The sequence below is a fragment of the Mustela nivalis genome, assembly GCF_964662115.1.
Source record: "Mustela nivalis genome assembly, chromosome: 10".
Lineage (NCBI taxonomy): Eukaryota > Metazoa > Chordata > Mammalia > Carnivora > Mustelidae > Mustela > Mustela nivalis.
Genome location: NC_139029.1, coordinates 72,491,506 through 72,732,287, shown reverse-complemented (window position 1 = coordinate 72,732,287; position 240,782 = coordinate 72,491,506). Strand labels below are relative to the sequence as shown.

Genomic DNA, 240,782 nt, shown 5'->3' with positions numbered 1-240,782 from the left:
CTGGAGAAAGTTCCATGTGCACTCGAGAAGAATTAGTGTTCTATTGTTTTAGGGTGGAATGTTCTATATATATCTATGAGGTCCATCTGGTCCAATGTATCATTCAATGCTCATGTTTCTTTATTGATTTTCTGCTTGGACAATCTGTCTGTTACTCAGAGTGGCATGTTAAGATACCCTACTATTAATGTATTCATATCAATATGACTTTTATCTTGATTAACAGTTGTCTTATGTAGTTGGCTGCTCCTATATTGGGCGCATAAATATTTACAATTGTTAGATCTTCTTGGTGGATAGACCCTTTAAGAATGATGTAGATCCTTCTTTATCTCTGACTACAGTCATTAGTTTAAATCTAATTTATCTGATATGAGAATTGCTACCCCAGCTTTCTTTTGAGGTCCATTGGCATGAAAGATGCTTCTCCATCCCTTCACTTTCAGTCTGGATGTATCCAGGTAGTTTATTTTTGCTTTTATTTCCTCTGTCTCCGGAGACCTATCTAGAAAAATGTTGCTATGGCCCATATCAGAGATATTACTGCCTGTGCTCTCTTCCAGGGTTTTTAATGGTGTCAAGTCCCACCTTGGTCTTTAATCCATTTTAAGTTTGTTTTTAAGTATGGTATAAGAAACTGGTCCAGTTTCATTCTTTTCCATATAGATGTCCAGTTTTCTGAACACCATTTGTTGAAGAGATTTTCCTTTTCCCATTGCATATTCTTGCCTCTCTTGTTGAAGATAAATTGACCATATAATTATGGATTTGTTTCTGTGCTTTCTATCCTGTTCCATAGATCTATGTGTCTGCTTTTGTGCCAGTATCATACTGTTTTGAATACTATAGATTAATAGTATAACTTGAAATATGATATTATGATACCTCCAATTTTGTTTTCCTTGTTCAAGATTGTTTTGGCTGTTTGGAGACTTGTGTGGTTCCATACAAATTTTAGGATTATTTGTTCTAGTACCGTGAAAAATGTTGGTATTTTTATAGGAATTACATTAAATCTATGGATTGCTTTGTGCAGTATGGACAACTTAATGATATTTGTTCTTCCAATCCATGAACATGGAATACATTTCCATTCGTGTCATCTTCAATTTCTTTGGATCATTTTTTTTAAAATTTTACTTATTTGACAGAAACAGAGAAAGAGCACATGTAGGCAGAGCAGCAGGCAAAGAGAGAGGGAGAAGCAGACTCCACTGAGCAGGAAGCCTGACATGGGGCTCGATCCCAGGACCCTGGGATCATGACCTGAGCTGAAGGCAGATGTTTAACCAACTGAACCATTCAGGTGCCCCTCATCAATGTTTTATAGTTTTCAGAGTACAGGTCTTTCTCTTCCTTGTTTAATTTTATTCCTAGATATTTTTATCCTTTTTGGTGCAATTGTCAATGGGGTTGCTTTCTTAACTTCTCTCTGCTGCTTCATTAATAGTGTATAGAAATACAAAAGATTTTTGTGTGTTGACTTTGTATCCTATGATCTTACCGAATGTCAAACTTATACATGGAAATTGTATGAAGAAAAGAAGTAGACCAGGATAGAGGAGAATGAAAGTGTTAGGGAAGCAATTTGGAATGTTAAACACTTCATCAGGTAGGTCTCATGGAGGGACCATGGAGGCCGACTTAGAGGAGGGAGGGACCATTGTGGAGATCTTCAGGAGCAACATTCTAGCCAGAAGGAATAACCAGTGCAAAGACTATAATTGGAGGGTGTATTCAGCATATTTGATGAGTACCAAGAGTCTGGTATGGCTGGATATAATAACCAAGGCACAAAGTAGCAAGTATGAGGTCAGAGAAGTAATGTAGTGTAAGGGTAGTGTTAGGATAATGGTTCAATCCAGACAACCAAGGTACCACTTTATACTTATTTTTAACATTTAAAATAATGTTTATTGCAGCATTGTTTGTAATTATGCCAAACTGGGAACAACCAAAGTGTTCAACAGTCAATATCTGGGGTATACTAATAAAATGGAATAGCATACAGCAATGAAAAGTCACAACCTACAGCTAATCACATGAATGAATTTCATCAGCACTGTTCTCATAGGGTTTCTTCACAGGGTCTTTAAAGAATAAGCTGGAGTTCTCAGTAGACAGAGTGTTCTATACTAGAATCTAATACTCTGATTATTGAAACCTCAAATGCCCACCCCAGCATTTGGGTTTCTACAATTTCTATGACCACTGGAGGGCTTCCATATTTTGATCCAATAGTCAGGCCTAGTACTGGTTCATAGCAAACACTTTGTTTCAGTGAATCAAGGGACAGAGGTTACCATCCTTTCCACTTGGCTGGGATGAAAAGAGTTGACTTTGGGAGGAGGAAGGCATGGATTTTAAACATGGAATCTGTGGGTGAATAGTGCAATATCGGACCAAAGAAAATTTTAAACTCTAGCCTAACATCTCTAGGGATTTAGAAGCCAAGGCTAGATCTGAGGCTTCCAGGTGCCTGATTAGATATCCAGGTTAGAGATACACTGCTACAGCGTGAAACCCAAAAGGGGTTGGACAGAAGGGTCTGCAAGAACCTAAGACTAACAGAACAAGAGCATTAGGATCGGCTTTGGTTGGTTTGCCCCGCTCACACCTAGCACCTTGCTCTATGTCTTAGACTGGTTCCTGGTGATCTCTATTGCAGCTTTTGCTCAAAGTAGTTGCTCCTCACATTAAATCACAGCTGCCTTGTGCTCCTTTAAGAGTTTCAAGGCTCTTCCCCCTTCATTGAATAATGGGTGCTTGATCTTCTCAAACAGAGGCTTCGGTCTTTTATTCCTCTTTCCTGCTGTTGGGAATACATTCCTCATAATCTGTTCTTGAGGGGACTCCAGGTTCTTGAAGTCTTTACATCTCTTCAGAGTGTCACTCTGGCTGCTATGCTGAGAATAGACCACAGGGTCAGCAAAGGTTGAGATAAGGAGACCTAGTACAGTAATTCACATAAAAGATCATTGTGGTGGCAATGGAAGGTGATAAATGGTCAGATTCTGGATATATATTTTAAGGCAGGACCAAAAGGATTTGCATAACAGTTTATAAAAGGAATCAAAAGTATGTCCATGAAGTGTGTAAATTGCCAACGTTAGAATTTGTATCATCGACTTACTTTGACAATACTCTTAATGGTAGAAGCCCTTCTCACATTTTTGTCTCTCTTTATGTTTTTTCATATGCTTCCTTTTTACCATTAAGAGAGACCCATGTTTTACATCTCCTATATTCTTTTCCTCTATCAGAGACTTCTTAAAATGACATATCAAGAAATAAAGATTTAAGTTAAATAAGAAAGCCTTATCTATTTAATCCTAACCTTAAATTTGTGTACACCTCTGTTGTCTTTGGAAACTAATGAAGCTTTCTCTTTAACATGGTCTTTCTGAACCATTTATTTCACTTTCCATCTGGGAATTAGGTATTCTGCATCTTCAGAGTAGTTCTCTTCCTCTTCCTTGTGCTGAATGAAGGTAAACTGGATACTTTAGCTCTTCTGCCGCCCTCCCCTTTTTTTTCTTTTCTTTTCCTTTAAGGGTGACTTGAGGTTTAGTAATCTCTACTTCAGCACCCTCAGATGTGGTCCTAGATCTTCTCATTTTACAGATATTCCCCATGCTTGTGCCTACAGATGACTCTTGCATCTGGATATTGTCTTCCTTCTTCACTCAGCTTGTCTTTTTTCTGTAACTTATTTTCTGTTTTTCTGTAACAATGTTATCATTAGTTTTTACTTAGCTTCAACTACATCTACTTAAATATTAATATTAAATAATTTGTCAACTACTCTAAGGGCACAAAGGATCTTATATTTTTTACTGTCTTAGGAAATAAACCAGGCTTTCTTGGTGCTTATTCTGGTGGGTTGTTATGAAACTGAAATTAAATAAATTTTAAAAAATTTAGTTACTATTTAAAGCACTTACTAATTTTCATTGCTTTTCTTTATAGGTACTGCACTACCTCAATAAATTTTGCTGCTTGTTCTTTTGTTTCAAATTCCGTAAAGGTAGATCCCTTTGAATCTCCAGTAGATTTATAATGTGGTAGACTTATTTAAGCAGCATTGCCACATTTTTCAAATACTTCAATCCAGCTGTGATTAACATTTTAGGGAAATAACCCCTATGTGCTAAATTAGGAGCAATATTAAATATATAGGGATTCTTATTCAGAATGTCAATAGATTCTACTTGGAATATTTTTTAAAAAGAAGAAGAAGAAGAGTCCAATTTTTGGCCTGAGCAAAGGCCAGGATTGAGTGTTCTCACTTAAGGCAAGAAGACTCCAGGAGGAGCTGTCTTGGAGGAAGGTCAGGAGGTCAGTTTTGAACACGTTTGAGTTTGAGAAAAGAGCTCAAAGATGATGGATAAGCAGCTAGAGGGTCAGCTTGGAGTTTAGGGAAGAGGCTAGAGATTTATACATCTGAGAATCTGTGCTTATTCATGATATTTAGAAATGAGAGTGGATAGAGGCATCAAATATGTCAGTATTAGCAACAAGAAGAACTGATGACTTAGCCCAGAAGTTTTGCAAATCTTTACTGCAAAGTGGAATAACTCCTGAAAGTTTTTTCACTTGATAACTCCACTTTCTCTCTCTCTCTCTCTCTCTCTCTCTCTCACACACACACACACACACACACACACACACACATACACACATACACCTCTATAGTCTGGATTCCTTGCCCAATATTGTGCTAAGTTTTTTTTTTTTTTTTTTTTAATTTTTATGAACATATAATGTATTATTAGCCCCAGGGGTACAGGTCTGTGAGTCACCAGGTTTACACACTTCACAGCACTCACCATATGTACTAAGTTTTCTAAAGATCTCCATCCATGTTCTGGATTCTTAGTCCTATCAGGCTTTAGCTCTTAGTATTCACTGCTGCAGACCACTCTGGCCCTCTTAAACCCTATCCTTTCTTGTTCCTGTTGACACTGCACATCTGTGAATAGCTTCCTTTCAGTCTCCTTTGCCTGTTCCTCAAATATTGGTATTTTTTCTTTTCTACACTTGATCTTGGCCAAAAGGCTGAGAAGCAATTGGTATTTTGTCTTTCACACTAAATAACTTAATTTACCCTCTATGTGCTAGGGACCCCCAAATTTGTGTATCCAGCCAAGTCCTTTCTGTTGAATTTCAGACCCATATACCCAACAGTCCATTTGTCGTCTTCTGTGGATGTTTCACAGGCAAACCCTATACCCAGTTTGGTCTCCTCAACTAATGATGCCACCAATCCAGTTGCTCAAGTCAGAAAACCGAGAAATCACTCTTTTCTCTTCACACCCAACTCCTGTATATAGTGTCCTAACTATCTCTTAAATCCATCATCTCTCTGCCCCCAACTGCAACCCCCTCTGGTACAGGTCAATATCATCTCTGAAGTAGACTACCAGTCAATTTCTTAACAGTTCTCCCTGCTTGCCCCTTGCAATCCACTATCCTTGTAGACCAAATATGAGCTTCCTAAAATGCAAATATGATCATGTTACATATATTAGTGAAGCATATGCATGTTGCAAGTTTAAATCAAATAAAAAGGAATTTTCTTTTTTAGCTGAACACTTGAGGAGTAGTCTAGTTTCAGTTACAGTTTGGTCCAGGGTGCAGATTATAATCTGTTAACAAGCTTTGTCTTATAGTTCTGTCCTCTCTGAGTCAGCTTTAGCTTCAAGTTGCCATGTCTTATGATAGCAAGTTAGTTGCAGGAATTTCTAAGTATCATATGGTCGCACTAGCCAAATCCAACAAGAAAGGGACACTTTCTCTCTCTGAAGCTCCAGCATTGGTCAGACTGTGTTATACTAGTCCATCCCTGAGCTGCCTGGTGTGCCAAGGGGATTGGTTATGCTCAATATCTTCAGCCAATGTGAGGTCAACTCAACACAAACTATACTGGTTGACAGAAGGGACAGAATGATAAAGAGAGAAGATGAATGAGCAAACATCTTAAGTAACTTAAAACACTTTAATGACTCTTTATCACTCTAAATGTAAGGGCTGCTCTCCTCATCAGGACCTGCAGTGTCCTGCATGATATGGTCTTGCCTTCTTCCTAGTCTCATCTTTCCTGGTCATATTTTCAAACTCATGGGTCTGGTCATACTGAGTTCATTTCAGTTTCTAAATGAGGTTTGTTTTTTTTTTTTTTTTCTCTCTCTGCCTTTTAAAACAAGTCATTTTTTGACATTTGTGCTTAAAATTGAATGGTATAATGCTCAGTATTATGTGTCAACTTGGCTGGGCCATGATTCCCAGATATGTGATCAAAAATTATTCTGGATGTTTCTGTAAGGGTGCTTTAAGGTGAGGTTAACATTTAAATCAATGAACTTTGAGTAAATCAAATTCCCCTCCAAGATGTGGGTGGCCCTCATCTAATCAGTCAAAGGCCTGAGAACAAAAACCTAACCTCCCCTGAGCAAGAGAGAGTTCTGCCAGCAGACAGACTTCAAGCCTGAACTGCAACATTGTGTCTTTGGGTCTTGGGACTGCAGACCCATCCTGCAGATTTTGGACTTGCTAACATCCATAATCACATGAGTCAATTATCTCTCTCTCTCTCTCTCTCTCTATATATATATATATATATATACACACATATGTACACACAAAACCATTGGTTCTCTTTTTCTGGAGAATTCTGACTACTGCAGGTAGATTAGCAAAAATAAAATAAGTTGTCTATAAATTCCCCAAATTAGGTGAGAAGTCATACAGTGACATCATGCCATATGATAGTAAGAGATACAGATTTGCATAGGAAACGATGAATTTCAGCAGATCTTTATGGAAGAAAGGAAGGGAGTATGGAGAAACTATAACTGGGCTAACCAAAAGCCATTTATATCCTCCTTCTCTTCTGAGCACGTCTACATAGAGGCTTTTAAAAAGCTAAACTTTCCAATTTCTCAGCTTCCCTTACAACTAATCGAAAGTGCCCAAGAAGAGGTTCCATTCGTGGAAAAAGATAAAAGGCAAAGACACTCTGAGACTGTCTTTTCTGTCCTTTTCACCTTGCTACCTACTTCCTGCCTGGAATGTAGAAGTAAGGTCTGGAGATACTGCAGCCAGACTGCATTCATGCAGCAGCTGGCATGAGAGAGAATGCCTACATCATAAGGATGGCAGAGCAGAAAGGTGGGAAGAGACTGGGACCCTGGAAGCAATTTGGAGCCATGGTACCTACCCCCAGATTTCGTAATGCATGAAGCAAATAAGCCTCTATTTGTTTTAAGTTACTATAGCAGGGTTTTCTCTTATCTACAAAGATCAAATTTTTCTTCTGGAAGGTAAACTGACATGATGAAAATTCCTTTAGGCAGAAAAAGATGCTGATCAGAAGGTTCCTGCTCCTACAGGAAAAGACAGTGAGGGCCTGAAGGATTTAGTATGAGAGAAAGGCAAATAATCACCAATCTTTGTCAAATTTGTGAATTTTTCCCATCATGAAAACAATTATATAACTACATAATTACCAAATATTTAAATCAAAAATTATTCCCAAATAAAGCAAGGAGTCTCCTCGCTCTCAGCTGGATAAACCCAAGGGTGAAACAAAACAAAACAAAAACCTCAACCATGTTCTTGAGACATGAGAATTTCATTTTATTGCTGCTCTGAGAATACATCTAATTACTCAATCATGCCAATTAAATAGGAAGTTCACCTGCTGACAAACAGCCATCTTGGGATATAACAGAATAAATTGTAGAAATAATTGGATTTTCTAATCAATATTAACTTCATCATATTACACAGCTACTACTTTCCTTTACATTTAGATACAGCATTTTTTTCTTATGTGAAACTTTCCATTGTAGCAAAGTCTCATGGTTTAAAAGATGAATAATTTAATCCTTTTCTCAGTGAGCATGGTTATCCTGTCTGAAGCATTATTTTCACAAACTCTTTTATCCTTCTCATTAGTTAGCCATTAAAAGCATAAATATCATACTTTAGCTGAAACCATAGAGCTGTATCTTCTATCACAACTCCATTTTGTGTGTGAATTTCTGAGTTGACTTATTTTAACATCACTTTTATAATTATTCTTGGAGTGTTCTGTTGACCTACATATGTGTGAAAGAGTACAAAACTCATGAAAACTGTTCAGTTTTCTAGATACTTGAAAATGTTTTTTTTTTTTTTAATCAGATAGAGGGCTAGTATACAAAATCTATAAAAACTTATCAAACTCAACACCCAAAAAACAAATAACCCAGTCGGGAGATGAGCAGAAGACATGAACAGACATCTCTCCAAAGAAGACATACAGATGATCAACAGACACATGAAAACATGCTAGATACCACTCATCATCAGGGAAATACAAATCAAAACCACAATGAGATACCACCTCCTGCCTGTCAGAATGGCTAAAATTAACAAGTCAGGAAATGACAGATGTTGGTGAGGATGCGGAGAAAAGGAAACCCTTCTACCCCGCTGGTGGGAATGCAAGCTGGTGCAGCCTCTCTGGAAAACAGTATGGAGGTTCCTCAAGATACTAAAAATAGAGCTACCCTATGACCCAGCAATTGCACTACTAGGTATTTATCCTAAAGATACAGAAGTGTTGATTCAAAAGGGCCCTTGCAGCCCAGTGTTTATAGCAAAACTATCAACAATAGCCAAATTATGGAAAGAGCTGAAATGTCCATCGACTGATGAATGAGTAAAGAAGATGTGGTGTGTGTATATATATATATATGTATATATACATATATATGCCTAATATATACTATATGCCTACTATATATATATATATATATATACACACCACATCTTTATATATATAAATACATATATATATATTATATACATACACACACACAATGGAATATTACTCAGTCATAAAAGAATGAAACTTGCCATTTGCAACAACATGGATGGAACTAGAAGGTATGATGTTAAGTAAAAAAGTCAGTCAGAGAGAGACAAATACATTATTTCACCCATGTGGAATTTAAAAAACAAGACAGATGAACATAGGAGAAGGGAAGGGAAAATTAAATAAGATTAGAAACGGGTGCCTGTGTGGCTCTGTCAGTTAAAAGTCTGCCTTCATTTCAGGTCATGATCTCAGTGTCCGAAGATTGAGCCCCACATTGGGTGGGGAGCCTGCTTCTCCCTCTCCTTCTGCCTTTCCCCTCCCCTGCTTGTGCGCGCGCTCTCTCTCTCAAATAAAATAAAATAAGATAAAAACAGAGAAAGAGGCAAACCATAAGAGACTATAGCTAAGAGATCAAACTGAGGGTTGCTGGGAGTCGGGGAGGTAGGATGGATGGCTAAATGGGTGATGGGCATTAAGGAGGGCACTTGTTGGGATGAGCACTGGGTGTTTCATGTAGGTGATGAATCACTAAATCCTATTCCTGAAACCAATACTATACTGTTGTTAACTGACTTTAATTTCAATTTAAGGAATATTAACAGAAAAAAAAAGAGCATAAATACTAGTGATAGAATCAGGACATCAGAAGGCATGCTCAAAACATTTTGATAGGTGTTGTGAAATTGCCTTCCAGAAATGTTGCACTGATTTAAATTTTTATTTTCCCATGCTTGGAGAGCAGGCATGGAGCTATCCTTTCAATATCATTTTAGACAGAAAAGCAGACCCTGATTAGAAGTATTTGCCAGGCAAAAGGAAGGCGGATATAATTTCAAGCTTGTGTGTGTGTGTGTGTGTGTGTGTGTGTGTGTGTGTGTGTGTGTTTGCATGTGTATATATGTACTACCTGACTTTAAAATGTTTGCAGACCACTAATTATCTTGGGACCAGAGCCAATTGTAGCTTTGAGTTCTATATCTTGGGACCAGGGTTCCAGAGATTCAGGCAGAGTCCTTTATTAATTAGCTGGAGTCCTCAGCACAGAGGATTCAGAAGCCAGGAAGAAGGCTCTGAGACAAGCTAGTCATATCTGCAGTTTTAGAAACAATCATGGCTCAGTGGGTCAAAGCCTTTGCCTTTGGCTCTGGTCATGATCCCAGGGTCCTGGGATCAAGCTCCGAATGGAGCTCTCTGCTCAGCAGGGAGCCTGCATCCTCTCTGCCTGCCTCTCTGCCTACTTGTGATCTCTGTCTGTCAAATAAATAAATAAAATCTTTAGAGAAAAAAAACAAAAACAATCTTTGGTCTTCAATAAACCATTCCTAAATGAAGGACATGGACCAAAGAGAGCCAATGGTTAAAGACAAAATTAAAACAAAGGACCAGTGGTGTGCTGAGGGCCAAATTCCATTTTCAGAAATTCCAATTTTTGTTGAGTGCCTACTATATGCTGGACTCTGCTTTAGGTGCTGGAGGACCTCATGGAAGGGGAGGATATTAGGGGAGGATATAGATTTTTTTAGATGATAAATTAAGAGAAACATATTGTAAGTTCCATGGTGAGATATAGATATAGTTATATCTATCTATCTATCTATATATGTCTTTAGGGTTTTCTATGTACAGTATCATATCATGTGTGAAGAGTGAAAGTTTGACTTCTTCTTTGCTGATTCGGATGCCTTTTATTTCTTCATGTTGTCTGATTACTGAGGCTGGGACTTCCAGTATTATTTTGAACAGCAGTGGTGAAAGTGGATATCCCTTAGTGTTCCTGACCTTAGGGGGAAAGCTCTCAGTTTTTTCCCCATTGAGGATGATACCAACAGTGGGTCTTTCATATGTGGCCTTTATGATATTAAGGTATGTTCCTCCTATCCCTACTTTCTGAGGGTTTTTTATCAAGAAAGGATGCTGTATTTTGTCAAATGCTTTTTCTGCATCTATTGAGAGGATCATATGGTTCTTATCCTTTCTTTTATTAATGTGATATATCATGTTGATTATTTTGCAAATATTGAACCACCCCCAAAGCCCAGGAATAAATCCCACTAGATCGTGGTGAATGGTCCTTTTTTTTTTTTTAAAGATTTTGTTTACTTATTTGACAGAGATCACAAGTAGGCAGAGAGGCAGGCAGAGAGAGAGGAGGAAGCAGGCTCCCCGCTGAGCAGAGAGCCCAATGATGCTGGGCTCAATCCCAGGACCCTGAGACCATGACCTGAGCCGAAGGCGGAAGCTTTAACCCCCTGAGTCACCCAGGCACCCCTGAATGGTCCTTTTAATGTACTGTTGGATTCTTTTTTCTAGTATCTTATTGAAAATATTTGCATCCATGTTCATTAGGGATATTTCCTTATAATTCTCCTTTTTTAGTGGGTCTTTGTCTGGTTTTGGAATCAAGGTAATGCTGGCCTCATAGAATGAGCTTAGAAGAAGTTTTCCATCCATTTCTATTTTTTGGAACAGCTTCAGAAGAGTAGGTATTTTATGCTCTTTAAACATGGAGCGCCTGGGTGGCTCAGTGGTTTAAAGCCTCTGCCTTCAGCTCAGTCATGATCTCAGGGTCCTGGGATCGAGCCCCGCATCGGGCTCTCTGCTTGGCGGGGAGCCTGCTTCCTCCTCCTTCTCTCTCTGCCTGCCTCTCTGCCTACTTGTGATCTCTATCTATCAAATCAAATAAATAAATCTTTAAAAAAAAATTCACTCATAAATATGAACAAGAATGTTCATGACAGCATTGTTCATAATACAAAAAACCTGGAAATATCAAATTCCTCCATTATTGGTGGTATAGTTAAATAAATTATGGTATCTAATGAAGAAATGCATTTCATTTCTGCCACTTGAAATATAACTAATAGACTACTGAATATGATCTGTATGTACAAATAAAACAAAAACACATGAGTAGATTAATAGGCCCGGGTACAATATGGGTACATTTACACGAGTCTGAATGTGCAAATTAGATATTGGAATATATAAAAATTTTAACACAGTTTTTCTTGTGCTCAGAATTTTAAATGCTTTTAATATCTCCAAATTAAAAATTTGTTTAATATTTTAAACAGGCCCAGTGCTTATGCAAATGCAATATGGCAGTGTCAACTGAGCTGGAAACAGTGCCATCTTTTGGCCAAAGTCCTGAGTTGGGAGGGAGTTTGGCCAAAGTCCTGAGTTGGGAGGGACTGACCACCAGTATGGTATGGTGCCCCTCCTTTGCTCTTTTTAGACATCACCTTTTGTTCCCAAAATAGGAGTAGTTGTCTACAGTACTTTACAATTGATCTTAAGAAATCACATAAGCTTTCTCTCTTTTTATTTCATACTCAGGATTTACAATTTCCATTAATAGATCCAAATACTTCCGAGTTCTAAATAAAAGTACTTTAAAGTATGGGGGCGCCTGGGTGGCTCAGTGGGTTAAAGCCTCTGCCTTCTGCTCAGGTCATGATCCCGGGATCCTGGGATTGAGGCCCGCATCAGGCTCTCTGCTCTGCAGGGAGCCTGCTTCCTCCCCTCTCTCTCTCTGCCTGCCTCTCTGCCTACTTGTGATCTCTCTCTCTCTCTCTCAAATAAATAAAATCTTTAAAAAAAAAAAAGTACTTTAAAGTATGATTTTTATCACAGTGTCATATAGTAGTTTGAAAGCAAACCATCCCTAAATTCTCATTAACTCAACTTTAATTCTCATTGAAGTGTAGCTAATATGTTACCCTGGAACAATTTTATGAGTATTTTGAAAGAATCAAACATGTCTAGGTATTTTAGATGTAGAGATGGGTGACCGTTTAGTCTGGTGGAAAACTCTCAGGATTTCTATTGCAAAATCAGACTCATGATCTTGGGTTCTTGGGGCATCTTTTTTTTTTTTTTTTTTAAACGTTAACTTCCACATAACAAAAAAGAAAGCAGAAAGATATAACCATTCCCTCATTTGCAAAATCGACACTAATGTAAGAGTACGGCAAGAGTTTAACAGGCCTGAAAGAGGAAAGTGATAAATCCACAGACCTGCTAGAAGCGAACATTTGATGAGAGTCTACAAAGTTGGCCGGAGTGTTCAGAACAGATGAAAGCAACATGGGCTTGTTATCCAGGTTTTATGTTGCATCTTGATGCAATGCCATAGAATAAAGTCATTAAAACCATGAAAAATGGCTAACCCATCGTGAACTTTGTCGTTTTAATTAAAAAGCTACATTCAAACTTACTTTGGCTTTTCTTTAACTTGAAAAAAGCCACCCCAGGAAAAGTATTCTTTACAACCAATCATATACCAAATATCACCTCTATTAAGTTCTATTTGGGAATTGTTACTTACTGTCAGTCATTAAGAGACCTGGTTTAGCAGTAAGTACGCTGTTAGTACTCACGTGCTAATAATACCAGTAATGAGAGCAAGGACTCTTTGTGATGTGTGAACATGAAGCACTGAGCAGACTACCCATCTTGACTAAGATCAGTGGTAGAACAGTGGGTGGCAAATGTTTTCCTTCACAAGTGTGGGGCAGGGTCCTTTCATCTCCTTAATGCGAAGGAATAAAATACTAGGTAGGAAAGGTCAGAAAATAGCTAGAATGAGCTGGTTTAAAGGACAGTTTTGTGGAAGGGAGAAAGCACGAAGGAAGCAAAAAAAGAAAAAGGAAAAGCCATAAATGGGAAAACTCTTGGTAAACCTCACTAATTTGGTCTAATTATGGTGAAGAACAGTCAGAATAGTGATATTTTAAATATATTATTTCATTCATTCAACCAATAACTCACACGAGCCAACATTTATTGGGTGTCTTCTGTGTGCCAAAGATTAGTCACAAAGGTTGGAGGAAAATTATGATGCCTCAGCCCTCAGTGAGCTCACTGCAGCTTCCTTTCAAGCACCCAAAATAACAGAATGGGCTGTGGTCAAGAATTGCTTAGAACAGATCCTTAGTGCATGCATTGGTTTTACCACCTAAATTATACTAAGGCTTAAGGGACCTTCTACATATTGTTCCCCTATTTCAAAGGGAAAGATCGCTTCCTGTTTTGTAGTATTACTACCAAAGCTACAGTATTCCTATTTGTCACATTTATCTGGCTTCCAATCCTATATTATTATAAATAACATTGCAGTGGACATCTTCATGAACAGAGTGTCCCTCATGAACAGATGATTTCCTTACTCTGGTTCTCAGAAGTGGGCTTACTAGCTCACATCTAAATCATTCTTGGAGTAATGCCAAATTGCTTTCTAAAAGGTTGAATCAATTTATAGTAGTGAGATGCTTGACAGTAAAGAGAGGAGCAATTTTATATTCTTGTCACATGGTCATCCTTTATACTAATACTTTCAGAGTTTTTATTTAATGTTCAAATCACATGAGATTATTTGAAAATAGGTATTTCTACAATTAGGTTTTTAGCATGTGATTTTCATGCAAACAGTAAATATCTAATGTTATAATTTAGTCTTGAAGAAAGTGTGAAGTAACGTGTCACATGAACATGAACATGTTTCACGTTCTCATTTTACCCCAATAGTTCATCAGGGCACTCGAAAACTACTAAGAGAAATGTAGAGGTGAATCTTATCTACTCTCCAGTAAATGTGCTTTAAAAAATTTTTAGGAAATTGTAATCTCATATATCACTCCATTTCCCCATATTTTTTATTATAAATGAGACAGTTGTTATTTGGGAGAAAAACTAGGTTTTGGGGGGAGTAGCAATATTAGTTTTAAGACAGAATAAAACAGCACTAAACAGTGCATCATAACTTTTGATGTCATATGCTTAATGCCAAATGATATCTTTTTGAAAAAATACTCATTTTAATAGTCATTAGGCTATTAAAATGAACCTCTTAGAGTTTTGTTTCATTTTGCTTTTATCAGAGTAATTTATTTTTTTTAAGATTTTATTTATTTATTTGATAGAAAGAGAGAGAGAGCAAACACAAGCAGGAGGAGCAGCAGGCAGAGGGAGAGGGAGAAGCAGGCTCCCCACTGAGCACGGAGCCCGATGCAGGACTCAATTCTAGGACCTTGGGACCACGACCTGAGCCGAAGGCAGAAATACTCAACTGAATGAGCCACCCAGGTGCCCCTTATCAGAATAATTTAGAAGTTTAAAAGTAAACTACTACTCAATGAACATTGAATTAACAAGTGAATTAATTTCTAACACTTTTCCTTCCTGATCTGTAAAAAGATAACTGAGAGTTAATATTTTCTATTTGTACATTATTAATGTTTTAAGCCTAAATTCCACTTCTCAGCGTGTGGAGAAGCTACTGACTTTTCTCAGTGAAAAGCTAGTTTATTCTCAAGTGAAAAGACAAGCTAGCTGCCGATACTGGCGAATAAAAGGTGTCACATAAATCAACAAACAAATGGAAAAGTTAAATTCAGGATCACATATGCAAGGACTTTTAGCAATGGGAGATGAGCCAGGCACAGTTCAGTGTAGGCAGAACACGGTCTGACAAACACAAGTATCCTTAGGCAGACAGCTGATCAGAATATTTTAGAGCACAGCTGTCCCATAAAATCAAGCCCACATGATTGCTGCAGGTACACTGCTTGCTGAATCCATTCCCTGATCTTAAAGTCTGTAAATTGAATTTCTGTACACTGAGCTTCTAATAGGAGGGATACTTTATGGACTCTGATGCCCGATTGCCAGGGTTCAAATTCCAGCTCTGCAATTTACTAACTGTGTGATTTCAGGCTATTCTTAACCATCCCATGCCTCAATTTCCCTCTCTCTGTTAAATGGGGACAACAATAGTATCCAGCACATAGCGTTGGTGGAAAGATTAAATGAGTGAATACATGCAAAGCCTTAAAATAGCACCTGGCACATATCAAGCACTCTAGGAGTGTATGTTGCTATTATTAATTTCACTATTATTAATTTTTATTACTACTTTTATCTGAATTTAAAGAAAACTTTATGTCATTGGGGCTCCTGGGTGGCTCAGTGGGTTGGGCCTCTGCCTTTGGCTCAGTTATTGATCTCAGGGTCCTGGGATCAAGCCCCGCAGCATGTTCTCTGCTTGGCAGGGAGCCTGCTTCCCCCTCTCTCTCCGCCTGCCTCTCTGCCTACTTGTGTTCTCTTTCTCTGTCAAATAAATAAAATTTTTTAAAAAAGAAAACTTTATGTCTTTATTAAAAAGTCAAAATGCTATTGAATGCTTCTACAAATATAATCTGTATTTCCCAGGGCACAGTACTTGGGGCCCCAGAATACAATATCCATTACACAGTAATGTAAAGTAAAAGGCTTACAGAGAAGAACGAAAAGTTTAAGAGTCTGGCGTTTCTTGTTTTGAATTCTACCTCCACCATTAACTTATCCTGCGACTCTGGGCTGTTTACCTCCTCAACCTCTCTAAGCCTTTAGAAGGAGAATAATATTATCTTGCCTGATGTGATAACCAAGAATGAGATAACATAAGTGGAATGTGAGATACCTAACAGATGGCCTGCTGCATAAGGACCTCAGTTCTTGAAGGTCCATAAGGGGCCCTCCATGTCCCTCTCTGGCTCCCGGCCACTTTCAGCAAGGTCTTACTGTTCAGCCTGGTGAAACCAAACACTGCAGAGCAACACCCAAGGCAATCACCAACTAAAAACTCTGTGTGTAGAGATATCATTGGCAATATAGGAAGTATTATAATGTTATATTTAAAAAGGTTTACAAGTCCCTATTTTTTAGACAGGCACACTAAAATATGAGCCAGGGTAATAGATGGGATTTGTTTTTAAAATGCTTTAGGGGCACCTGGCTGGCTCAGTCAGTGGAGTGCCCAACTCTTGATCGTGGGTCACAAGTTCAAGCCTGATATTGGGCGTGGAGCCTACTTAAAAACAAATAAAATAAAATAATAAAGTGCTTTAGCAAGGGGAGACATAGAAGAAGAAAGGATACATGATACAAATGTGGCAAATACTGGATAATTGTTTAATCAGGAAGAGAGGTAAATGAAGATTTGTTACATCATACCCTTTAATTTTTAGTGTGTTCAAACATCTTCATACATGATAAAAATTCTGGAAAATTTAAAAAACTCTCACATTTCTAGAAGTAATACATAATCACATTAGTCACAAGGCACATGAAGCTTATCTAATATTCTAGGCATTTTATCCCATTTCCAAGAGTCCAAGTCAGATCTGGCCATAAATTTCACTGAATCCTTCAGTCTTCCAAACCTAGCAGAATATGTCATCTAATTCCCAAACAAATATTTGTCAAACCTTGCTTAGGTCAGGAAAATGTTATTTTCTCCAAAGTCACTATAACAAGACACTTAAATATCAATGTTTACAAAAGTGAGGCCACAAGATAGATTTAATGAACCTCCACCACATTACACCAAGTAAAAGAAGCCAGACACAAGAGACATGTTATATGATTCCATTTACATGAAAAGCCCAGAAAAGTGGCTCCTGGGCTGGAAGTTGAATTCACATTAACTGTCCATGAGCATGAGTCCTCTATTCTTTCTTTTTTTTTTTTTTTAAGATTTTATTTATCTTTTGAGAGAGAAACAGACATAGCAAGAGAGAGATAGCATAAGCAGGGAGGAGAGGGAGAAGCAGGCTCCCCACCGAGCAGGGAACCGGATGCGGGGCTCAGTTCCAGGACTTTGGGATCATGACCTGAGCTGAAAGCAGATGCTTAACTGAACCATCCAGTGCCCCTGGGCATGAGTGGTCTTATCAAGAAGATGGAAATATGCTAAAACTGGATTAAGGATATATGCACAACTTGATGATACTACTAAAGGGGTGCCGGGCTAGCTCAGTCAGAAGAACATGTGACTCTTGATCTCTGGGTTATAGATTCAAGCTCCACACTGGGTGTAGAAATTACTTAAAAATAAAATCTTATGTTGGGATCAGCACTGGGTGTTATATGTAACTAATGAATCACTGAACACTACATCAAAAACTAATGATGTGTTATACAATGGCTAACTGAACACAATACAAAAATAAAATTAAGTCTTTAAAGAAAACCTTCAAATTACTGAAAGTCTTGGACTTCTAAACAGGTGAATTCTGTATGTAGTATGTAGTACCTCAATAAATTAAAAAAATGTATCTAGATGGATCACAAACTTGTAAAAAATCACTTATTAGGTATGGTAAAGCATTTTATACTTTAGAAGAACTATAACTAGCACATCAATTTTGATTTTACACTAGCAATGTGAACTTTTAAAATAAATGTTAAAAAAGATGAATTAATTTAAATAATTGACTCGAATGAATTAGTTTACTCAATGCATTCACATATTTATATTAATAGAAATGATGATACTGACAAACCAGAAGTTTTGGTAAATGCTAGTCTCTGGGTCATTGATTCCTACGTGATAAAACTCCAACTCTGTATGCATGTGTATTTGTGTTGTGTTTTTTAATCTTCGCATCAGATGTAAAAATTAAATGGGATAAATGTTGACAAAGATGCTATATAAATTGCCAATGCTGTACAAACAAAGGAAAAAGAATGGCCTACCAAAAAGTGTTTCTATTTTAATATAAAAGAAATTCCAGAGGGGTTATGACAGATAAGAGACCCTCCAGGTGGGGGCAGAAGTAATTTAACAGGTTGCCCAGGCTCTTTTCCTCTGGGGATTCAATTTCTCTGATTTCTTTCTTCTGCAAATATTACTGAATCCCTACCATAAACCATTAGGTGGTAAGTCCTTATTCTTGATCTTCCTGAGGTATCTAGTTGCCCTCCTCCTCCTCTCCCCCTTTTTCTCCCAAGTCAAAGTGCTCTACCTACAAAAACTTCCTGCCCCAATGGGGTGGAGCATCCCCAAGTCCTTTTCTGTCTGCAGGTGGCACAGCTGAAATGAACTGGCATTTTTGAAAGTTTTCCAGATGTTAAGGGAGAACCCCACCTCCCACCCCCTCACCAGCCAAAGTACAGTCAAGTAGTCAAGTTTTTACATTACAGAATATCAAATTGGAAGAGTGGAAAAAGAAAAAAGAAAAGAAAAGAAAAAAAAAGCTCTCCCATCTCCAGCTGGATTTCAGTTCCTAAACTTCTGTTTCTTACACCCCTTGTTCTTTCTGAGGAAGCGAGGCTTTCCTACCTTTCAAGAAAACAATGAGGGCTCAGTGGCATTTAAGTCCCAAGCCCAAGTGAACAAAGCAGCTACTATATTCTATGTCTTCATCCCCATAGAAACCTGGAGCACCCTCTTTCCTCTGATTCCCAGAGTCAAGGTTGGTTTATTTTCAGCAGATCCGGTGGTGTTACTGTTATTATTACTATTATTATTGTTATTATTATTCTGAAGTTAGTTTGGCTAATTAATAAATCTAGGGTCCTTTTGAGGTTTCATTTTTTTAAAAAAGATTTTATTTACTTGGCAGAAATTACAAGTAGACAGAGAGGGAGGCAGAGAGAGAGGAGGAAGTAGGCTTCTTGCCGAGCAGAGAGCCCAATCGGTTTGAGGCTCGGAGCAGAGAGCCGGATATGAGGCTCGATCCCAGGGTCCTGGGCTCGATCAGACTTAACAGTTAAGGTTTTAACTAAACCACCTTGGCGCCCCTCTTTTGAGGCAAACATTGTACTAAGTTCTCTGTACTTCAGCTATCAAATTTGCAAAGGCCATGAAAAAAAAATTAGTATAACGCCCACATCTCCCTGCCTCAGGGGTGCAGAGTGCTCTCCCAAGGTTTTGTTTCATCTCCTGCCAATTCTAAAAGTGTGTGCAAAGCAGATACTATTACCCCTTGCACCGAAAGGAGAAGGAACGTGCCTAAGAAGAAACAGCTTGCGAGCTGTTGACAGAGTCAGCATCGACACCTGTTCTGGCTGACCTAAGTGAATTTCTCTCTTTATTCCAAATTCCTTAAACGGAATCACCCCTCTGGGCAAAGTAAGGACTGCGCTCAAACTGGCGTTAGCTGACTTCAGGCTGGGGGGTGGGAGGGTAGTAAACTCTCGGGAATGCGGGCTTTGCCCCCCCACCCCCCGCCCGAAGGCCGGGTTGTCTGTATTTCGGCTCAGTCTAGTTGAGGGTATCTCTGGCGTAGCCTATTTGTAGAGTTACCTTGAGAATTCTCCTAAGTAGTTTCGTTGATTCGCTCAGCAACACAGCAAATCACAGAGACGGAATAGGAAAATAAGAAAACGCAAAGCACGTGGCGTACAGAATCTCCCTTTCTTGGCCTTTCTCCCGACCCGTAGCCGCGCCCTATTACGACTGCGTGAGGGGGGGGGCTCGCCTATAAATGCCCGTCTTGTAGCGTCTCGTCGCCACAGTCTCTTCCTGTTCTCGGTGCGTCTGTTGTGGCTTCTAGCTGGGACCGCAGTGGCCGTGAAGATGGCGTCTACCAGCCGGTTAGTACGTCTGGCCGAGCCGGGCTACCAAGGGGCGGGCGGAGAGTGGCAGAGTTGTTAGGCGGCCACCGGGGCTGTCGCGTTGGGCAAAGCGCTCCGGAGGTGCGGGGAGAGGCGGCTGACTGGCTGGCCGACCCGGACAAAGGCACTTCCAGACGGCAGGGCTGTCAGGGGTGTCGCAGGGGGGGGTACCGAGCCGTCGGCGTTACCATTCCAATGTCCTGGCTTGTTTTCTCGCCCAGGCATCACCCTGCGGGGGCCCCTGTGTCCCCAGCCCCTGGTTTCGCGTCTTTTGGGGATATTTAAACCGTGTTTTTTCTTGTTAATTTTTTCTACGCTTGTTTTTCCAGCTGTGGCTCAACCGGCCCACGATCTTTTCCAAAGAGCGGGAAAGGGTTAGTTCCAGGCCCTTATTGATCTGACAGCTAGAAAGTTAGGGACGTCAGCCTGATGGAAACTGATTACCATCCCGGAGGCCTTCTGAAATGGAAGCTAGGGCATTTCCGAAGAGTTGATAAGTTCCCTTCTAAGAGGTTTATTTATTTATTTATTTATTTATTTAACAAACGTCTTCTGCATATTCCTGAAGAAAATTTTGCCTGCAGAAAATTACTTACATATGCTGGGAAGTCACTCTCTAAAATATTTTAAACATGTGAAGTACTCCTATCTACAGGAAATGCATGCAGTGCCCTTAGAGGCAGCCTTTAATCCTGTGATCTGAAAAATGCTTGTAGACCCTAATTATATCTCTCATTACTACTATGAGGTAGATATTAGTATTTTTGCATCAGTGTAAACTGAGTCATGGCAGTGTTGACTTCTCCAAGGTTAGTGTTAGAACTAAGTGTAGAATCTCTTATCTATTTCCTGTTATCACACAGTTGGCCTCTAGTTAACTCAGAATGTATTAAAAGTATCAACTTAGTTCTATAGCTTCTGAGAGGTACCTTTGACATAATTTTTCTGAATTTATTATCATCTGTGGAATTGAGTTCCCAATGAAGGCTGTTATCACCAAATAGCAAACTGGAGAAGTCCAGGCTCTTTTGTGGTAACTCCTAAGACTTACTGCTTTATGTTACTGTACTTTATTTAAAAAAAAAAAAAAAAAAGTGTCAGGGAGGCAGTGTTAGCTAAAACAACTTGTTTAAGGAAACAACTCTTAAAGCCAATGACAGTCTTGTTTACTGATTGTAATTCTATGATTGAATGCTCAAATCATTCTGTCTGGGTGTGGCTCCATTGGGAAAGGCTACCTTGTAGGTAAGTGGAAAACTTCAGCTTCCCAAAGATACCTATATACGACTTTACATTCTCTCATGGCAGTAGATCTGAAAGGTAAATGTGGTCTTATTTGGGCACAGCTTTTCCACATAATAGGACAGGAAATTGTGTGTGTTAGAAAAATTTGTAGCAATTAAATATAGTAAGTTCAAGAGAAAGATTCTTTACCAAGAGAATACACTTTCCTTTGTGTGCCTTTATTTTCTTTGTTAAAAAATAATCTTGGAAATAAATTTTTTCCGGACACATCCAGGTCTTAAATAGATGTGTCATTGCAGTTGTCTATTTAGAGTTTTTCTGCCAGTGAGAATGAAGGTAAATTTTAGTATTTCTGACGTTAGCTTTTTTCCCCCTGAGTAAGATGTAGTTATTAGGTTATGAAACTGCCTGTGTTTTCACAGAGGAAAGCCAAATGTTGTGAGTTCAAAGCTAAACTCCACCACTATTCTATGATTTCAGTCTAATCATTCTCTGAGTTTAATGTTTAGTAGGGAAATAACCCTTATTTTGTAAGGTTGCTTTGAAGATTGATATATATGTAGCACTGGATAGACAGTAGGCACCCAATAAATAATAGCTATAAAGTGAGATTTGGGTTTATCTGGCTCCTTGGGGACTCTAAATTGTTTTAATGTCATTGGTCGTTGTTTCTTCTTTCCCTTTCATTTCTCTCCCTTACTTCCCTCCCCCACTTTGTGGAACCTTACTTTGTGGTTCCTCTTTTGTATTATTCTTGTGGGTTTTCTGATTAAAGTTGACTATTGTGATTCATTTTATTTTGGATAGGTAACATACAAATATTGCAAAAAGAAGAAAAGTGAAAAGCAGTTTCTTTTCTTCTCTAGCTCTCAGCCATCTAATTCTCCCCCGAAACAGCCATTATAACCATTTTTTTTTGTGTTTTCCTAATGATTCTGTGATTTAACAGGCATGTTTAACCTCTCTTCTTCCCCCAAAGTCTGTTGTAAACAGTTTGCTGCCTTGCTTTTTATCTTTTTCGTGAAGTTTTCACATACCTTTTAAGTGCACACTTCAGTTACAAAATGAGCACATAAACATAGCTACCACCCAGGTCAAGAAATTAAATACCACTAGCACCCTGGAAGCCTCCTCGTGACCTCAGCCATTACCCCTTTTCCAAAGATAACCACCTCCCAACTTCTAACACCATAGGTTTGTTTTGCCCACTTTAAAGTTTCTATAGATGGCCTATGTTTTTCTTCTGTGTCTAGTTTCTTTTGATCAGCATTTTGAGAGTCATCTTTGTTACTGCGTGTAAGTGTAATTCATTTTTTTCCCCAATTTTGTATAAAATCCCTAGGGGCGCCTGGATTGTTCAATTGGTTAAGCATCTGACTCTTGGTTTTGGCTCAGATCATGACCTTCCTTGTGGGATCGAGCCCTGCGCCAGGGCTCTGTACTCCGTGTGGAGTCTGCTTCAGATTCTCACTCCCTCTTCCTCACACTTTCTCTCTCTCTCAAATAAATAAATAAAATCTTTTTTAAAAATTCCCTAACTTACTCTTTTTACTTAGAGTATTGAGATGTTTACATATTTATGTACATACACAAGATGTTCTACTTTTTTAATAATGCAAAATAAATTAGTCCGTATCCTTGTATGCTGTGTGCCATATGGCTGCCTATTTGTAATTACAAGTAGGCAGTAAGCCTATTATTCTGCAAAGATTTTCCTTTATTTCAACAGTTTTTCATAATTTATACTGAATTTATCATACTTCATTAAAATATTTCCGTAATAGGAATTTATGGAATAAGTGTGTCTATAAAACAAACCTCTATCCCCCATTTTCCTAATGAAAAGATCCAAGACATGTTTTGGTTAACTTGAATATATACATTTTGGGGATGTGGAATATTAGTTTTCAGTGGGAATCAGCTCTGTTGAGAATTAACAATTATATTTGCTGACATTTGAAAATTTATCCAAAACCCACAAATACCTGCTTACTTACTGTAAGAATGGTTAATGATGTCTTTTAAATGTATATTTGTGGGGTGTTTTGTTTTTGTTTTTTCAAAAAATTTTACTTGTTAGCACAGGTGCAGGAGAGAAAGAGAATGAATGAGAGCAGGAGCCCCTAGGGGCAGGAGGAGGGAGAGGATCCCAAGACCCTGAGTTTATGACCTGAGTCAAAGGCAGAAGCTTAACCGAATGAGCCACACAGGCGCCCCTAGGTGTATATTCGTGATGACCGTAACATAACCTGTGTTGTAGTATTTCAACTGAACTTTTAAAGAGGACTATTTTCCATGATATCAAACACTTATGATTGTGAGAGAAATAACTACTAAATCTATGTAAAATATCTTTTTTGCTTTTTATTTTATTTTTAATTTATTATTATTTTTTAAAATAAGCTCTATGCCCAGTGTGGGGCTTGAACTCCACAACCCTGAGATCAAGAGTCAGATGCTCTCCTCACTGAGCCAGCTAGGCACCCCTCTTCTTGCTTGTTAAAACTGATTCTTTTATGTCATTTAAGATTGATGTGTCTCCCCAAACTGCTTCATTTTCAAATTAGAATAATTGGACACATTAGTACCATCACAAATAGATTAAAAAGTAGCTTTTGAAACCATTTCTTGAATGGTAGAAAACTCATTTTTTGGACTAAATGAAATCTTCAGGTCTTAAGTTCAGCAGAGGCACATCTGTTACACTCCCACTTGTTAGGTTCAGTGCTCTCTTCTAAATCTATTACTAAAATATCCAGCAAGTAGGAAAAAAACAAAAACAAAAACAAAACAGACTTGAAATTCATTCTCTCACAGGGAAATAAGTGATAAGTCACACAAAACAGATGATTATATGTAAATGTCACAAGTTACGGTAGCCAGTCATTTCTCTGCTATTTAAGATTTTTTTTTAAAGATTTTATTTATTTATTTGACAGAGAGATAAAGAGACAGACACATTACAAGTAGGCAGAGAGGCAGGCGGAGAGGGGTAAGCAGGCTTCCTGCTCAGCAGAGAGCCTGAAGCGGGGCTCGATCCCAGGACCCTGAGATCATGACCTGAGCTGAAGGCAGAGGCTTAACCCTCTGAGCCACCCAGGTGCCCCACTAATTAAGATTTTTAAAGATCCTAGTAGCCTGCCTGTTAAGAGAAAAAAGACTTACTTTCCATTTAGGTTTTGAAAGCCTTCCATGTCTGCCAACCATTAACTGTTTTTAGAAAAAAGAATTCTAATGGAATCTGTGTTAATTACTAGCTGGAATTAAAAGTTACCTAACTGGGATGTTTACTTTGAAGATTTAGCTTGTGTATTATACATGTATAGTATTGAGAAAGTATTCAAAATTTTCCTTTATCCCTCCTTCCCCTGCCCACAAAAAACTACTTTGTTACATGTTGGTTGGGAAAATATATATATATATTTTTTTCCATTTAGCTTGGATGCTCTTCCAAGAGTCACATGTCCAAACCATCCAGATGCGATTTTAGTGGAGGATTACAGAGCTGGTGATATGATCTGTCCAGAATGTGGCCTCGTTGTTGGTGAGTAGTTATTATGGTTTTAATTGAAATCACTATTTTGGGTACTTGGCTTTTGTATATTTCCCAAAGTTTCTTTTAATGAATACATTTTGATTTTTTTCCCCTACAGGTAATTCATTATACAGCTAACAAAAAGAATTAGGGAAAAAACAAGAGTAAAATCAGAGATACCATATTTTATTGTGTATACAGATGTATATGCTTCATAATGTGGGGTATTAAGGAATATTTAAAATCGAGACAGCCAATCCAAAAGAAAAGGCCCTCAGTCTTCAGTCTCCTGAGTCCTTAGGTTTTTGTTTTGTTCTGTTTTTAAGATTTTCTTACAGAGTAAAGATTTTCTTTACAGAGAAAGTGCATGCGCCTGTGCCCTAGCACAGAGAGAGAAAGAGAAGCAGACTCCCTGATGAGTGAGCCGAGAGCCTGAGACAGGGTTCAATGATCCCAGGACCCCGAGATCATGACTTGAGCCAAAGGCAGAAGCTTAACTGGTGGGGGGAGGTGGTGACACACTTGTGTTTATGAAATAATAAGGTGCACCTGGGTGGGCCAGTCAGTTAAGCATCTGACTCTTGGTTTTGGCTCAGGTCATGATCTCAAGGTTGTGGGATCCAGCCCCACATCAGACTGTGTGCTCAGCATGGAATGTGCTAGAGATTTTCCCTCCCTGTCCCTCTTCTTCTGCCCCTCCCCTTGCTTGCTCACTCTCTCTCTGTAAAAATAAATAAGTCTTTTTTTTTTAAGTGAATAAATGTAATCGATTTTTGTGGCTTTTAGATATTTTTTTATTTTATTTTTTATTTTATTTTTTTAAAGATTTTGTTTATTTGACAGAGATCACAAGTAGGCAGAGAGGCAGGCAGAGAGGGGGTGGGGGAAGCAGGCTCCCTGCCAAGCAGAGAGCCTGATGCGGGGCTCAATCCCAGGACCCTGGGTTCATGACCTGAGCTGAAGGCAGAGACTTTAACCCACTAAGCCACCCAGGTGCCCCACTTTTAGATATTTAAATAGGATCTGTTTTAGAGTAATCAATGTGTATCTATACTGAGTCTCATTCAAAGCCTTTTAGTTAATGAATCCAATCACTTATGTAGAGTGATTTATTTATGAACTTCTGATATAAAATTGCTGTTGTCAAAAATACTGCTTCTTAAAATTTTCATTTTGTTCTTGCTTGCTCACTTATCCAGATATGTAGCCGAATTTTGAATAGAGATGGCCTGTTCTAAAATTATTCTTACGGTGGGATTGCAGCTAGCACCTTAAAAAAGGAGTGATACTTAGCCATTTGAAATACTCAGAAATGAAATTGCTAGTAGGACTATGGGACATACAACAGAAACATTGGTGGCGATATATTGTGGAATTGTCTTATTTGGAAGACATCTGTAATACTCATCCAGGTAGGCTGCTTGCCTCAGACCTCCAGTGGGAGTTTTAAATCATACAGAGTCACTAATAGGAATTAAAATCCACTTACAATTAATTGAATTCTACTCAGTAAACAATACTAACAGCTTATACATGCTGGGCACAGTTTTAAATGATTTATGTATTCACTCAGTTTATCCTCAGAGAAGACTTTGAGAAGAGTACTAATATTATATTCATTTTGGAGATGAGAAACTGAAGTTGAGTGTGGCAGTGACGCTCCACTGTCTGTGTAGAGTCAAATTTCTATCCTAGATTGCCTTTTCTAGTAAAATGAGTTCAGGATGAGATAGGCATCCTGTGAGCCACAGGATGACCTACCTGCTAAGCATGGCTTTTACATTTTAAAGAGGTTGAAAAAAATCAAAAGGATAATAATGTTTTGGGACATATGAAAATAATACCAAATTGAAATTTAGTATCCGTTACCCATACATAAAGTTTTATTGGACCCAGCCACACTTCTTGGTATCTGTTGTCCATGACTGCTTTAATATTATGACAGCAGGATTTAGTAGTTGCAACAGAAACCAGATGTGGGGCGCGCTCCTCAGCATCTGAGTACAAAGCCTGTCTCCATACTGCAACATTTTATTTTGTTACCATTGCATACCCATTGTGTCAAAACAAAAAGGAAAAAAGTGAACTTCGAAAGTCATGCTTCTAAGGTACAGTGGAGTGTGGGGGTTTTTTGTTACTGAATTAGATGGCAAGCGCTGTATTTATTATGCAGTGATACCATAGCTCTGCTAAAAGAGTACAGTTGACATTACCAGATAAGCACTCACTATACCAACTCAGTAATAACAATGATCAGAAAACTTAGAAAATCTCATCACAGCAGAATTTCTTCACAAAAATCACAGAATAAAAATAAGGCTGCAGTTAAAGTAAGTTTCTGAGTAGCTTATTCATAGCCCATGCAGGGAAAGCTATTTACCAATGATGAGTTAACTAATTTCCTGTTTGATTGTCATAGCTGAAGAAACATGTCCAGAAAAAATAAACTTAAGATGATTCGCCTCCATGAAAAAAACAGTTGCTTGAAGAGTTGAGGACTCTGGGAGCAACATCAATAGTCAATTAAAAGTCCAGGCAAATTTCAAGTATTTCCCCTGGACTCTTGATACTAGATAGATATTATTGAGTTGTTTGTTCAAGGTGACAGTGCAGTTTTTAAGAGTTTGAATCATCTGCATAGGAGAAACTATTTTTAAAGAAGTTATAAAAATGCTAATTCAGTACAACCTGAAGGGGAGTCTGCTAAGATGGGTTACAAATGATGGTGGTAAAAGTGCATGTGGAAGAAGACTTGGACAAATTTCAAAGATTATGAAAATATAAGATTTTTAAAGCCTGTAGTTCTGTATTCATCAGCAGATACATTGTAGAGAAGGTTTGAATCTATCATGTTGCTGATCAGTAACAGTATCAGTAGTGAACTTCATTCACTCTCAGGGACTTAACTGTCATCGCTTCTGTGAATCATTGTCAGAAATAGACTTGCCTACCACATAGTAATTTGATAGTTTAGCAGCAGCAAAGCTTTCTTGTAATTGTTTTTGAGCTCAGGGCCAAGTTGAAATTTTTCTAGATGCAGTTCTGCCTTGAACCACTGCTACTGAACACTGAATGCCTTTAGAAATTAGCTTTTGCTCTAGACTTGCTAATATTAATTTAACCTAGAATTGTAAGGAAAAATTGTACCTAAATGTTAAAACTGCACTGTAGGAAAATTAATTTGACAATAACTAACATTATTTGAATCACAAATAACATTAAATTAATGTTATATATATACTTTCATTGCTGTCAGAAGTTTAAACAGGAACTAGGATCTTCATTCCCATACCAATCTGAAGCAGGTATATTTTCCAAACTCAAACTACATTTTAATCAGTGTTTTTCAGACCCGGATGCAAAGGAAAATTTTCATATTTCAGAATCCATTTAACTCTGCAATTAAGGAGCTCCCACCTAACCTTCAATTGGGAGTGATTAATCTACAATGTAATGACATGTTAAAAGGCAAAATATCAGAAGAATGTAATAAAATTCTATAAATGCCTTTCAAGCAATGAATATGCTCAATTAAAACCATATACTTGCAGATTAATATCAGTATTTGGCAGTGCTTATCTGTGTGTGAAGAAGACTTTTTAAAAAATGAAATACATAAATTCCTGTTAACACAGCATTGACAGATGAACATTTGTAATTGATTTTGATGATAGAGAATGCTAACCAAATTCCAATTAAGTGAAGTATTTTCACCCCAAAAGAGAATTCTATTCTTTCTCAGTAGTAGATACGTATTACAACAAACTATTATTATATTTTTAATTTCATCAATTAAAAAATTAATGGAGTTTTCCTCTTTATGTAAGTGCTTCAGTTTAGCCTCTTGACCCACAAAATCTAAAATATTTGCTATTTGGCCCTTCACAGAAAATGTTTGCCTGCTTGTAAGTTGAATGAGAGCATTCTAATTCCCACAGTATTAAGATCAAACTGATAGTATGTTAGAGTGAGACTGAGACAGAGGACTGAACATAATTTCTGCTGTCCTAAATGTAGTCATTTAAAAAATGGTGCAGAAATTTTGCTTCAGCCCTTCTGTCAGCTTCATTTCTACTTCAGACTAGCAAGATGGTTGTGTAAGATGAACCAACTGGAGAAGGAAGATCTCTAGTCCACAAGGCTTACATGCTTTTTTGTGCTTGGAATGCCTAATTTTTACTTGCATTTTTCTGCTTCTATCAAACCAAAGGAAGTTAATTATCTTTCAGTTTGCTTTTATTTACTTATCAGTCTTGAACACCAGCATTGGAGCTACTATATTTTATGCTAATTAAAGCAACTGGCCTAATTGTGAGGCCTGAAAATTAAAAAATATAATCTGATTAAACTTCCTTTCTATATGAAGAAATATCTTTTTGTGATAATTGGTTTCTCTGACATCAAATACAACAACAAACACCTGTTTTAAAATACACAGTAGCCTCATTCATGTATTTGTGGTTCAGTGTATAATTTAACCTGCAGTGGGTCCTGCAAGTGAAGGATCCATTCCGCGAGGGCGGCCAGGCAGGAGTCTGCTAGGAAAGTGCCGTTTTGTTGAAGAGAACACCAGATTATATTGAGAAGAACTTAAATGAACATGACAGTCCATGAATCTAAATTTTAAAAATACGTGTACGTGTATACATATATACACAAACGCATATATTGCTGTCTTAGAGCCATCATAAATTGAGGTTGTATTCTGTATTTAATTAGCTTTGCATTAACTTGCTGGTTTAAAGGCGTATGCTCTCTGTTGCCAGCTTGGTTCTGCCTTTATGCTATGGAGGCAGGGCAGAAATGAGTCTGGGCACATATTCTGCAGTCCACTAGGGCATAAAATTTGCAGCTTTTTCATATTTAAGATATTGATATTCAATAGAGATTTAAATCCAGGTCTCGTCATGTGCTTTCTAATAAATAATCTTGGTTTACATGGTTTGAATGTGCTTGCCATAACATTTTACCTTATGTGAAACTTTCCAGATTATATCATTCTATTGAATAAGCATTTTCAATAGCCTTTGATTTGAATAATCAGACAACCTTAGAAACTGGGAACTCTTAGAATTGTTTTTGAACAAGTCTATACTTAATATTTAATTTGTGCTTAAATTTGGGGCAGTCTGTTGTCACTAACTCCTCTTAATTTCAAACTCAACACTAGCTACTAGTGCTCAGCTGCTTTCTTCAGAGCCATATATTACCCCTCTCAACAGAGCCCATTGCCATCATATTTTTTTGTGAAATAATTCATAATATGAAGAAAAATACGTATCTCCTATGATGATAAACTGCCTTCTCTCCAGTCTCTTAACAACACTTTTCTCACTGTCCTTCAAGCTTTCATTCATGGGCTTCTTGAGGCCCGCCACTCAGTCTCAAAATTGGTACTCACAGTGTTTTAGGCTTTTCTTAAAGCAGTTTATAACTTTGAGGAACCAGTTTCTGTTTCAATTACACGACAAGCTACCTGAGAACTTAGTGGCATATACAAACCATTTTATGTTGGTTATGATTTTATGGGTCAGTAATTTGGGAAGGACTCCTCGGGGCCATTGTTTCTTTCCACATGGCACTAGCTGGACTTGGAGGATCCACTCCCATGATGGTTTTTTCTTTTTCTTGCCTTTTTTTTTTTTTTTAATAAGATTGTATTTATTTATTTGACAGAACACAAGCAGGGAGCAACACAGGGAGAGGGAGAAGCCAGCTCTCTTTGCCAAGCCAGGGTCCTGGGATGGAAGGTACATCCTTGGTCATGATAATTTGAGTCCTTCACATACTAACACACTAGTCAGAACCAGTCATAGGGCCCACCTAGATTAGAAGGGGTGGAGATACAGGTACCACCTCAGTGTGAGATAGATAAGGTCATGTTTCTGAAGAACATGTTGATGAGAGATTATTGCTGCTATCTTTGGAGAATAGTTTGTCAAGCATTCAGTGTCTTTTAATATTTTCCCCATGTTTAAGTCGTTGTGTGATATTTAGTTTCATCTGTACTTGGGATGTTCCCAATAGTTTGTGACTATTTTTAATACTATTTAACATGTAATAACTGTCTAACTGACTAGGAAGAGTCAATTTTATTTTTTATTTGAATTACATGATTTTTATTTTAAACATGGAAAGTGCTATGATTTGTCGCTGGCTATTTAATCTTACAATTGATCCGTAGGATATTGGTAGGGATCTCAAAATAAGGCTAGTTTTTAAAGCAAATCTTTGTCATTTCTACAATGAAACTCTTGGCTCTACTGCACTGTTTTGTGGGGTTTCCCCCACATATCCTAAGTGTGATTTTGTCACTGTAAAAATTGAGCACTAGGTGGCAGTATAATCATATTTAGACTATCATTTTGTTCATAAATTTGACCTTGTACGTTGTTTCTAGTCCGCAAAGTATTAGGTTAGTAAGCTGCTGTAATAGTTGTTAAAACACAAAATTGGTTTTGACTTTTATAAATTAGGATTTCAAATAAGGTATTTAGATCTAATGGTATCATTTCTACTTAAAACTACTTCTTATGTGCTATTTAAAACTGAAGTCTTTCATTGTCCTTTAGAGGAATACAAGGAGAATACCAGAAAATAGTAAAGTTTAGATTTAAATGAGGAAAATGACCCAATTTAACCTCTCATTCCTAAAGTCTTTCTGGATATTGTTTATATCAGTGCATCTGAAGCAAAAATGTGCATTAAGAATCAGTTGTTTAAGATTCCAGACCCCATTTCTTGAAATTCTATCTCAGGTCATACATCAGTAACATTAAGAAACATTAAGAAATCCATACTATTGACGTTCCAGTTTACCACATTTTTTGAGATCTTCTGTACTTTTGGAGTTTTTACCTTGGTTTCCATATTTTCCATGTCTCCAGACTGCAAATTACTATAGGGCAAAGATCTCGTGTGTCCATAGCTCCTAGTATAACTAGTGGCATTCGTGAGCTGTGGAACTATAACCAAGTAACATAATTTTTCCAAGCTTAACTTTCTTCATGTGTAAAATAAGTCGCAACCTCCCCTCCAACCCCAAAGTCCAAAACAGGGAGCAGGTACCATACAACTCAGAATTGTTAGGAATTGTTAAAAATTAAATGAGATAATGTAGAAAATGTATAGTATGAAATTTCAGTGATACATATTTTGGGGTTACAAGTATTTTTCTTGCAGAAAAAGCAGGTTATTCTAAGTCTATGGTGCCATTCATCATAGCAAGTCAGTTGCAAAATTTGAGTGGGTCTGCCATATGCAGTGCTTTCTAACTGTAGCGTTTTAAAGATTGCCAGATTACCATCTTTAAATTTGCATTACAGTGTTTCCTAAAGGAGAAAATTGAGGAATACTCACTTTCAGATTCTTGCTTTGGTACCTCCTGTAAGCCCTCAGAGCCAGCCTTCTTACCTAATTTTGAATCTTCCGTTTAGATGCTACTTTACCTTAAGCATCAGAGAATTACTAACCTTACTGGATTAACACAACCACTCTGAGGGAAACTGAGGCTTGGAGTACTTAGGTAATTAGCTCAAGATTTCACAGCTAGTAAGTGATAGAGCCACTCAAATCCAGATCTGTAGGACTTAACTAGCCTGTTTCTGTTAAGGCACTGTGCTGGTCAGGGGGAGGGATAGAGCTCAAATGCTCTAAGTAAGCTCTGAGCAACTCTTTGGCTAGTATGTGGAAGGAGGAGGTGCATTAGCACAACATAGCATGGTGAAAGCTCTATTCCAGATCTTCCCAGTTTGGTGAGAACACAAAGGAAGGAAGCAGTGACTTCCTGGGGAAATTACGGTTGAATTTACACTGAAACATCATTAAGTGCGGGTAAGGGTTTGTGGAGGGAAGGTCATTCCAAGTGGAGGGGAAAAGAAACATGCCCATAGGATAGAAGCCTGAGAGTGTTAGTATGTGAATGACTCAAATTATCATGATTAAGGGGGCGCCTGGGTGGCTCAGTGGGTTAAAGCCTCTGCCTTCAGCTCGGGGTCATGATCTCAGGGTCCTGGGATCGAGCCCCACATCGGGCTCTCTGCTCAGTGGGGAGCCTGCTTCCCTCCTCTCTCGGCCTACTTGTGATTTCCCTCTGTCAAATAAATAAATAAATTCTAAAAAAAAAAAAAATTATGATTAAGGATGTACCTTCCATCAGAACTGCAGTTCCTTAGCTTTGATACTGCTGTTGCTGCTGCCAACCTGCCTGTATTTGAGGAAATAAGAGATGTATTCAGATTCTCAGGGATGGAATTATAATGCATGTTCCTTTCCAAAAGTAATTATACTCTCAACTTGCACAGCTTTTTGTGTTCTAAAGTATCTGTTGACCAGATATCTCTTGAAAATTGTCTTTAATGCAAGCTTTCTGTTAAGAATGTACAGTAACTCTAAACTAAAAATTAGGATTCTTTGAAATAGTGTAAGAAGGAATGGTAGGAAGGGGTAGATGACTAAGGAAGATGTGGAAGCTAATGATGCATTTCATTTTCAACATTAGATGTAACACATGTAATGTGTTGACCTAAACAGTTTTCCAAAGCATCTTAATTTTTTTAAATTAAAAAACTCAATGCTTGGTTACCTTGAGTAATGCATACTGATTATCAAACTTTTTTTTTTTTTAAGGATTTTATTTATTCATTTGACAGAGGGAGAGAGATCACAAGTAGGCAGAGAGGCAGACACAGAGAGGAAGGGAAACATGCTCCCCGCCGAGCAGAGAGCCCAATGTGGGGCTCGATTCTAGGACCTGAGCCGAAGGCAGAGGCTTTAACCCACTAAGCCACCCAGGTGCCCCTGATTATTGAACTTTTATATTTGGCATGTTTTGGAAAGTTTTGTAGTTTCAAATTAAGTGGTTTATAAAAAATTTTTTTAAAGATTTTAAAATTTATTTATTTGATAGAGCACAAGCAGGGGAACAGCAGAAGGAGAGGGAGAAGCAGACTCTCCACTGAGAGGGGATCCCAATGTGGGACTTGATCCTAGGACCCCAGGATCATGACCTGAGCTGAAGGCAGACACCTAACTAACTGAGCTACTCAGGCACCAAATTAAATGGTTTTAATTAATCTACCTTTTGAAAACAAGTAATTTGAGAATGTTGTTCTAAGACTCCTACTTCTGAATTCTACCACTGGTTAAATACCAAAATGCTTAAATCACTTTCCAGGAAGGTGGCAGAAAGAATTGAAATTTAGGGTGATTCCTCTTAATACTCTTTTTTTTAAAAAAATCCTTTATTAATTTACAAGAAAAACCAAAAACATTCTGAGGCTAGGTCAGGCCTAGAAGATCACACTCTCCAGTGTTGGCTTTCTGGCTGCTTTTGGTATGTTGCAGTTTTCCCCTGCACTGTTTAGATTGTTACCATAAATCATTCTGATTTTAATATTGGACTACGAAATATCTCTGGTTGGATTTATAGTTTATAGCTTGTATGGTAAGGAGGTTAGATATTTGTTTGTCTTAGGGCACTATTTAGACTATAAGGCAAAGTGCCTTGGTTCTATAGGACATTCTCTCTTACCTCCTTTCTCTCCTACCCCATTATTCCTTATAGTGGTAGAGGCCACTGCTTAATTGCCTGATATCTACTATCTCACTCTTCGTTTAGTAGTAGAATCCCCATGTTTTAACTGGGCATTTGGATGCCTAAACTTCCTATCCATGTACTAACCAGGCCTGACCCTGCTTAGCTTCCGAGATCAGACGAGTTCAGGGTGGTATGACTGTAGACTGGATGCCTAAACTTCCTTATAGCTAGGTATGAACATGTGCTCTAACCAGTGGGTTGTAAGTAGAACAGGTATGTGCAACTTTAGATCCTGCCATAAGGGATATAACCTCCTTTTTTCTCCTTCCCACTGGCTAGAATACAGACGTGGTAAAAGGAACCACCAACAGGCATCTTATGCTGCAAATCCTAGTCATGATAAAGAGGGCTTTTTAGGGGTGACTAAGTGGCTCAGTTGTTTAGGCAACTGCCTTCAGCTCAGGTCATAATCCCAGGGTCCCACATCAGGCTCCCTACTTCTCAGGGAGCCTGCTTCTCCCTCTCCCTCTGCCTGCCACTCCCTCTGCATGTGTTCTCTCTCTCTCTAAAATAAATAAAATCTTAAAAAAAAAAAAGATGGCTTATTAAAAAGATTGGAGGAGCTTGGGTCACAGTAGCCTAGGACTATTAACTGTAGACTGTAAATGTGAGAAAGTTCTGTCTTGTTTTTGCTACTATGATTTTTGCTTTAATTACAAATCTGTATCCTTCCTAATAAATTTCTAGAGTCCTGGGAATTTATTTTATTTGGGTCATCTGTTAACTGCCAGTGACTGTGGGTACCCAGAGAGACTGAGAATTCCTGGTGGCCGTAGATTGGAAGTTTTTCTGATATAACTGCCACTACTGGACATGGATTTGATAGTTCCTCAGTACAGAATGGATAAGCAGAAAAGTCAGTGTGAGGCTTATGAGTAAAAACTACAAAGACAATAAAATTCTGCCTCTGACATAGTTTACTAGAAGAAAGTTAGAAAATAACCTGTTTTTTATAATCAGTGAAATAAAGCTTCCATATTTCTATTAAATATTGTCAGAAAGAAATAAGGGAGCACAAAGAGACAAACACAACAAAGCTGTTGTAGATAAATTGAATCCGTAAAGCAGAGAAGAAAGCTGAACATAAAGAGTGAATGAGAAGGTGCTAAAGACAAGATAGCCATTATGGTACTACTTGAAGATCCAAGGGAATATGATAAAGTATTAAAGGTACAACAGAAAATGTTACATTTGTGGTATAAGATCCTCAGGGTTGCAAATCAAGAATCCCACACACTAGTGGGAGTATATCTTTTAAACATTTTAAAAATGTCCTTAGTAAGACTTGGGAGGAACTAACCACTAAAGTTAACTCTGATTCCTTGGTTTATTTTAAGACAGAAAAAGGAAGTATTAGTACAATCTTTTTTTTATGAATGTATACATAAATCCCAAAATACAGTGCTTAATTCTGCTTGCTGATTGTCCTGTAGAATAGCATTGATGACTGTTTGCTGATATTTCTGGTTCTTCTCCTTTGAGCCACATGATACATTTATGCTTTCCCACCCCCTTTGAAGTTAAGTATCATTCCCGTGACCGTCTTTGGCCAAGGACAGGTGAGTGGAAATGTTACTGTTAGAAACTGTTAAGTCAGTGCATAACTTCCCACCTTCTTTTACCCCCGTAACATCTCTCAAGTCATAGGAATTCTGTCATTCTTGAATGAGGATGGTATAGAAAGCTGTCCTATCCCTGTATAGACATGTGGTATAAGAAAGAAATCTTCATTTCAAGCCACTGACCTGAAATTATTTACTACTCCAGAATAACTTAATTTCTCCTAACATATAAGTGCTAGAAGACTAATAACCCACAAACAACTGTGGCTAGCTTTTATAATGTAAAAAATGTTTTGCTAAGATGACAGACATTTGATGAACTAAGCACATTCCTAATAGAAGATACTCTGCATTAGAGTAGAATGATGCTTTAATAGATGACTATTTCAGTTCACCTGTTATTTTTATGAATAATGTTGAAATATTGGAGATATTTCTGTTTTAAATCAAAGGCATTGTTTTCAAAGTTCTGACAAGTGCTGTAGATATAAAATGGAAATGGAAGTTAAGGCAGTGGAAGAGGATTAAGTTCTTTGCTACTGATGGGATTCTATATCTAGAATATTCAGATCAAATTTTAAAAATTAATAGTCTATTAAAAGTAGCTGAATATAAGCATATAAAATATTATAGCAATTACTAGTTAGAAAATGGGATTTTTAACAGAAAAAAATTAGATCTAGTCATAAATGTGACATACATATAATCTGAAAGAAGAGCTTGAGAAAGAGTGTATTTCCTTGTCCAAGAAGATTGATAATATTTCTGCCATCCCCAAAATAATGGATAGGTTTGGTGCAGCTCAGTTCAAAATCAACAGTGTTTTGGTGGAGTGAACTTTTATTTGTAACGTATTGAGGTATAATTGCATGCAGTATAATGCTCAGATCCCGGATGTCCAGTTTGTGTCTTGACACTGCATATGCTGCTGTAATCTACACTAGTCAAGATGTTTAGACTATTTTCTTCCATTCTCAGAGTTCCCTTGTGTTTCTTTCTAGTCTGTCACCTCTGTCCCCAACAGCAGCAACCACTGTACTGATTTCTACATTCATAGATTATTTTGTCTGTTTTTGAACTTTATATAAATAGTATCATATAGTATGATTTTTTTTAGGCACTGGCTTTTGGGGGGCTCAGAATAGTATTTTGAATGCATTTACATTCATGATTCATACATTCATAATATCACTGCATGTATCATTAGTTTATTTGCTAAGGGATATCTCATTGTGTGCATTCTGTTAATGGACATTGGGTTGTTTCCAGGTTTTCGTAACATGAGTAATGCTACTATGAACGTTGTTGTATGAGATTTTTGTAGGTAAATATTTAAGAGTGGAAATGCCAAATCAGGAGGTAGGTGCCAATTGGCAATTATTCTCAAATTGTTCAATACAGAGATGAAACTTATTCTCTCTGAAATATGGTAAAAGTCTTAGTTCATTCTCTTTAGACAGCACTCTGATAGGTGGATTGAGAACTGTACTTGTGTGGAACAGAGACTCTACATATTGAGGCTGATGTGTAGATCAAAGTGGTAGTAGTCACACTCTAGATGGAGGAGCACTGCTGTTCTGGATATTATGGTAGTGGTATTATTTTGGCTATTACAGATTTTCATATATAGACTCTCTGGTGGTCGTTCTATAAAAATCAGTGTTTGATTAAGAACGGAACCAGTAAAAGTTGGTATGCTTCTCTTGCTTGTAGAACCTGAAAGGATATGGGAGGTTTTGTGTATGTGTGTGTGCATGGGTTTTCAGCAGGCTGCTGCTTTGCCAGAGGTTGACTATGGCTGCCTTGTGCATTTACCCTTGAAAAGATTGTGTATTGTAGTTTTCTTCCAAAGCAACTTTTAAGATGCTGCCTAATGTAAGTTTTCTTCAAATGAAAATCCTTCATGCACTTTGGTTTTTCTTGAATGGTCTGCCCTATTTCATTACTCAGGCACTTCACTGATGGTCCAGTTATAGTTTCATGATAGGCTATTTGAATTATTTTGGAAATTTCATTTCTTATGAATGCTATGTTTTGAGCAGTAAAATATGAGAAGAGGAAATGGCTCTTAGCACAAATCACAAATTGTTGAATGAGGCATATAGATTGTTCCCACATATGTGGAAAAATGACATCACTACCAAGTTCTGGAGTTTCTATTTATACTATCCTAGGCCACCTTCCCCACAATCCATCTTTTTTTTTTTTTTTAAGATTTTATTTATTTACTTGACAGAGATCACAAGTAGGCAGAGAGGCAGGCAGAGAGAGAGGGGGAAGCAGGCTCCCTGCTGAGCAGAGAGCCCAATGTGGGGCTCGTTCCCAGGATCCTGGGATCATGACCTGAGCCGAAGGCAGAGGCTTTAACCCACTGAGCCACCCAGGCGCCCCTCCATCTTTCTTTTTAAAGGCAGTACAAAATAACCAATAAAAGAAACTCATGGTAGGTTATTTTGGGGCCAAAATGAAAATGCTATGAAATAAAATATTAGACAAGATGCTTTATCTTTAGATTTCTAGAGCATACTTCCCTACCTTTTCGTTTATGCTATTCTCTTAATAAGTTCTTTAAACTATTATTAATGACATTTGATTTTTTTTTTTTTGGACTTAGAATTTAGCAAGTAACTCCAAATATGAAAGCCATAGTAGTGTTTTTGTCTTGCATATGTTTGTGTGTTTCTATTTCTCTGACTAGGAAAATTAGATTCCCATTTTTCCCTTTGAAAACATAGTGCATGGGGCGCCTGGGTGGCTCAGTCAGTTAAGCGTCCAACTCTTGATTTCAGCTCAGGTCATGATCTCAGGGTCCTGGGATCCACTGCATTGGGCTCCAGCTCACCAGAGAGTCTACCTGAGATTCTTTCTCTCCCTCCCACTCTGCCCCTTTCCATTCCCCTTCAGCCCCTCCCCCAACTCATAAGCACCTTCTCTCTCTCTCTCTCTAAAACAAATCTTAAAAAAAAAAGAAAGAAAACAGATGTCTAGGAGGCTCAGTCAGTTAAGCATTTGCCTTCGGCTCAGGTCATGATCCTGGGGGCCTGGGCTCTCTGCTCAGCTGGGAGTCTGCTCCTCCCTCCCCCTCTCCCTCTGCAGTTCCACACCCCCCACCATGTAGTCTCTCACCCTTTTCACTCTCTCAAATAAATAAATAAATAAATAACCATTAAAAAAGAAAACAATAGTTCAGGGTATCACTTTATTTGGCAAATGCTTTATTAAAAGGACCTAAACTGTTTAAAAATCTTTTCTTGTTTATGGTACAGATGTGTTGAATAGAGCTTTTCATGGAATAGGCACAATGTAATTTAATTTTAGGGAAAAATCTACACATGAATTAGAAAGGCAGAAAATACATATTCCAAAATATTTACAGAGGTTTTCTCTAGAGTTGAAATACAGGTGATTTCTTTCACTTATACATATATATATATATACATATATACATACATACATATATATAACTAATATATATGTTGGTAAGCAAGCATTGTTACTCTTTTATAAAAAGGAAGAAAAATCAGTCTCTTTAAAGTGGTCTCTTTGAGACAACGAACCTTGTTTATTAATATTGCAGTGAGACTTAAGTCTATAATCATAGGTTTTGTTACTTTCAGGTAAGTTTTAGAACTTACAGAATTACTTCCCAAGTTTAGTGATGTTTGTTTTTCTCAGGAGGAGGCAGAGAAATCCATCGTGATGGTCCCATCCATTTAACCTTTCTGTCCTTATTTTGGGCCAGCTGCTCAATCTCTCATCCACTGAGGTTGCGCTATACACCACTCTCCCTGCTTCAGCCTTCCTTGGCTGTTCTTACTTAATACAGGTCGGCATGTGGGGACCCTCCCTGTCATCTCAGTTCCCTTGTGACAAGAACACCTGCTAATCCAAGTAATATCTGGTTACTCCCAAGTGAGCTGACTGTTCAAAAAAAATAGTTTTCCAAAACCATCAGGAATGAATGATTCCATTGCACATTGACCTGCTTTCTTAACTATAACACTAGGATTAGATTATGATGATTATACTTGGAGTATAGCATTTTAATTAACTACATAGAAAACGGTTCAGAAGACTTAGCAGAGTCTACATTAATTTCCTTCCTTCTTTTCTCTTTGCTGTTCCTCTGATCAAATACTTGGAGCAGAGTACTCTGCTACTTTCAAAGTGTAATGTGAGACGAATGTTTTATAACCGGTGCCTCTCCTTATTCCTCTCACCAAAAGGAGGGAAATGTCAGAATATTCTGTCATCTTGTTTTCATTTTAGTAGCAGCAAATAGCTAAATATCAAGCACTCACTTTGAACTTTTTAATCACTTTACTTGTATTGTACCTATATTTATTTAATCTTTACAATATTGAAATTGTAAGGTTACTGGGGAAATTTAAAGCTGAAAAATGGCATAATTTGTCCAAGACTAAACGGCAAATGGTAGAGTCCATGCTCATAACCATTATGTTCTTGGCTGTCAGTACGAGAACTTTTTTTTAATTGCTGAGGTAACTGATTTCTGCTGTTCTGGTCTCCTTTCTGTTCAGGCAGCAGTGCAGTGGCCTGGTTCCTGCTTTCAGTTTTATCACACTTTGGTGGGAGAGTTCAGGCTTTACAGATGTAGTAGAGAACCAACAGGCTTTGGGATCTGAGGCACATTTTCTTTCTAGTTGGGTGATCTTAGGCCAATTAATTTTATTTCTAAAGTGGCAGTAAAAATGGCATCTACTTTTCGAGGCTCTGAGGATTAGAAGAGAACGTTCACACAACCACCACAGGTGCAAGTGTTCAGTGGTCACTCTTGTCACTGTGGAGATGTTACCAGCCACTGAGCATCCCCTCCAAAGCAGTAGTCAGCCAGATCTATTCATATCTGCTCTTTTGGTATGACTACCTGGCTTTCTTCTCACTGGCTCTAGGCTTAACATTTTACTCTGTTTAACTTATTTGGCCAAAAATAATTGTTTTTGTCCAGTAGTTACTAAAACATAAGTTTAGGCCTAGCTCTCTGCAAAGCATTTCCCATAAAAATAACTTTATATGAAACTGTGTGCATTAATACCATTGTGAGCAGTGTTTCGGGGGCGTGTGTGTGTGTGTTTGTGTGTGTCTGTTTTTCTATGCCTCTTGCAAATTTTGGTTCTAAATCGTATTTATCTTTGCATCACATATGAATGTCTTTATTTTGTGATTTGTCTTTATTTTGACTAATTCTTTTTCTTCCAAGAGTTAGAATAGGACTGTTTATAGGACAATATTTAAAGAGGGTTATGGGGGCTCCTAAGTGGCTCAGTCAATTAAGTGTCTATCTTCAGCTTAGGAAGATCCCAGGTTCCTGGGGTCAGTCCTGCATCAGGCTCCCTGCTGAGTGGGGTGTCTCCTTCTCCCTTTACCCTTCCTTCCTGTTGATGATCTCTCTCAATCTCTCAAATAAATAAAATATTTTAAAATAAATAAATAAATAAATAAATAAATAATAAGTAGGGTTGTTATTGGTCTTGCATAGTCATTAAAGGAATGCTTCAGGACAGATGTCTGCGATGTGATGCTTAAGCTGGAGCCCAGATGTCCGTGTTGAGATTTCTTAGAATAAAAGGGCTGAGTTGGGTATTACACAGTGTTCATTAAATCCTGTCCTGACAAGACCATTTAGATTTGTGTTTACATTTATAGGTGACCGGGTCATCGATGTGGGGTCTGAATGGAGAACTTTCAGCAATGATAAAGCAACAAAAGATCCATCCCGAGTTGGAGACTCTCAGAATCCCCTTCTGAGTGATGGAGATTTGTCTACTATGATTGGCAAGGTAATCGAACCTCTCTCTAGGAAATAGAAAGTGTGGACTGACCATAGACCTGGGAGTTTGGGAACTTTGCAAAAGTATCTCACTGCTTCCATGAGGAATTTTGACCTGAGAAAATAAGATTTACCAGTAATACAATTGTGAATGATTATTCCCTTACACATTTTTTCCACCTTAAAGGGGAGATCAGCGGGTCGTGATAACAGAGTCTTTATATCTCAGGCCCTTGTTTCCATGAAGCATATTTTGCACAGAAATTGAATGTAGTGTGATCTTTATGTGTTCATATTGATATGTTCCTTGAATATTATGAATGTCTTTTCTTTTCCCCCCACCGAGCTAAATTGTAGCTCAGTATAGCTTATTTTCTAATATTGGTGGATTTATGACTTACCTAAGCCACGTAATTAAGCTTCATGTTCGTCATCAGTTAGGTGAGAATACGAGTACTTCGTAGAAATTTTGAGGGTTACGTGGAAATGTAGGTAAAGTTTTTATAATACATGTAGTGTGTGTTCAGTAAATGGTAGCTGTTGCTGTTAGATAAGGCAGCAGTGTAATATGTCTGGCAACCTGGCTTCTTTTTGCTCTTTTATCTGAACTGGAAGTAGTGGTGGCCATATTCCAAAGAACTAATAGAGGGATGCTATTTCAGGACTTAATCTATACTACTGCAGTCTGTTTTCAAGAAAATATTATGAAAAAGGTCATTAATTATGCTCTATAAAGTACATATAAAATTTGATGCTTTATAAAGTACACATAAAATTTGAGAACCACAGTGTAGGATTGGTTCAAGTTGATAGTATTATATTCAGAAATATCTTTGGGTGATTTCTACATTTACTTCAGCCTTACAGGCTGGGGGATAAAAGTATACTGAGGACATTTTAAAATCTGAGATTGCAACTAATTGAATCTGTGACTTCTTTTAATGTTTAAATTTTTTTAGTAGGAAGTACATGACTCAAACACAAATATGAAAAGAACACAATTTTCTTCACCCTTGACCCCCAAACTCAGTTCCCAGTGCAACCTCCTTTCCCTGTCAGAAACCAGTAACCACTATCACTAGTTTTCTCCTGTATCCTTTGACAGTGGTTTATCCTACATGGCAAAAGTGAGTTTTTTAAGGTGTTACATTTGTCATATACTAGATTTCTATATGTATTTGGGAATATTTCCAGACTTTCTATCTTGTATCGTCCTGGCCCTGTCAAGTCAGATGTCACGCCGCACTGTTAGTATCCCATAGCTTTAGCTCTTCCTCACTGCTCTGCCTTCTAAGCATTTTCTTCACTCATCTTTTCCATTTAAAGTTTAGGAGGGGTCACTTTGTTTTTTTGTTTGTTTGTTTGTTTTGGTTTTTTTTAAAGTTATTTTCAGCAAGGCATTGGTAAGATATTATTTGCAAATTGACTTAGAGAAAATCAACTTCTTCCTGATAAATCTGTCCAAAAATATAGTATGCTTTTCCATCTCCTTAAGTCATATGTGTCCTTCTAGAGAGGTTTTCTTCATAATAGATCTTTTATGTTTAAGATGATTCCTAGGTACTTATCTTTTTTGTTGTTTTGCATTTGGAGTATCTCTCATTGCCTTAGAACTGGTTAGTTGGACATATGAAGGCTATTGATTTCTGTTTGACCTTGCCTCTCATGGATTTTGTTATTTATAGCAGTTTTACAGTGATTTTCTTGAGTATCCTAGGTATTCAGAAAAACTATCTGTAAATAGTTTATCGCTTCCTTCCCAAATGAGTACCTCTGATTTTTCTCTTAATTTTATTTTTAATTTTTTTTTTTTAAGATTTTTTATTTATTTATTTGACAGAGAGAAATTACAAGTACACTGAGAGGCAGGCAGAGAGAGAGAGAAGGAAGCAGGCTCCCTGCTGAGCAGAGAGCCCGATGCGGGACTCAATCCCAGGACCCTGAGATCATGACCTGAGCCGAAGGCAGCGGCTTAAAGCACTGAGCCACCCAGGCGCCCCTTATTTTTAATTTTTAATTATTTTTTATCTTAAGTAAACACGCCACATGTGGGGCTTGAACTTACAATCCCAAGAGCAAGAGCTGCATGTGCTACTGACTGCACCAGCCAGGTGCCCCCCTGTCTTGCTCTCCTTGCCTAATTTTAAAATGTTAACCATCTTCTGAGCTTTCAGTGAATTGTGATCTTTTTGCTGGTGAATGGTATTGCTTCGATGTGATGGTTGCTGAATGGTAGGTGGCTCTGGCAGTTTCTTAAAATACTGAAGTTTATCCCATCAACTGATTCTTTCTTTCACATGTGATTTCTCTGTAGCTTGTGATACTGTCCGATAGCATTTTACCCACAGAAGAGCTTGTCTCAGAATTGGACTTCATCCTCTCTGACCCTGCCGCTGCTTTGTCACCTAAGTTTATTTAATATTCCAAATCCTCTGTTGTCATTCCAACCATCTTCACAGCATCTTCACCAGGAGTAGAGTCAAGCTCAGGAAACTACTGTCTTTGCTCATCTGTAAGAAGCAGCCCCTCCACCATGAATGTTTGATCAGGAGATCGCAGCCGTCCAGTCACATGTTCAGGCTCCCCTGCTGCTTCTAGTCTTCTCGCTGTTTCCACCACATCTGCTGTCCCTGCCTCCACTGGAGTCCTGAGCCCGCCAAGTTACCCATGAGGCTGGAATCAATTTCTTCCAGACTCCTGTTCATGTTGATATTGTGAGCTCTTCCCATTAGTCATGAATGTTCTTAATGGCATGTAGAATGGTGAATCTTTTCCAGTTCTTCAGTGGACTCTGCCCCGGACCATCAGAGGAAACACTTGCTGTGGCACCTGTAGCCTTACGAAATATGTTTCCTAAATAAGCCTTGAGAGTAGAAGTCACTCTTTGATCCACAGGCTGCAGGATGGATGTTGTGTTAGCAGGCATGAGAACAACAGTAATCCCATTGTCCAGCTCTGTCAGAGCCAGAGCTCCCCACAGACAGTCCAGGTGTATTGTCAGTGAGCAGTCATAGTTTGAAAGCAATCTTCTTTTCTGAACAGTAGTTCTCAATAGTGGGCTTAAAATACTTGGTAAGCCCTGTTATAAACAGATGCGCTCTCATCCAGGCTTTGTTGTTTTATTTCTAGAGCACAGGCAAAGTAGATAGCATAGTTGTTAGGGACCCTAGGGTTGTCAGACTGGTACATGAGCATTGGCTTCAACTTCAAGTCACCAGCTACATTAGGCCCTAACAACAGAGACAGGCTGTTGAATCTTTGAAGTCAGGCATTGACCTCTCTTTCCTCTCCAGCTGAGGAAGTCCTAGATGGCATATTCTTCCAATAGAAGGCAGTTTCTTCTACATTGAAAATCTGTTGTTGAGTGTAGCCACCTTCATGAATTCTCATAGTTGCATCTTCTAGAGAACTTGGGGCAGCTTCTCTGTCAGCACGTGCCCTTCATCTTGTGCTCTATAAGAGATGGCTTCTTTTCCTTCAACCTCAGAAACAAACCTCTACCAGCTTCCGACCTCTCTCCTGGGGCTTCCTTACCTCTCTCAGCTTTCACGAATTGGGAGAGTTGGGGCCTTGCACTGGATTAGGCACTGGCTTAAGGGAATGTTGTGGCTGGTTTGATCTTCCATCCAGGCCATTAACACTTTCATATCATTAAGATATCAGCAAGAAGGCTGTTTCACTTTCTTATCGTTTGTGTGTTCACTGGAGAGTAGCACTTTTAATATCCTTCAAGAACGTCTCCTTGGCATTCACAGCTTGGCTTTTTGGCACAAGTCGCCTAGCTTTCAGCCCATCTCAGATTTTGATATGCCTTTTTTTTACTAAGCCTAATCATTTCTAGCTTTTGATACAAAAGTGAGGAGCATGTGACTATTTCTTTGACTCAAACAGAGAGGCCATTAAAGGGTTATTAATTGGCCTAATTTTAGTATTGTTGAGTCTTAGGAAACAGGAAGGCCCGAGGAGAGGGAGAGACATGGGGGAAGAGCTGCTCAGTGGAGCAGTCAGAATGCGCAAATTTATTAAGCTTGCCATCTTCTAAGTGTGCAGTTTTTGGAGCCCCAAAATGATTAAAATAGTAACATCAAAGATCACTGATCATAGGTCACCATGAGAAATAGAGTAAGTTGGAAATGTTGCAAGAATAACCAATATGTGACCGAGACCTGAAGTGAATAATGGCACCAGTAGACTTGCTCAACGTGGGGTAGCCATAAACCCTCAGTTTGTTAACAGCAGTACAAAAATATAATCTCTGCAAAGTGCAGTAAATGACGCACAATAAAACAGGGTATGCTTGCTTTCTTCATTATTCACTGTGCTGGCTTGGGGCGTGGGAGAAAGATTTTCTAATTTGAAGAAGTACCTATTTGTAGTGTTTTGTGAGGTTTTTTTTTTTTTTTTAAGATTTTATTTATTCATTTGACAGAGAGATCACAAGTAGGCAGAGAGGCAGACAGAGAGAGAGGGAAGCAGGCTCCCCGCTGAGCAGACAGCCGGATGCGGGGCTCGATCCCAGTACCCTGGGATCATGACGTGAGCCGGGGGCAGAGGCTTTAACCCACTGAGCCACCCAGGCGTCCCGTGTTTTGTGAGTTTTTATCAAAAAATGGCTTTTGGGTTTTATTTGCTTGCCTTTATAGCACCTTTGGTGTGTGTTTCTCTTTGGTCTGTTAATGTGATGGTTGATATTACTGGGTCCTCTCACAGATACTCATTTAAACCATCTCAATCTGGTACTTGTTCTACTAAGGAATAAGGAGGAGGCACAGGGTAGAATTCTTGGGCTTATGCAGTCAGATCATGGAAGTTGTTTTCTTAGAAATGTCTGTTCATTCATATTTAAAGAATCTTTTTTGCATGAAGTTGTAAAACTTTGTTTTATAGGGTACAGGAGCTGCAAGTTTTGATGAATTTGGCAATTCTAAGTACCAAAATCGGAGAACAATGAGCAGTTCTGATCGTGCAATGATGAATGCTTTCAAAGAAATCACTACTATGGCAGACAGAATCAACCTCCCTCGGAATATAGTTGTAAGTTCTTGTCTGTCTCCTTTAAGCCATTCTGGCATTGACTTAGCATAATTTAATGAACACATGAAATTTTGATATTGCAACTAATTAAATGGCCTAGAGTTAATTAAACTTAGTTTCTTTGCTTTGAAGGATCGAACAAATAATTTATTCAAGCAAGTGTATGAACAGAAGAGCCTGAAGGGCAGAGCTAATGATGCCATAGCCTCCGCTTGTCTCTATATCGCCTGTAGACAAGAAGGGGTTCCTAGGACATTTAAAGGTAAGTTTTTAGTTGCAAAGATTGCAAAGTTATGTAATAACCGTGATAAAGTAACAGACCAAAGTCAAGCAGCTTTGACACTATGTAGTTGTCATGTTTTCCTGCTTACATATTGTAATCCATCTTAGTATCATTTCCAAATGCCTCTTTATTTTATTCCTTGACAGAAATTCATTGCATGATCTTAACCATTATTCTTCTCAGATTATTTTCCCATGTAACATCGCTTTAGTTCATGTGTGCTCTGTGTTCTTTGCTCATGAGATCTTTTGAACTGACTCTTTTGAGGTGTTTGAGGCCTGGCATCATAAGCCAGAGGGCGCCTTCCCTACTAGTTAAGTCTATACACTTGACACGTGGAAAACCATTCCCACTCCCAGCACAGGTTTCTACTGTGAAGGAGTCAAGCCTTAGAAAACATCAGCGCCATTTGTTTCAAGTTACACAGTTTGCACTTTCACACTTAGTGTCGGAGATTTTGAGAGAACAAGTATTTTCCGTCCAGTTTGCCGTCACGGTGAATAGGTAACAGCTGTTCAGAGAGGCTGTGGGGCTTCCTCTTTCACCGCCAGGGTTCTTTTCTGCATAAGACTTTCATTACCTTTCATTTATCAGTGAATATTTTACTATGCGGCATGGCTTTTATTCTCATCATCTTTTTGGTTATTACAACTTAAAACTAAGGCTTTTGTTAAATTTGTTCTGAAAGTGGTAGTTTAATTTTTAGACAACAGAATCAAGTATCCGATCTCATTTTGTTATAGCCTGTAATCCCAGAGATTGCCCGTGCATGTGACTTCATGTAGCTTGAGAAGTATTTAGCTTTCAGTGTTTTCTTTCATCTTGATACACCTACTCCTTACAACAGATACATACATAAATATCAACGAAGTTTTAGAATTTTTGAAGCAACTTACTTGTCTGAATTGAAATTTAGAGAAGTTAATATTGAAATAGTAAGAATCTACATTTAACTTGTTTAAGACTTATTTGAAGTGTGATAAATACTTAAATTAACAGAGAGGGTGCCTCAGTCAGTGAAGCACCTGACTCTTGTTTCAGCTCAGGTCATGATCTCAGGCTATGAGATCAATCATGTCCAGCACCAGGCTCTGTGCTCAATGCAGAGTCTGCTTGAGAGTCTCTCTCCCTCTCCATCCTCCCTGCATCTCCCCCTACTTGTGCACACTCTCTCTCTCTAAAAAATAAATATTTTTAAATTAACTGAGAAATTTTAAATTAGCTCTGTGGGAGCTATCACTGAGAAGATCAGAGATTCATTTATAAGGCATGATTTGTTCTTTATTGATGTAATTGATACATTATATACCATATATCCCATATATTAACATAGGTGAATTTTGGGAGCACAATATTGCACATTTTGACCTTTGAACAACATGAATTTGAACTGCATGTATCTACTTATATGCAGATTTTTTTGACGTATGGTGTGGTACTGCAAGTGTAGTTTCTCTTACGATTTTAATATTGTCTCTAGCTTTATTCTAAAAAGAGAGTATATAATACAAATACAAATGTTGACTATTATCACTAAGGCTTTCAGACAATAGTACGCTATTGGTAGTTAAGTTTTGGGGGAGTAAGAAATTACACATAGATTTTTGTGCTGGAAATTGGCATCCCTAGCCCCTGAGTTGTTCAGGGGTCAACTGTAATTTGACATCTGTTACATACTACAGAGCAATCACTGAAAGTCTAGTGACCATCCATCACCGTACAGTTGACTCCCTTCACTCATTTTGCCTACTCCCCAACTCCTTTCCCCTCTCATAACCACCAGGGTGTTCTCTGTGTGTCCATGAGTTTGTTTTTATTCATTTGTTTTTGTTTTTAGATTCCACATATTATGCATAATACCCTCTAGGTCCATGCATGTTGTTGCAAATGAGGAGATCTCACTCATTTTTGTGACTGAATAGTGTGTGTTGGTGTATGTACCTACCACTTCATCATCCATCCCTCCACTGATGACATTTAGATTGTCTCCATGTCTTATCTGTTGTAAACGATGCTGCAGTGAATATAGGCACGCATAAATCCTTTTGAATCTGTGTCTTTGTATTCTTTTTATAAATACCCAGAAGTGGAATAGCTGGATCATAAAGTATTTCTATTCCTGGTTTTTTGAGGAGCCTCCATCTTTTTCCATAGTGGCTGTGCCAATTTACATTCCCACCAGCAGTGTGTGAGGGTTTCCATTTCTCACATCCTTTCCCCTCTCCAACACTTGTTATTTCTTATCTTTTTGATAATAGCCATTCTGACCAGTTTGAGGTGATATCTCATTGTGGTTTTGATTTGCATTTCCTATAATTAGTGATGTTGAACATCTTTTCATGTGCCTGTTGGCCATCTGTATGTTGTCTCTGGAAAAATCTCTATTCAGATCCCTCTGCCTATTTTTTAATCAGGCTGTTTAAGGCATGATTGCACTTTTGCAATCAGAATGTATTTTATAATCAGAAATGATGTATTCTTAAATGAACCGTATGACTTAACATGGATTTATTTAATTTTTTCCTTTCAGAAATATGTGCTGTGTCACGAATTTCTAAGAAAGAAATTGGTAGATGTTTTAAACTTATTTTGAAGGCTTTAGAGACCAGCGTGGATTTGATTACAACTGGGGACTTCATGTCCAGGTTTTGTTCCAACCTTTGTCTCCCTAAACAAGTGCAGATGGCAGCTACACATATAGCCCGTAAAGCTGTGGAACTGGACTTGGTTCCTGGAAGGAGCCCGATTTCTGTGGCGGCAGCAGCCATTTACATGGCTTCACAAGCATCAGCTGAGAAGAGGACCCAAAAAGGTAGGACTCTTTCTCAGGAAGAATAGTGATGAAATTGTGAAGGCTGTAGTATGTAATTATATTTCCTTTTTTTTTTTTTTTTTAAGATTTTTATTTATTTATTTGACAGACAGATCACAAGTAGGCAGAGAGGCAGGCAGAGAGAAAGAGGAGGAAGCAGGCTCCCCACTGAGCAGAGCTTCTAATGTGGGGCTCGATCCCAGGACCCCGGGACCATGACCTGAGCCGAAGGCAGAGGCTTTAACCCACTGAGCCACTCAGGTGCCCCTGTATTTCCATTTTAAGTACAGAGCCGGTAAATATCTGAACTCACATTTAAGAGAGAATTTCTTCCTTGGGGCACCTGGATGACACAGGTCATGATCTCAGTGTTGTGAGATTGAGCCCCGTGTGGGACTCCATGCTCAGTGGCAAGTCTGCTTGAGATTTTCTGTCTCCCTCTTGCAAATAAATAAATCTTTAAAAAAAAGTAGTTTCCTAGAATCAAAACTTAACAGCAAAATACTCTATTTTTGTAAGTGATTCATAAATAAAAATGTTTATAGGCATAACTCTGTATGGACACACTTTTCCCATTCAAATTAAGTATTTTAGTTTCTACATTTTTCATTTCTAGAAGTTATTTTTGTCACCCTGAAACAATATTTTGAATAGTCCTTCTTTCCCCCTCAAAATTTAGCTTTTTAGATCTAGAAAGTTTGGGGGCCGCACTTGTTTCCCACTTCCCAGCATGGCCTCCTACAGTGAGTACACTAGCAATTCATGCTGACCATCAGGTTGTAACATTCTGTGAAGCCTGTTCTCTTTCTCCTTTCAAACGTTACTCAGTTTCTTAATGAAGTAGTTTCAAACTTCTAAAAGCCACTTTTGAGTTTATTGTTGTAGGGGAACTTGCAAACAGAAAGAAGTGCTAAGTGAATTTCTTTACAAGCATTTATTCACTAATTAATTTTGTGATCCTCAAAAAGATCTATAAAGGAAAAACAGCAGTCCATTCTAAATTTAAAAGTGAGACAGTGAGAGGACTGGCTGCACTGGCTATAATACCCTATTAAGAACAGCCTTTCACCTCCGCTCAGGCTGCAGGTTTCTGTATTAATAAAAGTAATAGATTATATAGAAGAGTGATTAGAAAGAAGAAGCCAACCATTAGTTACTTAAATGTGCCATTATCGATTCCTTTGGTCTTAATTTTGAGAAGACTCAAGGAAATTTTGAGTCTTCTGGTAAAATTGAGAAGTTAAAACTAAGCCGAGTGTCCTTACCTTTATGCCAATCAACAGCACAAAAGTGTTTATCTTGGCACTTTCTGCTCTTTGTGTTTTACATGAAGTTTTTGGGTTTTTTGAGATGTAAGCCCTTTTCTTCCCTTCCCAGCAGCCAATTGACAGTCACCGTCTCCATGCCTAGAAGACAGATAGGTAACAAATGTAACACAACATGAGACGACATTTAAAATGAGCTCATTGCACACTGATGGCAGACATCCACACTGAAAATCCGTAAAACCTTAGGCGTTGATCTGTGAAAAGGTGGTAAAATGAGTTTGCAGTAAAGCCTATGTTTTAAAAATCCATTTTGATTAAGAACTTATGATCAAACAGTTGTCACATAGCAGTCCCTTGGGACTCCTTTTAATAAAAAGGAAAAAGGTGACAATGACTTTGAAAGGTAAAACTAGATCTCCTAGGCTTCTGTAATAGACTAGAAATACATGAACTCTCAGTGCTCAGTGTTATGTGTCTATAACAGTGAAAACATCTACACGATGCTAGAATGTACAGCTGTATTAAGTAGATGTATACTGTCTGATGTACTAAGTAGAAAAATGAGGTAGGACAGTCTTTAACATAGGATTCCAAAAGAATCTTTTAACAGAACAGGATTTACTACAGGTGTTACAGGGGAACTTTTAAACATGGAAATAATAAAGTGAGTTTATAAGAATGTATTCATGGATTACTTCCATGATCCTCAGACTTCTGTGAAGGAACAGCAGTCAGTTCTCAAAAGGACAGCTAGTACAAGAGTTCTCGCTCCTAGTGCTGTGCCCTGAGCACTCTTGCTGTGGCCCTCAACGAACAGAGCTCTTCATATGGCCGAGACAGCCCTTTGAGGTGATTGGGATACTGCCATTACTACTGTTATCAACCGTAGGCCTCCTACCTACCTTTTGGTATGGATTTGCATTGTTAGGTTTTGAAAGTCAACGTCCCTGGGGTTTTCAGTTTGGATTTTATACTACTCTATCTCACACATTGGAATGCAGGTTGTAGATGGGAGATAAGATGGAATAGCTGTATACATAAGTTGGAATTAATATTTTGATTTTTGTCTTTTAGAAATTGGAGATATTGCTGGTGTTGCTGATGTTACAATCAGACAGTCCTACAGGCTAATCTATCCTCGAGCCCCAGATCTGTTTCCTACAGACTTCAAATTTGACACCCCTGTGGACAAACTACCACAGCTGTAAACTGAGGCAGCTAATGTCAAACTCTTCTCAACACTGAACTTGGCCTGTTGTATATAGCCTATACCAAGTGCTGGATTGAGCCTCTCTTTAATAAGGAAAAACAAAAGACATGGTACGCATTCCAGGGCTAAATATTAATTGCTTGGCATTCTGTATGTATATACTAGTAAAACATATTTAATGATTTAAATTTCTTATTGAATTTGCTTTCTTTTGTAGCAATCTAGGAAACTGTATTTTGGAAGATATTTGAAATTATGTAATTCTTGAATAAAATGTTTTTCAAAACTAAAGTTTTTGTTATAATTACATGTTAAATGTAATTTATAATTACAAATAATGCATATCATTGCAGCTAATAAAGCTGGTAGAGGTCCTTGTTTTCTGTTTCTTTTCATGTATATTTTATTTATATAACAAAGTCAGGCTTTGGGAACCACCATTGACGCCAGGAAAATCAAAGCGGGTGTGTGCAATATATATATATGTGTGCGTGTGTGTGTGTGTATAGAAAAGCCAGAGTGGTAAACTGGACCTTGAAAGGCATTTTGCAATTTTTGGATGTTAACATTTCATTTTATAGAACCTGCATCATCTGTAATTATTTTTATTTACTAAGATACTCATAGTGTAAAGAATATTCAAAATAGATTATTGGGCCTAGGAATGTCCAGGGATTCTATTTAATAGAATATAAATATAAATCACCCCGTAGGTGATTGGGATGTGTAGGTGTTTTGCATATCACTCTTAGAGGAACATCTTGACTATAATCTTGACTAGGCACTGAAGGTAAAGACCAACAGAATTTTGCCCTTTTACCAAGTAGGTAGTTTGTAAAGGGACTTGAATCCATGCTAAACATCACCTTACAGTGTGAACTGCACTGCCTTAAAGCAGGTGTCCCGGTTCTTACACATCTCTCAAGAGTTCAGCACTAGATTAGAAGGATGTCTCCTATTGCGGTCTAGTAGACAAATTGACACTCTGGTCTAAAATGGACTTTCTCCTCTAAAAGATCAGACTTTCTCTCATTTCTGCTGACCATGGAAGGGGGATGGCTACTGGACCATGAAGACAAATGGTATTTCTCCTTTGCACAAAACATAGGACACAAACGGTACTACTCAAAGCTGGGAGAGAACACTAGAGAAATAAGCACAAGAACAGCAGTGATGACTCCAGGCAGAACCCATGCCACCCAGAACAAAACCCAGGAAGAAGATATCTTAGGCCAGTCAGTGTCTCCCTCACGGGCACATCTTTGGTCCCCGGCACCACACCCTTCCATCTTTCCAAGCATGGACTGAGCACAGCAGTCCTCTCCTCTGGTGCTCCCCAGTTTCTAGTGACTGACCACAAAAGTTCCCACCCACTAAAGACTTCTCTGCAAGCTGCAACCAGTTAGCTAGATCTTAAAATAGTTATTTTTGCTATTATCGAAAGTCCGTACATGCACATTAGAAACATTTGGGAAATGCATCATGAAAATACCCACAAGCCACTTAGAAATAAGCACCAATATTTTGATATTTTGTTCTTTCCAGCTGTTCGGCTATGCTGTATTTTTAAAATATAGTTGCAGTCCAGGTATAGTAATAGGATTTGTTTAGTATTTTCATTTCCCTGCTTACAAAAATGTATCCAGTAACTAAAAAAATGGAGAGAAGCATAAAGGGGATTAAAAACCCTAGCCCTGGGGCACCTGGGTGGCTCAGTGGGTTATGCCTCTGCCTTCGGCTCATGTCATGATCTCAGGGTCCTGGGATCAAGCCCTGAATCGGGCTCTCTGCTCAGTGGGGAGCCTGCTTCCTCCTGCCTCTCTGCCTACTTGTGATCTCTGTCAGTCAAAAAAAAATAAATAAAATTTTTTAAAAAAAAGCCTCTGCCTTCGGCTCAGGTCATGATCCCACAGTCCTGGGATCGAGCCCCACATAGGGCTCTCTGCTCAGCAGGGAGCCTGCTTCTCCCCTTCTCTCTGCCTGCCTCTCTGCCTACTTGTGATCTCTGTCAAATAAATAAAATCTTAAAACAAAAAAACCCTAGCCCTTGCCACTTAGGTATGTCACCATTTTGGTCTATTTTTTGTGTTCTATACATTTTTTTCCCTCATTCTGTACTTCATTTTCTTAAGAATATAAGCTGTTTTTTTCTATTAACATACAATGTATCATTTGTTTCAGGGATATAGGTCATCAATCTTACATTAATTCCCAGCACTCACCGCAACACAAACCCTCCCCAGTGTCCATCGCCCAGCCACCCCATCCCTCCCATGCTTCCTCCCCTCCGGCAACCTTCAGTTTGTTTCCTGAGATGAAGAGTCTCTTATGGTTTGTCTCCCTCTCTGGTTTCGTCTTGTTTCATTTTTTCCTCTCTTCCCCTATGATCCTCTGCCTTGTTTCTTAAATTCCATAGTGAGATTATATAAAAACTTTCAGGACAAACAAAAAGAATTAGTGATCACCAAACCAGTCCTACAAGAAATACTTAAAAGTGTCCTCTAAGCAAAGAGAGCCCAGAGGTAACATAGACCAGAAAAGAACAGAGACAATATACAGTAACAGTCACCTTACAAGCAATAAAATGACACTAAGTTCATATCTTTCAGTAGTTACCCTGAATGTAAATGGGCTAAAAGCCCCAATCAAATGACACAGTTTATCAGATTCAATTAAAAAAAACCAGACCCATCAATATGCTCTCTGCAAACTTTAGACCCCAAGATACCTCCGGATTTAAAGTGAGGGGGTGGAAAACAATTTAACATGCTAATGGACATCAAAAGAAAGCTGAGGGGGCAATCCTTGGACCAGACAAATTAGATTTTAAACCAAAGACAGTAATAAGAGATGAGGAAGGACACTATATCACAAAGGGTCTATCCAACAAGAAGATATAACAGTTTTAATTATCTATGCCCCTAACATGGGAGCGGCCAAATATACAATCCAATTAATAAAATTAAAGAAACATATCAATAATAATACGGTCAAAGTAGGGGACAAAACACACCCCTCACCCCCCTCACTGCAATGGACAGATCATCTAAGCAAAAGCTCAATAAGGAAATAAGGGCTTTGAATGACACACTGGACCAGATGGACATCACAGATATATTCAGAATATTCCATCCTAAAGCAACAGAATACACATTCTTCTCTAGTGCACATGGAGTATTCTGCAGAATAGATCACATCCTGGGTCACAAATCAGGTCTCAACCAGTACCCAAAGACTGGGATCATTCCCTGCATATATTCGGACCACAATGCTTTGAAACTAGAACTCAACCACAAGAGGAAAGCTGGAAAGAACTCAAATACATGGAGGCTAAAAAGCATCCTGCTAAAGAATGAATGGGTCAACCGGAAATTAAAGAAGAATTTTAAAAACTCATGGAAACAAATGATAATGAAAACAACTGTTCAAAATCTGCGGGACGCAGCGAAGGCAGTCATAAGAGGAAAGTATATAGCACTGTGTTCTGCACCTTTAAAAAACTTGGATCAGCAGAACTATTTTATTTTATTTATTTATTTATTTTTAAGATTTTATTTATTTCTTTGGCAGAGACAGATCACAAGTAGGCAGAGAGGCAGGCAGAGAGAGGAGGAAGCAGGCTCCCTGCCAAGCAGAGAGCCTGATGCGGGGCTCGATCCCAGGACCCTGAGATCATGACCTGAGCCGGAGGCAGAGGCTTTAACCCACTGAGCCACCCAGGTGCCCCAGCAGAACTATTTTAAAGATTAATCTAGGGCAGAAGGTATGTTTGGGAAATGGAGTCTATATTCTGGTAGGTATCTCTTAAATAAAATTCTAGTTTTTAAAAATTCTGTGTCACACATGCTTCAATCAGTTTAACTTCATTCCAGATATTCAAGGAAAAATGCCAGGACAAAAGATAAAGTCGTAGTCGTGTCACTTCTCTTTTCTTCTCCCCCACCTCCAGCCTCTGAGTATGGGTGTTCTCGAGGCATATGAGTGTGTTTGGAGTCCATGAATTGTTAGTGACCCTTTGGCGGAGTCATTCAATCTGACAACTGGAACATTTTCACTTCGGGAAAAGGGGACAATCCACGGCAATTCCACATGTTGGCCTCCATGCCCTCTAGTGTCCCCCCAACCACCACTGCCCCAGTGGGACCTATTCCTTATTTGTCCATCTGCTTCAAGGCTGTTACAAATAGAGGTTTATGGCTGGCTGATTATCTCCCCAAATCCACTCGTGATGTGGAGTGTTCAAGTGCAACGAGTGGATGTTATGTTAGTATGGTAAAATTACTAACACTTAGCAATTAAATCCTGGCCAGGTCCTTCTAACCAGTGAAAGGGATCTGACATATTCTAAACCAGTGATTGTGCATGGGTTTTTTTTTTTTGTCTTTTGTGGTCTGGAAAATCTCCCTGTACACCAGGGGACACCCACCCTGTTGAGGGCTGAAATCGAAGCCAGCTTCGATCGGGCCCACATTTTAGCAGATTAGGAATATTAGAAATGTAAGGCAATTTTTGTGAAGATAAAGTAGGTCCAACCTGTTCATGCTAGCATCTTTAAACAGTTGAAATCTTAGTTAATTAATGTGGTCCCATCCATCCAATTATTTAAAACAAAGACTCTCTGGAAGCCACTTTCATTGACAATCTCTGCTACAAGTTTGAAGATTTAATCATAAGTTTCATGGAATCTGAGTTAAAGCACTCTGGTCCAATTTCCCCATTTTATAGATTAGAGAAACCTGGAGAAACCAAAAGACCTGTCCAAGTTTACTTACCAGGAGACAGAGGACTAACTCTGGTCTCCTGGTCACACAATTCAGTGCTGTTTGCTGTTAAACTATGCTGTTAAGGCTTATTTTCCAAGAGGCGGCCTCAGAGCTGACTTTAGTTGCAGCCTTCAAATACAATTCTGTTCAGTTTAACAAAATCATTCAATGCAATACTTGCATCTGGCTTTTTGGGGGAAAACTTTTCATAGTGAGTTTCTGAATTCTTTGTAAATCAGCTCAGGTGACAAGGAGTTAATAGCTAGAAACTGCTCTCTAGTTTCTAACTAAATCTTCCTCTGAACTAAATGCTTCCTAAACTAGATGCCTCTTGATAGTAAGCCTTTGTGTTCAAACCAACAAATGTACTTTACCCATGGTTGTTTTGGTTTCTGAGCTAATTTTCTATCACAGGTGCAAGATTTACTTTAATTATCAAGATGAACAGCTGAGGGGGTCAGCCTATTACCCATCTGGTCCTAATCCAGCCAGGAGGCCTCTCTGTGCCCCATGCCAATATTTCCAATTGTCAATGGCCCTGACTTTTCCTGTTGCTGGAGTTTTAATCTCATCTGCCAATTGTGGAGCTACCGACAGATTCCCTGGCCCCCTAAACACCTCCCTACTCACCCCCTCCCGGATATTTCCACAGACACACTCCCTTCATCAGGATCTCAAAATTGCAAGGTGTCACAACACAAGTACCGTTCCAGGCCCACAGAGGCCAAGCAGGTCTCATAAACATAAACTTCCATTCCTTGTGCTCACTGGCATCTCTCTGGCCAGGGGAGACTTCTGACTGCCAACCCAGGAGGCTGAAACTCACACAGAGTGAAAGAGGGAGAGGGAAAAGGTGACCACAGAGCTTTGCTTTCCCTCTGCACAGTATCAGAATAATTCTCATGCCCTCTCTGTGATCAGCATCTGCCTGTGGCTGGCACAGCCATTATTGGAAATGATAAATGTTTTCAGACATCTGAGAAAGAAGGAAGATCACTGGTATGTGAGGTACTTAATAAGAGCAAGAAAACAAGGAGAAGTGATGTTACGTCAAATTTAAGATTCTGCCAAGAAATATTTTGTTTTAAACTGACATAAGTGACAAAACCACGATAGGACCATGTGTAACGCTCTTAGAGGTATTGGAAAGGCTGGTGTGCTCTTGTTCCAAAAGATGGGTGTGGGACGAGAGAGTTCGATGAGGCTCCCAGATGAAGACACGTCAGTCATGCTGAATACTTCACTAGAAACTTGGCTGCTCTGCCAGAGGTTTCTTGGAATGTTCTTACTCCCTCTGTGGCTCCTTCTAGCTCTATGATGATGAGACACCAGAAAGCCAAATGTTGGACCTCGAAATTTCAACCCCCTCCCACATGGCTGTGGCCAACAGATCTCACCTGCTATAGTCAGCTCCTCTCACTGTTCTAATTTGTGAACGTGAGGGTGAACTGCACGTGCTGGAGCCACGTCTGCACCCACCCATGGAAGCCCCAGGCCTCCACAGTTTGATGTCCCTGCTCTAGAGGACCATTAAAATGCTTCTTAAAAATGTTACTAAAATATAATAAAACCATTATGAATACCCACTATCTCTAATATGCAGATAGAAGCCAGTAAGGATAGACTCAAAGCCACAGCCAAAATGTGTCGGAGCCAAAGCCCAGGCTCCTTCTGTCCCCAAACTGGACCCCCACCCTGCTTCTGCTCTGGTTATCTTATGTGTTGAAGTAACACTGAAGATTGTGCTTGAAAGGGAAGATTAAGAATAAAGGAGCAACTCTAACTCCTTCGTTGAACAGATGAGAACAGTGGGGTGAAATGTTCACCTATCACTAGTGAGGTGAAACCACGTGTCCCAGGCCCCACTACTAGACGGTAGCAAAACGATGGCTAGTCCCAGTCCTCTTGTCACCTCCATATGCTGATTTTCAAAATGGTTCTTTTTTTTTTTAAGAGTTTATTTATTTGTCAGAGAGAGAGAGGAGCGAGAGTGAGCACAAGCACGGAGTGCAGCAGGCAGAGGCTGAGGGGGAAGCAGGCTCCCTGCCGAGCAAGGAGCCTGATGCGGGACTCGATCCCGGGACCCTGGGATCATGACCTGAGCCGAAGGCAGCAGCTTAACCGACTGAGCCACCCAGGCATCCCCAAAATGGTTCTTGTCTTAAGTGACAGCATGTATGTGAAAGTTCCCTGGACGAAGAAGGATGAAGCTTGCATAAGTGGTGATGTGGGGGGTGCTTGTCAGAGGGATGCCTTCCTTGTTGGGCTGGAGCCCCGCGGCAGTTCATGTCGACGACTGATCTTAGGTTGGATCTCCCTCACTCCTGACTGTGTGGTATTATTCTAAATGTCTTTGTAGAGGGCCAAGCAGGCCACTTATTGTCCACTGTGTAGACTCCGGAGGTACAAGAGTCAAGTGGTGGGCGAAGCTGTTGTGCACGGACATAATGAGACAGTGTAAGAGGTGTGGACGGAGCCCAAGGGCATCAGAGAGGAGAAGAGGCTCATTCCACATGTGTGGAAAAGAGCGGGGCATAAAGTGCGGAAGAAAGGCTTTTTTCCTTGGAAAAAGGCTTTTAGAAGCTAAGTGGAAATCGCATTGGTGGACAGATATGCCTGGGATGTGGCTGGTACATGGCCCCTCATGGGCCAGTGTCATCGGTCCCAGTCCTTTGTCTCTACCACATAAACGGTGCTTGTTCGTGTACTTTTCTCCCTTCTAATGGCCACAGCCGACTTTAGGCCTTTATCACCTGTCACAACTGCTGAGGCGGCTCCCAGCCAGCGCTCCTGCCTTCCGTCTGGCCCCCTCTGATTCTTTCTCCCCGCGGCAAATCTAACCACACCCCCACCAGCTGAAGATGTTTCAGGGCCTCCGAGGCACGACAGTTTATCAGGAAACTAAGGAAACTTGACATGCATGGGCACAGGTCTTTCAAGGTTCTGAACTTAACCTTTGTAGCCATAAATACAAATCAGAGATTTCTTAAATAGGGCCCCAGAATTGTATACCTTTCTGGCCCCACAACACTTAGATCTCCTCTTGTGATAAAGCATCCTTTCAGTATGGTGTGTACAAGTCCTGGGCATAGGACCCTTCCTTTCCTCATCTGTAGGCACCTACCCCATTGCAGTTTATCTGTACACTCCAGCCACAGTCCAGTTTCACCTCCTCAGAAGTGCCAGAACACAATGTAATCATTAAAATGTGTAACTTTAGGGGCGCCTGGGTGGGTCAGTGATTTAAGCATCTGCTTTCAGCTCAGGTCATGATCCCAGGGTTCTGGGAATCCAGTCCCGTGTCGGGCTTCCTGCTCAGGGGTGAGTATGCTTCTTCCTCTACCCCTCCCTCCTGCTTGTGATCTCTCTCTCTCTCCCTTTTCTCTCTCTCTCATGCTCTCTCTCTCTCAAATAAATAAATAAAATCTTGATTTTTAAAAGAAGAGAAGTGTTGGGCGCCTGGGTGGCTCAGTGGGTTAAAGCCTCTGCCTTCGGCTCAGGTCATGATCCCGGGGTCCTGGGATCGAGCCCCGCATCGGGCTCTCTGCCCAGCGGGGAGCCTGCTTCCTCCTCTCTCTCTGTCTGCCTCTCTGCCTACTTGTGATCTCTGTCTGTCAAATAAATAAATAAAATCTTTAAAAAAAAAAAAAAAAAAAGAAGAGAAGTGTTATATTCTTTCATCTGTGAGAAATCTCAAATATATCCTCTCACTTAGAACCCTTCCTGGCCTCCCCTTCCCTTGGCTCAATACTACTCAGGTCTCAAGCTAAATCCCAAGACATCTGGGAAGTCCTCACTAACTCCCCAGCCTGGATTTCTGAGGTACTCCCAGAGCACCTTGCCCTCACCTTAGAGGGGGCTTGATCACACTACACTGTCATTGCCAAGTGACTTAAATGTGCCCCTACTGGATTGTATTCTTTACGGAGGCATTGTCTTGTTAGTTGGCACTAATACCTGGTGACCAGTAATAGGGGATCAATAAATATTTTTTGAATGAATAAACATCATATTTTCATTTCTAATGGTCAAACAACATATAATGAGGCCACGTCCCCCCCATTTGGACAAAGCAGCAATTTTTTTTTTTTTGTATTTTTGATAGCATAAAACTTAGCTGTAAAAAAAAGTTCTTTGAATTTCAAGTTTCCCTTTGAAATTGGCTATTCACAGAAATAGAACAAACAATCCTAAAATTTGTGTGGAACCAGAAAAGACTCAAACTGAAACAATCTTGAGAAAGAGGAACAAAGTTGAAGGCATCTCCCTGATTTCAAGCTGTATTACAAAGCTACAGTAACAGTATGGTTTGGGCATAAAAACAGACATAAAGATCAATGGAACAGATAGAGAGCCCAGAAATAAATGCATGCATATATGTCAATCACTTATCAACGAAGGAGCCAAGAATATACAATGGTGAAAGGCAGGTTTCTTCAGAATATGGTTTGGGAGAATTGGACAGTCACAAGCAAAAATGAAACTAGACCAATGTCTTATATCTTACACAAAAATTTATGTGAATTATAAAAACTTGAATGTAATGCCTGAAACCATAAAACTCCTAGAAGAAAACATAGATGGTGAACTCCTTGACACTGGTCTGGGTAATGATTTATTTAGATTTGATACCAAAAGCAAAGGCAACAAAAGCAAAAATAAACAATTGGAGACTATACCAAACTAAAAAGCTCTGAATAGCAATGGAAACTCATCAACAAAAAGGCAACCTACTAAATGGGGTAAAATATTTGCAAACCAAATATCTGATAATGAATTAATATCCGCAACATATAAAGAACTCAAACAACTCAATTAAAAAATGGGGAGAGGACCCAAGTAGACATTTTTCTAAAGAAGACAAACAGATGGCCACCAGGTACATGAAGAAAAAGCTCAGCATCACGGAGATGCAAATCAAAGCCACAATGACATATAGCCTTACATCTATTAGAACGGAAACTGTGGAAAAGAAACTGTGGAAAGTAACAAGTGTTGGCAAATATTTAGGGCAAAGGGAGCCCTTGCGCACTGTTGGTGGGAATGCAAACTGGTGCAGCCACTCTGGAAAACAGTATGGAGGTTCCTCAAAAAATTTTAAAAAAAAGGGATTACCATATAATTCAGGAATACCACTTCTGAAGAAAACAAAACAAACCCAAAAAGATATCTGTACCCCATGTTCATTTCAGCACTATTTATAATAGCCAATATATGGACACAACTTCGATGTCCACCAGTGGATGAATGGATAAAGTAAAAATTATATCCAATGGAATATACACACAAACACCTTATTCAGCCATAAAAAGAAGGAAACATTGCCATTTGTGACAACATAGATAGACCTTGAGGGCATTGTGCTAAGTGGAAAAAGTCAGAGAAAGACAAATGCTGTATGATCTCAGTTATATGTGCAATCTGAAAAACAAAACAATACACCAAGCTCATAGATGGGACAGATTGGTGGTTGCAGAGGTGGTGTTGGCAGGGGGTGGGCAGGGGGGTGGTGAAATGGGTGAAGGTGATCAAAAGGTACAAACTTCTAGTTATAAAATAAGTAAGCCATGGGGATATAATGTAGAGCATGGTGACTATAGTTAATACAACTATACTGCATATTTGAAAGTTGCTAAGACAAGAATATCTTAAAAGTTCTTATCACAAGAAAAAAGTTTCTGTAGCTAAGTATGGTGAAAGACATTAATCATATTTACTTTGGCAATCATCTTGCAATATATACAAATGCCAAATCACCATACTGCACACCTGAAACAAATATAATATGTCAATGATATCTCAATAAAAAAAGAAAGAAAATTTGCTGATTATAACCAAAAGAGTTTATTTGTTTGGGAGTATTATAAATTTATGACTAAAACTTTATTCATTTATAGATCAAATTGTAAAGCCCCAAACTCTTTAGATTTCTTTTCCCATTCTATGCAAGTTCCTAGAACAGAGGAAGTGACTTTAGTTAAAAAGAGAAAGTTCAGGGTGCCTAATTGTCTCAGTCAGAAGACTATGTGACTTGAACTCCTAGTCATGAGTTTGAGCCCCATGTTGGGCATAAACAAACTAACAGAGAGAGAGAGAAAGTTCAAATTCTTACTATAAAGATATTTCTGAAAATATTTCAGAAGAAAAGAACGGGCTGGTTTTGAAAAAGCCCACCTTGTATCATATGAGTGATCTGAAATAAAGATGGATTTGATTCTTCTCTTTTGATTGCCTTTAGCTTAAAACTGAAGAGACAGTTTGTAATTCTATAAGAAAACCAAGTTGGGGTAAGGGGATGGGGGCGGGAATAAAGGCAACTTTTAGGATGATTTAGGTAAGTCTAAAGCACTCTGTAGAATACAGTGTAATTATTAAAATGTGTAAATTTAGGGGCACCTGGGTGGTCCAGTCACTTAAGTGTCTGCCTTCGTCTCGGATCATGATCCCAGGGTCCTGGGATCCTGCACTGAGTTCTGCATCAGGCTCTCTGCTCAGTGGGGAGTCTTCTTCTCCCTCTGCCTGCTGCTCTCCCTGCTTCTGTGTGCATGCTCTCTCCGTCAAAAAAAGTACATAAAATCTAAGAAAAAAAAGGAGAAAAAAGTATGAATTTAATCACTGAGAAAATATTTCAGATGTCATTCTAAAGAGAAGTAGAATGAAAATTTATAGCCCAAATGAAGGGTTTGTAAGTTAATGGAGAACCAGCATGTTAGAGGAGTAAACATGAGACTGAAGAAAGAACCTCTCACTCAGTCTCCCAGAGCTGAATTTTTCCATTTCTTTTCTTTAATTTTTTTTATTAACATATATTAATAGCCCCAGGGGTGCAGGTCTGTGAATCATCAGGTTTACACACTTCATAGCACATACCTTCCCCAATGTCCATAATCCCACCACCCTCTCCCTACCCCCTGTACCCCCAGCCACCCTCTGTTTTGTGAGATTAAGAGTCCCTTATGTGGGGGAAGAGTCAAGATGGTGGAGAAGTAGCAGTCTGGAGGTAGCAGGAGATCAGCTAGATAGCTTATCTAAAGATTGCAAACACCTACAAATCCAACAGCAGATCAAAGAGAAGAAGAACAGCAATTCTAGAAACAGAAAATCAATCACTTTCTGAAAGGTAGGACTGGCGGAGAAGTGAATCCAAAGATAGACCCCGGGGGGAGGGGCCAGCTCCCGGCAAGCAGCAGAGCAACAGAGCACAAAATCAGGACTTTTAAAAGTCTGTGCTGCTGAGAGACATCGCTCCAGAGGCTAAACTGGGGTGAAGCTCACACAGGGTCACAGAAAGGCTGGGGGTATTTGAGTGTCCTAGAGCTTACAGGTATTAGAACAGGGAAGCCGGCTATAGAAACTGTGCCGAGGAGTGAGCTTCCAGCTCAGGGTTACCTTGAACTGGTCTCAGGCTCAGTGAACTTGGAGCGTGGCCGGAGACCAGGGAGACGGGAAGAATTGGGCGCTATTCTCTGAGGGAGCACTGAGGAGTGGGGCCCCGGGCTCTCGGCTCCTCCAGGCCGGAGACCAGGAGGCCACCATTTGTATTCCCATCCTCCGGAACTCTACGGAAAGCGCTCAGGGAACAAAAGCTCCCGAAAGGAAACCCGAGCAGATTACTCAGCCCGGCCCCTGGTAAGGGTGGGCAATTCCGCCCGGGGCAAAGACACTTGAGAATCACTACACCAGGCCCCTCCCCCAGAAGATCAACAAGAAATCCAACCAGGACCAAGTTCACCTACCAAGGAGTACAGAATCAATACCAAGGAGAGCAGTGGAATTCCAGAGGAGGAGAAAGCAAAGCACAGAACTCATGGCTTTCTCCCCATGATTCTTTAGTTTTGCAGTTATTTTAATGTTTTTTTCTTTTTCAATTTTTTTTCCTCTTCTGCTAATTTTTTTAACTTTTACCCTTTTCTTTTTAATGTTTTTTAACTAGCTTATCTAATATATATATATATATATATATATATATATATATATATATATACATATATATATTTTTTGTACTTTTCTTTATTAGTTTTCTTTTTTTAATTGTTTTCTTTTCTTTTTTTTTTTTTCTTTTCTTTTTTTTCTCTTTCTGAACCTCTTTTTATCCCCCTTCTCCCCCCTGACAATTTGGGATCTCTTTTGATTTGGTTAAAGCATATTTTCCTGGGGTTGTTGCTACCCTTTAAGTGTTTTACTTGCTCCTTCATATACTCTTATCTGGACAAAATGACAAGGCAGAAAAATTCACCACAAAAAAAAGAACAAGAGGCAGTACCGAAGGCTAGGGACCTAATCAATACAGACATTGGTAATATGTCAGATCTAGAGTTCAGAATGATGATTCTCAAGGTTCTACCCTGGCTCAAAAAAGGCATGGAAGATATTAGAGAAACTCTCTTGGTAGATATAAAAGCATTTTCTGGAGAAATAAAAGAACTAAAATCTAAACAAGTTGAAATAAAAAAAAAGCTATTAATGATGTGCAATAAAAGTGGAGGTTCTCACTGCTAAGATAAGTGAGGCAGAAGAAAGAATTAGTGATATAGAAGACCAAATGACAGAGAATAAAGAAGCTAAGCAAAAGAGGGACAAACTGCTACTGGACAATGAGGGCAGAATTCGAGAGATAAGTGACACCATAAGACGAAACAACATTAGAATAATTGGGATTCCAGAAGAAGAAGAGAGAGGGGAGCAGAAGGTATACTGGAGAGAATTATTGGAGAGAATTTCCCCAACATGGCAAAGGGAACAAGCATCAAAATCCAGGAGGTGCAGAGAACGCCCCTCAAAATCAATAAGAATAGGTCCACACCCCATCACCTATTAGTAAAATTTACAAGTCTTAGTGACAAAGAGAAAATCCTGAAAGCAGCCCGGGAAAAGAAGTCTGTAGCATACAATGGTAAAAATAATAGATTGGCAGCAGACTTCTCCACAGAGACCTGGCAGGCCAGAAAGAGCTGGCATGATATATTCAGAGCACTAAATGAGAAAAACATGCAGCCAAGAATAATATATCCAGCTAGGCTATCATTGAAAATAGAAGGAGAGATTAAAAGCTTCCAGGACAAACAAAAACTGAAAGAATTTGCAAACACCAAACCAGCTCTACAGGAAATACTGAAAGGGGTCCTCTAAGCAAAGAGAAACCCTAAAAGTAGTAGATCAGAAGGGAACAGAGACAATACATAATAACAGTCACTTTACAGGCAATACAATAGCACTAAATTCATATCTCTCAAAAGTTACCCTGAATGTAAATGGGCTAAATGCCCCAATCAAAAGACACAGGGTATCAGAATGGATAAAAAAACAAAACCCATCTATATGTCGCCTACAAGAAACTCATTTTAAACCCAAAGACACCTCCAGATTTAAAGTGAGGGGGTAGAAAAGAATTTACCATGCTAATGGACATCAGAAGAAAGCAGGAGTGGCAATTCATATATCAGATCCATTAGATTTTAAGCCAAAGACTATAATAAGAGATGAGGAAGGACACTATATCATACTTAAAGGATCTGTCCAACAAGAAGATCTTACAATTTTAAATATCTATGCCCCCAACGTGGGAGAAGCCAAGTATATAAACCAATTAAGAACAAAATCAAAGAAACACATCAACAATAATACACTAATAGTAGGGGACTTTACACTCCCCTCACTGAAATGGACAGATCATCCAAGCAAAAGATCAGCAAGGAAATAAAGGCCTTAAATGACACACTGGACCATATGGACATAACAGATATATTCAGAACATTTAATCCCAAAGCAACAGAATACACACTCTTCTCTAGTGCACATGGAACATTCTCCAGAATAGATCACATCCTCGGTCCTAAATCTGGTATCAACTGGTATCAAAAGATTGGGATCATTCCCTGCATATTTTCAGACCACAATGCTCTGAAGCTAGAACTCAATCACAAGAGGAAATTGGGAAAGAACCCAAATACATGGAGACTAAACAGCATCCTTCTAAAGAATGAATGGGTCAACCAGGAAATTAAAGAAGAATTGAAAAAATTCATGGAAACAAATGATAATGAAAACACAATGGTTCAAAATCTGTGGGACACAACAAAGGCAGTCCTGAGAGGAAAATATATAGCGGTACAAGCCTTTCTCAAGAAACAAGGAAGGTCTCAGGTACACAAACTAACCCTACTCCTAAAGGAACTGGAGAAAGAACAAGAAAGAAAGCCTAAACCCAGCAAGAGCAGAGAAATCATAAAGATCAGAGCAGAAATCAATGAAATAGAAACAAACAAACAAAAAAAACCACAATAGAACAAATCAACAAAACTAGAAGCTGGTTCTTTGAAAGGATTAATAAGATTGATAAACCCCTGGCCAGACTTATCAAAAATAAAAAAGACCCAAATAAATAAAATCATGAATGAAAGAGGAGAGATCACAATTAACACCAAAGAAATACAGACAATTATAAGAACATACTATGAACAACTCTACGCCAATAAATTTCACAATCTGGAAGAAATGTATACATTCCTAGAGACATTTAAATACCACAACTGAACCAGGAAGAAATAGAAAGCCTTAACAGACCCATAACCAGTAAGGCGATTGAAGCAGTCATCAAAAATCTCCCAACAAACAAGAGCCCAGGGCCAGACAGCTTCCCAGGAGAATTCTACCAAACATTTAAAGAAGAACTAATTCCTATTCTCATGAAACTGTTAAAAAAAAATAGAAATGGAAGAAAAACTTTCAAACTCATTTTATAAGGCCAGCATCACCTTTATCCCAAAACCAGACAAGGATCCCATCAAAAAAGAGAATTACAGACCAATATCCTTGATGAACACAGATGCAAAAATTCTTACCAAAATACTAGCCAATAGGATCCAACAGTACATTAAAGGGATTATTCACCACGACCAAGTGGGATTTATTCCATGGCTGCAAGGTTGGTTCAACATCCGCAAATCAATCAAAGTAATACAACACATTAATAAAAGAAAGAACAAGCACCATATGATACTCTCAATAGATGCTGAAAAAGCATTTGACAAAGTACAGCATCCCTTCCTGATCAAAACCCTTCACAGTGTAGGGATAGAGGGCACATACCTCAATATTATCAAAGTCATCTATGAAAAACCCACTGCAAATATCATTCTCAATGGAGAAAAACTGAAAGATTTTCTGCTAAGGTCAGGAACACGGCAGGGATGTCCAGTATCACCACTGCTATTCAACATAGTACTAGGAGTCCTAGCCTCACCAATCAGACAACAAAAGGAAATTAAAGGCATCTAAATCAACAAAGAAGAAGTCAAACTATCACTCTTTGCAGATGATATGATACTATATGTGGAAAACCCAAAAGACTCCACTCCAAAACTGCTAGAACCTGTACAGGAATTCAGTAAAGTGTTAGGATATAAAATCAATGCACAGAAATCAGTTGCATTTCTCTACACCAACAACAAGACAGAAGAAAGAGAAATTAAGGAGTCAATCCCATTTACAATTGCACCCCAAACCATAAGATACCTGAGAATAAACCTAGCCAAAGAGTCAAAGAATTTATACTCAGAAAACTATAAAGTTCTCATAAAAGAAATTGAGGAAGACCCAAAGAAATGGAAAATGTTCCATGCTCCTGGATTGGAAGAATAAATATTTTGAAAATGTCTATGACACCTAAAGCAATCTACACATTTAATGCAATTCCTATCAAAGTACCATCCATCTTTTTCAAAGAAATGGAACAAATAAAACTAAAATGTATATGGAACCATAAAAGACCTCGAATAGCCAAAGAAATATTGAAAAAGAAAGCCAAAGTTGGTGGCATCACAATTCCGGACTTCAAGCTCTATTACAAAGCTGTCATCATCAAGACAGCATGGTACTGGCACAAAAAGAGACACATAGATCAATGGAACAGAATAGAGAGCCCAGAAATAGACCCTCAACTCGATGGTCAACTAATCTTTGACAAAGCAGAAAAGAATCTCCAATGGAAAAAAGACAGCCTCTTCAATAAATGGTGTTGGGAAAATTGGACAGCCACATGCAGAAAAATAAAACTGGACAATTTCCTTACACCACACACAAAAATAGACTCAAAATGGATGAAGGATCTCAGTCTGAGAAAGGAATCCATCAAAATCCTTGAGGAGAACACAGGCAGCAACCTCTTCGACCTCAGCCGAAGCAACATCTTCCTTGGAACATCGCGAAAGGCAAGGGAAGCAAGGACAAAAATGAACTATTGGGACTTCATTAAGATCAAAACCTTTTGCACAGCAAAGGAAACAGTTAACAAAACCAAAAGACAACTGAGAGAATGGAGCAGATATTTGCAAATGACATATCAGATAAAGGGCTAGTGTCCAAAATCTACAAAGAACTTAGCAAACTCAACACCCAAAGAACAAATAATCCAATCAAGAAATGGGCAGAGGACATGAACAAACATTTCTGCAAAGAAGACATCCAGATGGCCAACAGAAACATGAAAAAGTGCTCCACATCACTCGGCATCAGGGAAAGACAAATCAAAACCATAATGAGATATCACCTCACACCAGTCAGAATGGCTAAAATTAATAAGTCAGGAAATGACAGATGCTGGCGAGGATGCAGAGAAAGGGGAACCCCCTGCACTGTTGGTGGGAATGCAAGCTGGTGCAACCACTCTGGAAAATAGCATGGAGATTCCTCAAAATGTTGAAAATAGAACCACCTTACGACCCAGCCATTGCACTACTGGGTATTTAGCCTAAAGATACAAATGGAGTGATCTGAAGGGGCATGTGCACCCCAAAGTTTATAGTAGCAATGTCCACAATAGCCAAACTATGGGAAGAACCTTGATGTCCATCAACAGATGAATGGATAAAGAAGAAGTGGTATATATATATATACAACGGAATACTATGCAGCCATCAAAAGAAATGAAATCTTGCCATTTGCGACGAATGTGGATGGAACTTGAGGGCATGATGCTGAGTGAAATAAGTCAATCAGAGAAAGACAATTATCATATGATCTCCCTGATATGAAGAATATGAGAAGAGACAGGGGGGGGTGGGGGGGTAGGGAAGGAAAAAAATGAAACAAGATGGGATCCGGAGGGAGACAAACCATAAGGGACTCTTTTTTTTAATTTTTAATTTTTTAATTTTATAAACATATATTTTTATCCCCAGGGGTACAGGTCTGTGAATTGCCAGGTTTACACACTTCACAGCACTCACCAAAGCACATACCCTCCCCAATGTCCATAACCCCACCCCCCTTCTCCCAACCCCCCTCCTCCCAGCAACCCTCAGTTTGTTTTGTGAGATTAAGAGTCACTTACGGTTTGTCTCCCTCCCAATCCCATCTTGTTTCATTTATTCTTCTCTACCCCCATAACCCCCCATGTTGCATCTCCACTTCCTCATATCAGGTAGATCATATGACAGTTGTCTTTCTCTGCTTGACTTATTTCGCTAAGCATGATACCCTCTAGTTCCATCCATGTCGTCGCAAATGGCAAGATTTCATTTCTTTTGATGACTGCACAGTATTCCATTATGTATATATACCATATCTCCTTTATCCATTCATCTGTTAATGGACATCAATGTTCTTCCCATAGTTTGGCTATAGTGGACTGCTATGAACATTCGGGTGCATGTGCCCCTTCGGATCACTACATTTGTATCTTTAGGGTAAATACCCAGTAGTGCAATTGCTGGGTCATAGGGTAGTTCTAGTTTCAACATTTTGAGGAATCTCCATGCTTTTTTTCAGAGTGGTTGCACCAGCTTGCATTCCCACCAACAGTGCAGGAGGATTCCCCTTTCTCCGCATCCTCGTCAGCATCTGTCATTTCCCGACTTAGTAATTTTATCCATTCTGACTGGTGTGAGGTGATATCTCATTGTGGTTTTGATTTGTCTTTCCCTGATGCCGAGTGATGTGGAGCACTTTTTCATGTTTCTGTTGGCCATCTGGATGTCTTCTTTGCAGAAATGTCTGTTCATGTCCTCTGCCCATTTCTTGATTGGATTATTTGTTCTTTGGGTGTTGAGTTTGCTAAGTTCTTTGTAGATTTTGGACACTAGCCCTTTATCTGATATGTCATTTGCAAATATCTGCTCCATTCTCTCAGTTGTCTTTTGGTTTTGTTAACTGTTTCCTTTGCTGTGCAAAAGGTTTTGATCTTGATGAAGTCCCAATAGTTCATTTTTGTCCTTGCTTCCCTTGCCTTTCGCGATGTTCCAAGGAAGATGTTGCTTTTTTTTTTAAGATTTTTTTATTTGACAGAGAGAGAGATCACAAGTAGGCAGAGAGGCAGGCAGAGAGAGAAAGGGGAGGAAGCAGGCTCCCCGTGCAGCAGAGAGCCCGAGGCGGGGCTCAATCCCAGGACCCTGGGATCATGACCTGAGCTGAAGGCAGAGGCTTCAACCCACTGAGCCACCCAGGTGCCCCTGCTTGTCCCTCTTTTGCTCAGCTTCTCTATTCTCTGTCATTTGGTATTCTATATCACTAATCCTCTCTTCTGCCTCATTTATCCTAGCAGTAAGAGCCTCCATTTTTTTTTATTGCACCTCCTTAATAGCTTTTTAAAAATTTCAACTTGGTTAGATTTTAGTTCTTTTATTTCTCCAGAAAGAGCTTTTATTTCTCCAGACAGGGTTTCTCTAATATCTTCCATGCCTTTTTCAAGTCCAGCTAGCACCTTGAGAATCATCATTCTGAACTCTAGATCTGACGTATTGCCAATGTCCTTATTGATTAGGTCCCTAGCCTTCGGTACTGCCTCTTGTTGTTTTATGTTTTTGTGTGGTGAGTTTTTCTGCCTTGTCATTTTATCCAGATAAGATTATATGAAAGAGTGAATAGAATACTAAAAGGGTGGCAAAAACCCCAGGAAAATGTGCTTTAACCAAATCAGAAGAGACTCCAAATTGTGGGGGAAAGAAAGCAAGTAAAAATGAGTTAAGAAAAAATAAAGAAAAAATATAAAAAAGAACATATATATATATTAGACTAGTGAATAGAACAGAGTCACCCACTTAATTTTGGGAGTATTTTGGTCTCTTAGAAGAAACTACTCCCCAAATTTTAAAGAATGAAAATACACACACACACACACACATACACACACAATAAGGTTAAACATGATGAAGGGATGGAATATGACTATAAAGATGAAAATTTTTTTAAACAAGTTTATAAAAAAGGAGTTGATAAGGTAAGTTGGTTGGGAGAATAAAGAAAAATAAAGTGGAGGGAATTTGCTCAGGCTGGAGACTAGAAGAAAGCCCTGTGCTAGATTTGGGGTTTATTTTGATCTATTAGAAGAAGTTGTATTCCACATTTTTTAAGAAGAAAAAACCCTATGTGTATACAAAAAATAAAGTTAAATATAATGAAGGATAAAATAGGACTATAATAATGAAGTTTCAAAAAAGATTTTTTTTTTTTTAATGAACTAGGTATTAAGATAAACTAGTTAAAAACCATTCAAAGAGGTAGGAGTAAAAGTTATAAAAATTTTAGCATAAGAAAAGATAAAATTAATAAAATTAATTAACTTTGCAAGACTAAAGAATCATAGGGAGAAAGTCATGGATTCCATGCTTTGCTTTCTCCTCTGGAATTCCGCTGCTCTCCTTGGTAAGTGAACTTGGTCTTGACTGGATTTCTTGCTGATCTTCTGGGGGAGGGGCTTATTGTAGTGATTCTCAGGTGTCTTTGCCCGAGGCGGAATTGCACTCCCTTACCATGGGCCGGACTAAGTAATCCCTTTGGATTCACTTTTGGGAGCTTTTGTTCCCTTAATGCTTTCCTTAGAGCTCTGGAGAATAGGAATGAAAATGGCAGCCTCCCAATCTCTGTCCCAGAGGAGCCGAGAGCTCAGGGCCCCACTCCTCGGTGAACCCTCAGAGAAAAGCACTCAATCACTCCCGTCTCCCTGGGCTCTGGCTGCACTCTGAGGTCACCTAGCCTGTGACCAAGCGTCTCTGTCTCTGGCACACAGCCCCTCCTGGAGTCTCCTAACCCAGCAGATCCCTGCACTCTTCTGGGGTGGGGGGGGTCTCCCCGGATCTTGTGGGGTCTCTGCTCACAGAACAGTGGCCTGACTGTGCCACGGTTCACAGTTTAAGGTAACCCTGAGTTGAGAGCTCACTCCTCGGCTCCGTCTCTGTAGCTGGCTTCCCTGCTCTAACCTGCGAGCTCTGTGACACTCAGACACCCCTGATACTTCTGTGACCCTGTGGGACCACGCTGTCCCTTTGTGGGCTTCACCCCGGCTTAGCCTCTGGAGTGATGTCTCTGTGGAGCAGACCTTTTAAAGTTCTGATATTTTGCTCTGTTGCTCCACCACTTGCTGGGAACTGGCCCCTAACCCCGTGGTCTATCTTCCTGTTGCTTTGGATTCTCTTCTGCACAGGTCCTACCTTTCAGAAAGTCGTTGATTTTCTGTTTCTAGAATTGCTGCTCTTCTTCTCTTCAATCTCCTGTTGGAATTGTAGGTGTTCAGAATGGTTTGATAAACTATCCAACTGATCTCCTGCTACCTGATATCATCTCAGCCTGCTAATTCTCCAACATCTTGACTCCTCCTGAATTTTCACATTTTTAAGGTGAGTTGAACTAGATGATAGTAATCACTAACTTTATGGCAACTAGTATGGATTCACTTGTCCAACATTTAACTTTCTTCTTTCTTGAAAAGGAGGTTAGAAGCAAAAATTACACCCCTCCAAAAAAAAAAAAATCCCCAAATACCAGATTTCTTTGAAGCTAAAATTTTGGTTATAAGTTCTTACCTATTAGATGCCCCCACGTGATACTTGAGTTCACAAAGGAGTCCAGTGGGGGAGAACACATAACATCCATTGTGCAGGACAAACAGCTACCAGATTCTCTGAACAACAGCCACGTTGTGGCAGGAGCAGCAAGTCCTCGGTCCAGCCCCGGGGCTGTGGCTATTTTTCCTAGTTAAGTCTGGAGTCCATTTCCTTGGTCTTCCCAGTGATCCTCTCAGCCACTGAATGGCTGAAACTAAATTCTTTCTGGAGAGAGTTCTGTTTTCTGCAAGTCTTAGGAAGTAGGGGAGCCAACACCATTCAAGAGTGTTACTGTCATGGAAGTTCCAGTGCAGCTCACTGAGCAAGAACTAGCACAACTTCCATCTTACAGATGAGAAAACTGAGGGACACAGTAACCATCCCAGGACACACACTCTTATTTATCAGTCTCTACGCTTCCTCTACCAGAAGATTCCAATGAGTGATTTCATACCTGACGTCCTGACTCTAGTAGTCTGTATTCTGGGACAGAATGGTGATATATGTTATGAGTCCATGAGTGGAGGAAATTTCAGGTCCTAACATTCCCAGAAAAAATCCTGGATTATTTCAGATATGGGGCAGCTTACATATCCAGCAGGCAGTGTTCTTGGGGACCATAAGTTTTTCTTTTCAGAGGCTATTTGGCGAGTAGGCCAGCACATAGTACAGGCTCTTGGTGGCTCTTTATGTCTGGAGCAGGAGTGGACAAATGGGTTTGTGTGGTCACTGTACACTCTCAAAAAAAAAAAAGGCATCTTCCTTTCCCATGAAAAATTCATCTTTTTAGTACTAATAAGTTCTCAGACCAGTGTGTTAGCAGATGAACAAAGAGAGAGCATAGATGTGAGTCCTTTTTGTTTTCTAGAAAGGAAAAATAAGGGAACTCTAGTGGTTGACAGCCTGGAAGTTTACACTTAATTGCAGTTTTATAATTGTCCCTTTTTTTCCCCAAACAAAAAGTATTTATTGAACAATCAGACCCTCTGAGTATGTGTTATGTCAGGTGTGGGGGTTCACTTTTGGGGATTTGTTCCTTTTGAATTCCCTTCTTGCCATTCATTCACTTGCTCATTAAGTATGGAGAGCCTAAGAGCATAAGAGCATGGATCTTGCTAGGAGATGGGGTTTGAGTGCTGGCTCTCCCAACTGAATGTGTGCTTTGCACAAGTTAACTCTCCCAAGCTGCTGGTCCCTTTTTCAAATAGAATACTTTAGAGATTTTTCACAGGATTGCTATGAAGATCCTGTATGACCACACTGCATTAATCATACTTCATTACTATTTTTTAAACTCCTATGGTGTTAGCTACAGTGCTGTTCCCTTGGCATGTGTAAGATGTATTCATGTAAGATGAATAAATGTGTTTGGAGAAAAGAGATATATAAATAAATAAATGCAATGGGGTGCTTGGGTGGCTCAGTCGGTTAGCTGTCTGACTCTTGATTTAGGCTCAGGTTCTGATCTCGTGGTTGTAAGATTAAGCCCTGAGGTGGGCTCTGCACACAGCATGGAGTCTGCTTGTGATTCTCTCTTACTCCTCTCCCTCCCTTCACTCATGAGAACTTTCTAAATAAATAAATAAATAAACAAATATCTTTAAAACAAATAAATGCAACAAAGTATGAAGAGTCTTTGCAGGTTATGGTGGGGGCCACAAATGAGGATTTGATTAATTCTATATGGCGCAAGTGTGATCAGAAAAAGATTAATGTTCTTCTTTAGCAAAATCTGGAAAATGATTAGCATCTACGGTTCTTGGTTGTGGTTCCATCTCGGGGATGAGAGAAGATGGACATTATGAACCCAGGAGGTTCAGGCTGGATGGATCCTGTGGGAGTTACAAGCATGTGGGCAGCTCTCTTCACTGGCTCCTTCCTATACACATATGAACACACTGTAATCATTCCTGTGTCCTAATCTTCTTGATCACTGGCACTTTCTTACCCTTCATAGCCAAACTTCTTAAGAGATTCCTTCCTATCCCCACCATAAAACATTCCTGCCCAATTTCAGCCCTGGACACATCAGTAGAACTACTCTCATCATGGTCCCGATAATATCTGTATTACTAAAGCAGGTGTAGATGCCTTAGACCGCATCTTAACTGATTCATATTTGATATTATTGTCCATTTTCTCCTCTTTGAAATACTCTTTCCCTTGGCTTCCATGATAGTACTTTATACTTTTCATTGCCTTCCTACCTCTGGCTACTACTTTAAAGTCCCTGTGGAGTGTTCCTCTTCTACTCATCCCTTTTTTCCTGGATTGGGTCTTTTATCTACACGAAGTTGGATGATCTCATCTACTCCTGTGATTTTAGCTACCATCCAGTGACCCTCACATCTCCAGCACAGTTCCCTTCCTGTGCTCTAGATGTGGACATCTCAGCATGGATAATTATAAAACTAATTACAGAATACATATATATTTTCTTTTACTTTTAATTTATCTAAGGTGTTATTAGTTAACTAACCTAGAAATAACTTCCAGTTTAAGATAGTCATATTCACTGTAATTCAGACTGCTCTTTTCTTCACAGGCATCATTTCAAAGATCTTCAAGATGGAGTATCATCCTCAAATGACAACTTTTAAAAGGCCATGATTGAATATTCTTATTTTAGGGATAAGGATAACATATAACATTTTCAGCTTAAATAACCAATGCAACATTAAATAACTACAAAATATACACTTTACAATAGCATCAAACAAACTCAAACCTCACTCCTTCACTAAAATAAAAGATGCCTGATAAATATCCCTCAATCCTCCCTTAACTTACTTGGATTTTTCCCAGGTCAGGCTTTTTTCATTATCATAATTTAAGATAGCAAGCAGTATATGATAACTAGATGCTGTATAAAAATGATTCTGTTTTAGTTGATCTAAAATTACCTTTTTCAGTTCCACATTATCTCATTTGTTCAGCAAATACTATACACCAACCAATAGTATCTGTAAGTATTTTGCATGCTAGGGATATAGTGTTGAACAAGGTAAGGCCTGTGCTCTTATTCTAGACAGAGAAAAAAATACATAAATAAATGAGAAAAAATTGATTATGAGTACAAAGAACTAAAATATGATAGTAACTGAATATGTAGTTACTTTTAAATAAGTGATAGAAAAAAGACACTTTGAGATGTTTTTAAAAGCTTTTTATTATGAAAACTTTCAAACATATTCAAAACAGAGGGAATATTGTAATATTCCTCTGCTACCCATCACCTAGCTTAATTAGTAACATTACACAATTTTTGTTTTATCTTCTCTCTTGCCTTTTTTTTTTTGAAAAAGTATCTTAAAGCAAATTCCAGAAATCTTATCATTTCATTCATAAAGAGTTCAGTATCTGATAGGAAATTTTTAAAAAAAATATATAAAACCTTGAGATGTCTGGCTGGTTCAGTCAGTGGAATGTGTGATTCTTGGTCTCTAGATTCATGTTGGGAGTAGAGTTTACTTAAACCACCCCCACCAAAACCCCACATAGCCACAGTTATCATACCCAACTAAACTATCATATGATATGCAGTCTCATGGCTCCTCATTTGGTTTCAAATTATATTTTCCCCAAATTAGGACCAAAGTTCATACAGTTTTGCTAAGATTCATTATTTCAATAGGAGTTGCAAAAAACCAATTTCCTAATCCTGAATTTGTTTCATTTATTAGCTATGACTCTTCTATCAAAAAACAACAACAAAACAAACAAGCAAAAAACACAAAAAAACCTCTCCCCATATCAACTATTTGGTTACCCTGAAGTATAAAATGGTACAGCTAGGACAGATGGATCCTTGATTCTTTTAGTAATATATTTTCAGAGTAATAAATTAGAACCCTTATCAATCTGAAAAGCTGATATTTAAGCTGAAATCTGTCAAAATACAGCCATGCAAGAATTAGGAGAAATAGCATTTCAGTAACAGAGAACAGTTAGGGTTCTCTAGGGAAAAGGCCCTAAGGTAGGAAGGATTTTAGCGTGTTTACATCCTAGAAAGGAAGTCATTTTGGCAGGAGGGGAGTGAAAGGGCCAGGCTTGAATGAGACAAGATTGAGAGTGAGTTTGGACCACATCATGCATTGTAAAGGCCCAAACCACATCATGTCTTTATAGCCAGGATAAAAGGATTGGCATTTTATAATGAAAGAGGTGAGAAATCAGCAGAGGCTCTGCATTTTTAAGAGAACTCTGCTGTATGGAGCAGTAGACTATAGGTAGACAAAGTAAAAGCTGAGGGGCAAGATGGTAACAGCTTGAACTAGAGTGATAATAGAGCAAAAGTGGGAGGGGGAGTCAATACTCTGCATTAACCATCTTAAAATTTGATCTCTCTTCCGGGCCATTCATGTATAAATGTGGAGAAGTCACATAGGCAACTGGACATAAGTCCCCTAAATTTCCTAGAAGAATTGAGACTAGAAATGCGATTTCTGAATTAGTGACACCTATAGGAATTGTATTTTAAGTCTTGGGACTAGGGACTGGAGAGACAAAAAAGAGAAGGGGCTGAGAACAGAGCCCTGGGTTACATGAGCACCTAGAAACCAGAAGAATGTACAGTGGTTATGCCGAGAATGCACAGATATTGTACTTGGTACACCTTTCTTCCTTAAAAAGTAACAGAACACATGCATATATGTGCATCAGCTAAAAATTATCTGTCAGTCATTCTTGCAGCTAATATTAGGCCAATGGAACAAGAGTGAAAGTGATATAAGCAACTTCTGAGTCATCCCAGTAAAGGAAAAAAGTGTGCTCCCCTTCCCTTTCCTTCCTTCTTCTGACTGGAATGGAAATGTGCTGCAAGCCATGCAGCCTAGGGCACCTGGAAACCACGAGCAATAAACTGAGTCTAAGTCACAAGATTTACCTTGCAGTAAGTGCAGCCACACTAACCTCTCCTTTATTCAAGTCATTGCTCTTTTCTCTGTTACACAAAGTAGTAGAACCTATATTCTAATTCAGAGTCCAATCATTTTGTAAGCTGATAAATATCTCTGAACCTACAGAGCTAAGGACCACACTGTGAATCTCTGGTAACTTCATAATATGTCAATATTCACAGTACTGGATGGTTTAGTTTTCTACTCATCCTAATTAGACTATGACAAACTCAAGGGAGTAGTCAGGCAGTAGCATCAGTGTGTAAAGAGCAGGTGCCAAGGAGGCACAAGGGTCCCTTAGAAATCAGACTGTAATTTACTTACTTTATCTTAAAGAGCCCTGGATTTGATGAGTCCAGGATTGTGGATGAGAAATATAGCCACACTTCTCTCTTATAGTATTTAGACTGCTGGAAATCCCTAGAAGTCAATGAGGTTTATAAGCAGTTTGGTGGTCAGAGAAAAATTAATGGGATCAATTTTTAAATATAATTTCAAATTTATAAAAGGTAAAAGTAGTTGCTATTTCCACAGAAATCCAATTCTTTTGTTAACAATTCTTAACTATTTCAGGAACAATAGCACAGATTTGCCTTAGATAAGGCAATAAAGTATTTAGTTCCTAAATGCAAGCCCATTACTTAAACTTATGCTCAACGTAAAAAACAGCAACGTGTTCCAATGCTGGAGGACAAATTGACTCCGCTGACACAGAGACAGTATTTTTCTCCCATGTATAAAGAAATAGGGCTACAATAACATTAGCAAGCAATCAAAATTAGAATGAGAAAAACATCAAGGAATAAAAAAGGCATCCAGGGGCGCCTGGGTGGCTCAGTCGTTAAGCGCCTGCCTTCAGCTCAGGTCATGGTCTTGGGGTCCTGGGATCGAGCCCCACATCTGGGCTCCTTGCTCAGCAGGAAGCCTGCTTCTCCCTCTCCCTCTGTCTGCTTACTTGTAATCTCTATCTGTCTGTCAAATAAATGAATAAAATCTAAAAAAAAAAAAAAAAGGCATCCAAATTGGAAAGGAATAAGTAAAACTGCTACTTGCAAATAATAGGATCTTATATAAAGAAAATGCTAAAGACTCAACCAAAAAACTGTTGGAACTAGTCAATGAATTCAGTAAGGTTGCAGGATATAAAATCAACATGCAGAAATCAGTTGCATTTCTTTACATTAATAACATAAGACCTGAAATAAATAAAAAACATCCCATTCACAATAGCCTCAAGAGTAAGCTATTTAGGAACAAATTTAACAAAGGAAGTGAAAAATCTTTGCGATGAAAACTGTAAGACTTTGGTGAAAGAAATTGAGGAAGACATAAGGGGCAGAAATCAGAGAGGGAGATGGACTCTGGGGAACATTCTGAGGGTTTCAGAAGGGAGGAGGGTGGGGGGAGTGGGTAACAGGGTGATGGGTACTGAGGAGGGCACTTGCTGTGATGAGCACTGGGTGTTATACATAACTAATGAATCACTGAACACATCAAAAACTAATGATGTACTATACAGTGGCTACCTGAACATAAAAATTACAAAAAAAGAAAAGATAACCTGTGTTCATGGATTGAAACAATTATTGGTGTTAAAATATCTACATTACCTAAAGCCATCTACAGGTTCAATGCAATCCCTACCAATTTCCAATGTCATATTTCACAGAAATAGAAATAACTATCTTGGGACACCTAGCTGGCTCAGTCAGTAGAGCATGTAACTCTCCATCTCCAGGTTGTGCAACCCCCACACTGGGTATCGAGCCTACACTGGGAAAGGAAAAGGAAAAGGAACAATCCTAAAATTTGTATAGAACCACAAAAGATCCCAAAAGTTCAAAGTAATCTTGAGGAAGAACAAAACCAGAGGTGTCACACTTCCTGATCTTAAACTATAGTTGACCCTTGAACCATGCAGGGTTAGGGGTGCTGACCCGTGCTGTCTAAAATCCACACAGAGGGCACCTGGGTGGATCAGTGGATTAAAGCTCTGTCTTCTACTCAGGTCATGATCTCAGGGTCCTGGGATCGAGCCCCGAATCAGGCTCTCTGCTCAGCAGGGAACCTGCTTCCCTTCTTCTCTCTCTGCCTGCCTTTCTGCCTACTTGTGATCTCTGTCAAATAAATAAATAAAATCTTAAAAAATAAAATAAATTCTATAAAAAAAAAATCCACACAGAACTTTTGACTTCCCCAAAACTTAACTACTAATAACTTACTGTTGGCTGGAAGCCTTAACAATAACATAAATAGTTGGTTAACATATATTTTGTAGTTGTATGTATTATATAGTATATTCTTATAATAAAAAAATTAAGAAAACCTTAAGAGAAAATACATTTATATACTGTTCTGTGTTTATTGAAAAAAATCTGCATATTATGTGTACTCACACAGTTCAAATTGGTATTGTTCAAGGGTCACCTGTATACTACTACAGAGCTATAGTAATTAAAATAGTATGGTACTAGCATGAAAAACAAACAAACACTACAAAGACCAATGGAACAGAATGGAGAGTCTGCACTGTGGTCAACTAATATTTGACAAGGGAGCCAAGAACTAAATAGGAAGAGCCTCTTCAATAAATGATATTAAGAAAACTAGAAAACAACATGAAAAAAAGTGAAGTTGGGCCCTTATCTTCTACCATTCTCAAAAATTGACTTGAAATAGATTAAAGACTAAAAACATAAAACCTGATACTGCAAAACTTCTGGAAGACAATGTAGGGAAAAACCTCCTTGACATTGGTCTCTGGGCAATTATTTTTTAGATATGATCTTAAAAGCACAAGCAACAAAAGGGAAATTCAGCAAGTGGGCCTATGTCAAACTAAAGTTTATGTGAAGCAGAAGAAATAAAAAGGTAACCCACAGAATGAGAGGAAATATTTGCAAACCATATATTAGATATATGGTAGATACATTAGATTTATATCTAATATAAGCATTAGATATATCTATATATAAACCATGTATTAGTCAACTAAAAATGGGCAGAGTAACCAAATAGACATTTTTCTAAAGACAAACACATGGCCAACAGACATGTGATAAGATGCTCAACATCACTAACCAGGCGAATACATATCAAAACCACAATGAGGTATCACTCACACCTAGAATGGCTTCAAGACAGAAGGTAACAAATGTTGGCAAGGATGTGGAGAAACGGGAGCCCTTGTATACTGTTGGCGGGGATGTATATTGGTTCAGCCATCATGGGAGTGTGGAAGTTTCTCAAAAAATTAAAAATGGAAATACCATGTGATCTAACAATTCTATTCCTGGGTACTGTTGAAAAGGAAAACACGCCCCAAATGGAGATGCTTAATGCTAGGTCAGGTCATCAAATTGGAGCTTAATACCTACCCTAATTACAGTTTCAATCTCCTTCAGAATTGTAGTCTTACCAACCAGTCAGGAATTTTCTGGTCAGCACTAATAAGCTCATCTGTCTCAGGGGCCCCCTCCATCTCCCAAAAAATGATGAGGTAATCCACCAAATAAGATCTGATTTTCCTCAAAGGAAGGGGACCTCACACAAAATAATCCTTTTTTTCTGTTTGGGACTTTCTTGTTCTGCCTTTGAAAACTTCTCCTTTTCTGCAGCTCTTTGTTGCTCCCCTCTACTTGAGTGAATGTTGCCTGATTCAGGAATTGATTAATAAAGCTAATTAGATCCTGAACTTGATTGGATTTTCATCACTTACGTTTATAGCCAATGGAAATTAAAACAGGGTATCAGAAAGATATGTGCACCCATTGTTTATTACATTACTCATAATGGTCAGGATATGAAAATAATCTTAAGTATCCATCAATGAATGAATGAAGATATAGTGTGTATATATATATTTACATATATACAATAGAGTATTATGTGGATATATATTTATATATATACAGTAGAGTATTACTCAGCCATGAGAAAGAAGGAAATCTGGCCATTTGGAACAGCAAAGATGGCCCTTAAAGGGATTTGTTGGGTGCGAGGTATTTGCTAGTGCTACAGTGGTAATCATATTACAATATACAAGTATCAAATCAAAACATTGCACACTTAAACTTACACAATATGTCAATTTTATCTCAATAAAAAGAAATTTAAAAATGGAAAAATCAAATGATTCAGTGTCCCCTGTGATGAGCTAAGTTTGTTATAAGACTTAAAGATAAAAAAAAATTAAACTTGCTGTTGGAAGACACAAACAACAAACGTGTGCCTATAGTTGGTTACACACTGTGAAAAAATTAACTGGTTTGTACAAAAAAGCAAGAGAGCAGCAGGGAGCTGAGGATATTTGTGAGTGATTATGATAGATATGGGAATAAAAGCTGGAAAAGGAGAACAGTGTGGACTCGGGGGGGAAGCGAAGGGTATATTACTTATTCTTAACATACTGAAGACTGACCAAGATGAAGACCTAGAATACTGACAACTTCTACCTACCACGACCATATTCTTCTGCCTCCCCACCAGATATCACTATTTTAATGTTTGGCATTTCCCTGCTTAAAAAAGACAAAAAAATGTTTTATCACCTTTATGTTTGGTTTGGCTTAGTGTTTAATTTTAAAAATATGATGCACATAGTTTCTTCTTTTTAGCTTCTTTCATAGTTTGTTTCATATTATTCTCTATAACTGCTTAATTTTAATTGCTCTCTAATATTCCATGGCTTAAATATATACCATGTATATTGTAAAATATAAAACATTTTATTAAAGCATACTCTCCATTAATGAGCATTTGGGTTGTTTTCAGTTTTTGGTATTACAAACAATGCTGTGAACATTCTTGTTCATGACTCCTATACATACATACAAAGAATTCCTTTAGGATATAGTACTTAGGTACCAGAGTATGTAAATGCCCAAATTAAAAGATAATTCCAAATTGTTCTTCCCAAGTGGCTACACTCCCCACAGCAATTTATATGAAATCTCATTGTTCCACTCCATCCCTACCACCTATCAGAATTTAAAATTTTTGCCAGTTGAATGTGTGCAAATGTACATCTGTCTTCATTTGTAGTTTCAGATTCCTGTTTAGATTGGGCATGTTTACTGCCTATGTGAAAGGTCTGTTCATATCTTTTGAGCTTTTCTATTATTTTCCTTCTGGAGCTTTAGTAATTTTTAATATATCAGCTACAATTTTTTTCCAGTTATGTGTGACGTAAATAAACTTCCACTCTGCGTGCCTTGTCTTTTCACTTTTTGATATCTTTTTGTAAAAAGAAAGTTCCTAATTTTGATAAATTCACCAGTTTTAATTATATTTTTGTGCTCTTTTCCTATGTACATATTCTTAATGTTTTGAAGTTTTACTTTTGACATTTATGTTTTAATTCATTTGAAATATTTACAGATGGTATGACAAAGAATTTATTTTTCCCTTTCCACATGGATGGACAATTTTTCCTGTTTCTCTTCAGGAAGTGTTTTTCCCCTCCTTATTATAGTTTCTTTTTACATATCAAAATTTCAGATATGTGTGGGTCTCTTCTTGACTTTCTACTGGTAAATTTGTAATATGTATCAATATTTCATTAATTCCTACACCTTTATAACTCTTAATATCTGGTGGGGTAAATCCCCTCTTTTCTGTTCTTCAGAAATTTAACTATCCTTTACTTTTGGCTCTTCTAAATAAATTTTAGAAAGAGCTTATGAAGTTCACAAAAAATTGTTGGGATTCTAATTGGAAGTGCACTGAACCTGCAGAGCATTTCGAGAACTGACAACATCATAATATAGGATTCTTCTTTAATGTCTCCCAGCAAAGAATTTATTTTTTACACGTCTTGCACATCTTTTGTTAGATTTCTATGTAACTTAGTTTCATTCCTATTATAGAAGACATTGTCTTAAAAATATTATGTATTCCAATTGCTTCATGATGGTGTATACACATTAGTGGCTTCTGTATTTTCATCTTAAAACAAGCATCTTGGGTAAACTATCATTGTCAGTAAATTGTAGTCTTTTGAGTTTTCCAGGTAGACAATCAAATCATCTGCAAGTAACCATTTTTCTTCCTTCTTTTAATCACTATATTTCTAAGAATAGCAAAGTTCAATGTCAAACAGTAATAGTGATGACAGGCATTTTAGTCCTATTTCTCAATTTTAAAGGGGATACCTTCAGTGTTTCCTCATATGGAATGACGGCATTGATTTTAGTTTTGCTGTTGTTGTTTTAATACAGATACTATTTATCAGTTTAAGGATCACCCAACCCCCTTTAAAAGCAGAAATGTGATTAGCTTTTTCTAAATCTATTATTTTTCTCCTTTAATCTGTTAATATGGCAAATGACAATCACAGATGTTCTAGTATCAAGCCAACCTTTCATTATGAGCATGAACCCATTTTATAGTATCATTTTTATGTATCACTGAGTCTGACCTGGTAGTATTTTGTTTAGTATTCTTTTACAAGTATTCTTGAATGAAATTAGGCAATAACATACTTTCTTTGTATATTTGTTTTTCTAGCTTATAATGACTTCACTGAATGCGTTAGGAACTATAACTTTTTCCCATTATCTCAAGAACTTTCTATAAGCTTGGAAGAATTTCTTCTTTGAAAGTTTGGAAGAATTCTCTTGTAAAACAATCTGGATCCTGTGTACTCTTTGTGGACTTTTAATTTCTGCTTTTATGTCTTTATGTGATGAGATTATTTACTCTTCTTCCTAGTTTTTTTTTTTTTTTAACTTTTCAGGTTATGTCTATTTTTTCATATTTATTTGCATTTGTTCATAGTATTTTTTTACTCACAAAAGTCTTTGCTTGTTCATTTATAATAGCATTTATACCTACTCTCATTTTTCACTTTTTCAGAGCTATGTGTATTTCATTAGGATTTTCATGGAATAAGCATTTTGCTTCTATTATACTGTTTTTTCTATTGTTTACTTTGTTATTCTATTCTTTTAATGACTTAAGATGAATAGCTTGATAAATTTTTAACCTTCCTTTTCCTAAAAAAAGCATTTAGTTAACAAAGTTTCCTGCAAGAACTGTTTTTGCTGCATTTAATGACTGCTGTTGTTTCTTTCTCTGAGCCACTAAAGGGTATTTTAACATTTTTCCCCCAACCTATTTATCTTTTAAAATCAATTTGTTCTAATCAGTAAGAAAACATAATTGGTATTACTATATTTTGTAGTTTTCTATGATTTGTCTTATGGCTGTTTTTATAAATGTTTCATGTATTCTTGAAAAGAATGTGGAATCTCTTAACTGCTGGATACAGAATTCTGTAAATATCCATTGGATCAAGATTACTGTTTTGTTCAAACATTCTGTATCATTCCTCTTTAGAAGTCTATTGTCCAATAATGCAAGTTGAAATCTTCCAACCTGATGGTATATATTAAGTATCTTTTAGTAGCATTATCAATTTCTGCTTTAGTCTGTATTTAGGGACTATTTTAGTAAATACATATACATGGTTAGAAATAATGTATCTTTTTGGTAAACTGAATCTTCTATCATTATGTAGAAACACTACTCTTGGTGATATTTCTTCATGATGGGTCTAAAATTGGTTTTGATATTAAGTAGAACTACCATAGCTTTAATTTGATTTGTTTTCACATTGTGTTTTTTCCCTCATACTTTTACTTTCAACTTTTCTATATACTTATAGTTCAGATGTATCTTGCTAATATTATAAAGCTATGTTTTTTAAAAAGTAAGTTACCTTACTTTTAACCAGTTTGTTCCATTTATATTTATTGTGATTATTGATATATTTGAATTTATTTCTACTTTTTTATCTCTTGATTTGAAATTTATATGCACTATATTTTTATGAATATCCTGGACATTTAATGATGTACATTTAACTAAAGTTAATGAATACCTTGACATCTCAAAAATACAACAGAATATTTCAGCTCTGATCTTCCCTGTCTCAACTGTCTTACTACTGCTATCTGGAATATGACTTAAAACAAACAAGTCATGTGTTCTATTGTGTTGTGTTTATTTTCACTTACCTAAGTGTTTACCATTTTTTCACAAGGCTTTTTGGGTCTTAGATCTATCATTCTTATATCTTTCCTCCTTTTGGAAGTGCTTCCTTTAGAGTGGGACCCTTGAGAGAAACCCTTCTTTATTTATCTATTTTTTAAAAAATATTTTATTTATTTATTTGACAGAGATCACAAGCAGGCAGAGAGGCAGGCAGAGAGGAGGAAGCAGGCTCCCTGCTGAGCAGAGACCCTGATGTGGGACTGGATCCCAGGACTCTGAGATCATGACCTGAGCCTAAGGCAGCGTCTTAACCCACTAGGCAACCCAGACGTCCCAACCCTCCTTTATTTTTTAAAGCAAATTTTCATTTGCTCTTAAACTAATTTCACTTTCTACATAACTTCAGGCTAACATTGTGCTTCCCAATGCTCTATAAAGAGAGTATTGCACAACTTTCTCTGTTAATATTGATAAGTCAGCTGTTAGTCTTTCCTCTATAGCTAATTTGGTCCTTTCTGTCTGGGTAGTTTCAAGATGTTGTCTTGGTGGTCTACAGTTTCATTACAATGGTTCTATGCATACATTTATTTATATTTATCCTTTATGGAGAATATTTTGCTTCCTGGATATTTTTTAATTTCTGGGGAATTTGCAGCCTATTATCTCTGTAAATACTGTTCCTCTTCCGTTCTTTACTCTTGGGTCTCCACCCCATTTTCTGTATCTCTCAACCATATTTTCATATTTTCCATCTCCTTTTTATTTTATCCATTTGGGACTGATTTTTTAAATATATTGTTCAGTTCTCCAGTTCTCTCTTCAGCTGTCTCATCTGCTGTTAACCAACATGGTTTCAAATTTGATCAATTATATTTTTCATTTTTGGATTTTTAAAATGTGAATTTCTTTAAAATTTCACTTGTTTATCCTGGTAATTTTAGGATGTACATAAAATATACATAAATACAGATAAAATGGATATAAATATGGATATAAATATATAAATATAATATGGATAAATATATATGGATATAAATATATAACATGGATAAATATATATAAATATGGATAAAATGTACATAAACATTTTATACATTTTATACATAGCTACTTTCTATTTTGCATCTGAGAATTTGCAATCTTTTGGAGGGGATGTCTAAATTTACTATTTTGTTAGCACTCATTCAAGTTAGTTTGCTGTCTCTCATGTGTTCCATGATCTTTTTTTTTTTTTTTTAAATTTTTATTTATTTGTCAGAGACGGAGAGAGAGAGGACAGGCAGACAGAGAGGCAGACAGAGGCAGAGGGAGAAGCAGGCTCCTGCCGAGCAAGGAGCCTGATGTGGGACTCGATCCCAGGACCCTGGGATCATGACCTGAGCCGAAGGCAGCTGCTTAACCAACTGAGCCACCCAGGCGTCCCTGTTCCATGATCTTTAATAGTATATTACTTGATCTTAACTTGTGGAAGTCCTATGCACCCATTCTGGAGAAGCTTTCTTCAGAATGCATTTGATTTTACTGGTAGAAAAAGAGTGACTTGAAAATTAAAACTTGGGCTCCTCTGGAGGATTTTAACACAAAGCATAAATTCTACTGCTACTGCAAGGTTTGTTATCCTCATAATGGTGTTGCTATAGTAATCTATCCTTGGCAAACTCATTTCTTCTGAATGCCTGCATTTCAAAAGCTAGTTCCTTGCCATTCTGGCACTTACCAGCTCTCTAGCTTCCTACTTCTCTGGCCTACTCTGTGGACTCAGCTTCCAATCCCAACCTCTGAGTGCTCATTTCTGTGTTTGAGCACTCCTTAATTCTTAGGTGCAAAAGCCCCAGCTTATTCAGATTTATGCTCAACTGTATCTGTTTTGGGGAAAGGGGTTGCCAGACATCACTCTTACCTTTAATGAGACAAGCAGTACCTCAAATTATGTGTCTTATTGGAGGTGGAAATCACGCAAGATATCTGACACTTAGAAGTTATTTAAAAACTTACCTCTATTTATATATGTATATAGTTATATACACATAAGGCCAGTATCTCAGAGATACATTAGATTTCAAAAGATAGCTAGAAAGCAAATAAGAATTCTAATTAAGATTATGACAATGATACGTGTTCCTTTGGGTTTCTCATACTCACCGTCAGTTGCTTTGGGAAGATCAACAACACCTGTAAAAATTTTGTTAGATTTGAATCTATACTATAATGCAGCTTTCACCTAGTCAACATATAATAACAATTTCCCCTGTGACCTCAGTTTGTGTTATAGGGATTGCATAGATCATTTTATATTTCTAAAATATTCCAACTGTAGTATTTGATTAAGATGACTATAAAATGACTAGCATTCTGTTTTCATTTACCTATTTTCTAAAAGGTCAGGTCCTAAAATAAAGTTAACCTCAAATAAGAGAATGCTACATATATTACTGGTGCTTACATTTTAATGCACACTGTTTTTCATTTATTAAGACTTTGATTTTTTTTTCCATCTTTATATCTTCAGTGTGTAAAACACAGAAGGCATCCTATAATATCCAGTGAATAAAAGATACTATTGATATTATAAAAGTAGAATGCAAACTTTTCCCATTACTACGAGTGAAGAGGACAATTCGCTCTGAATCAGATTTTGCCTTAGCAGGACAAAAAGCACTTGCAAGAAAGCTAAGTAAAGTTAGTCTTTGAGATCTTGATTATAGTAGAGCTAATACATATTTTGACCGGCAGGAAGCTTCCAAAGGGAAATAATACTTAAAACCAAAGTTACAAATTATAATCTATTTAAACTTTAATTTGTGCATTTGTGGTAATTTATGACTGCAAAACACTTCTTTCTTAGAATGACATAAAGGCACATTTCATTTGAATGCATAGTGTACCATTCTAAAATATACTAATAATTTCCTTACAAAGTGCTTGAGCAGTCACTTACACATACAGTAATAGCAAAATATATTTACACTCTATAGAGTTTAAAATTTTAAAATCTGACTAAAATATATATATATATTTTAAAAACTACAGAAAATATTAGTGCTTTCTTCAGCTTAATTGTGTGATATACCCTGCCCTCTAATTTTTTTAGTGATTGACTTCAATTAAAAAAAAAATTTCTGTACACTGTGTAGTTACAAAATGCTATGTCAGTTTTTAATGCTAAAAGCCTATTTTAGACATTGCTTTCTATGCATATTTGAGAACCAGAAAAGGTGAGCAGACTGTACCTCAAAAGTATTTAGTGTTTTTCTCATGTTGTGTTAACACTGTAAATTAAAGCTGGATAAAGCTAAGATCCTCTACTGTCCTTTAACAAAGAAGTTAACTGGCATTTTAAAATAACTTTAAAACATACTGCTCCCTGTTTCTTTAAGATTTTCCCCCAAGGAATCTTGGGTAAGAATTAATTTGGAAGGAAATATGAATTACCTCTGAACAATTTTAATTGTTCTTAGAGTACACAAAAACATGCGAACATATCTAGCAAGGCTGAAATATATATAAACTTTCTATAAACCAATGTGCTTTTATGCTTCTCATAGAATTTAAATTTGAACAATTTTTAAGACATGAGATCACTGTGATTAAATGTGAATTTAGTATAGTTAGTTAACAATTTGCTATTCCTGAGATATGATGACCCTAATGTGCTTAGCACAGAATCAAAGATGTTATTATTGAACTAAGGAAAAAGAGTAAAGTTGTAGACTAGGAGGAAAAGAGTGCAAAAACTAACAACAACAACAAAAAAACAAAAAACTCCAGGCAAGTGGAAGAGTCACGGCTTCCTATAACAGCATTAAAAAAGCCACAAATGGATCCTCTGTAAAGTTGTAAAAAGTATTTGATCAAATTATTTTTGAGACTTTTGAGGTACAGCTTTAGTGTTATAATAGTTTTTATAAAATATAGACTGTTTTATCAAAAATATTTATACATTCTGTTACAATATATTGCTTTTGCCCTCAGTAACTGCCAATATAAAATCTGGATCCAGTGGCCTAAAATGTACAAATGCACTTAACGTAAATGCTGGAGTTTGAGGCGTCTGCTTGGCCACCGTACAAAAGTGATGAAGTGGTGAAATTAAATAATAAACCTACAACATAGAATACATTACAACTTACACATATACATGTTCACAGCATGTATACAATGATAATCCCCATGTTTTAACAGATATAGTTCTCTTCTACAGTAGACACAAGAACAAGATAAACTGGGTTGATAAATGTACGATGAATATCAAAAAAGGAGTAATTAGTTCATTGATTTTGGAAGAAGGTATGATTGAACATATCAAGTGTCTAGACTTTGGGAATGCATACAGGTAATACAGTATCTTGGTTCAGGCTAATCAGAAGTCCTCATTCTTAAAATTTTAAGTGAATGCTGATGTTTAGTTGTTCCTGTTTGTTTCAGCATGGTTTAATGAACAAAAAAAATGTTTGGCAGGTAGCTCTGTTGGAAAGCTATGAGGCTCTCTGTAACATGGTTGGTAAAGATAAGGCAATAAAAATTTTTTTCCTAATAAATATAGAAAATTTACAAAACAAGACATCAATTCATTTTTTTTAAAAGCCAAAAAATGTGCACTTTTTAAAATATTACAGTTATTTCATTAAAAAAAGAGCATTTGCCTTATTCAAACAGAATTATTATATGTAAATAGTAGTAACATCCCAAGCCCTTTTGTTCTTTTTGTAAAATATAGCTAAGTGCAGTGAAATGATTAATCTTCCTTTCACTTAAGGCATAGCTAGGGACTGTGGAAGAGTGGGGTTCTTTTTTCTTTTCTTTTTAAATAGACTATTGATCCAAAAGTATTCATTTGTGATAGGTATTCATGGCCAATGTTCATTTCACTTAAACTCCATGAAACTGTTTCCAGTGCTCAGATTTACGTTGAAAATACATTAAGAAGCCACTTTCAAGAAGATTTTAGAATAGTCTTTTAAGAAATCTTCATGTGTTTAAACAAAAAACTCAGAAGCTACTGGTGGCACAGAGAGCAAATGAAGGGTTGCTATTGTTAAGAGGTCTTCTTGTGAGTCAGTTTGCTTGGTTTCACAGTATCTAGGAATTTAACACCAATCAGCAATGTAGTCAAAATCTCTGAACATTTCTTGCTCCTCTTCTGAAAGTATCCTTGGTTCTCGAGGTGGAGTCAGAATAGGTGCTTCTGAGGTAAATTCATCATCAAAATTGCTAACATCTTCTCGTCCTCTAATGGTAGGTACAAATGGTGGCTTGACTTTTTTGTCCATGAGAGCACTCCAATCAATTAGCTGGATTACAAAATATAAAATGACTAGTTTAGTTTCCTACACCTAATTGCTAGCTTCACGAAAAATTTTAAACTTTCACACTTACCCGGAAAAATGGGTGCTTTTTTACATCCTCTGCATCTTTCTCACCAGCTCCAAGGCGCCGCTCAGGATTTCTTCTTAATAGCTAACATTAACATTAAGTATAAAAGTTAAAATAAGAGCAGTGACTTCATTGATAAAGGTTCTTATAACCTGCAAAGATTTAGATGTTCTTTTGGTATATGTTTGTCTAAACCATGCAACATCTATGAAGTGAAAAACAACTTCTAAAATTCCAATTGAGAAATGTCCTTCAATATAAGTAGTTTATAAACCATTATTTCTTACCCTTCTCATTATTGATATGGCTTCTGTAGATAAGAACCTTGGATACCTTACTTCATCATTTACAATACTGTCAAAAACCTCCTCTTCATCATCACCAGGAAAGGGAGACTAGAAAAAATATCTTTGAGTAAGTCAAAAGGAATTTTAATACTGTAAAATCTTATCACCTATCCAAAGTACAACCAAGAACCAGGCAGTGAGGAAAACCAACAAACCAAACTACCAAAAAATCAAAAAACAAGGACTATAAGAAGCCACAAAAGAGACACAATAGATTAACCAGATGATACACGATATACTCTCACTGCAATCTACTTCAACTTTATTTCCCAGACTGGAATAACACATTTGGTTATATTGCATAATACCATCTTTCGGTTAATTCTGTACCATTTTGTTTTATTCATTTATTCATCTGGCCTGACAGTCAATATTTTGAGTGCCTACTACATGCTGAAAAATATTTAGATTATTAACACATTCCTCAAGAAGCTCAATTTTGTGGAAAGACAGATAGAAATGGGTAAATATGGTAATAAGTGTAACCATAGAAGCATAGAGTTTGTGGGAATATTTCTGATATGGATGTGCTTTGAATTTCAGTCAATAGAAAATTAATTAGCAAAACACAATGAGAGATCCGCAGGTATAATGACTACACTGAGAAGCAGCTGCCAACAAAGTTAAACTCAAAAGCACACATTTCTAGGCATTTTTAATTTAAGTTCTATATACAACCAGTCTTAGGGCATTTCAGTTAGCAGAGTATTAAAACTGTTGTTCATAATGATAGTAATGACCCTAAGTCATAAAAAAGGTAGTTAAATTACATTCACTTTAACAATCTGATGCACAGGGATGCCTGGGTGCTCAGTTGGTTAAGCGGCTGCCTTCAGCTCAGGTCATGATTCCAACGTCCTGGGATCGAGGTCCCACATGGGGCTCCTTGCTCGGCAGGGAGCCTGCTTCTCTCTCTGTCTCTGCCTGCCACTCTGTCTGCCTGTGCTCGTGCTCTCTCGCTCTGACAAATAAATAAATAAAATCTTAAAAAAAAAAAAAATCTGATGCACAAAGGGATAAACTCAACTATGTTGAAATGTAGCTATGAAATAAGACTTATTACCTCACAATTTGAGATGACTTAGATTTGACTGTTTGACTCCTGTAAAGTTATTAATGAAAAAGAGCCAGAGAGAAAGCAGTACTAATGGAAAGAGAGGGATCTTTGACCTGAGGAGTATATAAAAATGAATTTAGAACCCAACTTCCTAAAGCTAAACTTCTAATCTTACTGCTCATATCTAAGGAAATTTCAAACTTTTCAGTTATCAAAACCTCATTTGCTCACTCAAAATAGATAAATCAAATAGATAAATGAAATATCTACTATGTAGGATAATAAAATTTCTTTCTGGGATTGAGACAGAAGCAAATGAGAGGAAAATTCTATTTCACAAGAATACTCAATCAGAATTTCAGGTGGTAATACAAAGCATTTTGTTTATTTGATGAGTCAATTTTGAATTTTAAAAAAATGTCACTCTATATAATAAATTCCTGAATAGTGAAGATATACCCACATATTCATTAAGATGTTAAAATTCCCTGTTTCTGCAAATAGATTATAAGCTAACAGAACTAACAGAATGCTAACAAATGTGTCTTAAACAGATATAAAAAGAATTCAATGGCTTTTTCAGATGTCAAGAGTCCAACTCTAGTATCTAAGTTTACTTAAAACTTCTCTTGATACTTTCATTCTCATTTGGCACTGGGAAAGAGACCTAGTTTATTCCTGGAGTCTTTCCAGTCCTCAAAACCCATACAAACACAAATACAAGTCTCAAAAACAAATTTGAAAATGCATGATACACCCAGTGAGTTTTCAATTATTTGTAACAACAGAGAAATCAGACATAAACTTTAGCCAAACCTCACTTTTATCACAGTTAAAAGTTACTGCTAAAATTTTACTAAAGCTATAAAAGTATAAAGCATATCAGTAAGTTTTAAGATTAGTTCTTTTCCCAACTATCCTCTTACAAAGATGCTAAAGAAAAAGGATACTGCAATAAAAAAACGGTGAAAGAACAGCTGGATCCTTTGTTTTTTATATCCTAGTAATTAGAAGGTTAATCAATTAGAAGCTCTTTTAAAAAATACAGAAGAGCTTCCTCAAAGTCCAGTCACTTTAGGATAGGAGGAGGTAGAATCGACTGGCTCTTAATTCTGTAGTTATTTTATAATAAATTCACAATTTTTGCCTGTCAGCTCTAATTTGGAGAATAAATTTTAAGCTAGCATCTAGTTTTCGGTAACTCAATTAAATCTCATACATAAATACACCACATTTGAAAAAAAAAAAAAGCAGCAAAAATGTTTCTTAAGAAGGAAAAAAAAGGGGGGGGGGCACCTGGGTGGCTCAGTGGGTTAAAGCCTCTGCCTTCAGCTCAGGTCATGATCCCAGGGTCCTGAGATCGGGCCCAGCATTGGGCTCCCTGCTCAGCAGGGAGCCTGCATCCCCCCCTCTCTCTGCTGTCTGTCAAATAAATAAATAAAATCTTAAAAAAAAAAAAAAAGTTGGGGGGGAGATCATGTATGCCAGAGCTTATAGAAACAACTATTATGAGTGCTTCTGGGATTCTTTGAAAGCAAAGATCACTGTGGATTAGGGATAAAATATATCTTTCCATCCTAAAATGCTGTAATACAGCTTTTCAAGATAGAGGTAAAATTTTCAGATCTGGATCACTGGTCTTAAGAACAGAAGTAAGTTTGAGTGGATTCCATACCCTGAGGTAGCAATACATAATGGTTTAGAGAGGTTGTGAAGCCAGAGAGCCAGAGTTAAAAAATCCCAGCTGCACCACATGAGAGCTCTGTGACTTTAAGCACTTTAACTTCTTTGGGTCTCCATTTATACCTTAAAATGGGCATAAGACTAGCACTGAGCTCATTAAAGGCTGATGAAAAATTAAATCAGCTAACATTTATGAAGCAAATAAGACAGTGCCAAGCACATGGTAAACATTTTAATTAGCCATTTCTTCTCCTCCTTTTCTAAGTATCCACTCCAATTTGACATACCAAAGGGGTTGTCTTTTAGATAGACAAATCCTTTGTTTGGGACAAGTATCATTAAATGGTAATACACAGGAAAACTAGAAATTTCTGACATTCAATAATTTGGTCAATAATTTATTCAGCTACTAATTTATTCACACCTAGACTGTACAAAGAAGATTGCTGGTGCTGGGAAAACTGCAAAGCAATGAACCAAGATTTTTTTTGCATCCCAAGATCATCAAGCCCCTCTAAGCAGTTTTCAATTACTTGTCTAAATATCTACCCTTTCCTAATTCTACTTTATCATTTCCAACAATTTGTAACAAAATAGATTAGCTAGTTATTGTTACTTTATTAGATATAACTCACCATTTTCTAAGTAGTAACAATTTCTGTGTAAAATGAAGCTATCCCCAGAAATTACTTTTTTCAGGGAGAGTGAGCAAGTGCATGAACACATGAGTGGGGAGGGCGGAGGGAAAGGGAAAATATCTTAAGCCGAATCCACACTGTGTGTGGAGCTCAATGAGGAACTCAATCAATCTCATGACCTAAGCCAAAACCAAGAGTCATTCACCTAACCAACTGAGACACCCAGGTGCACTCCTGAAATTTATTTTAAGTTAATCTAAAGAAAACAGGAGGGGAAAAATATTAATCTTTTAATTCTACAATACCTTTTTTGAAGGTAGTATTTATTTTGACCAATGTATAGCTAACTTTTTGTTACAGGTACAGAGTATAAGATAGAATTATTATTATATCGTATAATATTGATATTATTATATCAGGCAATTATTAGTATTTTATAAATATGTATAAAACTTAAGTTCCACTTATTCAGAAGACATATTAAATAATTTATAAATGACATCTTTTGTTCTTTCAATCATCTTTCCTCATTTGTCTCTCATCTATTTTATACTGCTTACCTCACCAACGAGCATTTCATATATAAGAACACCAAGTCCCCACCAATCTACAGCCCTTGTATAGGATGTTTCTGTTAATACTTCTGGGGCAAGAAATTCAGGAGTGCCACAAAATGTGCTTGTTCTATCTCCATATCCCATTCCTGAAAAGGTAAAATTTAAGTATTTGTTAGCAAAGAAAAAACCTAGATGATAGATAAAACAAAGGATGAATCCTTAGGAAGCAAAATTAAAGTTCCACATTTGTGTATGGTGAACAAACTTAAGATATCCCAGACTTCGAAATAAAATGTTAAAGACTGGTGTAGAGAAAACAGTGCAATAGCAACTCTACTATTTAATTAATGGGTAAAAAATAAAATTTATATTTCATTTTATTTATTTATTTTCTCTTTCTTATCATTACAAGTGATGTTAAGAAGCTACAACAAAAAAACTGATTCTGAGCTTCAATTTCTATTATAAAAATAACAATTATTATAGAAAATACCAAAAAGCAAACCCTTAGATAATCCAGAGTTAGCCACCAAAACAATTTTGAAAAAAAAAAAAAAAAAAAAAAAACCGAAACTGGAGGTATCACAATTCTAGATTTTTAAGTTATACTTTAAACCTAGAGTAATCAGAACATTATGGTACTGGCACAAAAAGAGACACATAGATCTATGAAATAGGACAGAAATCCCCAGAAACAAACCCACAATTATGTGGTCAATTAATCTTCAACAAAAGAGGCAAGAATATGCAATGGGAAAAAGAAAGTCTTTTCAACAAATGGTACTGGGAAAACTAGACAGCTACATGCAAAAGAATGACACTGGACATACAAAAAGACTCAAAATGGATTAAAGACCTCAATGTTGATATCTGAAACCATAAAAATCATACAAGTGAACATAGGCAGTAACTTCTCTGACACTGATCATGGCAATATTTTTCTACATTGGTCTCCTGAGACAAGGAAAATAAAAACAAAAGTAAACTACTGGGACTACACTAAAATAAAAACTTCGACACAGTGAAGGAAACAATCAACCAAACTAAAAGACAACCTACTGGATGGGAGAAGATATCTGCAAATGACATATCCGAAAAAGCATTAGCATCCAAAATATATAAAGAACTAATATAACTCAACACCACCAAAAACAAATAATCCAATTAAAAAATGGGCAGAAGACATGAATAGACATTTCTCCAAAGAAGACATATGGATGACCATCAGACACATGAAAAGATGTTCAATATCATTCATAATCAGGAAAATGCAAATCAAAACCACAATGAGATATATCACCTCATACTGTCCAAATGGTTAAAATAAAAAACACAAGAAACAGGTATTGGAGAGGATGTGGAGAGAAAGGAACCCTCGTGCACTGTTGGTAGGAATGCAAACTGGTGTAGCCACTGTGGAAAACAGTATGGAGTTCCTCAGAAATTTAAAAATAGAACTACCTTATGATCCAATAATCACACTACTGGGTATTTACCCAAAGAATACAAAACCACTTAGCACTTAACACTCAAACAATCTGAAAGGATATAGGCACCCTTATGTTTATTTACAATAGCCAAAATATGGAAGTAGCCCAAGTGCCTATTGATAGATAAGTGAATAAAGAAGATGTGGTATCTATATCTATATACACAATTGTGAATATTATTCAGGTATAAAAAGGAATGAAATCTTGCCATTTGCAACAACACAGATGGAGTTAGAGAGTATAATGCTAAGTGAAATAAGTCAAAGAGAGATAAATACTATATGGTTTCATGCATATGTAATTTAGGAAACAAAGCAAACAAATAAAGGAAAAAAAGAAGACAAATTAAGAAACAGACTCTTAACTATAGACAACTAATGGTTACCAGAGGGGAGGTGGTTGGGGGGATGGTAAAATAGGAATGGGGATTACAGAGTACACTTATCATGATGAACACTGAGTGATGTACAGAATGGCTGACTATATATATATACTATATTGTACATCTGAAACAAATGTAACATTGTGTATTAATTATACTGAAATTAAATTAAAAAAACTGGTAAAATAGGGGTTCCTGGGTGGCTCAGTGGGTTAAGCCTCTGCCTTTGACTCAGGTCATGATTTCAGGGTCCGGACTGAGCCCTGCATCAGGCTCTCTACTCAGCTGGGAGCCTGCTTCCCCCCTTCTTCTCTGCCTGCCTCTCTGCCTACTTATGATCTCTGTCTGTCAAATAAAATCTTTAAAAAAAACCCTAGTAAGATTAAAAAATTACCTAAATGGGGGCGCCTGGGTGGCTCAGTGTGGTAAGCCACTGCCTTCGGCTCAGGTCATGATCTCAGGGTCCTGGGATCGAGTCCCACATAGGGCTCTCTGCTCAGCAGGGAGCCTGCTTCCCTTCCTCTCTCTCTGCCTGCCTCTCTGCCTACTTGCGATCTCTCTCTGTCAAATAAATACATAAAATCTTAAAAAAAAACAATTAACTAAATGTGTCATAAAATATGAGATATGGTATTAATCTTTTAGTTAACTAGTCCTCAAATTTATGTTCCTCATAATTTATTTTATAATAATTCAGAATATATTAATCAAATATACATTGTACATATTGAAAATAAGGTCTCAATATATTCTGAAGTGTTAAAAGCTCCTTATAAAGCATATTATGAAAGAATCTGGAAGAAAAATTCTCAATTCTAAATTTTAAAAGATATAATAACTGAAAATTTCAAATGAATTTGTGAGTCTACAGATAAACACATGAAAAGCATAATTAAATGCATTAGTACATAAGGGTGGAGAAATTTTTTGTTTTTGGAAAATTTTGTTAACATTGTCACACCATTTTTTTTTCAATAAAATATTTTTTAAAAAGTTGATATAGGATCTGCTAAGGTCTACAAAAGCCTTTTAAATGACTTGGCCAAGATTAGGAAAACCTTAGTTAAGGAAGATAGAAATAGAACTAATGTTTCTTGATCTTTATTCTATGCTTTGATCACAACTAGTGTATAATACAAATGCCATACTTTCAGGATAAAACTACTCTAATTTTTTGCTTACTTTTGTTTATAATAGTGGTATTATAAAATCTGTGATATTTTAATGTAATATATGTGTCAATTACAGTAATTTACTTATCATATCTAATTCATTCTGATAAATTGTCTTGTCCTGGTATTTTTAAAGAAAGGTGAAAGTACCCGAATTAGCTACGACTTCAAATTGGCAAAACTCCAAGGAGTTAAAGGCTCTAGAGTCATAAAAATCTGGGTTTAAACTCTTGCTTTGCCACTTGTTAGCTTTGAGAAGTTTAGAAAAGTTGTCTAATCTCAAAGGCTAGCTTCCTCATCTATATGTGGAGTTAATACTACTACCTACCTTCACAAGACTGTTAAAAATTAAAGGAGATCATGCCCATGAAGCATTTGGTAAAGTACTTGGCATATTGTAAATGCTCAAAAATTGTTAGATATTATTATTATAATATATTACATATTTTTATGATAATGAAGAAAAAACATGTTTCATAAGTCTGGTTATTCAATATGTATTTTCTGTGTACCTGTTAAGTTCTAGGCATCCGTGCCAAATGGTACAAACATAAAAATGAAAGATACAGTCCTTGTCTTTAAGGAGCTTACAGGACACTGGAAGAAAGCAGATATATATAGGTTTTTATTTTATTTTTTTAAAGAGAAAGAGAGGGAGAGAGAGGGTGAGGGTACAGGGGAGGGGCAGCAGGAGAGGGATAAAGAGAATCTTAAGTAGGCTCCATGCTCAGTGCAGAGCCCAACATGAGGCTCAATCTCACAACCCTGAGATCATGACCTGAGCCAAAATCAATAGTTGGGGACGCTTAACCAACTGAGCCACCCAGGTGTTCCATATATTGATAATTTTATAAGGATACAGTATGAGTAAGATATTAGGGAAATACTGACAAAGAACTCCTAAAGTTGACTTGGGAGGTGGGATAAGAGGAGAAAAACCTCAGGTAACTTTTCTGGGGAAGCAACACCTGAGTTGATTTTGAGGGATGAGCAAATCTTACTTAGCAAGAGAGCTAGGATGGATGATACTGGTGAGAGACAAAGACTGTCAACAGTTCACTGTTGCTGGAGCAGAGGGCACTAGACAGAGAGCAGCAAGACAGCTGGGTGGGGACCAGAAAGTGCACTGTATACCATGAAGGGTTTTTAGCAGGGGTGTGTCATGGTCAGATTTGAATTTAATGGGCACTTTTAGCATTTTGGCACCTATATGGCAGGTGGATTTGAAGGAGAATAAAAAAAATCTAGATAGAGTAAAGGTGAAGAGGCTATTAATTTTGTCAAAACTAGATGACAGGTAGCAGTAGTAGAGGGGAAATGAAAAATTTAAGACATATTAAGAAGGTAGATGTCAGCACAATTTAGACATTAACTTGATATGGAGAAGTGAAGAGAACAGAGTCCAGGATAATAACACATTTTCAAGTTGGGAGGCTGAGAAGATTGTGGCAAAATCAACTACAAACTAGACTATTTGAAGAAAAGAAACTATTTTTGTTTGTATAGTGTTGGAGATATCTACTGACTATTTAAGCAAAGCTGTCAAGTAGATAGTTAATATTTATGTTAGGAAAGGAATAATAGATCTGGGAATCATTAGCATATTGCTTGCGGTTAGAAACTAGCAGTGAAGAGCAATGAGGTAAGGACAAATTCTGAGGAACAAAAGCATTTAAAACAACAGTGTTCAATACAGGGAAGTCCAATAAGAGAAAAAAAAATATTATCAAATTCAGATTGAGAGGTTGGGGGGTAACTGATAGAGTTCACTCATTTACTCGTCCAACCACTTATATTAATCGGATGTTCACAGAATACTTAAGATGTGTCAAGCACTATATTATACATGTGCTATGGAAACAAAGCTGAATAAGAAATAAGAAGCTATCCAGTATAGAAGGGGGGCAGAGACAATGTTCATTACAATGCAATGTACTAAATGTCAAGATGAGAATACCTATTTACTATACGTTAGGCACTGTGCGCATATCTCCAATTCTCAAAATACTCTTGAAGAAGAAAAATTACAAATTCTATGAGGTTTGAAGAAACTCATCCCAAAGCACAGCAAATAAGTGGCAAAGACAGGATTCAAATCTAGGGCTGTCTGGTTGCCTACACCTACAGTCTTTACACTTTTGCCACATTGGATTCACATTTCCCATTTATTTATTTGCTTTTGAATATATAGAAAGGATTCTGATATATATGCATTTTTTTCTTCTTATTTAATAATATTGTAAGTTTTAAGATGCTGGAGAGAAGTTATTAGGCCTATGTAATGTACTCTGTACAGTCCCAGCAGAATAAAAAATTTGGTGCTTAACCAATGTTTTCTCAGAGTAGTGACAGAATTATTAATTATACAAAGAGGATCTTAGGTTTTATGACCTTAGGTTTAATGATTCATATCAACAGAATTTTAATAATGTGATAATAATACTGCTATGAACAGTCCATAACATCTTAATAAAGAATAAATTAAAGTTAGAAATATATTTTACTCTCCATAGACAAATTTGAAAACTACCAAGTACAAAGGAATAGTAATCTATTAGAAAAGGAACTTTAAAATATCCAATTACCTTCTTTGCAAAGACCAAAATCAGCAATTTTCACAAAGCCCTCTGTATCTAGCAATAAGTTATCCAATTTCAAATCTCTGTTCAGGATTAAAAAAAAAATGCAAAATGAAAAAAATCAATAAAATCAGTAGATAACGTAGAACAAAAATCATTTCAATAGGAGCTGTACTTTACTAAAAATGAGTTTTTCAAGTTATGATTTGAGATTTTAATATTATATAACAAATGTTCACTCTTCTTCCTTTTGGCAACTTTATTTCTCTACATAATCTAATTTCTGAATAATTTTTGCCCTGTTATATAGAGAAGAATGTATTTTAAAATGGAATGTTTTATCTACTCAAATATGTATTTTAAAACATGGAAGGAGTTCAAGTATTTTTAACTCTGGTCCTATTAATTTGTTATTTGTGATAAATCTGACTTGGACTAAGTTTAAAGTTTGTCTACACACCACTCATAAGAAAAGACTATCAAGCTCACGTATAAATAAAGTATCAAGACTGCAGGTTTAACCTTCTAAGAGAATAATGCAAAATAAAGAGAAAGCTATCTATCCATACTAACTGATTAAAAATTAGTTAAAAATATTTTATCCTTTGAGTAAAATCAGACCAGGAGAAAACCCTTACCTTGGAAATACTGTTGTAAGTATGAATAAATTGATGTTTTTAGTCTCCTGGTTCTTACTGGCCTTCCTGAATTTGTCTAATCTAAAAGCAATGCTATTCAAAGTAGTCCACTGCTTGGCTGCTGGGCTATTAACTATTTGTTACTGGTCTGCAACGTGGTAAGGTGCTTAGACTAGTACATAAATCCGCTCTGTCACCAAGTACAGTATTTAGCTGACACCAACACTTAAGCAGGGTGACGTTTTATACTCTGGCACAAGCTACTTATTTTATCATGGACACATTTTGGGAAGTATTGGTCTGTCAAAGTTTTCAGAAGTGGATCAGCTGAACATAAAATATTCACCAGAATGAATACTGTTGGTGATTTTTGTTATCATAGGCCGACATATAATTTGACTATTTTAGTTATGTAACAGGCAGAAGAAAACAAAAGTTTCATCATATAATTACTGCATTAACTATTTCTTTTAGAAGTGGAGCTTAACATTTTTAGAGGTCACTTTTCATTTGAACAAGAAAATTAAAAAGCTGGTTAAACACAAATATCTTTCTTAATTATTTTTAATTCGAATTTATACCAAAAAGTAAGCCGTTACAAGGATCAAAACTTTACTCACCTATAAACAATTTTGTGTTCATGTAAATACTGCAATCCAAGAACTACACATGCAGCATAAAATCTGAAGAAATAAATCAAAAGAAGTTTAATAAATTCTAATGCTCTTGAATCCCAGTTTAGACTTTTATGCTTCAAAGCAGAATTCTGTAGTTAACTAATTTCACAAATATTTATTTAGTCCTTACTGTGTACCAGACACAGTAAGACATGTGCTAAATAATGTGTAAAATTAAAAAGAAAAATACAATCTCTATAATGGAAGCCATTAACTTTGCCTGGGGGTAGTGTCACTAAAGTCTAGAGTAGACATTTCATCTGGATAAATTACAATTTACCTTAAGGGCAGAAGGACTGTGTGAAAAGTAGAATTCTCATGGGGGAAATACAGGGCATTCATTCCCTAAGAGGGAAAGCAATAGAGGTGTAAAAGGTGTAAGTCTGACAGCTATTAACAAGTATTTGTGGCTGAACTAAGAATGGGGAAGAAGTGGGAGACAAGCTGAAAGATAGCCTAGGGTCAAGTTGTGAAGGACTCTGAATATCATATTATGGATACTGAAATTTCTTTTTTTTAGCAATAGAGAATCACACCATTTAAATCAGAGCAGAATGATCACATTTCTGTGAGAAAGATTTTTAGGGAGAGTAGTATGAAAGCTGGAGTAGAAGTAGGTAGGTATCTAGAGGGAAACCAAAGACAAGGTTGTTTCAGTATGGTAGCAGACGGAAGACACTAAGAACCTCCCATGTAGTGGTAACAGAGAGTAGGAGATGGATTCAAGAGAAACTTTAAAATTAGTATGACAAGAATTGGTGTCTCCCTAGCAACAGAGGATGCAGGAGGGGGAAAGCTTAAGATTCTCAAGCTTTCCTTCTTTGTGTAAAGAATGATAGGTAAAGAGAGAAGTAGCCAAGGTTTTGTGGGGGAAATGAGGTTAGCTTTAGACATGTTGAATTTGAATTGCCTTGGGGCAGGTGAAGAAATTGGAAAAGTGGGTTTGGAGATTAGGAAAACTTGAGCTCAGCCAGAAACATTAACTCTTGAGGAACAGGGTCATGTTTGTCTCTTGCACTGTTTATCGTAAGTGTTTAGCACAATGCCTGACACATAGCAGGCTTACTGAATGAAAAGTTAGGTAACAAACGAATCAATTTTAAAAAGCAGATCTATCTTCAGTGTAGAATAGCTTATAAGGAAAAACACAGGAGAATCAGCTCTTAATTATGCAAGTGATACATAAACATTTTCTCTGTAAGTACATGTACTATCCCTGGGTCTCAAAGCACAATATTTAAGCCATCCATCCATCCATCCATCTCACCCCAATGCCACTATCATCTATAGTGATAACTACTCTTGTTAATTTGGTGCATGTTTTTCAAACTTTCAGAATACACTTAGAGGCAAAAAAAAAAACAAAACAAAAACGAACTTATATGCACATGTTGGTAAATTAGCTACATGTTGTATTTACTTATTTTTACAAAATAAATGGGGCCATAATTTGGAAGAATTAAAAAATGCAAATATTTAGAAATATTTAATTATACATTAGATCTTATATAATTATTTGCTGAAAGTTTAAAGAATTTAGCTGAAGTCTATTAAACAGATGTGATTCTAAACTTGCTTAAGGTAGTTAATTTTATTTTTTTTTTTTTAAAGGTAGTTAATTTTATACATAAGTTTTTAGGAAACCTATTTTGGTAACAAAACATAATAATTATAAAAATATCTTGATTTGGGGCGCCTGGGTGGCTCAGTGGGTTAAAGCCTCTGCCTTTGGCTCAGGTCATGATCTCGGGGTCCTGGGATTGAGCCCTGCAACAGGCTCTCTGCTCAGCAGGGACCCTGCTTCTTCCTCCTCCTCTCTCTCTCTGCCTGCATCTCTGCCTACTTGTGATCTCTCTTTGTCAAATAAATAAATAAAATCTTAAAAAAAAAATCTCGATTTCTCCTTTCGTTTTTTATAAACAAATTACCCTAATGATACTCAACAAATAGTATATATTGTTTAAAATATATATTTTACTGAAGCTTACTAAACTATGTGTTAGGTACTACATTGGATATTTTTTACTTTTAACATTAAATATTAATTTAATATTTAATCTTCAAATCAGCCTTTAAATCTTTTACAGAAACAGAAAATGAAGCTCTCAGAGAGAGTAACTAATTAGTCGAATGGTGCAAAGCTAGGAAACAAATTATTTTTGATACCACCATCTTGGTCAGTAACAAGTCACTAATCACCTAGTATGTACCAACCATACTTCTAGGTGTTTCACTAATAGAATAGACACTATTCTCCCTTTTAGTGAGGGGAGACAGGCAATAAAAGCATAAAAAATAAAGAGATGGTTTCAGGTAGAAATAAAGTGCTATGGAGATAATAAAACAGAAAATAGAGTAAGACTGATCTGATTTGGGCATTAGTGATACAGTGGTATTTTAGATAGGGTACTCAGGAAAAGATTTTGAAGAAATAACATTTGAGGTAAGATCTGATCTAATCTAATGGGATCTTATCAGAGGGAGGTACTTCAGATTTGAGGTACTGCAATGCAGCATTTTATTTTTGTATTTCACTGGGCTCAACAATTTCATTTGTATATGCCTTGTATTCTCAGCAAAAACAGAAGTTCCTTAAGGCAGAACTGGATTTTAAATTTCCTTAAAAGAGGGCAGAGCATAGCAAAACAAAAAACAAATGAACTCCCATGTGCAGTTAGCACAGGCTAAGCACAGTCAAGATGCTCTGCTTTTAATCCTTAAATATTCAGGGAAAGCCTTCTACTTTTTGGCATCTGTCTCCTTTTTGAAAGCTTCACTAACCACCAGAACTAATATCTCTATTTCTTCAGCTGAAACTTGAAGGTATGAGAGGACTCCTATTTTCTAACTGTCATGATGAAAATCAAATAAAGGAGTGAAAGTGAAAATGTTACACAAATGTCAGTTGTCAGAATATAGATATAAAGGTTTACTACCGGTTTATGATCTTTATGATTTGGGATGTTTTGAAAGTGGGCTGATCAGACCTGCTAATAATCTGGATGTTGCATGTGAGGGAAAAAGAGGATCATGAATGACACCCTCAAAAAAAAAAAAAAAAAATCCCTCAAATCAAGAAACAGATTCTTAATTATAGAGAGCACATTGATGGGTTACCAGAGGGGAGGTGGGTGGAAGGACGGGTTAAATAGGTGATGGGGATTGAGGAAGGCACCTGAGATGAGTACCAGGTAATGAGGTGATGCATGGAATTACTGAATCACTATATTGTACACCTGAAACTAATATGATACTACGTTAACTGGAATTAAAACCTTAAAAAAAATGACTTCTTATGTTTTGGCTTGAACAACTCGTGCTGCCATTTATTAAGTAGGGGAAGATTAGAAGAGTAAAAGGCCTGGGAATGGTGGGTAAGGTTGCGGGGAAATGGGAAAAATCAGGAATTTAGTTTGCAAAAAGAAATACTTATTAGTCATACGAAGGGAAAAAGTCAAGTTGGTGCTGAATGTTACTAGAGCTGGAAGTTTAGGCAAGCAGTCAGGGCTGGAGATATAAAGCTGGTAAACAAGAGCATACAGAATGTGGCCATTTGGAGCACTTTCCTAGGTTCAAACCCTAGCTTCATTACTTGAAGAGCTATAAAACTGGGATAACAGTAGGGGGAAAATATATATATATATGTATATTTAATCTCAAGTTTCCTATTACTTTTCTTAATGCATCTGAAAAAGCAAAATCTTCATATAACACTGAATTCAAAGACCACAAAAAGAGAGTAGGAAGTTTGCTTTCTACACCTTTCACTAGAGGCAATATACGTACAAGTTTTTTTTACGTCCTTTCAGAGATATTATAAGCACATGCAAACAAATAATTTATACCTTTTTAACTTATTGCCCTTTAAAATGCAAATATAAATATTTCATACAAATATACGACAGAGACTCCTTTATACTTTCTTTTTTCACTTAACAATATACTTAGAGCACAGTTAGTATTTAAAGTCATGGTTTCTTTAAAAAAAAAAAATAACAGGAAAACAAGGAGAAATTTTACTAATATGAACCTAAACTGTGTATCTAAATTATCAAGTATGATTTAGGGTAATCTATAAAATTTTCAACATGGACAACGGAGCAAAATACATTTATATATAGCAAAAAGTAAGTAAGATGAGTTCTCATATTCTTTGCAGAAGTTTTCCATTTGGAAAGAAAAAAAAAATCAAAGAGCTTTTTTCCTTCCTAGCAAGAAATCTGTCATGAAAAAAACTTAGAGAAATGTCTAAAGCATACTCACACAGCTCTTGGTTCAGAAAAGACATCAGTATGAATGTGCATCATTAGGTCCCCACCGGCAGCATATTCCATTACAAAGCAAACATGCTCTTTGGTTTGGAAACATGCAAAAAGGTTCACCAAAAAGGGATGTCTTACACTATTCACAGTTTCAAAAATTCTTTTTTCACACATCAGGCTGTAAGAGAAAACATTTAAAAATCAATAGTTTTTTCAACAAAAGTTCTAGTTTTCCAACTAACATTCTTTAAAAAATTACTGAACTCTAAAATAACCAAAGTTCTTACCTATTATAACTTTAAAACCATAAAATGTGTCTTAGTTTTGCTTTAAAAATTTGGTCTGCTTGATATATATATATATCTTTAAATATTTTCTTTCTTTCTTTCTTTTTTTTTTTTGATAGACAGAGATCACAAGTAGGCAGAGAGGCAGGCAGAGAGAGGAGGAAGCAGGCTCCCTGCTGAGCAGAGAGCCGGATGTGGGCCCTGATCCCAGGACCCTGGGATCATGACCTGAGCTGAAGGCAGAGACTCTAACCCACTGAGCCACCCAGGCGCCCAATATATATATATATCTTTAATTGAAATATATCAATGAAAACTAAAATGTATGATCAGCATGACATAAAGGTCAGAGTTCACATTGTATCAGAAATGAGAATTTAGCAACCTAAAGAATAGTTAAAACCACTTTTTAAAGGTTTATTTTATAAAGAGGGAGAGAAAGAGAACATGTGTGCATGGCAGGAGAGAAGAGGGAGAGGGAGAGATGCAGATTCCCTGCTGAGCAGGGAGCCTGTGGGGTTCAATCCTAGGACCCTGAGATCATGACCTGAGCTGAAACCAAGAGTGGGATGCTCAACTGACTGAGCCACCCAGGCACCCCAAGAATAATTAAAAAAATATAAAATTTGTGATAAAGGTAATATCAAGGTCAGTATTTATAATTCATAAGCTATAGTATCCAAATATTTTTCCATATAAAATATGAAGTTGAAAGGTAAAGATATGCTGCATAAAATTTTAAATTTAGAAGCCTGACTGGAAAATAAAGAGACTCCCCAGAGAATTCTATTAACATGCTTCAAGGAAGAAGTTCTTTGAGAATGATCTAATTTATAAAAATCTATAGCAATCACAGGTTTTGCCTTTGCGCAGCTTGTCACTCTTAACAAGCTGCTACAAAGAACAGTGATCATCCTTATGGACTCTGGAACATTAATTTTGCCGAAATAGCAAAAAATACCATTCCTCCTTTCCTTGAAAATATTTAGTAATCAATTTGACTTTAAAACTCAATGTGGAAGAAAACCAGGTCAAATATTATTTATTTTTTTAAAAAACTTTATTTGAGAGAGAGAAAGTGAGCGAGTGAGTGAGCAGGAGGAGCAGAGGGGAAGGGAGAGTCAGAGAATCCCAAACAGACTTTGAGCTGAGTGCGGAGACCAACATGGGGCTTGATCTCATGACCCTCAGACCATGACCTGAGCAGAAACCAAGAGTCAGATGCTTAACCAACTGAGCTACCCAGGCGCCCATCAAATATTATTCAACTGCAAGTTGAATTAACATATTTTAAGTACCTGATTAAAATAAAGATATTAATATACATTTTATGAACAATTAGATTATGTCTTTAATATAAAATAGGCACTTTGTTGACATTGTTTAAAAGCATTAACAATGTCTTTGTTTTTAAAATTAAAAAATTGCTTAGAGGGCACCTGGGTGGCTCAGTGGGTTAAGCCTCTGCCTTCGGCTCAGGTCATGATCTTAGGGTCCTGGGATCGAGCCCCATATCGGGTTCTCTGCTCGGCGGGGAGCCTGCTTTCCTCCCTCTCTCTCTGCCTGCCTCTCTGCCTACTTGTGATCTCTATCAAATAAATAAATAAAATCTTTAAAAAAAAAAAAAATTGCTTAGATTTTTGTTATTGCTAATTTCAAAATGCCAAAAAAAGCTAATGTTAGAGGGAGGTAGATCCATTCTTCTTTCCTTTGGTTGTTTTAAGAAGGAGTTTTTTTTTTTTTTTAAAGGTAATTTTAAAGATAAAATATTTATTTCGGTATCTGGGCTATACTGCTATGATTCAAAAAAAATTTTGAGTAGAATTTTGAAAACATTTGAGAGCAAGACAAAAGACCCTTATAGAGAGGGTAGGAGACAAACCATAAGAGACTCTCCATCATAGGAAACAAACTGAAGGTTGATGGAGGCGAGGGAGGTGGGGGGATGGATTAACTGGGTGATATACATTAAGGAGGGCACTTTATAATACTGGGTATTATTTAAGACAGATGAATCACTGACCTCTACCTCTGAAACCAAGAATACATTACATGTTAATTAACTGCATTTAAATTTAAAAAATTAAAAAAAATACCTGTTGTGTAAAGGAACATAAAATTTTTTTTTTTAAGATTTTATTTATTTGACAGAGAAAGATCACACGTCGGCAGAGAGGCAAGCAGAGAGAGAGAGAGAGAGAGAGAGAGAGAGGAGGAAGTAGGCTCCCTGCTGAGCAGAGAGCCCGATGTGGGACTCGATCCCGGAACCCTGGAATCATGACCTGAGCTGAAGACAGAGGCTTAACCCAGGTGCCCCGAGCACAAAATTTTTAATGTTATGTTAATATAGTTGCCTTCTAGATTATGAACTAAAATATCTGCTCACTTTTAAATACTGAGAGTAAATGCAGCTATTATGGAATAGTGTTTAGACTCTACTTAATAAGGTCACATTCTAGACAAACTCTTACCCTGTCTCTGATTTCACACAATCTGTTTATAATTTTACATATACTAAAAAAGAAAAAGTCCCACTGTAATTGTTTAAAAACTAGGGTTATGTCTACATATATTTGGTAAGGTTTCTAAGTGTTATTACAAAGTAAGTGATTATTAGAAATAAATTCCAAAGAAAACTTTAAGAAAGTTAATAGCTCTGATTTTTATCACCACTTAAATACATCAGAAAATAATGTCCGGTTGGGTAAGACTGATAAGATGGCTTCTAAAACAATAGATTCATGAAATCTATCTAAATTTTGGGTACTATAGGTAAAATATTCAAACAAAATAAAAACAAAATAAAAACAAAATAAGATGTTTGGGCTCAAGCAGATAACAACACTGTCTCTTCATTGCCTATATGGTTTTATTTATGGGTAAATTACTAATTTACTAATGGGTGAATCACTAATTCTCATGGATGGGTATTAGGTTAGACTTGTGTTAAACATGTAAATGATGTAAAAGATTGAGACTCACTCATCAGAATGCCTCTTAAAATGGCTTTAACGTCATTCACAGGAATGCTTTGATGAGGACTAGGAATACTCAGGAGGACTCGATAGACGTCTCAGACTCTTAGGTAAAGGAGGCAGGTTCTTTGTAGACCAAAATTGTCACAATAATTTCAGGTATTTTACGGCACAACAAAAAGCTACACTGTTAGCATCTAAATTTTCCCAACCTTACCAAAATTGTATATTCCCCTTAAAAATTCATGGGACAATCCAACCTTATTAAAAACTTCAAATTTTATTCATTCTGTCCAGAACATTTCCCTCACTTCTCTCCATATTTCCAAGCATCTTCCATCTGCCAAAGAATAGCACAAATCCAATCTCTCTTACAAGGCCTTACCTAAATCCATCTGCACACAATGATGCTCCCCTTTCTTTCAGCTGCTACTGTCTGTAGTGTTTAAATTCAAACATACCTGGTCTATTTTATTTACATAACTAATGTACTTGTGTTTTATTTCCCTAAGTAACTAATTCCATCCTAACATTTTTGTACACTTTCTTCAGAGTTCAGTACATTATTAGACATTCTAGAAACTTAGAAGCTTGTATAAATAGTTATTTTGGTCAGTGGAAAATAACATTGTTAATAAGACTATGGTCCTAGGATTGAATCATATTCATGTATATTTTATATGCATTTATAGATTTTAAATATAAATAAATGTATACTTATTTATAAAATATTATTTGTTGGTTGATTGATTTGTGAAGATTTTATTTACTTATTTGAGAAAGAGAGAACATGAGTGAGAGGAGAGGCAAGGAGATAGGGAGAAGCAGACTCCCTGATAAGTATGGAGCCTGACTCAGGAGACTCAATCCCAGGACCCTGAGATCATGACCAGAGCCAAACTCACATACTTAACTGACTGAGCCATCCAGGTGCCCCAGTATATATTTGTAATATCTGATTAGCTGTGCTCTTGTTCTATGACTACAAAAATATACTTCCAACCAATATAATTCCAGTAATATTCTGCTGTCTTGAAATATGAACTGGTAAGAAAAGAATGAGGAGGCACTACAGGGACATAAAAATTCTTACTCAGGAATGGGCATAAACGGGACAGAACTATCTATTAATGGCAGGTGGAGAATGCAATCTTTGTAAATGAATCAATCACATTACTTTAGAGTCACTCCATAATTTTCATTTTTAAAAGGAGACTGACTTGGAATTTTCTATGATCTATTTAAAAAAAAAAAAAAGGCAGTTTTCTAAGTAAAATGATAAAATCCAGACTAGAGAAAGAAAACTTGGAAAATGGTCATTAAGTATTTTGGAAACATCTATTAAAAAAAAAACCAACAGTAATATGCAATAACAATGAATTCTATGAATCTATTAAAAGGATGAACTAGAAAGTGAATATAAAACAATACGCTTACTTATTAGTTTGAGTTGTTTACTATCTGGGATTGCAAGTTACAAATATGTATTACTTTTCAAAATATGTTCATCCATTTTTTGATATTCTATTCTTTCTTTGTTTTGTTCTAATTGTTCCTTTTTGCTGTGTTCCTCAAATTCCTTCTAACAGTGGGTTTTATATCTCAATCCAGATTTTCTGTTTCTGTTTCTGTACCTGTTCTACTGAAGATTATTTTACTTCCATGTTATCGAATATGTGGATTAATAACTGAAGTTAGTAAGGATCACTCATTAACTTTTCACCAAGACTGGAGTGATTTTCAGTAGGGCTAATAGCTTAGGCTCTGGCTAAAGCTCCAACCTCTGATCTGGACATCCTTCATTAACGGTAATATTAATGTTATTTTGTCGAGATTTAATTAGAAAGCGTTCTTCTATTAAGACTTGACTCACAGTAGTAACAAGGTAGCAAGAAGCTATATAAACCACCAAGATTATCAGAGGTAGTACCGGTTTACTATTACTTTTGGGAAAAAAAATGAATTTACCATTCACAGATCTGGAATAAAGCAAATATTCTTCCATAAAAGAAATATAGTTGACCCTAGTATTACTGCAGTTATAAAAAGACTGACAGTGTGATTAAAGGTTTGCTTTAACCAACTACTTCAGTACAATAGAAATAGTTATAAATATATACTATGGTACACAGCATAGTGTATAAATATTCAGCAAAATCCTCCTGAATAGTTTCACATATCAAGAAAGAGTTTATTTTGATGTAATTGAGGGATATGGAAAACAGGTAAAAGATAAATAGGCAAATCCAAAAGAAATTTCTTTTTCTTACATAAAGGAAAACTTCATTTTCTTTCTTTCCTTTTTTTTTTTTTTTGAATTTTATTTATTTATTTGACAGACAGAGATCAAAAGTAGGCAGAGAGAGGAAGGGAAGCAGGCTCCCAGCCAAGTAGAGAGCCGGATGCAGGGCTCAATCCCAGGACCTTGGGATCATGACCTGAGCTGAAAGCAGAGGATTTAAGCCACTGAGCTACCCAGGCACCCCAAGGAAAGCTTCATTTTCAAGAGGTATCCTAATTCTAAGAACTTCCCAGAGTGCCTGGATGGCAGAGTTGGCTGAGTGACTCTTGATTTCAGTTCAGGTCATGATCTCAGGGTTGTCAGATTGAGCCCTGTGATGGGTCCTTGTGGGACTCAGCACGCAGCCTGGAGTCTGCCTGAATTTCTCTCCCTCTGCCCCTTCCCAGCCTCAGTGCACACGCTCTCAATCTCTCAAATAAATAAATAAATCATAAAAAGAAAGAAAGAACTTTCTATAGGATGGGGAAAAACATCAGAAGTAGGAGTGTGTGTGTGTGTGTGTGTGTGTAGCACTTAATACAATTCACTAAGGCAAGCATTACCAGTAAACATGTTTTACAAATATGTGGGTTAACTGAGGTTCAAAGATGTTCAGTGAATTTCCCTGGGGTCAAATCATTAATTAAGAAGAAACAAGAAGGAACAGAGAAGCCAGCTAGGCTCTCTTCATATACAGGGCTGCCTTCTATTATATCAACTGATGTTTCCAAATGGTTTAAGACAAATATTGCTTATAAATACCAAGTGAAAGTCTCTCTCTGTAATAAATAAGCCATTTGTTATGCAAAAGTTTTTTATTTAATCATCCTATTAGGACAGTCTTTTTAAAGCAGTCTCTGACCAATTATAATATTGTCCCCCAAGCCCTTGCATTTTAAAAACTGTATATAAGGATGTATCCATATCAATTTACATTTATTAAACCCAGAGAGGTAAGATGCTCTGGTTAGGGGTGCCTAGGTGGCTCAGTTGGTTAAGCGCCTGCCTTTGGCTCAGGCCATTGTCTCAGGGTTCTGTGATCGAGCCCCAAGTCGGGCTCCCTGCTCCATAGAGAGCTCGCTTCTGCCTTTCCCTCTTTCTGCCACTCCCACTGCTTGTGTTCTCTCTGTGTTAAATAAACAAATAAAAATCTTTAATTAAAAAAAAAAAAAAAAGATGCTCTGGTTAAAAAATATTTTAAGAAAAATGAAAGCAAAAATATAGATATAGGTACTTTTTTAAAAAAATATTTTATTTATTTATTTGACAGAGAGAGAGATCACAAGTAGGAAGAGAGGCAGGCAGAGGGAGAGGGAAAGCAGGCTCCCTCCTAAACAGAGAGCTGGATGTGGGGCTCAATTCCAGGACCCTGAGACTATGAACTGAGCTGAAGGCAGAGGCTTAAACCACTGAGCCACCCAGGTGCCCTACAGACATAGGTACATTTTAAAAAGCAGAATATATTAACCACTGGGTTAAGTGCAGATTACCTATAACTGACATTCTGTTCCTTATGTAATATGAAATGGGAAATAGTGTCATCTGACCACAGATCAGTAACAATTTCTGTACCATACAAACACTTTACCATCTCCAAGTATAAAAAACTTAACAGAATTATTTAAACATTTCATCACCTTTCTTTGGTACCTACTAACCAATAAACTGTCGTAAGGAGAAGCTGGGCGGAAAGATAAACAGTAATTAATGCCTACCCTAATCAAGTATAGATACATTAATTTAATTTCTTCATATATAATGGAAATGGAAGGTTTTGCTGTTGCAATATATACATCAATTTTCATGATCTTGAGTTAAAACTTCAGAAAAATGAACAATTTCATTAAAAAAAAAAAAAAAAAACCACTAACCTGTCTACTTCATCTCGAGCCACAATGTCTCCTTTCTTTAAGGCTTTTATAGCAAACATCTCATTTGTGTGTTTATATTCAGCCAACAGCACCTGAAATGAGATTAAAGTAAGTATTTTCTATTTGAGTTATTACTTTCATAGTCATTCCAAGAAAGCTTAAAAGATTACCTTTCCAAAATGTCCTCTACCCAAGACAGCACAACATCTGAAGTCTTGTAGATTAAACTGAAACATCTGTTGGGATCTGAAAACAGTATGTCAATTAAAAATAAGGCAAAAGTATGGGTCCAAACATGTAGTAGCAAAGCTGTGCATATATTCTTTACCTTCTATCCTCAAGTTCTCGAATACCACTGTATCCTAGGCCTGGTTGAGGAATATCAGGCTCATATTCAGATGGAGATTTTGGAAGTATACTATTTCTGTCATTCTCAATATTAAAGACAGTTTCTGAACCCTATAAAATATTAAGTAGTCATTAAATAATAGAAACACTGAGAAAACAACTTATTTGGTAAAGATAAAGTTTAAAAGTTTCAAAAGTCAAGAGAAATATTAGCGAGAAAAGTAAAATGGACATTCTTATAGCTATTAATTCTATATTACACTTACTTAAAAAATTTGAAAAATGAACACATTATCATCATCTTCAATGTATATTCAGAAATCATGTTAACCAAGTTAGGAGGTGAAGAGTGTTTGAAGCAATATATCATCTAATATCAACCATGCTCGTATGCTCCTTTTACCTTCAGCAGCCTATTCCATCTGTACTGGCCCATGAGCTTCCAGAGGTTTTATGTTTCACTCACAAGAAACATAAAAACACAGTTCACCCAGGCAATTTAAATTAATTGAAATGTACACCTCACTATGATGCTTTTACTGGTAATTCATTTGGTGAAAAAGAATTATACAAGGTTTAAAATGCCTTGCCTGTCCTGGTGTATCCGAATCTCTTAATTTAGCAGATTCATCTATTTCTCCAAGAGAAGAATCACGTGGTGGGGCCGGAGGAGGTTCAGGTTCAAGATCAAAGTCCAATTTGGTTACTGTAGAATCACTTATAGGAGATAAAGTAATTCACCAAAAACAGTAATCAAAAGTATAATAGCTTTAAAATTAAAGCAAACAATCTTATTTTTTTATTATTTTAAAGTAAGCAGAATACTAAGTTCAATATACCATTCGGAAAAAACCAGACTTTTAATAGATCCACGGTAAGCAGTATGTATGAATGTTACAATAACTATTTCATAAAAGCGATGCTTAAAAATCTTAGACACATACCTAGCTGGAGGTGCTAATTCAGGGATGCGTACATCAACTACTGGCACTGTAGCAGGCACAGGAGCTTGAGGGCTGAAGGTGCCAGAGTGATTTACTGTAGGAATAGCTCTTCTCACTAGCCTTCCCCATGTGGCAATATTAATATTCATCTGAGGAGCTCTGAGAAATGTTTTGCCTGTGGATATTGTGAATAAAGAAAATAGAATAAGTAATTTTTTAATATATTAGCAAAAGCCATAATTTAAAAATTCATATTCACTGGTTTATAATTTATGAAGAACAAACAAAATTTGTTACTTCAAAAATAGTTCTTAACTATTTGTTATTAAAGGCTAGTGTAAAATAGTGAAAATAGTTTTAAAAATAAATAGGTAGGCACTATTTGTTCAAGTCTAGCAATGATATGTGGCTAAGGTTTAAAAAAGAATTCTCTTAAAAAAAAGAATGAACTGGGGCGCCTGGGTGGCTCAGTGGGTTAAGCCGCTGCCTTCAGCTCAGGTCATGATCTCAGGGTCCTGGGATCGAGTCCCACATCAGGCTCTCTGCTCAGCAGGGAGCCTGCTTCCTCCTCTCTCTCTCTCTGCCTGCCTCTCTGCCTACTTGTGATCTCTCTCTGTCAAATAAATAAATAAAATCTAAAAAAAAAAAAAAAAGAATAAACTTTTAGAGCAAATAACTATAATATTTATGGATGAATCAATATGGTGTCTACCTTTGATTCATATAATCTGAAGTAGTATGTGGATGGGATATAAATGAAACAAAATTAGCCATGAGTTGACTGTTGTTGAGGCTGAGTGAGGGTACATAGTACCAGTCTCTCTACTCATGAATATGTTTGAAATATTCCTTAATAAAAAAAAGTTAGAAATGAATGGAAAACAAAAACAAAGATGGGTATCACTTTTAAATGCAGATTACCTATGCATCAGAATACACCAAAAGACATATTTGATTCCTTAGTAACTACCTTGTTGTTTTGAAAAAATTTTCTTTTGTCTTTGGAGTTTGGGTCTTCTTTCAATAACTGGATTAAAAAAGGTAACCTGCAGTGAAGAAAATTCAAGTTGACATGAGTATAGCTTTGGATTTATGGTTCACGAAATTGAACAAAATTCTAATTTTTGAAAACTTAAGAGAACCTTAGATATATTTTAAGCCCAACTTCTTATTTTCTAGGTGAGAAAGTAGACCTAGAGAGGATAAAAGATTTGTCTCAAGGTAATACACCTATGCAGTAGTGGAGTTGAGCGAAAAATTTAAATTGTCTGTCGTTCAGCCTAATACTCTTTCCATTTTTACATTATGCTGCCTACATAATTTCAATGATAGTGATACACATTTAATAAAACACATTTATTACCTCTGCAAATAAAGTACCCTGTGGTTCCAAATAGAGACACATGCCATGCCGTTGGTTGTCTAAAAAATCTTCTAACCTCAGAAATTTTACAGCACACAGAGATCTCCAATCACGCCAATAAACTGAAATTTCCAGTTCACGTGACTAGGATAATTAAAAAAAATAATAAAACAGAGAAGACATCATTGGACACACACTTGAATAAAAGATCACAAAAAATATAAAATACAAATAAACAAAGATAACACACACAAAAGTCACACTATTAAGAGTGCTTTGTAATGTTTCTCTATTATATATTAACAAACTTACATATTTTAACTACAAGGAAAAAATTTATACTCCACCAGTCTCCAGCTAAGATATTCTTTCTTTTTTTTTTTTTTTAAAACAAAGAATACACAATTGGAACAACCAATACAGAAGACTGACCACAGAAACTCCTCCCCATGCCACAGCTTCAGTACTGGTATCACTTACTGTACTATTACTGAAAGACCTCAGTGCTCTCCACAAAGAACCCATTGCAAACTGTCTTATTACCTTATCCCAATGTGGAGTTAGGGAGGTCTGCAGACAGCATTTATTCTGCACTTACAGACGCCACACACTGTACTAAGCACTCTGAAAGTATTAGATCACTTAATCTTCAAAAGAATACTACCAGGTAATAGGACTAGTAATAGAAAGGGCAGATGCAGGTAAGAAGGGAGATTCAGACTAAGTTTTACACAAAATGATGTTCATTTATTATAACCCTTCTCCCTCCCACATAAGGCAGCAAAGCAGCAACAGCCTGAATGTCCAGAAACTAGGGACAAGTATATTATACCATATCCATATAAGAGAATAACTCTGTAATCATTAAAGATAATGCTTATGTGGAAAAACATATTTAAGGTTTTAACAATCCATTAGAACACAGTTTATAAACTGTGCCATAAACTGACCTCTACATATGTTATAATCTACATATATTTTAATTAGAAAGCACCAGACTTCTCCATTACTTTGTTTCTCAGGATTCTGCAGACCATTCACAAGAAGAGCTAAACATTTTCCCCCTCCTTAGGCTCAAGAAAGTAAAAAGTTATTTCTTTCCTGTAGAACTTTCAATTTATGAACTTATGCCTATTATATAAACTTCTGGCATAAATAGTAACAAACATTTTCACTTTAAATTATACAATGAATTGATGCAAATGAAGACAAAAAACAACATAAAATTAAAAAAAAAAAAACACAATGCACCAGAAGGTCTCATAACTAATCAGAAAAAGGCATCTATGGCAGTATGTCAACCCAGGGCCACCTCCTCTTTCTCTATGAAATATAATTACTATGAGAGAGAATGCTTGTCATGAAAGAAGAAGTGTAATTCTTTTAAGATTAGGCAAATGGCATCTACTCAAGTTAAAAGTTTAAGTATTGGGGGAAGTTATTCTGGGAAACAAACTAGGTGAATAAATGAATCAGAGACTGGTAATTTATACACTACACAGTTTCAGACTAGGAGAGGTGTACTTTCTCCTTTCTTATTCCCGGTGGCAGGGAGGAAGACCTGTGACAGATCGAGCTGATAGATGCAAGAGGTATAGATGCTGGTGATGGAATTAGTATTTGTTAAAAGTTCTTATACTTTCACACTGCTAACAGTTAACACATGGTTAAGATTATATCTTTCTCCAGATGAGAAGAGGTCCAATCACTACATTTGCATTTATTCTAGCCAATCTGATAACATACATTAACTCATTTCTCTTTCTGCTTTCACTTTGTTCTGTGTTTTAAACTGAAGTGTGTTAGAAAGATCTAAGCTTTGAGATGGAAGGCTAGCTTTCTTGGAATTCTACACTGAGGTTTTAGGTATAAAGCTCTTCACTTTTTCTGTCTTTGCCTTGTTCCTTGTGAAGATGACTCTCTATAATTTAAGGGGGGAGGATGACTGTGATCTAGAGCAGATGAAGATCTTTTATGTTGATACTTATAACACTGTTACATGGAACTCTAAACATACTTCACTCTCTAACATCCTGTGTGTATTTGGATAGGTAAACCAGGAATAGAGCACCTAATAAGGAAAATACCTTTTATATAAAGAGAGCTCACTAATGTTTACTGAATTTAAACTCTAAGGGTGACTGCTTATTTGCTGGCAATTTTCCAAATGAAGTAGGCCAGTTCTAGAAAGCAACGACATCTTTCTAGGTAATGTCAAACTCTAAGAGCAACAAAATTCTAGATGGAGTCAAATCATCACCAAAATAGCAGAGCAGTATGGTCTGAGCTACTCCTGGGCAGTTCTGGCAAACTGTCCCAACCTGTGCTTCATTTGGTCTTTTAATGAATTTGAACCTAGAATCAAAGAAATAACTCTGCTGTAGATCTAAGGCATCTGAATGATTTGTCTGACGTCTATAAGGCCTGAAAGTAAACAGAAAAAGAGATGTTGAATCAGCCCTATAAGGAGGAGAGGAAGGAAGGAAGAACAACTTAAAAAATGTGCTGCAATTAAAAAAAACCCAGCACACATCTATCATAAAAAGGTAGTGAAGCATCAAGAAGGCTGAAGTTCCCAAACTGGGAGGAACTCTTGGGGCAATGGAGGATATTTTAACTTTACAAAAGAAACACAGTGACACCTATGGGATACCATAAGAAATACTAGCTCACAGTAAATTCCGTTTGAGCATCAGAATGTACCACAATCTTTCTGATGACATCTTACCTTTGTTATACTAGATCTCAAAAACTGATTTTTCCACATGAAAAATAAATGTCTAAGAGGAGATCGGGATACTGTATTCATTCTAATTCTACACTTTGAGAAATTATATACTATACAACAGGCAGACTCCATTAGTAAATAACTGGTTACATAAAAATGAAATAAAATTATTTTTTCCTCTCAGATGTTTCACTCAAAAGTACTAGTTTCTTAAAACATAGATATTAATTTTTAAAAATATTTTATTTATTTATTTGACAGAGATCACAAGTAATCAGAGAGGCAGGGAGAGAGAGAAGGGAAGCAGGTTCTCTGCTGAGCAGAGAGCCCCATGCAGGACTCAATCCCAGGACCCTGAGATCATGACTTGAGCCAAAGGCAGCAGCTTAACCCAATGAGCCACCCAGGTACCCCAGTACTAATTTTTTTTTTAAAGATTTTATTTATTTGACAGATGGAGATCACAAGTAGGCAGAGAAACAGGCAGAGAGGAGGAAGCAGGCTCCCTGCTGAGCAGAAAGCCAGATGCAGGGGCCCGATCCCAGGACCCTGGGATCATGACCCGAGCCAAAGGCAGAGGCTTTAACCCTACTGAGCCACCCAGGGACCCTAGTACTAAATATTTTTAAAGTAACTACTTTTTAAATGAAATCGTGTATATTAAAGTGTTTATCAAGGGGCACCTGGATGGCTCAGTCTTTAAGTGTCTGCCTTTAGCTCAGATTGTGATCCCAGGGTCCCTGCTCACCTGGAAATCTGCTTCTCCCACTCCCACTCCCCTTGCTGTGCTCCCTCCCCTGCTTTCTCTCTCTCTAGGCTAATAAATAAAAAGTCATAAAAAAAGGTGTATACCAAGGTATTTTGTACGTATACGCTGAAGATTCTTCCCATCTAGTTAATTAACACATCCATCATTTCATATATTTTATATTTGAGAACATTTAAGTTCTACTCTCAGTAAATTTCATTTACATTAGCTAATTGAATTTAAATGAAAAAATTTCATTTACAGTGTTAACTATAGTTACCATGTTATACAATGGACGCTCAGACCTTATTCATTTTATAATTAAAATTTGCACTTTTTTTTCTTTTTACCAACCTCTCTATATTTTCCCCACCCCCTAGTTCCTGGCATCCACTTTTATTTATTTTCAAGATTCCACATATAAACGATACCATGCAGTATTTGTCTTTGGCTTATTTCACTTAGTATAATGTCCTCAAGGCCATCCATGTTTACAAATAGCAGGATTTCCTCCTTCTCATGGTTGACTAATGTTCCATATAGATCTCACGTCTCATCTTTACCCATTCATCCACTGACACACACGTTGTTTCTGTAACTTGGCCATTGTGAATAATGCTGCAATGAACATGGAAGTGTAGATAGCTCTTCGATATCATTTCTTTGTTCGATATCATATCATTCGTTTTCATTTCTTTTGAATACATACTGAGGAGTGGGACTAGTGAATCATATAGTAGTTCTATTTTTAATTTTTCGAGGAACCTTCATACTATTTTTCATAGTGGCTGTACCAATTTACATTCCCATCAACAGTGCACAAAGGTTTCTTTTTCTCCACATCCTTGTCTATACTTGTTATCTCTTGTCTTCTTGATGACAGCTGTTCTAACAGGTATAAGGTTGTACCTCATTATGGTTTTGACTGGCCATCTCCTTGATGGTTAGTGATGTTGAGCCTTTACATGATACCTGTTGACTATGTGAATGTCTTCTTTATAAAAATGTCTATTCAGTTTCTGTCCATTTTTTAATCAGATTTTTTTTTGCTATTGAGGTTTAGGACATTTTTATATATTTTGAATGTTAACCCCTTATCTGATCTATTATTCACAAATACTTTCTCCCATTCTGTAGGATGCTTTCTCATTTTGTTTCTGTTTCCTTCTCTGCACAGAAGCTTTTTAGTAAGTACTTCTTAATATGAAATTGTTGGATATTTCTTTTGGCCTGGATACACATTGTTAAAAAAAAATAAAAATAAAAATAAAAACTAGAACACTGAGGATGCCGTGAATCAAGAAAGTCAGGGTACCTCTAAGACAAGAAAACGAAAGCTAGGAAGCACTGTTGAAAAGAAAAAAAGGGGGAGGGGCAAAAAGCAAAACATGGAAAGTTCAAGAGCCAAGGAAAGGTAAGACTTTGTAAACATACAACATGGCACATATCACATTAATTGGTCTTCCATTAAATGGCCTTCCGTGGGCTTTTGACAGCACAGGCTTGGGAAACACCAGTTAGGGTCCCAGCAGCAAAGAAACTGTACAAAGAGTCTAAATTTTATTTATTTTTAAAAAGGCTTTATTTATTGGACAGAGACAGAGAGCATGAGCAGGGGAGGGGCAGAGCGAGAGGGAGAAGCAAACTCCCCACTTTGCAGGGAGCCCAATGTGGGGCTTGATCCCAGGACACTGGGATCATGACCTGAGCCAAAGGCAGACGCTTAATCCACTGAACCACCCAGGCACCCCAAAGAGCCTGAATTTTAAAAATTGTCTATTTATGGAGGTGTGATTAAGGTTAAGGAACCAACAAGTATGGGAAGCAACTGACATCTAGCAATAGTAGAAATCTGTTACCACCCTTAGCCTCAACGGGCAAGAGGCACTAGTTACCAGAATCCAGTGAGTACTAACAGAACCTTGGAAAAGGGACTGTCCATCAGGAACTATAGCCATAGTTGAACCAATGCTGTGAAAATAGGCAAGGAGGGAAACAAACACCTTGACTTCCCTCTCCTTCTCCTTCCTAATAATGTCTCTCATTATAAGTCAGAGCCTAGTGGTTCAAGTTCACTGCTATCAGCCTCCAGGGGCAAAACACAGGATAGGGAATGGGGCCAATGAAATCCACTAAGGGCAAACAGAAAACTACATCATCAGGAAACAGTCATATCTCTTTTGAGTTCAGGAGTCCATTAAGGGTGATCTTCCAGATGGACCAAATGTGACAAAAAGAGGGAAACCTTAAACCTTTGGGGAGGATAGGAAATACAAAGAGGAGAGTTTGAGACTGAGACAATGGAGAATATAAAATTGTGATATTTGCTTGAAAAGTCTGCCTCCTACAGATGTGGGTAACTCTGCTCTCTTCACAATGAAAGAGAAAAGTAAACAATTATGATACAAACTAGTGCTTTAACTGTTTTATATAGATACAGCTTATTAGATACCACTTTATATATAGATACTGCTATCTATATCAATTCATATTGTATAAAAAGGTCCAAAGACTCCCTATTATCCCAAACCCATTCTAAACTTTCCTGCCTCTGTCTTTACACACAGTTTCTATGTCTAGTCCTGTATCTTATTCCCCAGCCAAAAACTATACTGTCATATGAGATTTCAAACTGCTCTTTCCTTTGTACCAGTTCAAATTCGCTTTTCATCAAGACCAAATTAAACATCCATCTCCCTCACAAGGGTGTTCTTGAATAATTCCAGTCCATTATGTCTTTCTCTTGAGTTTTTAGATGTGTATAACTTTTTATTTATCTTTCTAGGGAGTCGTGTTCTCAAATCTGAGGATTCATGTTTGTCATCATTTCTGAAAAATCCTAGATTATTATTGCTGCAGACATGACCACTGTCCCATTTTCTGCACTCCCTCATTCTGGAACTCCACTTAGTGTATTAGTCATTTTCATCCTATTCTTTGTATCTCTCAGCCTCTCTTTTTTCATGTTTTTCATTTCTTTGTCTCTTTGTGTTGCCCTAGGGCAACTTTTTTAGCTTCATCTTCCATACCACTAAATCCCCTGTTATTTAACCCATCCACTTAGTTTCAATTGCAAATGTTGTAGTTCTGATTTTTCTTAAGTTTTATTTCATTCTGCTTCCCACCCAGCTTCAACAATTTACCAATGGCAATCATGTTTCATTGCCACTATTCCCCCAATTATTTCTGATGCCCATTTCAGATGTCCAGTATTTCCTTTTGTTCTTTAAAAACGTTGCCTAGTCGTTTTGACACTCACTCTTTGCTCATGTTTTTAAATTCCTCTATTACTTTTTTAAATAATTTAAACATTCATATTATACTCTACAACGAATAAGCCCATTATATACTGCTGCTTACTGATGGTGGTTGTATCCTTATGTATTTTAAAGTTTTTGATGCATGCTCATGTTGGGTAGAATTCTTCCCTAAGTTTCTGAAACACAATTAAATAGTTCTTTATTTTGTCTCAAACTGCTTTTTTTAAACCTACCAGACCACAGGGTACTTTATGGAAAGAACATTTCTTGCTGTTTTGTATTTCTCACAGCACTAAATGTAGGCCTTTGTGTGATACTTTAAAGATCACAGAGGTAGAAAAAAGCTAAAATGCCAATACGGTGCTATAGGACAATAACAGGTAAAGCACAGGGAAACAAGTCAGACTCACTTGTGTGGGGGAGCATGGGAGTAGGTAAAAAGAAGATATTTTCAATTGTCTATGACCCTCATCCTCAGATTTTAATGTGTGTCATTCTGAAAATCTATTTGTATGAATCTGTACGAGTAAGAGTGTGTCACCTGGGTATGTTGATGTATGAGGGAAAAAGAGGAAATTGAAACAACCTGCTTTTTAAAGATATTTTACATAAATTATTTTCATTCATCCTGTTAATACTCAATGAATACCTATCTTCAGTACTGTGACAGAGATACAAAGAGAAGCAATGTATGGTCCTGTTCTTAAACAGTTCAGTTTTATTAGGGAGATGGAAATGTAAATAAATACTGGCAACAGAGAGGCATATACAACTGGCACAATGATACAAAAGGAAGAACTGACCAATTTTTCCGAAGGGAAAGGTAGTCGGAAGATCAGAAAAGGTTAAGGATTGCTCAATTGGGTTTTCAGATATAAATTACAAAATTAAAGGAGGAGAGAACACAGTAGTCACATGGGAAAGAATGTACAAAGTTAAGCATGCATGAAGTATATCATATGGATAGGAAATAGTTTCATCTAGTTAAAGCCTAGAATATTAAGAAGGGAGACTTTGGGAAATAAAGATGAGAAGATGGGCAGACAGTCATGAAGGGCTTCGTAAGATTTGCAAAGTATTTGGTCTTTAACTTGTAAATTATATGCTACCACTAAAGGATTTAAAATATAGAGGAGTAGAGGTCAGGTCAGATCAGGCAATATAGTAATTAAAAACAAGGCCTCTAGAATCAAGACTGCCTGGTACTGCATAAACAATTAATTTCTGTAGAACAACATAGGTTGACATCTTAGCTTGATACTACTTACTAGTTTTGTGACCTTGGGCAAGTTACTTACTTACCTTTTTTGAGACTCAGTTTGCTCATCTGTAAAATATATATAATAATGGTATCAAACACTAGGGTGGTATGAAAATTAAGAGTTAAGACAAACTCAGTACATAGTCTGTACTCAGTAAATGTCAGCTTTTATCATTACTATTGTGATATGTCATTAATAAAATCTATATTGGAAACAAAAAGACAAGTTAGCCCACTATTAAAAAAGAACATACTGGTGTCAGTTAAGACTTGGCTTTAGTGTCAGATGCTTGCGTTGATTCCCAGAATCAGTGCTTTCTAGCTGTGAGGGCAAGAAAAGTTATTTAACTTTTGGAACTTCAAATAATCCCCAAAACAGTGAAAATAATTATATATGCAAGATTGTTGGGAGGATTAAATGACACTATATGTAATGTGTGTTATTCAGGACCTATTACAGCACAAGTTTCAGTGCAATGTATAATGAATGACAGAGGAAGAATAGATTGTGATCACAAATTACTACTTCAAGGATCTTGAGTATGAGAGACCTATCAACAGAGCTATGAAGAAGCAAAACAAATTTTTATTTTTTAGTGGGAGGAATGTTAACATATGCAGAAGAATCAGAGATGGGAAGAAAAGAGGAGATAAAAAAATATATAGGTGATAGCTGGGATAACTGATGGAAAAGGGTTTAGGAGATGAGAGAGAATGGAAACTGGAGCACAAACTGAATTCTTATAGGCTCTCACAGGACCGAGAGAGACCTCTTTCTCTAAAACCAATGAAAAAGATACAGAAATATTTGCAGGTGATGAAGGAATCTGAGGAAGCTGCATCCTAATGATCTTAATCTTATCTATAACACAGAAGCAAAGGAGTCTGAGAGGGAATAGAATTTTGAAGAGATAGGTGGAAGAAAAGCTTCTGGTAATGGGATTAAGATCTGAAATGCAGGATAACTTTTATAAGCCCAACTGAGGTGAGAAATTAAAACTTATAGTAATTGTAATGATTAATATTTTAGCAGTATTCAGTAAATTAGAGCAAAAAAGACAGATGGTAGAAATGACTGGCTGCTGGGAGTTTCTAGAACAGGTGTTGTTGATATAAAGACAATGTTGAAGAATGTTTTATGTGGAACCATGTCAATAAGGACAAGGTTCGGGATAACACTAGTTTAAGGGTACAGGGAAAAGAAAATGTAATTTGGAAGGGACTGATGGCCCTTCTTCAGTCCTTTCCTGAAGAATCAAGGAAATGGAAATAGTTGATCAAATATCAAGTTCTGAGGTAATAAAGAAGAGAGCCAGATGAGTAACAATAACAACATGGGCTGTCACTTACTATATAACCATTAATCTTGGTGCTTTATGTAACTATCTCCTTTAGAGAAGTAAAAGATTAGTTAAGTCTGGCATATCAAATTTAAGATTTCAGAACCATTCATTGCTAAAATGACAAGGAGTAAAGGTACACTGTGGCTGAGATGCTCCAAGAACTTTGTAATAATACAATGTTAAGTAGGTTATTTACATATATGTTTTGTTCTTTTTTCCCTTTAATCTCCCATAATGATGCTGAAGTGAAGAACCAAAGTCCTTAAGAAATACTGGAGACTGGTCATCAAAAGATGATAGGGATGGGGAAAAAAAAGGTAGATGATTATATACATAGTTCATTGTCTCCAGATTCATAGCCTCAGAGAATATATTGTGTCATCTGATAGAATCTGGAAGCAGCAGAAAGGGAAGAAGGGTAAATATTTTCATAGTTTCATTTCTTCTTCTTCTTTTTTTAATTAAGTAGGCTCTACACCCAACATGGGGCTTGAACTCATAACCCCGAGATTAAGAGATGCATGTACTACTGACTGAGCCATTCAGGGCGCCTGCAGTTTCATGTTAAGTTAAAAAATAGCATCTCAGATTGAATAGTATGGTCAGAGTCAGATAGCTCATACACAGAAGAAATTAATATGTCATTATATTCCTATTCTATGGCTTGTTCCCCCAGGACTGAGGGAATTCAGGAAAAATGAGGTATTACATAGCTACTAATGTGTTTACAGTAAACATTAAAAAGGACCAAATTTTTAAAGAAAATATAAAAAGGGTAACCTGATAAGAATAGAAAGAACACAGGAACTTCATTAAGAATCCTGGATTATTGGGGTGACTTGTTGGCTCAGTTGGTGGAGTGACTTGATCTTGGGCTTGTCAGTTTGAGTCCCACACTTGTCAGTTTGAATCCCACACTGAGCATAGATATTACTTGATAAAAAAAGTTTTTTTAAATAAAAGAATCCTGGGTTATTTATGAAAAGTGGAAACACACCCATAAATACAGAGAACAAATGGATATTGCCAGAGGGATGGGAGTGGATTGAGGGGATGGGCAAAATGGGTGACGGAGTGGCAGATACAGGCTTACAGTTATGGAGTAAGTCGCAGGGAAAAAGGATAAAAGCATAAGGAATATAATCAACGGCATTATAACAGCTTTGTGTAGTGGCAAAGTAGCTACACTTGTGGTGAGCAGAAAAATAATATACAGATTTGCTGAATCACTACATCGTACACTTGAAAATAATATAATACTGTGTCAACTATACTACAGTAAAAATTTTAAAAAAGAGTTCTTGATTATACATTAGGCTAGTTACTTACAATCCTTAGGCCATAATTTCCTTATTAATTTGTGAAGTGAGGGGGCTACATTAAATTACATCAGCAATTTTCAAAGCTTGTTTTTCCTTTTTTTAAAAAATATTTCATTTATTTATATGACAGAGATCACAAGCAGGCAAAGGCAGCGAGAGGGAGAGGGGAGGAAGCAGGCTCCCTGCTGAGTAGAGAGCCTGATGCAGGGCTCAATCCCAGGACCCTGAGATCATGACCTAAGCAGAAGGCAGAGGCTTAACCCACTGAGCCACCCAGGTGCCCCAAAGCTTGTTTTTCTTAAGTGGCAAATTTCAAATATCTTACCCAGAATATCAAAACAAACAAAAAGTCTCTGTGTTCTCTCCTAAGACAATTCTATGGAGCCCTGACCTACCAGGAACATAATTTGGGCTTTCTTAAATTATTCTAGGTCTAGATTATTTCCAGAGTATCTCCTAACTCCAAAAAGTTCTATGAATCTTTGTACCTTGAAAAGGATAGAAACAGTATAAATAACTAAGTTCCAGAATCCCGTACAAAAGAAACTTGACATTTGAGGCAAAATGCTAGGCATGAACACGTCAGACAGTTTAAAATAACATTTTCTATAAATACTTCAATAACATTTTCCATAAATAAATATTCTATAAATATAAGGGATGAAGTAAAAGGGTAAAAGGCACATGAAAAAGTGAAATGTAATATGTAAACACAAGTGGTTATCACAATAAGGAATGTAGTCTCTGTCAAAAAGAAGTTTCTAATCAAATTAGGAACAAGGAACATGCCTACCAGGAACCTAGAAAGTCTAGCTGGCCTCAGGGATGAATAGCTTTACTTAGTCATGCACTGTTTTCAAACTCTGAAAGGGAGGACTACTCCAAAGTAGGAAGACTATCTGAAGTCATGGAAAAAAAAAATTTTAGGTGAAGATCACCACTACAAGTAAAGAAAAACCAATCAACAGTTACCAGTCTTTGTAGTTTTCTAAGCTTGTAGTCTAAGTAATTTTAAATTATTTTCTCTTTCAGATTTCATTATCTTTCTGTTATTTCTTCCTCTATTTAACTGTTATCTACCTCATTCAAACTACCATAGAGGAAAGAATATTCATTTTGAACAACACTGAGGTCTAGTACCAACTCTGGCATTTATTAATATTTAACTACCCTGGGGCTCAGCTTAACTATAAGATGATGATAACTTACCTTTTTTTTTTTTTTTTAAAGATTTTATTTATTTATTTGACAGAGAGAGAGATCACAAGTAGGCAGAGAGTCAGGCAGAGAGAGGGGGAAGCAGACTCCCGCTGAGCAGAGAGCCCAATGCGGGGCTCGATTCTAGGACACTGAGATCATGACCTGAGCCGAAGGCAGCGGCTTAACCCACAGAGCCACCCAGGCTCCCCGGATAACTTACTTTTGAGTTCTTTCTTACTGCATTTTATATGTATGTATGTATTACTTTTAAGTTCTATTTTAAATATAAAACTTCGTAAGACAATAGCCTGGCTACAAGAGAAAGCTTTTAACCAGCTGTTTTCCCTCTAACAATAATCCTCTGAGTTTCATTTGCTTTAAAGATCCATTTATTTATTTGAGAGAGAGAAAGAGAGCACACGCACACCCATAAGTGAGGGGGAGGGGTGGGAAAGAGGGAATCTCAAGCAGACACCACACTGAAGGTGAAGCCTGATGGTATGTGGGGCTCCATCTCACAAGCCTGAGATCATGACCTGAGCTGAAATCAGGAATTGGATGCTTAACCAACTGAACCATCTAGGTGTTCCTCTCTGAGCTTCATTTTGATCATACCATTCATCAAAACTCCTGTAATTACTTTAAACAGGCTCTGAAGTGAAAGAAAATGACATTCAACCAATTAATTCCCCATAACCTATCATATTCTTCTATTATACTTAAATTCATAGCCACCCACAAATCAAAGCCTAGGGCTAAAGAAAGAATTAATGCCACTGAGTGGCTAAAATGTGCCAGGCAATGAAAGGGATTTTCTATACACTACCTCAGTTTTTCTAACAGTCCTGAAAGATTACAAGTTGACCCCTGAACAACGCAAAGGTTACCAATCTGAGTATGACTTCTGACTCCTCAATACTTTACTAATAATCTACTGTTGACTGGAAACCTTACTGATATCACAAATAGTCAACTTATATATATTTTGTATGTTATATACTATATCCTTACAATAAAGCTAAAGAAAACCAAGTATTAAGAAAATCACAAGAGAAAATACATCTCTAGTACTTTATTGTACAATATCCATGTATTAAGTGGACCTGCACACTTTAAAGCTGTGTTGTTCAAGGGCTGACCATGTATTTTAACCCCATTTTAGAGATGATGAAACAAATGCCCATTTGTAAGTTTATGTAATTTGTCTATTTTCAAAAGATATTAAGTACTAGATGGACAATGAGCCCATTTTGCCTGGCTTCAAAGCCAATGTTATAGCAAATCTGATACATTAAAAATGAATGGGAACTGAAAGAAACATTTTATGGTCATAAATATCTATATGTATTCACACAGTTTAGAAAGAAGCCACAAATATAACAAGGCATGAAAACTGTATCTGTATATATTAACAACCCCAACTATTATTTCCCTCTCTAGTGGGCTTGATTGAATTATATTGGTCCAACTATTTAAACAGCTAGTTTATAGCACATAACAATGCTGGTTTTTCTACCTGAAGAGAAAATACCAGAGTTGAAAAAAAATCTTTTAAGTTTAACTTTTTCTCATACAAGCATTCCTTTAAAATCTCTTTTACAAGCTGCTCGTTCAACTTTATTGAGAGAGAACTTACTATTTTCTATAGTAGCTCATTTCATTTTTTAACAATTACCCTTTGTACTGAAATAAAATCTGCCATCCATTGACTTTTGCTTTGTCCTCCACGGCCACAAAGTATACAGTCAATCCAAGGATGGAACATGTACAACAGCTTGCTACTTGCCACTTCTCCAAGAATGTGGCAAACATTGCTACTTAATCAGTATAATCTCTGAAAACCAAGACCCATCCAGTAAACCTTAACGGTGAGCTCCAGGACGTCACTACTAATCAATGAGAATAAATACACACAAATTAAAATCTCATTGCTATCCCTACCCTAACTTTTTCCTCATATGTTCCTCCTTTAACTTGAAAGACAGTTACAAAATCTTTGCTGAATTTCTTCTTTAATAGACTTTTTGAAAAGCCCATTTATCAATTGTTTGATATGTAATAGGATTTTCATCACCTCAAAATTCCTGCAATTATTCACTGGATAAGCTTTTATAATGTTTATCTAAAGTATGATTTGATTGAACTCAAAGTTTTTGACTTCTCTTTGGCAGGCAAACCTTTCTTGGGATACTGCTTAAGAGTTGGTTTTTAGACCTTTGTTTCCTTTACAAACTCCTTCCCAGGGTGTGTCAATAAGTCTTTTATCAGTTTCTATAGTACATGGTACTTACTTCTATCACATCATTTACTATAGATAAATCAAATGATGTCAACTCCCCTATTAAAAACCCTTCAAATGTCTCCCAATTCCTAACTTAAAAAGATCCTAGTGATTCAGCACGTACCTACATCTACTTCACTTTACCTTGATCTTCTATTTTATAATTTTTATTCTTAAAACATATCAGGTTCCCTCCTACCCCAGGGGCTGTATATGTTGTCTCCTCTTGCTGGGAATACTCTCACTGGGTCTTTACAAGTTTGGCAACTTTTCACTCATCAGGTCTCAAGTCAAATGTAGTCTCCTCAAGAGACTCCCTAATTACTCTAAAGTAATCCCTACTCCCTTATTACCCTATTTACTACCTTCACTGTACTTGTAGTTGTTTTTTTTTAACTTGTTTACTATTTATTTTCCCTCATTAGGATATAAGGTCCCTCAGTATATGGACTTCAGAGTTTTGATCAGTCATTACTAGGGTCTAGAATAGTGCTTGGCAAAGAACAGAAAATTAGTGATTATTAAGCCTAGGAGTTCTGTTACAGCAATGAGCATATATTATCTTTGTAAATCTAGACCCTAATAAAAAGCCCGGTACATATATAAGATGTTCAATGAATATTTGTGAAATGAATGGATTGATCTTATCCACCTGGATGGCAATCACTGTGACCTCTAGTCAGGTATCTCTGAATCTGTTTATCCAGACCTGACTTCTAGTTCTACATCTTTATTTAATTGCTCAGTAACTAGGTATAGAACCCATCCTCTTTCAATATATTTTTCTAATAACTGGGGCATTACTTTCTTTGCAAATTATAGACAAATTCCTTCCCTTGTACTGAAATCCAACTAGTTACTAATGCTATTTTTTCCTTCATTTCCTACATATTATCTTTTCTCTTCCTACTGCCAAATTTTACTTCAAGCTCTCCTAATCTTACAGTTGTAGCACTGGAGTAGCTGCCAGCCAACATACATGCCTTTAGTTCCTCCTCCCTCAAATTTGTTCTTCATACAACTTCCAAAATCAACTTTCCCATTTTATCTCTTCCATCCCATTTCCCATACAGACAAGTATAAACACCTTAGTCCAGCATTCTAAGACCTCAACATCATTTTAACTGAAATTCTCAAAATAAAGGTATATTTGGGAAATGAGGTGGCAGACTCTTACATTTCAGATGAATGGTAAAAAATTCTGCAATTAATCAGGTATGTATGAAGACCACTTTCTAAGTTCCTTGAGGAACCTTGGAAGATCTTATTTTTTATTCATTGTTAATCTACTGCCTGGAAGTGCTGGGAATATAGTAGATACCAATGAATATTTGTTGATTGAATGAGTAATTTCACAATAATTTTTAAAGAATAGATAATCCTAAATGAGAGAACGAATGCCAAGATGAAGGTAGTATTCTTTGAAAATCAGTCTGGTATTAAGACATGTGGGGATTAGCTAGTAAATCACTTTAGTAAAAAACAAAAAAGCCAACATCAATCAAGTTCTTACCATTTGTCTAAGATATCTTTTTTATATATCTCACTATAGTTGGTGGTATTAAAGCTAAGCAAACCAATGTATATGAAAATGAAGCATTTTGTTCAAGTATATAAAACATTTTTTGAACCAAGAAAAGCAGTGGTAAGGGCCTGATCAGGATGTTGGCTATGCAGAAAGAAAGAAACAAATTGGAAAAATATATATTTTTTAAAGATTTTATTTATTAATTTGACAGAGAGAAATCACAAGTAGACAGAGAGGCAGCCAGAGAGAGAGAGAGGAAAGCAGGCTCCCTGCTGAGCAGAGAGCCCGATGTGGGACTCGATCTCAGGACCCTGAGATCATGACCTGAGCCGAAGGCAGCGGCTTAACCCACTGAGCCACCCAGGCGCCCCTGGAAAAATATTTTTAAAGTAGAGGCTTCTAGAGCAATAATCACCACCTCACATCTTCATTAAACACTGTGAATCGGCTTTCACTAATATATATAATTTTAAAATGACAAATGTATCATCAACCTAAATACTAAATGATAAAAAGCTTGATATCTTTCTTATTTTTTTAGGGAAAATTAGGGGTAAGTTCTAATATTTTCTTCCCACACCCCAATAGATGGATCAGAATCTAAATAATAAAGTTAGCACCATGGACTTGAATCTGCTGTGGACCAAATTTACTTCTGCTGGATTCTAAAGCTACGTATCTCATTCTAGCCATTCACATCATTCATGAGACACACGGAAGGCTGGGTAAGGGAGCACATCAGTGTATTTCAAATCCAGCTTTGATACTATAAACTACAAATGGTGAGTCAGAAGAATGACCTTAGTTGTTAGGGAGTGCATTACTAAAATAAATACATTTCAGTTTTAGCTCTCACTCAGTTGTTTTTTAGGTTCATACAAACTAGACATTTTCAAATCACTGCAAAAGCAAAAGCTACTACAGCACTCTGATGTTCACCTCTGTCTTAAGGTAGACTTATATAATTCACCAGATGAGGAATGTCAAAAATACCTAGGTTCTTCGTTCATTGCGTTCAAACTTTTCTAAGTCTTCTAAAACAAAACATGGACATTCAAAATGAATAACAATTATAATGAAGATTCAAGTAAAATGTTTTCATCTTACCCTGTCCAGTTCCAGTGTAAACTTTTGGTCCCATGACTGATTGGAAATGGGTTTCCAGCTCGTTTGACCAACCACAGTATTATCTAGCTTCAAAACTGCACACACGTCATCTGTAATTACAATTTGTAAACTTGCTTAAGTATTTTAAAACCTTTAAAACAGAAGTACTGCCGTTTAATAGCAACGAAAGAGTTATGATCCTCTGAAAGTAAGGTGTTTCTTTTGTTCCTTTTCTTTTTTGGGGTGGGGAGCAGAGATGCAGAGGGAGAAGGAGAAGAATCTTAAGCAGTCTCCATGCCCAGCGCAGAGCCTGACATGGGGCTCCATGTCACAACCCTAAGATCATGACCTGAGGAGGAACAAAGCGTGGGAGTCTTAAGCAACTAAGCCACCCACATGCCACAAACGTAAGGGCTTTCTTAATCCTGAAGCTTTTGAGTTTTAAATGGCTACATTTTATATGTACATACATTCCCACTAGATACTCCCAATTTATCCTCTGTGTTTGAGAAAAACACAAAGATTAAATGCTATTTTGTATATGTATATTTGTATATAAATAGCAATCATCCAGTTTTTCAGCCTCTACACTTTTTATAGAGCTTGTTACCTCAGGCAATTTTTATTTTCATACTTTTCCTAAATCTCCATCTTTATATAGGAAAGCACTGACATATTCACCTCTGTGCTCTATAGTAGAATGAATTATCACAGGCCTTTCCCTTCCACTCCCCAGTTACACCTTTATATCATAGTTTATAATTACATTTTAGAATGTCTCTCAAGTGCTTCATAAACCTGTTGCAGAATAACCTCTACCCACTCCTCCATTTGTCTAATTGAGCTACTACCCTAGTAAATACGTTTGGTTCAGGGGTTATCAAAATTTCAGTTAGTTTAGAAGTGTCATTATACCACTGAAAAATCAAGATGTAACAAATCCAATAGCCTCTGAACACTTTGTTTGGCATGAAGAGTGACACTTGATATTTCATTCTTCTAAAAGAATTAATGCTATATATCATTTAGTTTTCTAAGGTAATTTCAATAAACTTGGTTACATTTGTTTTCCTGACAGGTATAGCTTTTAATGCTTTAAAATTAAATTATAGAAATCATAATTGTTAAGCTTTTCGTTCAACTTTGGCTCCTCCTATTGCTGTCCCCATTGCTAAATCTTTTGTATAGATCCTTTAATTTGTTATAGGAGCTTTAAAAAATCTGGTTACTGAACTGGATAAGTCGTCGGTTTTTAGGAGATTTCGACTACTTCCACTTTTACTTTTACTTGTTCTGCTCATGAATGATGATCTGGTTTCACTTGGGCTCCAGCCAGGTAGTGCAACTGATGTTGCTTTTGACCGTCCAGGGACATTCTCTAGAATATCTTGACAGCCCATAAGACGAACTTCTAAAGTACCTGTTAGCATAAACAGATATCAAATAAAAACATCAATTTTTAAAAAATATATTATTTATTAATTTGAGAGAGCAAGCAAGCACAAACGAGGGAGGGGGAAGAGGGAGAGGCAGACCTCCCATTGAGCAGGTAACCCAATGCAGACTGGATCCCAGGACCCTGAGACATGATCGATGCTGATGGCAAACATTAACTGCCTGAGCCACCCAGGTACCTTAGAACATCAATTCTTAATATAGAACTATGTCTTTGTTACCCATTCAGAAACAGTGGGAAGAAAAAAAAGATGTGCTAACATAACAAAATCTCTGCTCCCAGAGGATCTGTGAGGTAATTAATCATAATCTTTCCTGTTTTAATTAGAGAAACTTATTGAAAATTCTTAATTAATACAATCATAAGAAATTTTATGGAAAGAACAACACCTCCCAAAAACTGTCTGCAGGGCATAAAACAAGTTATATAAACTTCTTATATATCTGAATACTCATTTGTATTATTTATATAATTACATGGAAGAATTACAGAATTGTTGCTAGACCATGTGAGAGGGGAAATATAAAGTTCAATAATATGCCTATTAAAATAAACATACAGAAATTAGAAACAAGGAAATCTGACTATGTGAAAAACAGTTGTGTTTAGTAGTTATGTAGTAAACATGGAAAAGGACTTTATAGGATTTTTTGCATAAATAAACGGGTTTCTGGTCTATTTCAGATGTAAAATAATATTAACTTACATTTTAATAGTTAGAAAGTCAAATAATTATGGACTGTAATTATCAAAGCATAAAATAATTACAATTTCCTTAGGCAAATAAATACTAAAGGTGTTCAAATGAAAATGAGGAACTGCGAGGCCATCTAAAGATTTGGCTTTGTCATTCTTTGGGCTAGGCTTAGTATACTAGAATGTAAATATGGTGCTACAGTATTAAAATTTTAGATACTGCACAGAGAATAACATTTTAGGAAGAGTATTTCCTGGTTCCATTAAACTTAAATAATTAAAGCTTCACTTAATTTAAAAACTTTCATTATTTAAGGTAACCAAAGGACTTTTTTTTTTTTTTAAGATTTTATTTATTTATTTGACAGAGAGAGATCACAAGTAGGCAGAGAGGCAGGCAGAGAGAGAGAGGGGAGAAAGCAGGCTCCCTGCTGAGCAGAGAGCCCGATGCGGGACTCAATCCCAGGACCGTGAGATCATGACCTGAGCTGAAGGTAGCGGCTTAACCCACTGAGCCACCCAGGCGCCCACCAAAGGACTTTTAACGAAGTAAAAAAGCATGGATTTATGCTCAACTCAAACTAAAAATAAAATTAAGCAAAATACGTGAAAAAAGTGCTAACGAAACTGGATGTCAGGCAATGAAGAACATATACTCAAGAGATGGGAAATAAATGAAATGAACCTTAAGATTGCTTGAGTTTACTGCCTTGAATACATCTAGGGCATAGTGCAGGAGGGGGAGCTCAGGTGCAGCCAAGTGTACTACCTGAGTTAAGGAGCTAGAACCGAGAGTACTGACACAGAACTGATCAAGGTGGCTAGAATTCACAGGCAGTATAAAAGAAAACAGCTCTCCAGACCTAAAACTAAGATGTGGGGAGGGTTCTCCTGATCAAGTATTCAGTCTTGCCCCAGTAGTAGAGAATAATAACCCTTAGACTAAATGATGTTCTCTTATGCATAACAAATATTAAAAGCAACACTGAGATCAAATTATTTATAGGTAATCTAACTGTGACCTAGAACAAAGTTCAAGACCATTTTCAAGAATACACAAATATCCAGCACCCAGGAAGCTAAAACTCAATGTCTGGCATCTAAGCAGAGACTAACAGGCACATTTGTTTTCTATTGCTGGATTACCCATTACCAAAAATACAGTGGCTTAAAACGACACTTATTTATTACATCACAGTTATGTAGGTCAGAGTCTACGCAAGTTGCCTGCACTCTCTACTAGAAATCTCACAAGGCTGAAATCATCATGTCTGCCAGGAAGGTTCTTGTCTGGAAGCTCTTAAGAATCTGCTTCCAAGCTTATTCAGGTTGTTGGAAGAATTCAGTTTGTAGCAGACATAGGATTGGGGTCCCTATTTCCTTGCTAGATGATGGTCCCTATTTCCTTGCTATTTCCTGTTCTTAAGGCCACCTGAATTCCTTACTATATGGCTGGCCCTCTCTTATCTTCAAGCCAACAAGGCACATAAAATCTTTTTCATGATTCAGACCTTTCTTCCTCATCTGCCACTGGCCGGAGAAGATTTTCTACTTCTGGGGGACTCGTGATCATGTTGGGACTACCCAGATCATTCCTCTTTATGTTAACTCAAAGCCAACTGATCAGTAACCTTAATCACACAGGCAAAATCCCCTGTCCCATAAACATAATACAGTCACTGGAGTAATACCTCACTGTATTCACAGGAGAGAGTTTCCAAAAATCATTCTTAAAATTCTGCCTACTCTACCAGGCAAAAAGATAAACACAAAAGTAAGACCCATAATAAGAAAAAAAAATCAATTAAAAATCAATCTGAGGGGTGCCTGGGTGGCTCAGTGGGTTAAAGCCTCTATCTTCGGCTCAGGTCATGATCCTAGGGTCCTGGGATCGAGCCCCACATCGGGCTCTCTGCTCAGCGGGGAGCCTGCTTCCCCCTTTCTCTCTGCCTGCCTCTCTACCTACTTGTGACCTCTGTCTGTCAAATAAATAAAATCTTAAAAAAAAAATCAATCTGAAACAGATGTAAGGGTTAGGATTAGCAGATAAACACATTCACAGTTATTATAATTATATTCCATCTATTCAAAAAGTTAAACAGAGACATGGAATAAAAAAGATCCAGAACAAAATTTTAGAGATTAAAAACTGACATGTTTGAGATTTAAGGAAAAATACATTGGAATGGGACTGGTGGCAGATTATACATTGCACAAAAAAGGCTAGTGAACTTGAAGCTATAGCAATGATACAGAAATGATCAAAAAAAGGAGACAGAAAGACTTGAGGGAAAAAAGAAAACAAAACAAAGCATATGTAAAACCGTGAGTTTTACTTCAATTGGCCCAATATATGTGCCATTTAGTCCCTGATAAAGAGCAGAGAGAATGGAAACAGAAATATATCTGAAAAAATAATAGCTTAAAATTTTCCATATTTGATATAAACTATAAACCCAGGAAGTACCCAAGAATTTCAATGAACACCATGCAAAAGAAAAATAAGTAAATTACATGAAAGCATATCATAACCTAATTTCTCAAAACAAATAATAAAGAGAAAATATTAAAAGTAACCAGGGGAAAAAAGACACATACAAAGATTAGGATGGCAGTAGATTTCTCATTAGAAACAGTGAAAGCAAGACAGAGAAGCAACAACTTTAAAGTATTGAAGAAATGAACAAGCAAATAAACTGTGAACATAGAAATTCTAGACTCATTGAAAATACCTTTAAAAAAAAAAAAGATTTTATTTATTTATTTGACAGAGATCACAAGTAGGCAGAGAGAGAGGTGGGGAAGCAGGCTCCCTGCCGAGCAGAAAGCCCGAGGCGGGGCTTGATCCCAGAACCCTGGGATCATGACCTGAGCCAAAGGCAGAGGCTTAACCCGCTGAGCCACCAGGCACCCCTGAAAATACCTTTCAAAAATGTAGACTTTTCAGATATAAAAATGGGTAAAGAATCCATTATCAGTAACTACTATAAGATCCAGACATATCATTTCTAGGTATTTACCCAACTGAAATGTACATTTACACAAAATCTGCACAAGATGTTATTAACAGCTATATCTGGAAAAAATACAGAATGGAAACAACTAAAATATCTATCATGGGTGAATGGATAAACTCTGAAATATTCACACAACTGAATACTACCAATAGTAGAGAGGAATTATTGATAGAGGCAACACAGATGAATATCAAAGTAATTATTCAGAGTGAAAAAGGCCAGAAATTCCTCTCCCAAAAGAAAATAGTATATACTGTATGATTCCATTTATATAAAACTCCACATAATACAAACTAATAGCAAGTGACAGAATCTGGTCAGTGATTGCCTGAAGACGGATGTGGGTAGGAAGAACCTAAGAACAGGAAAGAGGGATTACACAGAGGCACACAAGGACACTTTAAGGAATGATGAAGATATTCATTATCTTGACTGTTGTGATGGTTAAAGAACTGTAAATTTATGACAAAAACCTTGAAGTTATATACTTCAAATAAAACTGGAGGAGGTTGATGATGGTGCCACAACTATATACATTTCCTAAAAATCCTAAAACTGTGTACTTAAAAGTAGTGAATTCTATGGTATGTAAATTATGTCTCAATAAAGTTACTAAAGATGGAGGGGGAAGCTTCAATTTCATGCTTGGTCAGGCTTTGGAAATCTTCTCTAATTGTAAAGCGTTAAGACAGATTCATAGACAGAATTTTTATTTTATTTTAAAAGAACAACTTGTTGGCTTTGTGTGTTTTATTTGGATTTTTTTCTTAAACTGGCAAACTTAGCTCCTTTCCAATGTAAAGGCTTAGCTGCAGAAGTCATCCTGGGGAATCTGAAAACATCTGGTTACTACTTTAAACCCTGGTAGCTTATTAAATATTTTAGTAATTTTAATATATCAGGAGATGACAATGCTCAGCACCTACTTTCACTCAGGAAAAAGAAATTGGAAGGGATTTAATATCTTTATTAAGCATCTAGAAATTTCTTTTATGAGGTGACACCGTTGCAATGGCAAACAACCATATTAGAAATAGCTTAAAATTATTTTATTTTTATAACCCACAATATGCAATTTTTAAAACAAGCAATCCAAGAAATAAATGTTTGTATCCATAAGCAGTAGCTATGAATTCCATTAGAACAAGTAAATCCTTTATTTTTTTTAATGTTCCTGAAAAACTATTTCATATCCATCTTACTAATTCAGTATTTCATCTTGGTACAACTAACATTTTTTTAAATTCTGAGGAAATCTTTCATAAAAACTAGCAAATGTCTCAAAATGCGGACCAAAAAATTCAATACCTTAGATCAAAATAGCACTACATTTGCAAATTTCAATTTATAAGCATACAATCACAAAAGAAATCAGAGTATAAATGAGACAAACCACAAATAATAGAATGCAGTGAGAAACTCAGGAGAGTAAATGTTCTTACTACCTGTCCATGATAATTCTTCATTGCGTCTAATCCTTTATTAAGGCCAATATTATTTCTCTTCCTAGTTACTCCATATTTAGTTTAAGGTTCATCAGGAATTATAAATAAGTTTCAGCAGGAATTTAAAAGAATTTTTGCAAAAACTGAAATTACTTAAGAATTGTAAGATACTTTCTTTTACACTGGTGATTTACATCACATTGAATATGGTTCAATAAGGCAATAAGAACTGGAAAAGATAAAATGGAAGAGGTTAAAGAACTGGGGAGAGGAGCCAACAAGCAGAAAAGGAAAAAAAATTTCCAGTCATATCAGATGGTTTTCTAAAACATGGCTTTATTACTCCTCTAGAAATATTTTTGGTTTCTAAATACTGACAACCATATTTTATCAATGAATCATTCAGAAACTCTCAAATATTATTGTGTTCAGCACTGAGCCATACAATGGCAAAACTTAAGTAGTAAGTACAGTTCCTTCTTTATCATCAAATAAACTTTACCAAGTATATCCTGAATCTATAAAGTGTCCAGGACTAGGGGTAGAATTACATGTAGGTAGATGATAAGGTCTTTGTTCCTCCCAGGTCTATACTGCAGTTCTGAATTTTAAAAATAGAGTAAGATGGATAATAAGGCAAGGATATTAAGCAGGGAGTGTGCACAAACCAGTTTAATTGTGACAGAAGATTCATGGTAGGAATTATAGATGATGTGACTAGAAAGATAAACACTTTAATATTTAAAACAGTTCAAATAAAATGGGAGGGTTTTGACCAAAGGTTCCCCAAGGCTTGTTTCATGGTACCCTAGTGTCTCGATTTTTTCACTGTGCTCCTAGTCTAAAAGATATACCTGACAGTTGTTTCCAAGGATATTGCAATATATTAATAATTATTTACAAAAATAATACACATAACTTGAAAGAAAAAGTAATCTTATTTCATTTGTAAATAACCATGTCTGCACCTACTAAGCACAATAGAGCTAGCTTCTCAAACTCTGAAACTGGACTAGAAACCGCCACTTTCTTTTCTATTCCACACTGATTTTTCACATGGTATTGATTATCACAGCAATGCAGGCAAACCTGGCTTCATTACTGTATGACATCACTGAAAGGAAGATAGCTCTACCTCCTGCTGAAACTGTAACTACCTTGAATTAGTGGTTTAAATGGTAACGCTGCGAAGTGAAATAACACTGTGTTTCCCTCAAAAGGTTAAAATACCCCGTTGTACCCTGTGAATTCATTCTGGCATCCCAGGATGCCTCAGATTTAGAAACTCAATTTGGTAACTGCAGGTTTAGACTGAAACTAATAGTGGCAACAACTCGTTTAACCATAAATTTGTCCTTCAAGTTTTAATATAGAAGTCTGCCATAATATAAAACTGATCAATGATATTCAAAGCTACTAGAATATGACAGTATGCTATGCAATTCCGAAGAACAGCTTCACATCTTTAAAATATTGAATGACATTATTTTTAAGGAAAAGCCCTCACTGACACTGCTAATTTAAGGATTTCTAAGGGCGACAGAAGTCAGTGTAACAAAAATATGTCACATTCATGTGGACCATAAAAACTTTTGCAGCTGATGGTCAGAGAAAATGGTGGAGTAGCAAAGTCTATAGGCACTTTCTTCACAGAAACATAGGAAACAAACTAACTAAAAGTTAGCAAAAACAGAATCAACTGTATGAGATATCTACAAAATAGTTAAGGGTTTACTGCAACCAAGCAAATGGTTAATAAAAAAAGCAACGAATACTCAATGGGAGAGTTCCGTGGCATTTTAACTTACCTTTGCCTCATCTTCCCCCTACCTAAATGGCTTGGTGATGGTCTTCAATATAGCAATCTACAGAGAAAAATTCATTCTCAAGGACATATGATTGTCTGCTTTGACCTAACTGAGGGCTCCTTAAGGGACTAACACAAAGGCATGTTTTTTGTTTTTGATTGGTTTTTTGCTTAACTAGGAAATCGCTCAGGACAGAGAAATAGCTAAGTGGAAAGCATTTAACAACAAATGAACTAGTCACTGCAGCCTGGGGAAAAGGATATCAATTGGGACAAACAATAAGATATCCCCAAAAGTCCTGGAAGAGAATATAGGAAGTGAGATGTTTTGAATAACAAGGGGTTTGCAATGCTTCCACTGGGAAACTAGAAGGTAAGGGAGAAACAGAAGACATCCTCAGAAAAGACCCAAAAAAGCCCTAAGCTCTCACATCTGGCTGATCTCCAAGTTCTGTGTGAGCAATGGCAGAGTTGTTAAAAATGTCTTGGTAACCACTGAGAATATGCCCCAGCACACAAGCACAGAGCTCAGATGCAAAAGCAGGGCTTTTTTTTTTTTTTTCTTTTTGCCTACATGCATTAAATATCTGTCAAAACACTAGCTGACCACTAATTTAATGGAGACTTCTATGATCACACATGACAATAAATACAATCTTTACAAAATAGCTTATAAAAGCCCCTAACAACTACATCCCACACAAACAAGAAATTCTAGAGAAGGGGAGTATCTTTCAGAGTTACACATTATAATATTCACAATATTCAGTTTTTAATAGGAAATGATGATACAAGGCAGAAAACAGAATATGGCTAATTAACAAGAAAGGCAGAAATTAACAGAAACCGAGGAAGCCAAGACATGGGATTTACTGACAAGGACTTTATATCAACTTTCAAAGGACTACCTGCCACCCCCCACAAAAAAAAAAACCCAAAACAAAAACAAATGAAAACAAAATCCAAAACAAACAAATAAAAGAATGGTGTTTTGGCAAATAGAGGATATTAAGAAAGATACAGAATTTTTTATAAAAAAGAATCAAATGAAATTCTAGAGCAGGAAAGTATAGCACTGAATAAAAAATTTACTAGAGAAGTTCAACAGTAGATCTGAGCAGGCAGAAGAATTGGCAAATGTGAAGAATGGTCAATTAAAAGTACCCAGTCATAGGAACAAAGAGGGGAAAAAAAAACAAAACAAAAATGAAGAGGAGTGGATATAATTCTGTTATTGAAGAGACTGGGTAACGAGTGTCATTGCATTAAGAGGTATACTGATAAAAATCATAGCCTACTTTTTATAATAGAAAAATAGATGCAAGAAGAAAACATTTTTTAAAGATCTGAAAGAAAGAAAAAATACATCCACTAATAATTTTCTTAAAACATGAAGCTGAAAAATACAGGAAAAAGGTGAAAGAATGATACTCTAGCACAGCATCATTACAATAAATGCTAAAAGAAATTTTATAGCCAAAGGGAAATAATAATAGAGAAAATCTCAAGTACAAGAAGAGGAAATGAAAACAGAAAGAATAAATGGGTCATTAAATACATAGGACAATGTCTTGTTTTCTGAAAAAATAAACTCAAAAAATGAGTGATATCTATAAAGCTTTTAGCTCTCTAGGGAAAAAAATACTCAAGGATGATGATGATTTTTAAGGCATATGTAGAAGTAAAATATATTGTAAGAATACAAAAGGGTAGAATGAAAGGATTTGAAAAAAATTTTTTTAAAGATTTTATTTATGTATTTATTTGTCAGATAGAGAAAGAGAGTGAGAGCACAAGCAAGCAGAGTGGCAGGCAGAGGCAGAGAGAGAAGCAGGCTCCCCACCGATCAAGGAACCCAAAGTGGGATTTGATACCAGGACCCTGGGATCATGACCCGAGCCGAAGGCAGAGGCCCAACCAACTAAGCCACCCAGGTGTCCCGAAAATATTTCTTCATAAAGATTTTAAACTGTTTTGGAGGTAAGAGAGCATAATGTGATCACAGGCTGTAATAAGTTCAATATGCATACTAGATTCCCTAAAGAAAGCAATAAATACACACACACACACACACGCAAAACTTAAAAGGCTGTTATGGGAGATGAAATGGAAAAATAGAAGGTTTGTTTCAGGAAGAACTACAAAGGGCAGGAAAGATGCTATTCAAAAATCAAGACTGTACAGTAAATATGTATCAAAAATAATATTATATTAAAAGGAAAGTTTATAAAGTGCACATGGAAACTTTTGGGGGTATATCAAAAATTATCAAATTGTACTCATCAAATGTGTACAATTCTATTTACATAAAGCTGTTTAAAAAAGGGGGGAGGAAAGAAGGTGGGGGGAGGAATATGACAGACTAACAACTTCAATAAGATTTTCAGGGTAGATAAAAAGAAAAGAGTCACCTATATAATGTATATTAAATATGTCACTTCAAGTAAAAAAAAAAGATTGAAAATGAAAGGATGGAAAAAATTCTTGCTAGGTTACATTAGGTATTAGAAGGGTAATGTGGCTCTAATAATATTAGACAAAGTAAACTGTATGTCTGAGTATTTTCAGAGATGGAGTATTTGTAATGATAAAAGAGTAATTCATCAATAAGATAAAGCAACACTAAATGGGTATGCTCCTAATTAAAAACAAAACAAAATAAAAAGCAGGAAGTAAAACAATGAAACTAAAGATGGTCTGTAACTGACTTAACCAATTTGACTTCTGGCTTAGTAACTTAAAAAGACCCTTATGAGAAGCTTCTTTCTGAGCTCTACTAAAGTCAGGCTTTTGAGAGAAATCTCGACAGTTTCAAACCAGGGAGACACGATTCATGTTTGTGGACAGAGCTCACAGGAGTTTGCTGGTTGGAAGACTCTGACTTCTGATGCTTTCCTCACCCTTCTAATTTCTGAAGGCCATGGAAGCTGATGTGTGCTTTTGTGTTTACCTCCATCTCTGAGTCCACAAAATGTCTGTACATCAATAAACATTTGTTCTTTTTATAAAGAAATACTGAACAGAAACAAAGTCACCTCTGGAATACCATGAAGAATACAGACACACACACTATGGGAGTTTTAGGAGAGAAGAGAGATAAAGTGGCAGAAAAAATATGTGAATTATTAATGTCTGAAAATATCCCAAATTTGATGAAGGACATGAATCTACAGATTAAGAAGTTCAAGGAATCTAAACAAAGTAAACTCTAAGAGATTACTATTTAAGACATACTATAATCAAACTGTGAAAAAAACCAAAGACAGAGAAATCTTACAAAATAGCAAGGGACGAGCAAGTCACCACTTAAAAGGAATCCTCAGTAAGAATAAAAGCTGATTTTTTATCAGAAAGCACAAAGGCCAGAAGAGACTGGAATGACATATGTAAAGTAATGAAAGAAAAAACTGTCAACCAAGTTTTCCACATATCACAAAACTAACCTTCAAAAATAAAAGATTCCCAGAAAAATCAAAGTTAAGGGAGTTTGTAACTAGTAGATCTGCCCAGAAGTGCTAAAATAAGTCATTCGGATTGAAATGAAAGGACATTTAGACAGTAACTTGAAATTGGGAGAAAAAAAAAATACCAGTGAAACTAACTACACAGGTAAATATAAGAGCCAGCAATACTGTTTCTGATTCGTAACTCTTTGTTTCCTTTATTACTTCAAAGACAGATGCATAAAACAGTACTTATAATGTGATCTAATGGGCACACAGTATATAAACATGTAATCTATGATACAACAACAACATAAAGACAGGGAGACACAGCTATATAGGAGTGGAGTTTTTGTAGGCTATTGAAGGTAAAGTGGTAAAGACTCATAAATTCAGGATATTAATCACCAGGGAAACCACTGAGAACAGAACTAAAAAATACACAGTAAAGGAAACAAGGGAACCAAGAAGGTAAACCAGAAAAATTAAAAAACAAAAGAAAGCAGTATCAGAAGAATTCAGGGGGAAAAAAAGATTAAGACCTGTAGAAAACAAATAACAAAATGGCAGAAGTAAGCCTTTTTGTTGTATAATAAAGGATTTGGCTGGGTTTTGTTCATGGCTCCTGGGAGCAAACCTTTAAATCATTGCTATTTCCCCAGTGACAACAGTGTCTTCATTTCTTAGTGGGTCCCTCAGACCTCAGATGGGTTTATACTAACAAAGTGATTCATGATGGGACCCTACACAGTTTTTGGATGGGGGCTAGCTATGCCAGAAATACAACCATATGGTTAGAGGGGTGGTGCCACGTAATATTAATCTGACCTCCTGACCTTCAGAGAGGGGTGGGGAACTAGACACTGATTTCAATCAAGTGGCTGAATCACTCACCAGTGGCAGGTCACTCCCACATAATAAAGCCAAAATAAAAACTGTGGATACTCCCAGTAGAATGAGATTCCTGGTTGGTGACAGAAACTGATACACACTGAGAACTAGGAAGCTTCACATCTGGGACCCCCAGATCTTTCATGTATCTTTTCTAATTTATATTTTTAACAAGTAATAACACTATCATCATAAACACAGAGCTTTCTTGATTTCTTTGAGTTGTTCTCTAAAATTATTGAGCCTGAGGTGGCAGTGGAAATCCCTGATTTGTAGCCTGTTCGTCAAAAGTGTGGATAGTTGGGGAAACTCCAAGCTTACAACTTGTGTTGGAAAGGAGGGCAGTCTTGTGGGGGACTGCGCCATTAACTTATAAAATCTGACCCAACTCTAGGTAGTTAGCATCAGAATTGCATTGCCACATAAGTAATTACCTTAAATGTACATGGATTATACTGTTCAAGTAAAAGGGAGAAACTGGCAGAACTGATTAAAAAAAACATGATTATAGGCTATCTAAAAGGGCTTATGTTAGATCCAAAGACCCAAACAGATTAAAAATGAATGGGCAGGAAAAGATATTCAGTGCAAATAGTAATAAGGAAAAGAAAGCTGGGATGGCTAGACTATTATCAGACAAAATAGACTTTCAATCCAAAATTATTACAGGAGACAAAGAAGGACATTACATTTTGATAAAACAGTCAATCCATCAAGAAGATATAAAAATATTACAAACATGTCATGTGCACTTAACAACAGAACCCAAAAATACATGAAGCAAACAATTACATAATTAAAAGGAGAAATAGGCACACAAAATAATTAGAGATTGCCCCACTTTCAATAATGGACCCATGAAAATGGAAATAATAAGAATAAAAAAATGGAAAAGTATTGGTAAGGATATGTGCTCTTGGGAACATAAAATGATAAATGACATAAAATGATGATGCTGCCATTGTGGAAAAGTCTGACCACTCCTCAAAAATATAAACACAAAATTATCGTGACCTGCTAATTATACTCCTAGGTATATACCCAAAATAAGTGAAAACAGATGTTTCAAAAAAACAAAAACAAAACCAAAAAAACCCTAAACACAAATGTTCATAACAACACTATTCACAACTGTCAACAGGTGGAAATAACCCAAACAATCCAAATATCCACCCACTGATGAATGGATAAACAAAACTTAGTATAAATCCACAAAGGAATATTATTTATCATAAAAAGGAATGAAATACTGGTATATGCTACAAGAACAAAGCTTGAGACTAGAACACTAAGTGAAAGAAGTCAGACACGGAAGGCCACAAATTATGTAATTCTACATAATTATGTAATATCTAGAAGACAAATCTATACAGAGAGAAAGTCAATAGTGGTTGCCAGAGGCTGGGGGTATGGGGAGTAACTACTTAATGGGTACAGGGGTTTCCTTTTAGGATGATGAAAATGTTTTGGAACTACAAAGTGATTATGGTTACACAACACTGTAAATAAATACTTCTGAACTGTATATTTTTAAATAGCTAAAATAATAAATTTTATGTGATGTGTAAATTATCACAATGTTTTAAAAATCTGGGCATACTTTCTTATTCATTTATTAAACCAGGACCAGATGTAGACACAGAAGAAGGAATCAAAAATAATTAGGAGATGTACACAACCTACCTGTTAGTGCTGCTGGTTTGGATAGTGTACTATATTGGTTTTGTGTGGATATCATACTTTGACGTGGACTTAGTGTTGGTGATGCAACAAGTGAAAGCTCCTCAATAATAATACTGCTTTTGGGATGATTCTTGGGAAGTTCATTTAATCTTTGTTCTAATGAATACTTCAAAAGGTCCAACTTCTGACTTGATTCATTAAATCTTGCTTGGGCCTTGAACAGGGAAAAGACAATTGTTATTTAAATAATTACATTCTTTGATTAATATATTTATTAAGTTAAAATATTTATTTAAAATTACTTCTGAAAGTGCTTTTCTGTCTGTTACTTTTCCTGAGCCAAGTAATTTCATTACATTCTTTGCACCTTCTGCTACTGCAAACTCTATCCTAAAATGATGCCTTAATTCTTCCATCCGAAGTTCAAGAGGACTTATGACAGGTTTTGCTAGAGGGGAAAAAAAAAATGCAATTGAACCATTTATTTGGTATTTTCATGTGAAGTGATTAAAATTCATGAACAAAACATTTCCTACGACTTAAAAGTTACTTATTAAGTCAATAAACACTCAAGTAATACTTAATAGATACAATGTTGAAATAAAAAGCCTACCATTTTAGCCACTAAAACTCAAAGATAAAAACTAAACATCAAGAAACATAATGCTTCCTCCTCCTTAACTTTGAACTACTGCTTCTCTCCTACTTAACATTTATTAAGCACCATGCCCATAATAATAAGAATGACAATTTATCTCTATTCCATCACCATTATCAAAAGCCAATTCATTGGTCTGGACTGCCTGAAGAATCTGCATTCGAATCACTTCTATTTTTGTCTTGCTGTCCTGGAGCAATTGCTGAGCTGTGCCATGGAGTTTCCGATCCTATTAAAATAAGTTTGAAAAGGTAAGCAGGTGAAAAGATAAAACTTTTTCATAACTCCTAAGTCAGATCAAATGATTATCAGCAAGTGAAAAACAGAGTTAAAAGAACACTTGTATGTAGATATACTTATTTTAAATATAAATAGATATACCTGTAGATACATTTATTTTTAAAAGCCACCAAACTGTTAGCACTATAAATGAGAAAAACAACTCCATAAATTAGGATAATTTGAGTGAAAGCAAGTGAATTTTACTACTGTTTAAAAAACTCCAAATTCACATTTGTAATTTTCTCTTTTCCTGCTTTACACAAAATATAAAGAATTTTCCCAGACCATGGTCAGTAATTCTCATACTCAGAAGCACTGTATGTGACAGAGATGCCTCAGTGACTAGGCCTGAACATTTTGAAAACCTCTTCCTCTCCCATAACAATACATTTACAATCTTCCGGTGTTTCACATAGGAAGGCAAATTTTTAAAACTAATCATAGATGGTATCTGTGATAAATCTGAGAAAGGAAACAAGAAACAGCATTTGTCAACATTAGTGAGATAATGAGAAAGGTTTCTTGAAATTCTTGAATGTCAAAAAAAAAGTGTCTCAATAAAGTAAGAGGGAATTATAGTGAGTACACCTCTTTTACTTCTTTTAACTTCAAGAAAGGTGAATTTCATTTAATAATGTTACTATCATACTTCAGATTAGTTTCAGTAACAATGAATGCTACTAACAGAGAGTCACAAAAACTTACCATTTTTGGAACTGTGGTCAGCTAAACAACGATCCACCCAAAGATGTCCATGTCCTAATCCTAGAACCTTACAAATGTTACCTTACATGGCAAAGGGGGACTAAGAGAGCAGATGGAATTAAGGTTGTTAATTGCCCAAACTTAAAATACAGAGATCATTTCCTGGATTTATCCAGGTAGACCCAAAGTAATCACAAGGCTCCTTAAATGTAGAAGTGAAGGCAGAAGAAGAGGGCAGAGTAATGTGAGAACTCTACACACTGCTGTTGACTTCAAAGACTGAGAAGAGGGCCATAAGCCAAGAAATGTGGGCAGCCTCTGGATGCTAGAAAGAGCAAGGAAACAAATTATCCTCTACCTCCTTCAGAAGGGAATGCAGCTTTGCCAATGCCTGATTTTTAATTCAGTGAGATCACTGAGACTTCTCAATTACAAAACTGTAAAATAATAAAGTTATGTCGTTTTAAGCCACTAAATTTATGATGATTTATTGCAGCAGCCATAGAAAATAAAACAGTAATTTCTTCCAAAAATTTCATATGTAACTAGTAACAGAAGTTAATACCATCTCCTGGTTAGTTATATTAGTTGTCAAAGTCTAGTGGTTTTCAATCCACAAAAAAAGAAATGATAAGCTATGCATCAAGTTAGGAAACATTTATTCACAAGAAAGGCTAATTTTTGCTTATTATTTAGGCATCTCTACTTTTATCACCAAGGCAGTCAGTACTGGTTTGGAAATAAAATAGGATAAATCAACCTATAATCTCTGGAAGAGTTCAAGCCTGGTCTCTAGCTTCTAAGCTAGTGATAAGTATCAGGTGTGCAGCATCATTTCAATAAAAATACACACAAGTATATGATGACACTGAAAAAAGGGGAGGGTGAAGATGTGGGGTGAGACAGACAATGACAACATTATATAAGGAAAAACAGAAAGTGAGCTGACATATTTTATGATAAATACTAAATTAGTTTGGCTAAATATAGTGGAAGAAAAAGCAGTTTGCAAACTTATTTTCATATTTTTCTACCATTTCTTTCCTGCTTCTAAGGTCAATTTAGGAAAGATCTTCTAGTCAGATTTCATTCTTTATTAAATATTTAGATTTTAAACCAAAGGAGTTGGGCAGCAGAGTTTAATATATGTAAATTAAATATCAAATTAAATATCTCTTAAATATCAATTTACACCATGAAGTACACACACACACACACACACACAACACCCCACACTGTATTTGGTAATTCTGCTTTACCATTAAAAATACTTGCTTGAGTTTGGTGTTTGGTTATGACTAATTATATATGCTTTTAAGAATATACCTATTCACCTTCCAGATTTAAAATGAAAATACTTTACTTTTACTTTAATTATTCCTTTCCAGTATTAGGTACATCAGACAAACTGAAGATTTAAAATAGCTTTTCTATTTCTTTGAGACCTCATTGGAGTAAGAGGAAAAACTTAGTATTCCAAAGCTCTAATTTAATGAGGCAAATATGTTTTGCAATCAGACAGACCGGGGTTCAAGTCTTAACTGTATTTTTAACCTTGGGTTAGTTACCTATCTTCCGCAAACTTTAGGTTTCTTGCAGAAATTATGTAAATGGGGATACCATTCTCTAAAACATGGAGGTTTGTAAGCATTAGATAAAACTAAAATCATACTGCCTAGCACTTGATTGGCATTAAAATGTTCTCTTTTAGAGTAATAAAAATGATTATTAAGATAATGAAGTACTATTATAAATATGTATAAATAATAAGTAAACTATATAATACTATGCTCTTCAATTAAGCTACTCCTTTTATTATTTTTATTACCACGAGAGAAGACAGCAGTTCTATCATTTACTTCTTTGGAAATACTTTCCTTTTTTTTTTTTAAGATTTTATTTATTTATTTATCTGACAGACAACGATCACACTAGGCAGAGAGGCAGGCAGAGAGAGGAAGGGAAGCAGGCTCCCTGCTGAGCAGAGAGCCAGATGTGGGGCTCAACCCCAGGATCCTGGGATCATGACCAGAGCTGAAGGCAGAGGCTTTAACCCACTGAGCCACCCAGGTACCCCTGAAAATACTTTAACTATTTCAATTCAACATGCAAAGAAGAGCATTGGTTCATTTTAAAATTAATTGACTTTTCCCAGACTTCTGGAAGATCTGCACAGATGTCAAAGTATGATGAAAGCTTTTAAAACTGACACTGGATAGTACCTGTAACAGGTAATTTATAATTACTACATGTCAGTCTTATGCTTTCCAGCATTCAATAAATTTTTATGGTCAGTTTTATGCTTCTAGGAATTCAACAGATTTTTTACTGAGCACCCAATATATTCAAAACAAGAGATAAGGTAGGTCTAAAGTAGACAAACTGGTTTAAGAATTACAGAAATACTGGCCTTTATGTTAAGGTTTTGGAAAGATTTTTATGTATGTTAGGTTGAATCATATGAAAATGCCAATATCTGACTAATTCTGAACTAAAAAGATGGTAATTTTATATGGTTCTATTGGTGATTAGCACTCTACAATGCCTGTTATATTTTAAATGTACAGCATTTTAAAATTTTAAGTTAAGAATTTTGTATTTTCCAATTATGTAATATTTTGTTTTATAAAAAATAACCATTACTGTTTTGCAAGTCATAGTGGGACCTTTATAACAGATAAACTACATCACACACAGATTTCAGAAATAAATAAACCAATCATTATCTTTATTTTTCCCTCACATACTTATGGCTTACTTTACATGTATTAATTATGGTCACATCCAGTGAAAATACAAAGATTTATCAGTTAGGATGCTACCTTTAAAAACCTTTAATTTTACTGAACAGATACAAATAATTATGTATGTATCAGAATGTTTAAAGTAGTCAAAGAAAATTCAAAGGAAGATGGGATCAATTTTAGCTGAGAAAATCCAGAAACGTTTTATGGGCTGTTAATACAGATGATACTGGACTATATCAAAACTAGAACCATTGAGGAGAGTGAGGCGACGATAGATGATCAGATATTTTCAAATGAGAAAAAGTTTTGAAAGACTTGGGTACATTTAAAGATGTTAACAAGAACCCCAAATTTTAATAAATAGCTTGTCACCTGAATACATCGATGGAAAACATCTCTTCAACATGTCTTATGAAGCCCTCAGATTATTCTGAAAACCAATGGTGATCCTTAGAGCCAATAAATTTACATTCTAATGTTGATAAGGATGATAAAGAAATAATGTAAATTATAATTTCAGGTAGTAGTAATGCAATGAAAGAGACAAGGAGAGACGGGGCTGATACTTTATACAGTAGAGTAGTAAAGAGCTTGCTGAAGTGTTAGCATCTAGCAGTGACTGTAATGAAGTGAGAGAAAAAGCCCCATGAAAAGTACTTCAGTGGAGACATCTAGGCAGAGACACAGTAAATGCAAAGCCTCTAAAGTAAGAGTGTGCTTGGTATGTTCAAGAGATAGCAAAGAAGCTGATATAGCTAGAGTGTAGTAAGAGAGAATATAGTGTTGTAAAGGATAAAATCAGAAGATAGCCAGGGTAAGTCATGTATGAACTTGTAAGCCACAATAAGGACTCTGGATTTTGTTCTAAGCTTGCCAGAAAGCCAACAGAAGGTTTTGAAACATGAGTTGAAAATATCTGACTTGGCTTTTGAAAGGACAACTCTGGCTATAATGTGTATTAGGGTAGTAATTTTGTTATGAGGAATATAATAACCAGGTGCTGGAGATGATTTTCACCAAGAAAATTAATTCATTACTCCTACCCTAAATTTGCTCCCCATTGTGAATTACCTATCTGTGTGAAGGGGCACCACCATTCATCAATCTGCCTACATAACCAACCTAAGAATCATCTTCAACTCTTTCTTTCTCATATCAAGACACCACATATTTATTCTACCTAAATAGCTTGACTCCGTCTTCTTTACTTTCACTGCTGTTACAAGTGGAATGAAGCATGTTTCACCTGGCCTCCTACAAAAGCTTATTTAAACTTGCTGCCTATACACTTGACCCTTCTCTAATGAATTCTTCAAGTCTAAGAAAGATGAATATGAACTTTCTAAACTTCAATTCTGATAATGTATTTACTCTGCTAAAAGTCTTTCAGTAGCTCCATATATCTCGTAAGATAGAATCTCAACTGCTTAATGCTATACCTTTCACTACACCTCACTCACTTAAAGCTCTACTGGTGGGGAATAGGGAGGAAAAAAAAAAAAAAAAAGTCTTGTTGGAATCACCTGGAAGACTTTTCCCAAAAATAAATGTGCTTTTCTGGAGATTGAGATTTGTTCACCCATGAGGGCATGGCCTTCCACTGAAGATGACTACAAATGTTAAAAGTGTATTCTACCTACTTCAGATATTTTGGATAAGAAATAAGCTCAGAGTTTCTGCTACAGCCATACAATAAATAGCACTTATACTCCTTAGAATAAGCCATGCTATTAAACAGTTCCTTATTCTGTATCTGCTGGGTTTACCCACATCATCTTCCCTAGAAAGTAATTCCCTTTTAAATTCCAAATCATCCCTCGAATCTCATATCGAGTAATGACTTCTTCTGGCAGTTAAGTGATTCTTATCCACTGTTTCTAAAGTAACTTGAACATACCACTATTATGTACTGTAATTACTTACATGTGATACTTCCTTTTCGGATAGTGAACTTTTGAAAGTGGGATATTTGTTATCTGTTAGTACCTATTATGTTATAAGGCATTAACTTTATTACATTTATACTCCAGAGTTCAGCAGAATAGCTATCAAACTGTTAAGTCCTTAACAAATTAATATTCCACATAACTACAATTTATAAATTTCCCTAATCTCACAGAGATACACTTTGACCCAATGAGAAGTTTAAAGATGAGAAATGAAAACAAGACCAAATCTAGACAGAAATAACTAGCAGGTCTACCTCAGAGACTTAGCAGCTGAACCTCTCTACTTGATCCCTTCTCAAACTAATAAATCCCCTAATTAAAAATAAAAAGCTACTGGGGTATCTGGGTGGTGCAGTCGGTTGAGCATATGATTCTTGGTTTCAGTTCAGATTGTGATCTCAGGGTTGTGGGACTGAGCCCTGCACTAGGCTCCACACCCAGCACAGTTTGCTAAAGTTTCTCTCTCCCTCTCCAGCCTCCATCACTCACTCACTCTCAAATAAATAAACAAACAAACAAACAAATAAATAAATCTTGGGGGAAAAAATGGCTAGCAGAAAATTATCTGTTGTTTCAGTAGGATGCTCATAGTTCTGTTCATTTTGGACCTGTGGTTATCGTAAGTTATCTATTTTATTTCCAGTATTTCCATAAACCTGTTCATACTGGGAGTGGAGTGGGGCAATTATGGACCATTTAAGAATGTAATGTATGGCCTTCTCATTCATTCATCTATCAACATACACATTCACTTTTGCTTTAATGTCAAAGGGTTCATAAACCTCTCAATCTAATCCATCAACTTTGTTTTTAAAAAACTTACTCCAGGGGGTGGTAGCTAGGTAAATTTAATTTTTTTTTAAGACTTATTTATTTGAGAGAGAGAGAGGGAGAGGGAGAGGGAGAGAACGTGCAGAGGGAGAGGGAGAAGGAGAGAGAGTTGCAAGCAGATCCTGTTCTCAGGACCTAAGCGGAAACCAAGAGTCACTGGTGCAACAACTGACTACACCACCCACATGCTCCTGAATAAATTTAATTTTAAAACACCCAGCATAGTATCATGCATTCACAGTTCCAAGAACATAGTATTTGCCTTAAAACCAAAAAAGCCCAAAATAACATTTGATAAAAATGAAAAATGTTCAAAACTAAAGGTCAATATCAAAAATAACACAGAAAAAAACTATCACCCTATGAGTGTTCAGTTAATAAAATATGCTATTAAATATCATCTAAGTAATATATCAAGTATAAAACAAATATTTTCCCTAAAAATAATTTAAAAATTCATTTGCAATATGGCATATAAACTAATTTTCATTATTAAACTTAAAAAAATCTTATTTATAAATATATACACATTTCTCCCTTTTCTTTATCTTCCTAGATTTCCTTAGGTGGGTGAGCAGGGTGCATAGCTCCAAGTTAAAATTCTACCCCATCCCCCATTTCAAATTCTTAAATAAAACAAGACAAAATCAAAACACAACCTAACAACTTTTATTCTGAAATTACTTAGGAAATATCTATTAAAATGTGAAAGAAACATTAATTTGCAGAGGCAAAATCTTTAAATTAGTTGAGAATACAAAGGTAAATTTTATAAGTCCACCTTTCTAATAAGACTTTATGGAAATTATAAAATTACAGAACCTTAGATTGGAAAGAACCTTTAAAACAATCGGTTTAGTGGTAACCAACACTTTCTCTTCTACATTATACCACAGAACAAGGACACATTCCTATTTGTATCAACTGCTCCCCATAAGATGACTTTCAATTAGGAATTATATGCCCATTCCAGATTCCCAAAAGAACCCACAGCTCTACTCCAAATAATCACTCCCACTAGAATGTCCTGTCTTTCCATTTGTTGTTTCCTGAAAACCTGTCTATAGCGCTAGAAAACTAATATTAGAGTCTAAATTTTTTTTGAATTTTATTTATTTATTTGCCAGAGAGAGACAGCAAGAGAGGGAACACAAGCAAGGGGAGAGGGAGAGGAAGAAGCAGGAGATGTGGGGCTCAATCCCAGGACCCTGGGACCATGATCTGAGCCAAAGGCAGACACTTAACCAACTGAGCCACCCAGGTACCCCCTGGAGTCTTAATTTTTTTAAAGATAACCTTTTGTGTTAGAACAATTTTAGATTCACAAGAAAGTTGCAAATATGGAGAGCTCCTGTGTACCCTTTACTCATACAGCTAAATTTTTCTTAACTGGTTTTAGTAGGAGTAAGTTATTTTTTTAAAAATTTTTAAAAGATTTTATTTATGTATTTGTCAGAGAAAGAGACGGAGAGAGACAGCATGCTCACAAGCAGGGGGAGCAGCAGGTAGAGGGAGAAGCAATACCAAGATGCTGGGATCATGACCTGAGCTGAAGGCAGATGCTTAGCCAACCGAGCCACCCAGGCACCCCTAAAAATATTATTTTAAAAACTATTGTTTCTTACTTGTTTTATTGTCAATACTTTCAAATTTAGAAGCTAAAATGGTCTTAGAAATCATAATACACGTTTAAACAGCAAAGTCACCGTAAGCACAAAAATGCAAAAACTGTGGTACTAAACAGACCATGTAAAGGATACTTGTTTACAGGGTAAGAGCTTAAAGAAGGTAGAGCCCCTTGTCTGACCTCAGTTTTGAACATGCACATCAGACAACTCACATTTTTCAGCCCTCTGTGCATGCCCACAAATGACTGTGAAAATGTCACAAGTATGGATGCTGGGACAAATAAGTTTTATCAGATAGGTGAATTCACACATATGGAATATGTAAATAATGCGGACTGGCTATATACACTTACATTTATAGTACTTACCTTGGAAGATCCATTTGAATACATCTGTATCATGTTCTCTGCACCTTGTTTTACTTTAAGTTCTATATCCAATTGTTTTTGTAAGGCCATCAATCTATTATTACTAGTGGAACAACGAGGGTCACTGCTGGGAGTATCTGGAGTCCTTGGGCAATCTGTAAATTAAATAGTATGTAAAAATTACTTAGCAGGACCAATTGCTGCTTAAAATTAGAAGCTGATATTCTCAAAGAATACAGAATTATAGGGTTTGAGATGAGCTGAAAGTCACCTAAATGGAATCTCCTTATGCTTACCAATAATACAAGAATTGAAGGCAAGAAAATACTCAAGTAGAGTTGCAGGATCATCTGCCAGGGATACACTGAGTTTGAAACTGAATTAGATCACTGCTCCAAAGTCTTCCCAACACTATTATGTTTACATTAAATAAAATAATTTGACTCATCTATTCAACAATTATACTAAATCTGTACTTAATACCTGACTGGTTGAAGAAGGCGGCATATTTAAACATTATACAGATTCCTCTAAAGTAATTATTTGTAAATAGAATATAATGCCAGCATTCTTTATAGTAATAACTTAAACATACACATAAAGGATTTCACATTTTGTTTACTACTAGGAGGATTTCAATCACAATGTAAGTATTTCAAGGACATGGATTGATTGATACCACATTGATGATAGGGGTATATCTAAAACATAAAGTCCATGGTTTCTCATAAAGCATACAGTGATGCTTCTACTTTGAAATAAAAACAATAACTTTGAACAGAAACTTCTAATTATTTTGGCAAATCCATTATTGAAACACTTCTAATTTTACTGTATAATTAAAATTCTTCATAGTGAAGTTCATCATTTTGTGTTTTATCTACCTTAGGTCACTTGCTTAAAAAAAAAACAACTTAGATGACTAGAATACTAAACCTGGTTTAGTTATAAATAACTTGGCAATCACAGGAAAATTGTCTGAACTGAAAGTTACTTTAACCTTTGTGCTTCAGGGTTAAGTGCAATAAAAGATGGTATGACTAACCGATTTTAATGAATATTTTATTTTACATTTGGCTTTATGTACTTTTAAAAAAATTCATGAATTTAAAAACAATTCAACATAATTTCTTAATTAACTTGTAAAAATACAGGTGCTATGCTAGTTATGGATATAAAATACCATTTTATCATTTATATACTATGCTACAAAGTATAAGTCCTGATGTAAGGGTTCTATAAACTCATCAATCCTCATAAACAGCCCTATAATGAGCACTGCACCCACATTATAGGAAAAAAAAAAAAAAAAAAAAAAAAACAACTAGGGCACAGAGTGGTGAAGAAACTGGCCCAAGGTCATATATCTAGCAAGTCAGTTCCATACCAAAGTCTACCTTACTAAGTGCTGTGCTATGCTGCCTTATTACCATTTTAAAAACCTTGTAAACAACTATACTAGACTCTGCATGTATGCATACTTACATATATAATAGTACAATTATACACACACAAATATGTATATGTATGCATATTAATCCTTAAAATAACTTCTCTACATTTTATGCAGCAGGAAACAGGCAGTCACATTTACTAGCTGAGATTCAAATTCAAAAAAGGTTTCTATTGTAACTGAATTCCCCACATTATAAATGAGCTGCTCCAAAAGCTGATTTTATAAGTGACATATTCTTTTTTTTTTTTTTTAAGATTTTATTTATTTATTTGACAGAGATCACAAGTAGGCAGAGAGGCAGGCACAGAGAGAGGAAGAAGCAGACTCCCTGCGGAGCACAGAGTCCGATGCAGGGCTCGATCCCAGGACCCTGGGATCATGACCTGAACCAAAGGCAGCGGCTTTAACCCACTGAGCCACCCAGGCACCTCTATAAGTGACATATTCTTATTTTAAAAAATGAATATTAAGTATAGATAACTTTTCTGAACAAGCTCACAAATGAACTACTTAACATATTGTTATGGACAGAATGTTTTTGTCCCCGTAGATGCATATGTTGAAACCCTAATGTGATGGTACTGGAGGTGAGCCCTCTGGTAGGTAATTAGTTCATGAGGATGGTCTCTCTTTCATGTAAGGATACAGAGAAAAGACGCTGTCTAAAACCAGGAAGAGGCCCATCACCAGAGCTCTGACCCTGCGGACACCTCGATCTCAGTTCCCAGTCTCTAGAACTGTGAGAAATAAATGTCTGTTATTTAAGCCACCCAATATATGGTATTTTGTTGAATCAGTCTAAACTAAAACATATGCATCATAGTGGTTAAGAGTACCTACATTTGAATCTCAGTTTTGGAACTGAGATTTAGTACAAACCATATAATAGATGGTAAGCCTCTTAACAGTTCTGTGCCTCATTGTCATTATTGTTAAACAATAAAAATAGCATCAAGCACGCAGGGTTACAGTGATTTAATAAAGAACTTAGAACTGTAAAGAACTTAGAAAAGGGCATGGTACATAGTAAATATTCAATAAACATTAACTAGTAGTAGTTACTGTATAAAGTGTAAGCATATCTCCTATTGAGTCTATAAATGAATTGCACTTCATACTAATGACTAAAAAGTTATGTCTATTTAGATCTTTGAACAGTCAGATTTTCTTTCTTTCTTGTAGAAATTGAAATCACATAAAATTTGGCATATCAAGTTAACTTATAGTAAGCACATTTAAAAAAAAAAAGAACTGGGATGCATTCACAGAAGGCTCTCAGTTGTGGAAATGCGTTTTCTGTAAAATAGCTGATCATGCTTAGCCTAGGGCGAAAAAGAGAAATGATTCTTTTTAATTTTTTAAACTTTTTATTAACATATAATGTATTATTAACCCCAGGGGTACAGGTCTATGAATCACCAGGTTTACACACTTCACAGCACTCACGATAGCACATACCCTCCTCAATGTCCATAACCCAACCACCCTCTCCCTAACCCCCTCCCTGCAGCAACCCTCAGGTGTTTTTTTGTGAGATTAAGAGTCTCTTACGGTTTGTCTCCCTCCTGATCCAATCTTGTTTCATTTTTTCCTTCCCTACCCCCCAAACTCCCCATGTCTCCTCTCAAATTCTTCATATCAGGGAGATATATGATAATTGTCTTTTTCTGATTGACTTATTTCACTCGGCACACTACCCTCTAGTTCCATCCACGTCATTGCAAATGGCAAGATTTCATTTCTTTTGATGGCTGCAAAGTATTCCATTGTATATACATACCACATCTTCTTTATCCATTCATCTGTTGATGAAATCTAGGTTCCTTCCATAGTTTGGCTATTGTGGACACTGCTGCTTTAAACTTTAGGGTGCACATGCCCCTTCAGATCACTACATTTGTATCTTTAGGGTAAATACCCAGTAGTGCGATTGCTGGGTTGTAGGGTAGTTCTATTTTCAACTTTTTGAGGAACTTCCATGCTATTTTCCAGAGTGGTTGCACCAGCTTGCAATCCCACCAACAATGTAGGAGGGTTCCCCTTAAGAAAAATGATTCTTGCCTAAATATTTAAATATCTGTCTATGAAAGAAGCTATCCACTTACTATTTCCCCACAGAGCAAAGAATTAGAACAAACAGATAAAGGTAGTGAGGGTAAACATTTTTATCACAGAATAAAGAGAAATCCCTTACATTTTAAGTTATCTAACAATGAAACAGAACCCTTAAAATGTAATAAAATCCCCTGTTTCTGCAAGCATTTACACAAGAGCTAGGTTATAATCTGTTAAAGAAGCTATATAAGAAATTTTTGCACATTGGGGCACCTGGGTGGCTCAGTGGGTTAAGCCTCTGCCTTCAGCTCAGGTCATGATCTCAGGGTCCTGGGATCGAGTCCTGCATTGGGCTCTCTGCTCAGTGGGGAACCTGCTTCCTCCTCCTCTCTCTCTCTCTGTCTCTCTGTCTCTCTGCCTACTTGTGATCTCTGTCAAATAAATAAATAAATTCTTTTAAAAAAATTTTTTTTGCACATTAAAACAGGTTGTACTAAGACACTGAAAGAGACACTGATTCTAACAGTCTAAAAATTTGTAATAGTATTATAAAATCTAACATGGTTTTTATGGAAAAGTATATCCTCAGTTTTAATAAGAATTATAAGAACATGAGAAATAATATAATGATGAGGAGTCCAGGCTCTGGAGGTTAGAATGCCTAGGTTAAAATCCTGTGGCTACTGCTTATTGGTGTGATCTTGATCATATACTTACTTACTCCGTGCTGCCGTTTCCTCAGCCACAAATTGCGGGTTATTGTGAAGATAAAGCCTGTATAGTGCTTAGGCCAATGTTTAGGGCTCAATAAAATTACATGACAGGGCACAGTTAAGTAGCTGGTATTTCTGCTCATTTAGTCTTCAAAGAAACTCAGAAATTTTGTAATATAACCTCAATTTACAAATAAAAACAACTAAAAGTTAGAAGGATCAAGTAATTTGCACAAGTCACAAAAGTGTATGCCAAGGCAGAATTTTAACCTTAGATATGTCTAGTTTTATAAAGCCTACTTTTTACTCATTGAGAAATTAGAGAAACACTTTGCTGTCCCCCTATTTTTCCTTTCAACAAACTCCTTTTTTTCTCTCCCATTTCCTTTCTTACGGGTTATGGGAAATTACAGCATTATTAAACATACGGTGGCCCGTATATTTGTTAAACACTTTCCTTCATTGTAAGACATATTTTAAAACAGGGATAATCAGAACTCCCCATGTTCTCTTCTTTCAAAAGAGGCAACTTTTTAAAATTCTGTAAAATGAAATTATTTTTCCACACTGAGAAGATCAAATGTTGAATCTATTCTTTTTTCTTTTTTTTAAGATTTTATTTATTTACTTGACAGAGGGACAGATCACAAGTAGGCAGAGAGGCAGGCAAAGAGAGAGAGAGGGGGAAGCAGGTTCCCTGCTGAGCAGAGAGCCCGATGCGGGACTCAATCCCAGGACCCTGGGATCATGACCTGAGCCGAAGGCAGAGGCTTTAACCTACTGAGCCACCCAGGCGCCCCTGTTGAATCTATTCTTAAGTACATACTTTGCCACTTTAAAAAAATATACCCGATTAAGACTCATGTCAAATCTCCATTTGCTGCATCTATTTGCTATAACTACCAAACCAGCTTTGGGGAGGGGGGTGGATTACAGGAATTATTTGTACTTCTAACGATTACATCTAAACATCATGATATAATTTGAAATATGTTACACAAAATTCAGTAACAAGGTTTTAATGTGTTTATATATTAGACCAAAAAGGTCCCAAATAAATTCCCACTTTCATAGCTAGGCACTTTATGGTCACTAAGTCTCCATTACTGTTTTTTGTCAAATTCAAAAAAATTTGCTTTAAAAAAAAATCTCTTCCTATTCATCAAAATACAATGTACTTTTCTTCCTCCATACCACTGTTAACTCAGCTAGGGCATTACTTTTTCCTTCCCTAGCCATCCCCTCATCTGCTCAGGTGCTCTTTCTAGTGTGTCTCCAAAGTATATTTTCTTCCCTCTATTGAAATATATATTATACAGTATTACAAGGATCTATTTTCATGTCTATTTTCCTTCTGAAACTACAGGTATCTTGATTTAACTATTTTAATGGATTAGTTTAACAGCAAATTAGACATAGAAAAATAGCAGACTCGTACTGAAAAATAAGTAAGTTTAAAAATCAGGTGGAGGGCATTAAAAGGCATGGAGGGCAAAACAACAACAACAAAACAAAAAATGAAATGTACTTACTGTGTTTCAGGAGAAAAAAAGAAAAATGATTCGAAGACATTATGTGAAGAGAAAATGGCAATTTTTGCAGAACTTATAAAAGATACCAATCCGTAAAATTCAAGCTACCCAATCAACCACAAGCAGAAATCTATCTATCTATCTATATATGTATATACACACATACACATGGGAAAAAGTCCATACCTGGACACATCATGGTAAAACTTCAAAAAACCAAATACAAAATCTTAACAGTAGCCAATAAAAGGGTACCTTTAAAGAAGCCACTGTAGATTGACAATAGACTTTTCAAAAATAGCAATGAAAGCTAGAAGACAGAATGATAGTTTCTTTGTAAGATGTAATTATCATGGTTATATTGTAAACTCAGTGAAAATACCTTGCAAGAATGAAGAAAAAACTAAAACATTATCAAAATAGAAAGAATGTCACAAACATAAACTCTTAAAAAGAAAGCTCTAAAACTGATACAAATTAGTGTATCAAAAGAGAAATAAGGAATGAAGAGCACAGAAAATGGTTTATATGTCAGAAACTTTAAATGACCACTATATAAAATCAGTAAAGTCATGTAAGGGTTTTAAGAAAGCTAGAATAAAAAATAAGGCAACAACAACAGATAAGCCAAGATGTGGGTAAGTAGAGGCATCCTAAGGCCTCTGAATTGTGTGGAGATGAGTAAGGACAATGATTAACAATAGTCTTTGATAAGCATGCATTTTACGTTGTCTAAATTAACCAAAATTTCCAAAATAATTGACTGATGTTTAAAAATACTATAAAAATGCTAAGAAAGAAGAAACACTGAAATCACAAAATATAAATCCAAATATATCAGTAATCATTTAAATAAAATGAAGTAAATGGTCTAGGTAAAAGACAAAGAAAGATCTTACACTGATTCTAAGATTAATCTGGGTAAAAACTATACAACTAAATGTAACTATATGTTATTTACAGGACACACATCTAAATTACAGTAATATAGAAAAGCTGAAAGTAAAAGAGTAGAAAAAAATATTCCATACAATCAACAATTCCAACCCCCAAACTATAACAGGCAAAAGACACTTTTAGCACAAAAATTTCTGGAGATAAGAAATTCATTTTACTAACAGAAGGCTCAATTCACCTTCTATTGAAAAGATAAATCAATTCTAAATTTGTAGGTGCTCAAAAACATGGCCACAAAAGAAAGCAAAAGTTGACAGAATTAAAAAGAAAACAATAACTCTGTATTCCACTAAGTAATTACAGTGTTTTTAGTAATGAATAAAGTAAACACAAATCCAGGTTAAGGATGCAGATTTTAACACCATAGTTAAATGCTTGACCTATAAACATACTAAGAATAACACCCAACAACTGGAGGATATGCGTTATTATTATTATTATTTTTTGGCACACACAGAACATAAAGCAAGTCTCAGCAAATTTCAAGGGACTACAGTGTAATTAATTAAAAAAAATCAATAAATAAAGGATAACTGGGAAGTCCTCATGTTTAATAACTAAAAAATACACTTTTAACTAGTTCATGAGACAACAGAGACACAATGAAAATGAGAAAATGATCTCAAACAGATAAGAACTTTAGGTGGTATCAGCACCATGGTGTTATAGATGTTCCTACTTTTTGTACACCCTTTTATTTTTTTAAAAAATTGTTTTTAAAGATTTTTTTATTTTTATGTATTTGACAGAGAGAAATCACAAGTAGGCAGAAGTCGGCAGAGAGGCAGGCATATAGAGGGAGAAGCAGGCTCCCGGCTGATCAGAGAGCCTGATGTGGGGCTCGATCCCAGGATCCTGAGATCATGAGATCATGACCTGAGCCAAATGCAGAGGCTTAACCCACTGAGCCACCCAGGCACCCCTGTACACCCTCTTTTAAAACAATAAATTAGACATCCGTCTATGAACAAAAGTGCCTTTGTGAAATCTGTGGTATCCAGCACCATAGGCCAAAGGACATGGGAGCAGTCTCGCCCACATTAGCATTCAGTAATAGGCAAGACAAATTTTGTGTATCTCCAAATCTTGTGATCTTTTTTTCAAAAGATCATCAAGAAGACAAAAGGTAACAAGTGTCCCCAAAGGCTTTAGAGATAGAGGAACCCATGTATATTGTTGGTGGGAATGTAAACCCATTTAGCTATTATGGAAACCAGTATGAAGTTTCCTCAAAAAGTTAAAAATAGAACTGCCACATGATTCAGCAATCCCACTCCTGGGTATATACGTAAAGGAAATAAAAACATGCCGAAGAGATATATGCACTCCCATGTTTATTGAAGCATTTACTCACAACAGTCAACATCTGAAAATAACCTAAAGATCCAACAACAGCAATATGGATAAAGATGTGGGGGGTGTATGTACCTATGTATGTATGTATACATACACACACAAAATGGAATATGTATTATTCAGCCATTTGTGACATGGATTTTGAGGGCATAATACTAGGTGAGGTAAGTCAGACCCAGAAAGACAAATACTGTATGGTATCACTTACATGTGGAATCTAAAATAGCTAAAATATAAAATAGAATGTAAAATGATGGTTAACAGATGCTGGAGGTGGGAAAATTGAGGATGTGTTGTTTAAGGGCATAAACTTGGAACTGATAAATAAGTAGGTCCTAGAGATCTAAAGCACAGCAGAGTGATTATAAACAACAATGCTGTATTATAAATGTCAGAGGTACTAAGAGACTAGGTCTTAATTGCTTCCACCACAAAAAAGAGACAATCACTTCATAAAGCCGTCAGCTAATGCTATAGTGATAATCATGTTGCAATATATAAATGTATCAAACCAACATATTGTTAACCTTAAACTTATATAATGTTGCATATCAATTATATAAAAAGAAAAATAAATTTAAAAATTTTTACATATGGAAAATGCAGTTAAGCAATACTGAGAGGATATTCATAACCCTAAAAACATATATTAGGAAAGAGAATAAGTTTTAAAGTTCTAAGCATCTGTCTCAAGTTAGTTTAAAAAAAATAGCCAAGACATTCCAAAGAGACCAGGAGAAAGAAGTACTAAAGATTAGGGTAGAGATTAACAAAATAAAATCAAATACACAAAAGAAAAGATCAGTAAAGATTTCTTTTTTTTTTTTTTTGAAGGGGCAGAATAATAACAAGAGAAATCTAAGAAAAGTGGTCAAGGAATAAAAATGGATAACATACCAGTATGAGAAATGAAAGAGCAAATGTTACTAGAGATATATGCTGACTTTAAATGAATGATACAGATGTTATAAATTATGTCAATAAATTTGAAAATTATGTTAAATGGAGAACATCTTAAATTAATTTCACCCAAGTAATTTTTTAAAAAAGATAACCACCTATAAAATTCAAAGTGCTGGGGTATCTATGTGGCTCAGGAGGTTAAACATTCAACTCTTGATTTCCGCTCAGGTCCTGATCTCAGAATTGTGAAATCAAGCCTGGCCAGCATCTGACTCCATGGTGGGCATGAAGCCTACTTAAGATTCTCTCTCTCTGCCTATCCCTCCCACCCCCACTCTAAAAAAACAAAAACAAAAATCAAAGTGCTATGAGACACCTAAAATAAACTACAGAATTAGAAAATATTTGTAATCTTTAAGTACTAACTTCATACTCCATGTTCAATCTCCTCTCCTGCTTAAATAAGAGGCAAGTTAAGAGGGAAAACAAAATTTCTCAGTCTCACTTGGACAAGTCAGTACATGGCGCATGTGACCCAATTCCAGGGCAGATAGGAGAAAGACATCTTTAGCTTTGTTTTTCTGAGAATGCTTTTGCTTTTGTGATAAAAAGAGACTTGTTAAACTCTCATCATCCTGTTGGAATAAAGCTTGGATTTTAATAAGAGCCCAAGAAAGGGCTGTGGCAGAAACCTACAAAGTGAGCAATGAAATCAGAAAAAGCCTAATTAAAGACAGACAGCTTATAAGGTGCCATCCATAATGGCTGAATTATCTGCTGACTTGCCTTTGGCTTAGGATGACTGTGGGAAAAAATGGTATCTTTTAAACATTCCTACTGCCCTCATCTAGCTTTGACACAGGAAATCATACTATCTACATGGTCCCCAAAATTTATTTTAATGGGCCACAGGTTGATAATGCTTCCAAGCATCTTACCAAAAGAAATGCAAATCCTCTTTGAAAAAATTCAAACCTAGAGGCACCTAGGTGGCGAGGTCAGCTGGACCACCTCTTGGTTTTGCCTCGGGTCATGATCTAAGAGTCACAGGATTGGGCCCATATCAGGCTCGAGCCATTCTCTTTCCCTCCCCAACCCCTCCCACTTGTGCATTCTCCCTAAAATAAATCTATAAGTAAATAAATAAATAAATAAATTCAGACCTGAAAGAACCTCCACAGGTTAAGTTCCAGTGAAAATGTGCACACAATTATAAATCACAAAGATCAGGTAGAAAAAAAAATCACCCTGAGTGAGGAAAAAAGCTACAGGAGTAGCATGGCAAAAATTTCACATACTGTCATTCTCTAATATAGAATATGAAAAAGTATATTTAATATGTAAAACTAAATTTAAAAAGTATCAAAAGAATGGCCAGGAGAAGAGACTATCAAAAAGTACCAAGATTAACAAAACAAGACTATTAAAAATTACCAAAACTAGAAGTAGTAAAAAATATGTAACAGAAATTAGAAATATATGGGCTCAAGAGCAAACTAGACACAGGTGAAAGAGTATTAGAGAAATGGAGATAGCCCTGAAGAAATTACCATGCATCTAACTGGAGTTCCCAAAATGAAAGAGTGGAGTGAACATAGGAGGTGCAATACTCAAAAAAACAAAAAACAAAAACCAGGAGCTAAGAATTTCTCATAACTGACGCAATATGCAAATCTCAGATTCAGGAAAGTGGAACAGAGGGGAAAAAAAAATGATAAATATGTGGTTAATTAAAAACCAACAATGATTAAATAAAGTAATAATCAGATCTAATTTGTAGAAATGAAGATAAAATGATAGAACTAGAATTTGGACAGGAATGGTACACAAATTAAGTGGAGTTAAGCAGGTTGGAGTTCTAGTATTCTCAGTTTGTTGTATGGTATTGGGAAGATGGAAAACCATTCAGTCTAGTTGATAAACAGAAACCATACTAGGCATTTTGAACAAAGGGAATAAAGGGAATTTAACACAGAGAACTGATTACATCATATCTATCCAGGTATTATTCAAAGGATGAGGGACAAAATAGTAAGAAAATGAAAGAGCTTAGTCAGGTGTACTGCTTTGGAAGTCATCAGAAAATACAATGCGGTTAAACTATCCCTATGGCTGAGATTCTCCAGAGCCAGAATAATTAGTAAAAACTCAATCTGTTAGTAGTTTTGCCAACAATATGTCGAGCAACAGATATGCTATTTTCGGTGCTTTCAGTATTTTTTCTAAAACCACAACTGAGCAATTGTCTTCCAAGATGAATGAGAGTTTTAGAACACAAGAGCAATCCATATGCTTAAAAGGTTCCTGATTACTTAAGGTCCACAGCCTTAAACTGGTTCCTTCCTTCTTTAGGAGGTGACCTTGTAGCTGACCTTGAGTCTTCCCTCACCCAAGAAAATTTCAGACTTTACTTTATCTCTAAAAAGAGGTTTCATGGTCACAATCAGAAGAGATTACATGCTCATAATTGACCTTTCATCAAGCTATTAAAACACCTTATTCACGAAACACCCTAGAAAGGGCATATATAGTCCATCCTCCAGGTTATACAAATGAGAAAAACAAGTCCTAGAGGGGACATAAGTGGTATATAATCACACAACTCCTGGATTAATCTCAAGTCATATAGTCTTTGATCTTTGTTTCATACCCAGCTGACTCTCAGTGCTCAATATTCATGAAATGGTACGTGTACAGCCAGGATGTCTGCTTATGGAACAAGGACTATTTATTTACTTTATTAAAAAAAAAATTAAGAGGAAATATAGTGGAAGTAAACCTAGCCACATTTAAATTAATCAAAGTAATACACTGAAGCACTAGCTTACCATTTATCTACCTCTTGCACAAACTTCCATCTAAAGTCTTAGCTACTGTTTACTTACCAACATTCTGGTTTTCACCTGATACTTGTAAATTATTTTAAGAATAAACTGCTCCCAGGATGCCTGGGTGGCTCAGTTAGCTAAGCATCTGCCTTCAGCTCAGGTCATGATCCCAGGGTCCTGGGACTGAGTCCCACATCAGGCTCCTTGCTCATCAGGGAGCCTGCTTCTCCCACCGCCTGCTCTACCTGCCACTTCCCTGCTCATACTCTCCCTCTTTCTGACAAATAAATAATAAATAAAATCTTGAAAAAAACAAAAACAAAAACAAATTGCTACAATTACATTAACTGTTTATATTTCCCCAGAATTGAGCTTTTGTGTTTAAACAGATATGCTTACCTTATAGAGCCATCTGAACCTGCTCAGACTATAACGAATGCTCACTTATTATTAATGGGTGCTTAATCAATTAATTTGTGTACTTAGGATGACCTTTGGCATAGGTCATCAACTAACGTAATGTTGAGATCTTCTGTAACTAGTACAACCTCAGGATTAGCTTTCTTAATATTTTACAAAAATAGCAGAGGTAAGATTGTGGGCTGTAACATTATTTAAAGTTAAATAAGCAACTTAGGCATTAAAAATTTCAGAGCTGCTTCTATCTATTACATCTTAATGTTTGAAACTGACATGTATCTCCTGGTAGAGAAGACTTCTTTATTCTGTACCTAGGGCTTGCACAGTTCTTTCATAAATTCTCCTAAAGATGGTGTTACTTTATTTTTCTTCTTTCCTACCTCTGATTACAATAATGTGTCTCATCAACCACTATAAATATGTTAGACTGGTTAAAAAATATATTAACAATACCAAGTGCTGGAGAGGATGTAGAACAACTAGAATTTTAATACAGTCCTGATAAGAATGATAAACGATACAGCCACTCTTAAAAACATTTTGGGAGCTTTTAAAAAAAATTTTATTTCAAGTTTTTATTTAAATTCTAGTTAGCTACCATATATGGTAAAATTGGTTTCAGGAGTAGAATTCATCACTCGCATTTAATATGTAGTGTTCAGCATAATCCTTAATATCACCCATTTAGTCCATCCCCGGCCCACCTCTCACCATCAACTCCATTCTCTGTAGTTAAGAGTCTCTTATGGTTTGCTTCCCTCTCTTTTTTCTTCCTTTATGGTCACCTGTTTTGTTTCTTATAATGTTAAACATACTCTAACGTGACTTAGCAATCACACTGCTAAGTATTTACTAAAGTGAACTAAAAACATGGTCACACAAAAACCTGTTAATGGGTATTTACGGCAGCTTTACTGATAGTTGACAAAAACTGGAAAACCACTTTAAAGTTCTTGGTTAGAGGATAAAAAAGTTGTGGTACATCTATATAATAGACTTACTACTCAGCAATAAAAAAGAGTGAACTATTGATAAATGCAAAAATGTGGATGAATTTCAAAATGCAATTCTCTCAAAGAAATTAGTCTCAAAATTACATACCTTACAATTTCATTTATATGACATTCTTGAAAAGCAAACAACTGTGACAGAAAATAGACCAGCAATTGCCAGGGGATAGGGAATGGGGAGAGAGTGCAACTATAAACATCCCTGTTCCCTTTTCTGATTGTGGTAGTTAGATAAACCTGGTGTGTATTAAAATTTATGAAATGGTTCACCAAAAAAGAATCAATTTTACTGTGTATTACCTGTTTAAAAAAAAGTATATCAAATAATTTAAGTGTTAGGAATCTATGAATCATATAATCTCATGATTGTAAAGATGAGGAAACTTGCTAATTAATAATCACAATTACTCAATGGCAACCCTCTCATTAAGAATTCAAAACTTAATACAAAGTATGTTTACCTCAAAATCAGAAATTCAGTCCCAAAAGAAAAATACATAGAATTACAAAACAAACCAGGCCAGATTTCACACTTGTATTTTAATATAGATATAATATTCAACTATAATTTCTATGCCATATTTAGGTGAATAGGCCAAGAATAAAAAAAAAATTCAAATATTACTTCTATTCAAGAAAGACCTCATAACTGCACCTTAGTCATTAGGAAAGAAAACTCCTTTAATACAGTTATTATCTCCAGAATTTAGCAGAATTTCTAAGGTTACCTCTAAAAAATTCCAATATTGTTAGTTGTATACTAAATCAGTATTTCCCTTCTGGATATTCTAGATATTAATTCTAGATATTAAAGAAAATATTCACTACTTCAACAGGTAAAAATCAGTCTAAGTTTGGTGGAAATGAGAAAATGGAAATAGGAAGAGATATAAGAAAAGGAAATAAGATGATAACAGAGGGACTTAAACTATACAAATTACTAGCTATACTTAATAAAATGTGAGACATACCCTTAACCTCTTCTTTAGAGATGATACACAAAAGTTTAATATTCAGGATCCTAGTTCTTTCCCAGTATTTTCTTTTGGAGTCTCAGGTGACAACTAAGAGAGATTACCACTCCACTTTACAGAGATCCAATAATCTTTTTCATAAGGTGCATTCAGCCTCATCTAACCATATCTTAATAATTTCCATGTGGGACGATAATAATTCCAATAAGACTACCTTAAAGTACATAGAAAGTAAACAAGGCACAGGCATGAAGTAAACATCAAAAATATTAATTTCTTGCTACTCTGAAGAATAAATGAATACTCATATATTCCACCAATAACAGTCCCAAATGATCAGATCTTGTATTATAACATGCAACATTTCAGAGTTTTATTAAGTCTTGAAATGTATCTGATAAAAATCCTTATTTTACAAATAAGAAACTAAAGATTAATAGAGTTAATCATTGCAAAGGTGAATTAAGAGTAGGCTTCCTACCTATTTACATAGTAATTATTCATACAATGCAGCCTTAAATTTTGTCCCTCTTTCCTTGAGTCATTCTACTTGCAGACCTCCAAGATGAGAGGAGTTAGCTAAACACTTCTGTTATTAATACACATATTTTAGAGAACTGAAAGCAAAGAACTATGTCCTTGAATCTTCTTGTCAGACCTAATCTAAAATGATTTTGTTTACCTTAATACAGAATATAAAACAGATACAATTTTATGGCAATCTAATCTAAAATTAACGTTCAACTATCTTTAATCTTGTGTTGTTGTTGCTTTTACTGCTACTAAATAAGTAATGAGGAAAAAAGAAAAAACAAAACAAAAAACAAACTTATTACCAGGAGGTATGACTATGCCATTTGCAAAGAAACGTTTAAAACAAAACAAAACAAAAAAAAACCCCTCAAATTTTAACAAAATTGTCAAGTTTATTCCACACAAACTTTAAGTATTAATAAGTCACAATATAAAGTTACATTTCATATAACATTTGCCCTGCAATTATATGAAAATTCAATATTAAAAATGATAATAGAAGGGCACCTAGATGGCTCAGTCAGTAAAACACCTGACTCTTGATTTTGGCTAACATCATGATCTTAGGGTTGTGAGACTAAGTCCTGCACTGGGACCTGCACTGGGCTTAGAGCCTGCTTAAGATTCTCTCCCTTTCCCTCTGCCCCTATCCGACCCCTCACAACTGGCTTGCATGCTTTAAATAAGGAAATAAATAAATAAACAAATAAGAAAAACAAAGATCAGTAAAGAAAAATTCCAATTTATTTTAAAATTTTTATTCAATGCTTTGTTCCCCAAGTTGTTAAATTTTTAAAGTACTATGATAAAGTCTATTTTGGTATTAATTATAAGAACTAATACAAGATTTTTATTTGCTGGCTTTTTTTTTTTTGAGATATACAACCAAACAGCTATATGTTCCAGGCTCTATGATAAGCCTTGAGAATAAAAACATGTCCTTCCCCTCAAGGAGCAGGAGGTTTAGTAAGTGACTTAAACATGTATGGAAGTAAATTACGATGCAACATGATACAACGATGAATGCACAGAGTAGAACAAAGAAAGATAATCAGAGACAGGAAAGATTTCACAAGGATATTCAAACTGGTTTTTGAGAAAGAAAAAGAATTTGCTAGTAGGATCCCAGGTCATTTCTTTAAATGAAACTTAGGAAAGAGAAACCTATAAAAGGTAGACCAGTGGTTGCCTAAAGAAAGCTATGGATGAGGACTGGAGATTGAGAATTAAGGTAAACAGGGGGACCACTGAAGTGATGAAAAGGTTCAGGATCCACTTGTTTTAATGACAGTTACCTGGGTATATCCATTTGTTAAAACTCATCAAATCATATACTTAAATCTGCATTTTATCATATGTAACTTACACTTCAGTAAAGTTGATTTTTTAAAAGGGTCTGAGGAAACCAAATGGGCTACTCTCTGTGGGGCAGAAACTCTCAATATTCCAATTACAAGGTAGTTATCAGTATTCTGTGAGGAAAGAAATGTTTTCCCTAAATAAACAAGAGTTTAAAGCTCCAGTGCCATTTCTTATTTTAGACCTCTCCTAAAGAAGTAATGGGCAAAAAATGCAGAGCTCGGCAGAGTTCCAATAGAACAGGTTATTTTTACATTAACATGATATTGCTAAGAAAAGCATTCTCATAATATTAATTTCCATTTATATGTAATTATTGAATGTATGGGTAAGAGAATACTAGAGTTGAAGAGTTCTTAGCTAACTTTGTTATTCTGGGAAAATTCACATCTTTGGGATTATTTTAGTTCTAAAATAAGATGACTGGTTTCTCTATGATAGCTGTCATTTTTAAGATTCAATTCTTCTTACTAAAATGAAATCTCTACATAGAGAGTTTCCAGATGAAATCACTAAGGTAGGCCACAGATGTTGAGATTGATGCATTAAAATTAAGTTTTATTAAGTACACTAAAGATCTGAAGGTATCTTATTCAATATTTTAGATTGGTAATTTGAGATTCTTAGTCACATTTATGTATTTTCTTAGTCAAATTTAATTTTGCTTATATCTGTTATTTCTTATTAGCTAATCTCACAGATACTTCTAAAATTTCTATGGTGTTGGATACGTTACTGTACATATACCACTCCTTTTCTCTGTGATGTTGGATACGTTACTGTACATCTACCACTCCTTTTCTCTGTGAATGAAGACACTGAAGGTTACAGAGATTACAAACCTTGCTCAAAATATCATCTTTGCAAAGACAAAACTATTAGACAAATGTGTCTTATGTGATTTTTTAAGTAAAAAGTTTGAAAAGTATGCTTATATAAATGGATAAATATTGATACAAACGTGGAAATTTTTCTTCTGGAAGGATATACAACAAAAAAGTTAGTAATGCTACCTTTAAGGAGAGAGCCTAGGGAAGAGAGGTAGTTCTTCTATTTTTACTTTCTGTGCCATGGAAAAATTTCCAACATGAACATTTGTTAATTCCATTGTTTACAAATCTTAGGTCAGACTTATGGGTTATATTTTTCTTTTCTTTTCTATATTTAAGAAAAAAAGTAATGTTTGGTTTTAAAAAATTTTTTTCTTCTTTCTTTTCAAACTATATGCCTAGTGGCTTGGTTGTTAATTCAGTTGCTTAGAGCACACAGAACAAAGGTCATAGGTTTGATTAATTATGTTGGCAAAGAATAAAAATATCCCTCAGTCACAGAATACATTTTTAACTTTAAAAGTCATCTGGCAAACTCGTGTTGCTGATCACAAGGATGAATCAGGTAAGAGCATGTGGTTGACTCAATACAAAACATTAATCTTGGAAAATAACTCTAAGTGATGTCTTACTGAAAGAGGGTAACAGAGTAGACAGCAATGTTACTCATCTCCAAGTAAACGTTTCAATTTTCATAACCATCAACTAACTGTATTTCCCAATAAATAGAAACAAGACCTTAACAACTGGATAAAAAACAGTTCTGGTACTTTCAGAAAAACCAAAAACAGTTATGTCATAAAGCTAACTAATTTCAAAGATAATATTCTTATTAATACACTATATAAAAATAATTCTTAATACATTATATAAATACCAAATAAAATACATATATACCTGTAACATCTTCTGGATCTGAAACAACAATATGTGCATTTAGTTCCTGTAGCTTGTGATGAAGCTCTTCTAGTTTTTTATTTGACTTTTTCAAAATGTTGTCCACGTAAGCCAAGCTTTTTTTATCTGTTGTGACTTTCCTCAGATTTTCAGCTCCTTCTTTGATTTTCAGTTCTTTCCTTATTTCTCTCTTGATTCGATCCTTGATATCATCCAATTTCTGCTGCACCACAGTATCTGAAAAGTCTAATTTTTGAACAGCACTCACATTCTCAGAAAATGGAAGACTTCGGGAATCTCCCTACAGAAAAAAAAAAACATACAAATGTGGTAGTTTAGGAAAATTAGGTGCTCAGTAACGTGCAGTGTAAGTGCAAATGTATTTAGTGATTCTTTATTAAGAACATTAAATTATTTCCTTAATAAGCAACAGACTAGTTACCTTTTTTATTACCATACCAAATCCTAAGTCCAAAACCTCTCTGGCTACTCACTAAATAGCATTATCTGACAAATTTATATTAAAGTAAACACATCTACACACAAAAGCATCTTAGTGTTCTATAAAGACAGTGAATTTCTGATATCCAATGAAGCCAAGTTAGATTCTAACACCTAGGGATGCCTCGGTGGCTCAGCTGGTTAAGCGGCTGCCTTTGGCTCAGGTCATGATCCCAGCGTCCTGGGATTGAGTCCCACATTGGGCTCCTTGCTCAGCAGGAAGCCTGCTTCTCCCTCTGCCTCTGCCTACCTCTGTCTGCCTGTGCTCACTCTCGCTCCTCTCTCTCTCTGACAAATAAATAAATAAAATCTTAAAAAAAAAAAAAACTAACACCTACATGAGCAAGTTATTTAACCTTTCAAATATTCAGTTTAATCATCTGCAAAATCAACATAATAGTGCCACCTTTCAGAGGTATTGTGATAATCCAAAATATTTTATGTGAATCTCCAAGTACAATTTTTGGACCACTATACAGTCATTCAATAAGTGAAAATTATTAAAGCCCATAGGTAATATACAATTCTATTTGAATTGTATATTATACAATTGTATATTATACAATTATTATACTCTTAAAAAAGTAATATTGGCAAAAATAAAATAAAGTTACATCCCCATGACCACTTTTTGGTTAATGAATTAAACGCATCAGGATTTGGAAAGACTATATTCACAATTTCATGGCTAACTGTCCCAACTGAAAACTTCGTTGACTCACTACAAAAACATCATTACTAAAAAATAATGTCTCATTTATGTCCTACTGATAGAAGCTAAGATAATACACAGTACCAGTTATTCATCTTAAAATAAAAATCAGATTGGTAAGCACATCAAATCTACATTTAAAACAAACCAAAGTTATGTCCTAGCTATGTGTTTATCATTTGTTATTTTAAACTCCATTACTATAATACTACTGGTTCTAAAATTTTTAATTTCTGAAACACAAAAATTAAAAGATAATGTTTACCTCTGGGAAGAGGAATGGAGTTTGTGAAGGTTCTAGAAAAGAGACATTTCACTGTGCACCCTTATATACCTTTTGAACCACAGATCCAATTAGTTAAAAATCATCCTTAATTCCTTCAGAAATTCATCATAACCATATAAATAAGTTCTGCTTAAATTCTTGGGTACAGGAGCACCTGGGTGGCTCAGTGGGTTAAGCCTCTGCCTTCAGCTCAGGTCATGATCTCAGGGCCCTGGGATTGAGCCCCACAATGGGCTCTCCACTCAGCGGGGAGCCTGTTTCCCCCTCTCTCTCTGCCTGCCTCTCTGCCTGCTTGTGATCTCTCTGTCAAATAAATAAATAAAATCTTTAAAAGAAAATTCTTGGGTGCAAATATTTTTTTTCTAATATTTTACTTATTTATTTGAGAGAGAGACAGCAAGAGAGAGCATGAGCGATGAAAAGGTCAGAGGAGAAGCAGACTCCCCGTGGAGATGGGAGCCCAATGTGGGACTCTATGTGGGACTCAATCCTGGGACTCCAGGATCATGACCTGAGCTGAAGGCGTCGCTTAACCAACTGAGCCACCCAGGTGCCCGCAAATACTTTTTATATCTAATTCTTAACCTCTAAACCTTGCAGAATAGTTAGTTAATAGATGGGAAGATGGGGGACCTCGCCTTGGCTTTGGATCAATCTACCCTATGCCGAAGGGCATACTATACAGAAAAATGAAGCAGTTCATAAATCTATTCTTAATGTTTCTAGGGCCAAGAACCTCTTTGGAACTCTGACAAACAAAAACAAAAACAAAAGAAAAACAACAACAACAACAACAACAAAAACAGTAGAACAAAGAAAATTTCATGTCTGATATACATTTTTTAGGTTTCATAGGTCAGAGATTAAGAATCCCTGGGAAAAGTGATCTATACCTAATTGGCCTTAAATTTCTGATCCTTGGGGCGCCTGGATGGCTCAGTGGTTTAAGCCTCTGCCTTCGGCTCAGGTCATGATCTCAGGATCCTGGGATGGAGCCCCACATCGGGCTCTCTGCTCAGCAGCGAGCCTGCTGCCCCCCTCTCTCTCTGCCTACTTGCAATCTCTGTCAAATAAATAAATAAAATCTTAAAAAAAAATTTCTGATTCTTATTTATGTGGATATATAATGATCCCTCCACCTGGACTAAAACAGTATCTAGATTTTCACTACTTATAGTAGACTATAAATCCTATCACCCATTTATTCAGTTTCCAAAGTTTATGAGTCTACCTTTGGCAGGTCACCAAAAATAACAGCACATGACTACTGTCAAAAAATAAAATGCCAAATATCTGCTGTCTGGCTTCAGGTAAAGTGGATTGAGGCAAACAAGCTTAGATAAAAAAGTTTAAGCTAACTGCATTCCTCTAGATATTTTTATTTTTACCTTAGAGGCTTAGAAAATATGAACTGCTTTCATAAATCTGTGCTTTAATATTATGTACTAAGCTAGAGGTTCCCTAAATTTCTTGGTTCATGGTGAGCTTGGTGTATCATTAATTTTTTCCATATGCCCTACAGGCATTGGTGGTTCAGTGGTAGAATTCTCGCCTGCCATATGCCCTACAGGCCAAGAGAAATACCTAAGAATTCTGTATTAAATAGTAAGTTTCTAATTATAATTATAAATTATAATAAATCTATTTATTATACAATATCTTTAATTACATAATTATCAATAATTAATGACATATAAAAATTATATAACTTAATATAAATTATTAAAATATAATTAAATTATAATTATAAATTATAGCAACTCAGTCACTGCTTGAAATAATACAAATAAGAAATAAAATGCTATATTTTAAAAATTCTTTTAATAACTACAGTTACTTTTAAAATGTTAGGTACTTTCACCATTTCTAAAACTTTGAAATCAGATTGGACACTCCCATCTTTTCTGTTCCTCCATACAAAAGGAATGTAGAATAATCTAATATTGAAACTTAACTGACTCTAGTTAGTTCACAAGATACCCAACAAATAGTGTCACTATATTTCCCTGGAAATTTTCAAATACAGTGAAACATCCTGAGAGTTTGCTGAGGCACCCCAGAGAGCCTTGTACAGTTTGAGAATTGTGGTACTAAAATATAAAGGCTGTTACAAAAAAAACTGTTATATGAAAATGGCATCAGTATTTGATGTGAATCCTTGGGAGGTCTTTTGCCTACTTCAACTCTCATTTCCTTTCAATTTGCTACCTAAATCCCAAACCTACCAAACTACAGAATTTACTGCTGGAGACAATGTCTCTTAGCTCAGCTACTAATGGATGCATGTGCACCTTTGGGATACACTACCTTTCCTTCTATTCTTCAACTATTTCTTCCTAGTCCCCCCTCTGCTAACTTTTACTTCATTTCAAAGTTGATCTTCCTAGAAAAGAACATGCCTGTCTATGCCCTCTTAGAATTTAGGTTAAATGCCTTTCTTCGCTACCCCAAAGACTATTAGCAATTTGAGAACAAGTCTTAGGCCTACCTGGCAGAGTTGTTCTGTTTCGCTTTCCTAATGATTAGTCCATTATTTTATTTTATAAAAGAAACCTTATAATTTTCATATCTTTCATCACTGAAATCATATGCTAGCTACTCCATTCTAGTCAAATTAATCTAACATTTTGCTGTTTTCATTATTTTACCTTGTCTTTCTTTCTTATGCCCTAATTATCTCATTTTCTAAATTCAGCATCACAAAATCTTGTTTAAAAAATATTTCAAGTCTTTCATGGTTAATTCTATTTTAAAGTTAATATCATCCATATGTTTAGTCATTCAATCAAATGGATCAAATTCAAATAAAAGGAAATCACCAGTAAAATTAATACTCTCAGGATTTATAGTAGAACTAAGATGATTTTTAGTAAAGTAGGCTTTAAGTGGCTAAATAAAAGAAGGAATAAACATCTCAATAAGTAAGAAACAAAAAGTAACCCAAAATTAGATGGATTTCAAAGGGACCATAATAAATTAAAAACTCAGTGGTTAGGTTAAATAGTAGATTATACCAAGATAATGAATTAGTATACTGGCAAGTAGAAAACTGAGGAAATTATTCTGAATTTATCACACAGACATATGAGAAATTAAAAGGCATGGAAGATAAAATGAGAAGATCCAAGATCCATCTAGGAAGAGCTCCAGAATAAGAGAATAAAGAAAATGAGGAAGAAGTACTGCATGAAGATAAATGAGAATTTTCCGGAACTGAAGAATGGTATAAATCCTTGGGTCAGAAAGCCACATCAAATTGTAATGAAATAAATGAAAATAACAACAGAAATAAACAGAAAAGGTATTTTATCAATAAATGAATGACCAAGCAACAAAAGACTTTTCTTTAGTGACAACAGAGGCCCAAAACTATCAAGCTTCTACAAGATTTTGAGCTTTTATCTTAAGGTCTTCAGATATTGCTAAGGCTTTCTCAAAAAAAAAAAAAAAAAAAAAAATTTTTTTTTTTTTAAATCTGCCTCAAAATATTAACATTCTGGGGAAAATTACAGATGAACTAACCTGGAGTCCATGTTATACTTACATCATTCTCCTGTTCACTATTTATCTGTTAATATAAATTAAACTGTGCTATGGCAGAAGAGAATGCATCACTGTTACCTCTGAAACTGACAAAGATTTTTCTAATCGTATCGTTTGCTATAATCCAAATGTGAAATACAAGTCTTTAGAAAAGCTGGAAATCTGTAACAATACTTAAAAAATAGTCATTTTCTTTCACCTAGTCATCCTGATTCTAGGAATATAACCTAAGAAATAATTACAAATTATTATTGTATAGAACAATAAATTCAGTAATTTTAAAAACCATCAATAATATATGCAAGGCACTATTACAAGGCATGGACTTCCTCATAAATTTTACAAATAGCCTTGCTTTAAACCAACTTAGGGAGAAAAAAATTCAGAATGCAACTAAGTGTCACAACAAAAGGATTTCAAACAGGCTAAGGAATAAAAGAGTTCTGTGGTGCCTGGGTGGCTCAGTTGCTGAGCGTCTGCCTTCAGCCCAGGTCATGATCCCAGAGTCCTGGGATCAAGTCCCACATCAGGCTCCCTGCTCAGTGGGGAGACTGCTTCTCCCTCTCCCACTCCCCCGCCTTGTGTTCCCCCTCTCACTGTGTCTCTCTCTGTCAAAGAAATTAAAATCTTTAAAAAAAAAAGAAGAAAGAAAAGAGTTCTCTTATTTTCACCCTTTATTATTCCACCATAGTATATATAGCTTCATATATTGCTGCTATGTACACAGTTTTATTTCAAATTATGTTTAAAATAAAAATGGGGGGGAAGGCTAGCAAAAAGAAAATTAAAATATTAATAAAAATTATTTCAGGGTCAGGACACCTGGGTGGCTCAGCCAGTTAAGCTCTGGCTTCAGCTCAGATCATGATCCCAGGGTCCTGGGATGGAGTCCTGCACAGGGCTTCTTGCTCAGCGGGGAGTCTGCTTCTCCCTTGCCTGCCGCTTCCCCTGCTTGTGACAAATAAATAAATAAAATCTTTAAAAAATATATTATTTCTGGGTAAAAAAATTTAGAGGAATTTTCATTTTATTCTTCAGAGCTTTCCAAATTTACTCAATTTTTTTTAAAGTAATGAACATATGTTGCCTATCTAATAAGGCAGGAAAGACAAAGTAACTTTCACTGTATTTCAGTTTTGGCAAATGTAAAGCCTGAACTGGTATCTTATAGTCTATAATATATTTGTTATTTACCTAGGTTATTTTGAGTCAATACAATTCTACTGCTGCAAAGGGTAAGACTATACATTCCACTCTATTTAGACCATATCATGTGTAAGCCAAATATTTCAAATGCACAGATTTGTTAATTATATATTTAATAAATACAACTATTCTTAACTTATAAAATAATGAAATTCTGATTTGTAAACTAAAACATAAATTTGTATTTTCAAATTATTACACTTTAACTGGCAAAGAAGTAAAGAAAAATCATAAAATAAAAACAGGATCAGATTCAAAGAAGAAAATACAGAAAAAGGTCTGTTACTTATGATCAAACACTTCATTTAGGGAGAAATAGGAAAGGATGTTTACTCCTCACTGGCCAAGTTCCCAGAGAAGAAGTAAAAAAGCTGTTATTTTCTCTGCACTATAGACATATAAAACATTCTGACCTGTTAGATGCCAAGAAATGCTAGAGCACCCATTAAAAAGTCACTGGGAACAATGGCTCAAATAATGTTTTAGATAGAAGGAACTTCAAAAGATCAAGAAGCCTAAATCCCTTGTTTTAGTTTTGAGGAAAACAGATTCAAAGTAGCTAAGCCATTTGCCTAAGGTCACAAAGAAAAATCAGTGGCCTGCATGAGTTTACCATACTGGTCTCCTGAATCCTGCTCTGGTGTTCTTTTACTCTCTACTGCCTTCTTAGAGGAGAGCCTAGGAGTATCCACTTCCTTATATTTGAACTACACTTTGATCTGATTTGCATTAATTAATAGATATTATGTACCTTAAATTATGAATACTGGCAGGACATAATTCTTCTAATTTCACCATCTAATCCAACCCAGGAGAGAATACTCTCAACCAGAAAACAAGAAACTAGTTGTAACACCAGCTCTCTGCCATTAGCTATGCAATTCAAGCATGTTATCCCCATCTCCCTGTACCTGTTTGCTCATCTGCAAAATGATGTTTGGCTTTTCTATCTTCTAGGTTTTTTTTTTTTTTTTAAACTTCATTTATTCAAAATGTTCACTGAATGTTAGGCAATAGAAAAAGAGCACAATCCTGTTTTCGTTCAGGTATTCAATTTATTAAGGTAGACGTGAAAATCAAACATAATCTGAAGCAACAAAGCTTTATACAAATGTAGATGATATTGTGTGTATATATATATATATATGTGTGTGTGTGTGTGTGTCTTTAACAGAAAGCTCTGTTAGAATATAGCATAATGGTAGGAACTAAGCATTCAGAGTCAAAATGGCTATGTATAAATTCTGACACTGCAACCATGCTAAAGCTTCAATTTTCTCATACAGAAAACGGAATTATTACAACTACCTTGACTGTATTATTTCTAAGTCACATAATAGCTATACCTAGGACTGAGAAGTATGTTTTCATAGTAACAGTGCAGTTTCTGTCACATAGCACTGAAGCAGATAGTACTGGATGCCTACTTTTATAATACCCCTCCTTCCTTTATCCTTACTGAGAAAACCCCCGCTCTGCTAGATTCAAGGAAGTAGATAAAATTCTCACTTCACCAGGCTCTCTTGGCTGCTACAAGTAGCCATATGACACTTTTTATTAAAGAGAAGCCAGTCCAACATTTGGGGAAAGTGTATATATTTCTCTCTTGTTTAAAATGCAGATCCAAGGCCTGAAGACCATAGGAGCCATCGTGTGTCAAATAAGGGACAAATAGGACAAAACCCAACATACGAAAGATGGCAAAGCACAGAGTGAGCCTAGGGCCCTGACAGATTTAATAAACTCTACACAAGTCCTATACTGCCTACCTTAGATTCCTCGTTTTCGATATAATATAAATTCCTACTGACCAAGGACAAAGGGCCTTGTAGGCAATATAAAGACTTTGGTTTTTGCTCTGAGTGAGATAGGGTAGGGCTTAAGCAAAATAAGTGATATGTTATGACCTCCTATATCAAGAGATTTGGGGGGAGGGCAGAGAAAAGCAAGGAAAGCCATTCTATGAAGCTACAGTAGATGGCTATAAAGTAGTCTCAAATGAATCCTGCCTCCCTGCATTACATTTTCACGTAGCTCCCACATTCACACTGATTGAAAAATAGCCTTTTCACTTACTCTGACAGTGTGATTGAAGTAATATTCTGCTGATAGGCAAAGAGACACAAGGATAAGCTTCAAGAGGAGTCACAGCTTCTGTTTCACTCTTGAAAACCCAAATACTATCTAAAGAAGTCTAGACTATTCTGTTAGAGAGAGAGGCCCTGGAAGATGAGAATGGCCATGTGGAAGAGAACCAAAGCACTCCTGCTGTAGTACCAGACATGTGAGTGAGGCTACAGTGGACATTCCAGTCCAGCTTAGGCACCAGCTGAATGCAGCTGTGTAAGTGAGCACAGGCAAGGCCAACAGGAAAAACACAAAACAAAAACAAACAAACAAACAAAAAACCATGCCTAGTATACCCACAGAATCTTGAAAGGAGTTTGTTATACTGTAACAGATATGTCCTGAGGCCAATGCAGTAATCCAAGCAAGAAATAATTATCACTTTAAGCAGTCTCTTCAATAATTATATTATTATTAACATTATTATTTTAATCCCAATAGATAAAAAGTATAACAATCTAACACTGTTTTATGTTAATTTTTTTCCTTTTTTCCTCCATCTAATGCCCCGACACAATGTAAGAAGGATATAAGTAGAGACAACAATCCTCTTCTTTAAAAAAATAAAACAAAACATAAAGTCATTAATTTTTAAAAATTGACTTGCTTTAAAAAATTGTCTTACTTCCTTACCATTCCTTTAACAAAATTAAGCATAAGCTGCGTGTAGGAGAGAGTATGCAACCCTTCTATTCAGTGACCGATTTAGGAGATTTAGGATTAGTCATGTGATTGAAGTAGGCCCATTCAGATACCCTTTTCAAGGGAATTGATAAGTTAGTCCTACTACTGGAGAACACCAGTTGCAAAAACAAAATTTAAAGCTACTGATGAAGAGAAATGCTTTTCTTCTCAGAGATAGCCAGAAAACAAAGCTTACCCTATGAGAGAAAGAGAGCAAGATGACTGAAGACACAGGCTGAATATCTAAATCCAATCATGTTTAAACATACCCCTAAACTTTTTAGTCATAGTGCTTATCAATTCCTCTTCTGCTTGAGTTAGTTTGACCTAAGATTTCTCTTATTAAGAAGGGCGTGTGCTGTGATGAGCACTAGGTGTTACACGCAACTAATAAATCACTGAACAGGGGCGCCTGGGTGGCTCAGAGGGTTGAGTGTCTGCCTTCCGCTCAGGTCATGATCTCCACAGATACTAGGATCCAGCCCCACGTCTAGCTTCCTCTGCCTCTCCCAACTACTCCTGCTCTCTTTCTCTGTATCTCTCTGTCTCAAATGAATAAATGAAATCTTTAAAATAAAAAAAACACTGAACACTACATCAAAAACTAATGACATATTTTCCTATATGTTGGCTAACTCAACATAATTAAAAAAAAATTTCTCTTATCACAAATCAGAATCCCAAATAATAAAATACATCTAGCTTCCTGCTTTGAAACATGTTTTATCTAATTTAGTAATAACTCAAATTCCAGATCTATGTAGATGATTTTTTCCAATATCAAGATCCATATCCTTATAAATATTTGTGTACACTTCCACAAATATAAATAACCGCATTTTATACCACAAAACTGAACTTAATGGGTCAGATTTCTACTTTTCTTCCAAAGAAGCCACTACTCATTTTTGGTCTTATTTTGCATACTCTTCTCCCTTGAGTTTCTGGATCTTATATCACTCAAACCACGTGATTCTAGTGAGGCTGTCAATTTACATGATCCCGTAATCGGCAAATTAAATCAATCCATGATTTAAGGATGGGCATCTTACTAAACCAAACCATAGTGTCCCACATCCTGGCCAAACATAACAAACAAACAGATTCATTCATCTCACAAATATTTACTGAATACCTATTATGGGTGCTAGATGCTGTAATGGATATTGGATCCACAGTGGTGAAGAAATAAAGGACATCTATATTGTATTATGACTATATAATGGCATCTCCAACTCTAATCCATAATCCGTATGTATTATTCTAACCTCCTTCACTTGCTTATCTATAAATTTCCTTCCAGTAAGAAACCTGGCTCCTACTCCTGGCCATCCACTTACTTATTCAATGCCAATACACATGTATAGTATGATCATAACTGTTAACCAATATCCCCCTGGAAATAACTTTCTCAACTATAGTACTGAGCTTACATGCACTTCCTCTCTTGCTTTTGCAGGTTCCCTCCATTTTTAAGTTACCTACGTTAGCACTTTTTCCCACCATTCTTCAGTGAGGTTGTTTCATATATATGTGTAATATACTTTCTCTTACAACAATCTGTATCCCTTTCTCAAATCTGATGATCGAAGAGTGTATGTGTGTATTCTACCATCAAAGAAGAGGAGCATAACCCCCCCAACTCCTTGTATCAGTTGTGCACAGTGACTTCTTTTAATTAGAGTACATACAGTATGAAGAGGAGGAGAAAAAAAAAAGACTAACTTTATAGTCAGGAGAAATCTGACAAACACCACCTCATTTGGATAATCAAGGTCAACATTAACAGTGATAAGTCTTGTTGGTATTATGTACCCTTGATACAATATGATAAAAACAGTACTTTAACACTGTAGTTTACCTTCCAAAACCCCACAACTCTGGTCTATAAGGAAAAAAACAGAATTCCAATTGAAGGGCATCTACAAAATATCTGACTAGTCTCCTCAAAACTGTTAAGATCTGAAAGAAAAGAAAAAAAATTTTTAAGGGAAGTCTGAGAAACTAAAATAGCCAAGAAGAGCCTATGGAGACGTGGCAACCAAATGTAACGTGGCATCCACGATGAGATGCTGGAGTAGGAAAATGAGAACTATAGAAATCTGAGTAGAGTAAGGATTTTAGTTTCTAAGAAAATTCATTAACTGTAACAAATGTACCATATTTATGTATGATGTTTTAAAAAAGGGGAAATGAGGGGTGCCTGGGTGGCTCAGCTGTTAAGCGTTTGCCTTCGGCTCAGGTCACGATCCCAGGGTCCTGGGATCAAGCCCCGCATCCGGCTCCCTGCTCATCGGGGAGCCTGCTTCTCCCCCTGTTTATGTTCCCTCTCTGGCTGTTTCTGTCAAACAATAAATAAAATCTTTAAAAAGGGGGGGGCAGGGAATGAGTCTGGGGTATGTGGGAACTCTCTATTGTCTTCTCAGTTTTTCCATAAATTTAAAACTATCCTAAAAATGTTAAGTATTTTTTTCTTAAAAAAAGACTGGATCCTTACTATCAAGGAGCTTATATCTAGAGAAAAGACAAACATTCAGCAAGTAAACCACAATTGAAAATTGGGACAACTGTAATGAAAGAACATGAGATAACAATGAAAAGCCCACCTGTAATTTGATTAAAACATTGAGGAAAGTCTCCCTAAGACTCTCTGAGAAGCAAATTTTACTTGGAGACCTAAGAGATGATTAAGAACTATCCAAATAAAGCAAAAGAAAGAAGTGTCCCAGCTTGAGAAACTAAAACAAAAATCAGACTTGTCAAATTTCTGGTTCTGGACAAGATGGAACAAGTTCATTTCTTTCTAATCCTGCCTGATAACTGTAACTAAACACTCTCGAAATAAAACAGCAATCATAAGACTGAAAAAAGGGCAAATCAGTCAGAAACTTCAGGTCCTGGGGAACATAAGGTGGTAAATTCTCTCTCTCTCTTTTTTTTATCACAGCTTCTCCATACTGGGTAGCAGACAAAAGAGCCTTCAAAGCCAAAGTTAAAAAAAAAAAAAAAAAGTCATGAAGAGTCTGCTCTCTCTCTAGTAGAATGTGAAAAAGAGTCTAGCAGGACAGAAACCTTTTTGACAACACCCACCCTATCCCAGCCAAGCACCATAGATGGCTCTCCATCTGGGGAGTCTGGACTTCTACACTGGCAGCAGCAGATAGAATGGCAAAAGCCAAGTACCATGAGGTGGTGCTCTCCTTCCCGGTTAGTTCAGTTTCCACAGAGCTGAAGTAAGTATACTGACGGGTACAGCAGGGTCCAGGACGGGGCTCCTCTTACTCATCCAGGAAAAGACACCAACAGAGACTAAGTAGGGAGTGTGGTCCACTTTCCTTGACCATGAGGTAGCAAACGCCTGGTAAGTAGATTTCCTTCCCATAAGGGCAGCCAAAATAGAGATTAAGCACAGAATGTGTACTCTTACTCAACAAGAGTAGGTAAGTCGGGATGATGCTCCCTTCCCTCACCAATGCGACCTTAGCAGAGACCTGCCCCCATGTTCAGTAACAGAAGATGAAACAAGATGAAACTCCTATCTCCCATTTGCATGGTGTCAGCATACAATGGAAGGGATTCTGGGCTTTTCCCCCTCATCAAACAGTAGCAGGGAGTCTGAGATAGCAATCACTTCCTCCAAAGGCATACTGCCAATGAAAACCAAGTAGGAATCAAGTCAAGAATTCCACTCCTATCTAGAAGGAACAGGCAGTCTCCTCACTACCTCCAAGAGAGTAGAGTAAAAGGAAGAAGACCTGGAAGAAGAGAGCTGGAGAAAAGAATTAATTAAAACTGCACAAGAAGTTCTACATAGAACCATGACATGGCAGAACCAACCCCCAGATCAAGCTGACGAATTCATATACAAAAAGTTTTAAGAAATGGACTACACCATAAAACTCAACCTTTTGGAATAACTTTCCAGTAGTATACAAAGCAAACCAGAATAACACTGTGAGGGCTCAGGGAAAAAAATGATCATTGGAATTATATCCCACAAATAGGCCAGAACCTATGTGTTAAACCTAAACAGAGTGAGGGACTTGCTAAAGAAAAAAAGATTTAAATAGGATACAAGGTCTCGTAAGTCAAAATGTCCAGGATAAGAATAAAAAGAAAGAAAGAAAAAAAAAACCCATTCACCGAAGAACCAGGAAAATGACAAACTGAATGGGGAAAGATAGTCACTATAAGCCAAAATGAAGATAAATCATGTGTTGAAATTAAATGGCAGGATTTCAAAGCAATCATCATTAAAAATGCTTCAACAATTAAAAAAAAAAAGGAAAAAAATTGAAAAAAAAAAAGAATAGAAAAGTTCAGCAAATAAAGAGAAGATTTAAAAAAAATCAAGTTAACTGTAAAACTGAAAAACTAATTAAAAAGTTCACTGGATGGGCTCAATAGTATATTGAAGATAGCAAAGGAAAGACTCGTTAAACTTGAAGATAATCTGAATGGGGAAAGAAACAGACTGAAAAAAATAAACAAAGCACAAAAATATATAGGACAAAAGATCTAAGATTTGTGTTACTGGAGCCCCAAAAGGAGAAAAGGAGTGTGTGTCCGAAAGAATACTGGAGGGGAGAAAAAAAAAACCTAACTTCTAAAATTTGCCAAAAGGCATAAATTTACAGACTCAAGAAACTGAGCAAATTCCAGAAAGGATAACCCTAAGGATATTCAAATAAAGCCAAGATATAATAAATTAAATTCATGAAAACTATATACAAAGAACCATTTGTGAAAGCACCCAGGGAGAAATGATGCATTTCTCAATGGAAACCATGGATGCCAGAAGCAAGCAGTATAATATTTTAAATGCTGAAAGTAAACTGTCAACCTCAAATTTTATACCCAGTGAAAATATTTATCTGAAATTAAAGGGAAACAAAGAAATTCTCAAAGAAAACTAAGAGAAATTATCAGCAGCAGTCTTACTCTTAAAGAATGGCTAAAAGTAGTTCTCCAAACTAAAAAGTGATTAACTGAGGGAGGTTTATAACTTCAGAAAGAAAACAAAATAAATAAAAATAGGGCTAAATATAATAGACTATCATTCTCCTTATGAGTTTTTATACGATCATTTGATGTGCTCAGTGTAGAGAGAAACAAGACAAATTTTTAAATGGGTAAAGGGGCCTAAGTAGAAGTAAGATTCTAAATTTCACTCAAAGAGGCAAAATGTCAATATCAATAGTATCTAAAATAATTTATGCATGCATAAATGTAAAAATCAAAGGAGCCACTCTACAAAAAAAACCTGGTAATATGCTCAAAAACATTATAAAATAAAAATGGAATTCTAGGGGTGCCTGGGTGGCTCAGCTGTTAGGCATCTGCCTTTAACTCAGGTCATGGTCCCAGGACTCTGGGATATAGCCCTGCATCTGGCTCCTAGCTCAGCCAGAAGCCTATTTCTCCCTCTCTTGCTCCCCCTGCTTGTGTTCCTTTTCTCGCTGTCTCTGTGTCAAATAAATAAATAAAATCTTAAAAAAAAAATGGAATTCTAAAATATGTTTGGTAGACAACAAAAGAGAAAGAGGAGAAAGAAACAGAAGGAACAAACAGAAAACTAACAGTGATCTAGCAGACCTGAGCTCTTACATATCAATAATTACTATAAGTGTAAATGGTTTAATAACGAAAATTCAAAACAGAGACTGGCATAATGGATTAAAAAGTATGACCTAGCTACAGGCTATTTATAAGACCCTAACTTTGATTATTATGGCATAAGTAGATTGGATGAAAAGGATATGCTATATAAACATTAATCAAAATAAAAGCAGCAGTGGCTATTAATATCAGGAGAAGCAGACTTCGAAGCAATGAAAATTATCAGGTCAGGATATGTTTATTACAAAATGACTAAATGATCTATTCACCAAGACAACACAACAATTCTAAATGTAGAAACAACAGAGATTCAAAATATAATAAAAGCTGGTAGAAGCCAGAGGAAAAAATATAAAAATATAAAATTATAATTGAGGACTTCAACACTCTTCTCTCAGCAAAACAGAACTACAAGATTGAAAACCAGCAAGACAGAAGAACTAAACACAACTATCAAAAAGAAATTTTGAATTTTAAATTTTTATTTATAGACTATTCCACCTAACAAGAACAAAATACATAGTCTTTTCAAGTGCTCATGGAACATTTGTCACGACAGACCAGAAACTAAGTCTTAAAACATACCTAAATCAATTTAAATGAATTTAAACAGGGGCGCCTGGGTGGCGCAGTTATTAAGTGTCTGCCTTTGGGTCAGTCATGATCCCAAGCTCTTGGGATTGAGCCCCACATCAAGCTCCCTGCTCAGTGGGGAGCCTGCTTCACCCCCTCCCTCTGCCTGCGGCTCCCCTTGCTTGTGCTGTCAAATAAATAAAATCTTTAAAAAATAATTTAAACATAAACAGCAAGTTCTCCAACCATAAAAGAGTCAAGGTAGTCAACAACAGAAAGAAAGAAAATTTCCAAACACTCAGAAACTAAAACCACACTTCTAAATAACCTATAGTTCAAAGAAAAAGCCTCCAAAGAAACTTTTAAAAAATACACAAAGAACTGAATAAAAATTAAAACACAATGTAACAAAATGTATGGAATGTAGCTAAACTCTCACCTCAAGAAATAGAAAGAGCAAAATAAACCAAAAGCAGGTAAAAGAAGGAAACAATAAAAGAGCAGAAACCACAATGAAATTCAAAATAACAGAAAAAAAAATCAATGAAACAAAAATTAATTGGAAAGATCAATAAAACTGACAAACCTCCAGCAAGACTGACAAAGACCTAAAAGACACAAAATACAATATCAGAAATAAAACAGTGGATGTGACTATAAATATTACAGCCATTAAAAGTAAGAAAACATTCGGACTCAATCCCAGAGCCCTGAGATCATGACCTGAGCTGAAGGCAGAGGCTTAATGCATTGAGCCACCCAGGTGCCCATAATCTGAACAGTCTTATTATACCTGTTAGACAATCTTTTACAAAAAAATATGAGGGAATACTTCCCAACTCCTTTTATAAGGTCAATGTTACTCTGATGAAATGAATACAAAGACCAAATTCTCCCATGAATTTTGATGTAAAAATCCTTAAAAAAAAAAGAAAAAAAATAAGCAACCTGAATCCAATAATGTAGAAAATTATACATTATGACCCAGTAAGAATTTATTTCATGTATGCAAGACTGGTTCATATTCAAAAATCAATATAATCTACCACGTCAAAAGAATAAAGATGAAAAATCACACATAATCATACCAACTGATACAGAAAAGTATTTGACAAAATTCAACAGTCATTTATAATTAAAAACTCTTGGTAAACTAATCAGGAATAGAGAAGAACTTTCTAAACTTGGTAGAGATTCTATAAATACAGCTAGTATACTAATAGTGAAAGACTAAGTGCTTTCCCCTAAGATCAGGATCAAGATAAGGACATTCACTCTCAGCAGTGAATAGAATAGAATAGCATTCTAACCATTTCAAAATAAGACAAGGGCATACAGATTGGAAAGGAAGAGGCAAAACTATCCCTATTAGCAGATTAAATGGGTTATTTACATTTAAAAAGTTCCAAGAAATTTATCAGAAACTACTAGAATAGTTCTGCAACATTAAAAGTTACAAGACACTAAAAAAAAATCAGTCACACTTAAAAAAAAAAACAAAACAATCATACTTCTGTGGACTCACAATGACCACATGGACATCAAAGTTAAAAACACAATTACCATTTATGATCATTGCTCCAATCCTCAGTACCCATGCCTGTTTCCTATCACATCCTTACTTACCATACCTTACTTTGTCTTCCCTGCTTGACAGTAAGATAAACTCTCTAAGAGCAGCTGCAGTATCCGTCTTGTTTACAAGTGTGTCCCCAGCTCTGTGTCTGACACATCATAGCTAATTAACAAATATTTTTGAGGACATTAAAAAAAAATCTGCTTCAAAATTTCCATAGATAAACAATTCTCCCATAGCCAAACCCAAAAGGACACCTCTTTCCCAATTTAAAAAAAAAAAAAAAAAGTGCTAGTTATATAAATAACATTTCAGGCAAAAAGAAACAAAAGTACTGGGAATAGAAACAGCTAGAGTTAGAAATCAAGATAATCCTTACATTTTATAATACGGAAAGGGCTTTCAGTCACAATTTTTCTTTTAAGTCACAAGCATATTCAAGCACAAAAAAATTATACATTAAGCAAAATATGAATTTTGTTTAATGACTACTTAATTTTCCTGTTTTTTTATCTTCACATTCCAAATTCTTAGACCCTTATATGCTTAAAGTAGAAAACACTTAATCTTGTCAGCATTCTAACCAGAGGGCTCATTAATAAGCAACAGATACTAGAACTACCAGTAACTCTAGGAGCATCCAATCACCATTCCACTGATCAAGTTTATCAATTTTCCCTAGTAGTGGTTCTTAAACTTTTCTGTGTGTGTGGAGCTGGGGTAAGGGGTGGGGGTACAGGTTACAAATCTACTCTGGGATCCTGATGAAAGCAATGGACTCTCGGAATATTCTATGTGTGTAACAAATACACACAAAAACACAGAGTGAGAAGAGGTTTCAGGGCTTCACAGATCCCTAAGTCTATCCAAGCACCCAAAGTTCAGAACCCATGGAGGCCAAGCCTATTGTCAACTAGTTACCTTCTAGCTATCAGCTATTTCTTGTGCAAAAAAAAAAAAAAGAAAGAAAAGAAAAAAATGCAAAAAAGACTTTTTGGGAAATATACCATATTCAGAAAAAAGCTTACAATAAGAACTTCATTAATTAACTTCCTGGAATACAAAATTAACTTCCTTTATACAAAATTAACCATGTTAAAAATTTAAGCAGAGCTTTGAATGATCAGAGGAATAAATCATCTTCAGTGTGCCTTGATTCTATTTGTTTGCACACCTCTGAAGCTAAAGCAGAGGATTTTTTTCATTCTGAACATCCTCCATTCCTGAACTTCCCAGGATAAAGCATACAAACTCTGTTTTGTGTCCATGGTCCTAACAATGTAAGAACTAAGAATAATAATCTCATACATTCATTAGTGATCACTGTATTTTAACTGAGACTCTTAAAATCAACAAGTAAAAAAAAAAAATTAAGGGCTATTTCTATATAATATTTTTCTTTCATCTCTAAATATGAGCTAAAAAAAAGTCTTTTCCCCTAGCCAGAGCTTCTCAATATGGGCTTTATCACCACACAGGGCATTTTGGAAAAATGTGGAAATTCTGGTTGTGAAGATGACAATAAGACGGAGACAGACTGGTAGGGAAGTGACTCAGGCAGAGGCAGAAAACTGTGACAGAAAGCAAAGTAAACAAGTATATCACAACAATTAAGAACAAAGGTTTATGTCTCAAAGGACTAAAGTGATTAAATCAGTAAAACACCAAAATCTTTGTCACAGTATCTGGCATTTATCAGTTATTCAAATACCAGGAGAGCCAACATTATTATCATTATCACTAAATACAGCCAAAAAATGGGGAAGGGATAGTAGGACATGATAATGGAGAAAAGATGGGACCAAAATTAATTTTTTGTGTGTAACATTTAATTTAGAACAGATGTGATATATCCCAAACCTCCAATGTCCTAAAGTGTTAAATATTTTTAAATAAAGCAGACAAAATAATATAGTAGTGTATCTATTTCAAGCATAATGGTAAGAATTGGGGGGAGGAGGCTTAAATAAAGATATATCAAAGTAACAATTAGAGGGGCGCCTGGGTGGCTCAGTGGGTTAAGCCGCTGCCTTCGGCTCAGGTCATGATCTCAGGATCCTGCGATCAAGTCCCGCATCAGGCTCTCTGCTCAGCAGGGAGCCTGCTTCCTCCTCTCTCTCTCTCTCTGCCTGCCTCTCTGCCTACTTGTGATCTCTCTCTGTCAAATAAATAAATAAAATCTTTAAAAAAAAAAAAAAAGAAAGTAACAATTAGAAAGGGAAAGCCCAGAGATGTCTTTGTTGTTGTCTGAAAGTGTATAAAGAAGGCAACCAAACTAAGATTATAAACAGATGAATGGACAGACAGGGAGGAGGGAAGAGGAAGGAAGGAGGAAATCAAACTTGAGACTCTCATTAAATGTTTTATTTTACTGATTAGGTTGAAGAAATAGAGAGCAGGTTGTCATTTACTCAGAGTTGGGAGGTAGGGAAGGCATAATGAAACTATAGACAATAGAACAGGACATCCCTATGGAAGTAAAACTAATTAGTTAAGTGCAAGATAAGTAACAGCTATTTACAAACAGAAACAATGAAAGAGCCAAGTGACTTGGCTGAAACAAGTTAAAAATTAGTGAGTGATAAAGTGTTTTACTGGTAATTAGATAAGAATATGGTGTATGAAACTGAGCGCCGCCTTCCCACTGTCCTTCATATTGGTCTTCATGTCCACTGAGGACATGAGGTACAGTATTTATAATTACCATGAGGGTGACTCTCAGAGCTAGAGATTTTATCGAAAAGTAATTTCAGGTGCGGAAATGATAAATACCAGATTTATTATAGTAGTAAGGGGTAGAGGGGAAGAAGTGCTAGAGAGGTACCCTCATTGAATTGTATTGGTAATGTTTATTTCTTTAGCTGAGGGAATATAAGTGTTTTGTTTTATTATTCTTTAGGCATCTTTTGGTATACCTACAATATGCTTAACAAAAAAAGAAAGGAATAATAGAAAAAAATTAAGAGAGAGATATAACTAAAGTAAAGACACCGGATTCCATTACTGTGGAAGTAGTTACAGAAATCTGTAGAATTCCCAGAAGGTCATCTAAAGTAGGATGCCTCTGCCTTTGGCTCAGGTATCTCAGGGTCCTGGGATCAAGGCCCACATTGAGCTCTCTGCTCAGTGGAAAGCCTGCTTTCCCCTCTCTCTCTGCCTGCCTCAGTGCCTACTTGTGACCCCTCTCTCTCTGCCTGCCTCAGTGCCTACTTGTGACCCCTCTCTCTCTGTCAGATAAATAAATAAAATCTTTAAAAAAAAATTATTTCATTCAGGGGTGCCTACGTGGCAGTCGGTTAAGCAACAGCTCAGATTCTGATCTTAGGGTCCTGGGATCAAGCCCCAAGCATCAAGTGGGACTACTTGCTCAGTGGGGAGTCTGTTTCTTCCTTTCCCTCTGCTCCTCCTGACCTCTGTGAACTCTCTCTCCCTCTCTATCTCAAATAAATAAAATATTTAAAAAATTTATTTCATTCAGCAACAATTTATTAAGTATCTACTATGTGTGAAGTCCTATTCTAGACACTGATGATACAAAGATACCAAGCCATGCTTCATATAAATTGGTGGATCAGAACTAAGTTCACAGAAGTATACCTACTTTAACTTACTTAAAAACTATAATCATTTTATCTTGAAAATGTGATTTTTAAGCTCATAAAATCAGTAAAATATATATGTAAAACAGAAATAATTTTTAAGCCAACGTGTCACAAGTTTACTCATCTTAATAAAATTATGAAGATAAGTCTTCATAAAGGAAAAAGTACGTTAAAAATTATTTCTCCACATGGTTTCCATTTCTCTTACCAAGCCTACACATATAAAAAAAATACTAAGTATAATAATTTTAAAAACCAACAAACTTTTACAGATGTTTATATTAGAACTTTAGAGGGCAATGAAAGAAAATTACATAAAGTACAGTTTCTTCCTCCTCAAATTCTAACAAAATTCAAACCTCATTCTACTCCTATAACTTTAAAACTTGTGGAGATTCATCTCTCTACTTACCCAGCAATTATAAATGATCACATTTCTACCTGCAATTGTAAAGTATCTTTCAAGCATTCTAAAAGCATTCCAAATATATATTCATTGTACATGCATTGTACATGCATTGTACATCTAAAACAGTAACTTAAATACCTAAGGTTTAATTACTTCATCATATGAAAATCACTTTTTCAGCCCAATCATAGCTCATATTTGCTATTATTGTTGGTAAAAATGGTACTTCTATCAAAAATAGATTGAAAATCTCTATTTTAAAAGATAGCATGTACAAATCTCAGGTTCTCACATGCTTCCAATACAGAAAAATGTTTCACAACCAAAAATACCTAAAGTGATCAAACAAAGGTGGGATATTAAAGACAACAGAGAAAGTGAGAAAGAAAGATTATGACTAAGAAGTCCTAAATGTTAATCATAGTTCTGTCATTGGTTTGCTGTAAGACCCATAGCAAATTCTTAAACTGTGTTACAATTGTTTCTTTTCCAAAACAGTAACTGGTTCTAAGTTTAATTCAAAGTGTACATGATGTCCATTCTGAATCCTATAAACAACTTTTGTTTTCATGATGATCTGGGATTGTAGGCTTCCTTTTTTTCCTTCTTTATCCTGGCTCAGCAGTTCTCAATATCCATGGGCTCTTAGGAGCCCCAATATTCTTGTATTATTATTTAATGTCTATTTTCTTCCCCATATTTTGTAAGTTCCATAAGAGAGGAAAGTATATTTGGTCACTTTTAAATATTTTGATTATTATATTACCAAGCCTCAGAATAATGCTTTGAATATAGACGGTAGTCAGTAAGTATTTGCTGAATGAATGGAAAAATGGCTGCTCAAAGCTCACATACTGAGTGAGAAGTTAATACCTAATTGAAAAAGAAGGGAAAAAATGGGGCATGTGGGTGGCTCAGTGGGTTAAAGCCTCTGCCTTCTGCTCAGATCTAGGATCTAGCCCCACATCAGGCTCTCTGCTCAGCAGGGAGCCTGCTTCCTCCTCTATCTGCCTGCCTCTCTGCCTACTTGTGATCTCTGTCAAATAAATAAATAAAATCTTTAAAAAAGAAAAAGAAGGAAAAAAAATCATACTACCCACAAAGGCCCTTAGGTACAAAAATAAGAAGTACTACATAACTCAAGAAAGAGTCCAATTTTCTATGTACATTATGTTAAATCAGGGAGCAAAATGTGACATCTATCATATAAACAGAATTTCTGAAAACAGTATTAAAAAATCAAAGTTTTGGATTTAAAGGAATGAGACTAATTTATTTGGAAAACATACTTCATTCCCCATTATTGAGACATTATAATATGAATCAATATTTAATAAAACCACATGTTAATCACAATTTAAAATTGAAGTATGACTTATTACTGTATCCTAATACATCAGGTCATATACTCCAAATGAAGAACCAACTTCACTGATATAAACAATACTGCAAAGGAAAATAAACAGCCATATAAGACTTCAAACTATCTTACTCTTTATTACCAAGTGGAACAAAGTTTATAAAATGACTTATTCCATTATGGGTGAGGTTAGGTAACAAAAACCTATAGAGAAGCACTAATACCCCTAACTAGTTTCCTTATTTCTATTCACATTAACAAAAGAACTACAGGTTAGACAGGTTGAACCACAAAAACCATAGTTAGAGGAAAACAGGTAGGTTACCACTGCAGATCTATGGGATGTCACCAAGGCATTATGTATCAAGGAAACAATAATGAATAACTTGGGCCCCTCCACCCCCAGAATGGCAATCAGTATTAGTGTTAATCATTCTACTGAGTGAATATAACCAAATGATAATCAGTTTTGTTCCTATATACTAAATACTGTCTAATAAACTGGCCTTCCTTCAAATACACGAAACAAGTAAAAATGCATCAAAAGGAGGAACACCTGGGTGGCTCAGTGGGTTAAAGCCTCTGCCTTTGGCTCAGGTCATGATCCCAGGGTCCTGGGATCGAGCCCCACATCGGGCTCTCTGCTCAGCGGGGAGCCTGCTTCCCCACCCCCTCTGCCTGTCTCTCTGCCTACTTGTGATCTCTGTCAAATAAATAAATAAAATCTTTTAAAAAAATGCATGAAAAGGAAAATTTCATGGGATGCCTGGGTGGCTCAGTCAGTTAACTGTCCTACTCTTGATCTCAGCTCAGGTCTTGATCTCAGGGTCATGAGTTCAAGCTCCACTGAGCTCCATGCTGGGTGTGGAGCCTACTTTAAAGAAAAGAAAAGAAAAGAAAAGAAAAGAAAAGAAAAGAAAAGAAAAGAGAAGGAAAAAAAAGAAAGAAAGAAAGAAAGAAAGAAAGAAAGAAAGAAAGAAAGAAAGAAAAAATATGAAAAATTATAGACCTAGGGGCCCTACTAATTCAAATATGAATTACACATGGATTACTTCTGCCATTATCTAGAACACTCTGGGATAAGGAAATGTCGAATACTAGAATTTCTTTCCCTCAATATTTTGATTAGAAAAATAGGACTGAGTAACTAACACAAAAGAATTCAGATAGACAATAAGGATTATCTTAGCAACTGAACTTGTATCTAGAGCTCCACTGCCAGTTCAGTAGCCACTAACCACATGTGGCTTTGTATATTTAATTAAACTAAAAAGTCAATTCCTCAGCTGTATGAGCCACAATTTCATGTGGCTAGTGCCTACCATATTAAACAGTTTCCAAAAGGATATATAACATTTCTCTTTTTAAAATTGAAGTGTTGTTGACATATAATATTAATTTCAGGTGTACAACAGTGATTCAATGTTTACACATTAAGAAATGATCACCACCATAAGTCTACAATGATATTTGTATATATACATATATACACACACATATGTGATTTCTATCATCCTAGGGACTTTTAATGAACAATGTGTTCTAACTGAAGCCAGGTCCAATGTTGTTCTGTATATACTACAGCTCTTAATACAGTACCTGAATATGGTAGGCACTTCAATATTTGATTTTTTTAAACGATTTTATTTATTTGACACAGAAAGAGATCACAAGTAGGCAAAGCAGCAGGCAGAGAGAGAGGGGGAAGCAGGTTCTCCGCTGAGCAGAAAGCCCAATGCAAGGTTAGATCCCAGGACCCTGAGATCATGACCTGAGCCACCCAGGTGCCCCTCAATATTTGATTTAATAGAGCCAAATCACTACAGTAGCAGAAATGATCCGACAAACATGTCTTGTTTGGTTAATAGTTTTTTAAGAATTGGAACAAATATTTTTAAAACTTAGAACTTGTCTCTCAAAAAGGCAGTAAGAGCCCGAACGGAACCAAATCACCATAGCAGAGAAGCAGTTAACACCAGCTGCTTCTATAATGGCTTACCTGTTCAGAGTCACTGCCAATCCCTCTATGTATGTATGTCCCTTACTCTCACCTGCCTCACTAATTTATGTTACTCGCCTAGACCCTGAAGGCATATTCTCGTTGTAACCTCTGCTTTATACAGTTTATGGACATTTAAAAATTATTTTTTCTAAGTAATAATAAAGATTAATTTTGATCAATTTTCTAAAGCTGTAGATAGTGTTACTTAAAATTGTATGGCTCCATTTCGATATATAATCCTTTTAACAATGCAAGCCCTTAACTATTCTTTATGCAAATGAAAATTATTGAACAAGAAATTTTCATTTGGTGTCTAACTGGCAATCATAAGATTGCCTAGATCATAAGAACTGATCATATTCAGGAAGACTTTCTCAAAGACACATTTTTAAAAGATTTAATTTATTATAAATATAAATTTATTTGAGAGGGAGAGAGCACAAGTTGGGTAAGGGGCAGAGGGAGATGCAGGCTCTCCACTGAGCTCCAAGATCATGACCTGACCCAAAGGCAGGCACTTAAACAACTGAGCTACCCAGGCACACTCAAAGACACATCTTAATAACGCAACTTTCGTAATTAATAAAAAAAGTTTCTCTGGGAACTACTGAAATGAAAAAAAAAGTGTTTGTTTTAACTTCACAATACTACCGCAATTCATTTACTCGTATTTGATTACAACAGCAGGTAAACAATACACATTCCAATTGACTAAATTAATAAATTATATCCTTTCCTAGATATTAAAAAAACTTGCTCCAAGTGTCATCAGATAAAAGCAAAATGTTAGTATTCAAGTAGTGAACTGTGAAATTCTGGTTTGGTAACTTTTCCTGAACTCTTTGTTTGTTATGTGTTTCTGCTATTTGTATAGAAGAATATCTGCAGTGAGACAATTTCCCTTTCACTTAAATCTCTCTTACTCTCTTGGTTACTGAAGTTTTTTTTTTTTTTTTTTTTAAATAGTATCTACTTACGCTAGATTTAAAAAATTACCTACTTCCTCAGCTTCAGCCACTTTATATACCAGCTCATTAACTGTAACTATTGTAAACAAATAACAAAATAACAAAAGTTCCTGTTTTCTAAAGAGCTGGAGTATGAACTGGTATCCTTCCTTAGCTCATCTCCAGTAGTTAAGCCTAAAAAGATACTTATTTTGGAGCTGTTTATTTTCAGTACCACTCCTTTCTTTCCACAAGATCAGAACAATCTAATTTTTATTCCTTAATATTAGTTCTAACTGAAAATTGTTTTTAAATTCATGCAATAATAGTAAGAAGTTTTGATATAGAAAAATTCATTAGATTTTCAAAAATGAGATTAAATCAGTTTCCTATTTACTTTTTATAAGAAACACATAAACCATTACTCTTAGAAATAACTAATTTTATTCTTTTGGCTTAACCTCTTTTTTTTTTTTTTTTAAGGATTTTATTTATTTATTTGACAGAGATCACAAGTAGGCAGAGAGAAAGAGGAGGAAGCAGGCTCCCTGCGAAGCAGAGAGCCTGATGCGTGGCTTGATCCCAGGAGCCTGGGATCATGGCCTAAGCCGAAGGCAGAGGCTTTAACCCACTGAGCCACCCAGGCACCCTGGCTTAACCTCTTTCAAATAATATACTCAAGGATTTAATAGTTTTTAATTACCTAAAAAATGCTAGATTTAAATGCATTCTCAAACTCAAGCAATTTTTACCAAGTTAAAATAATTCCAAACAGCCAGCAAGTTCAAAAATGCTTTCGAACATCTAAAAAATATCTTCTGATATCTTTTTAAAAGTAATTTTTAAGAGACAGATACACAAACTGGTATTAATAAAAACATAACAATCCAGAGCGATAAAGGGAATGTTACACATGCACACACAACATGCTCCTCCAGTTGGCATTTGAGATTGCTAGCAACAAAACAAAACAACACAACCCCCCCCCAAACTTCATCTAATCTCAGTGACAGTAAAAATGATTAAGAACACAGAACTTCCAGGGCACCTAGATGGCTCAGTTGGTTAAGCATCTGGCTTTGGCTCAGGTCATGATCCTGGGGTCCTGGGATGGAGCCCCACTTCCGGCTCCCTGTTCCCTCTCCCTCTGCCACTCCCCTTGCTTATGCTCTCTCTGTCATCTCTCTCTCTCTGTCAGGTTTAAAAAAAAAAAAAAATTCCGGTTAATAGTACTATATATATTTGAAATATTTTAAAGTAGCTAAAAGAATAGATCTTAAAGGTTCTCATCACATGAAAAGCAGATCTGTAACTATGTGTTGATGGTGTTAACTAAACTTACTGTGGTAATCATGTCTCAATATTTGCACATATCAAATCATTATGTTTTATACCTAAAACTAATACAATGTTCTATGTCAATTTTATCTCAACAAAAAACTTAAAACTAAAATTAAAAAAGAGAAAACAGAATTTCCAGGATAAACTATTTTACGATTTCAATAGGCAGAAACTGGACAAATCATTACTAATCATTTACTGTTTTCTACACCTGCAACCAATTAAACTTCAAGTCCTAGAAAAAGAATGTAATTTAACACACATCCCCTGAGGGAATGATGGATACAAAACAGAACTTTAAATTCAAATTATATTTTTTCTGTAAATCTTTGATATATACACATACATATGACCATTTGCGTATTTTTAATATAAACTTCTAAGACAGGGATTACCAATTAACGTTGCTTGAAAAAACGACTTATTTAAAATCTATCCAGTGCAAAGTATTTTTAACAACATTCCAGTCACAGTGTGAACAAAACCCTCTGAACTCACTGCAAAAATATCTTTAAACAGACATAATTATTTGCTAAACAGAAAAATTTCCTTATTCAAATATATAATTCAAATAATAATTCTATAATCCACAAGGGACTTCTCGGTCTTCTCTAAATTCAAGGTATTAAAATAGACCTTTATATTTATTACCCATGGCTGTTTAATAGAACTTTTTCAATGGTCAAAATATTCTATATATCAATGCTGTCCAATATGGCAGCCGCTAGCAACATGTAGCTAATAAACACTTAAAATGTGGCCAGTGTGACTGAAGAATTAAATTTTAAATTCTGTTTATATTTAATTTAAATTTTTAAAAAGATTTTATTTATTTGACAGAGAGAGAGATCACAAGTAGGCAGAGAGGCAAGCAGAGAGAGGAGGGAAGCAGGCTCCCTGCTGAGCAGAGAGCCTGATACGGGGCTTGATCCCAGGACCCTGGGATTATGACCTGAGCTGAAGGCAGAGGTTTAACCCACTGAGTCACCTGGTGCCCCTATATTTAATTAACTTATATTTTAATAGCTACATGTGGCTAGTGGCTACAGTGGTACATGACACAGCTACAGACTATCAAATGATCATGACTAGGTATAATAACCTCCAACAATGCTATATTTATTTAAAAAAAAAAAAAGCATCACAGGGAAGCAACCCAAGTATCCACTGATGGATGGGTGGATAAACAAAATGTGGTATACCCATACAATGGAATATTATTCTGGCTTAAAAAAGGAAGGAAATTCTGACACTTTACAACATGGCTGAACTTAGAAGACATTATGCTAAGTGAAACGGACAAGTCACAAAAGGACATTGACTGATTGATTCCACGTGCATGTCAAATACATGGCAACAAAAAGTAGAATAGTGTTTGCCAGGACCTTTGTTTGCCAGGAATGTTAATGTTTAATGGGACCAGAGTTTCAGCTAAGGTAAAAAGAATTCTTAAGAGATAGATGGTGATGACAGTTGCACAATATGATGCATGTACTTAATGCCACAGAACTGCACACTTTAAATGGTTAAGACGGTAAATGTTACACGTATTTTATCACAACCAAAAAAAAAAAAAATTTAAGCATCATGATTTGTCCAAATAAATACTTCTGACAGAATAGCTAAACAGAAATATAAAGTCACCAATAAATGAAGAACCCGTTTCTCAGAGAAGGAAACATTAGATTTGCTCAGAAAAAGTTATAGGAACCCCACAGTGAATCAAGTCATACTATATTACCACATCATAACTAAAGAGCTGAGCATTTAACTTCTACAGGCTCAAGCTGGACAGAACATACTGGAGCTCTTTTAAGAAGTCACCTAAATAAAGTAAAGCCAAAGCTGAATTGTAGCGTTTGGTGTTTGTTGTTTGGTTTGATTTCGTTTTAGGGACTGTCAACAGAGCTGGCCTTGAGCAAGAAAAACCAAACCCAGGAATGTATTATTTGCTATTTGTGTCCAGTTATTTTTAACTTCTTTAGAAGACTATTTTCATGAAAAGGCATAATAAAAGTACAACTCTCTGGTCACAAAGAGCATAGCAAGCAAAACCTCAGGTAGCAATGACAGTATCACCATTAACAAGAAATAACCCATACACAAGAAAAGATAAAATTAATGTAGAGCACAAAAACAAAAGAGATCCTTTTTCATATAAACTTATCTGATGTATTTATGCCTAAATGTTATGATCACTAAATATTAATATATTACACCAAAAAATTTTAGGAAAGCTGCTAGGTGCTCAAGTGGAAAGGACGTATAAAATGAAGATTAATCTTAAGATTTTCAAGAAACTTTTTTATTTTTAAGATCTTTACCCCCACACAAACAGACATAAAGGATAAATAAGTGCAGGCTAAATTTTTTTTTTTAAGATTTTATTTATTTATTTGACAGAGAGAGATCACAAGTTGGCAGAAAGGCGGGCAGAGAGCCTGATGTGGGACTCAATCCTAGGACCCTGAGATCATGACCTGAGCCGAAGGCAGAGGCTTAATCCATTGAGCCATCCAGGCACTCAGGCTAAATTTTAACAGAGAAATATATTATTCCTTTAAAAAGATATAAAACATGTATATTTTTCCAGTTCACTAATATATCTCATGCATATAAAACACTCACTTTCCAAGTCTATTTTGTGGGTAACAAGACTGGCCTCCAGTTTATAAATACAGAAAAATCATTCAACTTCATCAGGAAGTTGATGTTTTTAAATCTTTAAGTGATTTTAAGTGATTTTATTTATTTATTTTTTAAAAGATTTTATTTATTTGACAGAGATCAAAAGTAGACAGAGAGGCAGGTGAGGGGGGGGCGGGGGGAAGCAGGCTCCCTGCTGAGGAGAGAGCCCCATGCAAGGCTCGATCCCAGGACCCTGGGATCATGACCTGAGCCGAAGGCAGAGGCTTAACCCACTGAGCCACCCAGGCACCCCAATTTTAAGTAATTTTTTAAGTGACTTTTCTTTTCTTTTTTTTTTTTAAAGATTTTATTTATTTATTTGACAGAGAGAAATTACAAGTACACTGAGAGGCAGGCAGGGAGAGAGAGGAGGAAGCAGGCTCCCTGCTGAGCAGAGAGCCTGATGCGGGACTCGATCCCAGGAACCTGAGATCATGACCTGAGCCGAAGGCAGTGGCTTAACCCACTGAGCCACCCAGGCGCCCCTTAAGTGACTTTTCTTTAAGTGCCTTTTTTAAACATCTTATACATACTTTTAAACCATGATAAACTCTCCAGAAGCTATACACTACTTCAGCTGGAATCACTACACCTCTACATAACATTTTGTAGTACAAAAATACTACAAAGAACTTTGATACTCCCATGAATACTCAAACTAGGTGGCAAATTACATATTCCCTTTTATAGTTATTTTCTATTATCTTTGGGGAAAAAAAAAGATACTGTTCACATTCACTTTCAACATAGGTTTGAAAATGTTAACCATTTTTTAGGTATACTAAGGAAAAAAAACAACTTTAAAGTTGATAGAATTAGAATTGTGTGGAGTACTAAAACAAAGAATAGGAGTCAAAAGGGTTCAGGTTAAAGCAGACATTGGTTAAGTGAACATGAACACCTGAAAACTGGGTATAATAATCCCTCTCCATCCCTAACTCAGAGGGTCATTTTAAGAGCCAAAGAAATAATACAGGTGAAAATGCTTCATATCACATAGGGTGAAATTACCATTAACATTATTCTCGTATTTTTCAACATAGTTCTCTTTATTTTTTATGAGGTCTCTTATAACCAACCCTAGTTCCTTCTCTATAATTACCATTAAACTATACTAAAATAAAGGATTATCCACAATCTTGCCAAACTCAAGGAGAGCAAAAGGAAAGGTATCCCAACCCCTATTAGAAATTTAGTATAGTGCTTTTAGAGACTTGATAAAGGAAGAATTTTGCTTTAGATCTGATATTTAAGGTTCCTGTTAGCTATTCAACCATCCTTAAAAGGACACATCAAAACTAACTGTAGGATTCTGTGTAGAGTTTAGTGAGGTTTTAACACAATAAAAGCATGCACCAGAACAAAAGTTTATAGTAAAATGAACACCTCCCTGATGCTGGATTTCAAAGATAAGGCTTCCATAGGAACAAAATGGGAAATTAGTAATGCTAACCAATAAGCAACAAACAATTGGACATTTACTTTAATTTACACAAAATTCAAGCACATTCAACTACAGAGCTGATATTATTTATTAATATTCAGAAGTGTATTACCATAAGTCTATCTCTCTGTGCTGAAATGTGCAAGACCATTGTGGACTTTGCAAATATGTAACCTTAGCTCAAATTTTATAAAAAGTCCCAAGCCTCTGGGAAAGAACATAATACAGATCTTAGCTTAAACAGTTTCATGAGATCACTTAATTCTTCTATAGTTCCATATTTGCAATAAATATTTTCTGCATGACAAATAACAAACCACAGTTTTTTATTTGGTTGGTTATTAATTTTTTTTAAAGATTTTATTTATTTATTTGACAGACAGAGATCACAAGTAGGCACAGAGGCAAGCAGAGAGGAGGAAGCAGGCTCCCTGTTGAGCAGAAAGATCCTGGGCTGAATCCCAGGATCCTGGGATCATGACCTGAGCTGAAGGCAGAGGCTTAGGCCACTGAGCCACTCAGGTGCCCCTGTTTTGTTTTTAATTTTAAGTGGGCTCCATGCCCAACATGGGCTTAGACTCACGACCCTGAAATTAAGAGTCACATACATGCTCTATGGACTGAGCCAGTCAGGCACTTCTCACACCAAAGTCTTCAATGAAATCTCAATCCTAGTAGTTCGTCATATATCAACCTATGATTTCTTTATTCTTACACACATAATCTCAGCATACTGAGCATACTGTCTTCACACCACGGAAATATTCTTTCTGATAGCTATCCTCATTATACCTTCTATAGTGCCAAAAATAAAGAGAAGAGGGGAAAACAATTAGTCTATAAAGCATGGTCAGCTCTCTACCTCTCTTAACGTGCCTAACTTTAAACAGTCTGTCAGCCACACAACTTCAGTATTTTTTAAAAAATTAAAATGAGGGCGCCTGGGTGGCTCAGTGGGTTAAGCCGCTGCCTTCAGCTCAGGTCATGATCTCAGGGTCCTGGGATCGAGTCCCACATCAGGCTCTCTGCTCAGCAGGGAGCCTGCTTCCTCCTCTCTCTCTCTCTCTGCCTGCCTCTCCATCTACTTGTGATTTCTCTCTGTCAAATAAATAAATAAAATCTTTAAAAAAAAAATAATAAATAAATAAATAAATAAAAAATTAAAATGAAGTAATCTTAAAATGTAAACGGTGGGAAGTCGGGGTACCAGGTGGTGGGTATTATAGAGGGCATGGATTGCATGGAGCACTGGGTGTGGTGCAAAAATAATGAATACTGTTATGCTGAAAATAAAAAATAAATAAATAAAAATTGAAAAAAAAATCCAAGTTTAAGTGGACCTGCATAGTTCAAGTCTGTGTTGTTCAAGGATCAGCTATAATTTTAAGCCATTCTTTTAATATCTTGATGTAATTTGAGGGAACTTTCCAGTTTCCCTTTTGATTCTTAGAGAAATAAAAATATCAATGTAAAAAATATATATATAAACCTGAGAGAAGGAAGAGTTACTATCTACTATATCCCAGGCACTCTATGTATCATGAAAAAAAAACAAACAAACAAAAAACCTACAATAACCTTCTGAGCCAGAAATTATCCCCATCCTTGTAAGAAAACTTCCCTCATGTTGCTAAATAACACATACCAAAGCCAGGCAGCTAATATGTGCTAAATATGAGATTTAAACCTAGGTCTGTAGGATTCCAATACTTGAATTACTGACTAGTCAGTGATTTAAACTAGGCCTTGAAATTACTGATTAGTAAATTCCCAAAAGAAACTGGGCAGGTATATATAAGGTTACTGATTTATTTTATTGCCAGTTAAGATATTACTATCAATTATTTTCATCATTTCTTAAGAGACAGTACATTTTGAGAAGTAGAAATGGCAAAAATCTCAGAACAGAGGACAGTCCACCCCTTTACTTACAAATTCACAATTTTATATCATATTCAGAATACATATTCATAGATTGTCCTTAATGTGAAAATATCATGACCAGCACTGGTCCATGACCCAGTGGTTGTTAACATGCTTGAGTATCTTCAAAAAATGCATATGTTTTGTTTTGTTTTTCCTTAAAGCTCAATGAGGTTTCCCTTTCTTCAGGAACCAATCTGATAATGCATCAAGGTTAGGCTTAAGTACCTTTATTGTAACAAGCACTTCTAACTCGTAATAGACTCATTACCAGATAAAAGAATCCCTCTCCCTCCTCAAAGCTTCCAAAAGATAACTTTTACTGATATACTAAGAAGTAAGTTTTGCTATTTAAAGGTATCTCTCCTTTTAAAGAATTTATCCTATATAAAAGTTCCTTTTGTTAGATGAATATTTGAGAAAGTTGGCTATGCTATCTGAGAGGAGTAATTTGAGACATATCAAGATACTGTATTGTCCAAATGATAATGAAGGCCCAAGCATGGATAGTAGCAAAATAATGAATTCAAGTTACAAAAAAAAAAAAAAAAAATTAACTAAAGCAGCTTAGACAGTAGTCAAATAAAAATGACCAGCAGACTTCTAGCATGGGCAAGAAGGGGAAGAATGACAACCTTTAAAAATATAGAGAAGTCAGGGGTGTCTGGGTGGCTCAATGGTTGTTAAAGCCTCTGCCTTCAGCTCAGGTCATGATCCCAAGGTCATGGGATCCAGCCCTGCATCAGGCTCTCTGCTCAGCAGGGAGCCTGCTTCCCTTCCTGTCTCTCTGCCTACTTGTGATCTCTGTCTGTCAAATAAATAAATAAAATCTTTGAAAAATATAGAGAGAAGTCAGATGTTGCAAAAGAATAATAGAATCAGTCATAGAAATCAGTCACTTATTTATTCAAGCATTTATCAAGCATAAGCATAGGGCAGGCGCTAGGTACATAAAGATGAGTAAGACCTAGTTCCTGCACTAAAATCAACAGACACAAATATAACAACAATTAATTCCTATATTGGGTAATAAATATATATATATATTCAGTAACACGGGCCACAAAATGGCATGTAAGCTAATTTGCCAACGGATCAAATGCTACATGATCAATCACTAAAATTACTTATCAAAAATGTATCTTAAGATTTCTGATTATAGAATATGAATATATTCATATATTCAATAACATATATGCTTTTCTTAGTAGAATTTTAAAGAGTGTCCAATTTGCCAAAAGCTTTTCAGGCAGATGATCAATATCACTATTCTTAAAGTTAGAAAGAGCAAAGGCAAAGACAGGTATAAAAGCAGTAGTTCCAAGAACGGCAAATATTTTAATATGATAGAATAATAAACAGGGAGAAAAATCTGAAAAGATTAAGAAGGTCTGGATAATGGAAGGTCTGATGTATTTTATTGTAAGATTAATGGAAAGTTATTAAAAAAGATCTTAGAGAAGTTCTTTACAACCTATACTCTCTTCTTAGAGAACAGTCTCTAACCAAAACTCACTACGACTCTTTGTAGTCATATTGGTACTTATCAGTACACTGAGAACTCCATACTTCTATTGCTATAATTGACCAGACCAGGAGTACATGTTCTATACAGGGCCAATCAAGTTTTCACATTAAAAATTTATAACTGTGGCACAGAATAAGTGAGTCAGTTAACTGTAGATATTAGACTTAAAGAGTTCATGGAAATTAAGAAATTGGGAGTACCATTTGGGGGCCATATAAAAGAAAATCAGTATATAGAAGATATAAAGAAGAAATAGAGATGTAGCCCTAGAAAGAAAGCAAGCCTCTAGTTTTCTGTTCAGGAGTCATGACTATATATCTCACATTTGGATAAAGTGAGATATCCCTCTACCCTTCCAATAAATCGAATTTTTGTTTAAGCTAATTGAAATGGGTTTCTATTCCATGCAATCCTGACAAAACAAACTGATTAATGCTGGCAGTTAATCTAAAGAATAAATTAGAGGACAAACTGGCTAAAAACAGATAGAACATTTAAACTAGGGAAGTTCTCAAAAGAAAGCCATAGTAGCAAATATAGGCAGATTATGATGAAAGAAAAACAGCCAACATTGTGGAGGTCCATGAAGTTTAATTTAAACAACAGAGTTTCAGGAAGCTGAAACAGTATCAATTGCCTCAGGAGACTAGAAGAAGTAGGTCAGTGATGCTTTTATGAGAATAATTTCAACAAAATAATTGGGACAGAAATAATATTTTAAAAAGTTAAGAAATAAGTGGTAGAAAATAAACACAACTAAGAAATTTCTTTTAAAAGGATGCCTGGGTGGCTCAGTTGGTTAAGTCTCTGCCTTCCAGGTCATTGGGATTGAGTCCTGCATCAGGTTCCTTGCTCAGCAGGGAGCCTGATTCTACGTCTGCCTGCCACTCTCACTGCTTGTGCACTCTCACACAGCTCTCTTTCTCTCCCCCTGACAAATAAATAAAATCCTAAAAAAAAAAAAAAAGAAAGAAAGAAAGAAAAAAATTTCTTTTAAGGAATGTGATGATTAAAAGAAGTCTGGGGGATAACAGTATTAAAAAAAGTATTAAAAAAAAAAAAAGAAAGAAAGAAAGAGATGTAAACTTTTTTTAAGCAAAGAGTCAGGGGAAAATGAAAGCCCCAAGTGCAAAAGAATGGAATAGTATTCCAGAGGAAGCAGAAATCTAGGAAACTATAGCCTCAATCAGATCAAACAACTTTTCCTTAAGATTGATTAATAGCAACAAAAACCAACGGCTAAAATTCCAAGAAATCTTAAAGTTAAAGGAAGAAAAGTTGCAGCGCCTGGGTAGTTCAGTCATTAAGCATCTGCCTTCAGCTCTGGTCATGATTCCAGGGTCCTAGGATCAAGCCCTGCATGGTGGTCCCTGCTCAGCAGAAAACCTGCCTCTCCCTCTCTCACTCCTCCTGCTTGTGTTCCCCCTGTGTTTTGCTTGTCTGTCTCTGTCAAATAAATAAATAAAATCTTAAAAAAGAAGAAGAAGAAGAAAAGCTGAGGAAACTCACATTATTAAATATTGTGCATTACTCAGTAGAAGCAGTGACTAGGTGAGTAATGCTGAGAACAAAGGAATAGGAATAGATTGGGCTTAGGAAAATACAGGTTTGAGCCACAAATGGGGAATATGATGAGAAGTTAAGAAGTAGATCAAAGATCTTATTGACCAAAGGCTTCAGAGGATACAACAAAAAAGAGAACAGCCACAAACTGATACTGTAAGGAAAAAGTGAGTTACTAACAATTTAGGTAAGGATAACTTCCAGTATAATTCATTACATCACCTAGTATGATATACCTTTAACTTCTAACTCACAAAAATTAAATAAGGCTCTTCAGAAATGTTTCTGCCTTAAAAACTGAAAAATGTTCTATTTTAAATTTAAATTTAAGAAATATTGATATATATTTCATAATATTTTTTAAAAAATTAAGTAACTCAGAGGTGCCTGGGTGGCTCAGTGGTTAAGTGCCTGCCTTCGGCTCAGGTCATGATCCCAGAGTGATGGGATCAGGTCCCGCATCAGGTTCTCTGCTGGGTGGGAAGCCTGCTTCTCCCTCTTCCACTCTCCCTGCTTGTGTTCCCTCTCTTGCTGTCTCTCTCTCTCTCTCTCTGTCAAATAAATAAATAAAATCTTTTTTAAAAATTAAATAACTCAGACCTTTATCTTACTCTGTATTCAAAAATCAACTGTGGATGTATTGACTTACATATAAAAAATAAAACTCCAAAAACTTGGAAGAAAATATAGGTAACTATCTATTACACCCAAAGTAAGGGAAAATTTCTTATACAAAATGCAATTACGAGAAAAGATTGATAAATTCAACTAAAAATGAAGTTTTGTTTGTTTCTTTTTTTTTCACCAGAAGATACCATAGCAGTGACAAGAGTAAGAGCCCAGGTTTATAAACACCAGGAAATTCCACAATAATATTTCGTTTTATATCCAGCATTAAATCTAATCAACTCCAGCACTTTACTAACAAACTACGCACATAACTAAATAACTGATCCAATTTGTTCTTTAAAGAAATAATAATTAATAATAATAGTTTGCACTGCAGTTAATGAATGGGAAAAAACAGAAGTTCATGAACGACATATAAAATTTTCACTACTTTTTGCTTGTAAATTCATTCTTTTAACAATTTTTTAAAGATTTTATTTATTTATTTGGCAGATAGAGATCACAAGTAGGCAGAGAGAGAGAGGAGGAAGCAGGTTCCCTGCTGAGCAGAGAGCTGGATGCGGGGCTCCATCCCAGGACCCTAAGATCATGACCTGATCAGAAGGCAGAGGCTTTAACCCACTGAGCCACCCAGGCGCCCCTATTCTTTAGTTGAATCAACTAACTTTTGAGTTCCTGGTACATGTTAAGTGATAGAATATTTTAAGACTTTCTATGGTTGTTCATTTGGACCGTTTGTGAATCCAGAGGTCAAAACTGTGTAACTTTACCCTTTCTGTAACAAATCTAGAATAGATATTAGGTGCATGCTTGCTGATCACAATGATATAAATTATTCTAAGTATCTGCCAAAAGGTAAAACATTTAAAACTGTCCCTCCCACAAACTCCCTAAAATAAAGTGAAAAGACAAATTACAAACTGAGAGAAGACATTCACAGTATACACAAAGAATTAACATGAAGAGGAATTTCACTGATAAGGAGTTATAAAAGGCCAGTAAACATAAAAATAATTGTTCTACATCAGTGATGATCTGGAAAATGCAAATCAAGACTACAATGTGGTAACATACATTCTACACTCTTCTAATTTGTAAAACTTAAAGACAATACCAATTGTTAGAGAACATGGATAATCAAAGGATCTTTCATCTCATATATTGCTGATATGAATATAAATTGCTACAATCATACTGGAAGTCGGGCATAATCTTCTGGAGTTGGGCATTCACCTACCCTGTGGGAGAGCAATTTTACCTTTAGGTATATAATAAAAATTCTTATATGTATACAACAGGAAAAATGCATAGAGTGTCCACAGTAGCATTTTTCACCATTACAAAAACCAAAGAGTAACTAAATGCTCAACAAGGGAGACTGAGTGAATCAATAACCAAATATCCAACAAGGGAAGAGCGGATGATAGTTTACTCATGAAATATTATACAGAAATTAAAATGACTATAGCAACATCCAATGATATGAATAAAAATATCAAGTTCAGAAAGATCATATTCAACATAATTATGCAAAAACAACTAAAATAAAAGACACATCTTTTTGAATCACATATCCAGCAAAGCTATATACAAATAAAGCAAGAGAATGAAAACAGGACTCATGACCTTAGTTGTCAAGAAGGTGGAGATAAGCGTAGCTTAAGTTCCTAGCTTTTTGGGGAGGAGGGGAGTGAATAGTGGTTCATGGGTGCCTATTACAGTGACTGATACATGGACTGTACCTAAGGTTCAGTAAAAGTAAAAAGAAAAAAAAAAAAGAAAGAAAAAAAGAAGAAAAAACAAATATAATGAAATTAGTTCAATGAAAATTCTGAAACAGGCAAAACAAGAACCTCCTTAGAGAATCACTAAGGTGGAGACTACAGGAAAGGGGAAACAATATGATTGTGTAAAACATATGATATTTTACATATGTATATATGATATTTAGATATGTAAGTATGTCTTCTATAATCTAAAACAAATTCCAAATTCTGTCATAACAGCTTTCCAATAAATCAAGGTATATTTGAGCCTGGGAAGCAAAGCTTTAACTAATTAGAAAAAGCAAATCACTACTGAGTTTCTAGAATAGATAGATGTTATTAACAGTATATGTTATGATATTCTTATGTATCAGTTCATCTTTATAATGTGACACCAACATTTACCCTCAAATCTAAGGTATTTATTATCAAATACATTCTTCCATGCTTTCCTGTTCATTTTAAACAGACAGTATTTATACACATAATATTACACAATTGTTGTTAGATTGTGAAAAATAAAACATGACAATTGAGCTAATTTCAAATAAAGTTTTATTAGATAAAATTAAGAGAAACCAGATGTATCAAATGTTTTCTACTTCTGCTTTTCTAAGATATTAGAGGCTTTTTGACTAATGTTTTCCCATTCGAAATATAAAATATCTTTTTAAAGCTTTTAAATACTTTTCAGTTTTTCAACTTTGCTGCCAACTTTGAACACTGCTGTATACCTAAAGTTAATCATATTAAATGTTACATGATCTTCTCACAAAGTAAAACTGGTATATGAAATACAACAGACATTTGATAATTGTTCAATGCAGCACATCTTACAAGGAAATGATGCAGAAGTAACTATTCTTTTTTTAAGATTTTATTTATTTATTTGAGAGAAGAGAACACACACAAGAGAAGAGCAGAAGGAGAGGGAGGAGAGGGACAAGCAGACTGTACTGAGCACAGAGACTGATGCAGGGTTCGATCCAATTACCTCAAGACAGTGACCTAAGCTGAAATCAAGAGTTAGATGATTAACCCACTGAGCCACCCAGGCACCCTGAGAAGTAACTATTCTATTTAAATATATATACATCTGCAAGTTTTAAGTGATATTTATCTCTACAAACTACTACTCCACTTTTTGTTGTTTAAAAGGTTGCACAGAGGGGCATCTGGGTGGCTCAGTGGGTTAAAGCCTCTGCCTTCAGCTCAGGTCATGATCCCAAGATCCTGGGATCAAGCCCCGCATCAGGCTCTCTGCTCAGCAGGGAGCCTGCTTCCTCCTCTCTCTCTGCCTGCCTCTCTGCCTACCTGTGATCTCTGTCTGTCAAATAAATAAAATCTTTGAAAAAAATAAATAAAAATAAATAAAAGGTGGCACATAGGAATAACCTGATAAAAGGCATAAAAATCTTCTGTTGCCAAATTTGAAAAGCAAAAAGAGAAGAGCCCAAGGAATCAAATGCAAAGCCCTGGGGTAAACAGACAATGCCTAGAAGATGCGCCACTACCAATCATTTGTGAATGAAGTTGTACAAGACTAGAAAAATCTGTATTATATTAGAGATAACAGAAAAACAATCTATTTAGAGCCATCATTTTGTAACACTAGTTTCAGCACAGTTTTTACCTAGATAAAAGGTATTTGGCAAGTCATTTAAAGACAGGCCTTATTAATAAAATATGCAGCATTTCTATAAGAGTAGCAATAATCAAATCTAAGCTGAAAAACCACACTGTATCAATTTATTATTCAGAGTTGATGCTATGTATCATTGTCCATTACTAAGTCTGCACTGTACTCTTCACTTTTCTTCTCAACTGTATCTTAAAGTACTGACTTAAAATCAAACTATTTTTATATAAGAAGTCAGTAAAGCCAGTTAGATCCAAATATCTATAACTAGTAGAAAGAAATTTTCTTAACCTATAGCTACTTCTATCTTAAAAGGCTATGAACCTCATTTTTCTTTAAAATTCTAATAATTGGGATAAAGGGAAGAAAAATATTAAATCAATACATTGTATACCTTCAATTATACAATACTGTGTGTCAAATTAAAAGTGGGGAGACAAAGAGAAAATGGATTAAAATGCCTTGGAACTTATAAGTTGGAAAATTTCATCAGTTATCTCTGAGTAACAGAACTATAAGCACGTTTTATTTTCTTTGTGCTTTTTCCTATATTTATAGATTTTCTACAGTGAACATGTATTATGTTTAAAATTAAAAAGAAACGTAGGGATGCCTGGATGGGTCAGCTGGCACTTAGTTAAGTGCCGGTTAAGCAACCAAATCGATTTCAGCTCAGGTCATGATCTCAGGATTGTAGGTTCAAGTCCCACGTCAGGCTCCATGCTGAGTGTGGAGTCTCTCCTTCTCCCTCTGCCCTTCCCACTCATGCTCTGTCTCTCTCTTTAAGGAAGAAAAGAAATGAAAAGAACTATAAATTCCACCTTGCCTATCCTGCTTACTTTCTCATACTACATTCCTCCAACCCACCATAAAATCTTAATCATCCCAACAGAGACATTCTACTTTCTGGCATCAGTGCAAAATTAGATGTCACTTAATTTTGCGCAAATGGGTAAAATAACTGTGTTGTGTGAAGGTGTTATATAACTAGTGCAGAAATCCCTTTTAAACTTTTCAAGGGAATATTTTTGGGACAAGGGATTCAAAATTTTAATTTCTTAGGCAATGATTATAATCAATTTCTTTCTTTCTTTCTTTCTTTTTTTTTTTTTTAAAGATTTGATTTATTTGAGACAGAGAGAACAAGAGAGCACAAGCAAGGAGGAGAGGATGAAGGAGACATCCTCCTAACCAAGGAACTCAGTGCTGGGCTCAATCTCAGAACCCATGGACCATGACCTGAGTCTCACGAAAGCAGATGCTTAACCAACTGAGCCAACTCAGGAGCTCCTATAACCAACTTCTGTTGGAAACGTCAAGATATTTCTCATTGCAGGTGACAAATGAAGGGCATCTTCTCATCAATGTACTGAGTGCCTACTAAGTGACAAACACATAGCTTGATTACACAGGAGCTTAAAATTTTAAAGTTAAATTTATCTTATGGATAAGACTACAGAGAAATGGAAAATGGAAAATCATTTGGAAGAATTTCAGCAAACATCTGACAACTTTCACCAGAAACAGTAATTATTAAATAATGAAAACCTGCAAAAAGGTTATTTTTGCACTCTTAGTCTTTGTAGAATATTACACCTTATTCCCAATGACAAAGAACTGCTAAATTATAGACTGTAAAATATAAATCATTTTTGTTATAGAGGCACCTAACAACAGTATAAAATTTATATTAAAGTTAACTCTGGTTAATTACATTTTTGGTAATTTTTTTTTTAAAGTTCACACACCCATAACACTGCAATGCAAAATATTTACAGAACCATAGAACTGTGGCAGCTCAAAATATGGTCTAGTGGGAAACCCACAGATCTGATTTCAAACTCAGATTTACAGTGTAACCATGAATGATCTACCCAATAGTCCTAAACAGTTTCCTGATCTGTTAAATGGAAATAACAACCTTATTGGACTATAGTAAAGATTAAATAAGGGAGATAGAGTATCAAGCACAATAACTGACATACAGCAAATGTTCAATTAATGTTATTTGTACTCTCTTCTAGAAAGTGAAGTCATATCTTCTCAACTTTATATCCTTGAATATTGTAGATATTCAATAAATGTTTCTTGAAATGAATCCCTGTAACTTAAGGCTAACTACCTCAACCTTCCACTTGAGCAAGTTATCTCTACTTAAAAAAATTCTGCTAAGAAAAGAATTTGAGATTCTTGGCCTACTACTTTTTATTAGGTATTCTGATGACAATAAATCACTGATAATCAACAAGGTAACTTTATTAGTATGGCATTCAATATCTGAATCTGCAATCTACCAAATTACTGTTGTAACCAATATTTCCATTTTGAGATTCTTTAGTTTTTATTAGTCCAGTTCCCTTAAAAATAAACTTTAATTTCTTTGGCCCTACAAAAAAATATCTAAGTTTACACTTCAAATAAAAGATAAAGAGAACAGTTGATAAAACAAGTTAGTTATAAGAGATAAAAATTGAAAACTGCAAATTAAGTTTATATTTTTAACAGCCTATTTTTATTTTCTATAGCAAATATTCTTCCTTATACATTGAGGCCTCTAACCATCAATGTTTATGTGTACTTTATTAATGATTCCTTTTTAAATTAGCCTCCTAAATTACCAGCAAGAGTTAGAAACATTACTCCATAGAAATATTACAGTAATTTAACAAGGCAGAACACCATGGGTTCAGATTTTGTTTTGTCTTTCCACAACTGAAGGTTATTAATAAGCCAATTCCAACTCAAGTAGTGAAGTATTTCAAATTCTGCAATATAATTTGAAACCCAGTTTTAAAATGTTGGATATACAGTGGTGCCTGAGTGGCTCAGTCAATGAAGTGTCTGCTTTTGACTCAGGTCATGATCCTAGGGTCCTGGGATCAAGCCTAATGTGGGGCTCCCTACTGGGGGGGGGGGCTGCCTTTCCCTCTTCCTGCTCTTGTGCTCTTGCTCACTCTCTCTTTCTCCCTCTCAAATAAATAAATAAAATCTTTTTTTTAAAATGTTGGATATACAATGTTTCTAAAAATAAGTATCAATTTCATTAAAAGTAGGTTGTAACATGTAACTTTCAGAGTGACACAAGTATTCCTGAGACAAGACAGGGCAAAGTAACAGTTTTTAACTACTAAACACCAGTTTTAAAACTTGCTACATAGTATTTAAATACTTAAAATCAGTATGTCAGAGAAGCATTAGGAACTACATATTAATTTCTCAATTTAAACAAATTCAAACCACTTACATGCTTTTTAAAAACTGGTTCTCCCAACAAGTTTGAGAAACATTTGGTTACAATATACTAGTTTCACGACCAAATGAAATAGTAAAGAAATAGACGGATATACTTGGTGAAGCAAATTTTATCACAATTTATCTTCAGTGCTGATATAAATAATGTTCTCAATTAATTTAATACATATTAATTTTATACTTATAAAGTCCAAATGCAATAACTTCTATTAAAACCAGGAGTCAAATACACCAAGAAAAATGACCTGGATATACTTGTCAACTTATAAGGTAATACTTAATAAAAAATCACTCTTCTGGAAGGTGTTAGACTTTCTTAAAAAAAAAAAAATAAATAAATCTAACTTTAGGTATTCCCCTACTTTGATCCCATTTTTTAAATAGTCATATTTAAAATTTCTTATCTCTTGGGCTTGAAGGAAGTTCATACTGTCAAAATTGATCTTATTAAAATTCCCTAAGTGTTTTAACACATATGAAAATATATTTGCAGGTCCAGTGCCAAAATGAGTGTCTTTTATGAGAATTTTCTATAAAACACAAATAAGGTTGCCAAGTACTTTCTCATTCTAAAGCCACTATATTCAAAGAAAAATGCTCCTGCCCAGTTTTGCAATTTCTTCTCAGAACCAAATGATGCTTTTCATATTTCAAGACTAGGCAGTGGAAACCATTTCCAACGTGTCTCAAACAAACCTTATTTTAAAAGCTTATGTAAATTAATAAAACAATAAATTTCATTCATTTAGCAAATGCAGTATGCTGTAAGACCTTATAAAAGGCTAAGACTAATTAAACTAGATATGGCAACATGTTCAATGACATGAAGTTCAAAGCTGATTCAAAGCATTCCAAGTTAGCAACCCTGCATTGGTATACCTTGTTGAAATCTCTACTTTTGCTCACTAAATATCAAATATAACAATGCTTCAAGCTTACATCTAACTGCACAATAAACTGAACTTATAAAGGGGTCTATCAAAAAATATACTTAAACAGAACAGAAGCAGTTGCAGTACTTAATTCTGGCATCATCAAGAATCAACCCTTCAGGGTCTAGATTCAGTCTTTTAAAAAAGAATCAACAGTCTAACGCATACACACAAAAAATATATCTTTTCTTAATTCCGATCTCCAATATTTGAGTAGTTAGAAGACGTCTACAGTAAAACACACCAAAATAAATATAAGTTAAAAAACAAGCATAAAATTTTAATCCAGATGTGACCATCTCTGGAACACCCCAACGTAATAAAAAATAAACTCAACAGAGCAGCGTAGGTACCTTTGCATAGCACAGACTTAAGGACAAAAATCATGCCTATATCATTAAATATTTAGACGTAAATGGAAAACAATACTACTACTACGCGACATACTCAACAGATCAACGAACCTATTTTGTTCTCATCTCTTCCGCACGCATGTGGTGCCCAACATTCTCCCTCAGTCTACTGCTAGCTCATTTGTAAACAACTTCTGTAGCTCTTTCTCTGGTATTCAAACGGGAGGGAAAATGAAAGTCTGAAAAGCATCAGCATCTGAGCTTCCGAATCTGAGCAGGGAGCAGCAACGAAGGGGACCATATACCTATCATCTGGTTAAAGAAAGAGACAGGAGAAAAGGGATCCCTCCTATTAGAGGAAAGAAATTCAGTCACCTGAAGAGGGATAAAGAAGGGAGGCAAGCATCTGGTATGACACGCTTTAAAAAGAAGAAGAAGAAAGAAAGAAAGAAAGAAAAAAACTTGTCTGGGGGCTGGAAGTTATGGGGGCGCTCTTTGTGCGGAGTCGGAGGGGAAGGGGAGGGATGAGAAAACAGCTTGGGAGTCATTCAAAGGAGTTTAAGGAGCGGTGTACGAGGGAAAGGCGGGGCGGGGCCTGGCCTGGCGAAGGGAGGGGGCTACAGGGGCGTCTGCGGGCGGCTCTGACACCAGGGAGGGGGCGGTGAGCTGGCCGCTCCGGGGACCCGGGGCGGGGGGGCACAGACTGCAGGCAGCCGACAGACATGGGGTCCCTCTGGTAGGTAGCCTCAAATTAAAGTGCTGGCAGGCCAGAGCTGTGGCGGGAGAAGAGAGTCCGGCTCCCGAAGGAAGCGGCTCCCGAGTGACATCCCTGAGTTTCCGTACTTAGCGGGCTAGGGGCGCGGCAGCCCTACGGTTTCCCCGGGCCCCTGACCCAGCGCCAGACTTTCTCCCTCGTTCCTTCCCCAGCGCCTCCCGCCCGGGCCGCGGGCCTTACCTGCAACTCCGTGAGCAGAATCTCCCCCCTTTCGGGGTTGGACGCCATTGCGCTCCGCTCTGGACTCCGCACCTGGCCGCGGCCGCCGCTGGCGAAGGGAGAAGGCGGGACGGGACCCCGGGCGGGGGCTGAGGAGCGGGGAAAGAAAGAAAGAAAGAAAAAAAAAAAAAAAAAAAACCTAGGGATTCATGGAGGCGCAGCCCCTGCTGGAGGTGCGGCTTATTTCGCCCGGTTCATGGAAAGCGGCGGGGAGCGAGGGCACTCGTAGCGGGCTCCCCCTCGCCGCCCGCCGCCTCTGCAGCTGCCACCGCCCGCCCGCCCGCGCCTGATTCTGTTCACTCAGTTGCTCCCTCTGGGCGACGCCAGGAGCCGCCTCAAGATTCTCGGTGCGGGGCGCTGCGGCCGCAGCTGCAGCTTCTCCTGTCGCACCATTTGGCTGTCACTGCGTCGCAAAAGCGGCTTCACTTGGCGGCTGCCGGAACACGTGACGGCCCGGGCCGCTACCTCCAGTAGCAAGGGGGAGGTGGGGCGGAGAGGACCCCGAGGGCGGGAGCAGCGCGGGGGGCGGGGCGGCTTCCGACCCGGCACCGCGAATGGGGCAGTCATGGACCCCGCCCGGGTGAAAATGAGGGGAAAGGACTGGACTCGCGTCTCTTGGGAGGCGGGAAGAGAAAGAAAAAACACGCGCCCGCTTTTCTGCGGCGTTTAACGGCCCTACCGTGAACACTAGAACTCGGGAGCTTACTCTTTTGTTTTTTTCCCTAGCGCCACTTTTCTTGTCGAAGTTTAGGCCTAACGTTAAACGAGCCCCATTCTATCCTCCATAACCTAAAGAGTTTCAGGCTCAAATTTTATAAGATTGTTTCCCGGCCACCTCCCCACCGACCCAGGCTGTTAATCTTGCCTTTTGCTCCCTCCCACTCGCAGCGCGCCATTCCGACCAGTAAGGTGCACAGCTTCTAAACTGGGGTGTGGTCTGTAGTTTTCAAGAAAGGAAAGCTCTTGGGATCTCTAGCGGTCTCTAACGCACAGCTTCTAAGATGCCTTTTCCCAAGCGCTGAGCTGTTATGGTTGAGGGGTGTAGAACTCCACTGAGTTTAGATTTCTGATTAACTAGTTCCCGGATTGTTTTAACTGAATGTAAAGTGAGGGAGATGGAGCGGATTAGCCCCGTTCATGGGGGAAAAAAAGCCAACTTTCCTTTATGTGGCAAACATCCGAGCTAACCTATCAATTAGTGACGTATAGCTTGGTAGTGTAAGTTTTGGTTTAAGAAAATGACACTAGTATTCGGGAATGTCAATAAAGTTACCAACTGGTAGCCTTTGTTTTGTTTCAGCAGTGAATGGATATTCCAGGCAGTTGATTAATTTTAGATTGAGGCTGAAATACAATGTCTTTGTTAAAAGCTACTCTGAGAAGGTGTTAGGGGTTATTTAGTTAGATAGCTACTTGAAAGTACTTTAAAATAGAATCCTCATGGGATACCTGGGTGGCTCAGTCAGTTAAGCACCTGATTTTGGCTCAAGTCATGATCCCAGGGTCATGGACCCCCTGCTCAGCAGGGAGACTTCTCCCTCTGCCTGCAACTCCCCCTGCTTGACTCACTCACTCTCACTCTCTCTTTCTCTCTCTGACAAATAAATAAAAATTTAAAAACTTATTAAAAAATAAAATAGAATCTTCATTTACACTGAACTCAAAGTATTATAGTCCCTCATTTTTTAACCAAAGAAAAAGACTTCAAACTGTACATATTTCTAGAGCTCAAAAAGTTTTAATTCGATATATCACATGTGAATGTAAGTAACAAATATAAAAAGTTCTTAAAGATATGGGAATTATTTCTGATTAGGTTTACTGGGGAAAATAGTGCATACAAAAGGGAGGCCAAGACTATATAAAAATTGCATGACACTCTGGAAAATGTAACAGTTTAAACAATAAATTAGTTTAATTTAAGATGGAAACTGCAATCCAGCTCATAGTCTCTGTTTAGGGAAAAAAAATGTAATAGGACATGGGACATACTTATCAGAATGAAACACACTTGAAAAAGTTTTAATGGAAACTCATATCATGTTGCTTCAGATGAATTGTATTCAGTCACCATTTGCAAATGGTTTTAGGGAATCCTAGTATATGTTACCTCAAGTTACGTTCTAATTTATATTAACAATAAAAAAGGGGAAAGTTTGTTGTTGCTGTTTTTCTTGTTTTAAATAAATGTCCATGTAAGAAATAAAGACCAAAAATTAACTGGATTGTATCACTAGTTGTGCAGGTGCCTTTAAAAATATTTCATAAATATTTAAAGGTCCTTAAGAAATAGAAACAGGATGACTGGCTGGCTCAGTTGATAGAGTATGTGACGCTTGATCTTGAGGTTGTGGGTTTGAGCCTGATGTTGGGTATAGAGATTACTTAAAATCTTTTGGAAAGAAAGGTAGAAATGACCAAACATATAGAAATAGTTTCAATTAACAATAATTAATTCAATAACAATAATTATTTTGTTTTCCTTTTTTAAAAGATTGTTACTTATGTATTCAAGAAAGAGAACAAAGTAGGGGTGGTGGGGGGCAAGGCAGAGGGAGAAGGAAAAACAGACTCCTCACTGAGAAGGGATCCTGACTGGAGGCTTGATCCCAGGACCCTGAGATCAGGGCCTGAGCTGAACAGAGACAGACATTTAACTGACTGAACCACCCAGGCACCCCTGTTTTCCATTTTAAGTTGGAAGAAATGTTATTGGAAAAAACCTAGTAAAGCTGAACTTTAGTTTTTTTGTCATTGTTATCTTTTGTGCTGTTGGTGAGAAACATTCAGATATTCAGATGATAAGGCACCTCTTTTCCCTTGATCCTAAATGAAATGAGATAAGAATCATATATCCAAGGAAAGTGTTAGAAACCTTTTCTTTGTGAGCCACAGTGTTTTTATTGTCTTGTATTTTTCATCTCCCTTTTGCTCTTCCTTAATATTTATTAAAATTCTTCTGAAAATTTGAGCTTATCTATCCCAACAGCATTATGGGGAATCAAGGGAAGGGTTTTTATTGTTGTTATTTTGGTTTGGTTTTGTTATTTTTTTTCTTTCTTTCTTTTTATTTATTTGAGAAAGAGGGAGAGAGAGAGTGAGAGAGGGAGAAGCAGACTCCCCACTGAGCAGGGAGCCTGATGTGGGTTTGATCCCAGGACCCTGAGGTCATGACCTGAGCTGAAGCCAAATGCTTAACCAATTGAGCCACCCAGGTGCTCCTGTTACTGTTTTTTCAATGTTAATGTTGATAGAAAAGGAGAAGAGTAACCATCCCCCGCCAAAGGATCAAAGTGAAGTAGCAGTGGTAATCAAAGTGACAGACTCCCAAAGGAGAGACAAAACTCAGAGAGACAGAATCAGAATTACTTGGTCACCATCCTCTTCCTTAAGCAATCCCCTGTAGAGATTGTTCCATTGTATGGATAAGGATAATTTTGAGAGCAAGATTGTTAAAGTCAAGGTCACAGTAGAGTCAGCTGTAGTGACTGTAGCAGATACTCTTGGAGGTGTCTGCTCAACTCTTTTCCCCTTCTCTGGGAATTTCCCCAATTCTGTGAGAAGTCTCTGTAGCCATGTTGGTTGTGCTTGACCTAGATCTTCCAGTAAACGATGGATGGATCATGATAGAACATGTCTAAGTTTAGTCAACAAGATTCTTACTCCAAGAATTTGGAAATAAAATATTGGAATACTGATCCTCTGGTGGCCCTGGAGTTAAAAGTACTAGAAGGGCCATTTTCTGTCATACATAAAAGAGGCAGAAAAATCTGTTCTTGGAAAGAGAAAAGTCCTTCCTTCCTGTCACTGGAAATATAATGCTTACTATGGCATACCTGGTCTTCTTTTTCATGGAACTTATAGTTTAGTTAAAGGAACATAATGACAAAGAAGGTGAATTCAGGATACTTTGTGGTTTTTTTTTTTAAGTTTTCTTTATTTAGGTAGTCTATACACCCAATATGGGGCTCAAGGAGACCAGAAGTTGTATGCTCTTCTGACTAAATCAACCAGGTGCCCAGAACTCAGGGTACTTTGAACATAGGTCAGGCAGTCCTTTCCTGAGTACTTCACACTTATGCTGAGATCTCACTGGTGAGTAAATATTAACTGGTCAAAAAAGGGTGTCAAGAACTTTCTAAGGAAACAGAATAACAGAAATAAAGTTCTAAGGGTGGGAGGAGAAACCTGTGTAAGCTCTGAAAGGCTAGTGGGGTCACAGCAGAGAGATTGAGCAATAAGTGCTCTTAGAGCACGTGCATCAGTTAGGATAGCCTAGGTTCTGCCAAATAGCAAATGATACAGAAAATCTCAATATCCTGCAAGAAGGCTTATTTATCTCTCATGCTACATACCACCATGACTCTGTACCAAGTCATCTTCACTCTGAACTCAGGCTGACAGACTGGTTGCTACCTGCAATGTTGCAGAAGGAAAGCAAAAGGAATAAATCCCTACTGGCATGTGCTCACATTTCACTTTTACTTAGAAAAAAAATATTTTATTTATTTGTCAGAGAGAGAGAATGCAAACACAAAGCAGGGAGAGTGGCAGGCAGAGCAGGCCGAAGGAGAAGCAGACTCCGCACTGAGCAGGGAGCCCGATGCGGGACTCAATCTCAGGATCTTGGGATCGTGACCCAAGGGGAAGGTAGACTCTCACTTTCACCCTTCACCAGCAAAACCTTTGACATACCTGAAAGTAACAGGGGCAGGACTATATAATCCTCTGACAGAGAGAAACACAATAACAAAGGGCAGCACTGGATATGGGTGAGTAGTAGCCCAGTTCCATACCATGTTTAAGATTTTGATGTTTATCCTAGGAGCAACAGAAAACCACTGAATACATTTCCCATCAAAAACCTCTCTCTGAACTGCGCCTGTGTGGCTCAGTCAGGTGAGCATCCACCTCTTGGTTTCAGGTCTTGATCTCAGGGTCATGAAATTGAGCCCCGTGTCAGGCTCCAAGGTGGGCGTGGAGCCTGCTTAAGATTCTTTCTCCCTCTCTCTCTGCTCTTCCCCACCCACTCTCAAAAAACAAACAACCAACCAAACAAACAAAAACTGGCTGCTGTCAGAACAACAATTTAGAAATGGGAAAGATGGATTTGGGGAGAAAAATTAGGGGGTCATTTCAGGTTTCCAGGCAGAAAAAGACAGTATTTTAGAATAAAGTCATGGCACTTAAAATGAAGAGAAGCCAAGAGATTTAAAAGATAAGAGGATCTAATCATATGCAAAGAGAAGTTGCAGTGAGAGAGACTATGTAGTCCTAGGATGGTGGGAGAAATATAGCTGAATTGGTTTCTTGTTTTTTTTTTTTTAAGATTTTTATGTATTTCTTTGACAGACAGAGATCACAAGTAGGCCAAGAGGCAGGCAGAGAGAGATTGGGGGAATTGGGGGGTTGGGAAACAGACTTCCTCCTGAGCAGAGAGCCTGACTTGGGGCTCTATCCTAGGACCCTGAGATCATGACCCAAGCCGAAGACAGAGGCTTTGACCCTCTGAGCCATACAGGCACCCCGCTGGATTGGTTTCTGATGTCTTACTATTTGCTGGCTCTAGTCCTCTGGGAAGATCAGCTACTCTGTTCTCTGTTCTTGGGTTTTCTATGTTCTCCTAATAAGTCTCCCTTTTGGCTTAAGCTAGTGTGTGTGTGTGTGTGTGTGTGTGTGTGTGTGTGTGTGTGTGTGTGTTCTCAAGCAAACAGCCCTCACTAAGCCACTCAGCCAGGATGAGAACCATCTGAGAAAAGTGACACTTTTCTGGCTATAGGGTAGAAGGAGGTAGAACCAGTTTAACTTGTGCTCTCTCCTCCTATCCAGTCTACTTATTATTCCCCCAAAGACCCCAACACCAGCAAAGGTACAAATTATAAACTAAATCTAACATGAACCTTCCCAGAACACTTTCCTGATACATCTATCAGGGCACTTATATTCCTTCTTTTATTTTTTTAAAATATTTATTTATTTATTTGACAAAGAGAAAGAGAGCACAGTAGACGGAAAGGGAGAAGCAGACTCCCCGCTGAGCAGGGAGCCCAACATAGGACTTGATCCCAAGACACAGGATCATAACTTGAGCTGAAGTGGACACTTCAGTGAACAAGCCACCTAGGGAGCCCTGAGCACTTATACTTCTTTGTAGAGTCTTGTGTACAATTTTGTTCTCCTGCTAGACTTAAAGTCACTAGAAACGGTCCATGTGTCTTATATGGCCTACAATAGTATCTCTTGTGAGTGGATAGTGTGTGTGTGTGTGGGTGTGTGTGTGTTTCTATATGTATTACAGAAAATTTTAGGATAACCATAAGCTTGGGACTCCCCTGTCTCTCAGAAAATTAAATAAACTGTTTCATACCCTCTAAAGTCAAGCCTCTATTTCTCCAATTTTTAGGACTGTGACAGGTTATTTAAACATGCTTGCCTGCTTCTCTCCCCATCTAAAATACTCCCACAGCACTCCTTCCACTGCCTGTGTCCCTTGGTTCTGCCTATATTGATATGGACCTGAAGTTCAATCCATGACCAGTTACCCAATACCAAGTGTCATCGAGCAATTGTGAATTCATAAACCTGGTACCAAAGATTTAAGAAGGGTCAAACTCTAGGATGTGATGCCTTTAAATCTGGGTCTACCTCTCTTTTTCTACCCTCAAAAGATTAACAAGTAAATCCTACTCCTTTCCTGGGCTCTTACAGTTTCAGGGCCTTCTGATTCTCGACTGTTACTATGAATGAGATTGTTTGGAAATTTCTCCCCAAAATATACATGTTGTTCTGAAAAAGATACCAGAAAATACCATTTTCCTAGCTTGGCAAACCGAATCACCAAATGAATGGTAGTATTTTAAGTTTTAAGTATTTGAAGTAATGAAAAAGAAAATAAGTTTTAACAAGCACTGAGAAGTTACACTTTTTATGTTAACCCTCAGGATCCATTTATACTCTTAAAAATTACCAGATTCCAGGGGTTTCTGGGTGGCTCTGTTGGCTAAGCCTCTGCCTTCAGCGGTGGTCATGATCTCAGGGCCCTGGTATCCAGCCCTGCATCCGTTTTCTGCTCAGTGGGGAGTCTGCTTCTGTCCTTCCTCACAACACCCCCCACTTGTGATCTCTTGTGATCTTTTTCTCTCTCTCAAACAAACAAATAAATAAATAAATGAAATCCTTTAAAAAAATTATCAGACTCCAAAGAGATTTCATTTTTTATCTTCTAATGTTTACTGTATTAAAAATTAAAAGTGAAGAATTTTTAAAATACATAACATACACGCTCATATTTCACTGTGAGAACCTCATCCCATGCCATACAACCCCTACCTTATATGTGTGAGAGAATAAGGATAAAAAGGCAAGTAACATCTTAATATGATGAAAATGGATTTGACTTTGCCCATCCCCTGATCCTCTGATGATTCTGGATTAGTAAAATTTCTCTACAGGTGAATATGCAAATGTGATCTCTGTGCTTCTAGCATTTAAGATCTATGACCATACCAAAATAACTACAAGCTTTTGGACTTTTGTTTGAAACATTGGTGTGGTATATGAGAAATTTCAGCTGTCCTTGTCAAAATAAAAAAAAAAATACAATATGAAAAATCTATGTAACAACTGACTGTTTTACTACCAGTGCTTCCTTTAGAAAAAAACTCTTTTGCAACTGTAAAATAGTAATAGAAATTAATAAGTATAAAGAAGTTAACATAGGTCATACCATATATTTTAAAGGGTTTTTTTCTTGGTGGACAACAGGGAGGTGGCTTTTCCTAGCATCATTTCTTAAGCATCCTGCTATTATTTGATAATGTGTATCTACTATTGAATTAGTGTAAACCTAAGCTTGTGTAATGAAGAGGCTCCAAACATCATATAGAGAACACTGAAATTTTTTATTCTGTCACACATGAGGACTGCACAAGGTAAGCAATCCAAGTTATCAGACTAGCTCTGCTCCATGGGGCCATCCAAGGATCCAGGTTCCTTCTATCGTACTGCTCTACTATCTGCTATGGCATTATTCTCAACTATGTGGTTGTAGCTGGTTAAGGAACTCCATGACCTACCCTTATGAAAGGAAAAAAGAGCATAGGGGATCCAATGTCCTATGTCTTAAGGTCCAGACTCAAAATTAGTACACATGATTTCTGCTCCCATTCCGTTGTAAAAATGTCTTCATTTGACATCTAGTGTCAAGGGAGGCTGAGAAATGTGCTTTCTAACTAGTCATGGCCTCAACCGCAATTCATTTACTGAACCAGAGGGGCAGGGTGGACATTGATGGACAATTCACAGTACCCATCACATAGACATTTTAGCCAATGAGTTTTGCAATCAGCAAAGTGTTCCACTTCTCAAACTTTAAAATGCAAGCTCTAAATCTGTAACTCTCAGATTCTCTAGGTCCTAGAGTAAACACACACATTGTGTCAATTAAAAAAAAAAAAAAAAGACCAAAAGTTTTTACCACTTAGAGCAAGTGTTTCTATGTTTAAATGACTGCTGTCTCAGAATATTCTCTGTAAGATTTCTTAGAACGCAACCACCATTCTCTGAGAATCCAAAGCCTCGTAGTGAACCATAAGGAGGTGTTCTGGTCAACAGTCCCAGCTGAGCCCAGTCTTCAAATGATCCCAGCCCAGGCACCAGACAGGTGAGTGAAGAAGCCATCTTGGTAAAAGACCTTCTGTTCTCAGCCATTATAGCCCCCCCTCTGTTCAAGTCACCAGCTGTTGGAATCATCCTATTTGAGGCCATAGACATCATGGAGGAAACAAACCATCCCTGTTTTGCCATTTCCAAATTCCTGAATCAAATCTGTGAGCATAATAAAAGAGTTTGTTTATTTCAGGAGAAGGGAGAGCAATGGATATATGTGTTAATAGAAAATTGGAAAATGCATCCCAAGCTGGTTATGTAAATAAGCTTTTTACCAAACTTGCCATTAATTGATTTTCCTGAAATATTTAATTGAAATTCTCTAAGCTGATCAATTGAAAGCAAAGTTTAGCTCTTCTAATTCATTCACTCATTTGACAATACTTATGGAATGCCTACAGATTACTGGGATTATATATAGAAACCACACACTTTAGGACACAGTTATATTCACTCTTAGATTTCCTAAGTAGATTTGAAGCTTCTTGAGTGAAAAAAAAAAGGCAAGCATCAGGGGCACCTGGGTGGCTCAGTCATTAGGTGTCTGCCTTTGGCGCAGGTCATGATACCAGAGTCTTCACATAGAGTCCCGCCTCGGGCTCCCTGCTCAGTGGGAAGCCTGCTTCTCCTTCCACACCCCCTGCTTGTGTTCCCTCTCTCACTGTCTCTCCCTGTCAAATAAATAAATAAAAATCTTTTTAAAAATGTATCAGACTTTTGTAATCACAGCATTTAGTATATGTAAAGCTCATTATAGGTAGAAACTACTTGATGAGAACTTATTTGATTGATAATAATTTTAAAATTTATAGAAGTATATATATATATATATATATGCCCATTCTTCAAGTTCATATTTTATTCAGGTATTCAGCTTATTCAGGTATGGCTGAAAACACATGTATTTTCTAATTAAAAATAAGAACTGCTAGTTATAAGTACTTATAAAATATAAAGATGGCTTTAAAATATGTCACTTTATAATGATTCCTATGAAGGGTTTCGTATTAAAGATGCTATTTTGGAAAAGAGTATTACAGTCATTTGCATATTTATTTTTATATGCTGGTAATTCACATGATCTGTGTATTGCTTTTACAATTTAACTGTAAGCCTCTCACCAAATGAAATTTTATTTTTAAAGTATCTTATCATCACACACACATTTGCAAGCAGTTTGAATGGTGTAAAATACAAGATCCACATTTCAATTGCTTTAGTGTGTTGCCTATCGCAACAAGAGCTTCCTAAAGTTCTTCATTATTAGAGCCAAATGTGGATGATTCAAATGCCATGCTTCAGCTGCCTTCATCATTTGAATGAAATAAACTCTCAGCAAGATGTATTCAAGAAACTAGGGTTCAAACTGTGTTATCCTGCTATAAAGCAATCTGCTAAACATTTCTGAAGCAATTTAAGACAGCTGTGACTTAGTTGCAAACAATGTGGACACTTAATCTATTGACTTGAAATTGGGGCTGCAGAGGATTTATTCTAGAGTTTTCTCATGAGTTCATTTTCTACATAGAAAAATGTTTCCTATTTTTTACATGCTAAGAATGGAAAGCTAAAAACAATGTTAAAACAAGGAATGAAAAGGACTGACCTTATAAATTAATTTTTGTTAAAGGCTAGTACTGTAGTTTTAATGATATTATTCCACCTATTGTAGGTATAAACATATCTTAAGGGCTTTTACTCAAAAGAATATGACATGCTTTTAATTTTGTTCTGGGTTTTATTTATCTTAATATAAATTCTTCATGGATATTGGTAAATGCCTTGCCGATATTACCAACATCTTTTTTTTAATTGTTTTTTTATGCTGACAAAATCTGTATTTGGAGTAAATAATTATTCACCTAAGAAATGCATGCCCTGATTTAAAACACATTTCAAAAATAATTATTTGTACTGAGACAGTTAATAAAATGTTACATTTATTAACTAACTATACAATAAAATTAGATATTAAGAAAACCATATTAAAATTTGAAATTCACTATGAATAATATTGACATCAATCTGTGAATAAAGACAGAGAAGTACAGAACAATTATCAAAATAGGGAAAATGAAATGCTCATTAAAAATTTTTTTAGTCAAAAAAGTAAAATTCTTTTTGTCTGTTATTTTTAAAGATATCATTTACACTGTGACTATAATGTCAAAATTCACTGTCTAGACATCATGTACAATGTTAAAATTTTTAAATGTTAACTGTACCGTGTTAAAATACAGTTATATTTGTTTATAATAACAAGTAGATAAGCTAGATTTTCTCATTTTCAATTTCTTGGTTTGGCATTATGTGGATATAGTTAACGGGATAATAAAGTAAATAATTTCTTATGGCCTATTGATTATTTAAAAGATTTTTATCTCATATTTTTACTTTTGAAAAAATTTTTAAGGATTTATTTATTTATTCATGAGAGACAGAGGCAGAGGGAGAAGCAGGCTCCTCAAGGAGTAGGGAGCCCAAGGCGGGACTCCATGCCAGGGCTCCATGCCAGGACTCCAGGGTCATAATCTGAGCTGAAGGCAGCTGCTTAACTGAGTGGACCACACAGGCACCCTGCTTTTTAAACTTTCTAAAACCATTACCCTTCTAACACATATTTTCTTCTCTCACCAGTTCCTGATATAAACCAGCAATTCTAGTAATGCCAATTCTGAATGAGTCATTTTTCATTTGCACCTGTTTACTTGCCCTAGCTACCAAGTGAAAGGTGATTTCAATTTGGACCTTCTCCTATCACTTAAATGCTCTAAGAATTTAAATTCCTTAGCTATAATGGTACACGCAACTCATTTGTTTTCCTTTGAAAGGTAAATGAGGCTAGAAGCTATAAAGACTTGTATGAAAGGCAGAGCTAACTCAGGGCATTAAAGATTTGATTTGTTTTCTGTATGCAGTTCATACAGGACATCCTTTGCCTTAGGCAGCATTAATGGATGAAAGTCGGACATTCCTAGGAAAGATTTTAAGTGTGATAGTCTGGGTTTTCTACATATTCATTCCTTCTACAGTTGCTGTGATATTGATGTGGTCTCTTTGATGGAGATAGCTTGTAGACAAATACTTAAATCTTTAAGTGGCAAAATATGTTTTTCAATATACTATCATTTTCCCCCCTGACATCGGCCCCCTGGCCTCCTTTACTCACCTTTTTCTTTACCCCGTACAGTTAGAAATTACTGAAGTGCATTGGTGAAGTAAGACATGTAGAATATGGGTAATATCCCACAGCTACAGCTTCTATTTATTTCAGGGTTTGGATTTATTTTCTTGATATAAATAATACCTATAAAAATCTATAATTCTAAGGTGTTTCTACCTAACCCATCCCAAGAAAACAATCTTAATTTTAAAATTTTCAATGGGAAAAATATCCATATTTTCCCTCTAGATTAGTCTTAAAAATCTTCCTTGTCTCAAATCTATACATTTTTTCAAATTTGTTAGTTCTTCACTCTCAACGTTAAAAATATAATAGCTATCTGAGTCTTACATTTAACAACTGAAGAAAAGAGATATAGTTTTCTGATTTATGTATATATGAGGATTAGATAAATTGGATGACTTATTCAACTCTGTTCAGCAATTGTCCATCTGTTTCCATGTAATCTAAGTTCAATTTTCTTACCTATCAAAGGAGTACGTTAGGGCCCCATTTGCTTCCTCATTTGAGTTATCTCTGGATCTGATCAACATGATGAGCTAAGATACAGAAAAGAAAATTCCTTTCCACTTCCAATAGGCAGAGTTTAAGGTTTGAGCTCTAGCTTTAGTTCAAATTGCCCCTACAATTTTATTGTTCTTGCATTTACCTGTGTTGTGCTATCTTGTACTTCTCTGTCTGATCGTATTGGCACCTGTTTGAGCCACAAAGAATAAAACAAAGAAGCAAAGAGGATGAAACTACAGTAGAACTTAGGATTTAAATAAAACACACATTTAATTTTACCTCCCTCCAGGGGACCTATAGCAGCTCTAAGTTAGACTCTCCAAGACTGAAGTGAAGATCTCTTTCTGCCTACCTGTTTGCCTTGGTCAGATACTAATTGGACTCCCATCACATTTGACAACACGATTTATTTGTGTGTGTATTTGCATGGATCAAATACATTTTTATGTCAACAGAAATGATATTATTATTATAATAGTAAACATTTATGCCAAGTACTATTCTAAATGTTTTATATTTTATCATTCTGACAAACCAATAAAGTACTCCTAGTTCTTGTGTTTTAGAGGTGAGGAAACAAACTCAGAGGGATTAAATGAACTGCCCAAGGCTTCAAAGCTGTAAGAGACAGAATGGATCCAAGGCTGTCTGGCTTCAGAGCCTAATGCTTTCTCTCTCTCTCTTTTTTAAAGATTTTATTTCTTTATTTGACGGACAGAGATCACAAGTAGGCAGAAAAGCAGGCAGAGAGAGTGGGGGAAGCAGGCTCCTTGCTGAGCAGAGAGCCCAATTCGGGGCGTGATCCCAGAACCCTGGAATCATGACCTGAGGTAAAGGCAGAGGCTTTAACCCACTGAGCCACCCAGGCGCCCCAAATGCTCCCTTAACACAAATATTGACTGATACAGTTATGAACATTAAAATCCATTTATTAATGGGTTGAGGCAGAACACATGTACAGAAGCCAAACAAGAAGAGGGAGGCAATTCCTAGAAAATATGATTTGTGACACCATTCTATTAATTCTAGGTTTTCCGTTATACCCTCAGCTAGAGTGGATACCACATTAAATACCTCCCTCAAGGTTACTTTCTTTTCCCTGTTAGACCCACTCATAGTAGTCATTCAAAATTTTTTTGTTGACTCATTGTCTAGGAAGTCCTGGGATCTTTGCGAGCTAAAAGATAACAAATAAGGAATAAGTAAAGAACCTTACTTTCTGGTCTCTGACCCAGTGTTCCAGTCTCAGGGCTCAGTTTCAGATAGAAGAGGCCATACTTTCAAGACTTACCTAATATTTATTGACTACATATTCCTTTGTAGTAATAAAATCTTCTTCTTTGATAAAATGCAGCAAACTCCTTTATATATATGATTTCTTGGGGTCAGATTACAGCCTGTTTTAATGCTTCCTCTGGGGATATATTTTATTCAATTGCTAGTCTATTCAAATCTGTGTAATAGAATGTAGTGTTTTATAGTAAAATTACTCAAAGGAGCTAGGAGACCATTGTGATCTTTTATCCCTACCTTTTCATCTCAAACCATTTCATAGGCAGGAACACAAAGTGTACATTCCACTGGTATGTAAAGGACATACAAAGGGCTTATTTTCAAATGCCCAATGTACTACTTTTCAAATATACTCTTTATTACTACAGTATTTTCCCTAATTACTCATTTCTAATTATATTCACAAGTCATTAATAATGACATCTCATTTTCTTATTTAGTTAAGCATTTGCATAATGTTTTTATACAATTAAACATTGGCATAGGTATTTTGAATTATACAGTGTAGTAAACTCTTTAAATATTATTCTTTTTTAAAAGATTTTATTTATTTATTTGACAGACAGAGATCACAAGTAGGCAGAGAGGCAGGCAGAGAGAGAGGAAGGGAAACAGGCTCCCTGCTGAGCAGAGAGCCCCGTGTGGGACTCAATCCCAGGACCCTGGGATCATGACCTGAGCCGAAGGCAGAGGCTTTAAGCCACTGAGCCACCCAGGCATCCCTAAATATTATTCTTGAAAGGGCATATTTCATTTGTCTAACTTCAAACTATAAAATTAAGAAAATTCAGAAATGATCTTGAAATTCTTCTTCGAAAAAACATATTGAGAATAGATTTAAGTAAAAATGTTATGTGAAGACCACCTATTCATTCATTGGCTAGAAATCTTTTTTTTTTTTTTTTTAGATTATTTACTTATTTATTTATTTTCTAGAGCGAGAGAGGGAGAGGCCCACAGAGGGAGAAACAGGCTCCCTGCTGAACAAGGAGCCCAGTGTGGGGCCTGATCCCAGGACTCTGGGATCATGACCTGAGCTGAAGGCAGATGCCCAACCGACTGAGCAACCCAGGCGTCCCTGGCTGGAAATCTTAAATTTTAGATTTAGCTTATAACACTAGTTGGGGGCAGGTTTCCGGTAGTCAAATATTCTTACTCTGTATATACATTTTTTTTTTTTTTTACTGAATTAACCTGATTTTGAAATTCAGATCCCTGGTATCTCAGCAATAAATAATCACCAGTTCTAACCAATAATTTAATATCTTCATCCTACCTACTTATGGTTAGCACTGTATCTTCAACCTTTAGCATCTCTCTCAGTGATCTTATCTACTTTTTCAGCTTCTACTAATATCTCTGAGAGATAGCTCCCAATCTAGAATTTTAGACTAACCTCTCTCATTAACTTCAGCCCATACCTCCTATTTCCTACTGAATATTCTGAATATTTCAGGTTCACCTCAAACTCAAATTATCTAGAGCTGAGAACATCACCTCCCCTTAAACTAGTCTCCCTTTCAGGTTTTCTTACTTACATGAATATTATCTTCATTCCTTTGGCTCTCCAGGCCTAAAATAATTAAGTGACTCTTTTTTATTCCTACCTCTCTTCTCTCTTCCCACCTCACCCATTGCCCATTACAAAGTTTTGTCTGTTTCTTTTTTTTTTTTTCAAGATTTTATTTATTTGGCAGACAGAGATCACAAGTAGGCAGAGAAGCAGGCAGAGAAAGAGGGGGAAATAGGCTCCCTGCTGAGCAGAGAGCCCAATGTGGGGCTCGATCCCAGGACCCTGGGATCATGACCTGAGCCGAAGGCAGAGGCTTTAACCCACTGAGCCACCCAGGCACCTTGTTTTGTCTCTTCCTCACTTCACTAATGTTTCTTACATCCATCACTTATTTTTTCTACTTCCACTTTCCTTATCAAGTTCCCCAGTATATCTCATAGGCTCATATCTCACTCATATTTACCTATTCTCCTAAATCATAGGATATTTGGATTAGCTATTCCTACAAAATCTACTGCACAATTTTCTTCTGCTGGGATCTGCTTACTGTTGATAACACTATATAAAATTCTCTGGGTTTTCTCTGGTGTACTTTTTTTCTTAGTTGGCTTTCCTTTTTTTCTGTCATTAGGGATAACAGCTATACCTGAATGCCCAGATTCTTTGTTTCTTCTATTCATTAAATCTTGTAGCAGAGCCTACATCTCTGGCACTATCATCTCTTATTTGGGATTCTCATCTAGCCTTAGATCCCCTGGGTTTACAGCTTGCTCCTTTTGAATTACTGGAGAAGTGAGCTGTGCTCTCAACAGCAGATTATTCTCTTTCTCTCTCCTCACCCACAACCCCCTTGTCTCCAAACCCAACTTCAATCATCTCTTCCTAATCATAGAGAAGGACTTTCTTTCCCAAGAGACTACTGACATATACTAAGTTCACATGGGGCCCCAGCTGGCCAACACACTAACTTCATTAGGCACTTAATGTGAATTGTGAAATAATTTACGTGTTTAGTGATGACAACTGATTTCTACTCCCTGTCCCATTCAGAGCTTTACCATAATGTCTATCTGCTTTGGGGTTATACTTTCAACATTCTCCTGCTGCTACACATAAAGGATGAAGTTCAAATATGTGGCACATTCATAAATCTATGAATATACATTCATAAATAGGTTTCAAATTATGAAATTAACCAGTGATTCTGACCCTTTTTCTTCTCATTCAATAAAGCATAAAAGAATGCAAGAAAGAATGATGTTGTCATAGCAATAACCTTAAATCTTCTCTAAAAAAAAAGAATACTATTAGCAGACTTTAAAACCACATCTATATCCAAAAAATTATTTGCAATATACCACATATCCTTCACAAAGGTAGATACACCATTGTCCCATGATCTCGAAGTAGAGAACATTGCTATTAGTGGGTCAAGTTATTATTATTTTTCCTTTAAAAGTTTTACAAGGAAAGAGTGGTTAGACTTCTTGCTTAACCCGAGTAGGAATGTATTTAAGTAGAGGTCCCTCTCTCTTTTGATCAGAAATCATATTCTCAAAGCCTACAGGGGCTAGGTAGTTTATGTATAAGAGTGAAGTAGGGAGAACTTAAGGAAAACAACATTGTAAGCTTGAGGATTAACGACGCCTGCAACAGAACACATGTCTGGGAGATACTAAGGAATGACGGAGACTCTAGAAAATGGTACTTTGGCCCATCTAAAAAGTTCAGTTGATACATGAGAGTGGGAGTTCTTGTTAAGGACTGCAGAGCAGAAAGACAGAAGGAACGTGGATCCCTGAGGACCATGGAGCCACCATACCAATGCAGGACAGCCCGCCTCCACACAAAGCAAAGAGCTAAGTCCAAGGAAGTGAAAGCCTTGGGCTATCAGGGATCAGCAAGGCTTTCTCCATCTTGCTTTCCTCTGCTTCTCTATGTTAGCTTTGGTATCTCCTAGATTGGTTCTTTTCACACGGTAGGAAAAATGGCATCAGTAACTCTTCATTTGGTACTTACCATGAATAGTGAAACCATGTGCAGGCTTCATGCCCCACCCTTAGATCTTGTTGTGATCCAAAAGTAACACAGGAATACTCCTCCCCTTCTAACTCCTGCAGAAACCTTCTGAGGAAGACTTTGGTCTAGGACAGTTACAAATTCATTTCTGAACCATTCTGATTGGCCCTTTCAGATGGAGAGAGTTGTGAGGAATTGCTTGAAGGAACTATGAGAAAGCAAATACAAACTATAGTTCCCATCATCCATTGCAACTCCTATGGCATAATCATCATTTTAGTTCTGTCTCCTTTATTTTGTAAAGGCCTTGAAGATAAAACCTCCTTATTAATTTTGTATCCACCAAGCCAAAACCTGGCATATAGTAAACCTTCAGTAAATGTTTGCTGATTAAAGAAATGAATAAACAAAGCTAGCCAAAGAATTTCAAGAACTCATGACAAAACTCAGAGTGATAGGTATAACCTACCAGCAATAAGTAGTGGCGTTATGACTGCTAAGACTGCCTTTGTTTTGGAAATTTCAGACAATTATGTTGAAGGCAAGAACTTACTGCAATGTGGCCAGTTCATACTGAACTAACATTTGACCAGGCATATAAACTTGTGTGCATAACAAGCAGAAAAAAAAAGAATTTATATATATGTGTATATATATATATATATATATATATATATATATATATATATATGAAGTTCCTGAAAAGTCTCTCATAATTTGTTGTTTAATCTAGTTAAGATTTTCAAAAAGTCATACTTCAAAATGTAAACCACTATGAGAAATCAGTTTGACTGCCCCAAATGATAATGGGTAATTTAAATTCAGAACTGTGAGATCATTTCACAGACAAGTCTCAGTTTTATCAACCCTTTTCCAAGCATGAACTTGGGTGGGACAACACAATTTAATAGAGAATTGTGCCAAGAAAAGATAAAAAGAAAAATGAACATGAATCAAGTTCAAAATTGACTTGTTTGAAAATAGCTTAAAAATAGCATGTGAGGGAGACTATGGGGTAAGAATTGCTGTATTCAGGTTTAAGTGTGTATAGGGACAGGAAACATTCAGCAGGGGACTAGCCACAGAATCAGTTCTGAAAAAAGCTAGTATTGAGGCAATCAGTGTTAAACTTGAGGAAGAAATAATTTATCCAGAAGGTAAGCAGAATCTGACCTTGTGCTGTGGAAAGTTTAGAGGTAAAACATGTGAAAAGTTTGCTTTAAAGAAATTAATTTTAGGTGGCACCTGGATGACTAGGTTGGAAGAATATGCAGCTCTTGCTCTTGGGATTGTGAGTTTGAGCCCCACATTGAGGGCAGAGATTACTAAAAAAAACCCAAAAAACCAAAAAACTTTAAAGAAATTAGTATTATACTCAAATTTTGAGTCATATCTCTATTCTATAGTATATAAGCTATCCCTGCTTTTTTTTCTTAACATATAATTATTAGCCCCAGGGGTACATGTCTGTGAATCATCAGGCTTACACACTTCACAGCACTCACCATAGCACACATTCAATGTCATAACCCAACCTCCCTCTCCCTACACCCTCCTCCCAGCAACCCTCAGTTTGTTTTGTGAGATTAAGAGTCTCTTATGGTTTATCTCCCTCCTGATCCCATCTTGTTACATTTTTGTCCTTCCCTACCCCCCAAACCCCCACCCTGTCTCTCAAATTCCTCATATCGGGGAGGTCATATGATAGTTGTCTTTCTCTGATTGACTTATTTCACTCAGCCTAATACCCTCTAGTTCTATCCACATCCTTGCAAATGGCAAGATTTCATTTCTTTTGATGGCTGCATAGTATTCCATTGTATATATATACCACCTCTTCTTTATCCATTCATCTGTTGATGGACATCTAGGTTCTTTTCATAGTTTGGCTATTGTGGACATTGCTGCTATAAACATTTGGGTGCATGTGCTCCTTCAGATCACTACATTTGTATTTTTAGGGTAAATACCCTGGAGCGCAATGGCTGGGTCATAGCGTAGCTCTATTTTCAACTTTTTGAGGTACCTCCATGCTGTTTTCCAGAGTGAGCGTACCAGCTTGCATTCCCACCAACAGTGTAGGAGGGTTCCCATTTCTCCACATCTTCTCCAACATCTGTCTTTTCCTGACTTGTGAATTTTAGCCATTCTGACTGGTGTGAGATGGTATCTCATTGTGGTTTTGGTTTATATTTCCCTGATGCCGAGTGA

General features: G+C 36.3%; 2 protein-coding genes across 2 annotated transcripts; one reads left to right on the top strand and one right to left on the bottom strand.

Moving 5' to 3' along the window:
• The first annotated feature begins 19,996 nt into the window (after positions 1-19,996).
• GTF2B (general transcription factor IIB) lies at positions 19,997-52,957 on the top strand. Its single transcript, XM_082688598.1, has 7 exons — positions 19,997-20,224; positions 24,928-25,034; positions 41,853-41,986; positions 46,864-47,010; positions 47,143-47,272; positions 49,824-50,105; positions 52,448-52,957. The coding sequence occupies exons 1-7, from the start codon at positions 20,208-20,210 to the stop codon at positions 52,579-52,581; spliced, it is 951 nt and encodes a 316-aa protein (XP_082544724.1). The 5' UTR covers positions 19,997-20,207; the 3' UTR covers positions 52,582-52,957.
• Positions 52,958-89,825: 36,868 nt separating this feature from the next.
• On the bottom strand, positions 89,826-221,833 carry PKN2 (protein kinase N2). The gene is made up of 22 exons (XM_082688584.1): positions 221,350-221,833; positions 176,189-176,489; positions 158,365-158,519; positions 149,966-150,083; positions 149,499-149,644; positions 149,197-149,410; positions 135,993-136,178; positions 134,759-134,868; positions 117,981-118,124; positions 117,588-117,663; positions 116,618-116,792; positions 116,264-116,390; positions 115,654-115,784; positions 115,496-115,571; positions 115,326-115,417; positions 107,913-108,089; positions 103,593-103,655; positions 102,341-102,417; positions 96,715-96,857; positions 92,717-92,824; positions 92,433-92,513; positions 89,826-92,347 (listed from the first exon to the last, which is right to left on the bottom strand). Exons 1-22 carry the CDS (start codon positions 221,395-221,397, stop codon positions 92,144-92,146), a joined length of 2,952 nt encoding a protein of 983 aa, XP_082544710.1. The 5' UTR covers positions 221,398-221,833; the 3' UTR covers positions 89,826-92,143.
• Positions 221,834-240,782: the final 18,949 nt, after the last annotated feature.

Excerpts from the sequence above, each read along its gene's own strand:
- GTF2B (XM_082688598.1), top strand. Across the intron at positions 41,987-46,863 it reads TGTCTACTATGATTGGCAAG|GGTACAGGAGCTGCAAGTTT; the intron begins GTAATCGAACCT and ends TTTGTTTTATAG. Across the intron at positions 50,106-52,447 it reads TGAGAAGAGGACCCAAAAAG|AAATTGGAGATATTGCTGGT; the intron begins GTAGGACTCTTT and ends TTTGTCTTTTAG.
- PKN2 (XM_082688584.1), bottom strand. The coding sequence starts at position 221,397 with ATGGCGTCCAACCCCGAAAGGGGGGAGATTCTGCTCACGGAGTTGCAG. Across the intron at positions 115,785-116,263 it reads ATTCGGATACACCAGGACAG|GGTTCAGAAACTGTCTTTAA; the intron begins GCAAGGCATTTT and ends AATATTTTATAG. Across the intron at positions 92,514-92,716 it reads CCATATCAATAATGAGAAGG|CTATTAAGAAGAAATCCTGA; the intron begins GTAAGAAATAAT and ends TGTTAATGTTAG.